Source organism: Chelon labrosus (assembly GCF_963514085.1).
Source record: "Chelon labrosus genome assembly, chromosome: 14".
NCBI lineage: Eukaryota > Metazoa > Chordata > Actinopteri > Mugiliformes > Mugilidae > Chelon > Chelon labrosus.
This window is the reverse complement of record NC_140347.1, coordinates 4,405,623-4,654,656: the sequence shown is the minus strand read 5'-3', so window position 1 is coordinate 4,654,656 and position 249,034 is coordinate 4,405,623. Positions and strand designations below refer to the sequence as shown.

Genomic DNA, 249,034 nt, shown 5'->3' with positions numbered 1-249,034 from the left:
TTTTCATCTAACGTCTCCGTATCAAGACATGAACGGCTTTTATTACATTTAAAGGCTTCAGTATTTTTAGTCACGGCTCACGCGGCTCTGGAGACGGTCGCCTCCACCGCTTTAGTCCTGACTGAAGCATCTAACCCGTTGATTGTCGTCTGCAGACGTTCACGGTATCGGAGCGCGTCATGCCGCAGAATCTTGGTGCAGACGTTCAGAAATCTACTCAACGTGTTCACCCTTTAACATTTTAGACCAATTAATTGTCAATATGTAGTAGTGAGCGGGGTAAGTGTTCAACCTAAAGCCTCAAATCTGAATATGAGCAATGGCACTGTGAGCAGGTTAGCATGCAGACGTAGCATTTAGCTGTAAATAGTTTGATTTTCCATAGGTCCTGATGTAAACATGCAGTAAATCTGCAGCAGCTAAGCCTGGTGTGAAGACCCTGACTCCCACTTGTACATCAGCACCACCACCACCAGCACCCCCTCCCTTCTCCGTTCATTCCCGGTTTCCATGGAGACTGGGCCGATCGGGTGATTAGCCGCAACGTCAATTAACCTCTGACCAATCACGGAGAGAGGGAGGCTGAGCGGCGGCGGCGGCGGTTCACTGGGATCTGCAGACGTGATCACGGCTGAGTTCAAGATGTTTGGGCGTACAGGTGAGACGCATCAGATCAGTGGACGTCAATGCAACAGTTTACTGATATATGTCTGGGAAAGAACTCAGTACAAGAAAAAATGCACAAAGAGCATTAAAAGTGAACTTATTAACTAATGATCATATCCATTATCTGCTGATTTGTTTGTTTTTTCATTATTTTATCATTTTAAACGTTAAAAATAAAAAAATCCAACATCATTTCCCGCTTATTTGGAAGCAATATTCCCAACCTCTTATAATGAACAAATTAAATAAATATATACAGATATATGTGTATATAAATGATTAAAGACAAAGAAGAAGAAGCATTTTAATCCACTAATCCAACATATCATATCAAACATAAGGCCCGCGGCCCAAAAGCGGCCCACCAGAGGGTCTAATCTGGCTTTTTTTCAAAAGTGCAAAAATTACATAGAAGACTGCAATATCTCAATAAAAATAACTACTATTTCTAATGTGTCCACTGCTTTAGTCAAAGTAGTGTACAGAGAACAACACTGAGACCAAGCAGCAGACAGCAATTGTCGAAATTGCACTTTTTCCTCTTACGAACTTTTATTTTCTTTAAAGGATAGTTTATTAAATGTAAACATTCTCCTAATTTACTTGTTCTTCTTTGCACTAAAACAAAAGGGAAAAATTTGGAGTTGTCATTATTTATAGGTTATCGTGCCGTTATGTTATTGGTCCGACCCACATGAGATCAAAAATAAGTCTGACACCTCCGCATTAAACATTTTCATTTTGCTTGTAATGAAATGTTTCTGACAGTTTATCATAATTTAAATGTTTCATACACAAAAATATTACTATTTTAAATCCGACCTGGACAATCTGATCTCACCTGTCCATCTCTAAGTCCCTGTGTCTCCACCTGGTCTTACTATAAATGTGTCTCCACATGCGTCCCCAGCCAGCACTTGAAATCTGATCTCAGTTTGTGTGTCTGTAAATAAGCAGCGCCATCATGTGGTCAGTAGAATATTGTACTGACTTGGGGACATGATCCAGATTTTGGAACAAGATGGAAAGACTCTCCCTCTCACTGAATATTACTATTTTTCTTATTATTAAAATAAAACCAATAAAATTATGTAATATTCCCCCTGAAATCTTATTAAGTAAAAGTATGAAGTACAGTATCTTCAAATCTGTACTTAAATAGAGAACTTTGGTTCTTACATCCTACTGCTGGTATGAGAATAGCACTAGCCTGATAAATAACAGTAGAGACACTGCAGGAGCATTGCTTTTCTGCAAGACTATGTTTTCAGATATTAACCAAGGTTTAGTTCAAAGTTGGCCTTTGGTTATTTTTTAGATTTTTATTCTCTTTCCATGAATGTACTGAACCACTAGACCACTTCACCCATACTTGACAAAGGTCTGATTCTCCTGCAGAGTTCAACGACCACAATGAACTCTGGTCCACTTCATGCGCCTCCTGTAAATGTGGGAATTTGAAGTGCTGTGGTTCGGATTTTTGAATGTTTGGACTCTAACACACCGCTGGCCTCCTCATGGCCAGGTCTGTGGTGCCATGTCAACTCTCCTCAGCCCCCAGACTGTCCTCTGTCACAGGTTATCCACTTCAAAACTTCACTCGTGTGCTGAGAATATCTGAACACGGACACGGTTTAAATACAGCGAGTCAGTGGCGTGCAGCTAGATGTCTGCTACTGCTGAGATGTAAATAAATATTACAATGTGGGAAACCTGCAAGACATCCAACATGGTCCATCTGATCTCACCTGTCCATCTCTGAAAGTCTCTACCTACCACTGGATCAGAACCATCAACAGCTGGTTGTTGACTTGGAGACATGATCCAGATTTTAGAACAAGATGGAAAGACTCTCACATTTTAAGATCTGATTTATTTATGATGGTAGTTAGGGGTGGGAAAAAAAATCGATTCTCCGATGGATTTCGATTCTGTCTTGAACGATTCTGTCTCGATTCAAATAAGTTCATAATCGGAATTTTAAAATTAAAATTTTTAATTAGTTCGCCCGCTGCAATATTCTGTGCGCCTGCTGCGGAGCTCAACAGAAAACGCTACTCTCTGGCCTGCTGATTCTCTGCTATACACGCATGCGCACTTAACACACGTGCGAGTTGTTTACATGCAAAAAAGTTTAAGCGGCGATAAAATGGCTGCAATGGCGAGCGCTAGACCAGAGCCCGTCTACGGAGAGCCTCGCCACTCTCTATTATGTCCCATTGTAACGAACAGTTCAGAAGCCGGAAGTTCACTGAGAGTGGAACTTCTCCCCTTATTAGACACTCTCTGGCTCGACTCATACGACCTGCACCGGCTTCTTTAAAAGCTGCCGTATGGCAGCATTTTGGATTCTATGAGGTTGGAGGCAAGATGGACAAGACTTACACCGTTTGTAAGGTCTGTGGAATTCAAATCAAATACTTAGGAAATACAATGAATTTGCAAAGCCACATTTCGCGATACCATCCAGAGTTGACAGAAAAAAGGGGACCCGTTCCTGATGCCAGCCATCTGTTTTTCTTTCTCTAATGATCAACACAATAGTAGGAAGTGATTTGCAAATTCTGAGTAGCAAACTCATATTTAAGAATCTGACCAAACTAAAATATGTGTGTGTGTGTGTGTGTGTGTGTGTATATATACATATATATATATATATATATATAGTTATGTCACAAAATTTAAAATCAGGCATGGAAATGTACATTAAAAAAAAAATCGAGATTAATGATAATCGTTTTAGAATCGAATCGTTGACCTCTGAATCGGAATCGAATCGAATCGTGAGGTGCCAAGAGATTCCCACCCCTAATGGTAGTTATTTTAGAGAAGGAAGGACGGAAGGAAGGAAGGAAGGAAAGGAGGAAGGAAGGAAAGAGGAAAGAAGGAATAAAGAAAGAAAGAAAGGAAGGAAGGAAGGAATGAAGGAAGAAAGGAAGGAAGGAAGGAAGGAAGGAAAGAAGGAAGGAAAGAGGAAGGAAGGAAGGAAGGAAGGAAAGAAAGGAAGGAAGGAAGGAATGAGGGAAGGAAGGAAAGACTGAGACCAGACATCAGTGTTCACACCTGGACTCTAATCTGGACACTTGTGATCAGATCACTCAGGATAGATGTTAATGTGAACGAGGCCAGAGTCTGACCTCACACTTCACTCTTACGTAAGTCATTAGCTGATAGCTACGTATGATGAGCTACTGTGAGCCACAGAGCTAAGCTGCTAACATGCTAACCAGCTGGGAGGAGATGCTGCTCAGTCATGACCACTCTCTCTCTCTCTCCTCTAACATTTCGCTCTCAGGATTGAAAATGAGTCCATGCAGTCAGAAGTGGACCAGCAACAACAGCAACAACAACAGACTACACACATAACTCTAATTATTGACGTCTAAAAACCATCATGTTTGAACGGTTCCTCAGAACAGAGACGTCTCTTCTTCCAGACAGGACTCACTCATACAAATACATAATCTGAATTAAATACGTGGACTTAATATTCTGCTAAGGACTGAGTCAATGAGGTTAACTGACAGTTAGTTCAACTTCAATAACTCTTTATTGTCGGAGGCAAAGGGTCATTTGGGACGAATGGTGCAAAGCTTCAGCTGCTGGCAGCGGAGACACGAGTACCGTGGTGCTGAGGAAGTTAACCCTGTGGAGCCTGACACTTTAAATAATAGTACATGAGCTTAAAGGACCTTTGTTTGGTATCATATGTGAGACATGGGGCATTTATGGCAATTTACTAACTACAATGTTATCTATTTATGAAGAAATAAATATACTGTATTAAATAACTGAAAAATATCTGTGCATTTCTTGTCTGAATTGATAAATATGTATTAGATTGGTTTTGATGGTCATTTAATTGAAAATTTAAAAAAAGACAAAGTGGAGCCTCTGCAACACTTGGTTGAATAAAAAAATCTCACATAAATATCTCAAAATTCCGCTAATATGGAATAAGTTAATGCACATATTAATATTTTAAATAACCAATTAAATTAAATTAGAAAAATTGGGAAAAATACAAAAAAAAAAAGCCAAGCGAAACGGTGACAATTCAGCACTATTTTATTATAACGAATAAAGTATTAAATAATTGTAAATATTACAGTAAATATTACTATGAATAATATATATTATCTAATAAAAAGATTTCCCTATAAAAAAATGGAAACAAGTCGATGAAAGCAGCCATTTTGGAAAAGGCTGCCAGAAGCAATTAACTGCAGAGCCTTTTTAAATCCACTAGGGGGCAGAAGACAAACATCAAATTGAATATGACAGGTTTTTCTAGTAACTATTGAGACTATATGATAAAAATATCATATATAAATTCATGACTTATACATTCCTGTTCTTTGGTGTTATTTATTCTTAAAGCTCTGTGACTGAATAGTTTTTTGAATGGTGTTTAAGCTGCAGAAGCAGGAAGTGCCAGTTTGTGTCATTTAACCTGTCATCTCTTGTTGTTAGGCCACCTCTGATATAATCCCAAGAAAGACTCACGACTTCCCGACTGACTAGCATATTAGCCACTTTGCTCCCCTGAGTTTCCACAACTGACCACGTGAAGTCACAGCATCTACGAGCTTCTAGCACCAACATATCTTCCTTGTGTCGCCTTGAGACCGTGTACAGTTACAACAACAACTTTACAGCAGTTCAAAAGAAAAGCCTGATTTAAAAGCAATCAAACGATGTGTGCAGCGTTGAAGCATCACTAATGACCTCTCTGTCTCGGTACAGAGTGTTGTTGGGGGGGTGTTGTGAGAGTGACAGGATGAGGAGTGGATGTGGTCGGTGTGTGAAGCCTTAATGATCTGTAACGAGCAGACAAAGCAGGTCGTGAGCAGCTACAGAGATCCACAATCGTTACTGCAGCTTGAATTACTCCGAGTGTGTGTGTGTGTGTGTGTGTGTGTGTGTGTGGTCTAGTTATTATATTTAGTTGTGGGAGCCGATTATTCCAGGAATACTAATGTTGTCACGGCTTGATTTTTAGTGTAAAGGTTAAAATTAGACTTAATTCTTATTAGAATATGAGTCTGGTCACATTTGGATTTCATCGAGAGTTTCAACTGATACAGAGAATAAAAATACCTCCAACCAATCAGAGCCACTTTAAGCCCCGCCCCCACACAATCCGATTGGCCGAGCAGATCTTTGCAGGAGCAGAATCAGTTCTCAACGGAGAGACTCCACCGGACCAACTTTGGACACCATGACAGCTCCTCTAAAGGGAAGCCAAAGCATATGGAGCTCCCCCTGGTGGCTGGAGGCTGCAGTGTAAGTCACATAAGCCCCGCCCCTTCCATGTTAGTGGATGGAAACACTAAAATACATATTTCAAATGTTATTTAATGTTATTTTTTTTTAAAAATATCTGTTATTTTAGGCAAGGTAGATAATATAACGAAGTTTTATTTTAGTTATTTGACGCTATAAGAACAGGATGTGACATCATGATGATTGACAACTGCCATTAAAGCGGTCCTGTAACAACGTCAAAATAATCCAAAATATATATATATTTGTGTCTCTGAATTTCTTGTCTATATTGATTAATGTATATCATATAGGTTGTAACAGTCATTTAAAGGCAATAATTTACCAATTTAACCTCTGCATCATAGAAAAATTATGTAAATATGATATAAATCTATGCATATTTTAAGATAACTTAAATTAGTCTAATTAAATTATAAATACTGGCAAAAACTACCCTATCATATTCAATTCACAACTTTTCCACTTTGTTTAAAGTATGAAGTGACTGTATGTGGTAAAGTCAGTCCGTGACGGCGGCCATTTTGGAAACGGCTGCCAAAAAAACAAAAAACAAAGCGATGAAGTGCAGAGCCTGGATAAGTTCTGTCACTGGGTCCTTCTCTCATTTCCTGTTAAAGTATCTGTTATATAATAAATATCTGTCACCGACTGTGAGGAGGTGGAAGGTCAAAGGTCACAACAGACGGAGCAAATTAATAAAGTTTTTTGGACTCCACAGAGACCAGCTGTCAGTCTGCCATTAACACCAACAGCTTCACACACACACCAACACACACACATCTGATGAAGAACAGGACCTACCCACGATGAATCACTAAAGATGTGTTACTGTGAGTGTGTGTGTGTGTGTGTGGTGTACGTGTTGTGTGTGTGTGTGGTTTTATCCTATGAGTCATTCAGAGCTCCACAATAGACGGTGGATGATTCCCTCTATGTGTGTGTGTGTGTGTGTGTGTGTGTGCTGTGTGTGTGTTTATGACCTCCATTGATTAGAATGAGATAATCAGATTGATGGCTGTCTTGGCAGCAGCTCAGATTTAATAAACCACAGACAGACGGACGGACGGACGGACGGACGGAGAGGCGAGCTGGTAGTTCAGACGAGGTTTCTCAACGTCACCGAGGAACGCCGTCTGTTCAGAGGTTGTTTCCACGTCGAGCTACTTTTCTTACTCGGCTGAATTTTACCCGTACAGAACAGATCAGACCTGATTTTAGAAATGGGGCGAATCATTTGCATCTCAGAGCTCCGGTTGGGTTTCTGGTTTCTGGCGGGTTACAAGCTATCTCTGGCTGATTTTGAATTTATTTATAAATGCCTGGACATAATTCTTATCAGAATCAGAGTCTGGTAGCATCTGGACTTCATTATGAGGCGTGTGTTTCAACTGATACAGAGAATAAAACCACCTCAGCATTAACTGGATGATCCTCCAACCAATCAGAGCCTCGTTTTGTTGGGAACTTTTATCGGGTCTCTGCTCATCGTTCATCTGAGCAGAGAAGATCGTTTCCCTCCAAACCGAACAGACGGCACCGAGATTAACTAGAAGAGTTGCTTGGCTTGAAAACGTCCTGAGCGTCCAGGACTGAGCCGGGACAAAGAGAGTCTGCTTCACTGCACTCCATCACCCCATGAATAAAGCCCCGCCCCCAAATGATCTGATTGGCCCGTCAGATCTTTGCAGGAGCAGAATCAGTTCCCAACGGAGAGACTCCAGACCAACTATGGTCCACAGTCACTCAGATCCGTTATTCAAACCTTTAAATAAACTGGTTTGATCTCTGGTTGCAGCAACAGCGTTGACTGCAGCAGAGTCCAGGATTTTTAGGCAAGTTTCACTTTGTGCAACTATTCTGTGATGATTGAGACTCCAGACCAACTACTGGTAGAAGAAGACGTCTGTGCTACGTCAGCTCTGGAACATTTTGCGTCTCATGTCACAGAACTTTTAGGTTTTCACATCTAATTTAACAACATTAACTTTAGTTTAAAGTTTAGGACAGGAGGAGGAGGAGGTCCTTCATCAAGGTCACACAGATTTAACTGATGTTACATGACGTGTTACCTCTACAGAAGACGCCACTTCCTGTTGTGCAGTTATTCAAACTTTATTTAAAGGTTTGAATAATGGATCTGAATGACTGTGGACCACAGTTGGTCTGGAGTCTCTCTGTTGGGAACTGATTCTGCTCCCTGCTGGGCCAATCAGATCAGTTTGGGGGCGGAGCTTAATGTGGTGACGGACAGAAGAGTAACAGTAGTCGTACACGCCACCTGAACGTTGAATTAGTTTACAATAATTTGTAATTTTTTGTAACCGCTCGTCCTTTGGAGTCTATCCCAGCTGTCATTGGACGAGAGGCGGGGTCCAGCCTGACATTTGGTTCTGATTGGTTGGAGGACTGTCCAGTTGATGCAGAGGTATTTTACACTCTGATTCTGATAAGAATTAAGTCCATAAGTAAATTTAAAATTAGCCATCTATAACAAACTGAGTTTTGTTACCTGCTAGAAATCCACTGTGGCTACACCAGGCTACTGAGTGACAGCCACAGCTACAAACACGTATTTAAAAGCTGGAGAGAGCTTATACTCTCCGACTCAGACGCCCGCGGCTTTGAACGGAAAATATTTATCAGTCGGCCGCGATGGTCAAGCGTGAGCTCGACGTCCTCCGTCACACACAGGTGGCGTCGGGCTGCAGGGATGAGGGAGGCTTAGATTTACCTCTGCAGCTATGAATGATCTCTGCCTCTGCAGAGAGAGAGAGGGAGAGACGGCAGGAAATATATTTTCATTACTTCTCAGCTGATCTCAATGTTTACAAAGAGAAACCTGCAGCAGGTCCTGCAGAGATGTGAAAACCTGGAGCCGATGCCGAGGTTTCTTTATTTTATTTTCTTTCCTGCTCATCGTTCATCTGAGCAGAGGAGAAGATCGTTTCCCTCCAAACAGAACAGACGGCACCGAGATTAACTAAAAGAGACGCTTGGCTTGAAAACGTCCCGAGCATCCAGGACTGGGCCGGGAGACAGGGTCTGCTTCACTTCTGTCCAGCACCAGCACCAGCAGAGCAAAGAGTGAAAAGCCAAAATCAGAAGAACAAAGAAAGAAAGAAAGAAAGAAAGAAAGAAAGCTGTCGTCTTCACACTCAAACATCACATCTCATCCTAAGTCTAGAGATAAAGCTTATGCATGATACTAATAATAAATAAAAAAAAGCTCTACTGAACAGTTATAAGATGAACAAACTAAACTTTGCGTCTTAAATCCACACCTTTCTGTCCTCAGATGGACCTCAGACTCAGATCCTGCAGCAGAGTCTCAATCATTCTCCAGGCCTCCAGTCTGAGCTCTGACTCTGATGAACACTCAGCAGAGACGGACGCCGTCGCTTGCTCCTCTGTGGGGTTTCATTTTCCCACCTTAAAGTTCCCTCTTTTGCATTTTCTGAAACGTTATGATTATTATTATTATTATTATTATTATTACACCTGCATTTTTTAAATACTTGCACCTGCAAATGGATAAATATCAAGACGAGACGTCAGAAATATCCAAAACCGTGACCTGGACGACCGAGAACCTTCACAAATGTTTTACGACCAAAGGCCAGGTGAGGACTGAGAAGTAATCTCTGCATAAATCTTCCAGACGTGTCCCCTTACAAATCCCAACTTCATTCATTCATCTCCTGTAACCGCTTGTCCTATCCCAGCTGTCATTGGTCTAGAGGTGGGGTCCACCCTGGACAGGTCTCCAGTCTATCTCAGATCTAACACAGAGAGACACTCACACCTACGGCCAATTTAGAACCACCAATGAACCTAACCATCATGTCTTTGAACGGTGGGAGGAAGCTGGAGAACCTGGAGAGAACCCACGCAGACACAGGGAGAACATGCAAACTCCACACAGAAAGGACTAAACTAAATTCCTAAACATGAGTTCTTGGGAAGTTCCTGGGACTTTAGTCAGAAAGTGACGCTGTAACGTCCTCCAAACCAAAAAATTTACAATTTCCCACAAAACTTTCTACATTGACTAACTTTATTACACGCAACTATAAAACCAGGGATATATTAGTTGATGCAAACTCTGTTTTGAAGGACGACGTCCTCATTTAGATCTGATCTTAAGCGGAACCAGAGACATAAAAGCATAAGAACCAACATTTCTCCTTTTGTTTTAGTGCAAAGAAGAACAAGCTCATTCATTCATTAATTAATTTTCTATCCCAGCTGTCACTGGAGCGAGAGGTGTGTGTGGGGGGGGACATGCACCCTGGACATGTCTCCAGTCTACAAAGTACAAGCATTTAAATTTAATGAGCTTTTATTTTAGAAAACCTTAAAAAACAACCTAAGAAGCGTCTGTCTGCTGCTAAAGCTGAGGTCAGATTAGAAATAGCACTTCTTTATATTTAATATTTATATATATTTACATATACGGACCCCGTGGTGGCCTGGTTTTGAGCCGCGGGCCGTATGTTTGACACCCCCCTACTCTAATACATATTGTTTAATCTGAGTTTTATCAGGTTTTTCTTGCGTCCAGCACGTGGCTGCAACAGAAACGACATCACCTCCAACAGATGTGACTATTGAAGCTCTGTCTCTTTACTAAAACACGTCAAACTACATCAAACACACACACAGAGAGACACACACAGACACACACACTCTGATAAATGTTTTACAGCAAACACAGGAGATGAACTTAATCATAAAAGAAGGAAGCCGTAAGGTCACGGCACAGTCCAGGACCGGATCCCTGCCGTCCTGGAGGAATATAAAACACCATGCTCACTGGTCTCAGGTCTGTGGAGAGCATCACTATGCACACACACACACACACACACACACACACACACACACACACACACCGTGCAGCAGCAACAACGCAGCCTCCACAGCAGCAGGAGGTCTCCATCCATCCAGGAATGTAAAGAGACTGAAGCTGAAGCAGAAGGTGCCGCGAGGTCACAAACCAAGACCAAAGACAAACCTCCAGAAGACAATGCACCCTCCTCCTCCTCCTCCACCTCCTCCACCTCCCTCTGTAGAGGCGCGCACAGACACTGTCACAGCCTCAAACATTTATCAGACTGACAACACAACACAACACGAGCTGGACGCCACCGGAGCGGAGCGGCAGCGGCGCGGAGCGGAGCGGCAGCTGCGATGGAGGCGCAGGACGCGGCGCGCAAACCGCGTCGGAGCGTCACAGAGAAACAGATGATAGAGAGAGAAATAATAAAACATACTGGGATGGCGAAGATGGAGACTCCTCTACCTCTGCCTCTGCTTCTTCCTCCTCCTGTCCTCTTCCTCTCAGGTCTGAAAGTCTGCAGCCTCCTTCCCTCTCTCTCTCTCTCTCTCTCTCTCTCTCTACTGCTCTCTACTGCTCTCTCTCTCTTTTGTCGCTGTGATATCTGGCCATGCCTTCACTGGCGGAGAAGGAGGAGGAGGAGGGGGAGGAAGAGGAGGGAGGGAGGGAGGCAGACAGACAGGAGGGAGTAGAGGATGATGATGATGAAGATGGTGGAGAGGGAATCAGACACTGCAGCAGTAAAAGAAGAAGAAGAAGAAGAAGACGGCGGCTTTACCTCTCTCTCTCTCTCTCTCTCTCTCTCTCTCTCTCTCTCTCTTTCATTCCTCTTCTGTCTTTTCCTCTTTTTTTTTTTTTTTTGGTTTCACGGGGACGCGCACGCAAACACGGCAACGCGCCCGATCCTATGTAGAGGCGGCTGTAGGGGTGGGGTGCGCGCAGACAGGCTCAAGGATACGCGTCGTGCGTGTGTGTGTGTGCGTGTGTGTGTGCGTGTGTGTGTGTGTGTGTGTGTGTGTGTGTGTGTGTTAGTGTGTGTGTGTCTCGGTCTAGAGGCTGTGAATTAATCCAGTCCGTCTCTCTATAGGCGCTGAAATGTGTCAGTGCGTTAATTCCCTTTGTTCGTCTGTGTGTGAACAAAGACTGTTCTTTTATTATCGTAGCGGTCCTCCACTCTTCTCTACACTCTGAACACACACGTTCATTAAAGCAACTTTTGTTGCTGTCAGGTTGTCAGGTTGTCAGGTTGTCGTCCACTCCTCGTAGCTGATCTTTGACGCGTTAGAAAGTGATTTATTAACTATTAATCGATCTATTAATCGACCAGTAGATCGATCCAGGTGCTTAGGATCCACCTGTCTGTTTATGAGGGAGATGTCTGAGGAGTCTTTGGTTCCCAGAGGTAAAATAACATTCACCAAAAAAAACTAAAGAGCCTGATCTGGTCTAGAGCTCTGTTAGGAACTGATTATGATCAATAGAGATAGATAGATAGATAGATAGATAGATAGATAGATAGATAGATAGATAGATAGATAGATAGATAGATGCATCTACAGTCAATCATGAACCAGAAATAGGAGGAATAACAGTCAGGAAAGAAGAGAAAGGAATAAAAGTCTTGGTAGAGGTAGAATTTATAAAAAAGTATGTATAAAATATAATAAAGTACACATAAACAACAAATATACAAAAAAATCATAATAAATTACAAAATATATATAAAATATATGAAGTACATAAAAATATACAAAGTATGTATAAAATATATTTAAAAAATACAAAGATATGAAGTGGGGTCTGTGTAAATATACAGTATAACATATGATCATGAGTTGTATAAACCAGCCACCAGGGGGAGCTCCTCAGGCTTCAGAGCAGCTGTCATGGCGTCCACTTTTGATGAAGTTGAACTGATCTCAACGAACGTTTAGCTGAAGGAAACATTGTCCTCCATTTTGGTTCCTACCATCATCACTGTGATGATATAACAATATTTCCTTTTCATAACAGAAGAAGAGCTACAACAGCTTTAGCAATATTTACAACGTTTAACTAGTTTCACTCGGAACAAAAGTGTTACCAAGGCAACCAGAGCTTTCACATGTGACCTCAAGGGTTGGTGACCTCTGAGCTCAGGGAGGTTTTAATAAACTTTGACTTCTCTGATCTCCTGTCTGTCGATCTCCTTGTAAACAGTCAAGGCAGGATTCAAGCTTGGACTATTTCCTGGAAGCAGCTCAGTCTCAGTCTCTAACATCTGTCCATCGTTAACTTTTCATTTTCCCTCCTCATCCTTTCATTTATCTGCTCCGAGGCCTTTTCTTCTCATCCTTTCTCCCCATTAATCACTCCTTCAATCCCCTCGTTCCATCTCTCTCCTCCCGTCCTCTTCCTCCGTCATGTCTTCTCATCCCTCTCTGACAGCTGACCGGAGTGAACTGAGGACGGAGACGGAGAGAGAGGGAGGTAGAGGGAGGCTGGTTTGAACAGGCTGACCTAGTTAGAGTCTGTCCCTTCAATAAAACATGGAGGACCAGAAAAGAAACACATCCTCTCTCTCTCTCTCTCTCTCTCTCTCTCTCTCTCTCCATCACTATAACAGAGGAGGAAACGGATGAGAAGAAGAGGCGTGGACGCTGGAGTTTGTTGACTTTAGGACGTCTTCTTGTCTCTTTATGAGGTCGAGTGTTGAAACATTTATTTATATCCTGTTTTTATTTGAAAGTTTCTTCCAGTGTGTTTTCTTTACTTCCTGTCTTGATTATTTGATTCAGAACCTTCTTGTTGTGAAGCATCAGTGCTGTCCTGTGCCCAAATAAAAACCAAAATACCAAAAGTAAAAAAAGTAAAATGAGTCCTACCTTATCTTTCATCCTTTGTCAGTTTGTCTGTTCACTCTGTTTTCCTGCTTTAGATTTTCCTGTTCACGTATCCTCTGGTTTCCTCATGTTTCGGTTCTGGTTGATCACCGTCATCACTGACTTCATCCTGTCTTGGTTCCTTGTCCTTGGTTCCTTGCGTCGTCTTTGAGTGAAATACATCCAGGAGCAACAGTTTGAAATTAATATTAAAACTTAAAGGCGCCGTTAAAAACTCACAATTTAGGACATTTAGGAAAAGATGTGTTTCAGGAGAATCGTTTGACAAAGACTGTCATCAGAGCTTGTGGTTTCTGAAGACACTGAAGTCAATGGTGAACTCTTTCACCACTGTGTTTTAGTTAATTGTACTTCCTGTTGTCCCTTGGTGGTTCATCAACATGTGTTCTTACCTGTACTTCTTGAGCACGATGAGTCACGTCAGGTCTTCTTCTTTTTCTTCTTTGATGCCTTTTTCTCCTGAACAACTTCCTCACCTACAATAACATTCAAGGCCAGGAAGCGTCAGTCTGACTTCCAGGATAAAGCCCCCCGAACTAATAAATGGCCATCTAGTTGGGTTGTTAATTTACCTGTTGAACCATCGTTGCAACATTCAGTGATTTAGCAGGAGCCAAATTCCTAACCCTAATCATTCATAGGCCAAATAAAGCCCCGCCCCCAAAGATTTGATTGGCCTGTCAGATCAGTTCCAATGGAGAGACTACAGAACAACTTCCCGACTCTAAAATATATGTGGGCAAGAGAAGTTTGGGCTGAAAACCTCTTCACAGACAAGGAACTGCCACAACATTATGACCACTGACAGGAGAAGTAAATGACATTGACCATCTTGTGACAGTTCAATGTTCTGCTGGGAAACTTCTGGACCTAGCATTCATTCATGTGGATGTTACTTAGACATGTAGCACCCACCTAGACCAGACCAGGCACCCCCACCCCATAGCAATGACACTCCTTGATGGCAGCAGCCATCCCCAGCAGGATGCAGTCTGACACAGACACACACACAAAAACTGATCAAGTATCTGTGGGATGATCCACAGAGGCCCCCTCCCCTCAAAGGCCCCCCACTAACACCACAGGACACCCTCAGAAGGCCCATGTCCATTCTCTGATGAGTCACCACAAGGGAGACCTACACAATATTAGGTCATAATGTTATGGCTGATCAGGGTAATTATTGTAAGTATAGAAGAAAATTAAGAGTTTGTTTGACCTCTTAATTATGGGTGACTGAGTGAAGGCTGTTCACAGTTTATAAAGTGAAGGGGCCGTGTCTACTTCCTGATCCTAAACCAGATGAAGGTGACCTTGTCCTCCTCTCCTCCTTGTCTTAGGGTTCCTCTTCTGCGATAGATCACAGAAACTCCAGCTTCAAGTTTCAGACTTCTGCAGAAAACACAGAGGGGGGGCTGGGAGGGGGTAGGGGTGGGGGGGGGGGGGGGGGGGGGGGGGGGGGGGGGGGGGGGGGTTGAAGGGGGGGTCTGTCATCCTCACACTGATCTGAGCTGGTTAATCAGATTCCTGTCGTTCGTTCCCGTTTGGATCAGAACCAACAGACGCTCGCTGTCGACTCGTCTGGATGAATTCAGAGACCCCCCCTCCTCCCCCCTCCCTCCTATAGGCCTCTGCAGTGTGTAGGTGTGCAGCAGCAGCAGTGTGTAATGGGTTTTTTTCAGTGCAGCTCTGCAGCCTGGAGCCTCCATCGGGCTCAGTGGGAGAAAGTCAATTACAGCAGGGCTGAGCCTGGCCTGCGGGGGGCGCATGGGAGGGAGATAAGAGCGTAAAGATGGCTGCTGACGAGCCCCCCCTCGCCCCCCTTAGCTGCATGTATGGGCGGCGAGCGCTGCACTTTGCCCCGCTGCATCGTTCCAGACGCCGAGCCAGAAAACTGCAGAAGAAGAAGAAGAAGCAACTCAGAGGAAGACTCTTCATATTTAGCGTCTCATCAAGTTCTACAAGTTTTATTATTGATTCACGACCTCGGTCGATAGGTCAATGTCGGATTTAATTTCTGGAGCACGGTGGCAGCGACGCATCAACAAGCTGCGACAAAACTGAAAGTTTCCGCAGACAAATGTTCTTAAACGCAGCTCTGCACCGATGCAGCAGGAGTTTTTAAAAAAACGTGTGATAGCCTGAGAAGATGAATCTAAGAGATGATTAAAGGGTGAGAAAGGAAAGAGAGTTTATCATGAATTAATAATATTTTGAATCCACGTGAGATTTCTTAGAGGAGGAAACATTTCATTAGTGGCTAACAGCTAACAGCTAACAGCTAACAGCTAACAGCGCGAAGATGACTGAAACGTGACTAGAAACCACAAAACCGTCTCCACTTCCTCTCATTGGTCAAACTGACTCTATTTTCCCGGGGATACGGGCGGCGCCATCTTGTGATCAGTACGGTCCGAGGGCGGAGCCAGGTGGAGCCGTGATATTGATGCCCCGCCCACACTTCCTCCAGACTCATTCGCATTTTCATTTAATTAATGTTGCTCTGCCTCCACCAGTTACAAGGAAATGTTGGATTATACACTGGACGTATTTTTGTAAAATTGTTTTCACAACTCTCACAGTACAACGGGACTGCTTTACGGAGCGGTTGGCATGGCAACTGGTAGTCGGCGTTATGTCACATCCTGTTTTTATAGCGTCAAATAACTAAATAAAATGAGACCTGACACTTGAACATTCTTGAACACCATAAATGACAGAAACCATCCTTGAAAAAAATGATTTGGCGTGTATTTTAGTGTTTTAGTTCGGCCCAAGTCCCGCCCACTAACATGGAGGGGGTGGAGCTTATGACCTATACTGCAGCCAGCCACCAGGGGGAGCTCTACTTGCTTTGGCTTCACTTTAGAGGAGCAGAAGTGCCTCCATGTTTATATACAGTCTATGATTAAAACTCATCTAAAGTTGGTTGAAAAGTAAAACCCTTTATTCGCCTTGAAACGTGTGTTTTAAATCAAAGATACAACATTTTTAATAAGCAAGGAATCAGGTGAGCACAGGGACACCAAGATAAAGCATTGTTTTAAAACCTTTTTCAACTACTCCCCTTTTATTTTGAGTTTGGTCTGATTCGTTGCTACGCTAGGCTACGCTAGGCTAGGCTAGGCTAGGCTAACCCTTCTCACGATGAACCTGAACACCTCAAAAATTAAACTTCCCGTTTAGCTGCAGACTGGTCCGATGCTGGTTCTCTGATAAACTGTTAATGGGGGGAGGATAGTGGGAGTTATAATTAGTGCAGGGTGACACTGGGGTGACACTGGGGTGACACCGGGGTGAGGGGTGGAAACACAGTGATGTGTGTCTGAAAGCCTGAAGCTCCTCGCTGCACAGGATTAGATTCTGTCTGAGGAGATAATAAGCTCCACTGGTTCCTGTTCCTCCTGCAGTCAGCTGATTACAGCTTTAGACCTCACATTATCCCCTATTCACCCCAACCCCCCCACTAATACCCCCTGCCCCCACCCCACAGACTCCTACTCCCTTGTTTCCTCCTCTCCTCTTCTTCTTCTTCCTACTTCCTTCTCTATTCTTGGTTCCTCCTCTTCTCTCATCTTTGTACTTTCTCTTTCCTCCTCTCCTTCTTACTCTTCACCTCCTTATTATTTATTCCTCCTCTTCACACTCTCTCCCTCTTGTCTTCTCGTCTCGTTTGCTCCTCTCCATCTCGTCCCTTTCCTCCTCTTTCTTCTTCCACCTCCTCATCCTCCTCAACAGAAGGTTTCACCTGCAGATCTCCTCCTCAACACCTCCTCAAAGAGCTCCCCACCTCCTCCACGGCGCTCCACAGCAGATCCCGGCGCTTGAGTTCAGTTATCTAACGTCATCGAGGCCCGTCGCTCTGCGGCGGGACGCTCTGCGCTCGGATGGGGAGGTCTGGGAGTCGTGTGTGTGTGTTTGTAAATTATTCATCGCCCCTTGAAATGCAAACGACAGCCGAGGCGAGGGAGACGCCACGCTATGTAGGTCACTTCCTATCTCGCACGGCCTCTGTGCTGGAGGAGAGAGAGAGAGAGAGAGATCAGACGAAACAGGAAGTAGCGACAAAGATGGAGACGAACATCTGAGAGCAGGAAAGTTACAGTTTTGAACCATTCAACGAACGGCAGGTTTCAGAAACGGGTGCGTGTGATTGGTTGCACAAGTTCAGATTCTTTAAAGTCGACTAGTCTCTGATGACGTCTGTAATAAAAACAAAGTAGAAAGTAATAAATATATATTCTTGTTCTGAATACATACGCTGAGAACAGACAGCTCATGTGCTACATACTGTGAGCTGCAGATATGTATAGTCTGTATGAAAACATGCAGCGCCTCAGCACCGCATGTTGTTAGCCAGGTAAACTAAAGGTGTAATAACTTTATCAAATAGTTGATGTGCAGCCTCCTTCTTTCTGTTACCACAGGACGTTTGGTGAAGTTGTTAACTGACTGCTGTCCAGAGCATTTGGACCATTCCTCAGCTAGCGTTAGCGTACTTTAGTTGTAACTGACATGTCAGTTCATCAAGTTCCACACACTTGATGAACTGCTGCTAGTTTTCTGCATCTTTGAACAGGAAGTATCTTTTGAAAAAAATGTCCTCATATGTGGACACGGGGATCACTATATATAATACAATAAAGTCACCAATGTGTAACAAAATATAAAACTATTTATTTCAATACCTGAACACGGCTGTGCAAAACAGAATTGCAAACAATGAAGACCCAATGTCCTCAAACGAGTGCTTGCTAATTAGCGACGTTGTAGCTTGTTACTGTTGATAAAATTTGTTAAATCTGCATGTCATATCAAACTAGAGAAGTTAATAAGTATAAATAAACTAATTTCAAACATAAAACATAATGAGGTTTTGTACCTCATCCACTTTTGTCCTGTGATCAGCTGTAGAATGAATCCGCTGAAATGACAGCTATCATGTTTTTACTCCGTCTAGTGTATTGACCCTTTGCTACCACTAGATGGCAGACAAAAGTGTCTACTCATGAGGACAACAGGTCTGAATGAAGCAGAGCCCAGAAAAAACTGCCACAACCCTAAAACTCAATGTCCACATATGAGGACACAGGGTCTCAGGAGGTTAAAACAAACTTAGAGGTTCATGATCTCTAACAGTGACTTTCTACTGCACCAATAAACTAAACACTATAATCAATATAAACCTTCTACAGTAAACTATCATGACTGTAATTTGACCTTTCGTTCTTCCTCCGCCTTGTTCAGCTCTTCTCTCCTTGTCTCTCTCTTGTCTCCGTGGAAACGGGCAGCCATTTTGGATTCTCACAGGGGGAAGCTGATGGCGTAAACGAGGCTGCCATCAATCACGCCGCGGCTCCCCCGCCGTGGTTTCTGATCCAGAGCCTCGAAGATTGAAGACGGGTAGAAAAACACACAATCAGGAGGTATCACTGAAAACACAGGGAGCACATGAAACTAGTGTGTGGAGCAAATTTATTTATTTAAAAAGAAGTCGGGGATCCCAAGAAAAAGGTAACGTGAGGAATGAAATGGAAACATGTCTTCAAACAGGAACTAAAAAGTCTTTAACACACTATGAAGCATTAGAATCCGTTATAAAGCATCACTCCTACATTAACCCTAGAACACTAAAGTTATAATTAGTAATGTCGGATATATTTCACCACATACAAAACATTTCTCATCAAAATATACTGCAGTACAACAATACATGGTAAACTGAAGCATTTTCCTTTTATTTTTAGGCTCTATTTGCGAAAATTTGGGAATCTTTAATGAATAGCTCCTTAAAAAAGTAATAATAATAATGGAGCTAGGAACTTGAACTTTGGTCCACCCAGTTCTGGGACATGTGAGAATGGTCCAGTGAAGACACAGTCTTCCTGCATCACTGACAACCGTGGGAGAGAGAGTCAAAGAAATTTTTGAGAGGCTAAAAAATGACGAGCTGACGATAAAAATGATTTTGATTTTGAATTCCGTTGGAAATTACCATTAAATGATATTTATTCGACCGGTTAGCTAGCTCTGGTATCAAAGATGCGTAGCTAGCGATTGCTAAAGTAGCTAAACTAGCTTTAGTTCTGTTTTATTCACTTGTTGGTATACCAGATTAACCAAGCCTGTGACAGGATGATAAATGTGAACAGCCCGTTGACATAAAAATCCAGTTGCAAGTTATTACAATCGTCTGATTTAATACAAAAACATTAATGTGCTTGTAGGGGGAAAAAAACAGGGATCGTAGTGGGCGTCCCACACAAATCAAACGACAGCAGCAACACAACAGAAGTGAAAAGCAGCTAACGTTAGTGTTCTAGAGTTAACAGACATTAGTATGTAGTATATAAATGCTTTATTCGTTATCATTAATTAATATTAAAGGGTTTACCATCCAGTTATTTCATCTGTCTTATATATTTTTCGGGGAGAGTGCTGTGTGTTTTCCTTTGCTTTCAGATTTCTGTAGAACGAGGCGACGAGTTGGAGCTGAATTAAGAAACACAAAGCTGTGGAGGGCGGCTGAGTCTGCAGGAGGCTGATTAACATTTAATACGACTCGGAGACGGAGCTGTGCATGTGACTGGAAGAAAGTATTCAAGCAGCGAGAAATCACAACCTCTGGCTCACTAAGACGTTCTAGGTAAATACGTCGCAGAATAAATGAATTATTGATACACGAATATACGTAAGTAGAACATAACACGTCCTGAGTTTAGGTTCAGACTACGCTCACCTGTTTGAACTGTCTGCTCTGGAAACTCTACTTAGACATGGACGACGTGTATGTGTAGTGTCAAATCTGCTGGAAATAAAACAGAAGAAGAAGAAGAGTAAGTACCTCCAACTTTATAGCCAACCCTGAATTCATAGAAGAGAAGAAGAAGACGTCAACCGAGGTGTCCCCAGCGTCTCCTGCCCACATGGACTCCCATGAACAGGAAATGGCGGAAAATGAGCCACAGTATCTTGATAGAGTAGAAGAAGACAATCAAGACGTTTCCAGCGTTGGTGTCCACATCGATTTTGGCTTCATTTGAAAAAAAGAAGAATGACGAGAAGAACAAGGAGATGGAGAAAAATGAGGAGGAGGAGACGGAGGAGAGGAAGAATGAAAATCAAGAGAAAGCAAGTAGGAAGAAGAAGTATTGTTTCCTCCATGTTGGTGTCCAGAAGACGACCAAGATGTCTCCACATCTCCGACGTTGCTGTCCACGTGGATTCCGTCTTGGTTCGAAAAAGGAGATAGACGAGAACAACAGGAGACAAGTGAGGAGAAGGAGACAGAAGGAGGCGAGGAAGAAGCAACAGAAGGAGAAGGACGATGGACGTTGGACGATGACCAAGATGTCTCCAGCATCCCTGTCCATATGGATCCATGCTTCAGTCGAAAAAGAAGAAAGAAAGAAGAAATGGAGGAAAATCAGGAAGAGGAGATAGGAGGAGGACAGGAAGGAACAAGAGAAGGAGAAGGAAGAGAAGTCCTGAATGTCTAGAGTAGAAGAAGACGAGACGAGAAGATGTCTCCATGGTTTCCAAGGAGAACAAGGGAATGTAGGAGAGGAAGGAGGAGTAGGAGGAGGACAGAGGTATTCCTTCCCTGAATGTCTAAAGTAGAAGAAGACGAACCAAGATGTCTCCACGTCTCCAGCGTCCCTGTCCACATGGATCCATGCTGCAGTCGAAAAAGAAGAAAGAGAAAGACGAGGAGAACAGGAAATTAAGGTAAATTAGGAGGAGGAGATAGGAGGAGGACAGGAAGGACGAAGAGAAAGAGAAGGAAGAGAAGTCCTGAATGTCTAGAGTAGAAGAAGACGTGACGAAAAGATGTCCTCGTGGTTTCCGAGGAGAAGGAGGAAGAAGAAGAAGAGGAGAAAAAGAAGAAGAATGCAGGAGAGGAAGGAGGAGTAGGAGGACGAGGACAGAAGTATATAACAGAAGACGTTTCTTCTTCATGTCCTCCTCTTTCCCTGAATGTCTAGAGTAGAAGAAGATGAACCAAGATGTCTCCATGTCTCCAACGTTGCTGTCCAACTGGTTTTGAGAAGATGAATATTTGTTGTGAGTACGATGAACACAATCACCACTAATGACTGATCTAGTTGAATTCATCCATTCATTCATTTTTTATTTATTTATTTATTTTTTTTTGATGAGTTTCAAAACATTAGTGGAAACTTCAGCTTCAGTTTTTTTTGCCCTGGGTTTTGCCTGCAGGCTACCCCTGACTTCTCTTCAGGATGCTTGCAGCCATACTGCAACGAGCACACTGGATTATTAAAGGAGGATGTTGGAGGCTGTACACAGAGAAAAAAAAAAGAACTCAAGGCTGAAAAACTCTTCTCAGAGTCTTCCACATTCTTATTATTTTATTATTTTATCCTCCAAAGTACGACTGCAAAGGACAGAGGGGAGATAGCAGTAGATCATTTGTCTCTGGGCGTCTGTCGATGAAGTTTAAACAGTTAATGCATCAAAAGACAGAGATTTGATCTGAGGAGGAACCTACACCCATGTTTGATGATGTCTTCATTCCCCCAAACTCGTACACTCAGAGAGGACTTCAGCAACAGCAGCACAAATAAATCAAACCCAAAACAATTACTGGGCTGCAGCTCGGGGACCATCTATATATGAGTCAGTCCTGAGAAGTGATTCATCCCAGAGCAGCTCGACCCCGTGGATTTGTTTTCATCCAAACTGTAAGATCTGGGAAAACGTCTCCGCTGATGTTTCTGAAGGTTTGTTAGAGAAAAAATTAGTCACGAGTCAACATCAGGTAGTTTGATGAAGCCCAAGAGAATAGCTTCAGTTCTGCGTTCATCTGGCTGCTTCCACATTAACTGGTTGTGTTTCACATCTCAAATTAAAAGGGGCCATCCCAGCAGACAGAACGCTTATTTTTCTTAGGAAATTTGAGGTGTTCAAAAAAGGATAGCTCATTAAACTTAAATACTTGTACTTTTTTGCACTAAAACGTACTATTCTATTATGTTACTGGTCCACTTGAGATTAAATTGAGCCGTACGTTGCCCCACCGATCTAAAATGAGTTTGACACCCCTGCTTTAAAGCGTGGACTAGTTTTAGCCTTCGTCAGTGGACTGAACAGAGAAGTAATATATGATCATGATATGGTCTCAGATCACTATGCATTAACTAATATATCCCTGGTATTAAAGTTGCGCGTAATAAAGTTGGTTAATGTAGAAAGTTTCAAGACGGCGGTTGAGAAATTGTAGATTTTAGAGTTTGAAGGACGTTACAGCTTCAGTTTCTGACTAAAGTTCCAGGAACTTCCCAAGAATTTATGCTTAATTAAGAAAATACAAATACAAACTCCACACAGATAGGCCCCAGTCAGGCCATGGATTAGAACCCAGAACCTTCTTGCTGTGAGGCATCAGTGCTAACCACCACACCACTGTGCTGCCTCGCCGTGGCTTTTTAGTACGGTTAAATGACTAAATATGTTCCACATATGCATGAAACACATTAACTAGACTGTCGAAACTTTACAAACATCATACTAGTGACAGACAGACGCCTGAACTCACGTCTCTTCCTGTATTTGAACAGGAAAGGCACAAATTCAGAGATTTGGACGATAAAAATCATAGAATCGTACAGAATTTACATTAACAGCACAGATCAACGGACAAATATTCTAATTTATTTAATTTTACCGTTATAACTTTCCCACGATGACCTCCCCTGACCACATGTCCTTGCATCTCTGTGCTGAAAGACTGAAACTACATTATTTTTTTTGTTTCTTAGTCAATTACGACGATAATAATTCCTCCCAAATGGAATCAGAGCGGATGTTCGGCCCCCCACTCCTTCCCCTTTCCCTTCCCCTGAAGCAAGTGATGTGAAAGTCTTGATGCCGAGAGAAGAAATGAGCCAAAACCTGGTTAATTTATGCAGAGATATGCAGGCGCTCGCTGGCCTGTGGCAGACCCCACGGGGCTTCACTTTGACTCCCAGCAACCAACAGATACAGAGTAAGCTTCTGCATTGTTAGCAGACGCATTCTGGGTCCAATTAAGACCACATTACCCATCAGGCCTCTTTCCCTAACCGGTGACGCTTAAAAACATATTCCAACCGTCCTGGCTTCTAGTCATTTCTTTTTGATGATGTATCACTGCTCAGGGTTGATGCTGAAACGCTGCCAGCAGATGAAATCTTCAGCGGATGAAGGTGTTTTCTGCCGAGGCTGGGCGAGTGTTTGGGATTCTGCCGGCTGCCTCGGTGGAGCTCAGCCTGCTGCAGACCTGACCAGCATTTTAAAAGCCAGGGAGGCAGCAACACAGAACCAGAGAGAGCCGAGGCTGCAGAGTAATAAAGTACATCTGCACTGGTACGCCACAAACAGAGCTGCGTTATTTACATTTCACACTCTTTATAACGCAACTTAAATTTATCTGACAGACGGAGTTAGTGACGATAAAAATATAAGTATCAGTCCTCCATCTAATCCAAAGATGATCCACTCAATGGGTAAATTAGCATTGAGCTAATTAGATATTATCACATAACCCGTGTTCAACTGTGAATGTAATACCAGCACTGACCACAAGATGTCCGCCAGAGAGCTTTAGCCTCAAACACAGACTAAACAACCCTGTGTACAATTTTTTTTCTGGAGGCAAGTTGTTCTGGAGTCTCTCCGCTGGGAAATGATTCTGCTCCAGCAAAGATCTGACGGGCCAATCAAACTGTTTGGGCGGGGCTTAATGTGGCATAAGAACCATTCATGAATATAATACAACAACGTATACAACGTGGCAATTATCGCTAAAGTGCACACATGTTCAACTCAGATTCCAGTAGCACCAGTCACCACTAGATGGCTGCAAGTTATCAGTTTGTGAGCTTTAAGGTTCTTTTGGAGAACTGCGCTACTAGACGCCATAACCTACGTACGTAGCCTACTCCGGTACGAGCCGTTTATACTTGTGCTCTCGTCAGTCTGGCTCGCTCTGTAACGACTCCACCCAAACGATCGTCGGCGCTGTGTCTGGCAACTGAAACTTTCGCAGAAGACGAGTCGTACAAATGTTTCTATCTCCGAACCTCCTCCTCAGTTAACCTTTCCTTGATGTGTTCCATCTTTTACTGATCCAAAACAGTCAATTCGAAAACTGCGTAGATGGAGAAGCAGCCAATACTAAAGAGGGAACACGCTACCAAGCGGACCAATCACAGCTCTTGCGGTCTACATCGCTGCAACGCGTACTTTCATTTGCGTTAGGTCTGGTCTGTCGACGTAGCTACGGCATCAGTTTGACGCAGAAGTCTAAACTGCCTAGTTGTTCTGGAGTCTCTCTGTTGGGAACTCATTCTGCTCCTGTAAAGATCTGCTGAGCCAATCAGATCGTTGGGGGCGGGGCTTTATGTGGTGATTGACAGGAGAGAAACAGTAGTTATAAACGTCACCTGAGAGATAACGAAATAAAATCATATTAAAATAAGAACTAGCTACGAAAGGAGCTTTGGATGTAAAGACTAAACTACTTTAGTGTTAATGAAAACTAAAAATGACTCCTCACGTTTCATTTTATCTCATTTTAGTTAGTCGTGTTCATTGATATGTTTCTCGTCTCTCTTTTAGAGGAGTCAGATGATCGGTTCCCTCTCCGTGGAGAACATGGCCGGTGGTCGTTAGCTAACCGTCTGCTCCAGTGATCGGGAAAAAACACGTTAAAATTCTACTGAAAAGAAGTTCTTTGTCTAAAAGACCAACCTCAGAACAGAGATTTGTACAAATTAAACATCATATCAAGCACATTGTCTGACACAGACTCATCACTGGTGTTATTTTCTTTTCTCTAAATGAATACATTTAATAAAAGTCCACGTCTCCGTCCAATAACAGTCTGCTTTACTCAGATATTGTCAAAGTTCACCAAACTCAGATCCTCTAATATTTGATTTCTCTGTAAACTTTCTTAAACCCAGACGTGTCCACTCTATCGCCTTTCCTCCACGCGTCCAAACGTGACGGCCGTCCACTGGTTTTATTTTCCAGCTCCGTGTGAATGTGCAGGTTCTTTTTCAAACCGGGCCGAGGCGACGCCAAGGTCGTCGGGGTGGAGGTGCTGCAGTGCCATCCATCAGCTGCCAGAGCCCTAATTATGCAGCAGAGTCCTAACCAAGCATGAGATGTCATTACACAGATGGAGCTCCAGAGGAGAGAGAGAGTCGGCATCTGTTTGTCTGACGGCCTGCATCAGTGTTCAGCGTGTGTGCGACAGTCACGTCTATAATCTCCTAGAAATGTGTGAGCTAAAAAAAAAAAATAAATCAGCCGACAGGTTTTAAAATTATGAATTTACCTTCAGATAACTGACTGCTCAGGAAAGACTCAGCCAGCTGCTGTCAGCGTTAACGTGGTGACTGGAGTGGGTGTTTTTTGCAAACGTAAGTGTGCAACGTCGCGACTAGATGTCACTAAACCACACACAATGGTCCTTTAAGTAGCGCGACAGTTGTGTGTTTAGATCTTGTTTGTTTATGAAGATAAACTTTATGATCTCTAAGAGTTTGTTGATGGTGTGAGGACTCTAAGTTAGAGAGGGTGGTCTCGTCCCATATACAGTCACTGCCCTGAGCGATTTGTTTCCAGCGACATGAATACGCCGATGCGTCCAAACGTCCAAAGTGTGTAAATTCATTAAACCAAAATCCACTAAGTTGACACGTAGCGCAACTGCATGAGCATGTCAACCAAGAAGAAGGTTCACCAGCTTTACGATCCCTAAACAACAAGACGACACTCTTCCTCACCCCCGTAACCCTTGGACCAAAGCTCATTTAGAGTACTGCGGGACATGGACGCCATACGTACGTAGCCTACACCGGTGCTAGCCATTTATACTTGTGCACTCGTCAGTCTCCACCCAAACACTAGTCGGCGCTGTGACTTTTTTGTCCGTTTTGTTTCTACTTCCTGCTTCTCTTTCAACAATGGCGACTGAAACTTTCGAGACGAGTCGTACAAATGTTCGTATCTCGGGACAGCCTCAGTATCCTCCATGTCTTCCATCTTTATTGACAGGAAGGAAGCGGTGGCGCTTTGACCATATTTATATACAGTCAATGATGGTTACTGGTGCTACTGCAATCTGAGCTGAAGATGAGACAATATCGATCTAGCTTTATGTTAATTGACCGTAGCGATAATTGCCACATTGCCAGCATTGCCCTCACTGAATTGCAATCGACATTTAGTTTAAAGTTCAGGACAAGCTTCTTGTCTGTTGACATATGGTAGACTGTAGTAAAGGGATGGACAACTCGTCTCCACTTCTTCCCATTGGTCAAACTGATGCTAGTATCCCTGGAGATATGGGCGGAGCCATCTTTAGAGTCTGGATCCAGAGTCTGATCAGTCTTCCTCTAGACTCACTGCTGATTGGTTAATACTTTACTCTGTTCTACCTCCACCAGCTACAAAGCAATGTTGGCTTATACTACTCCCTACTCTCACGGGACGGCTTCACCGAGCAGTTGTCAGTGGCAGCTGTCAATCAACATGATGTCACATCCTGTTTCTATAGCGTCAACTAAAACAACTAAAACGACACTTGAACGTACATCAGCGTTATATTAACTACCTGGAATTACAGAAACCGTTTGACGTGTATTGTAGTGTTTTAGTTTGCCCCAAGTCCCGCCCACTAACATGGAGGAGGGCGGGGCTTATATGACTTATACTGCAGCCTCCAGCCACCAGGGGGAGCTCCACATGTTTTGGCTTCACTTTAGAGTAGCAGTCGTGATTGCATCCACTTTTTTTACAGTCTATGGTAAAAGTGGAGCTAATAAACCACTAGCATGAATTAGCAATATTAGCTAAACTGACCAATCATAACTAAATTGCAGAAAACATGCAAATGTTTGTAGCTACGTGGATAACGAAGTAATTTCACTTCAGCAACACACATGTTAAGAACCAGACTGACCAGACGGTGAAACAGATTCACAAACAGAATCTTGTTTTTGAATAATTACGCTAAATAAAATGTTTTGAGAAGCTTTTACATCAGAGGAAGATGCAGCAGCAGCATCAAACGCCGCAGCATCTCCTCCTCACCTCCACCGACTCGTAAACTTCTTCTAATTGCTGCTTTCGGTGTTTGAACTCGACACTGCGAGGCGTCTGGCGTCCTCGTTACGGGGAGAGGTGGATTGTGGGTAGGATCTGCGGGAGGCTCGGCGGCCTGCTGTGAGCGCTGATGTTTGAAAATGTGGGAAAACAGGAGGAGGGAGACAAAAAGAGAGGGACGGGCGTGACGGAGGGAGAGAGAGAGAGGAAGATGACGAGAGTTGGAGAGGGAGCCGACGAAGGAGAGAAGAAAAAGACGTGAAGAAGAAAGAGGAGACGGAAGAAGAGAGGGAATTGGAGGACATGTGAGGAAACAGAAGAGGCAAAGATAGACAGAGAGGAGGAGGGGGAGGAGGAGGAGGAGGGGGAGGAAGTTTGAGAAGAAAGAGTGAATTTGCTGGAAAACAAACTGAAAAGACAACCAGGAGGAGGAAAAGTAATGAGGCGTTCGAGGGACTGGAGACAAACCTGAGTGATGTAAAAAGATGAAAACCAGGAAGTGGAGAGAGAAAAGATCATGAGTCAGATGAGACGACTGTCCAGACAGAGGACAGGTTTTATTTATTTATTGGTTTTTATGCATCGACAAGAGGAAGAAGGTTCTGGTCGTTCTGTTTGGAGTTAGCATAGCATGTTCTCTCTGTATCGGCCTCTGTTTCCATGTCAGGTTGATTTTAAATTGGCTAGACACTCACTGGCCACTTCATTAGGTACACCTGATCAACTTCTTATTAAATGCAAATATCGACTCAGCCAATCACAAGGCAGCAACTCATGGATTCATGGACTTCCTAGCCTCCCAGCTAATAGTAGCTCTCCCTAGCCTCCAAGCTAGTAGTAGCTCTCCCTAGCCTCCCAGCTAGTAGTAGCTCTCTCTAGCCTCCCAGCTAATAGTAGCTCTCCCTAGCCTCCTAGCCTCCCAGCTAACAGTAGCTCTCCCTAGCTTCCTAGCTAGCAGTAGCTCTCCCTAGCCTCCCAGCTAACAGTAGCTCTCCCTAGCCTCCTAGTTAGTAGTAGCTCTCCCTACCCTCCTAGGCTTCCAGCTAATAGTAGCACTCCCTAGCCTCATAGCTAGTATTAGCTCTTCCTACCTTCCTAGCGTTCCAGCTAGTTCAAGATGATCTGCTGAAAACACTGAATCAGAGTGTCAGAAGAAGAAGAAAGGTGATTTAAGTAAACGTACAACAGATTTAAAGAATGAATCCATCCAGCCTGGTGCCACGCTTACTATCCACAGAGTATAGTTTAAATGCCAGAGCCTACCTGAGTATTCTTGCTGACCATGTCCAACCATTTACGACGACGGTGTACTCATCTTCTGATGGGGACCTCTGGTAGGCCTCGTTCCGTTTCCTCAAATCCCGTATAATCCACAAACACTGGGTAACGTCTGACCATCGGCTTGGTGGTTCTTGGCGGTTGTAGTCTTACCTGACAACAGCTGAGACTGATGACCACAAAGCTAAAATCATCTCAAACTGGTTTCTGGAACGTGACAATGGAGTTCACTAAGACAGTTCACCACATCTCAGACCGATGTGGCTACTGAGTGTAAGAATCCATGTGATTATCCAGGATTTGTCCAATGCTATCTGTGTTTGACTCCAACCCCCGACAACAACCCTCCACAGGACAGGCAGTTACAGATGATGGATCTTTAACTTTAATTAAACCCAAATAAATGATTAGTAAATGATTCAAACTCATAACAAACTTCACCTCTCTGGATTTCAATAAAACACACCCTGGAAACTTCTTGTTGTTTGCTGGCAAATCCCATGAATAGTCAATGAATGTCTTTCTATAATGAGTTTTACTTTCATGCCAGAGTCTGATTTTCTTGTCTCAGAGTAGGCGTCGTAATTTTCAGACGCTGGGAAGCTCATTTTTGGAGAGAAACTTTAGAAATGCAGAGATGGCTGCAGGGCCGCAGAGCGTGCCAGAACCGTCCGCGAGGGCAGCGATTGATTCAGACGTTTCCGTCCACGACGTAAATCAGCGGGGAGACGAGATAATGAAGCCCCCGATGACAGGAACCTGCCAAACCGTTAACGGCTGACGAGTGTAAAGCAAAGACATCGATCACGCCCAGTGTCTGAGTGAGGCCCGTGGTGCGTTCACTGACCCGACTGACCAACGGCTTCACGCACAATTCTCAACAACAGATGATTAGAGCTCGTTGCTTTCAGGATTTAAAGAGTCACGTCATATTTTTAAAACCAAGACTCTCTGATTTCAACTGATCAGAGAGAGGGTAACGATAACGATACGTAAAATACAGAGGGCTTGTGTGAAATCTTAAGACTCGAGATGAATTCAAAAACTAATTCCATTCCTTAAACTCATTTTTGTTTGTGTTCGTTCTTGAGGCTAAGAAAAAAAACACTTGTTCAATAATATATCACTGTACGTAACTTTGTAGCTCTTCCTACCTTGCTAGCATCCCAGCCAACAGTAGCTCTTCATGGCTGACAGTAACCCCTCCTAGACTTCTAACCTTCCAGCTAACAGTAGCTCTTCCTAGCCTCCCAGCTAACAGTAGCTCTTCCAAACCTTCCAGCTAACAGTAGCTCTTCCTAGCTTAATAGCCCCCCAGCTAACTGTAGCTCTTCCTAGCCTCCAAACCTTCCAGCTAACAGTAGCTCTTCCTAGCCACCCAGCTAACAGTAGCCCTTCCTAGCCTCCAAACCTTCCAGCTAACAGTAGCTCTTCCTAGCTTCCTAGCCACCGAGGGAGCTAGCTGTAGCCTTTCTGGTGTGTTCAGGTGCAACTTTTTGGCCCAGACACAGGAGACTTGAGTTGACGCCACAGCTGTCGGTAGCTCTATGCCGGTTTGTCGTGTCTGGGCCTTCAGGCTAGAGATGAGTTACTAAACATGACTATAACTCTGTAATGTCTCTAACTTTGTGAGCACTAACTTGGAGTTAAGCAGAGTAATCTGAACATACTTTATTTCCGCCTGCATTAAGTTTTTCCCTCTTCCCATCAGCACTTTAACATCCTCCGCTCAGTGACAGACGGTTTGCGGTGTCAGAGAGTTCTTTAGCCCCTGAAGAACATCGTGGTTTATTTCAGACGCTGTCTGCCCTGAAAAAATAAATAAAATTAACTAAACCTCAAACTGAACTACTAGCAGGATGTTTCTAATGTCTGGTTCATCAAGTTTGGTTGCAGCGTGCTCAGTCTTCCTCCCCTCCAGCGGGGCAGCGGCGGACCGATGCCAGAGCTCGGTCTGCTGAGGAGGAGTGCTAACGAAGCTCAGCCAGCGAGGTGGTGGAGCTGCTGCAGGGTGACCTTTGACCTTGGTGAGGCTCTCTCTCTGTCAGACTGAGCTGCCTCTGGCGGGGTCACGGCGCCCCACGCTCGCCGCGAGGCAGCAGTCGGGGTCAGAGCGAGGAGCCTCCGTCCTGCTGTTTCCAGCATCAGCACCGACCAGTCGACCGGCTGCAGCAGGATGGAGGAGGAGGAGGGGGGGGGGGGGGGGGGGGGGGGGGAGTCTGATATCTATTTCTTTTAGCTGCCATCAGCAGAAAAAAAAACATTTCTCTCACACGAAGAATGTGTAAAACTTTTAGGTGCTTTGTTCAGATTCTTGTCCATCATTCTAAAACAATAAACTTAATCTAGAAGAAGAACAAGGAGTCCAGCAGGAGATGGTCTGAACACCCAGAGCCTTTATCAGTATGTCATCAATACATCTGTCTCCGTCCAACTTCTGTACCAGCTCAAAGCTCAAAGCACAATCTGACCAAGTCTAAGGGTGTATTCACCACTGCCTTGTTTAGTTCGATTAAAACGAACTCAAGTTCGTTTCCTTGCTTGGTTCGGACCTTTTTGACTGGTGTGAATACAATCACTCGAACTCTGGTGCGGACCAAACAAGCGGACCGAGACCCAGCTGAGGAGGTGGTCTCGGAGCGGTTCCTACCGAACCCTGGTGCGGTTCCTTTATGGTGTGAAAGCAGCCCGACCTCGATCCGACCCAAGTTGCAAAAATCTACCTTTTTGGATTTGACGAGCTCCCGTAGTTTTCGCGCATCTATCAAGAAGCGTCTGTGTGTCTGTGGCACGCATATGTCGCGAACCGTTGGCCCGATTGATTTGAAACTGGGCAGGTGTCTCGCTACGGGCACGAAGATGTGCACTGCTAAGTTTGACGTTGTTTGGATAAGAAATGTAAAATATATCGGTAAAATAGATTTTCTCCGCTCTAATATTTCCAGTTGCCTGATGACAGTTCTAAATTATTGCGCTGGCTCAAACGCTAGATGGTAACCATGGCAACGGAGACTCAACGTTATTTTACAGTTTACAGACAAAACATGAGTGATTTGATCATCTATCTATAAATCAAGAATTTCTTTTAACTTATTTGGTGAGTTTGTGTCTGTCTGTCTGTCTGTGGCACGCTGATTTGAAACTGGGCAGGTGTCTTTGTGGGGAGGAGACATGGGTCACGACAATGGTCACAACTGAAAAATCTTCTTCAGCTCCCACTATAGGAATACATACTTCCGACGGGCACTGCACTAGTTATGGGAAATGTAGGATAGCCCAGTGACACACACAACAGAGAGAGACACGTGAAGCAAACAAACGCAGGTAGGTTAGGTAGAGATGAGCCGTGGCTTAACCGAGCTCTGAGGAGACACGCTGCCTCCTAGATATCTGGGCAGATGTCCAGATATCTCAAATGCTGGAGAAAACACATAAAAATGCAGAAGTATATAAGATTTTTAGTAAACAAATGAGAGAGAGGGGATTCCAGCGCTCAGTTTATAAACCATATTGCTAGCATAATAACAAGTAGACCTACAGTACGCAAAGTCTCCATTGTAGCCTATTTACGTGGGACATTTGGCTTCCTTCTTTACCCCGCCTATACGTTTACCAGCCAATGGCTGAACGACCTTAGCACATGTGTTTTTGTTTATAAATTCTGGTCCGGTTGCAATTAATCACAGTGTGAAAGCGAACCGCACTAAAAAAAAAAAAAGAAAAAAAAAATTGGTCCGGACCAAAGCAAGTGAACTAACGGACCTTCCTGGTGTGAATACGCCCTAAATACCTCCTTGTGTTCTTGCCCCACCAGTTTTATCAAGGATGAATCAGGAGGTAACTTGCATGGACTTGTTTCAGCCAGATATACCTCATCAAATAAACAGCTGTTCCAGGTATCAAATGATCATTGTACATCCTCCAGAGTCTAAACGGTCAAATCAGAACTAACAAAGTCTGAAGTTCAGGTTCAGTCGCTTCCAGAGTCCTGCACATTAGCTTATATGCTACAGTAAATTATTCTTATCACAGCTTAGCGTGTCTGGAGGAGTGAAGGGAAACAAGGAGGAAAGAAGTATGAGGAGGAGGAAGAGTAAAGTTGAAATGTTCCTGTTAAAGGTTCTCAGTCATCCAGGTCCTGGTAAATAAAATAAATAAACTAAAACAAGGAACAACTTTTGGGTTTCTTAAGGATGTTTTATCTAAGTCTTCAGTTCTAAAAGACTGATGGGAAGTTACCTAGCTACTAGTAGCTCTTCCTAGCCTCCAAGCTAATAGTAGCTCTTCCTAGCCTCCCTGCTACTAGTAGCTCTTCTTAGCCTCCAAGCTAATAGTAGCTCTTCCTAGCCTCCCTGCTACTAGTAGCTCTTCCTAGCCTCCAAGCTAATAGTAGCTCTTCCTAGCCTCCCTGCCACTAGTAGCTCGTCCTAGCCTCCAAGCTAATAGTAGCTCTTCCTAGCCTCCAAGCTACTAGTAGCTCTTCCTAGCCTCCAAGCTAATAGTAGCACTTCCTAGCCTCCCTGCTACTAGTAGCTCTTCTTAGCCTCCCTGCTACTAGTAGCTCTTCCTAGCCTCCAAGCTAATAGTAGCTCTTCCTAGCCTGTCTGCTACTAGTAGCTCTTCCTAGCCGCCAAGCTAATAGTAGCTCTTCCTAGCCTCCCTGCCACTAGTAGCTCGTCCTAGCCTCCAAGCTAATAGTAGCTCTTCCTAGCCTCCAAGCTAATAGTAGCTCTTCCTAGCCTCCCTGCTACTAGTAGCTCTTCCTAGCCTCCCTGCTACTAGTAGCTCTTCCGAGCCTCCCTGCCACTAGTAGCTCTTCCTAGCCTCCAAGCTAATAGTAGCTCTTCCTAGCCTCCAAGCTAATAGTAGCTCTTCCTAGCCTCCCTGCTAATAGTAGCTCTTCCTAGTCTTCCAGCTTCGTTGTACCTGTACAATGACAATAAAGACATTCTATTCTAATAGCAGCTCTTCCTTGTCTAGCGAGTGGCTACGGGTACGTAGGAAGCACGCTAGCTGGGGAACTAGCTCAAGGTAAGGATGGCTGCGTGACTTTAGTATGTTTGCAAATCATGATAGACGTGGTCGGTTTGGTTCGTGGTTCAGTCCGCATCAATGGGGCGAACCACGGTAGATTTGTTTGTTTGTTACGTGGTTCATAAAAGGACTAGGCTAATGATTGAAATATTAGTTGTTGATAGACATTGAATGGTGAGGAAACAGGGTTGTGCAGTGGCGGTGTGGAGGGGGGTGACACCAGGACGCTGGAATTCACTGTTAAGCCTTCTCGAGGGGTCGTGGGCCTAACTTAACGAAACATCGGTGAAGGGAGGTGCCCACATGAAAACCCCAATGACATGCTGCATACTGCTGTTGACTAGGCCAGGTTCCTGATGTCTTCATGTTGCTTGGTAGCTATGGTTAGCTGCTGAGCGGGCCATACAAGCCAGCAGCGTTGGGTTAGCTTATGTTTCACAATGTTTGAATTATCCTCTGCTGCACTGCGGGCCATACAAGCCAGCAGCATTTACTTAGTTCATTTAGATTGTAGGTGAAGCGTCATATCACATGACTGTAGGTTTATTAGAGTTTCTCAGCTGGACAGGGCCTCTAAATGTGTTTTGCCTGGGATCTTGGCACAAGGGATTGTAACATCTAATCTTGTGTATTAATGAATGTCTTTTAACATGGGCGCAGAAGATATAGACGTTTATGTATAAAGATTCTCAGTCGTCCAGGTCATGGTCTGACGCAGCCCTGAAAGTCTGGACTAGCTCGTAGATGCAGCAGCAAACACAAACTTCTACCAACCCACTGTTCTCCTTTCACTCCTCCGTTCTGTTCTCAAATAAATAAAAAGAGGACGAACAGAAAACTCCTCTTACTGACTCAACGTCTGATTTTCACCAGAACAAACTTAAAACTTTATTTCGTAGCGGAGACATAAATAAAAAACAAAAAGAAAAGCTTTCAGTTTAGCCACGTGTTGCTCCTGGGACGGAGACAAACCTCAGAGTCAAAGCAGTCGACTGAACGATAAACCCAAGAACAGCATAAAACAAAGAGTCCTGCAGCAGCTCATGTCTTTAGTTATACTCTTCTTCCTCATCATCATCTTCATCAGGCTGCTGCTGCAGAGGCTTGGCCGCTCCTTCTCTCGACAGACGGTCGGCCTCCTCGTTGCCTTTGTAGCCGGCGTGTCCTGGAATATGGAGCTGGAGGAGGAGGAGGAAGAGGAGGAAGAGGAGGAAGTAAAACATATGACCTGTAACGTCTGATCAGAGTTTTAAACTTATAAACAGGAGCCACTTGGAAACTTTTTCTTAACTTGTCACTTGATGATAAAAAAAAGTTCTTGACGATCAAACAAACACGTTGACTGATTAAGTCTGATGTAAAACGATGTAGAGCTACATCATTACTTTATTTGGTCCTGAGTGAAATCTGGTAACTCTCCATCTAGATGTCAATCTATGTAGCTGTTCATAGCTTCCTAGCCTCCCAGCTAACAGTAGTGCTTCTTAGCCTCCTAGCTAATAGTAGCTCTTCCTAGCCTCCTAGCTAACAGTAGTGCTTCTTAGCCTCCTAGCTAATAGCAGCTCTTCCTAGCCTCCCAGCTAACAGTAGCTTTTCCTAGCCTCCAAGCTAATAGTAGCTCTTCCTAGCTAATAGCATATTTTCCTAGCCTCCTAGCTAACAGTAGTGCTTCTTAGCCTCCTAGCTAATAGTAGCTCTTCCTAGCCTCCTAGCTAACAGTAGTGCTTCTTAGCCTCCTAGCTAATAGCAGCTCTTCCTAGCCTCCCAGCTAACAGTAGCTCTTCCTAGCCTCCTAGCTAACAGTAGCTCTTCCTAGCCTCCCAGCTAATAGCATCTTTTCCTAGCCTCCCAGCTAATAGCATATTTTCCTAGCCTCCCAGCTAACAGTAGCTCTTCCTAGCCTCCCAGCTAATAGCATCTTTTCCTAGCCTCCCAGCTAGCAGTAGCTCTTCCTAGCCTCCCAGCTAATAGTAGCTCTTCCTAGCCTCCCAGCTAGCAGTAGCTCTTCCTAGCCTCCCAGCTAGCAGTAGCTCTTCCTAGATTCATATCTAGAGACTCAGTTTTCCTTAGTCTCATAATAAAGTGAATATTGTGGCTTTAAACTTTAAACTCTTTCAGCCAATTGAACAACTGACTCTGTCAACTTGTCATTTATGCTCCACAACTTTTTGGGCATTTAGAACAAAAACTTCCAGACCAACTAAAAATCAAAGTCATCTATTTGCAAATGGGGAAAGAAATAAAGTCACTGACAGGATTTTACTAAATCACCAACAAAGTCCTTAATCTGTGAATCACAAAGTGTTTATGATATGATGATCGTCTGCTGCCACCTTGTGGTCAACTGTCAGCACATCCACCCAAACATCTGTAGACAGTTCATCATTTATCAGAATAAAACATTGGTCGATACAAAGTTAAATGGGCAAAAATCTACATATTTAATCAATCAATTAAATATTTTAATGTGTAACACAAAAGTTAAAACACACAGTGTCGTCACCAGCTGAGAGGAACCACGTGATATTTACCCAGACCACCTCCAGCTGAGCGTTCAGCTTGTCCAGCTTCACAAAGTCGTCCTTGTTGACGATGGGACCTCCAGACTTCAGCCTCCAGCCGTTCAGCTTCCAGTTCTTGATCCAGCTGGTCACACCTGAGAGGAAACGCCACCGACGTTAAGACACGTGGTTTTAATACGGACGTGGACGCTGCTTTTAAAGACGCCCCCACCGTTGATGGTGAACTTGCTGTCTGTGTAGAGGACGAGCTTCTTGATGTTCTTCTCTTGGGCCTGTTGCAGCGCTTTGCACGCCGCCTGGTGAACGCTCCAAACGTGTTAAACAACCAATTAAAACTTCATGTGTTGCACAAAAATAAATCTTTCTCACCTGTAGCTCTGCTCGTTGGTTGGTCTGTCTCCCATGGAGCCGATCTGCAACGTTCCTGCAGGACGAGCAGCAACGAATGTGACAAACCGCTGTTCAAGTGTGACACGTGTTAATTAAAATAAGACCTTACAGCGGGTGGTTGGGGCCCCAGTAGACGCCGATGCCGGCTCGCGCTCCGCTCCGCCCGTTGCCCGCGCAGCAGCCGTCGGTGTAAACGACCACGGCGTCACCTGGACGGAGGGAGGGACAGACAGCTTCAGTTTACGGGTTCTCTCCGTCTCCGTTCAGCAGCACGTTGCACCACCTCACCCATGTACGTGAATCCGTCCGTGCTTTGCGACGTCGAGCTCTCCGACGTTTTGACTCGTTTGGGACAGGACTCCGTCTCCGCCGTGGACGGGTAACATCTCTTCTTGCCGAGAGGAATGTATTCCAGCGGCTCTGGTCCTCGTTTAGGAAGGAGGGAGACGTTGGACTCAACGGTTTGAGTCACTGAAAGACAAACAAACAGAAACCACAACAACTTATAGAATATATATCTGAATAATGTCGTCGTGGAGCTGGGACGTCCTGATCAATCTCTGCCTCTGATCTGAGCTTAAATGTCCTGGAGTTGGTCTCCTGTGTCTTCCTAAAGTCTGTCCTTGTCTTCTCCTAGAGTTGGTCTCCTGTAGCTCCCTAAAGTCTTTCCTTGTCTTCTCCTAGAGTTGGTCTCCTGTGTCTTCCTAAAGTCTTTCCTTGTCTTCTCCTAGAGTTGGTCTCCTGTAGCTTCCTAAAATCTGTCCTTGTCTTCCTTGTCTTCTCCTAGAGTTGGTCTCCTGTAGCTTCCTAAAGTCTGTCCTTGTCTTCCTTGTCTTCTCCTAGAGTTGGTCTCCTGTAGCTTCCTAAAGTCTGTCCTTGTCTTCCTTGTCTTCTCCTAGAGTTGGTCTCCTGTGTCTTCCTAAAGTCTGTCCTTGTCTTCCTTGTCTCACCTTTCTTCACCTCTGGACAGACAGAAAGCTGGACTCCTCTGACGAACGCCCAGGCGTCTCGCTCCGACGCAAACTTCTTGAAGGAGGCGGCTGGAAATTTGTCCACCTGTCCCTTACATTCATCCCTGCACAAATAAATAAATAAATAAAAATAAACAAACAGGAAGACAATAAACTCCCTATACGTGACACAGCAGTGTAGCAGTGATGGGTGGAGTGTTTCAATGGAGAAAAACATCCAGGACTGATAGAAAATAAAAAGCTGCTGATTAATTGTTTCCATGCCGAATTAAAGAGGACATTGTTATGCTTAAGAAAAACTACATATTTATTATTTTATATCTTGTCCTGCTTTACAATAGCTTATTAGACATTAAATCACCAGATATCTTAATGGACTTCCGCATGCGCTCGCTCTAACTCCAGGAAAACGCCCTTTTTCGCAGCTTAAAAACGTTTCATTTCGCTAGGAGACACATTTAAAGGGTTTTCTTTATTTGTGGACAGTCTCACCATGTCGTGTAGACTCCGGGTTTGAATCCTTTCTTCACTGCGTAGAAAAACTTGCCCTTCGCCATGTCGTCGGCGGCGCTGCAGACCGTCCTGCGAACTGCTCTGAAAACACCAGGAAGCCTAAACATCACTGTCCGAGGGAAGCGGCCGGCGAACTGAGTCGGCTGGCATCGTGTTATTACCTCAGGCAGGAAAATATAATTAAATATATTAAAGCCAACGAGTTGTTTTCTTTTCTAAACTCAGCAGCCGAGCCAAGACGAGCTAATTACTTGCCAATTTGTGGACAAAACACACATACAAACGTCCAAAAACTATCCATACGAACTAAAACAACAACGCAACATATTTTTTTTGTCCTCTACATCAAAATTAAGCGTTTGTTTTAAGTCAAAACGGGTCAAAATAGACAAATAAACCCTGAAGTTAAGCTAGCTGTCATTAAACGTCAGTTGCCTTCAACTCTCGCGATAGCTCTTAACAGCGAGCGGTTGGGCGGTTTTAAACTCTCGCGAGAGGCAAACGACCCCCTCGGATTGGATTAATGCAAGTCTCGCGATGTTCCGGTCTCTTCCTTGGCCGTCGTTGACAGAGGTTAGTCGTGCCATTTTTCGCAGGGTCGGAGATTCCGTTCTAAAATGTGCTTTAACGCCGTTTAACCGTTAAGTTCGGGCGCGGAAAGGCATCGCAAGACTCGGATGCCTTAGATTATGTGGTTTGGAGCAGCGGATGGTTCTTGTGTGTCGGGAAATAAAGCGTAGTAAGAGTGGCTCCGGGCGGATGAGTGAACGGTGACGGGGGAGCAGTTAGCAGGCCGTGCATGTGTTCAGTTAGCCGCTACGGGATAAGGGCTGTAGGCTGGATGTATAAGATCTGTTTAAGAGTCGGTTGGGTTTTTTTGGTAAAATAAACTTGTTTCTAGTTGTCGCTAGTGTTAATTTTATAGTGAAGCCAGAGCAGTAATGACAGCCGGCTAAGTTAGCTAGTTAATGGTTGTGGTAGCTTAGCCTAGCATAGCTGTAATGTGTTTTAGCTAGCTAGACATGTGTGTTTAGAGTTTTATTTGTAGCTTAACTAATATATGTTATGTCTTTTTTGTGCAGTAGCTTCTCTAAAGTACAAGCTCTTACTGTTAAAGCTGTTTCTTGTGTGTTAGCTGTTAGCTCCCAGCTAGCATTCGGGCTGGTTCTACCTTTAGCATCTCCAGCGCCTCTCTCACGCTGGTCCTCCAGAAGGAGTCGGTGGTGTTTGTTTTAAAAATATGTCTTCTACATACGTGTGTGTCTATAACCATTTGTCTCATTTGTCCCCGCAGAGACAAAGGCCATGTTCAGTACCAGCGCCAAAATAGTGAAGCCCAATGGCGAGAAGCCAGACGAGTTCGAGTCTGGGATCTCTCAGGTAAGAAGACCAGCATATGTCTCATTAATCGAGTTAGTCTGATGTAAAGGTCTTATAAATTAACATGTGTTAAGATCATAATGGTCGGAAATCTTAAACTGTACAAAAGAGAACTGAGTTTAAATTGTCACGCACCTGTTTTATCAGTAGCTTTCAGGTTTTACTCAGTTACATCTAATCAGGACTTTAATATATTATGAAATTAAAAACGTAGCCTGTGAGTTGCACTCAAATTGTCAAAGTTTAGACACATCAAGAGTCTTTATTGACCCAGAGGGACATGTGGATTAGGATTAGAGAGACGCTCTGATCAGTAAATCTGCAGCCGATACCGAACACATGTTCTGTCTGAAGACGCTTCAAAGAAAATATCGTCTGTGGTTACGATAAGAGGTTAAAATAAATCACTTTGTCCTCAAATCAGTTCCTCAGAGACACTGAACCTTGATAACAGAAGCAGAACTGATATAATCTTTGCTTTTCTCTTAGTTTTTATGAATAGGACGAGGTTAAATGAATACCAGTAACGATCAGAGCTACAAAGTCTCTACACTTAATAAAAGAATAAAAAAAACAAGCACCTGTTCACTTGAAGGGGACGACTGTCTCCTGATCATGCACTAGTTTCTCAGGGGTCCTGGTCCCGCTACGTTCTGCTGCTCTGCTCCAGCTCCTCATGTAGACACTCACACACAGTAACCATGCAACAACATATAAACTTAAATCCTGATGTTTTCATTTCCTTGCAGGCTCTTCTCGAGCTGGAGATGAACTCTGACCTGAAGGCTCAGCTGAGAGAGCTGAACATCACTGCAGCAAAGGTAACTGTCCCCACACGGGTCTATCCGTCTCGTCCACGTTTAAATGTCACCTGATGATGTTCTTATCCGACGTGGACATCCAGGAGTTGCTTTCCTGGCTCTGTCCTGGTGGCGTATGGGAGCGTAGCTCTATGAGCAGAGACGTACAGTCCCGTTCCACGCCGTCGGAGAAAAAGCTCCGTCCCCGGCGTCTTCGCTGGCGAGGACGGGGCGTCCTGCATATTCCTACATCTTCCCAGAGTCCCTCTGGGGCCGTGACTGGGGAGCTAAACCATGCAGTGCACATTATATGTATGTTGTCGTGGTTGTAAAACCTTTTACAGGTGATTGGCGGCGAAGCTCTTCCTCTCCTCATTCCTTCTGTTTGTCTTTCTTCAGGAGATCGAGGTCGGTGGCAGCAGGAAAGCCATCATCATCTTCGTTCCCGTTCCTCAGCTGAAGTCCTTCCAGAAGATTCAGGTGCGTCTGGTGAGGGAGCTGGAGAAGAAGTTCAGCGGGAAGCACGTGGTCTTCATCGCACAGGTGAGAGAAAGAGGATATAAGACGTTAGACGAAGGTTGGGTCCTTCACAGAGAGAGAGGACGTCCTTCAGCCTCGTCCAGCTGATTTACTGTCAGGAATTTAATTGATTTCACACTCATGACTTGAAACAAAAGGCTCTTAGAAGAAGAAGAAGAAGGGATGAGCTGTGGGATAAGTGTGTTCCTGTATTTTGTTCATATCCGACGTGGACATCCAGGAGTTGCTTTCCTGGCTCTGTCCTGGTGGCGTATGGGAGCGTAGCTCTACGAGCAGAGACGTACAGTCCCGTTCCACGCCGTCGGACAGAAAGCTCCGTCCCCGGCGTCTTCGCTGGCGAGGACGGGGCGTCCTGCATATTCCTACATCTTCCCAGAGTCCCTCTGGGGCCGTGACTGGGGAGCTAAACCATGCAGTGTACATCTATCACCCAGGATACTGAAATAAATGTTGAATTAAAGTTCTGTTCCTGATTTTTGGGATTAATCAAATTTATGTTTTTAACTTTCAGAGGAGAATTCTGCCCAAACCCACCAGGAAAAGCCGCACAAAGAATAAGCAGAAGCGTCCCAGGAGGTGAGTGTCAACAATACTAATGTAGAACAGACCTGCTGTAAAACCATGAAGGTCCTGGTGTTAAAGATTAGTTTATAATAACTGAGAGAAGTTGATTCAACTTGTTCTTCATTCAGTAGAGTTATAGCTTGTTTAAAAATATGCATCATCTCCTCAAATGATGAATATCAGTGAATAGAAATAAACATCGTAGTCTGATTGATGAATCTGTAGTTGGACTGTCTGTAGATAATTAATCATCTTTGTAGGATTCAAGGTTAGAACTGACAAATAGTCACTTTCTAGTAGATTAATGAAGCTAGTCACAGCCTGGAGGAGATGAATAATGTTTTTACATTATTGTGGTGAAGGATTATTTGATCTGGAATCATCAGTAGATGGTTAAAATGGTCGTTTAAAATCTCATAAACCCTCTAGATGATGACCAAAAAACTAAAGATAGGATAAAGTTATGACAAAGACCCAAGAAGAAGCAGTGATCTGAGCAGAGAAGCTGCTGTCAGCAATAAGTTTGACATAAAGAGCAACTCAACATGCTCTGATTGCTTTAGTTGGTTGTTTCAGATCAGTTACAGCATCCTGTCATTTTATTTTTCATTCAGATCCTCAGATCTACCTGTGAACAAGATAAATGTATTTAGAAATCTTAAATGTCTGTGTACAAGTAGTGATGACGGTCAGCTCTCTGACCTGGCTCTTATCCGACGTGGACATCCAGGAGTTGCTTTCCTGGCTCTGTCCTGGTGGCGTATGGGAGCGTAGCTCTACGAGCAGAGACGTACAGTCCCGTTCCACGTCGTCGGAGATAAAGCTCCGTCCCCGGCGTCTTCGCTGGCGAGGACGGGGCGTCCTGCATATTCCTACATCTTCCCAGAGTCCCTCTGGGGCCGTGACTGGGGAGCTAAACCATGCAGTGTACAAACACGACTTTATGAGACGTAATGAAGACATTTCTATCATTTTATTGTCCCTGACACTGAATCTGTTCTAAGGTCTGACCTGAGAGAGACCAGGGTCATGAACCTGGTCTCTGATGGTTCTGGACATAGTCTAGATTGATTTTGTCTTGTTTTACAGCTGCTACTGAACTTTAACCTCTGTCTTTATCTGTAAAGTTTCTGTAAAGTGTCTGAAATCAAGAGTTAAAAGTTAAATTAGTAAAAATCAAGCTTTGATTCCTCTTAGCTTCCTGTTGCTGTTAGATGGATGTTGACTAGAGTCTGGAGTGATCAGCTGTTAATGTGTCCGTTGATGTCCTCCCTCTCAGCCGTACCCTCACCGCGGTCCACGACGCCATCCTGGAGGACCTGGTCTTCCCCAGCGAGATCGTGGGAAAGAGGATCAGAGTCAAACTGGACAGCAGCAGGCTCATCAAGGTCCACCTGGACAAGGCTCAGCAGAACAACGTCGAACACAAAGTAGGTTCAGGAGTGGAGCAGGAAAACGTCCTGAAGCTTCAGATCAGTTAACGTCTCGTTTAGTCCAACATGTGAACAAGATACACCAATAAATTATGACGTTACTGGATCCAGGAGTGATCAGTTCTCAAACTACATAAAGCTGTCACCTGATGATCCTTTTATCCGACGTGGACATCCAGGAGTTGCTTTCCTGGCTCTGTCCTGGTGGCGTATGGGAGCGTAGCTCTATGAGCAGAGACGTACAGTCCCGTTCCACGCCGTCGGAGAAAAAGCTCCGTCCCCGGCGTCTTCGCTGGCGAGGACGGGGCGTCCTGCATATTCCTACATCTTCCTAGAGTCCCTCTGGGGCCGTTACTGGGGAGCTAAACCATGCAGTGTACAAACATGACTTTATTCTATGATGAGAGATGAATGTGTGATTGTATTTTTACGTTTTAATCAGTGAGGAAGTCATGTGGAGACATTTATTGTGTTTTTACATAATAATTTGTGTTTTTTAAATAGATAATCCTTTAATTTATCACATATTGATGCAGTTCTGTTATTTTTATGGATTTTATAATGTGCACAAAGGTAGAATTTTATGATATACAGGTTAAAAGTTCCCTTTTTTAAGAGATAAAAACCTCAATTTAACACACTTTGGTTTCCCAAAGCGTTCAACTTGAACATACTCGTACTTTATTAATAATGAACTGGATAAATATCGTTAGTTTAGGTCTTTTAAACTCATGTCCAAAGACTAAGTCGTCTAAAATAATAATTTCTCGTTCCTCTCGTCTTTCAGGTGGAAACCTTCTCCGGTGTCTACAAGAAGCTCACAGGCAAAGATGTCGTGTTTGAATTCCCAGAATTCCAGCTGTAACTGCAGATGACAAAATAAATTTGTTTACTGTCGATTATTTGTGTTTGTGTCGTGTTTCCTCTACTTTATAAATTAATCTTTTTAGTAGTTTATCTCTCGTCTTCAGAGCCCAGTGTTGTGTAGATCTGGCGCCACCTTCAGGACAAAACATGCATTACTTTAGAAAAATACTAATATTTAATGCCGTCATTTTACAGAATATAATTTTAATAAATTGACTTTAATTTGTTGAAATCTGTTTACTTTAACAGTAAAGAGATTTATTTTAGTATTTTATTTTATTTTTTTTAAATCTACCATGGTGCAATTAAAGTGATACTAGAGGAAAACATCCAGTGTGTTTTATAGGTTTTGTATATAAATGAGTCATACAACTAAACATTAAGAACCAATAAAACAGTTTTATTACAAATTTACATTTTCAGAAAAGTGCACATTTTATGATGAATAAATGAAATGAGATTAGTTGGCCTCCGTCCACACAGAACCAGACTGGGTCGATCTAAACGTTACTGGTCTGATGTTGTAGTGAAACTATAACAGTAACTTGAGCAGTTTAACATAAATATGAACCAGTTTCTAAACCAGTTTAATCGTCTTGTAACTGAGGTGTTTCTTGGTTTTAAATTAAAACTGGTAAATTCCAATTATGTGGCTTTTTACAGGCTGTTCATCCAGGTTTAAGGAGGTAGACTTCATCAGCTTCAACTAAAAAACCTTACGATGAAAGAACAGCCTTCTCCAACGTGCTCAGTCATGTTTGTGTTTCAGTGTGAACAGACTATCGACCTGAAAACATTATTGTAGAATAGTGTTTATCAGTTGGGCTCCGTTGTGGCATCGGTGGTGGCGTCCGTCGTGTTGGTGGCGGTGGTGTTGGCGGCGGTGGCGTCTGTGTTGTCTGTGTTGGTGGCGTTGATGGCGTTGGCGTTGGTGGTGTTGGTGTTGGTGTTGGTGCTGGTGGTGTTGGTGTTGGTGTTGGTGGCGCCCCCTGCTGCCTGGTTCCGTCTGTTGCTGATCTCCTGCAGCAGGACGCTGTTGGACAGTTTCCACGTCCTGAATGTGGGCGCTGAGAGACTCGGGTCGTTGAGGATCTGATCCATCGCCAGCAGCTCCGACTCTTTAGCCTGAAGAGACGGGATTTGACCAAACAATTTAACTTTATGCTCCTTCAAACTGAACCGTTACATTTATCTGTCTGCTTCACTTATTAATTTAAGATTTAAAAGAGGCTTTGTTATAAACTAAAATACCTGACTGTAAATACAAACACTAAAAACAGATCAGTCAGTTAATGTTTCCGGCTTCTCATATATGATGATCTGCTGCTTGAGTTAATAACTGTGGAACTGTGACGACATATCTCACAAATATAATCAATTAATTACGATTAAAATAATCCTACCTCAACCAGACTCAGCTACAGGACGTGTACTAACTGATAGAAAGTAAAAATTACCTCTACCATCAACTGGATGGTCCTCCAACCAATCAGAGACACTTCGTTGTAAATGGTGCTCAGATGACGTGTACGACTACTGTTACTCTCCTGTCCATCACATTAAGCCCCGCCCCCAGAGGCCTTCTGAAGTGCCATTTGCCTTCAATTACAGGTTCTAGTTGATTACAGGTTCTAACGTGATGTGAATTTCAGGCATAGACTGTATAAAAAATGGACGCCATGACTGCTCCTCAAAAGAAAAGCCAAAGGATGTAGAGCTCCCCCTGGTGGCTGGCTGTAGTATAGTTACTTTAAGCCCCACCCCCTCCATGTTAGTGGGCGGGACTTGAGCCAATCTAAAACGATAGAAGTAAAGTAAATAATTTTTTTCAAAGCAGTAGTTTAGTTGTTTGACGCAGTAAAAACAGGATGTGACATCATGATGACTGACTACTGCTCTGTAAGACCATGGGAGTATGATGTGATGATCTGCTGCTTGAGTTAATAAAAACAGCAACGTTTCTAACAAGTTTCAGGATTTTTACGATCAAAATATAATCGATTAATCAAGATTAAAATTAGTCTGACGTATTGCCACATAAAGCCCTGCCCCCAAACGATTCGATTGGCCCGTCAGATCCTTCAAATGCTTCAAGAAAAAAAAAAACAGGACCAAAACAAAGTCCTTTAGTTACAGGTGAGTATCTGGTCAGTAACAGACCATAGTCATGTGAGGCACAGACTGTATATAAAGTGGACGCCATGACAGCTCGTCAAAAGTGGAGCTCCCCCTGGTGGCTGGAGGCTGCAGTATAGATCATAAGCTCCACCCCCTCCATGTTAGTGGGCGGGACTAAATAATATTTTTCAAAACAGAAGTTTTGTTTCAGTTATTTGACGCAATAAAAACAGGATGTGACATCATGATGATTGACATCTGACATTGACAAACTTGCAAGATGGCGCCGCCCACATCCCAGGATACTAGCATCAGTTTAACCAGTGACAGGAAGTGGAGACGTGTCTTTTAAAGCTAAGGACTTTGATGAAACGTCCTTCAGGTGTGATCCAGCCCGGTTCGGCGCTGACCTACCTTTAAGGTGCTCCTGAGGATCCGGAGCAGGTGCAGCCTCTCGTTGACTTGGTCGTTCTTACACCGTCGGACGAACGACGCCCTGAAGTCCTTCTGTCGCGTATGTCCAATCGGAGACAAGCTGGCCGCCTTCAGGTCCTTGTAGAGGCTCTCCATCTCATCCGGTGGCTTCTCTGGGAACGGGAAGAGGTCGGTACGTTAAAGCGGCACCGGCGGTAGTTGTGGTAACCAGGCGTGGCTGCAGGTGTTTACCGTGGTCGACCTCCTCCTCCTCCTCCACGTGGAGCGCAGGGACAGTGGACGGTGGCGTCTCCTTCGGCCTGGGGAGGTCCAGCCAGGACAGACGGCTGTTGCCTTCTTCTGACTTACTGTTCTTTCTTCTTCTTCCCCTGTTTCTGGTCAAAGTCCCGCCCACAGACGTGCTCCTGCCTCGTTCCTCGGAGGTCGGCGACAAGGACAGGACGGCGGAGCTGGGGGACGACTGGAGATCGTCCATCTGTGAGAAAGAGACACGTGAGGATGTTGTCTCTGGTTAGCTACACCCACATTCAGATACCAGGTGTGAACGGATCATCCAGGACTATCTCTACATCTCTTGGGAGCATTTACATTTTCAGAATCTGCCGTGTCCAGCTGGGAGTCCAACGAAGGGGACTCGTCTCCGTCCTGATCGCTGTCCTCGCTGTAGCAGTCTGTAAGAAAGAGAGTAAATGGAGAGAGCGTGAAGGAAGGAGGGAAGGACGAGTGGATCGCTAGAAGACAACGGAGGAAGGAAACGAAACAAAAAGGACAGGAATGAGTGAGGGGGAAACACCAGACTTTGGAAAGTAGAAGTGAGAAGTGAAGCTGGACGAACTGCCGCTTTTCAAGAAGAAGAAGAAGAAGAGGAAGAAGAGGAATTGTCTTGCTGACCCTCTCTGTTGACGAGTTCACACGGCTCGGCTGCTTCTGTCATTTTACTGATCCACCTGAAAAAAAAACGACGTTGACATTAAAGTTTTACACAATTCACACAAATGACTCATCACAAAACCAGATGATCAGAAGAGGAAGAGGAAGATCTCAGCGAGGTTACACTCAATAACTAACATGTTCACATGTCCCCAGAGGATTAGATAAAAGAAAATGAAGGAATCTCTCAGGTCTCTTGGTCGTTGGATTGAAGTACCTGAAGACTGCGCTAGATTTAACGCTTCAGTTCATCCTCTGGGGACCAGAAATATCCATCACACGCCATACATCACTTCATTATCAGTTAAAATATTTAAAACTCACTTATTCATGTCTGTGAAGCTCTCTGCAGCCACGAAGATGGTCACGACCAGAGGATGAGTGGCCGTTATAGCACTGAAACATATCATATCAATAATAATAAGTGTGTGCAGTGTTTAATCTGGTCGCTGTGACACTGATGTGCGACCACTGCCGGCTGAGGCGTGTGTGGTTTGGTTCAGTAAAGAGCAGCTACAGTGCAGCTACGTACTGTTTCTTCTTGCACTGTTTGGCCTGTTCGATGGTGAAGCCGGACAGGTTGATGAATCCCTCGGCTTTCTCCGCCTGCAACGGAAACGGACACGGCGGCTCAGAGACTCTTTAAATCACATCAAGCGTTTATCTCTGTCTCGGGGTGTTTTGTTTATTTTGTGTAATCTGTGGAAAGTGGTTGTGACAGGAAGTGTCTGAGTGTCTGTGTGAGGTGCGCGACCAACTTCCTGTCAGCACAAATGGCTTTTGAAGTTTCTGTCTTTATTCACAAGCTCCCCTGCTCATCTTGATCACAATTAGTTTAGAAAAAGTTTTCCTGGAGTTCTGAAGCTCAGTGTGGCGTCTCCGGCCCCTCGCCATCTTGGCAGCGGTTGACTCCAGCTAACTTAAAAAACGGTTAAATAGTGGAACCGGTTAGCAAGCTGTGACTCAATGTCGGCCCGCCCCTCAGTTTAGTTTAACTGCTTTAAGATTTTATGTATGTTCATTCGAGTTAGCTGCTTGGTTCACACACAATGGCGCTTTGAGATAAATGCTAACGTATCATCTTCATGTTCACCATGTTAGAGCCAGAGAACACGGATTTGAACTTTCAATAATAGTTTTATCTAAGATGAGATAAGCCTTTACTGTCATTGTACAAAAACATAGAACCAGAACGAGAGAGCTACGTCTGAAAGCCTAATGACGTCTCCACCTGAGGTTTTTTGAAGCTCAGTGTGGCGTCTCTGGCCGTCGCCATCTTGGCAGCATCTGATTCCACTAGCTTTCCACTTTTCTGACTATATTGGAATTAGCTGTGAGTTCGAGTGGAGCCGAGGTAGACTGCTAGCAGCCTGTGAGGGCGGCACCCACCTGTCAGTCAAACTAGCCCCGCCCATTAATCTCTGTATAACTTAAAGATTTTGGTTTTGTTTTTGCTGCTTGAGATATACACAATGGCAATTTGAGCTAAATGCTAACATATCATAACCATGTCCTCCACATTAGAGTCAAAGAAAACAGGTTCAAACTCAATGCTAATGCTATATGCTGCTATGCTAACATGCTAACATGTTCACATGTATAGTATTATAAGAGTCAAAAAGTAATTTAGGTGATAAATACTTCTTCTAACTTTTAATAATAGTTGTATTTAAGATGAGATAAGTATTCATTGTCATTGTACAAGAACATAGAACCAGAACATGAGAGCTACATCTGAAGCCTAGTGACGCCTCCACGTGAAGTTTTGAAGCTCAGTGTGGCGTCTCTGGCCGTCGCCATCTTGGCAAGATCTGACTCCACTAGAGCTCTACTTTTCTGACCATTTTTGAATTAGCAGCTAGCAACCTGTGAGGACGCCCGCCTGTCAGTCAAACTAGCTCCGCCCATTAATCTCTGTATAACTTAAAGACTTTATTATTATTTTTATTTTTATTTTTATTTTTATGTATTTATTTATTTTTGAGACTTCTTGAGTTATACACAATGGCAATTTTAACTAAATGCTAACGTATCACATCAATATCTACTATATTAGAGTTAGAGCTTGAAAGTCAACACTAATCCTATATGCTACCATGCTAACATGCTCACAGGTATAGTCAAAAAGTCATTTCGGTAATAAATGCTTACTGTAACTTTTAATAATAGAAATCGAAAGAAACGTTTATGTCTCTGGGTTTTTTTTTTTTTTTGTGTAATCTGTGAAAACTCTGCATCACAGGAAGCGTTCGCTTCACTGTGTCGGACTGGAGGTGTTGGCTTTAGCGCGACCCACTTCCTGTCTGCATGTGATGTGACTCCACATAACCGTCACATAATCATTAACAAGGCAAACATGAAACCCGTTTGACACCCAGATGTTTTGCACTAAAATGTAAATACATAGATATCTTTTTATATTCTTTTTGTATTTTGTACAAATATTTTCTATGAATGTGCGTTAGTTGTATATATGTGTAGTCTTTCAGTAGCCTTTTACTTTATATATATATGTATATATTTTTTAATCTTGCCTCCCTGGTTGTGGCCTTGTCCTGCACACAAAGAAGAACTGATTTGATTTAAAATGATAAAGACGTCATCATTTAATAATGATTTATAACGCTGGCATGGTCAGAAGTATGTGGACGCTTGAAAATGTGCCACAAACAACCTCCACTCTTTTGGTTTCAGTCTAACCTTCACATGGTTTTGTTAATCTTTGTTTATTTAGTTTGGTGTGTGAACTATGAGCTGGGCGACTTTTTATATTCAGAGTTACACCTCAGTCATTAATGTCCAGAGGCTCCAGACTCGAGGTGTGAACGGGGTTGAAACGTCTCTACAGACTTGTTCATTAGGCTTCAGAGTAGGGTTCATCTGTCCACCCCTCTGAGGACAACAGCGTCCACATTCTAGCCAGAGAAGACGGACGGTTTGGTCTTAACATGTGTCACCAAGATGTTTCAACCCCGTTCACACCTGGAGTCTGAACTCTCTAAACGTTGATGGTTCGTAGAGTATCGTTCATCGGAGGAAGAAAACAGGATCAAAACACAACCTTGAACTCAACTGTGAGCTAATAAGAGCCAATGCTAATATGCTAACATGCTCACTTGTATAGTCGTGTCAATCTATCATATTTAGGTTGGTAATACTTTAGCTTTTAATACGTTTTGACTACTGAAACGAGCTCCAAACATTCAACCAATAAAAACGAAATACAGCCCAGATAAACTCACAGGACGTCTGTCAGACACCTTCTGTTCACGTGCAATAACATTTACAGTCACTTATGTGTTTTAACTGCGCCGAGCGTTGTCGTAATCTCTGTAAAGATCAGTGTGGTCGTATACTCTGTAGAGTTATAGTTATATACGTTTGTTTTTTCTAGTAAAGGAGCAGCTTCCTCTTATTCAGCGCGGGTCTGAGAGGCGCCGTCTGTCGCTTAAAATATCAGCGTTTAACCAAATTAAATGTGGTCAGTAGAATATTGTACCAGCTGCTGTCTCTAATGGATCTCTACCTACCGCTGGACCAGAACCATCAACAGCTGCTTGTTGACTTAGAGACATGATCCAGATGTTGGAACAAGATGGAAAGACTCTCACATGTTAAGATCTGATTTATTTATGATGGTTGTTATTTTAGAGAAGGAAGGAAGGAATTTCTAATGAATTACTAATGAACAGACATCACTGATTCATGTGATCATTTCTACTAGTGGTTGAATGAATGAGTTAAACTCCTCTTCCTCAGATCAGCCCTGTTGAGTAGGTGGTCTTTAATGTGACCCAGGACTCATTGTGTGTTCACACTACCAAAGGAAGGAGGTCACATGTGTCCCAGACCACCTCCACATGTGGACTGACACCAGATCAGTGTTCACACATGGACCTGTACCTGGACTCAAGAGACCAGATCAGTGTTCACACCTGGACCTGTTTAACCTGGACTCAAGAGACCAGATCAGTGTTCACACCTGGACAGTAGAGACCAGATCAGTGTTCACATCTGGACCTGTTTAACCTGGACTCTAGAGACCAGATCAGTGTTCACACCTGGACTGTAGAGACCAGATCAGTGTTCACACCTGGACAGTAGAGACCAGATCAGTGTTCACACCTGGACCTGTTTAACCTGGATTCTAGAGACCAGGTCAGTATTCACACCTGGACAGTAGAGACCAGGTCAGTGTTCACACCTGGACCTGTTTAACCTGGACTCTAGAGACCAGATCAACCAGGATGGATGTTAATGGAAACATCTAAACATGAATCGATCTGAACCGACTTTCTAACCATGAATGTCAAAGACCAAGATGGTGGGCTGGACCAGGTCTTACCATCTTGTCGGCGTACCAGTACAGAGAACTCTTCTTCAGGACAAACCAGTATTTCTTCCACTTGCTTCCCAGGAAGCTGCGACCCTCCTTCCTCCGAAGCAGCCAGCCCTGACAGTCCACCACGCCCAGCTCCTTGACCGAGACCCGCCGCCGGCTCATGGCTGCAGCTGACCCTGAAAGCAGAGCGTACCATACCAAGTCTTAATTCAGTCTCCAGTGCCTCCAGTCTGAGTCATAACTCCGTCAGATTAGAAGACGCAGTCATGAAACACATACATTTAGATCCTTCTCATTCAGAAGCTGCCTGAGAATAAACCTGTTTTTAGGTTTCCTTCAGTCTCACAGTCAGAGCGTTGTGGTCGCCCTAATGTCAGTGAACTCATTACAAACAGGAACTGCTAATAGTTAATTCTGCATTGGTCAATAGCGTCATGTTGCCTTCATGTAAACAAAAACAAGGCGTAGCTGGAGTCATGGCAACACACAGTATGTCCTGCTGCCTTCACCCTGAAGCATCATGGGAACCGCAACATTTAAACTATTATTATCCCAAAACAACAGAAGGCTTGTGGATAGTATCAACTGACTTCTTGTAGTTTTATCAAAAATTTCATATTTTAGTTTTTAGTGATTAAAATGTTTGTTTCTTATGTTTTTTTTAAAGCACCATCCTTGCTTTTAGACAAACTTTTACACTGCTAGAGGCTTTGATCATGCACAATATGTTTGATTATTATGCACAACGTTGTTTTCATTTATGTGTGGGTTTTAATTTTATCATGTTTATGTCTTTATGAGTAGATGGATGTGGCCTTCCTCTTTGTGCAGCGGTGGCATTTGTACCTTCACCCATGTTCTCTGGTTTGGCTGTGGCTCTGACCTCGTTTTCAGCCGGCCACAGTCTCACAGGGTCCACCTGCGTCCCAGAAACCTTTATATTTAATTTTTTTTATTTTTATAAAGCCACAAGCCTCTATGTCAACCTCTGCATATGTTAGTGGCATTGATTAACATCTTTATGATCTCTGGTTTGGTCTGGTTTTGACAGATTGATGTGATTAAGTAGTCTTTACCGTCACATTTGATTCACATCAGGACACTTTGCATTTTTAAATAAAACGTTATTTTGCTAAGAAACACAACAACTCTTCTTTCTGTAAGTTTGTGCATCATGCAAATCATTGCTGCAGATTCTAAAAACCCTGTGCAGATTTAAAAATACATCTGACGTGTTTCTGCCTCAAACTGAAAATGCAACAGAATGGAGATTCGTTTAGCGTTTGCAGCTCAGCCACCACATCTTTGCAGAAACAAGCGTCGGCGTCGTTGCTCTGACTCAGGTCTTACCTGCAGCCTGGACGTCCAGCCGTTCAGTGGATTTCCTGCAGACTGACGCTCAGCCGACAAGGAACTGGTCTTGTAGTCTTTGGCTGCCTTGCCTGTGAGAATATATATATCAGCTCTGAAGCAGACCACAAAGTCAGAACTCACACTTACATGCGTACCACACCGGCTCCTGAGCGTCCTTCCTGTTTCACATGTTCACGGCTGCTCGGCTCTCGTCTGTTTCTCAGAAACTTCCCCTTTGTTCGTCTTGAGAGACGAACTTAAGATAATTTACTAAAGCAGAAGTTTGATTTTGTGCAGAGTGCTGTTGTTTTTTTTTTTTGGCAGTGGAGGGGGGAGGGGGGTCGGCATCACTGCATCATTGAATGGCAGAAGTGAGACTGCAAAATTTAGGGTCGTCTGAACTCAGCAGAATTCAGTATTAAGACATCTTTATTTTCAGTTCCTCAGCAGGGAATTGACTGAAAGAAAGAGAAGAAACAACAGGGACTAAAACACACGTCACACATAACTATGCATTCTAGTTTCTAGACTTTAAGGCTTTACTGTTAGACTCAAGTTTAAGAAGCTTTGCTGATTCATGAGAGACAAACTGAGTCATAAATTTTTATGCGGACAAATGAATCTATAACTAAGTGTAGTATAGACAGCGTCCACTTGATGGCGCTGTAGGACTAGTGATCTTAAAGGGTTCCCACCTTTAAAAGACAGTTTACAGTCATTATCTGAGGCCTAAATTAAAAATTAAATCTTTTATGAGAAAAACATCTGATCAATACACTCTTTTTAAAATAAATTGCACTTTATTTATTTTTTTTACACAAGTTACAAAGCAGGACAGACAAACCGCAGAGCTGTGGGATAACTCAGATTTTCATGAGTAAAACAAAGTGAGTCTTGCAAAACCAGGACACAGCAGATTCATATTATGATACGTCAAGTTTGGCAAAATCACTTAACAGCAGAAATCCCTGAACTATGAACCGATTTACATCTTAAAACTGGACCCATTGTGTTAAACAGCGCCCCCTGTGGTCACATGTGGGTATTACTGGATCCTCTACACTGTGAAGTGAAGTTGAGAAGAATCTCTTAAGTTTGCCAACATTAGCCACAACAAGCTACACCAGACCGAGAAAGGTGGTTGCAGCAAAAAAACCCTGAGTGTTTTAAATTCAGCCATGGTGTGTCATATAGCATCGTTGTATAATTTAACTCAATATTTATTTAATTTGTAAACTGAAGAATTTTTATGTTTCCTCCTAAAAGTTAGTCTCACTTTTCCAGGCTAAGGTTGACTCCGGTGTATATATTCACTGTACACTCTTATAATCTCTTGTAAAAGATAAAGTAGCTCTTGCATAATGTTTGTTAGTATAAAGGCACGTAACACGAACCAGAAACACTCTTTACAAAAGTTGAAAAGTTTTTAATAAGCTCCTCAGGTATTAACTATCAGAGGATCCAAGATGGTGCCCTGAGGTACGCCTTCAAAAGTACTTATTTTATTTTCCACACTCTGATAATATCTTCTACAAGCTAAAATAGTTCTTGCATAATATTTGTAGTTAAAAAGGCACCTAGCGTGAACCAGAAACACTCTTTACAGAAGTTAAAAGTTCTTTGAGTAAACGTAAGAAGCCCCTCAGATTTTAACTATCGGAGGATCCAAGATAGTGCCCTGAGGAACACCGTAACAGAGTTTGTTTTTTCTTTTTACACTCTTATAATCTCTTGTAAAAGCAAAAAAAAAAAATAATCTTACATATTTAGTTTTTTGTATAACGGCACCTAATTTCAACCAGTAACACTCTTTACGTAAGTCAAAGGTTCATTGAAGAATCTCCTCAGAGTTTAACCATCACAAGATCCAAGATGGTGCCCTGAGGAACACCTTAAAAAACATTTTCTTTTGCAGATTACGTTAAACCATAAAATACTTAAGAGGGCTAAAGGAACAAGCTCTGCTTTTTAAATTACATCAGACATTTTTGCAACAGTCCAGCAGACCTGCATCCATGTAACTGCACACAATTTGAAAAAAATCCAGAATAAAGTTTCCAGAATAAACTCAAAGTCTAGGTTTAAATTTTTAAACTGATAAATTTAAATCAAGCTAAAATAGCTCTTGCATAATGTATGTTAGTAAAAAGGCACTAAGCATGAACCTGAAACACTCTTTACAAAAGTTAGAAGTTCTTTGAGGAAACTTCAGAAGCTCCTAAGATATTAACCTTTAAAGGATCCAAGATGGTGCCCTGAGGAACGCCTAGAGAAAGGACTTTCTTTTGTGAATTACACTAAATACTTGAGAGCGCTACATGAGCAAGTTCTACACTCAAAGTCTAGGTTTAAGATTTAAAGTGATGAATAAAGAGGACAGCATGGCGTTCAGGAGTGAGTCGGGCAGTGTTTAAACCGAAATATGAATTTATATTTTATGATAAATATATATTTTTACTGGCAGTAACTTCAGAACAGCTTACTGAAAAATGTAAGCTAGCCATAAAATTCATGCTGAACTTTAGCTGATAAACTTTTATTACTCTTCTTAGTCGCCATGTTCCCTTTAATAAAGCACTTTGTAAGTTTATGTATGAATTTCATTTTCTAAATAAAACATTACAGTAAAGCTTCAGAAAGTATTTAGTATTGAGTTCTTAGTATATCTACTCTGTTTAATCTGTTCTTTACATGAGAAAATTGCAAAAGAAAATCACACTTTAACAGATAAAGTGATGAAAACTATAAAATATAAAACTATTTACAAAGTCTAAAGACGTGAGGCACGAATGGCTCCTTGAGAAAAAAAAAAATACTCTGAGGAATGTAAAACCTCAAGACCTCGAATAAGGTTTTGGAATCAACGTCTTGTCACAAAGAGAAACCAAAATCTCCTGAAAAATGAAAACCAGCTCCATCTTCAGCAGATTCACGTCGCCATGATCAGAAACAACGAGGTAAATTCTTAAGAGGAATAAAAGAGTCCTTGTTATTCCTGAAGTTTGAAAGCTCAGCAGGTTAAAAAACAAAAACTTGTTGATAAGTGGTGGTAAGGTGTGTTAACTCCTATTAGAGACTAGTTCAAACTACCGTGATTGAGCTCTGAGGACTTAATTACAGATATGATGGAGGAAGTCAGCACAAGAAGCTTCAGCAGATTAATTGTCTTCTTCTTCGGTGGGATTAAGTCTTGAAGAGTTTTCAGATTCCTCCACCTTGAACACATGAAGGTTTTAGAGTTGCAGTCGTCAGTAAACTGAAATGTCTTTTCAAAATGTCAAAATGTTTTAGGCGGAAGACACTCTGTTGTGTCTTCAACCGGATCCCGGTTCATCTCATCTGGGATCTGTCACTCAGTAATAATGTCTAAGAGTTTAATTTAATTATAAACAGGAAAATGAGTTCAGCTTTTTGTTTTTCTCTCCGTCGCGTTGTCGTCAGAGCGATGGCAGAGACGGAGAAGATTCGCCAAATAACGACAGATGTATCAGGGGTGAAAGAAAAATAATATCGTGCACTGAAAATAAAACAACATTTTGGCTTAAGAACAGCGTGTCTGTGTCTGATTGGTTTTCAGACGCCTCACATATAGATATGAGGATGAACCTTCAGAAACCTCCAAGATAAATTTACAGCGCCAGTGTTGACATGAACTCTGTTGTCAAGCTGGAAGCTCACGTTCACTGCGTCAAACATCGTGAATAGTAGTCGGTTATTCTACGGTGGCGTTCAACAAAAGTTTATCTGACATTTATCAAGGAAAAACTGTTAGTAAAGATGAAGAAGACTGAGTGGTTTACAGTTTCTGTTACAGTGATATTCTACGTAAGTAAGCATCAAAGGTCTTGCGTAATATTCTGTTAGTGTGAAGGCAGAGAACAAGAACCCAAAGCAGTCGGACTTTAACCTTCACGGGATCCAGGACGGTTCCCTGAGGAACGCCTTCCAGTTTTACCTGAAATTACTGTGTGACTGGAAGCAGCATTTTTATTTATTTTTAAAGCAAACCAGTAGGACCAGGTGTCGTTAATGATTTCCTAAATGGATCAGATTCCAGTTCAGAAGGTCCCGGTTCGATTTGATTGAATATCAGTTAATTTAAAGGTATGTCGGTTTGAATTAAAACTATAAACAGAGAGTTGTGGTATCTCCATCAGCATTTTCCTTCTAGTTTCTCATCGTTCATGCGTCTTTGCTTTTGAGCAGCTCTTCTCCGTCGTCATACTTTTTAAATGCAGCTTTCAGGCGAGAAACATTTCTAGCTTTTGTCAAACGATGTTGGATCTTTCAAATGAAGATCGATTTGAATCCAGCACTACAAACGTTTAGTTCTGAGATTTCTACGAGATGACTGAACTGCTCTTTGACCTTTATCTTTGTCGCGTCTTTGTCGCGGTGTTGGATCTTTAGACAGATCCGTCTCTTTCATACGTTCTTTGGTTCGTTCCAGACGTCCTGAGGACAAGGGTGAGAATACGAAACCTTATCTAATAAAACTAAAAGCGCCTCCTCAGTGGCTCAGCAGCCTGAGACGAGCCAGCCAGCCTCCGAGCAGCGACGTGGACTGTTTGGTTACAGCCGGAGGAGAAGAAACAGCAGCAGAGGAGGAGGAGGTGGAGGAGGCGGCGGCGGCGGCGGCGGCGGACTTCTTGGACGGCGCCTCCTGGTAAGGGATGGTGGCGCTGTTGTGCAGGTCGGCGCTGATGAAGCACTGGCTGCCTCTGATGTGGTCGACGCCTCGGACCGAGGGGTGTCCTCGGTACGGCAGAGGGAAACTAGGCTCCTCCTCCGTGATGGTGCTGATCCGCTCGTTGCTCAGATACCGGTGCAGGACGTCCTTCCCTGTTCAGGAGACCAGACGGCAGCGGTGGGTTATAATGTCCTCATGTCCCAACACGTCTTCAGTTCTCCCTGATACTTTAATACTCATAACTAACAGAGACATCTAAGAATAATAAGAGTGAGATGGAAACTCTGCTTTATGGAACTAAAACATAAAAACTCAAATGTAAAAAATGTGAAATTGCCTTCCTTCCTTCCTTCCTTCCTTCATCCTTCCTTCCTTCCTTCATCCTTCTTTCCTTCCTTCATCCTTCTTTCCTTCCTTCATCCTTCTTTTCTTCCTTCCTTCTTTCCTTCCTTCCTCATCCCATCCCTTTCCATCCCTTTCCTTCCTTCTGTCCCTCTTTCTTTTCTTCCTCCCATCCTTCATCCTTCTTTCCTTCCTTCCTTCCTTCCTCTTTCCTTCCTTCCTTCATTCCTTCTTTCCTTCCTTCCTTCCTTCCTCTTTCCTTCCTTCCTTCATCCTTCTTTCCTTCCTTCCTCTTTCCTTCCTTCCTTCATCCTTCTTTCCTTCCTTCCTTCCTTCCTCTGTCCTTCCTTCCTTCTTTCCTTCCTTCCTTCATTCCTCTGTCCTTCCTTCCTTCTTTCCTTCCTTCCTTCATTCCTCTTTCTTTCTTTCCTTCCTTCTCTACAATAACTACCATCATAAATAAATCAGATCTTAACATGTGAGAGTCTTTCCATCTTGTTCCAACATCTGGATCATGTCTCCAAGTCAACAAGCAGCTGTTGATGGTTCTGATCCAGCGGTAGGTAGGTAGAGACATTTTAATGTGTCTGAGCGAGGCCTGTGAGACCGTCCTCCACCTCTTCACGTGTCTTTATTCAACATTAACGTTTCTTTTTATCTTGGACAAACTAACGACTCACACACTGAGTTTGTTCTTCAAGGTGAAGTGCTGTGAGACTGAACCGAGCTCTCAGAGTTAATCATCGACCAGGTAAGAATTCAAAGCACGCCGTCCGTCCCGCTGCAGTTTGTCCTCGACTTTTAACGAGGGCAGACAGACGGCCGCTACTGATAACGCACAGACTGTACCTTTCCTTCCATGAGCTCCGGGCCTGGACGACGAGTCAGACACGGCCGAACACGACTCCACGGGCATGGAGACGGGCCGAGGTTTACCTGCAACCAGGACGGAGACAGCAGCACCTTAGAATCTATGTATAGCTGGTAGAATACCTGCACTAGTGTACCTAATGAAGTGGCCAGTGAGCGCATACATCCGTTAAAACAGAGAACTCACAGCGTGTAGACGAGCGCTGTCTGAGGCGGACTGGGATTGGCTGGCTGACGTCCGGCGGGGGCACAGCAGACGTCCGGTTGTCCTCCGCAACAGTTAAGCGCCGCCGCACGTCCCCGTCCAGACACGAGTTTGGAGACTTGGGGCGCACTTTCACACCCGAGGGCACGGCCACGTTCCCGTCTCTGTGAGGAGCAAAGCATTCTGGGTAAAACTGAAGGAGCGGGGGATGTTATAAAGGTTAGGATGATCAGATGTAACCGCGGGCGACTCACTGTGGGACGTACGGCGCCGCCGGTGGAGGAGGGATGTACAGATCCAAGATGGCCGCCTTGCCTCTCTTCTCGGGAGCGTCCGGCTGTCGAGATCTGTAGAGACCCGGAGCTCCGTGACACGTCTGAAAAAGAAAAACGACTCTTGAGGTTTTTATTCAACGCCGTGGGACAAACGGCGGCGGAGAAGACGACGGCGGCGACGATTCTTTTAACTGTGTTTGTCCTCAAACAGTTTGAGCCTGAGAGGAGTTTCCTCCAAAGCTCCTGTGTCCTATAAACACTGAGATTAGAGATCAGTGTTAGAGACAAGTCTGCTCATATTCAGCTCATCGTTCCCGTCAGATTTGACCCGTTTTTGAATGTTTTTATATCTTATACTTTTATATAAATGCTCATTAATTCACAAAACATAAAGTAAATAGTTAAAAAGAAGTCGGGTAAAAATGTTTAGGTTCAGATTTAAGTTTGTAAAGCTTTAAAAATAGTCAAACAGGTCATTTTATTCATTTTTAGGACCCCAGACTCAGACTATTTTAATTATCAATCAAACTATAAATGATCTGATTAGTAATTTAATTAAAAGCTCCCAGACGTCATGAGGTGACGCCTTAAAACCAAACGTTTTTCCATCTCTAATCGTGTGAAACAGAGAAAATCAGATGTTTTTACTAATTTAATCTTTAATCTATTAACTAAGAAACTTTTTAAGATTTATTCAGTTCACATTTTCAACCTGTAGAGGAGACGTGAGCTGTGATAACCTTTGAACTGAATGACGGAGCAGATTAGAGGCTGAGCTCATCATCATCAGCAGCAGAGCGTCTGACTTTGGTGGGATGGGGGATGGGGGGTGGAGGGTGGAGGGGTGCATTCAAGATGCCTATCTCCCCTCAACACACACATCCTGCAGACACCAGCCCATGACGTGAGGTCTGAGTGTACGACTGTCACATTGTGAGGCCGGGCTGATGTTTTGGTTTGTTTTCCTGTCGCTCAGTTTTCAGGAAAAGGGAAGAAGAAGAAGGGCTCCATTGTTCAGACACACACCTCCACAGAGCAGCAGAGCAGCAGACTGGGCGGCTGCTCCCGGTTTATTCTGCATCAGGAGAAACTCAAAGCAGCTGATGACAGACTGGAAAGCTTTATTGACACGGGGGACGGCTGACTGAACGCGATTACAGTGACATGCAGTCACACCTGGAGGACGTCTGAACGCTCTCACCTGCTGTTCTTCCTCTGTTTATGTTCATGTTAGAGAAAACAAACTGCTGCAGCTACAGATTATTACAGAGAACGATGAAGACGAGTGTTTAAAGGTTCTGCTGAGGCTGTGGCGGCGGCGGCGGCGGCGGTGAGCGGTACCTGTACTAGCGGCGGCCTCCAGCGCAGGTTTTTCAGCGGAGCCGGAGCGAAGCCAGAAGTTCCAGACGGCCTCTTCTTCACCACCAGGACGACGCCTCCAGACTCCGCCCTTAACTTCTCCACCAGGTGCTTCAGCTGCCAGCCCACCTGGACCAATCACAGAGCAGAACACCTGAGCAACGTAACCCCCCAGACTTCATCACTTTGAAGTTGTTGTTATGTCATTAACATCAACACCTGGTCCATCTCTAAGTCCCTGTGTCTCCACCTGGTCTTAATATAAATGTGTCTCCACATGCGTCCCCAGCCAGCTCTTGAGATCTGATCTCAGTTTGTGTGTCTGTAAATCAGCAGCGCCATCATGTGGTCAGTAGAATATTGTACCAGCTGCTGTCTCTAATGGATCTCTACCTACCGCTGGATCAGAACCATCAACAGCTGGTTGTTGACTTGGAGACATGATCCAGATGTTGGAACAAGATGGAAAGACTCTCACATGATAAGATCTGATTTATTTTAGAGAAGGAAGGAAGGAAAGAAAGAGCGATGGAGGGAAGGAAGGTAAGTAGGTAGGAAAGAAGGAAGGAAAAAGGAGAGGAGGGAGGAAGGACGGAAATGAAAGAAGGAAAGAAGCATCGTAGGAAGGAAGGAAGTAAAGAAGGAAGAAAGGAAAGAAGGAATGAGGGGAGGAAGGAAGGAAGAAACTAAGGAAGAAAGTTAGAAAAGAAGGAAAGAATGAAGGAAGGAAGGAAATAAAGAAGGAGGGGAGGAAGGAAGGAAGGAAGGGAAGGAAATAAAGAAGGAGGGGAGGAAGGAAGGAAGGAAGGGAAGGAAAGAAAGAGCGATGGAGGGAAGGAAGGTAGAAAGGAAAGGAAAGGTGGGTGAAGGAAGGAAGAAAGTTAGAAAAGAAGAAAAGAATGAAAGAATGAAGAAAGGGAGGAAGGAGGAAGGAAGGAAAGAAAGAAGGCGGGGAGGAAGGAAGAAAGTTGGAAAAGAAGGAAAGAAGGGAGGAAGATAGAAAGGAAGGAGGTCACATGTGTCCCAGACCACCTCCTGATGTGGACTGACACCAGATCAGTGTTCACACCTGGACTCTAGAGACCAGATTAAACCAGATCAAACCAGATGTGAACCAGATGTGAACCAGATGTGAACCAGATGTGAACCAGTCGACTCACCACAGTTTGTTTGTTGACCTGAACGACTTCATCTCCAGCGTGAATCCTCTTGGTTTGATCTGCAGGAGACTGAAGGACAGAGAGACAGAGAGACAGACAGAGAACCACCATCAGTGTCTTTATTCAGTCTTAGAGAACCAGAGACGAGGAACCAGCAGCACACTCACGTTCTCCGTTGTCCCCGTGATGACGTGAAGTCCGTCGTAGGTGGATTTGATGTAGATCCCCTGGAGGATTAAAGGAGTTAGAGAAGGTTTTCTACATAAACATAAACACACCTCCTGTGGTTTGAGCTGTGAGTCCTGGTGTCTCTACGTCTGTCTCTACATCTGTCTCTGTCTCTGGTTCTCATGGAGGACTTAGATTGTGTGTTTTCTTTTCTCCAGTTCTCCTCTCTAACATGTGAGTTATGTCGTGTTTGTGATCTCCTGAGCTCACCAGTCCCTCCCCAGGCTTGACGTTGGTGATGTGAACCTCCTCCAGACAGGACTGCTCCGTCTTGGAGGGGTCAGAGGTCGCCTGGACCGTCTTCTCACAGATGCCGTTCAGAGCTCGGGACTGAAATGAGATGAAAATGAGATCAAACTCAAGTCTGACGTCCGTTTTAAGCTAAATTTAAACTTAAATTTATAGTTTTAAAGCAGATATCTCATCTCTGTTCTTAGATTTGAGACTTTTAGATTATAAATCCATCAATATGTTCATCAGCTCCTGTAGAACTGGTTTATTTAACTTGTTGGTGGTCCTGTGGATATCCTGCTGAATCACTGTGGCCGAGCTAAATCTGTCTGACCTCTGACCTCTGACCTCTGACCTTTCAGTGGAAAAGGAAAACACTGTAGGACATCAGTGATCACGTGAACGCTCTAAAGTAAAGGTGTTGGTTTTGCCTGAGGCCTCCACAACCAGAACTCAGCCTCGTGTTATCACTACACTGACTAGACACAGAGTTCCTCCTGTTGTTTTACTGCTTTCATAAAGATGAGACGAAATGTTTCATCGCACCACAAACTAACCGCCGCCAAGAACGATGGAGGCTCGTTAAGGTAGAGGAAAAAAAGAACGCAGCAGAAACACAGAGAAAACCTCCTGCTAAAGGTTTTTATTTACATTTCTGCATAAAAATGACTCAAAACAACAAATAAAACTGAAATATTATACTTATACACCAATATTACATATACACCGATCAGCCACAACATTATGACCACTGACAGGAGAAGACAATAACATTTAAACCATCTTGTGACAGTTCAGTGTTCTGCTGGGAAACTTTTGGACCTGGCATTCATTGGTGTGGATGTTACTTAGACATGTAGCACCCACCTAGACCAGACCAGGCACCCCCACCCCATAGCAATGACACTCCTTGATGGCAGCAGCCACCCCCAGCAGGAAGCAGCCACAAAAACATGAAGAACAGTACAAGGTGTTGACCTGGCCTCCAAATTCACTAGATCCCAAACTGATCAAGTATCTGAGGGATGATCCACAGAGGCCCCTCCCCTCAAAGACCCCCCCACTAACAACAGGACACCCTCAGAAGGAACATGTCCATTCTCTGATGAGTCACCACAAGGGAGACCTGCACGATATTCGGAAGGTGGTCATAATGTTATGGCTGATCGGTGTGTGATAATTCGGAGCCTTGTCAGAGGTCAGGAGGTGAGACTAGAAGCGAGAGAGTGAAAGTGTCTGAGCTTCACGCGGTTCTGTTTTCTGGGAACCACGTGAGAACCAACAGGAAGTGTTATCTAAGGCAGGAAGTGGATGCTCCTGAGCTGAATATACAAACCTGCAGCTCCACAACAACACACACACACACACACACACACACACACACACACACAGTGAACAAGCATTACTGGACACACACAGGAAAAAGGAAACGAGTGTGTCCAGCAGCTGCGTAGCTGAGCTTTCTATCAGCTTCTATTCAGAGAACTCACCACTTCCAGAATCTTCTCCTCCATCTCATAAACAGTGCAGTCCTGTGATGGAAGAGACGAACGGAGTCAGAGACGTCGCACAACACGTGACAGAAACACAAAGTCTGATTCTTCTAGATCTCTAGGCCTCTCGCTGTAGTTTAATTCTTACTTTTGAGCTTTTATTTTGAAGGGACAGAAAACAACTGTGAGTTAAAGTCTGAGAAAGTCTGAAGAACACGATGATTAGATAGAAGAGAGGCAGGAAGGCACCACATGTTCTAATATCTCTGGTCAACAGTTGATTCACATGTTAAAAGCAGAAGGAGGCGTCTGAATAATTAACCTGTCGTTCTACAACATTTATAAATAACAGCTCCTGGTTATTAATTGTGCAGCGGACAGAATATTTCATGTGTTTTGTAAGAAAAGCAGAACTTTAAATGAAATGTGGCAGCGTTCCTGTTCAGGAGTCAGAGCTGTGTCGTGTTTTTTTTTGTGCGCGTGGTAAACAGAGATGGAAACGATGGGAGAGAGGAGTCAGAGGGAAAGCAAATATTTGAGAAATGACAGCCTGCAGGAGAGAGAAACCAGAGGGAGGGACACGGAGAGGATTCCTCCTCCTCCTCCTCCTCCTCCTCCTCCTCCTGTGGTCGGAGAAATAACATCTCCCTGTAAACAGGCGACAAGAAGATATCTGGCTGAACACAACCCTCAACACGTGGAGAGAAGATTCCTCTCTGGTCTCATCCTCTCTTCCACTCTTCTTCTTCTTCTTCCTCCGTCTTCAACCTTCATCTTTCTCGTTCTCCTCTTCCTTCCACTCCACCTTACCCATCTTCTTCTTCTCCTTCTCCTCATCCTCTCTAGTCTCTTCCTCATCCTTCTCCTCCTTCTTCTTCTCCTCTTCTTTTGTAAATTCATCCCACAGCTCCAGATTTAATTTATGGAACAATTAATAGTTTAACCGTAAATAAGAGGTTCAACCTTTAATGAAGGCTTCAACTTGTGGCGTTGACGATTAATCAGCTCAAGTAGATACTTCTGCTACTCATCAGTGAGTAAAAGTCAGAAAGTCTTTCCTGCTTTGTTTTTATCAGAGAGCCTGTCCTGGTTTTAAGTTTTTAACTGTATTTATGTGAGTTTCATTCGTTTTATTTCTGTTAATTAATTATTATTACTACACCACTCAGCCAGTCTTCACCAGCTTCTTCTCTCCTCCTCAGACTCAGTCCACATGTCCTGACAGTAGGACGCTGAGACCAGAGTCAGGACCAGAGTCAGAAACCAGACTAAAACCTTAAAAACTTCCTGTTTTGGTAACTAGATATCTGAGAGAAATATCATCAAAAGGACGTCTTCATGTAAACATCATCATCATCATCATCATCATCATCATCAAAGCTGGACTATAAACAGACCCATCAGATGTTCTGATAGACTCTGGTTCACGACCTTCTCTCTTTAGAAGATCAGCTTCACACACAAGAGTCTGTTGTTGTTGTTGTTTCTTGTCAGGGTCTCGTTCCAGAAACACTGACTACAGACAACGTTACTACGTTACTACGGCTTTAGGTGAAATCGTTCTGATCAGAGACTCAGTTTAAAATAAAACAGAAGAAGAAGAAGATGTCCCCAATGTTCTCTCTGACGCTGAAATGACTGAGTAGAAGAAGATGATGAGAAGAAAGACGAGCAAGAAGAAGAAGTCTTTTTCTCCATTAGTTCCCAGCCCTGAATTGATTGAGCAGAAGAAGACGACCAAGATGTCTCCAGTTTTCCCGTCCACATGGATTCTGGCTTCGTTTGACAAAAAGGAAGACAAGAAGGAGAGAGAAGGGAGAAGGAGTACTACCTCCTCCAAGTCCTCCTCCATCTTTCTGTCCAACCCTGAGAGTCTAAAGTCTTAGAAGACGACCAAGATGTCTCCAGCGTCATTGTCCACATGGACTCCATCTTGGTTCATCTTTGTTTTTCTACCTCCACGTCTCTGTCCCTCCTGGAAACCCCTCAACCTGATTGATGCTGATTAGTAAAGGTTACCATGGTTACCACCGGATCAGTGTCCACCACCACTGACCTTCTGGACGGTGGAGGTGAGCTCCAGACACAGGTGGATGATCCTGCTCTTGGTGGAGGTGAAGTCGTTGGCGCTCGTCAGAGGAGTCCTGAAAAAAAGAGAATAAAATAAAATAAATAGTTTGGAGGAGAGAGGACTCACAACACTTGACTTGACTTATTCATGGTGGGTAGTCTGGTCTGGTCTGATCTGGTCTGGTCTGGTCTGGTCTGGAGTCTCTCTATGGGACCTGATTCTGGTCCAACCAGGACTCAGGACCTCTACAGGTGTCAGAGTCATAATACGACACATATACAGACTCAGTGAAACGCGTCTGAGCCTCAGGTGTGCTTTTATTCCAGCGATCAGACACGTGTCAGGTGTCAGGTGTGTTCTGGGCGTCAGTGCAGTAATTTGTCTGTGTTTGTGTGTTGACAGCTGCAGTGAAGCAGGAATGTTCTTCAAGCTGATACAAGCTGAACAGAGAGGGAGGCAGGTAGACGCTGTGACAGCTGACAGAGACAGACCGACGCTGATAAACGCTCCTCCAACATAACAGAGTCCACTCTCCACTGTACCTGTCCAGCCAGGCCAGGAGGCTCTTGGCGGCGGCGATCAGCTCCACCACGGCGGTCAGGAACTCGTTGGAGGGCTGATGGGAGTTTTTGCTGTGGTAGGCGGGGTTCTTCCGGCGCTGCGACACGGCGCCGCTCAGGCTGTGGTGCGCCGTCCTCATCTTCCCCACCAGAGTCTTCAGGTTGTCCGACTCCACGCCGTAGTTCTGTCAAGATAAAGTAGTAAAGAGTCAGTGCGCGTCTAAAGACTACATTTCCCATGAGCACCACCTTCGTACCGTTCCCTGACGATGATGAGTTTGGATGTATTTAGTTTTTTTTACTTCCACGACCAAATGATTTATACTGGAAAGGACACAAAAAGGAAAACTACATTTCCCACAATGCCCTCAAACTATGTTTTATTCAACTTTCCCTGTCCGATGAAAGGGTTATTCCTTAGGAGTGCTCGCTGGTTACCACGGGAACAAGCTGAAACAGTCTGTAAAGAACAACAAGTTGCTAAACTAGGACGTTAACGTTTAGCGTTGGAGCTCAGAGCCAACCTGACGTTCCACCTGTCGACTGAAATGAGCTTCAGCCTCTTTAACACGACGTGACACCGACCTCACGCCTCAGGTGAAACCTTCACGTCGTGTTGAAAGGTAACGCCGTCACAGAGATGTCAATCAGAAAACAACAGCTGGAGATGAAGTCAGACTTTCATCTGAGTGAAAACACAACTCTATTCATCGACTGACGTCTTGGTTCATTTTAAGAATCAAGATAAAATCAAAGACAGTAAAACAGTCTGTATGTTTGAGGAAATTCAACTAACAAATCTTTGACGCTTGATACGACTGACAGTTAGATTTCAGATAACTTAATAATTAATGAATCAAGTTAATGTTCCAGCAGAAGCATCGTTAATCAAGAACAAGCCAGCGTTTGATTTTAGAACATGTTCATTTGTTCTGTAGCTTCCTAGCCTCCTAGCTAATAGTAGCTCTTCCTAGCCTCCTAGCTAATAGTAGCTCTTCCTAGCCTCCCAGCTAATAGTAGCTCTTCCTAGCCTCCCAGCTAATAGTAGCTCTTCCTAGCCTCCCAGCTAATAGAAGCTCTTCCTAGCCTCCTAGCTAATAGTAGCTCTTCCTAGCCTTCTGGCTAATAGTAGCTCTTCCTAGCCTCCTAGCTAACATTAGCTCTTCCTAGCCTCCTAGCTAATAGTAGCTCTTCCTAGCCTCCCAGCTAATAGTAGCTGTTCCTAGCCTCCTAGCTAACATTAGCTCTTCCTAGCTTCCTAGCTAATAGTAGCTCTTCCTAGCCTCCCAGCTAATAGAAGCTCTTCCTAGCCTCCCAGCTAATAGTAGCTCTTCCTAGCCTCCTAGCTAACAGTAGCTCTTCCTAGCCTCCTAGCTAATAGTAGCTCTTCCTAGCCTCCCAGCTAATATAGCTCTTCCTAGCTTCTTATCCTCCCAGCTAACAGCAGCTCTTACTATCTTCCTAGCCTCCCGCCTAATAGTAGCTCTTCCTAGCCTCCCAGCTAACAGTAGCTCTTACTATCTTACTAGCCTCTCAGCTAACAGTAGCTCTTACTATCTTCTTAGCCTCCCAGCTAACAGTAGCTCTTCTTGTTTCCCATTTTGAATGATGAATACTGACTGCTGCCCCCTGCTGGTATGAAGACTTATTTATTTTCCATTATGTTTTTCTGTTCAAGTGCAACTTTTATGTCACAGACACAGGAGACATGAGGAGACGTCACCATCAACCTTTTTTTTTTTTTTAGTTCTTTGGTTTAAGAGAAACTATATATAGTGCCTGAAAACTGAAGCAAACATATAATTTTCTGTCACTTCCTGATTAATTGACCAATCACTGCAGCTCTACTTGTGCAGGTCTGATCAGCATAAACAGCGTAGAAGTTTAACGACAGATATTTTTGCTGTCTCCTGTGTCGTTAACCTCTGATTACTTTATATATTTAGAGCTCCACATTATATTGTGCAGCATGTGACTATGAGTGTAAGGTCAGAACAGGAACAATGACTCCTGTTCTGCTGAATGAGCTTCAAATGGAAAACTGATTATCCAACAGGCGGCTGGAACAAAACGGCAACAGCTTTTCCTCTGCACGCCACACACTGAATGCTACGGGAAGGGGTGGGGGCGGGGGGGGGGGGCTCTGACAGGTGGGAGGGGTCACATCTGTTTCCTGCCCCACACCAGAGAGCAGTAAACTCTGCTTCATGCTGCAGAAAATAATCCACAACACATCACTTGACCTTCAATTGAGAGTCACAGGAAGTCGCTCCCTGAAAGACTCTCTCTCCGGTTCCTGCTGCATGATCGCTAGAACCTCACTGCTGCTGAGTCATTGTCGTGGAAATATTACACCACAATTAAGAGACAGCAGTTTCTTTTTTTAATCGCCGGATTAACGCACGTTCTATTATAATTACGGCCTCCACCCCAATACGGTTTGGAAAATCAACGCAGCGGAAAACGTTGTGGAAAGCAAGAAGAATCTGAAGTGTGATCGTAGTCAAGCTGCGACAAACCAGTATTTCTTGAATCTGTTGATTTTTTTATATCAATGTTTTGATCGATCAACTCAACGGTGACATATTTGAACACGATATCTACACTGTAAAACATTTCAAGTCAGAAAAACTTAGAAACCAAAGTTCCAAAGTTCTAAGGTTGTATAGCCTCGTTTCAAAGGTCTCTACATTTTATAGTAATAGATCTGTCTAATTAAAAAATTCTAAAATAACGATAGCCTCTAGATTTCCCAGTATTCATATCATATCACCCTTCCTCCTCCTCCACCTCCTCCACCTCCTCCATCACTTTTTCTAACTCAAAACTTAGGCCCCGTCCACACGGAGACGCGTTTTGGTCTAAAAGCAGATGTTTTGCATCGTTTTTGCCGATCGTCCACACGAATCCTGTAAACACATTGCCCTAGAACGAACTTTCCTGAAACCGGGTCCCAGGGTGGAAAAATTCGCAAACGCACCTCTTAAGTTTTCGTGTGGACGGTGAAAACGGAGAAGTGCGTTTCGATGACGTCATCGCCACACCCCTCGAGCTTAGCCTTCCACCTCTTATATCCCGCGAGACATCTCATAACAACATCAACAACAATGGCGGACTACATGCTAGTTTTCCTGCTGGAGAAGATATTGAGCCTATTAGGGTTACCAGGGCAAAATATCATTTCTCCTTGAGTTTGTTTTCTTCTAAAGCCGATTTGTAAACAGCGCTCAAGCTTTATGCGCATGCTCCGCCTCTTCCTCTCCGTTTTTGGTGAATTTCTGAAACTGAAGCAGCGCCACCTATAGGCCTGGAATATGAAGTAGCGTGTTGAGTCGTGCTGAAACGGACCCGTGTGGACGCAGATATTTCTTGAAGCGATGCCAGGGAAAACGGAGAGGGAAAAGATCGTTTTCGTACGTGTGGACGAGGCCTTAAAGACATGAGTTAAATGAACATTGACCACTGAGACAAAACTCACAAGAAGTCAAGACAATGGATTACTTTAAGTTTAAGTTTAGAAAAGTTATTGAATTGAGTTAAATTTAGTCATGACTATTGGAGTTAAAGAGAAAAGACAAACGTTCGCGTAACTTTACGGGGCTTTGAATGTTTTACAGTGTTTTACAAGTTTCACCAAAAGCTGCTATTCAACAAAAGTTAAATAATTAGCTAATAAATTAATAATTAGTTGATAAATTAAAGTGGTAAAGTCGTGTCTACGTGAGAGGAAACATGACGTGTAGAAAATTAAATAAAAACCACTGAATGAGTGATCGTGTACGTTTTAGTGGTTAAACATCTTATCAATAAACGTCATTATCTTATCTGAGTCGTCGTCTGACAATCTGACATGAACCACCCTGGAGTAGAATAAATGATTTACCAGGCGTCAGTAGCTCGACTTTAAACACCAGCAGCAGCTATCAGGGCTGATAAGTGTCTGCTGTGGTCAGTGGTCTCTTTATGTTCTGTCGTGTTTGTCTCGGGGCGGGGGGCGGGGGGGCGGCGGCAGAGTGTCAGACTCCCGTTCTTTAAAAAAAAGGGCTGATCCCATTGAGTCGAGTCGCAGCATGAAAACTCAGCGCCGACTGTAAATCCTCCTTTTCACGGAGACACAGACGGTCGGAGCTCGACTGAGGGGCTCAGCGAGACGACAACAGCCCTGCTGCTCCCAGAAAGGTCTTCTGTTCATTTTTAATTCTACCGTCGAATCACTAGTTAATTTATGTTTTGGTTCGAGTCTTGTGTTTTCACGAGAAGACGTTTGGCTGCGTGTGTTTTAAGGCCAATAAGAAGCCTGATGTTTGCAGAAGCCTGTGTACAGTGGAGTTAAACTCTGAAGGCGTTGACCGGAGCTGATGAAGAGCACGTTCTCTGGAAGTAGAGCCTCGTCCCGTATGAGCTGCTGCTGCTGTCAGGCTCAACGGGCGTAGGACAGCTTCGGTACCACCTCATCATTAAGCCCCGCCCCCAGGTGATCTGATTGGCCCAGGGGAGCTTTGCAGGAGCATCATCAGTTCCCAACGGAGAGACTTTGTGGCACAAACAGGAAGTGCTAAAAGCTAATTTGTCACACCACTGCAAAGACAACAGAAAGTCGGTTTCTTTTCTGGGTGCGTCCCCCAAGGCCTTATGGGAACTGTGGTTTCAAAAGGAAAGAAAAAGGACAATACTGATCCTGTTTGTTAAGACTGTGTGTGTTCTGTAGAACCACTTAGAACCAGTTCAGAGGATTAAAGAACCTGAGCCACGTGCTAACGCTCCGTCACATGATCGTAGACCTGTAAACAACGAGTCCGTTAACTGACCAGAGCGCAGAGCAGGTCCACGGCCTCCAGGATCAGCTCCTGGTGTCCGACCCGCGCCACGCCCAGGGACAGCAGCTCCTGGTGGGACATCCTGAGCAGCTTCTCCCCATCCACCTGCTGCTGCCGGAAGGACGGGACGTACTGCTGCAGGCTGTCGTCCAGACCTGAGGGGGAGGACACAACAAAAAGCAGATTGTCAGAATGCGTTTCAGCGAGCGGCGTGTAAACAGGACCGGGACAAAGCTTCCTGTCGGCGGCTGAGCTGCAGTGAAAGTCCTTCTCTGTTATGATCCGTTCAAGTCTGACGGCAAACACAGCCGCTGAGTCAACACCGGCTTATTGACTCTACCACGGCGGGACGGCTCACACCGAGCCGCCACCTCGCCTCAGGACCAGTCTGGGCTCAGACACACGGTCCCACAGCTCAGCACACAGATCTAATCTCAACCGTCTCCTATAAACGACACTAATCGATCCAAGTTCACTGATTACAAATCAATTTCTGGTGAAAGGCTGGTCTGGAGTCCTGCTCCAATCAGATCGTTTGGGGGTGTGGCTTAATGTGGTGATGGACAGAAGAGTAAAATAAACAAGGAAAGACTTTAGGAAGCTACACGGGACCAACTCTAGGACATTTAAGATCCAGACTAGATTAGTTTCTGCCAATAAATTAAAGCAAACCATCAACTTCAGTCGTCTGTTAATGTGTGAATGTGCAGCTCACGGTCATTTAACGTCATCTACACCCTCATAGTTTCATATATTTAAGGAAAGTTAACGTCTACACTTTAGTTTTCTCCTTTTTTAATAAATCCATCCGGGACCTTTCTGGTCTCCGCCGTCAAACCCCGTGACCTCGTGTGACTCTATAAGCGAGACGCCGCCTGCTCCAGCGGCGCCACTCCGAGCCCGACCCTGAACTCTGACCTCCGACCTCTCTCTCTCTCTCTCTCTCTCTCTCTCTCTCTCTTTCTCCCTGTGCGTGGTAGAGCAGCGGGAGGCGGCGAGATAAAAGAGAGCTCTCACTCTTGGATCAATGGAGGAGCGACGCAACCGTTTACTGGTCGTGACCCACGTCAACAGACAAACGTGTTCACGGCAGGAAGCGTTGTGTTTGGTTTGGTTGAGGAAAACGGGACGACATTTAATTGTTCATTTAATTAATGAAGCAGGACCAAATGTCAGAATCTAAAATGAATTAAAATCATCGAAGAAGATCCAGATGTGCCTCTCTGGCTCCTCGTGTATGAACATCTGCTGGTTTTCTCGGTCTACCTTCAAAGGAAGTTGACCATGTTTGAGTTTAAAGAGGTTGTTTAAATAAAATGAGCATCAAGAAGAAGCTACTGACATCTTTTGGACCAAAGCAATGATCACAGCCTTCGTTGTGTTGTGTTTCCTGCTGCGTCCGTCTCATAAAGCTGCCGGTTTGAAAAAGCAACAACCTCAAATGTGTTTAAAAGTCACCAGATTCACAGATTTAACTAATATTTCAGCTACAGTTCATTAGTGTTAGCAGAGAAGGAAAGCTGAGGGTCTGGTGTTTGACTAGTGGGAACCAAATGGCAGATGTTGTGAAGGCGCGAGTGACAAAATGCCTGAGCTGGTGTGAACAGTGGAGAAGAAAAACAACCGCCCCAGCATGTGGTCACTGGAGCGTCCCACACAAACTCCTGTTTGTCTTTTGGTCGGACCTAGCGGGGCGACAGATGGCCGACGCCAGGTCTGAGGGAACATTCCTCATTAACACAGACTGCTGACGGGACACCTCTGGGTGAAAGTGTTTCTTTATTCTGGTTCATAAAGCTGATAATTAAAACCGCCCCAGGGAAAGAAATCAACTTTATTCAAAGGCTTTGAAACAAGACCCAAAGTTTGGCTCCTAAAACTTGACTCTTGGCCTTTTTGAATTGTCTAGTGTCCAACGACCAGTTAATTAGACACGTTTAGATGTGCTTTGATATAAAATTGAGATAGAATTCTTCAAAATTTTCTACATTTCTGCATAAAAACGACTCAAAACATCGACGGAAAGTAGACAAACAGAACCCGATCAAACACACGAAACTGAAATACTGAAACTTGGGAATTTATTTATTCCAGGAAAACTGCTTCCTGGTGCATCAACTAAATGTTTGTGGTAACTGCTGATCAGTGGTCTACAGCAGCTTGGAGGAATTTTAGCCCATTCCTCAGAACAGAACCACTTCAGTTCTGAGATGTTGGTGGGTTTCCTCACATCAACTGCTTGCTTCAGGTCCTTCCACAACATTTCTATTGGATTAAGGTCAGGACTTTGACTTGGCCGTTCCTAAACATTCATCTTGTTCTTCTTTAACCGTTCTTTTGTAGAACCACTTCTGTTCTTGGTTCTCGTTATTCATAAAAATCTAAATTCCTTTTATTACGCAACTGGTCTGGTTAACAGATCCTTACTGATAATCCCATTTGATGGACGGCAGCTAGTGAAACTTTACTTTCTAATCCGTATTCACAGGGGATTAGAATTAGCTCAGGACGTCATGTTATTTAGAAATCACCCCACTACGTCCTCGTTGCATGGGACATGATCCCTGATATGATGTCAAGACCGGATTGATCCCAGGGGGGGAATTTACAAACTACTTGGCAGATTAAAAATCAGCGAACCCTTCACTGGTGGGACGTTGCATAAATAAATATAAAATCCAACCCATCGTCCCTCAACATTTCACTCTTTCGATGGTTTTCAGCTGTTTCACAATCCTCACAAACATCTGTCTAAACTTTAAGACACAGCCTCAACAATTCTCACGTGAGAAGAGGCAGCAAAAAGCAGCAACAAACCAAATTGCCGATGCAGTTATCCCCTTACAAATTACTTTAATTATTAATAATTGTCCTGTCTGAACTTCCACATTAATCACCTCCTTCTTCATCACCCTGTTTTGGTTTCTGTCGTATTTCATGTGACGTGACAGAAGCCAGGAGACGCACTCTGCTCCCGAACGTTCCTGGAGAGACGCCCGGTTTTGCAAACTTATATCATAAATATTCCCCAACCTCCTTCAGAGAAATATTCAAAGTCGCTGCCACGCCTTGCCGGGAACACACACACACACACACTCTCTGAGGCTGCACGGTAGATGGGACGGGACGGGACGGGACGGGACGGGTTTGACTGTGAAAACAAAACTCCTTTCCCTCCCGGTCGAAGCCAAACAGCAGTGTTGACGAGAGTTTGCGGCGGACGGAGGGAATGCGGCGCCGGCAGCCACGGATCACGTTACCGTCACCAGAGGAGGCCGATTATCTCTCAGCGGGTGGCACATCGGGGGGGGGGGGGGGGGGGGCTAAATGTCACGCGACAACCAAATCACCTGCTGACAACGAGCGGGCCGAGCCTCCCTGAGCACAACAATCACCTCGACACGCACATGTAAAGCTCCTGCTGAGCCTTCACATGAGTCCTTCAGCAGCTGCAGAAACGTCCTGGTTGGTGGAGATTACACCGATGGAAATAAATTAATTAATAAATAAATAATAAATAAATAATCAGATCCATCCTCCAGCTCTGGATCTGATATTCTTGAACATTAAATGTCTGTGGCTGTCGAGACATTTTTCTCGTTCCACTCTCAGCGTAGCGTCGTTGAGGTTTTGGCTCTCGGCCTGAAGCGTCTTTAAACTCGTGGCAGACGGCGAGGACGCGGCGAGGACGCAGCGAGGACGCGGCGAGGACGCGGCGGGGTCACCGCCCTGACAGGGTTTTGGCTTCAGAGGAGCTTCTTAAGCAGCATCAGCAGCGAGACACGACCGACTCCAGCTGTGCAGAGACAAACACAGCCAGAGACATTCATCAGGGCTGGAGGAGGAGACGCGTCGCCTGAAGGCTCTACTCTGTTTAATACGTGTTTATTTTACTTTATTGTATTTATTTAATGAGATTATACTTTAATGTTTCAGGTTTATCGACTCTGCCCTGAGATCAGTTTCAGACTCTGATAAAATATTCAGGTGGGAGGAAGGTGGAGGTGATGGTGCAGATCAGCTGTTGTGTTCAGCTCGGTTACAGACTCTGTTAAACCAGATTCAGTTAAACCAGATTCAGTAGCTGTGTTTACACGGTGCTAGTAGTCCATCTAGTATTAAAACTTGTCTCTGTCAGATCCTCCTGATGGACGAGGAGGAGAAGTTCTGGTTGTGGTGATAACCAATCAACATGAGGTGAGGAGTTTCCAGGAGGGACAGAAAAACAAGATGAACCAAGATGGAATCAATGTGGACAGAGACGTTGGAGACGCGGAGACATCTTGGTCGTCTTCTAAGAGTCCACACATTCAGGACTGGACACCAACATGGAGGAGGAACCAAGACTTCCTCTTCTATTCCCAGTAGATGTGCTGCTCCTCTTCATTAATAAACGTCTCTGGTGACACATGCATCTGATGACATCACTTTATTTAATCTCTATGGAAACAGTTAACTTATAAATATTATAACATATATACAGATTAGATTAGGACTAGTTGTAAAGCTTTCCAGACCTTTAAAAACATCATAAACTCATATTAATCTAATCACCTGTGATTCACCTGTTTGTTGACAGAATGAATCTGACTGAACATGAAGCCGTCCGGACGCCGACCGACAGAATCACAGATACTTTTAAACGACTTCCTGCACAGATTCAAAATCAGTCGTTTCACCTGCTCTTCTCCTGAAAACATCTGTTCAATCCGTGTCACGAGCACTGAACACAGGAGCATTTAAAATGATCTTGAGGGTAATGTTTGTTCTTCAGAGTTTACAGAGTCTCAGATGTAACCAGAGTTACTTTCTCTGATGTTTGTCAGCCAGTCAGTCAGCCAGTCAGCCAGTCAGCCAGCCAGCCAGCCAGCCAGCCAGCCAGCCAGTCAGTCAGCCAGTCAGTCAGTCAGTCAGCCAGTCAGTCAGCCAGCCAGCCAGCCAGCCAGCCAGCCAGCCAGTCAGTCAGTCAGCCAGTCAGTCAGTCAGTCAGTCAGTCAGCCAGTCAGTCAGTCAGTCAGCCAGTCAGCCAGTCAGTCAGCCAGTCAGCCAGTCAGTCAGCCAGTCAGTCAGTCAGTCAGCCAGTCAGTCAGCCAGCCAGCCAGTCAGCCAGCCAGCCAGCCAGCCAGCCAGCCAGCCAGTCAGTCAGTCAGCCAGTCAGCCAGTCAGTCAGTCAGTCAGTCAGTCAGCCAGTCAGCCAGTCAGCCGTCGGTGGGAAACTCTCTGTGAACCACCAACATCAGCTCAGGGAGGAAACTTGTTACTGCAACGATGAAACCACAGCTTCACCTCAAACCGTTGAGACTCTAAACCAAACTTCACACAGAGAATGATCAGATGTCAGATGGAAACTCAGACGGCATTTTATCAGTTATCAGCCTGATGATGAAGAAATATCAGCTGTTTGTCTGTTCATCTATGTCCAGAAATGACTTGTTTGTGTTAATTAACAATAAACGTAGTGTCGACACTCTGTTCTTTTTTTCTTCTTCTACTACTTCTTCATTGTCTTCTTCTACTACCGTTGTTGTCGCTATCTTCTTCTTCTTCTTCTTCTCTTTCTCTGTCATCCTCGTCTTCTTCGTCTTTGTCTTTATTCTCTCCTTTGTTGTTGTCGTCATCTTTTTTGTTTTGTCTTCGGGTTCTTTGTCTATTTTTTCTTCTTCTACTTCTTTTCCTTCATCATCTTCTCTGTCGTTGACGTCTTCTACTCCTTCCTTATTCTTCATAGTCATCATTGTTGTCTTTGTCTTCTTCTTATTTGGTCTCTTCTTCATGTTCTGGTTCTTTGTCGTCTTCTTCTACTACTTCTTATCACTCCTCATCATCATCATCTTCCTCTGATCGTACAGAACGTGACGCCTCGTGTTGAAGCTCCAGCCGACACTTTATGGTGTCACGAGAATATTAAAGTATTTACGAGGACGGGTGGAGACAAGGTGGGTTTGTCCGTCCGCCCGTCTCCAGTTCAACACGTGAGGAGGTCAGTAAAATAAATAAATAATAAATAAACTGCTGAAGGCGAAGCTGCAGCTGCTCGTAAAGAGTCCAGTTAATCATTACTCAGGAAGATCAAAACAAACAAGACGAGCTGCCTCGTTCTACAGATGGACATGACGAGACCTCACACGTCCTCCTCAACGCAGGGGGACACATTTGAGACATTACAACCACTCAACTGTAGAAAAATGAGGATTTAAGTCTCTGTTTTTTAATTCATTTATATATAAAAAATGCATAAATTAACAAAATATAGATTTCTCTTCTAAATATTTTGCTGATTTTTGCATAATTAATAATATTCAGATTGGTCCTTTAATTTATAATAAAATTAGATTTGTGCTCTAAATATTTTGTAAGATAATTTGCTGAACAAGACCAATTAAATTCTAAAATAATAATAATAAACAAATAAATAAAAAAAAATAAAAAAAATAATCTATTATTTTTAAAAAATAATAAAACATTAAATAAATAAAAAAATTAAATAAATAAATAAATAAATTCAAGGACCACTCTCTGATTGTTATTAACTGCAGTGAAGATTTAAATCTGGTTTATTTATTTTAACTCATTACAAGGAAACGGACCCGACGACCCCCCCACCCCACCCCCCCCCCCCACCACCGCCGCTGGGACCAACAAAAGAAACACATTTACCCCACCTCCATCACAACAGGACGAGGGTGGAGAGCCGGGAGGAAAAGTGGTAAATGGGGGGGGGTTATTCATAGCTGGACCTCTGTCAAACAAACCACACAGTCGACCTCCAACACTCACACCCTGACCATTCATCTCTATGGTATGAGGGAGGGGTGAGGCAGTGGGGGGGGTGGGGGTGAGTGGGAGGAGGAGGAGGAGGGGGATCGAACAAACACCATTCAAGAGGAAAAAGGATTTCCTTGAGCGCTGAGGAGATCTGTGCTGAGAACTCTTAGAAAACTAAACAAACAGGACTCAGAGATGACCCCACAGAGACAGACACTTCACCATGTTCCTCTTCTTCTTCGTTGGTTGATATCTCTGCACCAGACGCTCATAAAGACTGGAAGCACTGCTCCACCGTCACTAGTTCACCGCTGAGCGTCTCTCTAAGGGACCCAAGGTCAAAAGCTACGACTTGGTCAACGTTGCCGGCAACATTGACCCCAAGACGCTGTCGGAGTGTCACTCAAGTTCCTTAATATCGCACATCTGGGCCAACACATAGCAACCAGCCCAACACATAGCAACCAGCCAGTGGGAACACGTCATGAGACCTCCAGTTCACGAGATATACACAGAATAATAAGACGTGACCCATGTCCTGAAGGATCTAGACATCCAGTGTCCCATTAGTTAGAGGAAGACATTTAAAGTGGACACCAAGACCTCTGTAGACGTCATTACTGGCTTTTTATAAATGATTAAATGTCCTTCTGCAACATTTATTTAAATATCTGGTTGCGTTTACACGTCCCGTCTCTGGAACGTGTCTCTGGACCCTCCTGAACTGGAAGCCGGTCAACGCACACACACGGGAGAAAGGCAGGAAGCGGAGAGGCTCTGGCTGTTTCCTCCGATTCACCGCGGTGAACTCGGCCTCACCGATAAGACACAAAGAGACAAACAGCGAGGACAGAAACGTGTCTTTGAGCCTGGTGTGGACGAAAAGAGATCTAAATCACCCCGACGGACAATCAGCACGTTCTCAGATCAGTACTCACACAATCTGAGGCGTCTGGTGGATCACAGTCAATATTTACACAACTCTGTTAATTCATGGTACATTACCATAAGTATGTGGACACCGTATTGTCCCTTCCAATGAGAGACAAGCTAACAGTGTCCACATACTTTTGGCCTTCTTGTGCAGTGCTACTACTACTGTACAGTATATCTGTGATGGGAGTTGAACCCTCAACCCTGTGGGTCTCTGTGGCAGCTCTCTCAGGTGGCGGTTACCTGCGCTCCTCCTCCTCCTCCCTGTCAACAACCAACCACGGTGTGAGTCTGAGTCCCGTCGTCCTCGAGGGACGAGGACAGAGCAGGAGCAGCGAGTTTCTGTCGTGTCGTCTTACAGGAAGAAATGTTTGTTTGTTTGTCTGGATTCGTTCCAGGTGATGAGTTGAAACAAAGCGTTACCTTCAAACCTCTGGATACACGAGAGCACCGACCGCTCCGTGTCTGTTGACGCGTTGGACGCCAGCGACGGATTCCTGAGAAACTTGAAGCTAACGTGGATTCAGTTCTTCAGTTTCTCTGGTGAAGCCACAGCAGCAGTGTACGGTGTATTTACTCATATCTGGAGCAGCGTGGCTGTTAAAGTTCTCTTTGATAACTTGATAACACACTCGTATGTTTGTATAGACTGTATATAAACATGGACGACACATCTCCTCTTCCTCTCATTGGTCAAACTGACGCCATTTTCCCAGGGATACGGGCGGCGCCTAGCCTGCCGAGCCAGACCCACGTTAAATGTAGGGTCTGGGCACTCTCCATAGACAGGGCTCAACCAGAGGGGTGGGATAAACGGTTGTCTTTCAAACTCCCTCTCCACGCAATAGGACAGCGCTACAACCAATCAGAGCAACGAAGACGGTGACGTAGTCAGAGCGACGGAAAAGAGAGTTCCCTTCTCAGAGAAAAGCTTAACTTCAAGTCTTTCAGAGTGGCGGCCAAAGCCGACTCGAAAGAAAGTTGTTCGCTAGCAGCAGCCATCGCTCTGGTAGTTCTAGCAGGATGGGGAAGTCACGCGTTAATTCACGGAATTTACGGTCGCAGGTCAGTCGTCATCACGTTAAGCCCGCCCACCGACTCGTGATTGGCCCGGTCCATCTTGGATTTTTCGAAATCTCAAGTCAGCGGAGAGTAACTAGATTCTAGGCTAGGCGGCGCCATCTTTGGAGCCAGAGTCTGATCAGTACGGTCCGAGGGCGGAGCCACGTGGAGCCGTGAAACCGATGCCCCGCCCCCATTTCCTCCAGACTCATTCACGTTTTCGTTTAACTAACGCTACGCTCTGCTCTACCTCCACCAGTTACAATGAGATGTTGGATTATACAGTGGACTTTACGGAGTGGTTGGCATGGCAACCGGTGGTCGCCATTACGTCGCATCCTGTTTCTAAAGCGTCAAATAACTAAAGAAAACCCACAGAAACCTAAAACGACAGAAACCACACTTGAAAAAAAAGTTATTTGACGTGTATGTTAGTGTTTTTAGTTTGGCCCAAGCCCCGCCCACTAACACGGAGGGGGTGGAGCTTATGATCTATACTGCAGCCAGCCACCAGGGGGAGCTCTACTTGCTTTGGGTTCACTTTAGAGGAGCAGCTTATGCTCTAGATCAACTGACCAGCTGATTCAGGAGAGGACAACTCTTTACGACGGTTGGTAGCTCTTCTTAGCCTCCTAGCTAACAGTAGCTCGTCACTAGCCTCCTAGCTAATAGTAGCTCCTCCTAGCCTCCTAGCTAACAGTAGCTCTTCCTAGCCTCCTAGCTAATAGTAGCTCTTCCTAGCCTCCTAGCTAACAGTAGCTCTTCCTAGCCTCCCAGCTAACAGTAGCTCTTCCTAGCCTCCCAGCTAATAGTAGCTCTTCCTAGCCTCCCAGCTAACAGTAGCTCTTCCTAGCCTTCTAGCTAACAGTAGCTCTTCCTAGCCTCCTCGCTAACAGTAGCTCGTCACTAGCCTCCTCGCTAATAGTAGCTCTTCCTAGCCTCCTCGCTAACAGTAGCTCGTCACTAGCGTACCTAATGAACTGGCCATGTTAATCCATATCTCCATATTCTCACCATCCACTCCTCTAATCTCTAATTTCTCACGGTTTATTTCCACACACACGTTATTATTATTATTTTATTTTTCTCCGCCTCCTGTCGTCATGTAAAGTGTTTTAGTGTAACTACACCTGTCAGAGGGAAGTATGTGGATTTGTCTGAACACGTAGAGCTTGGCGTGTTCTCCCCTGAGCCACAGCTGTCCCATCCGTCACTCGGAGCGATTAATAATCCTGTCAGGTGTTCGCTCTGTGATTTCCTGATCATCTGCTCACGTTAAAACACTGACGCTGAAATGTTTGGAGGTCTGAGCGGCTCTGATTAAGGTTTGGGAATGTGTCTCAGCTGTACAAAGGTCCCTGCAGGATTTAAGAGGAGACTTGGATGGAGCGTTTCTGGTGCAGCCCGAGGGAACCAGGGAGGGATTTGTTTTTAGATCAACTGCCACCTGAACGTCCCATGAAACCAGTGGAGTGTAGCTTGAGTGGTATGAAGTCAGCAAACACACCTCACACACCCTGAGCACCCAGAGCCGGAGGCAGCAGTCCTCCTCTCTGCAGTCACACTGTAAGTAAACACTAGAGCAGGATCAGGATCTGGATCAGGCACCGGTTCACCTCCTCCACCTCCACCTTCACCCACCGACCGGCTCACAGGGAGGAGAACAAACATTCTGCAGAATAACATCCCAGTAAAATATAAAATAATTAATTAATCCATCTGTCAATCAGCAGAAGTTTGATCTGCAGCTGTTTTTTAATGAGTCAACGATTATTAAATGTTCAGTTTGGTTTGATAAAAGCTGCAACACCCGAAAGAATATTTTAATCTCCTTCTTCTTTCTGTCTCACTTCTTGTTCTCCTCCTTCTTCCTTCTTCTTTTCTCCCTCTTTCATCCTCATCCTCCTCCTCATCCTCCTCCTCGTTCTTCCCCTCTCTACTTCCTTCCTTTTTTCTTCTTCTACTTCTACGCCTTGTTTTCTTCTTCTGTCTTCCTCTTCTTTCCCCTACTTTCTCCCCTTCTTCTTCTTCTTCTTCTCCTTTTTATTATCTTCCTCCATCCTTCTCCTCTTTCTTTCCCTCCTTCTTCTCCTTCCTTTTCTTCTTCTTTTGTTCTATTTCCAGTAGATGTCACGCTCCTCTTCACCCCTAAAGTTCTCCAGTGATGGATGTGTTGACGTATCCGATCACATGGTTTGATCCGGTCTCCATGGTAACAGCAGGGTCACGTGATGGAACCATAATAATAATAATAATAATAATCCCTACTGGACTCGTGTCATGTGACCGCAGAGCGTTTGTCTCTCTTCTCTAACGCAGAACAAAAGCTGGTTCCACCTCCACCTCCACCTCCGCCACACTGGAGCGCCGCGTGACCTTTGACCCTGCACACGGCGGGGGGTGGGTGGTGGTGGGGTGGGGGGGAGACCTCTGTCGGGAGCTGCCATTGTATGTCTCTTTTACTGCACTCAGCTCTGCATTGTCCCCGTCCGCCGGTATGCATGTATGTGTGTGTGCTGACGGAGGTCGGGGTGGATGGACGGGCGCTTTGTCAACAACAGTAAATTCAACTCGATACAAAGACGGCGGTGGACAGACAGACAGACGCTGGAGAGACACACGACCACTGTCACTGATAGATTTACACCGTCTGGTCAAAAAGTAAAATATTAGAGAGTTTATTTAGAGTTTTAAAAGTTTTAAATGAAGCCTGAGTGTCTCTACGTCACCTTTACTGAACATTATGAAACACTGTGCTGCACCGACACGTGTTCCTATTATTTTGACATTCAAGTCAGTGAGTTAGACTAAAGGAAAGACAGAGCAGGCAAACGAACAGAAAGAACCAAGAAATAAACAACAAAAGTAAAGAAAAAACTGATGAATGTAAAGAACGAAAGACAGAAAGAACTGAGAAATAAGGACGATGAACAGTCATGGAGGAGGATTTAGTGCAGGGCTCCTACATTAGCATATATTCACTAGTGTACCTAATGAACTGGCCAGTAGTGAAGTGTGAAGTTTAAGAGGGTGTTCAGAATACACGCCAAAAGCAAAGGTTTAGTAAAATATGTTAATTTTAACAGGAGTAATCTCCTGGGAGCCTGGAGCAGAGCGTTCCCAGGCCGTTATCAAACCTGACGGTGGTTTTATGGTCCATCAATTAACTGGTCCTGCCTGTTTTACTGTTTAATGACACAATCATGAACACTTGGCTCAGAGCGTGACTGCACAACGAGCCAAGTCAGTAAACAATGCTGTAAACTCACAGCCTGCCAGTCAGCTAGCATGCTAAATGCTAAGCTACATACCAAACTACCAATACTCTCTATTGATACTCAAAGATTTGATTTGATGGCAAAGATCTGACAGTCCACAAATAACATTTTAAAATGCTCCTAGAAGCCAAAAGCCTAAAACACAACTTCTCAACATTCACAAACTCATGAACAGGCCTTCAAAATAAAGAATTAGTCTGATAATAATCTTCAAATTGTTATTTTAAATCAATGTAAAAGCCAAAAATGTCCAACAAGAAGCAAACAAATTCTCCATGTTTACTGTTAGCTTAGCTGATACTGTAATTTAAGGCTAAAAAATGACAAAAAACAACAAAATACTAGTCATATAAACACTAATATGTTTTTATTGAAGTTTAACAAAGCTCCCCACTAAGCTTTTAGCAAAATTAAACTCTTAAATATCAAAATTTTACATGTTTTTATAACAAATTAAAGCCACATGCTAAACGTCTCCCCCAAAAACCGTTAACACCGTCCACAAAGTGACCCATAGCAGAACGTTAGGTCTCACTATTTGGCAGCCTTACCTCTCATCCAGTCCACCACTTGTTGCGGGCTCCACTTACTCACAGACTCCATTTCTCCGCTGCTCTTCTAATTTAATCTCTCACGAATCCAAGTGGGTTAAACCGTTAACCTGACATGATTAGCTCATACCGGAGCAGCAACGGTAGAAGTAGGCGAAGAAGAATAGTTCCGTTACCGGGCAGAGACGGAGTGAGAGCGGACGAGCCGATGCTCCGCCGGTCACTGACTGACTGACGGACTGAGAGGAGGCAGCAGCACCAGCAGCGGCGCGTGGAGCGGGTGTCCGGTTACCAGGGCGATGACCACGCCCCTCTAGTACTTTTCCTCCAATCCCATAGGAGTTTCCTGATGACGCCTTCAAGGGCTGTGTGAAGATGAAAGTTCATAACAATTATTATTAAAATGTACATTATATATTGAAAAAAGTATTATTTATGTTGAAAGATATGTTTTTTATTAGTTCCTACTATACTATACTTTATCTCACACAGGCCTATATTTTAATATAATCCAACTTTACTTAGATTTGTGGGTTAAAAACAAAGCAAAAAAACTAATTCCTGTAAAATCTCATAATTATTTATGTCTATTCATTCAAATTCAAACCAAGTAATTTTTTTAACGTTTACAGTTCATAATGCAACAGAAAAAAATAACACATGTGTTATTCTTTCTAAACTTAAAAGGATGAGACGTTTTTAAATTTTGCCATTAATTTAAATGAAATAACCACTGGTGCCAGATCATAAACTGTAAGCATGATTTTTTTGTAAAATTTTGATACGTTTGACAGCACCTCAATGCACCATGCATTTTTGGGCGTGGCCTCCTACTGAATGCATTTTAGAGGGTTTTGGAAGGGTCCTTTAACTCAAAATAAAAACAAACAGTAATTACTGAACATTTACAGTTTTAAAAAAATGGATACTTATGTTATTATTTTAAAATGTAAGCAGATGAGAGGTTGAGAATCTGTCATCTTTAAATTTTGCCAAAAATTTAAATAAACAACTGGATTATTAAACGTAAGTGTGATGCAATTTTTGTAAAAACATGAATGCACCATAGTTTGGTGGGTGTGGCCTCCTGCTGGAAACATTTTAGAAGATTTTTGAAGGGTCCTTTAAATCTAAACGTTTAAGGTGTTGAAGTGTTTGTTTTGTTTTTGTTATTTTTCAATCGAATAAAGTGATGAAAGACACAACCAGTGGTTTTCCACATCCATAAACTTGCTTAAAATGTTTCAGCTCGTATTTATTTATTTTAAGTTAATGGAAATTGATGATTTATTTATATTTGCATTGCTTGTACTGCACTTTGGTCAGCTGAGGCTGTTTTTAAGTGTGCCATAGAAATAAACGTTGACTTGACTTGAAGATAGAGAAACACTGCCCTCCTCTGACAGACTGCAGCCTTACAGGACATGTCATTATAAATAAGAAATCAATGTTAGGCTGTCTTTTTCAAACATAATACTATCAAGATCAATAGCATGTATTTATTGTCTTAAAGAGAAGAGTGACAACAATCATTACATTTAAAGCAAATAGTGTACTTCATTTTAACAGGCTGATAGGAAATTGAATTAGTTGCTCTGGGATTATATATTAAATTGGTCAACTGGAATAAAAACATACCACTAAACACGCAAAATCCTATAATGATCACTAAAAAGGGATTAAAATGGATCATTCCTGTGACCTTTGTTTTCCAGCTTGCATTGTGCCCAGTCTGTGCGGTGTTTTTGTTCGTCTCGTCCCACCTCTGAACACAGGATTCCTGTTGCAGGGTAACTAAACCGCAGTAACCGAGCCTCAGTATTTGCTCTGAGCCGGCTTCAGCGCTGCTTTGGACAATAAGAGCCGATAAAGGAGCCTGAGTGAAATGTATTAATCTAAATCTAGCGGCCCACAGCTGCTATTTCACATTTAATCTGAGTACAGTCTCCATCACATAGATAACCGGTGTTTACACTGAGCCATATTCTGTTTTTGATTGGTTCTATATATATAATATATTTGCAATAATTATGAATATTTATAATGAATTACAAACTAATATTGTAAGATTTTGTATCAATTTAGTTTCCTAATTTAATAAGGTAAAGTCTGTGTGGTGTAATGATGTCTGTGAACCGGAAGGTGGTGCCACAGAGTCATCTATTAAAATGCAATGGAAAAAACTGAGAGGGACTACTGACCTTAGATGGTCTATGATATTACAGATGAATCACTCTGTAGTATAAAAAAATGGAAGGAAAAGTGATGACAGAAAGGTTGCTGCTGTTTCTGTCAGGCTGAGTTTAACTTGTGTTTGTTTTTATTTGTACACATGTTTGTAATAGTGCTCAAACTGAACACATGTACACAGTACTACCAGTTTACTAATGTTAGCTTGGACAGAGTTCAAGTTGTGCGTTGTTGTCTTTTTTATGTTCTTGTCAAATTTTATTCTAATCGTGTTCATGTCAAACCAGCTAAACGTTTGTTAGCTTAGCATAGATACATATAAACTTATGCTCCACACTAACCCAATCTGAATCACTCACAGGTTACGTATCAATCTATTCAAGCTGTTTCCAAATCTATTACAACCAAATGGTAAAAAAAAAAAGAAAAAAAAGAAAAAGAAAACATGAGGTTTTAAACAATGTTTTAATTGTAAGATTTTTTTTCCCGAAAGATTTAGCTGAAAATGTTTCCTCTATTTGAACAATATTAATTAGTTATTTCTTTTATAATATATCAGTAACTTGAGGTTGATTGACGGCAATGCTCAGAAAAAGAGGATTCTGAAAATATTTGTTCATATATATATATACTACTATACTACTATATACTAGTTTTAAACTGGACAACTGCATTAGCTTGTTGCTAGCAATGCAGCTATAGCACTTAGCCTAGATTGGAAGCATTAGCTAGCATAGTAGTAGAGTTAGGTGGGTGTGTTTCAACTATTTTGTACAACATTACTTAAGCAGAAATATATGTGTATAAAAATAATCCATATAAATAAATATATGTAGATATTTGACGTTTGGTTACTTGAACAAACACAGATTATTGATCAAAATGCTCAGAAAAAAAAATAGCGTGGTAGCTTTAGCTGAAATGGCAGCGTTGAGTTTGGTGAACTCGGCATCATTTGGCCACGCCCAGCCCCCATAACAGTTTTTTGTATTATCTCATAAAAGAAGGATTCAAGCGCAGCCAAGATGGCGTCCGCCTGTCTCGTGCCCTTTGGGCTTCAAACTGTTTCTCAGACGCCATGTCGGTTGCCATGGAGCCAGAGTGAAATTCCGTCGGAGTGAGACCTCCTACCGCTCCTCCTCTCTCCGGTGAGTTTGTCTCTGCGTGTTCGCAGCTGCGTTAATCAGATCCGCATGAAGCTGGAGCTGCACGGTCCAACCGCTACGTCTCTGTTTGGGGACAAACGAGACCAGAAAAGGTCCAAACTGTTGACTTTTACCCGCCTCAGGTGTCGCTTCCAGCCCCGGGGGACCGAGGGCAGTGGCCGGACCGGGGCCCGTGTTCGGTGAACTCGGCCGTTGAGGAGAACGAGCTGCCGCTGGATGAGAGTTTAACGTTCACCGTTTATTCTTCTCTTTGGAAGCGGAGAAACATCCGGAGGTATTTACTGATACCTTTAACTTTGTTTAATGGTAGTTATTGTTTTAAACCAACCTGTTGTTTCTCCTCAAACTTCACTCCTCTCACTAAATACACTATTATTTATTTATTTATCTATTTTATTCAGTGTTAGTGACGGAAATCCAGATGTGTCCAAGTTTAGAGGACAGAGTAGCATTCAAGATCAAAGTGCAAAAAAAAAGTAAAATAATGTTCAAAATAATGAGTCAAAAGGATTTTAATGTGTGACACTCAGATAAAACCCCAAGTTTTACTAAATAATCTGGATTTGTTTTATTATTTTACAGTGTTGTAACAGTGATGATGGTAATAACTTATCTCAGGTCATTTTAGTCCCTTTAAGGTGCAGCATCTGTTTAAACCAGAAGTTTAAAGGGTTCATTAACTCAAATTATCCAACAAACAAGTTATTATTTTTATTTTAATTGCCTTATTTTAACAGCCTTAAATCACGACAATGGTTCTGGCTGGAAACAAGGTCATACATACATATTTTATTGTATTTGCACTAAATTAAAAATGTCTCTTGAGTTCCCACAGTGTTTTAAACATAAAATAATTAGCTTTTAAGCAGAATTACAGAATTTCTTCCTGTGAGTGTGAAATGGGGGGAAAAAAATATGTATTCACGAAATACAAGAAATAGGTACACAGGTAAGCGAAACTAGCTTTAGCTCAGGCTAGCTCCTCAGCCCGCCTCTATTAGCCTCGGTGCTATCGCTGAAGTTTTTTGTGTAAAAAGTGTTCTTTTCATTTTCACATTCACGTCGCATTACTGGTATGGTATTTATACATTAATGTGCAACAACAGACATTTAATAGATGAAAAAGAGTTTGTTTGTTTTTTTTTAAAAAAAAAGGCTAACTAAGGCTAAGGCGAACTGCCTAGCTAGCTAAAATTAGCAAGAGTCAGTTTGTTTTTTTAAGCGAGTGTTATTTAAGTATTTATTTTTGCCAAAATGACACAATTCCATAGCATGAAAACACTTTTGGACATAAAAACAGAAATTTTTAAAATATCAGGAAAGCGTGACGCTAATATTTTGTTAGCTAGCGTTAACTACCTAGCTAGCTGCAACTAGCCGGAGTCTAGACACTGCAGAGTTTGTTTAAAATGGTGTTATGTACTTATTTCTTCTGAGAAAAATTACCCATGTTCATAGCGTGATAAATATAGTGCTAACACCACAGGACACACGAATAGACATTTTAAAAGGAGGCAAAAAAAATATTAAATTAGCTTTGGCTAAGGCTAACGCACCAGCTTGCTTTCATTAGCAGCAGCGCTATCATTGCTATATTCATGTAAAAAGTGTTCTTTTTATTTTCACGTTCACATTGTATAAGTAGCATGGCACTTACACATTAAGGTATAACAACAGATATTTTACAACAGAAGAAAAAGAAAAAAAAAAGTTTAAAAAACAGTTAAGGCTAAGGTTAACTGCCCAGCTAGCTAAAAATGGAGTTTTAAAACTGGATAAATGTGGTGAAAACACTGTTGGGCATAAAAACTGATACTTTATCAGGAAAAGGAAAGGCTAATATTTTTGTTAGCTAACGTTAACTGTCTAGCTAGCCGCAACTAGCCAAAGCAGTGTTCATTTAAACATAACGTTTATTAAAACCTCTATGATAATACACATTTCTGTGTCATAGGAACATTTATATAGTACGGTTTGGTCTTAATCCAGTTTTGTCTTCACAGATCACAGATTTCTGATCAATGCTGTTATTGGTATTTGTCGGTCAGTTTGTCGGTAGCGTGAAGACACCTTTAAAAAGGCCAATTACAGTTTATGTTTTTACAGATTTAGGGCAACAACAGAAAAAATGTTGCATCCTAGCTTGTGCTGAAATGATAAACCAGTAAACGTTGATCTACACAAAAATAAATGTAAATATAAGAGAAAATTCCTACATGTTACCAACACTTAATTGTTTTATTTATCCCTTATTGTAATAAATATAACGTCAGACGCTTTGGACAATAAAAAAAAACCTTTATTGAAAAATGTGTATTTGAATTATTCTAGTAACTCTACAGACTTGAAGCTTTGAGACTAATTCTTTAAACATGTTTTCTTTATTCTTACAGATTCTCTGCGGGACGTCAGATCTGCAGCATTTCGTTGTTGTTTTCTTGCAGCTCACCCGCCACCAGTTTCCTCTCCAGCAGGAGGTTTGAGGACTTTACTGACTTCCTGTTTCACCCCAGAGATGCTCGGCGGAGAGAAAAAACTTTCCCTGAAGGATTTCACCTGTGAGAGATGTGACCTGAGACAGGCGACGCTCGGCTGACGTTTTTGTTGGATGTCGTTCACCCCCGAGGCTTTTCCCCTGTCAGGACGACGTCACAGATAGCAGACGATGTCCGCCGACAACAGCCCGCCTCCCCCGCCGGCATCGCCCAGGTGTTTCCCCGCCCTGCCCCACCATGCGGCCCCGCCCACGCCGTCGCCCTCGCCCAGCCCGCCCGCCACCCTCTGTAGCCGGCTGTCCAACGGCAGCCTGACCGCCCCCAGCCCCACCAACTCGCGGGGGTCGTTCCACGGCGTCTCCTTCCTGCTTCAGATCGGACTCACCAGGGAGACGGTGACCCTTGACCCCGGTGACCTCTCGCTGTCGTCCGTCAGGGAGCTCGTCTGCTCCATCGTGGATCAGAAGGTAAGACAGTTTATAGACAGAGTTGATCTGGAGTCTCTCTGTTGGGAACTGATTCTGCTCCTGCATAGATCGTTGTGGGCGGGGCTTAAGTAACCGTGGTTAAGGAAGGCTAACTGCTCAGCTAGCTATAATTAGCCAGAGAGCAATTACTACAAGTTTTATTTAATTATTGATTTTCACAAAAATAAAAATTTACAAATTACGTTTGGGTATAAAAATTTAAATTTAAAATGTAAGGAAAAGAAAAGCTATGGCTAAACTGTTGTTAGCTGATGCTAGCTTCCTCGCTAACTGTAACTAGACAAAACAATGCAAATTTCTTGATAAACATGGTGTTAATTAAACATTTCTTTACATTTTTCTGGCATAGTTGTATTTATATTTGGTTTGGTCTTGACCCAGTTTCAGCCATTCATGAAACTTTTGTTTAGTTTTGGCTTAATTTGTAAATTAAATTCATCGAGACCCGTTACGACTTGCAGCTACGAGTCTGGTGAACCTGCCCTGAGTTCACGTCAGAGCCTGATTCTCAGCATCCGCTCTGAGCTCCACCTTATCTCCTCTCACTATCTACTGGTTTTCTGGTTTCACCGCTGCACCGAACGCACCACCTGTGTTTACAGCACGCACACACACAGATACATACATACATACAGACTCTGCAGCAAACTGAAATGGGTTCAACGGTTTTGCAGGGCATGACGAGGGGGAGATAAAAACCCACTGATGCTCTCATTTGCACATTTGAACCTCTCCCAGTCGTGCTGTTTCACATTTGCAGCCGTCGCTGATGCATCTGTTGGCTGATTGATGACCTGACTGATTGATCGGCTGTGTGAGTGAGTGAGTGAGTGGTCGTCCACCGGCTGTGCTTCAGGCCCGGGCAGAGGAAAAGTCTTTTTCTTTTTGCACAGAATGTCACTTCCTGGTTGTGTTGCTGTGTCAGCGCTCTGCACTTCCTGTTTCATGGGCAACGGGGTGATGTGCTTGCTTCTCGGCGCTGCTCGCTGATATCGAGGTGTAATTGATAATGGAGCGTGTTTCTGCTCAGCTGGACTTCTGCGTGTTAAGATTTTTAAGATATTCAAATTTTTTAATAATAATAATATGACGCTAAATATTCACACACCGGCATCTGCAGGGATGGTCAACACATCAGTGAAAACATTATTACAAAGACCAGAACCAACGGCCATCTGGTGCATATGGTCTGCACCTGAAGAAAAGACGAGAAACAGCAAGAGCTACTATTAGCTGGGAGGCTAGGAAGCTAGGAATGCTGCTATTAGCTGGGAGGCTAGGAAGCTAGGAAGAGCTACTATTAGCTGGGAGGCTAGGAAGCTAGGAAGAGCTGCTATTAGCTGGGAGGCTAGGAAGCTAGGAAGAGCTACTATTAGCGGGGAGGCTAGGAATCTAGGAAGAGCTACTATTAGCTGGGAGGCTAAGAAGCTAGGAAGAGCTACTATTAGCTGGGAGGCTAAGAAGCTAGGAAGAGCTACTATTAGCTGGAAGGCTTAGAAGCTAGGAAGAGCTACTATTATCTAGGAGGCTAGGAAGCTAGGAAGAGCTACCATTAGCTGGGAGGCTAAGAAGCTAGGAAGAGCTACTATTAGCTGGAAGGCTTAGAAGCTAGTAGGAGCTACTATTATCTAGGAGGCTAGGAAGCTAGGAAGAGCTACCATTAGCTGGGAGGCTAGGAAGCTAGGAAGAGCTACTGTTAGCTGGGAGGCTAAGAAGCTAGGGAGAATTAAAGTTAGCAGCGACATATTTCCACAATAGCTTCTTAGCCTCCAAGCTAATAGTGGCTCTTCTTTCATACCAACTCACCGTCGTCGGTTTGTCCTTTACAGATCTGACCTTTAACCCTTTCAGGTCATCTGGTCTGAACTGGCTTCCCTGGACTAGTCTAGACTGGTTTAGACTAGACTAGTTTAAAGTTTAACAGATGTGCTGATCGTTGTTTACCTTTTAGTTTTCCTAGCTGATATAAAACTGTTAGCAGAGATGGCGGCATGACGACACGTTGCGCCCGTCAGGTCCCAGGTTGGCCAAAGACGTGACGTCAGCAGTGGAATTTTCTCTTTCCTCCCTTTGTGTCCACACCATGAGGTTCTCGGTCCGTGGGTGGATGGAAGGGTCGGCTCTGATTTACAACATTTATCTGCCGCCGAGTGTGTGGGAGGAAGTGTGGAAGAGAAGTGGGGAAGTTTCCCTCCGCTACAGGTCACAGCGCTAACCGCCCTCCTCCCCACCGTTCACACACATGCAGACTCTCTATCTGTGAAATGGTTTTCTATTGCTGTGGTTCCGTCTCTAGCCCCCTCCTCGATCCTAACACTAACCTGACTGTAGCCTTCACCAGGATCTGGCTCAGTCCAGGTACTTTAGGTTTCTTTTGGTTGTTTTATAAAACCTTCTTCACTTTTAATGGAAGTTGGCTGGTCAGGTCAAAACCTGCCAAAAACCAAAGAAGAGAAAAGTTTCCTGGAGACAGAGAAGACAAGACTTTAGGACTCTAGAGGGGACCAACTTTGGGACATTTAACATCACATCTGGACTGTATATTCTAAGCTAAGCTAGTTTCTGCTATAAATTAAAGCTAAACATCAACTTCAGTCGTCTGTGAAGGTCTAAGTGTCATATTTTCATATATTTAAGGAATAAACTCAACTTAAATAACATCGAAAGCATCAAACGCCCCGTGACCTCATTTGACTTTAGAAGCGGGACGCCGCAGAGAAGACAAGGAAAGACGTTAGGAGGCTACGGGGACCAAATCTAGGACATTTAAGATCAGATCAGGACTAAAAAAAACAACTAGATCATCATGAGTTGCATAAAAAATCACCGGCAACAATAATGAGTCGTATTAAATCACTAAAATTCAAGAGTAAAACTCAGATGACAAGTTAAAACGAATATTTATAAAAGAAAAATGAACATTGAGCATATTATCATTGAATGAAATAAACAATTCTTGTGCCGTTTTTTCTTAATTTCCAAGCTAATTAATCAAACCAAACAAAGAAACGATAAAATGATAAGAATGTGTAAATACACAGCGACCGTCATTCACAGATTCCTGCAGAACAGCATCTCTCTCCCTCTCTCTCTCTCTCTCTATCTCTCTCTCTCTCTCTCCGTCGCCGCGGCGATGCGAGGGACCCCGCGTCCTCCTCTCTGCCGGTTTCCACGGTTACCAAGGCCAGGTGGCGTTTCAGGTGGGTGACGTGAATGCTGGAGGCAAAGAGAGAGCGAGAGATCTGAATGGAAAGCTGATAAATAAATATGAACCTTAAACCTGCAGATCTGGACCAACAAAGAAGAAGTCGGACTAATCTGAGAAATATTAATTTTCTTTTTGTCTTGTAGCACCGTTTTCAAATTTAAAGAATGATGTGAGCTAAGAGAATAAAGATTAAATACATTTTTCAGTTTTTATCTGTTAAATGACGGTTACCTGAGATGAACCGAGGTCGTTAATGTGACCAGGTGTCGTATTTAATGTGGGTGTTTCACTCTGATTTAAGTGGTCGGCGGTTTTAATCCCGTCATCTACTTCCTTTTATGTAAGACGCTGAATTAACGTCCATTAACGGAGGCCGTCCCGCTCTCGCTCGCTCTCTTTTAACTTTTTAAAACCCCGGCTTAAGTCTTCAAACTCAATTTGTCGCCTCGTTAGTCGAGAAAATCCTCCTCAAAACGCACCGAGCTGATCTCTGATCCCCGGCGTCGTGAACAGCTGCTGCCATCGGAAACGGAGTTGTGTTATAAAACAGGTTCTGTAAGCGGGACGTCTTTAATTTCTCTGATATGTTTAAAAAAAACAACATAATTTTCTGTCAGATGAGTCTCAGGCTGCAGTTCCTCTACCGACCACTAGTAGCTGACACCTCCACAGCTTTTAATATTAAACATAGGCTAGCATTAATCAAACTGATGCTAGCATTAGTCAAACTGACGTTAGCATTAGTAAAACTGACGCTAGCGTGACAGGGATACAGGCGTCAAGCACCGTTATTGGATTCAGACTTTCTACATGTGAACTACATTTTTATCTTCATTTTAAAAAAAACAGCAGTGGAACTGATCGTCTTAGAGAACCAGGGCACGAGAAGAGAAAACAAAAAAACTGAAGTCTCTTTATTTTTCATCAGCACCTCGTCTGAACATTCAAATATTTCAACACATGATCATCTAATAAAGTGTAGAGGCCAACTAATAGTAGCTCTTTCTAGCTTCCCAGCCTCCCAGCTGATAGTAGCTCTTCCTACCTTCCTAGCATACTGGCTAACGGTAGCTCTTTCTAGCTTCAAAGCCTCCTAGGTATAACTAGCTCCTCCGAGCCTCCCAGCTGATAGTAGCTAATCATAGGTTCCCAGTTAATAGTAGCTCTTCCTAGCTTCTTACCCTCCCGGCTAACAGTAGCTCTCCCTGTTTTTCTAGCCTCCCAGCTAGTAGTGGCTCTTCCTAGCCTCCTAGTCACTGTGCGAATTACCCCACCATATTTGGGGGGTACTGCTCCTTCACTTCTATGACCATCATGGTCTCCTACTGTATCAACCCCCACCATGATCGCAAAAACACATCCAAGGTCTAAACATGCGACAAATTGATCATCAGTATCTCATTATTGCTATTATAGATCCAAAGAGATCTGTTTGATCAACTTCCAAAAGTTAGAATAGTTGAATACACTGAAATACTATTCTAACGAGTATAATACTGCCTATTTCATGAAATCTTGATTTGGTTCATTTTTAGATAGGCTATCATTAGACCTGGAGGTAAGGCAGAACTTTCTCATATGCTGGGATAAACTGAAACCAATTTTCTATTATATCTATTACATTTCTATTATATTTTCTATGGTGGTAGTTAGTGTCAGTAAATCAACACGTAAAAAAAAAGATATTAAATAATAGAAATAGAAAAAATAGAAAACTATACTAACCAATTAAAAACAAATTCAAATACTAGCATGGTATTCAGCTGCTCTTGGCTCTGGCTGAGATTGTAATTTTATGTAGGCTTAGCTACATCAGTACTTCTAATAACAAACAACACAGGACATGTGTCAAATTCATTTCTCAGGGCACAATTGATTCATAATGAAATGAGAATGGAAACCTATAGAGTTTTTACCTGCCTACCTCACCATACAGCTGTAAGCTAAGCTTGCTTGAAATAGAGACTTAGCTTGCTAACTAACGTTGGTAATTAACGTTCTTCTAACGTCGGAGTGCACTTTACTAGCCAAGACGTGACATGAGCTATGAAAGAACAAAACACTTTAATAAATGTAAAATCACGCGTTTTCAACAAGCCAAACTTCTGCTGGCAACTTACATTTACCCATGCACATCAGGCTCAGCAGTGAAATCAACCAACTGCAGGAATTTACCCGGCGTTTTTATCGCGTTTTATGATACCTACCTCCTGCACTTGAGAAAGTTGCGGCATCTGCGCCACAGAGGTGAAAAATGGTATGGTCCAAAACGGGGGTTCCGAAATAGCAACATTAAAATATCCCTACAGTGAAAATGGGAGTTAACTTGTAGGCTATTGTTATTTTTATTATTATTATTTTCACAACATCAGAAAAAATTACTTGACCCCCCCCAAAAGTGATATTTCTGTCTCTTTGGGGGGTACTGAGTCTTCAATGGGGGATACAGTACCCCCCAGTACCGCCCGTAATTCGAACTATGCTCCTAGTTAAGAGTAGCTCTCCCTATTTTCCTATCCTACTAGCTAACAGTAGTGCTTCCTAGCCTCCCAGCTAATAGTAGCTCTTCTTAGCCTCCCAGCTAATAGTAGCTCTTCCTAGCCTCCCAGCTAACAGTAGCTCTCCCTATTTTCCTAGCCTCAGAGCTAATAGCAGCACCTCCTAGCAGACTATGTGCACCAGCTGGTCGTTGTAGTCTTTGAGGTGCGTTCAAGTGCAACGTTTTGGTCTAGACAGAGGAGACTTGAGTCATCCTGTGTTGCTGCGAGGTCTCTGACATTGGTTTGGTGTGTTCTTTCGTTTAATTACACTTCTTAATGAGCCTTAATGAAACCTGAAGTTTTCTTACAGTTGGGGCCTTAGTCTTATTCCTTCTTGTTGCTCAAGACTTTGTGTTGTTGCTCATGACCTAGTTTTTCTTTTATTTTGAATTCTCTTGTTTAGTTGTTGAGTTTCATTTGTGAATGTGTGAGGGCAGTATCTGTAAATGTGTAGTCAGATCTGTAAATGTGTTCTCGGCTCAACTGCTGGAGCTGCAGCTGCATAATTTACCTGGCCTGAAGCTTATCCGTCTTTTCAGCAGGAAGTTTTCATGAGTAACAGACTGGATGAGGGTCATTGTCCACCTGAGTCGAGCTCTGAAGGTCGTGCAGCTCTTTCCTGGCAGATGTAAGCAAACACTTGTCGATGCGTAGCGTCCTGGAAGTCTGAATTCAGGGCGTGAAAGTCGTCTTCTCTGAACTGCAGAGGTCACTTTTAAAATGTGTCCAACTGAGACGTGCAGCTGTTTAATGTCAACACACGGACGTCCTTTACCTGCTGCCGTCGCTACTGTACCTGCTGCCGTGATAAGAAACAGGAAGTGGGTTTGTTTCCGTCGAACTGATTTCCATCTGATCAGATCAAGGCAGCTGGTTTTGGGTTTAATGTTTACTTTGGTCCAATCTAACCGGGACATCTGGCTCTGATTTACATGAGCAGGGTCACCTGATCGGCCCGAGGCGCTACGTCATGTTTTTAATATCTAATGGTAGTGATAGAGAGACTTGGTTCACACCTTTGTCGGTTGAGTCGCAGCAAAAACCACAACTGTGTTGTTTAAAAGCCGAGGCTCCAAGTTAACTGTTTACATGGACGCTAAATAAAATGATCTTTAAGGATACGCTCACTGGCCACTTCATTAGGTACACTAGTGACCTCACTCTAATATAGTAGTCCTGCTCTAAACCCTCCTTCATGGCTGAGCTACCATTCAGGTAAAGGTGTTAATTCACCTGGATGGAGTCCAATGAAAACACAGTTGAATAAACATCTGTTTCAGATATTAGAAACTAAACCAGAACCTTAATGAAGACTAGATTCAGAGCAGGACTGTTTTACTAACGTTTTTTCAATGTTTTTGGACAAAAGTGACTTCTTCCAGCTGTGGCGCATCAAATCTGCATAAAATATAACAGAAGAAGAAGAAGAAGAAGGGTTTTTATTGTCCCATGTTAATGTCTAGACTGAAGGTAAAGATGGACGGAGGAGCAGCTCGTCTAAAGTGAAGCTAAAGAAACTAGAGCTCCCCCTGGTGTCTGGCTGCAGTATAAATCATAAGCTCCACCCCCTCCATGTTGGTGGGCGGGGCTTGGACAAACTAAAACACTAAAGTACACATCAAATACATTTATTTTCAAGGATTGTTTCTGTCATTTTAGGTAGTTAATATAACGTTGATGAATGTTCACGTGTTAATTTTTTTGGTTTTAGTTATTTGGCTCCACTCTTGGACTGATCAGACTCCAAAGTAACAAGATGGCGCCGCTGAGAAAGTGGAGACGTATTGTCCATATTTGTATTCAGGGTCTTAGATGACGTCCAAGATGTCTCCATCGTCCCCGTCCGCATTGATTCCATCTTGGTTCATCTTTGTTTTTCTACCTCCGTGTTTCTGTCCCTCCTAGACACTCCTCAACCTGGTGTTTACTTATTAGTAGATGATTAGTGAAGGTTACCACCACCGCCGTCAGACTTCCTCAGATCAAACAAACAAACATATTCACAGCTGAACAATGCACATCTTTCTCAGCCGGCGTTTGCAGAGCGCTCTCTGTTTTCTTCCTCTGTGGTTTTCCGTGCAGCAGATGTGTTTTTCATCTCGGTTCCCTGTTTCCCTCCCTCATCTGGTTCAGCCGTCGGCGGCTGCATCGTCTCTGCAGCTCGTTTTGAATCTAGAGATCCTGCTGCTGCTGCTGCTGCTGCTGCTGTTTTGAACTCTATCTATGGTAAAGATCACAGGTTGAGGAGACACATTTTGTTCCTCCAGCTTCTGTGGCTGGTGAAGAGAAGTGTTGTTGTTTGCGTTGCGAATGTCGTGTGAGTGAATCCAGAGGAAGTGCTGAGGTATCTGAGGAGGGAGGATGTTGTTGTTCAGTGAGCTTGTATTATTCATGTTGTGACAGAGCTGTGAACACACTTACCTCAACCTTTGGGGCCAGAAAGTAACATGAAGACTTTAAGTTTGGGGGTAAAGGTTTCTGTTTATTGTTGGAGTAAAGTCTCCAGGAAATTAATGTAAGTCGATGTAAAGTCCTCTGAGATCAGGGGGAAAAGTTTCATTCATTTAATCATAATGTCAGACTGTGTGATAACAGTTTGACGTGGTGCTATTATAATATAAAATGTGTTTCTCTTGCTCTGTTGTCACCCAAACCTTTACCAGACGACGATGGATAGATATCTTTGTTTTTTAACGAATAAAACTCATTGTTATTGACGTATAGAGAAAAGTATAAGAGAAACATTTTTTAACCGTTTTATGACTTGAGTTCATGTAGACGTTAATAAAAAAAAAAAAAAAAATCAACACTACAAATGTGAATCCAGATTGTGCTACGAACATCTGGACAATATTTGTGTTAGATTGTTGAAATGATTCTAACAAAGTACATTTATAACAGATAAACCACGTGGTATCAATTTGCAATTAATCACAAGTTCACCATGAACGATTATGCGATTAATCGCGATTAAATATTTTAATCTTCTGACAGCCTTAGCAGCAGCAGAACAATGCAGCCTGACGTTGATGTTATTATGTTTATTATAAAAGAATAATAATCTCTTAAAGTGGTTCACGGCTACGTAAGTACTAGAGAATATTTTTTATGAACAAATATTTCAAAGTACTGGATGAAATATTTTTCCATTCTGTAAAAAACCTGGAGATCAGCAGCACTAAGATGTAAATCTAATGTTTTATTATGAATACATTCTGGACAGTAATTGTTGGATTGTTTAAATACTAATAACTTCCAAAGAAATCCCTTAAAAGTACATTTATAACAGATAAAAGACGTGGTTACTAATTTGCGATTAATCACGGGTTAACTAAGGCCAACAGTGTGATTAATCGTGATTAAATATTTTAATCTACTAACAGCCTTTGCAGCAACAGAACAATGCAGCCTGACGTTGGCCTGAGGACAGTGAGCGATGTTGTTCTTATGTTTATTATAAAAGAATAATCTCTTAAAGTGGTTCATGGCTGCATAAAGACTAGAGAACGTTTTATGAACAAAGTTTTTGCTGAAATATTTTCCTTGTGGGTATTTCAATGCCTAGCAGATTTATTTTAATTTAACAGATATTACTTATTTTCACCCATGTAAGTGCAGCCTTTTTCAGTTATTTTTCTTGTTTGCCACACAGCTTTAACAAGTTTTTACATTTTTTAATCATTTTATGACCTGAGTTCATGGAGACGTTAAACAGAAACAATCCTACAATCGTGAATCTAAGGTTTCAAGATTGTTCTTTAGAAAACCTGGAGACCGGCAGCAATGAGATGAAAATGTTATGTTTTCTTATGAAAATATTCTGGACAGTATTTGTGTTGGACTGTTGGCTGTTAATAATAACAAATAAAATAACTTTAACGTACATTTATAACAGATAAAAGATGTGGTATTGATTTATACTTTATACTTTAGGTTTTTGTTGAAATATTTTCCTTGTGGATGGTTTTTCCACTCCTTTCAGCTTTATTTTGATTTAAGAAATGATCGTGCTATAGTATACTATTAATTTGTGATTAATCACGATTAATCGCGATTTATATATTCCAAGCAGCAGCAGAATAATTCGTCCTAACGTTGTGTTTATTATAGAAGATTATCTCTTAAAGTGATGCATGGCTACATAAATACTACAGATCTGTTTAATCGACAAAAATTCTAACTTTCTGTTGTAATATTTTCCTCATGGACATTTTTCCACTCACTGCCTCGCAGCTTCACTCATTTACGTCCTTGTAGGTGCAGCCTGTTTAGTTATTGTTCTCGTTTGTCGCATAGTTTTATTAAAGAAAAACAATTTTTAATCGTTTTATGACAATAACAACAACAACAATAGTGAATATGAGGCTTCCGGGTCATGCTACGAAAACCTGCAGCACTAACATGATGTAAATAGTAAAAGTATTTAAGAGCAGAGACACAGCATCTGCTCCAGGAATCAGGTTCACATGGAAATAAAGAGGTCAAAGGCGTCCAGGAGGAGATTAACAGCAGAGAACAGTAATTTAAACCTTCCTCTGTGGAACATACTCACGATTTAATTCATAAAAAGCACTGGCAATTTCAGTTGTGATTTCAGCCTTTTATCAAGTGGATGAATGAACCTCCCACTCACTCGCCCACTCGGACAGCCTTGACCCTCTCAGCCACCGCTTCCTGTTGTTTCCTGTCGATGCGACGGAGACGAGCGGACGCAGGGAAAACAGGCCCGCAGCTGTTTGCCTTCATATTTCCCATCAGCCCTCCGGTTAGCGGCGTCCCTCCGGGCACAACGAGAGCGTTGGAGAGTTTTATTGGCGCTCGCGTCGGCTCTTAGCGCCTCTGCGACGGAAAACAGGCGGCCGCTTTCAGTGTTTGAGCTCTTCACGCCGCTGCTGCACGGTCCAGATGTTTTCATGAAGCGCCTCCGGACAGGAAGCAGTCGAAGTTACTGTTAATATTTTAATATTTCATAGACAAACAGTCCTTTGATTGAGAAAGGTAATAATAAATAATAATTTTAGCAACACCAGAGCAACACCTGGCATCAAGAATTAAATATGCCGAGCCACTAGTCATTAAGAACTGAAGACTTGGATGAAACGTCTTCATGAAACCCAATAAGTCCAGTTGTTCCTTGTTTCAGCTTGTTTTTTTGTTTTGTTTTGGGGTTTTTTTTGCAGAAAAACATACATATTACACTGATCAGGCATAACATTATGACCACCTGTATGCAGGTCTCCGTGGTGACTCATCAGAGAATGGACATGGGCCTTCTGAGGGTGTCCTGTGGTGTCTGATCAACACAATGTTGTTAGTGGGGGGGTCTTTGAGGGGAGGGGCCTCTGTGGATCATCCCACAGATACTTGATCAGTTTGGGATCTAGTGAATTTGGCTGCTACCATCAAGGAGTGTCATTGCTATGGGGTGGGGGTGCCTGGTCTGGTCTAGGTGGGTGCTACATGTCTAAGTAACATCCACACCAATGAATGCCAGGTCCAAAAGTTTCCCAGCAGAACACTGAACTGTCACAAGATGGCTTAAATGTTATTTACTTCCTGTCAGTGGTCATAATGTTGTGGCTGACCCCTCCCAACTGCCTCTTGGCTGCAGCCTCCTCTCAGATTCTGGGACTACTTCTTCATGGGCGTCTTATTCTTCATCTTCTTCGTTGTTGGGCGTGGTTGTTGACTTATTGGAGCTTTGAGTTTCTTGAAGTCTTTATTTCTAAACGGCTGAAGGAGGGGTTGGGGTTTTATCAGGTGCATCTGTGGGTGGAGTCCACCTGAAAGCCACAAGACTGGAGTCTGTTAACCACCACATACTCACCTGTAGTTGGAGGTTAGTTCTTGTTTTAACTTCAGAAGTATGTGACTCAGGTTCAGAACCAGAAAGACTCCAGCTCCTGACCTCTGGGGCGGTCAGAGGTCACGACAGGGCCTGGAGGTTTTGACCCCCCGCGACCCCGACGACCACAACGACGCCGACAGAAATGTGTTTTCAGTTTCGTGGCGGACATAGGAGAAGAGAAAGTGAAAGGGATTGTGTTTGCGTTAAGCCTGGTTAATGGAGGATTAGCCGTGGGGAGGGGATCAGTGTGTATTAAACATTAACATTACTCTTAGTGGGTCTCACCTCAGAACGCATCAGCTGACGCCCGGGCCCTCGCCTGGTTGGACAGGGGGCCCGGGTGCGTCGCCATGGCAGCCGAACCAGAAGTGTCTTTCACTTCTGGTTCAGACGGTTCAGACCTCGCCTGTCTTCTACTTCCTGTTTGGTGCTGGTGTCGTATCTGCTGCTGGTGGAGGTGGTCAGGTGTTTGAGACAAACATTTAACATAATACAGTTGTTAAACCAGTCTCTGTCTTATTCTTCATCATCTTTGTCTTTTTACGCCTTCGTCTCCTTCATCTTCAACTTCTTCTGGCTCATTGTCTTATTCTTCTTCTTTGTTTTTATCTTCTCCAGCTTCTTCTTCATTTTCTTCCTTGTTGTTGTCTCCTTCATCTTCATCTTCTTCTTCTTTCTTTTTGATTGTTTCTTAATTTGGCTAAAAATAGCTGCGAAGAAAATGTTGAACTTTTAAGAGACGCATTACAAAGAACAATCACACAGACGTCTTCATCTGCTTCATCTTGTTCACCTCCTTCTCCTTCTTCTTGATCTTCTCCTCTTCCTCCTCCTCTTTCTTCTTCTCCTTCTTCTTTCCAGAACTCAGTACAGAAACCTGTCCTTGTTCCTCTTGTCCCAGGACGTCCCATATGTCTTCCTCTAGCTCACTGCACCAGCTACGTGTGGTTGAAATGACAATTAAAACATCCACCGTGGTTGTTGATTAGTTTGATTGTTGGTGTGTTTCCACGTGACTGATGTGTTTCGTGACCCGTCGGTTTCCTGCCACCATCCATGCTACCTGCACCCCGCTAACGACCTGCTAACATCCTGCTAACGGCCTGCTAACATCCTGCTAACACGGGACAGGAAGCTGCTCCACCTGCAGATGAATCTGCTGAAACCTCACTTCATCGCTTTACCACGACAACAACACTACCACCACTATGTTCTCTTTACGTTGGCAATAAACACGCTGGAGCTGCTGATTCTTTCTTGGTTCTGTTGGTGGTGATGTTCAGGTTTTAGGAAATTTAGGAAAATGATTCTGTGACATTAAAATCTGTTCCACTAATAAAAGACAATAAACAACAATGCAGTTGTTAAACCAGACATTTACCGTCCTCTACATTATCTTCATCTTTTTCTAATTCGTCTTTCCTCTTCCTCGCTGTCGCTGTCTGTCTTCGTCTTTGTAGAATTTTCCTTTTTCCTTGTCTTCTTTATCTTTGTCCTTTCCTTTGTCGTCATCTTTGTCTTCTTTATGTCCACAAACGCTCAAACTGGACTTGTAGAGTTCAGTGAGGATGTTTCGCGACTCGTCCAAGTAAAGTCTTCTTTGTCTTTTTCTTTGTCTTTATGGACTTTGTGATATTGTTTATAGACTTTGTTGTCTTCTTTGTCTTCTTGTTTGTTCTTGTCCTCTTCTTTGTAGACTTTGTCTTCTTTGTGGTCTTCATTATCTTCATCTTTGTCAGTGTTTTCCTCATCTTTGTAGACTTTGTCTTCTTTTTCCTCGTCTTCTTCTTTTTCTTCGTCTTCTTCTTTGTCCTTGTCCTCTTTCTTTGTAGACTTTGTGTTATTCGTGGTCTTGATTTACCTTCATCTTCTTTGTCTTTGTAGACTTTGTCTTCTTTTTCTTCGTCTTCTTCTTTTTTGTCTTTGTCCCATTCTTTGTCCACTTCTTTGTCTTCTTCTTCCTTGTCTTTGTAGATTTTGTCTTCTTTGTCTTTATTATCTTCATTTTCCTCAATGTTTTCTTTGTCTTTGCCCTCGCTGACTTTGTCTTATTTTTCTTCGTCTTCCTCTATGTCGTCTTCTTCTTTGTTCATCTTCGTCAACATTTTCTTTGTCTTTGCCTTACGTTGTCGTCTTTATCTTTGTCTTCATAGACTTTGTCTTCTTTATTTTCAACTTTTTCTTCATCTTCGTCTTCTTTGTTCATCTTCGTAAACGTTTTCTTTGTCTCTGCCTTCGAAGACTTTGTCGTCTTTATATTCTTCTTTTTCTTCGTCTTCTCTGTCTTTCTTCTACTTAATTAAAAATGAACGTCTTCTAAAATTGTCTTCTAAAGGTTTGTGTTGACGTCCATTCCTGTTTGTCTCACTTTAAGCGTTGCTGTTACCTGTAGAGCAGACTACACAAACGTTTCCTCCAGAGGAAGACAGGAAAGCTGCCTCATAAACAAGAGACCAGGACCTGGTATCGAATGTCCCTAATAAAGAGGAAATCTAATTCACTACAAACTCAGTTGCTGCAGTGGAAATTGATTTCAGCAGCCAAAATATTTGAGCAACGTTCATGGGCGGCTGGTAGTTCCCCAGCGTGGCGTTTCTCTGAACTGGTTTCGTCACCCGTCATGGGTTGCTCATATGGAAAGGGTTAGGTAATCTTTAACTTCAGGAACAAACCGAGCTCAGACCACTTCCCTCTCGCCAGAAGAGCTGTTGCTGTGAGAACGAGACATAAAGATGGAGGAGGATGAAGGTCAGCAGGTTGAAGTGGATCCATTAGGACACATGGACGGATCTGTACGCACTTTGAAGCCTCTTCTTTATGAATTAAAATCGATCTTTCTTTAAACAGATACAAAATGCGGGATGGTGGCAAAAAAACACGCTTTTCTTATCTTACATATCATCTGAAGGTTCAAATCCACCCAGCTAATAGTAGCTCCTCCTAGCCTCCAAACCTCCTAGCTAATAGTAGCTCTTCCCAGCTTCCTAGCTCTTCCTAGCCTACTAGCCTCCCAGCTAATAGTTGCACTTCTTAGCCTCCAAACCTCCTAGCTAATAGTAGCTAGTCTCCCAGCTAATACTAGCTCTTCCTAGCTTCCTAGCCAATACCATCTCTTGCTCGCTACCTAGACTCCCAGCTAACAGTAGCTCTTCCTAGCTTCCTGTCCTCCCAGCTAGTAGAAGCTTTTCCTAGCTTATTAGCCAATAGTAGCCCTTCCTGTTTCTCTCTCTTTTGTAGAGGTGCAGACCATATAGCAGCTGGATGCTGGTTGTCTTTACGGTGCGTTTAAGTGCAATTATTTGGTCCAGACGACGTCATAGTTGGCCTTTGCTTCCGGTAGATCTCTGTTGTTGGTTTGGCGTGTTCGTACCTTAAGGGTCGTTGCAGAGTCTGGTGTGTTTTTTTTAAATTAACATAGTTTTGTTTCTTTGTAGTTGCTAATCTTTCTTGTACACTTTATAACCCAAGTCAAGTTCAACCAGTGCAACCATTAGAACCTTCTATAATGAGTCAAGTCAAGCAGTGGAAGTTTAAAATATGTAGGTACGTCTCGGTGGATGTTTTAGAAAAGAGTTTGGGACACATCAGTGATGTTTTTGATGCATCGGTATCACCGTATATCACATCCTCCATGTCTGCGTTGTCGTAACCTTCCCTCGTTTCCCTCCTCAGTTTCCCGAATGTGGATTTTTCGGGATGTACGACAAGATCCTGCTCTTCCGTCACGACCTGAACTCGGACAACATCCTCCAGCGTCTGACGTCGGCGGACGAGATCCATGAGGGCGACCTGGTCGAGGTGGTTCTCTCTGGTAAGAAGCAACTTTTGTTAATTAATATATCCATCAGTTTAGACTTTAACGCCTTTCCTGCACTTCCTGATCCTGGTTCCAGCTTTAATCCAACATCTGGAGGACATGTGGTGTAAAGTTTATCTGGAGTCTCTCTGTTGGGAACTCATTATGCTTCAGCAAATCAGATCATTTGGGGCGGGGCTTAATGTGGTTTCACTTTTGTTCCTTTAACTCCTTTTTGCTTCCGTTCATGAAAAATGAACATTTTGTGTTTGTTTGTAAAGCTAAGGAGAGAAATGACTTGTTAAATAATATATAGTTCTACGACAAGTGGTAGTTATTCCTAGCCTTTCAGCGAATAGTAGCTCTTCCTAGCCTCCCACTTAATAGCAACCCTTCTTAGTTTCCTAGCCTTTCAGCTAACAGTAGCTATTCCTAGCATCATTGCCTCCCAGCTAACAGTAGATCTTCCTAGAATATATGTTTACCCTGAGAACTCAACTCATCACTGTCTAGGAAAACAAAAAGCAAGTGATTGTTTTTTCCTGATATTCCTGTTTTAGTTTTTGTATTTTCCAAATGTTGCATGTGTGTCGTCTAAAATCTGTAACTGCGTAATGTTTTAAACGGCAGCGTGCCGAGGTCTCAGGACTTTATAAGGTTTTAATTCAAAACAATCACACTCTGGACTGAACTGCTCTTTGGTATGACAGGCATAAAAAAATGTCACAGTTACAACCCCTAGCTGTTTTTATGAATGGACGAACATTATATGTTTTGTCTCTGCGTGGTCTACCCTCGTTTAACGTTGAGGTCGTCCCAGATCCCCTCGCCCCCGTCCCCCGGCAGCCTCACTCTAACCATAATATTATGTAGAGAGTTGTCATTTCCTGAGTCAACGAGGTCGGGTTGTAGAAACTAAAACTGACACCGTAACAGTCAAACACCCAGCCGGAGGAGCAGCGGCAGGTTTGAATTACACGGCGAGGATGAAAACGTAGTCGCAGCCTGAACCGCACCGCGACCACTTCCTCCTCCTCCTCTCATCTCCTCCTCTCATCTCCTCCTCCCGTCTCCTCCCACCTCCACTTTCTGCTGCTGCAAAACCCTGCAGAGTTTATTTCTCTTATCACTGTCAGTGTTCATGCTGCTTCTGCTTCCAGAGCCGTGGATGACTAATCCGACAAATCTGTTTCCTTTGGCTTCAGTTAGACCTCGCTGGAAACACACACGAGACACACACACACACACACACACACACACACACACATATACACACACACACACACACACACATACACACAACTCAGCTCAACATAAACTGCAGCTTAAAAGTGTTTGCCTCCTTATGTTTCTGCATAAAACTGACTTGAAACATTAGCATTAAGTCGTGAAAGTATACAAATATTATACTTGTGTATTTGTTAATTCAGGAAAATTAGCCAATATTACATATCAGAGAGGAGCTCCTCAAGGATTAAATCAGAGTCCATGTGTTCAGAAGTGTTTCCATCAATGTAATGAGTCTCAGGTGTGGTTCAGTTCCTGGTTTAGTTTAAATAAATCAGGGATTTATCTCAGTCTGATCTTCACAACACATGTTTGTGGACAAAGGAGCTTTCTGAGGAGCTCAGAGAAAGAGTTGTTGTTGCTCATCAGGCTGGAAAAGGTTCCAGAACAATCTCTAAAGAGTTTGGAACCCACAAATAATCCACAGTCAGACAGATTGAAGACGACTGGAGTGGTCCACCAACAAAGATCACTCCATAATAGTCTGAGAGGTCCCAGAGGAACCCAGGGGAACTTCTAAGCAGCTAAAGGCCTCTCTGCTGCATGATGGGAAACGTCTGACCTCAACCTGTGTGGATTCATCTCTAAGTCCCAGAGTGATCTCAGATGATCATGATTTATGTTGTAGATCTTTCAGGATTTGGTCTGTGCATCTTTAAAACGGATCTGAGGCAACGAAACTTTAATATTTCTTCAGTAAAGAGTCTCTCAAAAGTCGTAGGGGGACTTTCCAAACGCGGAGCTGACTGACTTCCAGATCAGACCCCAACCAGACTCCCAGATTGATCCTATATAATCAACATAGATCATAGATCTACAGGATTACAAACGTGATCTGAGCTAATTAACACATTTATGCCGCTCAACTAGCAAACTGTCCTAAAGATGGGAAGTGTCCCTTGTCCCTTTTTTATTTTGTTCCTCACTTTATTAATTTCGGTTTGCAGCCGTGTGAAGCGGTTGGGATGAGGGTCAGCACCTCCAGAGTGCTCCAGGTTGGGAAGGGAGTTCAAGTATCTCGAGTCTGTCTTCGTTCCAAACCTCATCTCTGGTCATGAACTGTGAGTAGTGACCGAAATGATGGCATCGTGGTTACAAGCGGCTGAAATGAGGTTCCTTCAGAGGGTGGCTGGGCTCAGGAGGGTGAGGAGCTCCTTCACATTGAAAGGGGCCAGCTGAGGTGGTACAGGCATCTTGTTGGGATGCCCCATTTGGAAGTTTACTGAGAACTGCCAGCCGGGAGGAGACCCCGGGGCCAACCCAGATTATATATCTTGTCTGGTCTGGGAACGCCTGAGGGACGTCTAGAGTTCCTTACTCAGCCCGTCGATACTGCGACCCGACTTTGAATAAGCGAAAATGAATGAATGAATAAATGAATGAACTTTATTAATTTGTCCATTTCAGCTCTGGCCACGGAGGAGGACTTCCACATCCGGCCTCACACTCTCTACGTTCACTCCTACAAGGCTCCGGCTTTCTGCGACGACTGTGGCGAGATGCTGTGGGGCCTCGTCCGTCAGGGCCTCAAATGTGAAGGTGAGCGGCGCCGCAGATTTAGAGTCAAACCAGAAACCAGAGGCGTCTACTCTGGGTTCAGCTTCAGCTTCTACACGTGTGTTTTTTTCTTGTTTTATAAAAAGTTAACAGACGTTCCACCGCCCGCAGAAATGAACGGCAGGAAATCTGGTTATTAAAAACAATTCAGACGAGCTTCCTGTCAATTAAAGCTTTATGACAGGAAGTGATGTGTGTCGCCAGATGTAAGAGAAATCAAAGCTCTAACGAGCTCAGCAGAGTCTCAGAGGAGGCTGGACGTGGTTGTAGTGTCTGATGTCTGCCACGTCCTCTCTGACCGAGACGTCGCCTCAGATCTGTCCAACACAAACACAACAAAGTCATTTTCACACTGTGGGTTTTATTTTTATGTCGAGGTCTGAACCGACGCAGCGGGACGTCTTTTAGTCTGAGTGAGACTGTTTAGAGTCTGAACTGAAGAAATAACGAGGAGAGAGAAAAGAGACGGAACGTTTTAGACCTTCAGATTCATTCCTTCATCCTTCTTTCTTTCCTTATTTTCTTCCTTGTCTCCTTTATTTCTTCCTTCTTTTTTCTTTTCCTTCCTTCCTTTCCTTCTTCCTTGGTCCCTTGATTCCTTCTTTCCCTCCTTCCCTCCTTCATTCCTTTCCTTACTCCTTTCTTCCTTGATTCCTATATTCCTTCCTTCCTTCCTTCCTTCCTTCATTCTATCCTTTCTACCTCCCTTCTTTCCGTCTTTCCTTCACCTCCTTCATTTCCTCCTTCCTGGTTTCCTTCCTTGCCCCCTTCCCTCCTCCCTTCCTTTCTTCCTCCCTCTCTTCTTTCTTTTTTCCCCCTCCTTCATTTCTTCCTTGTTTCCTTTCTTGCCTCTTTCCACCCTCCCTCGTTTCTTGTTTTCTTTCCTTCCTTCCCTCCTCCCTCCCTTGAATCCCTTCCTTTTTTTCCGTCCTTCTGTCCTTCCTTCCTTCCCTCCTTCCCTCCCTTCCTTGTTTCCTTACTTACCTTCTTCCTTCTTTCCTTCCATTGTTCCATCTTTCTTTCCCTCCCTACTACTTTCCTTCCTTCCTTCTCTACAATACCTAACAACATAAATAAATCAGATCTTAACATGTGAGAGTCTTTCCATCTTGTTCCAACATCTGGATCATGTCTCCAAGTCAACAACCAGCTGTTGATGGTTCTGATCCAGCGGTAGGTAGAGATCCATTAGAGACAGCAGCTGCTACAATATTCTACTGACCACATGATGGCGCTGCTGATTTACAGACACACAAACTGAGATCAGATCTCAAGTGCTGGCTGGGGACGCATGTGGAGACACATTTATATTAAGACCAGGTGGAGACACAGGGACTTAGAGGTGGACCAGGATAGATCAGAACCTGACAGAACAGAGTAAGACTTTAAACAACTCTCTAACTCTACAGGATGTGGACTCAACTACCACAAACGTTGTGCGTTCAAGATCCCCAACAACTGCAGTGGAGTGAAGAAGAGACGACTGTCCAACGTCTCCCTGCCTGGCTCCGCCTTGTCTGTCGCCCGTCCGCCGTCTGTCGAGCTCGCCCCGACGCCTCAGGAGGAGGTGGGTCTACCTCGCCACCTGAACCCCCCCCCCCTCCCCCCGTCTCTCTGTCTCTTTTAGAAAGTCTGAGCAAATCTGTGGTTGTGCAACCAGCAGCGACACTCGTTGTCTCTGTGGCCGGAGGCAAAGCACTTGATTTTCCATCCAGTTAAAAAGAGACAGAGAGACAGAGACATGACTTTTATCAGCTCCATCACACAGTTATGTTTTTATCATACACACTCCTGACTGCTCTAGTTTATTCACATCAATCTGAAACAGAACCGGACGAGGCATAAACTTTAAAAAAGGAAGAAAGTATCAGAAATGAAAACTGGGTAAACAACTGATTTGATTTTTATTATTAAATCCAAACATTTTAGAAATAATAAAAGGCAACCATTATTTTATTATGTAGTATAAAACTAAAAAGGAAAAAGTTAATGTAAGACTTGGTCCGTGACCTTTTTGGTATTTCAAGTTTAGTTTTAGAAAATAAAATAATAATAAAATGAATAAGAGTTTATTTGATTTTCAGTTTAAAAATCAAACCAAAAAAAGTAAATTTATCTTTGAGCCTTTAATCTATGAAACTAAAAACCTGAAAGAGAAGTAATTTCTCTCTGAGAGTTTGTCTAAATCTGGAGAAGAACCAGGTTTGTTTAGAGCTGAACACAATGATCCATGGACCAGAGATAGACCTGGACCAGAGATAGACCTGGACCAGAGATAGACCTGGACCAGAGAGACCTGGACCAGAGATAGTCCTGGACCAGAGATAGACCTGGACCAGAGATAGACCTAGACCAGATAGACCTGGACCAGTGGTCACCATGGAGACAACTTCCTGGTTCATTCAAAGACAAGAAATCACCTCAGGAGAAACAACATGAAGACTGAGATTAATGTTCTCTGTTTGGCTTTAGACTAGAAAATAACAGATTATTTAGCTCTCTGCGTTCTTTGTCTTCTTCGTCAACTTATTTGCCTTCTTCTTCTTCTTCGTCTTTTTCTTCTTCATCTTTGTTTTCTTCTTCACCTTCTACTTCGTCTTCTTCCTCTTCATCTTCTACTTCTTTGTCTACTTCATCACCTTCTTCTTATTTGTCTTCACTGTCTTCTTCTTCTTCTTCGTTGTTGTCATTGTTGTTGTCTTCTTCTACACAAACGTCTGCTTCTATATGAATCTAATAACCACTAGTTTCTCCTTTACTTCTCTTCCTGGTTTCTTTTGTCAGATATTAAAGGTAAATTGACTTGTTTATCATGTTTTCTTTTTTCTTTTTTAATAAAAAATCTGATCTGTCTAAAACCAAACTTTTAATACCTAAAAGTACCCGGAGCAGCATTAAAGGTCTCTGTTCCTTTAAGAAGCTCTTCCTTCCAGCTCGTTGTCTCTGGTCGTTTCAGATCTCTGGTCCTGGGACACCAGGACCCAGTGAAGCGAGAAGGTGGATTATCAAACTGTTCTGTACTAATTCAGGCCCATTGTGTCACATGCTTCCTGCTCCTGCCAGGACGGCGGTCTGCAGGCGGCACGTCGTACAAGGACGCTCATTGTTCTCGTGGACAGAAAAGACTTCATCGATGAGGGAACAAATCTGAGGATCTGGTGTCTCAGCCACGAACCTCCTGAACCCTGATTGTTCCCCCTCGTTTCCTTTCACTCAGAAGTAGAAAAATAAATAAAATAAATGGTGCTGATAGTCAAAATAATCAAAGTCTGAGGTTACAGACAAAATCCCAAAAGAAGTCGCCGGGTTTACTCTAATAAATATAATAATCCTGAGGAGGTAGAAGGACGAAGAATCGCTGTGATCTCCGTCTTATATTGTGTCACTGTTTTTCGTCTGCAGCGCCCCCTCCTGGGCGCCGGGAAGCGCAACTCCCTGCTGAGCGGCCGCCCCATATGGATGGAGAAGATGGTCCTGGGTCGGGTCAAGGTCCCCCACACCTTCTCCGTCCACACCTACACCCGTCCCACCATCTGCCAGTTCTGCAAGCGCCTGCTGAAGGGCCTCTTCCGCCAGGGGCTGCAGTGCAAAGGTGAGTCCAGACTCCAGAGACGTTCAAGCCGCTGTAGAGAGTCGCTCACTCTGAGGAAGCTCTTATTAAAACCTGTTTTCTTTTCTTTAGATTGTAAATTTAACTGCCATAAGAGATGTGCTGCCAAAGTTCCCAGAGACTGTCTTGGCGAGGTGGACTTTAATGGAGGTGAGTCAGCTTTTTCATCCGTTAAATCACTTTCAGAGCAAAGTTCAGACACAGTTTCAGTCTTTAAACGTCAGATAATATCGATTCCAAGAGTTTAAATCGAAGTAAAACGTCCAAAAAACTCAAATATCAAAGTCAATTTTCAGTTTAATTTTAATAGACGACAAAGAAAACCACAAAATGCGATTATTTTTTGCTGTTTTTGCTTCAAAGTTAAACAAACTTGTTGCAAATATTGATCAGCTAATGTTTTAATCGACCAGCTGCTTTAACTCTACATGAGACATAGAATTTTTAATAAATTACCTTCTGCTTTTATTAGAGTTTTAAAGGACGTCATTTATAACCATTTACACCCCTACTGGTCATTGAAGGAACTGCAGCTCTGTTATATTTTCATTCAGCTACATGTCTGAAATGAGATGATGATGATTTATTTTGATGTAACTTAGTCAAGTAATGTGTAGGTTTATTGTTTTATTAGATTTATTTACTATTTAAGGTTTTAAAGACTTAAAGGACATTATTTATAACCATTTATACACCTACTGGTCATGAGAGGAACTGCAAGCCTGTTATATTTTTGCTATATGTCTGAAATGACATGATGCTGATTTATTATGTTGAAACTTATTCTAGAAATGTGTAGATTTATTGTGTTATTACAATTATTTATGATTTCAGGAGAGATTTATAGCCACGCCCCTACTGGTCATGAGAGGAACTGCAGCTCCATAACATTTCTTTCTTTATGAATTTATTTTTCTCTGTCTCTTCAGAGCCGGCCAGTCCCAGTCTGGACTCCGAGGCGACAATGGAGGTGGACAACTGCGACGTCAACAGCGACGGAGGACACAGCATGGACGACCCCGACGAGACGTCCACCCCCGAGGACAAGCTCTTCTACATGGAGGGCCCCTGCGCCGACGGAGACAAGGACGACGAGACGGTCAGGGCCATCAGGTGAGCTCCCCCGGATACTAGCCACGACCTGCTAGGGGCCCCTGGGCCAGAAAGGAGGGGGGCCCTTGAGGGCTGACACAGTTAAAACTACAGCAGTGGCAGTGTGCTAAGTTTCAATAACAGTAGGGGCCCCCTCCTGACTGGACAAACTTTTTTTAATCGTCTCTGGTCGCGACATTTAATCGAATTTCTGTATTTGTGTTTTGTCTCAGCCCGTGCACCAGCAGTAACATCCCCCTGATGCGAGTGGTTCAGTCCATCAAACACACCAAGAGGAAAAGCTCCACGGTGGTGAAGGAGGGCTGGATGGTGCACTACACCAGCCGGGACAACCTGGTGGGACGCCAGAGATAAAAATATTAATAAATATATGTAAACGATATAATATTTGTGTCTGATGACTTGTGTTTTTGTTTTTCTTTGTCTTTCCAGAGGAAGAGACATTACTGGAGGCTGGACAGCAAGACTCTGACTCTGTTTCAGAATGAAAGTGGAGCCAAGTATTACAAGGTAGGAGAGCCGGCGTCGGGTTTCAGACGCTCGGCCAAACAAAGCCGCCACGTGAAGACGAGCGGGGTGGGAGTCGGGTTCAAACTGTAACACGGAGCTCATGAGATATTAACACACACATCCCTGTCCACGCAGAACCAGATTATTCACTGTAATTATTAGACGGAGAATCGGTTAGAGGCTTCTAAAGGGTTCTGATAGAAGAACCATGACAAAACATTAGGTACGCTAGTGAAAAGGGACAAATTCATATTAAAAAGTTCAGAATCGAGCATCAACAAAGCAACTTATCCACTATAAAAATTAAATAATTAAGAAATAAATCTCTACTCTTGCCACTTCATTAGGTACACTAGTGAATGTATTCTAATGTAAATCCTCCTTCATGACTGATCTAATGTTCAGTTTAAAGGCAGTGATACAACGTGTGTTATTTAGCTTAGCCCACCGACTACAACGTCAAAATATTAGGACTTTTTGCAAAATGTTTCTGAAACTGAATTTGTCCGCTGTCATCATGGTGGATTTGGTGGCAGGAACCAAAATGTTTCCTTCAGATAAAAGTCTGGGGAAGTTTTTGAGTCATGCGTCAATCAACCCAACTGTGGTCGTCGCCTCAACGTTGAGATAAGTTAAACTCCGCCCACTTCTCTCTCCTATTGTCTTGCTGAATCTCATTAACATTCACGGTGTCTGGTCAAAACGTCGCTGCTGGCGTCTCTTCATGTCCAAAAATGAAAAGTGTAGTTTGCTGAGTTTACATTAAAGGTCCGTAGTGTCGGATGTAGTGGCCTCTAGTGGTCAGTTTGAAGATTGCAGCCGATTAAATACTCAATGACGCTCCAAGCTGCTGTCATCATGGTGGATTTGGTGGCAGGAGCCAAAATGGTGGACGATGTTTCCTTCAGGTAAAAGTTTGGGGAACTCTGTAGTTTTGAGTCATCAGTCACTCCCATTGCGTCAAAATTGTGATTAGTTAAACTCCGCCCACTTCTCAACGCTAAACAGTTTTCTCTCATACAATCACCGCAACTCTGAATCTCGTTAATATTCACTGCGTCTGTTCGACACATCGCTGCTCGTCTCTTCGTGTCCATTAAAGGTCACGAGTGTCTGAATTTAGTGACATCTAGTGGACAGTTTGAAATACATTTTTTGTTTTAAAATTAATTTCACAACTCAAATTAGTAAATTCAGTTGTGCAATTTGTTGACAATAAGACAGCAAAGATAATTTTTCCAAGTTTTTTTTATATATAAATCCAGTTTCCTTTAAATACTTTAAACTGTCTGAGTTGAGGATCAGTGCAGCTGCAGCTCCATCACTTCCTTTCATCTCGAGTCTGTCGGGGACCTGTTGACCTTCAGCACAAAGCTGCCGCAGAAACCTCCCTTTGAAGAGAAGGTGGGAGAGCGAGGGGTGAAGGGGGAGGAGAAGGACGAGGAGGGGGGAGCCGGGGTTGTTGGGGATGTCGGGATGTTGGCTCGCCGCCACGCTGCCAAAGTGGCCCTAAGTTTTGGAGGCACGTCCTGTTCTTTAATCAGAGGATGAAAAAGATGCTGATGGGATGGGTGTGGCTGAGGAGGAGGAGGAGGAGGAGGATAAACTTGGCAAAACACAAAACGTTCAGACGACTCCGAGGGGCACGAAGACACCACTGAGACGATCGTTCTTCTTTATATGTTTGATCTGGCAGGGGTGAGGGTTTGTGGAGGGGAGCGCCAGAAAAGGAAGGAAGGGAAGTTTTTAAACACTGACACTCAAGGAGCGTCTCAGTCCAGCAAAGAGCAGAGATGAGTCCGGGTGGAGGCGCTGAGACTACGTCCTCAGGATCATTTCTGACTCAATATGACTCTTAGCTGATGATGGCGAGGCTTGGAGAGGTGTTTTAAGCGTGCAGAGCTTTGGGTTTCTGAGCTGAGAGTGGACGTACGGTAAACATCTTTAACGTCGGACACAATTTTTTTGGCTTTGCAGGAGATCCCTCTATCGGAGATCCTGCAGGTGGAGCCGGCGCAGGACTTCGGCAGCCTGCCTCAGGGCAGCAACCCGCACTGCTTTGAGGTCATCACAGCCAGCATGGTGTACTACGTCGGCGAGGACAACGGCGGCCTGCACCACAACCCCGTCCTGGCGGCGTCGGGCGTGGGCCGGGACGTCGGCCGGAGCTGGGAGAAGGCCATCAGACAGGCGCTGATGCCCGTCACGCCGAAGGCCAGTGTCATCACGGGGTCGGGCCACGGGAAGGACCACAGTGAGTAACGAACCCTTTATGTTCTCTAAAAAACTAACTGTAGCTCCATCTGGATCAGATTAGTGTTCCAGTTTCTCTTATATCACATCAACATCCAAACTGAAAACCTGATCTGCTTTTCTTCTCCTCCACCTCATTGTCACAGTCTGAGTTTAAGTAACTTTTTTATGTAAACGGAGGAGATTGCAAACGTTGAAAGCTCTGGTTGCCTTGAACGTCCACTGACCCTCTTGTAAAACTCTGAACCAAGCTGAACATAAAAATACTGCCAGTGTATGAAAAGAAAATAACACAGACGCTAAAGGTTTTCTCTTCTTTCATGGCTGCAGCTCCCTGAATCTTATTAATGGTGCTACCATTAGCTGGGAGGCTAGGAAGCTAGGAAGCGCTACTGTTAGCTAGGAGGCTAGGAAACTAGGAAGAGCTACTGTTAGCTGGGAAGCTAGGAAGAGCTACTATTAGCTTTGGAGCTAGGAAGAGCTACTGTTAGCTGGGAGGCTAGGAAACTAGGAAGAGCTACTGTTAGCTGGGAAGCTAGGAAGAGCTACTGTTTGCTAGGAAGCTGGCAAGAGCTACTATTAGCTGGGAGGATGAGGTGAGATAATAATAGCTCCACCCTTAAGGTCTGAAGGTCTTGAGATTAATTAACTCCGCCTACTTCCCTACGATAAAGGTTTTCTCTCCTATCATTGCTACAGCTCCCTGAATCGTATTAATGGTGCTACTATTAGCTGGGAGGCTAGGAAGTGCTACTATTAGCTAGAAAGAGCTACTGTTAGTTAAGAAAGCTAGAAAGAGCCACTATTAGCTGGGAGGTTGGGAAGCTAGGAAGAGCTACTGTTAGCTGGAAAGCTAAGAAGAGCTACTGTTTGCTAGGAAGCTAGGAAGAGCTACTGTTACATGGGAGGCTAGGAAACTAGGAAGAGCTACTATTAGCTTGGGAGCTAGGAAGAGCTACTGTTTGCTAGAAAGTTAGTAAGAACTACTATTAGCTGGGAGGCTAGGAAGCTAAGAGATAATAGCAGCTCCACCTAAAGGTCTAAAGTGTTGGATCTAGTGGGCTCTAGTGGTTAGTTTAAAGATTGCAGTCTACTAAATACTCAACATAAAAACATGATTTTTATATGTTTTGATGTTTTTACGATGCGCTATGTTTTAATATTTGTATGTTTATGTAATAAAAGGCAGATGTTGTTGAGGCGGTGCTTACGATGGAGAGATGAACCCACAGCCCCCGATTATTTTACCTCCCGTCTTTACCCTCTGACACAGTAATGGAGTCATTTCTGAAATCAGATTAGACTCCGATATGTTTTTATATTTTAATGGACGGGGAGTGTGTGTGTTTCAGGAGAACACTGTTACACAACACACACAACCCGCTGACATTTTAACCTGATTGGAGGGATTTTCAGAGGATTTTCCGCTTCGTCTCGCTCCGATTCATCTCAGGTTGAAGGCTTAAGTCTCTTTGTCTGAAAATAAAGAGTTTAAAGTTTCATCCCCAAAATTAAATCTGTTCATTGATAAAAAAAAAACAACAAAAGACCATTATCTGTTATTAAAGACCTTCGTCGTTATAAAACCGTTAACAGGATGCGGTCGGCTGCATTTTCCACCTGTTGAGTAATTGATGTGGAGCTTCCGTCCAAAAATGGACGCTTTGTTTTGCAATTAAATTACACATCAATAAGTTAATGCTGCCGTGATGTAACAGGGTGTTGGTTCAGTTTTTACAGTAGACAGACAGTAGAACCCTTATAGACCCAGATAATACATAACTAACAGTAAGAAGAAATAGACTGTTCACAGCACTGCTTCTGGTTCAGGCTGTCAGACTGGCTGTTGCCATTCTTTATGCTAAGCTAATGCTAACTAATGTCACTCAGTGCGTATCATATGGAATATTAGTCTGAAAAAAACAACTGTAATTGGCTGATCAGTTTAGAGAAACCCTAATAGTAGTGCCTCCTAGCTTCCTAACCTCCCCGCTAATAGTAGCGCTTCCTAGTTTCCTAGCCTCCCGCCTAACAGAAGCTCTTCCAAACCTCCCAGCTAATAGTAGCTTCTCCTACCTTTCTAGCTTCCCAGCTACTGATAGCTCTTTCTACCTTCTTAGCCTCCCAACTAATAGCAGCACCACCTAGCTTCCAAACTTCTCAGCTAATAGTAGCTCTTACTAACCCTTACAGCTAACAGTAGCTCGTCCTAGCTCCCTAGCCTCCTAGGTAACAGTTGCTCCTCCTAGCTCCCTAGCCTCTCTGCTAACAGTAGCTCCCCCTAGCTTCCTAGCCTCCTAGGTAACAGTAGCTCCTCCTAGCTTCCTAACCCCCTAGGTAACAGTAGCTCCTCCTAGCTTCCTAGCCTCCTAGGTAACAGTAGCTCCTCCTAGCTTCCTAGCCTCCTAGGTAACAGTAGCTCCTCCTAGCCCCATAGCCTCCCTGCTAACAGTAGCTCCTCCTAGCTTCCTAGCCTCCCTGCTAACAGTAGCTCGTCCTAGCTCCCTAGCCTCCTAGGTAACAGTTGCTCCTCCTAGCTCCCTAGCCTCTCTGCTAACAGTACCTCCTCCTAGCTTCCTAACCCCCCTGCTAACAGTAGCTCCCCCTAGCTTCCTAGCCTCCTAGGTAACAGTAGCTCCTCCTAGCTTCCTAACCCCCTAGGTAACAGTAGCTCCTCCTAGCTTCCTAGCCTCCTAGGTAACAGTAGCTCCTCCTAGCTCCATAGCCTCCCTGCTAACAGTAGCTCCTCCTAGCTCCCCAGCCTCCCTGCTAACAGTAGCTCCCCCTAGCTTCTTAGCCTCCCAGCAGGAACAAACGTGTCTAGCACTTATAGCAGATCTGGACTTTCCTAGTTAACAGATCTTCCTACTGTGACAACAAACTCTGTGACCGGTGATCTAAATATCAACAGGCTGCCTCCTCCTCTACATCAGACTGCAGACATCGATCTCAGAGGGGGGGTTGACCCGATCAAACGCTGGCCGGCAATCTGAAATCAATACCGGCTCATCAGTCCTCTCGGCACTGAACGCGCCCTCGGCTTTTTGATGTCCGGCTGAATTAACACAGCGTGCGCTTCACAGACTCTACAGTACTCCACACAGGACCCAGTAAATAATAAATAAAAATAAAAACAGAGGAGGCAGGAAGTACTTACTTCACTTTTATTTGTGTGAGAAATGCTTCGGAGATTGCCGTCCGAGCCGTTCCCCTTCATCAGGAGTTGAACAAACACATCTGCTGATTTGATCTCAGCTGGAAAAATCACTTCAGCAAACAAGGAAACAAAGGAAATGAGGCTTTAACGATTTGAGGGTTATCAAAATAAAACCCCACACGTCTCCCTGGCCGGCTGGTACATTTAAATGCATCTGTTGTTTTCGTGTCTTCTCAGAGGAACTTTCCATCAGCATATCAGTGTCCAACTCGCAGATACAAGAAAACGTGGTAAGACTCTAAACTGAACCTTTGTTTTAAAAGATTTTAGAATAAAATAAAATAAAAAAACTGATCTGGTTCAATGTTCTTTGTTCAGGATATCGGTTCGGTGTATCAGATCTTTGCGGACGAGGTCCTCGGCTCTGGACAGTTTGGGATCGTCTATGGAGGTGAGAAGACAAACCCAATAGAAAAATAGCCTTCCAGCTAATCATTAGCAATGAGTTCACTTTTTTGTCTTTTCCTTTGCAGGTAAACACAGAAAGACCGGGAGAGATGTGGCGATCAAGATCATCGACAAAATGAGGTTTCCCACAAAACAGGAGAGCCAGCTGAGGAACGAGGTGGCCATCCTCCAGGTACAACTAGGGATGTTCAGCCAAGTCTGGTCCTTTGTAGTTATTTAGTTTAGGTCAAACCAAAACCACGTCCCTGTAGCGTCAATACGTCTTCACGCTCTCCTAGTCGACTCCAGGAGAAGACCAGGAAAGACCAACTTTCAAAGGAAGCTACCAACTTTAGATCAGTACGTCGCCAAGTCTCTTACTTACGTCTCTGGTTTCCGACAGAACCTCCACCACCCGGGGATCGTGAACCTGGAGTGCATGTTCGAGACTCCCGAGCAGGTGTTTGTCGTCATGGAGAAACTTCACGGCGACATGCTGGAGATGATCTTGTCCAGCGAGAAGAGTCGACTGCCCGAACGCCTCACTAAGTTCCTGGTCACACAGGTCAGTGCCCACTACTGATCTTCTCCAGTGTCACCAGATTTATTTCCATCCAGTGTTGCATTCATTTTTCACCAAGATCTTGTATTGATGATGGGAGAGTCTGACCACTGCACAAAGCCTTCTCCAGCACATCCCAAAGATTCTCAATGGGGTTAAGGTCTGGACTCTGTGGTGGACAATGCATGTGTGAAAATGATGTCTCATGCTCCCTGAAGCACTCTTTCACAATCTGAGCCCCATGAATCCTGACATTGTCATCTTGGAACATGATCCATTGATGGAATAACCTGGTCATTCAGTATATTCAGGTAGTCAGCTGACCTCATTCTTTGGACACATAATGTTGCTGAACCTAGACCTGAGCAACTGCAGCAACCCCAGATCATAGCACTGCCCCCACAGGCTTGTACAGTAGACACTAGGCATGATGGGTGCATCACTTCATCTGCCTCTCTTCTTACCCTGATGCCCCCATCACTCTGGAATGGGGTAAATCTGGACTCATCAGACCACATGACCTTCTTCCATTGCTCCAGAGTCCAATCTTTATGCTCCCTAGCAAACTGAAGCCTTTTTTTCCAGTTAGCCTCACTGATTAGTGGTTTTCTGAAGGCTACACAGCTGTTCAGTCCCAATACCTTGAGGTACCTTCACATTGTACGTGTGGAAATGCTGGTTCTCCACTATTCTTCCAGTTTTTAATAATGCGTTGGACAGTTCTTAACCCAGTTTTAGTAGTTTCTTCAATCTCCTTAGATGTTTTCTCTGCTTGATGCATGCCAATGATTTGACCCTTCTCAAACAGACTAACATCTTTTCCACGACCACAGGATGTGTCTTTAGACATGGTTGTTGAAGAAATGAGAAGCTACTCATTGCATCACTTGGGGTTAAATAACTTGTTGTCAGCTGAAAGAATCACCCATGCAGTAATTATCCAATAGGAGGCTCTTACCTGTTTGATTAGTTAAATCCAGGTTGTTTCTGAGATCTCAGATCCTCTGTCTTGTTTGTTGCGTCCTCAGATTCTCGTGGCCCTCAGGCACCTTCACTTCAAGAACATCGTCCACTGTGATCTGAAGCCGGAGAACGTCCTCCTGGCCTCGGCGGAGCCTTTTCCTCAGGTCAGAACCACGTCTCCTAAAACCAGAGTCACCTTTCGTCTCCTTTTTTTAAATGTCTGACTCCTGAACTTCTCCGCCAGGTGAAGCTCTGCGACTTCGGTTTCGCCCGGATCATCGGGGAGAAGTCGTTCCGTCGCTCGGTGGTCGGTACTCCGGCCTACCTGGCGCCTGAGGTGCTCCGCAGCAAAGGCTACAACCGATCCCTGGACATGTGGTCGGTCGGCGTCATCGTCTACGTCAGCCTGAGCGGGACGTTCCCCTTCAACGAGGACGAGGAGATCAACGACCAGATCCAGAATGCCGCCTTCATGTACCCGCCCAACCCCTGGAAGGAGATCTCAGAGGAAGGTAGGGGACACTGGACACTGAGGACACTGTAGACGAGGTCACAAAGAACCAACCCTGAAACATCAGCTAATGAATATAAAGTTACAGTGATCTGGAGATTAAAGAAGATTAACTGGCCTGAATATATACATACATGTAGGCCCCGTTCAGACCTGGTCCATCTCTAAGTCCCTGTGTCTCCACCTGGTCTTAATATAAATGTGTCTCCACATGCGTCCCCAGCCAGCACTTGAGATCTGATCTCAGTTTGTGCGTCTGTAAATCAGCAGCGCCATCATGTGGTCAGTGTGTTGGAACAAGATGGAAAGACTCTCACATGTTAAGATCTGATTTATTTATGATGGTAGTTATTTTAGAGAAGGAAGGAAAGAGGGAGGGAAGGAAGGACGGATGGGCAGAAGTAGGAGAGGGAGGAAGAAACTAAGGAAGGAAATGAAGGAAGGGAGGGAGGAAGGAAAATAGGAAGGAAGGAAATGAAGATGAGGGGGAGGAATGCAGGAGGAGGGAGGAAGGAAGGAAGGAAGAAACTAAGGAGAAACTAAAGAAGGATGAAAAGAAGGAGGGGGGAAGGAAGGAAGACAGGGAGAAAGGAAGGAAGGAAGGAAAGGAAGGAAGGAAGGAAATGAAGAAAGGAAAGGAAGGAATGAAAGAAGCAGGGGAGGAAGGAAAGGAGGGAGGAAATGAAGAAAGGAAATAAGGGGAGAAAGGAAGGAAGATAGGAAGGAAGGAAATGAAGAAAGGAAATAAGGAGAGGAGGAAAGAAGGAAGTAAACAAGCTTTTCGTTAACAAGCTGTAAAGTCTTTGACACTGAAAAGTCAACTGTTAAGATATTATATGTGAGTATTTGTCCCAGACCACCTCCACATCTGGACTGAGACCAGATCAGTGTTCACACCTGAACCTGTTTAACCAGGACACTGAGAAAGTTCAGTTCAGTTCATGTTTCAGACTGAACTACAGTTTAATTCTGAGTCTGTGACTTAAATCAGATTAATCTTGTGTCATTAACGTTGTTCTGTCCGACAGCCAAAGACCTGATCAACAACCTGCTGCAGGTGAAGATGAGGAAGCGCTACAGCGTGGACAAGTCTCTGAGCCACCCCTGGCTGCAGGTAACCCCCAGCAGAGACCGCCTCTGAGCCGTCGCACCTCCACAAACACCTTGTTTATCTGTGACTTCACCCGTTTTCCTCTCTCCGTCTCCAGGACTACCACACCTGGGTCGACCTCAGGGAGTTTGAGACGCGGCGAGGCGAGCGCTACATCACCCACGAGAGCGACGACGCCCGCTGGGAGGAGTACGCCGACGAGAGAGGCCTGTACTGCCCCAGACACTTCATCATGTCGCCCAACCTGGACGACATGGACGAGGACCCCTAGAGGGGCGTCCCCACCGGGGGCCGGTGTCCACGTCCTCACATGAGGAGCCCGTCGGTCAGGCAGCTGAGTTCAGACGCCGTGAAACGCTCACTGCTACGATCCCTCAGGTCCAGAGAATTTTACCTTTTCTCCTTTTTATTTTTTCCTGATTTGTTTTTTTCTTCTACAAGCCATAAAACAAACAGACCCTCCTCAACCAACGTCTGCCAGTGGAGCTGTGAAGGGCTGAGCACCCGGAGACTTTATACACATTTCTTAGCCCGTATATATTTGTAAGTAGGTCACTGCTGCGTGGTAGGTGTCATGAAGCTGTGTAGAGACGTTGTTCCTTTGTGGCTCTAACTGGAAAAACAAACATCCTCCGCCTTGAATTTGTCCCGAACGTCGTCGTCGTCGTCGTCGGTTGTTTCTTGTTGGGATGTTTCTTTGCACTATTGGGAAAACTTTCTTTCACAGAGAATTTAACTGACAGTTTTATTTTGGTTCGTTCATCTGCAAAAGTATTAAGTTTGTTATTTTAAATGAGAACGGAGTAGAGAGTCAACCTGGACTCAAATGGGAACCAAGAAATTAATTAGTTGGAGTTTGGTAAAGAAATAACGACAATATCTTAAAGGGGAACTACTGTTTTTTACAACATGGACCTTATTTCTGGCATAAAATATGGTTGTTTACTCACCCATATAACTTTTGTGTCATTTGTAGTCCTTAGGAGATATTTAGATCCGTGCATATCCATATAATGGGAGTGAATGGGGCACCGAAATGCAGCCTCTTAGTTTTCAGGAGGAGTTCCTATTTAAACCTCAGACTCCCCACCAGTCCCCTAGAACTGAAGAAGCTCCTCGGATGAGTGGTGAAACGTCTTCTCAAAAAAACTCTACAAGTCCAGTTGCCTTTTTTGAACCTTTGTTGGATACAGCCTCTAAATAATGAATCATCTGCCACGAAACTCGTTCATTTCACCAATATTTTGTTATGATACACTAGTGCTACTCCCCGTTGAGTCCAGAGTTACCTGTTATCATCATCCGGGGTCTGTAGATTGACCTACTAACCTCTGACCTGGATGATGTCGTCTCTGACCGCCACGCGCACCCGCAACGGTCGGCTTGTTTACCTGTAATTTGCTACTGCCATGCTGCAAAAAACTAGCAGTAGCTGCGTTTCGGTGCCCCATTCACTCCCACTATATGGATATACGCTGATCTAAATATCTCCCAAAGGAATACGAATAACACCATAGTTATATGGGTGAGTAAATGATCGTGTTTTATGCCAGAAATAAGGTCCAGGTTGGAAAAAACAGAAATTCCCCTTTAAGATATTCGTAAACCCCCAAAAAAGAAAAGGAAACCTCTTAAAAACCTGCTGTGGTTCAGTCAGATTCAGCTTGAAAGGCTAATGACGATATTAGCTCGGTAGTTAGCATGCTACCCGACAAACAAACTTAAGATACGATGTGGAGATGCCCGGGATTTTTAAATTTGGGTTTTATCCCATTATTCTGACCTTTACCACGTCCCTTGTGCATATTCCAGAAACGTAACGAGCTAACACTGCTATGCTAACATGCTACATATCAAATTGACGATCACGACTACTAGTCTACTCAAGTTTGCACTCTAAATTCTGGAAGGATTAGCATTTTACACGTTAAATGTTAGCGTGATATATCCAATATTTTAAAAGTGGCTCTTATTCAATAAGCTGTACGTTATGTTAGCTTTGTGCTAACGTTCCTCATTATATAAAGTCAGTATATAACAGCAAATTGGTTCAAGCTGCTGAAAGCTTTCTACAAGATTTAAAATTTGTCTAAAAGTTCAACATAGGACACAGATTAGCCTATGTAGCAAACTAGCATAATAATAATATCTTAAGTGGTTAGCATGTTAATAATACCCAGTGAACGGGTAGTTTGGCATATAAGATTAAGCCTGCCAGAGGCTAACTTGCTAACATTTAGCATTTTAGAATAACTTGCTAAATTTCCCATGCTAGAACCTCTGAGAGATTTAGGAAAGATTAGCATTTTACAAGCTTAATGTTAGCATGCTATATTCGTCATTTTCAATATGACTGTAATTTCCACAGACTACGCGTTATGCTAACTTTGTGCTAACTCTTTTCCTTGTCAAAACTGGTTCTTAAAACTTCGTAAAATATACTTAAATTTAAAATAAAATAAATATCTCGTAGATTAGCTTCTACATCAAAGAAATTAGCACAATATTAGCATGTTACAATATTTAACAGCTAGCATTTTCTAACATTAAGTGCCGTAGCTTGTTGACATGCTAAAAACATCTGTTAAAAAGGTAGTTTAGCATGCAGCAGTTAGCCTGCTATAATTTCAACTTGCTAACATTTAGCATTTTAGGGTAAAATGCTAACATTCGCATTTAAGCAGTGGATTTCTTGGTAAAGTTAGTTTTATTTTAAGACTCCTAACTCATGAAACTTAATTTACTTTTGCAGAAAAACAAACCACGTTCTTTTCAGAGCGATTCTTTCTGAACTTCTGAACGAAGACGAACTGAGATTCGAGCTGCTATTTGTCTCTTTGTCTTTTCTGAACTCTAAAGTGTCGTCAATCCTGATCTGACTCCAGCCTGAGAATTTATTTCACATGTTTTATATTTTTGCAAGAAATGTTTGGTGGAAGATTCTGATGGGAAAATATTAAAAACTTTGGGGAACAAATGTTGCATCGCAGGGCTCTACTTATTTCACCAACCCCTTATCTTTACAGGGCAGCGTCATGACATAATGTGGCAGGTAGCATCTTAGCTTGTATTAGCATTTTAAAAACAGTGCATAGCATGTAGCAAATTTGCTAACATTTAGCATTTTAGAGTTCAAGCTTCTGAAACATCTCTAAATAAACTTGAATAACTAACATTTAGCATTTTTAGCACCTCTCACAAGGATCCAGGAAGTGTTAGCATTTTATAGCCAGCATTCTCAATGTGAGGCTACGAGCTATGCTAACTTTGTGCTAACCTTTGTGAAGATTAAAGACACAGAAAGCACAGAACGGTGCTTCTTACATTCACTTCTGCAGCAAACAAGCTAGCATAGCATTAGCATGTGACAATGTTTGACTAGCTAGCATAATGTGACATGTACTGTAGCATCTTAGCTTGCTAGCATGCTAAAAATACACAGTGACAAGTAGTTTTGTGGTTTTAAATGACCCAAAATGTTTATAAATGAATAAATTTGTCTTCAAACGGGCAGAAAAGAACAAAACATGAGGAGAGAGAAACGTTTTATTGATCCTGAGCTCCAGAGGTTTTTAATAATTTCTTCCAACGGGTCAAACTCTTCCTCCTGAATCTGAGGAGAAGCCGGAAACGATCATTTAATTAACAAACCTGAACACGATCGCCTCGCTCCACTGCTCCTCTGGAGGACGGCTGCTTGCTTTGGCAGCCATGACCCTCCTCCACCCCCTCCTCCACCCCCACCTCCTCCTCCTCCACCCCTGAAGGGTAACTAAATCTTTTAATTGCTACCGGAGGAGCGGCGGGCTCAGCTAACTGCTTCAAGATGAGCTCAGGCTGAGGGAAGAAGAAGAAGAAGAAGAAACCTCTGGCCACCAGTTGACCTTTGATCTGAAGTCACCGTTGACTCCACTTCCTGGTTATCAGCTGTTCATTCGCTCTGAAGAGTCTACAAATGTGTTTTTACGTTTACAGTTCAGACTCCGGGACGTCCCGAGGAGACCCGACCCGGTTCAGGAGAAGCTGAGCTCGGTGAAGCCGGCCACGGGCAGCGGCGCCGGGCTCTTCTTCTTGTCCAGCTTCAGCCCCTCTGGCGTCGGGGGCGTGGCCAGACGGCCGTGGGGCAGAAGGCTGAAGAAGTGGAAGCGGTCGCCCATCTGGTCCGGGCTGATCAACACGTCGTAGCTGCTGATCAGCTGTTTCCTGGTGGACGGGTCGCTGCAGCTCCTCAGTAGAACCTGAGATAAATAACGACAGGAAGAAGTTAACAAAGAGAAACTTTACTTCCTTCCTCCTTCTTTTTTTCCTTCATCCTTTCCTTCCATGTTTCCTACCTTCCTTCCCTCTCTTTCCTTCCTTTTTTTCTTCCTTCCTTCCTTCTTTCCCTCCCTCCCCTTACTTCCTTTTGACCTTCCTTTCTTCTATCTACCCTTCCTTCTTCCCTTCCTTACTTTCTACATTCCTCCTGCCCTTCTTCCTTTCCTCCCCTTCCATCTTTTCTTCCTTCCTTCCATCCTTTATTTTTCTTTTTACTTCTACCTTTCCTTCCTTCCTTCTTCCTTTCCTTCTTTCACTCCTTCCTTCCGTTCCGTTCTCTTCCTTCCTACCTTCCGTTCTTCTATCCACCCATCTTTCCTCCCTTCCTTCCATCCACCTTTCCTTCCTTCCCTACTCTTCTTTCTTTCCTTCTTTCACTCCTTCCTTCCTTCCTTGATCTTTCCTTTCTTCCTTCTTTCTTTCTTTCTTGATGCTAATAGTAACAGCTGATGGTTCAGTATCTGTAGGACGGTAGATGTTCAGCTGTTGTTGAAACTGGTTCATTTAATTTAAATTACCTCAACTAATTAATTAATAAATAAATAATTCCTGACTAGTATCTGTCCTGGATGACGTCCTGGTTGACGTCCTGGTTGACGTCCTGGTTGACGTCCTGACGTCTCACCTGCATCCTGGTGTCGATGCCCATGTTCTTCAGGAAGCTCCTCTGAGTGACAGGTCCCAGACAGGCCACGCCCCCTCCGGCCATCCTCCGCAGGTAGCTGAAGTCCACGTCTGCGGTGAGGTCGGCCGAGCCGGGGGAGGACAGGGCGTCGTGGAGCTTGTGACCTTTGAACCCCTGAGGAAGAGAAGCAGACGGATGGAAGTGTTTCTACTTCATCTTCATCTCCTCAGACACGTAGACGAGATGACGACGGACTTTTAATAAGAACCGTGTTAATGAGTCTCGTACTCTGAACGTGTCCGTCTTGGTTCCATCGTGGCCGTAGTCTGCGATCAGTGCCGCGCCCCCGTCCTCCGCGATCCGTCGGGCCAGCTGCTGGATGATGACCCCGCCCTCTGCACACACCTCCACGTGGTCACGCCTTTCACCTGGCTACAGAAACACAACGACACCTGCTGATGTCATCTGGAGTCATCTGGTGGAAACATACGGTCAAACACAGACCATTTGTTCTGATACGAAGACCTGAGGGGAGGGGCCTCTGTGGATCATCCCACAGATACTGGATCAGTTTGGGATCTAGTGAATTTAGAGGCCAGGTCAACACCTTGTGCTGTTCTTCATGTTTTGTTTTTTTAGTTGTTCCTAAAGTGTTTTTGTGGCTGCATCCTGCTGGGGATGGCTGCTGCCATCAAGGAGTGTCATTGCTATGGGGTGGGGGTGCCTGGTCTGGTCTAGGTGGGTGCTACATGTCTAAGTAACATCCACACCAATGAATGCCAGGTCCAGAAGTTCCTCAGGAGAACATTGAACTGTCACAAGATGGTTTAAATGTTACTGACTTGTCTCCTGTCAGTGGTCATAATGTTGTGGCTGACTGGTGTACATAACTGTCTCTGAAACATTGGCGCTGCTCTGAGGAGCCTTCACACTGGATTTAAGAGCAGGTTCTTCATCTAGCCAGGCTGCTTCTGATGATGATGATGATGATGATGATGATGATGATGACGGCGTCTGGCAGGATGTTCAAAGCGTCTGAACGCAGCCAGAGACGCCGTCAGACAGACGGTCAACGTATAGATGGTAGAAAAATAGAAGCAGATGGAGGCGATAGAAACCAAGAGTTCACTTCTACTGAGATTAAAGCTCAAGATCCTGAATGAATCAGTCTTTACTTTAAAGACGAGATAAGACGATTAAAAATGTCTAAAACACCATCAGATGTTTTAAGGATCAATGTTCTGCTGGGAAACTTTAGCCCCGCCCCCCACTAACACCACAGGACACCTTCAGAAGACCCGTGTCTATTCTCTGATGAGTCACAACAACAGGGGAGACCTGCATGATATCAGGGAGGTGGTGGTCCTAATGTTATGGCTGATGGGTGTGTCTGCAGCCCTCAGCTGGACGACAGCGTCTCCACCTACTGACCTGGACCAGCGTGGACGAGGCCAGAGTCGGAGACGGCACCACCACGAACCTCAGCTGGTCCGGTTTGTCTGGGACGATGTCCACCATCACCTCCCTCCAGCCTCGGTCTGTCCTCTGTCCAACATAAACAAACAAGAGGGGGACGGGGGGGAGGGGAGGAGGGAGGGGGACGGGGGGAGGGAGAGGGGAGGAGGGAGAGGGGAGGGGGGAGAGGGGAGGAGGGAGAGGGGAGGAGGGGGGAGAGAGCTGAACAACTAAAGTTTCCAGAAGGTAAAGTCAGACATGGAAACTTGGACAGAGTTCAACCAGAGACTAGTTCCTGTGTGTCGCCCCCTGGTGGTCACATGGTCACATGGTCACATGGTCACGTGGTCACATGGTCACATGGTCACGTGGTCACGTGGTCAGTGTTTATTTATTAACTCACCTGGAACTTGTGGACAGGTAGAGCATCAAAGAACTCATGAGCTACGAAGACACTGAACCCTGAGGAAGAGGAGGAGAGACACTGATCAGCCATAACATTAGGACCACTGAGGGAGCAGCTGAGACGTCAGATCATTGAACCTGAACCTTCCTCAGACACATGATGACCTCCTCCTCCTCCTTTTCCTCCTCCTCTTTCATCTTCTCTTCTTCCTTCTCCTCCTTTTCCTCTTACTTCATCTTCCTCCCCAACCCTTCCTCTTCCTTCTTTCTTCTCCTCCTCTTTCATCTTCATCATCCTATCCTTCCTCCTCTTCTTCTCCCTCTTCCTCCTCCTTCTTTCTCCTCCTCCTCTCCTCTTCTCCCTTTCTTCTTCTTCCTCATCTTCTTTACTCTTCCCTTCTCCCTCCTCCTCCTCCTCTTCTTCATCTTCCTCCTGCAACCCTTCCTCTTCCTTCTTTCTCCTTTCCCTCCTTCCTCCTCCTCCTCCTCTTTCATCTTCTTTCTCTCCCTCCTCTTCTATCATCCCCTCTTTTTTCTCCTCTTACTCCTCCAATTCTTTCTTCTCTCTCCTCTTTCATCTTCATCCTACCCTTCCTCCTCTTCCTCTCCCTCCTTCTTTCTCCTCTCCCTACTCTCCTTTTTTCTACTCGTCCTCCCCCTCCTTTTTCATCTCCTCTTCCTTCTCAATGCTCCTTGGTCCATGACCCTGTCTCTGGTTCTACTCCTTCCTTGGACCTCCTCCTCCTCTTCCTCCTCCTCTGTTGACAGGTATCGTTTCAGACCAGGAACTAGAGCTGTAGTTGTGTAGATGTTCTGTCACGTCACAGTTTGTAGTAGTACTAGTAGTACTAGAAGTAGTAGTAGTAGAACTAGTAGTAGTATTAGTACCTGCAGGGACGTCGTCTAAGCGGCGGTACCAGGACACCTGCAGTCCCTCTGGAGTCTCCCCCCGTCTGTAAACGGGCTCGTCCTCGTCCTCGGCCTCGCGGCTGCAGGTCCCCGTCAGAGTCTGAGCCTGCAGTCGACTCAGAGCTGGACTCACCTCCACCAGGTGGAGAGAGACGGAGGCGTCCCCCAGCACCGAGCGCAGCTGATTGAACACCTGGAGAGACGAGAGACAAAAACCTGCTGCTTCACCACGTACGTAGGACTCTGACAACGTGTCCACGGTCCAGTCACAGAGACGCTCTCACTCTGAGGACATCGGCGGCCAGAGATCCTCGTCCAGGTCCCAGCTCCACCAGCTGCAGCCGTTTGGGTCGACCGGCCCCCATCCACTCGCTGACGACCCAGACGCCGAGCAGCTGCAACACAAACACACGACATGACCGTGAGACGCAGAGATAGATTATAGACGTATTTAACAACGTCGTCCTCGTCCTCGTCAGCCTCACCTCTCCAAAGATCTGACTGATCTCTGGTGACGTGATGAAGTCTCCGTCAGGTCCCAGCATGTTGTTCCTCACGTAGTAACCCTGAAAGGACAGCATCAGGTCAGAGGAGGTGAAACTAGAGTAGGAGGAGGAGGAGGAGGAGGAGGAGGAGGCGTCATCCCGTACCATCACAGGGTTGGTCAGCACCTCCCTCATGTACTCGGCCACCGTGATGGGACCAGTGGCTTTTATTTTGGAGGTCAGGTGTCGGAGCATGCAGGGGCGCCGGCGCGTCTCCTCGCCTGGAGAGGAGGTGCAGAGGAGTCTGGACGGAGACGCTCGCCATCGTACTGTCAAAGAGAAGAGAGGGTTCAGGGTTATTGAGGACAGACTCTGGTCATTAATGAGGAAATATTTAACGTAACTACAGGAGGCTCCTCATGCATCAACGTGATCCTGTTAAACTACAGCGACGGGACACGGGGACTCTGGGTCCTCTAACGTCCTCTAACGTCCTCTGAGACAGTTTGGATTATTACTGGTGCTTCATGAATCAAACTGGAGGCAGAAATGTACAGTTTGATCAAAATAGACACTCAGTTAATTAATAATAGGAATATATAATAAGATCAAGACCAACAAATAAATGAAATAAAGCCTTAAAATATTTTAAAAAACGCACGAGATGTCCAAGAAGACGTGCAAATATTACAAGTCACAATTATTTAATAATTTAATTAATATGAACAGTGTTATTTATGAAGGACGATTCATTAGGGACATGGTAATAAATAAATAAATAAATAATGTTTTGAATTCTTGTATTTTTTAAATTAAATTTATTTTATTTTATTTATTTTCTGATTTTTTAATAATTTATTTTCTGATTTTCTTTTTTTTTTTACATTTTATTTTTATTTTTTAAACATTTTTTTCTCTAAATTCTCAAAAAATAAATAATTAATCTTTTTTTTTTTTAATTGGCCCTAACCCTCTGCCGTAGTTATGACTATAAACGTTTAACAGTCGCTAATTTAACATGTTTAAATGTTTAAATTAAAGCTTCTCTTCTCTCACCTGCTGTTGACGGACTGAAGACTCTCCTGATCAGCTGCTGCGTTTTAACTCCAAGTAAAACCCTCATTCTGCTGCAGATTATATAAAACTACGGTTTATTATTGTTTATTTCTGTCCGCGTCTCATTATTTAACTTCAACCACATGAACCAACTCTGACAGTTGACACATGCTAGCCGGTTAGCATTAGCTACGTTAGCTACAAGAGAACTAACGGCAAACAAAATAAAAATAAAACAAACACAGCCGCTGTCAGAGATGGTGTTTCGGTTTCCGGGTGTGAGAGAATAAAGTGAACTTGTTCGTGTCTGTCTGATGTTTAAAGAAGCTAAAAGCTACAGCGTCCTTGTGCAAGAGATGCTAATGCTAACAGAGAGACGACCGTTAAGTTACATATGAACTATAACACTACATCCGGCAATCCTTTCACAATAAAAGCGTTTATTGGACATTTTTTGGTGCTTAACATTTTATTTGAACAAATTCAGTGGTCTGATTTTTTATTAATACCTAAACTTTTAGTCCGCTGGCTTTGTGTGTGTTAAAAATGAGAATCATAGCTTTGAATTTACGTGTTTACAGTTGTTTTTAGTTACCATTTCCGGTGACGTCTGGTATCATAAACACCAGCTTAACACTTCGACGGCACTTTAAAGTCTCTGATTGGACGAAGGGATGTTACGTAGACGTAAACGCTAGTTTCTTTAGCGTGATTAATTAAAAAATAATAATTATGAAAAAGTCCATATTTCACGTGGAATTCCGACTTCATATTTATTTATTTGTTTATCGGCAAAAATAAAAAATAAAAAACAACTGAAAAGTACAAAACGGCGTTGCCAGGTTGGGCGGAAACCCTCCCAACTGGGCTAATTTTCTTACAGTTAACATTCATTTCTACTTTAAACTGTTGGTTTTAACTCAGTCAAATAGGAAAACAGAAAGGAAAAACTTCTTTTAGATTGTGTACGTTTTAACTCTTGTCAAATAAACGCCCGTAAACCCGCTAAGAAATCAAAAACATGAATTCCATTCAAAACTTGCCTGAGAATAATCAAGGTTTTACGCTTTCTCAAGTATCGAACGAAACTGAATGACATTTGTCAGAAAATAAATATCTCATTTCAAACAAGAAACCATAATAGCAAGTTCGGCGTACATACTTGTTTCAGAAATATTGATAAATGTTGGATAATATAAGTTATTTAAGATAAATGTTGTAACTCGCGGGTTAGCTCATCTCAGTCCGTGGAAACAATATACCATCAGAATCGTATATAAATTTAAATTTGTTAAGAAAAATAGAACAAATAAAAATATTCTATATACTGTTATTATTTATGCGTTTTAAACTTAAACTAGGAAACTGTTACGTCGTTATTATACTACTAGTTTTCGGTGAAACCTGGCAACCCCAATACGGAAGTGGTTCCTTCCACATCCGGGTCATCCAGGTCTCCTCACGCTGTGGCAGCAAGCATGGCAGCGAAAAACAAGCTCCGCAGAAAGTCCAAACCTGCGAATAAAGCCGCGTTTCAGGCTGAAGACGCCGAACAAGAGGCTGAAAACGGCGGCGGAGAGGAGGACGGAGGCACGGAGGGAGATGGAGGAGGAGGAGAAGCGACGAAAGAAGACGACGGGTTCAATTTGGAGGAGGTTCTGCGGCTCGGAGGGACACGGGTGAGTTGGGTTTATTTACGCAAATGTTCCTCCAGTTAACGAGTTATTATTCTTATTTTTATAATTTCTTGTTTAATTTTGAACGAGTTTGATCAAAAGTGGCCTTGAATATTTATTTAAAACCATTATATTTGAGTTGTAAAAGCTGTAATTGTTTTAATGGTGTTTATAAAATGGTTCATATTTAATTTATATTTAAAGAGCCTGAAAAAATATTAAAAATGTCCAAAAATATGAGGTGTAAAAATAACTAAAGTTAAATTAAAATGTCAAACAAATAGATTAAAATAGTTTCAGTTATATAAACGTTTCCCAGAAGTTAAAAATCAAATTGAATCTCTTTAAAACCAGATCCTCAAATCATGACACTGTTTTCCTAAAGTATGTGGACACCTGTCTCTGACCTCGTCTCCTCCTGTCCTCAGGCTGATTTCGTCCTCCTCGCCGGCCTGGACGACTCCCAAGAGCTGGTCGACGGCGGGAAGAAAGGAGCGATAGACGACCTGGAGGAGGGCGAGCTAGAGAAGTTCATCACCAAGCTGGGCATCCGGGCGTTCGCCGACCTGCAGGTGGTCCCGGACGAGCCGGAGGGCGGAGCCTCGGCCGGCGAGAAGGACACCCAGAAGGCGAAAGTTAAGAAAGCGGAGGAGCAGCAGGCGTCCACCGCTCAGGCTCAGAAGAAAGCCGCTCAGCAGCAGGCGGCGAAGAAGACGAAAGACGTCCAGGGACAAGCTGGGAAGAAGGCGAAGCAGAACGTGAATGTGTTTGAGTTTCAGCAGCGGGACGTCCTGCTCATCAAACCTGGAGGGAAGTGGTTCGACATGGAGTACTCGGCCGAGGGCTCGTCGGCGCCCCAGGACGCGTCGCTGGTGTCCCAGTACAAGACGCTGGCCCAGCAGCTGTACGAGGCCGAGGTCAAGCTCTACAAGAGCAAGAAGAGTCTCCAGAAAGGAGCCAACTCCGCCTGGATGAAGACGGTCGTCTCCTCCGGCGTGCTGGCGGACAGGATGGCGGCCATGACGGTTCTGATCCAGGACGCCCCGGTGCACATGCTGGAGCACGTGGAGAACCTGGTGTCCATGGTGAAGAAGAAGGGCAGCCGGCGGATGGGCCTGATGGCGCTGGATACTCTGAGGGAGCTGCTGCTGTCCAGCCTGCTGCCCGAGGACAGGAAGCTCCGCCCCTTCGCCCAGCACCCGTTCGACCAGCTGGAGGAGAAGGCGAGCGGCAACCGGGACGCGCGCGACCGCCGCCTCGTCCTCTGGTACTTCGAGCACCAGCTGAAGCACCACGTGGCGGAGTTCGTGGCGGCGCTGGACGAGGTGGCCCACGACACGGTGCCGGCCACCAAGGCCAAGGCGCTCGCCACCGCCCACGAGCTGCTGTGCGGGCGCCCCGAGCAGGAGAGGGCGCTGCTCATCCAGGTGGTCAACAAGCTGGGCGACCCCGAGTACAAGACGGCGGCCAAGGCGTCGTACCTGCTGGAGACGCTGCTGCACAAGCACCCCAACATGAAGGTGGTGGTGTGCTCGGAGGTGGAGCGGCTGGTGTTCCGCGCCAACATCAGCGCCAAGGGGCAGTACTACGCCGTCTGCTTCCTCAGCCAGGTGATGCTCAGCCACGACGAGGCCGAGCTCGCCGCCAAGCTCGTCACCGTCTACTTCTCCTTCTTCCGCGCCTGCGTCAAGAAGAAGGACATCGAGTCCAAGATGCTGAGCGCGCTGCTGTCGGGCGTGAACCGGGCGTACCCCTACGCCAGCGCCGGGGACGAGAAGGTCAAGGAGCAGATGGACACGCTGTTCAAGGTCGTCCACCTGGTCAAGTTCAACACGGCCGTCCAGGCGCTGATGCTGCTGTTCCAGGTGATGGACTCACAGCAGAGCGTCTCAGACCGGTACTACGTGGCCCTGTACAGGTAAAGACCTGAGGCTGGTCCTCTGTGGCGTCCTAAAGTCTGTCCTTGTCCTCCTTGTCTTCTCCTAGATTTGGTCTCCTGGTCTCTTCATTGTCTTCTAGAGACAACTGGATTCATTCCAACCATCAAACATCTACTAACGACTGACTTCATTTATACAGTAGACGTGATGTTGGTTCTTCTTCATCCTCTTCATCTTCTTCTTTGTCTTCGTCTTCTTCCTCTTCTTCCTCTTCTTCCTCTTCGTCTTCCTCTTCTTCCTCTTCGTCTTCCTCTTCCTCTTCTTCCTCTTCTTCTTCGTCTTCTTGTTCCTCTTCTTCCTCTTCTTCTTCGTCTTCTTGTTCGTCTTCGTCTTCCTTTTCATCTTCTTCCTCGTCTTCTTCCTCTTCTTCGTCTTCTTCCTCTTCTTCGTCTTCCTCTTCATTTTCTTCCTCTTCTTCTTCATCTTGTTCTTCCTCTTCTTTGTCTTCATCCTCTTTTTGTCCTTCATCTTTTTCTTCTTCGTCCTCTTCTTGTTGCTCTCCTTCTTCCTCTTCATCCTTTTCTTCTTCATCCTCTTCGTCTTCTTCCTCTTCTTCTTCATCTTGTTCTTCTTAGTCTTCCTCTTCTTCTTCTTCCTCTTCTTCGTGTTTGTCCTCTTGTCCTTCATCCTCTTCTTCATCATCATCTTTTTCCTCTTTAACTTCTTCTTCATCTTCTTGTTGTTGCTCTCCTTCTTCCTCTTCCTCTCCTCCTTCGTCTTTGTGTTCTTCTTCTACCTCCTCCTATTCTTCCTCTTCATCGTCTTCCTCTTCCACATCCTCTTCCTCTGGTATCTTTCTCTCTAACTAACCATCACAGGGTCACGTTACAGGGACGTAGTTTTGTTTCTGTCAGACCTAAAATAAATAAAATAAATAATTAAAGATAATTCTCGTCTGAAGTTTGATCTGAATCAGGATGAAAATATAAATTAATATAAAAGAAAATAATAATGATCTTCAGAGGATGAAGCTAAATGTGAACATAGTTGTGTGGTAACAGACGTATGAGGCTGAGATGTGAAGACGTTTGTCTCTCGTCCCCCGTCCGTCCCACAGGAAGCTGCTGGACCCCGGCCTGTCGTCCTCCCCCAGACAGAGCATGTTCCTCAACCTGATCTATAAATCCCTGAAGGCCGACGTGGCGCTGCGACGAGTCAAAGCCTTCGTCAAGCGGCTGCTGCAGGTCAGCGCCGAGCAGAACGCCAGCTTCGCCTGCGGGGCGCTGTTCCTGGTGTCGGAGGTGATGAAGGCCAAGCCGGGCCTCCAGCTGCTGCTGCAGGAGGGCAAGGTGACGATGATGATGATGATGATGATGACATGTGGTCACGCTGACGTTACCACGGTGACGACACGTTGGCTGTAGAGAGCAACGTCTCTTCAGGAATAGTCCTTCAGTTTGTTTGTCTCTGCCGTCTTCACTCAGGACGGAGACGAGGAAGAGGAGGAGTTCAAAGACATCGCTGAGGAAGACGATGACGATGGTGAAGAGCGCTTCGTTGACGCCGATAAACTGGAGGACGGAGCGGAGACGAGTGTAGAGACGGTGGAGGTCAAACCAAAGGCGTCATGGGTTCATCACCAGAACCTGGAAGGTACCGTCAGAGTCTGACTGATTAATAAAGTTTAGATTTTATTTTATTATTATTATATCTCTCCTCTAGTTCATCACTAATTGATCTGATCTCGTTTCCATGACGACGTCTCCACTCTTTAATTGACCGTTGTTGTCCTTCCAGGAGGGACGAGCAGGCAGACGTACGACCCTCTGCACAGGAACCCGTTGTTCTGTGGAGCCGATCACTCGACTCTGTGGGAGCTGCAGAAGGTGACAAACAAACAAACTAACTAATTAATAAACTAATTAATCAATTAATTAATTCATAAACAGGAAGTAGTAACGGTTGGTTCTTCTCTGCAGCTCTCTCTACACTTCCACCCCTCAGTGTCGCTGTTTGCTAAAACCATCCTGGAGGTAAAACGTGACACAAACACACACATTTAATATTCACTTGTTTATGTGCCTGTGTCTTTATTGTCTTTATGTCCCGTGTGTCTTCATGTCCTTGTTTCCTCAGGGAGGGTCCATCCAGTACTCTGGGGACCCTCTGCAGGACTTCACCCTCATCAGGTTCCTGGATCGGTTCGTCTTCAGAAACCCTAAACAGCTGAAGGGAAAACGTAAACAAATTATTAGTATTATGACTCTATGTGGCCACTTCATTAGGTACGCTGGTACTAATACACTGTAATAGGACAAAAGAAATAGAGGATGAATGACAGAAAGACAGTTATATTAAATTAATACAGTGGTGTACCTAATGAAGTGACCACTGAGTGACTGTAAACAACAACTAGAGGAAGACGTGAAGACGTTCATGTTGTTTCTGTTGTTGTTTGTCAGAAAACACAGACGCTGCAGCGATGATGTCCAAACACAGAGGACCAGTCTCCTGTCTACCAGGTGAGACTCTCTCAGTGTTTATAGAACCAGAATCAGGTTCAGGTTCAGTCGTCTCATCTTCTGTCTCATCTTCTGTCTCGTCTTCGTCCTCAGTCAACGGTGAAGAGTTTCTGTCCAAAGAAGAAAGTCAGATCCCCGTCGATGAAATCTTCTTCCACCGGTAAAACTCAACCTTTGTTCTCACGACTGAATCCTTCAACATCTGTTCCTCAGCTTCACATCTGATCTGTTCCTCTCTGTTTCGTTCATTCGTTCATTCGTTCGTTCGTTTCTCTGCAGCTTCTTCAAGAAGCGTCAGGAGGAGAAGAGATTCCGTCGGCCACAAGGAGGCGGAGACAACGAGAGCGTGGAGGACGTGGACGACGACGAGTTTGAGAAACTACTTGGTGAGTTGAGACACAAGCTCCTCCCACTTAGCCTCCTAGCTAACAGTAGCTCTTCCTAATTTAACTTTTCTTCAGTGTGAATAAATGAATCCAGATTATTTCTAATTAAATGTTTGTTTCGTTTGAACAGATTCGTTTGAGGGAGACTCGTACTTCACTGATCTGGCTGATGATGATCTGGACTTTGCAGGGTGAGTTTTATTCTTTATGATTCATTTTAATCCATCCATCAGTAAACGAGTTACATGTCTACACTCACTGGCCACTTCATTAGGAACACTAGTGAACTAGTGTTTTTTTTTTCTGCATTTAACCAGAATCATCTTGAATCCAGAAACATTTCAAGTGTTGAATATTCTTTTCTGGACTCGTTTTAATCTGTTGAACCAATGAACTCCTCTTCCATCTGTCTTTACGTCTCTAATGTCTTTAACGTCTCTGTTTGTCAGTAACGTGAAGAGTAAAGACGGGAAGAAATCAGCAGACGACTCTGACGACTCGGACGTGGACGACCTGGACGACGAGGAGGTGTCTCTGGGAAGCATGGACGAGGAGGACTTTGGAGACGAGCTGGACGAGGAAGGAGGGACGTTCATGGACGTTGAGGGAGGCGGAGACGATGAAGATGATGATGATGAAAGTAGGAAGAGACATGTTTAGAGACACGTGTAGATCAGATGGTCTGATGAGAGAGAGTCTGATCTAACTGAGGAATCTGTGTCTTGTTTCAGTTCCAGAGCTGGAGGACGAAGACGAGGACGAAGATGATGAAGCTGCTGCATTTGAGGGTTAGTGTTTATTTATTTTATGTTAAAGCAGATGAGCTCCACTGTCCCTCTATAGTCTGGTGGAGTGGACGAGATGGATTGTCCATGATGGAGAGACGTTTGTCCAGTGTCCTCCTGTCCCTCATTGAGACAAATGTCTCCAACTCCATCCTACTCATGTCCTTTCTGCTGGTGCTGCTCCACCAACAAACCACAGCAAAGAACAGACTGGTAGAACGTCTCCAGAAGACCTGAGTCTACTCAGTCCATTCTTGTCCACAGCATCACTGTTGTCCCTCCTCTCCAGTCTGCTGTCCATGTGGACTCTCAGTAACCAGCTCCTTGGTCTTGTCCACATTCAGGACCAGGTGGTTTGTCTGGGACCAGTCTACAAAGTCTCCGATCAGTGTCCTGTACTCCACCTCCTGTCCGTCTCTAACCACAGCAGAGTCCTCAGAGAACTTCTGCAGAGCTGGACTGGATATGGAGACAGGACGGTCCCCTGTGGTGTCCCCACATTACTGACAACAAGTCCTCCTCAGCTACAATAGTAATAGTAGGATGTCCTATGATCGGATCCACCCAGTCCACGCTCATGTTAATAAAAAACAAATCTTCTTCTTCTGCAGATTCAGACGACGACGGTGAGGAAGCTCCTGACTTCAGTCCTCCAACCAAGAAGAAGACGAAGAGGAAGTCCTCTGAGGAGCTCGACTTCTCTGGGTCTTTAGGTCAGAGCTGAATTCATCCTGCTCCTCCTGTTTTTAGACGTCGGCTCCTTTAACGTTTGGCTCATTTATCATTTGATCGTTCTCTGGTTCAGGTTCTAAACTGGGGAAGAAGAAGAAGAAGAAGGATGTGGCCATGTTTGCCTCGGCTGAAGAGGTGAGATTTAACGTCTCTGTTTAGTTTATGACTTGTTCAAACGTTCAAAGATTTATGTTTGAACCTTTATTTATTGTTTAATGTTTAATCTATATTTGGTTTGAATCTTCTCTCAGTTCGGTTCTCTACTGGACGAGAACGCCGGCTCCAAGTTTGACAACATCGGGCTGAACGCCATGGCCAACAGAGACAAAGCAGGTGAGACGTCTGTCCTCACACTGAGAGGAGACATTAATTATAGATTATTATTAATGTTATATGTAGATTTTATTCCCTCGTTTTAATTAGACTTAGATCGTAGAGAAACGATCAGTTTATATCTAAATTATAAACATAAAATAAATGATTCTTCAGTTCAGGACGATAATTAAAGTCATGATGGAGGAATAAGACGAGACTCAGTCAGTTTAATTAATTAATTTATTTTAATTTATTGACTGGATACCAGCAGCAGATTTGAACTTCTCCAAAGAGACACAATCAGTCATTAAATATAAATATAACAATAACAACAGTTGATCTTTATCTGACGGACTCAGATAAACTTTCATTGTCACGGCCACTTCATTAGGTACGCTAGTGACTCAGCTGTGTTTTCACTGTAGAGGCTGAAGTTTGTAGAAGTAATGAAAGACGAACTCCGTCCTCTACAACGATCGATCGTACGGTGGAGTCAAAAAGAACCAGAGGACGTGATGAGCTCAGACGTTAACAAGAAACCGTTTTCATTCATTGATTCAGGATTTCCCCAAACAACGTTGATGCTACAACAAATCAGAAATAATTTTGCAGCTCACGTAGCATGTGAAGCTATCTGTTGTTGTTCACCGCTAAAAATGTTACGCCACTTTTAAAAACCCAAAGTTCTCGCTATTTTTAGACCGTGGAGAATTAAAATTATTTAAAGAGTTGTTCAAAACCTGGAGGAAACAACTCCGGACGTAACGTGAGCTAGCGAAACTTTATAAGAGCTAGCTAGCACAGTTAGCTAGCTATAGCAATATTCAGCTATTTACTATAAATTTAATTTATTTGCTGATATTTTATTTAATCGTACGTACGTTTGTCCACGTCTCAACAGCTTTATGTCCAGTATTTATGTAGATGAACTGATGAATTAGCTGCTGCTAATTGTCGCTAAATCCAACTTTTGCGTTTTTACGGTAATTTAAAGATGGACCGAAACAAAACCCTTGATCTTATTCTTTGTGCCGTATACTGGATAAATAGTTTATAATAGTTGGGATAGCTTCATAATTAGGCCCAAAAAATAATACTGTTAATTGTTGGAACAGATTTATCCCTTTAACGTTGCTAAGCTAATGAGTTCAGGAGTTTAACTACCCACAATGCAACACAGGCTACGTTCAGTCAGGTGCAGAGGTCAGGTGGTCGGTGTCATCAGTGATTAATCAACGTGTTTTGTGTTTTTTTTTGTCTCCAGCTCTGAAGCAGCTGAAGTGGGAGGCTCAACGTGACGACTGGATCCAAGGCCGCGACGTCAAGACGCTGCGCAGGAAGAAGACCACGTTCAACAAGAAGAAGATGTTCGGACGGGCGAGGACGGGGACGGGGAGCAGGACGTTTGGCAGCGGCAACAAGAGGAAGAAGAAGTAGATGATGATGATGATGATGTGGACTTTAAAACCGGCCGTTCACTCCTGTTTGGTCGACCACGCCTCCTGGTCTCTCTCTCGGATGCCGTGGATTCCCGCCAGCTCGTTGGACTGATAGTAGACTGAGAGGAAACAGGAAGTGGTTTTAAGTGTTAAAGCCTTTGAGGAGATGTTTTCAGGTTTTTGTAAAATTAAATACTTTCTTTTGTTGTCACGACTACCTGTGTTTCTGTTGCTAGGTTACACAAACACAACATCAGTCCTGGATCTGATCTGATCTGATCTCACCTGGTCCACCTCTAAGTCCCTGTGTCTCCACCTGGTCTTAATATAAATGTCTCCACATGCGTCCCCAGCCAGCACTTGAGATCTGATCTCAGTTTGTGTGTCTGTAAATCAGCAGCGCCATCATGTGGTCAGTAGAATATTGTACCAGCTGCTGTCTCTAATGGATCTCTACCTACCGCTGGATCAGAACCATCAACAGCTGCTGGTTGACTTGGAGACATGATCCAGATGTTGGAACAAGATGGAAAGACTCTCACATGTTAAGATCTGATTTATTTTAGAGACAAAGACTCAGATTAGAACTGAACCCTGGAGTCTAACGAGTTGATTCTAGTTCAGATCAGTTTCTAGTTTAGTTTGGTTCTCAGCTCCAAGACCAGAATCTTTTAAAAGTCTCTCGTTACTAATGAACAGACATCACTGATTCATGTGATCATTTCTACTAGTGGTTGAATGAAGGAGTTAAACTCCTCTTCCTCAGATCATCCCTGTTGAGTAGGTGGTCTTTAATGTGACCCAGGACTCATTGTGTGTTCACACTACCAAAGGAAGGAGGTCACATGTGTCCCAGACCACCTCCACATGTGGACTGACACCAGATCAGTGTTCACACCTGGACTGATGTTAAACGTGGCCTGGACCCCCACATTGTTGTTGTTGTCAGTGTAACCTAGCAACAGTACAGGAAGAAGTCGGGACTTGACAAAAGGTAGGAGCCTTCTGATTGGTCGGCAGAACCAGAACTAACAGATTTCTTACGTATAAATATATATTCTAAGTAATTCTTCTATGTTGATATTAAAGTTTTTGTTTCTGATCCTGTTTCTGTTTATTCAGGACACATGATGTTTGATTTCCATCAAAAAATAAAAATGTTTGAATAAAAAAAGTCCCTTTTAATTACAGAAACAAACGAGGGAAGTGTTTATAAGAGCAAAACTATGTAAGTTTAATGTAAATGTTAACTACACTGACACCTGCTGGTGAGTCACAGTAACAGCAGCATATTAAAAATAAATCAAAAATGTAAATAGAGAATAAAACATTCACAGGAAGTGAACAACGTCATTAAGGAAACTCTGTGAGGGACATTGTTCATACTTAAAAAGGCTAGTGTCCAGGTGTGAACACTGATCTGGTCTCTAGAGTCCAGGTTAAACAGGTCCAGGTGTGAACACTGATCTGGTCTCTAGTGTCCAGGTTAAACAGGTCCAGGTGTGAACACTGATCTGGTCTCTAGAGTCCAGGTTCAACAGGTCCAGGTGTGAACACTGATCTGGTTTCTAGAGTCCAGGTTAAACAGGTCCAGGTGTGAACGCTGATCTGGTCTCTAGAGTCCAGGTTAAACAGGTCCAGGTGTGAACACTGATCTGGTCCAGGTTAAACAGGTCCAGGTGTGAACACTGATCTGGTCTCTAGAGTCCAGGTTAAACAGGTCCAGGTGTGAACACTGATCTGGTGTCAGTCCACATGTGGAGGTGGTCTGGGACACATGTGACCTCCTTCCTTTGGTAGTGTGAACACACAATGAGTCCTGGGTCACATTAAAGACCACCTACTCAACAGGGCTGATCTGAGGAAGAGGAGTTTAACTCCTTCATTCAACCACTAGTAGAAATGATCACATGAATCAGTGATGTCTGTTCATTAGTAATGAGAGACTTTTAAAAGATTCTGGCCTTGGAGCTGAGAACCAAACTAAACTAGAAACTGATCTGAACTAGAATCAACTCGTTAGCTTCCAGGGTTCAGATCTAATCTGAGCTTAAAATATATAAATATTAAATAACCAGTTCTTCCTTCCTTTGTTCTTTCCCTCCTCCTTTCCTCCCCTCTTCATCCTTCTCCTTCCCTTCTTCTGTTCCATCTTCCTTACCCCCTTCCTGAATTACTTACTTTGTTCCTTCCTTCTTTCCTCTCATCCGTTTCCTTCTGTTCTTCCTCCTGCTCCCTCCTTCCTTCCTTCTCTTTTCTTCCTTCCTCCCTCCCTCCTTCTTTCCTGCTTTCTTACCTACCTTCCTCTGATCTTTCTTTCATTTCCTTCCTTCCTCACTTCTATCCATCTTCCTCCCCTGTTCCCTTTCCTTCTGCTCTTCCCCATCCCTCCTTCCTTCTCTTTTCTTCCTTATTTCCTTCCCTCCTTTTTTAACTTTCTTCCTTTTTGCCTTCCTTCCACCACCTTCCTTCCCTCCTTTCTTTCTCCATTCCTTCGTTCCTCACTTCCATCTTCCTTCCTTCCTTCCCTTTCCCTTTCCTTCCGCTCTTCCACATGCCCCATCCCTCCTTCTTTTCTAACTTTCTTCCTTCATTCCCTCCTTCCTCCACCCTCCTTCTTTCCTTCCTTTTTCTGTCCTTCCATCGCTCTCTTTTCTTCCCCCCTTCCTTCTCTAAAATAACTACCATCATAAATGAATCAGATCTTAACATGTGAGAGTCTTTGACCACATGATGACGCTGCTGATTCACAGACACACAGACTGAGATCAGATCAGACCAAAACTAATCACATCTATCAACACATTGACTCATGAACTGATTTATTTTATCTTCCTACCTTCCAGAATAGATGGAAACCTCCCGTTCATGGTGCTCCTGAAATCTGCAGGTGGAGGAAGTAAAAGAAAAAAAAAGGTGGATTTATTATTGTAGAGTTGTGTCTGACGGTGACGAGTGACCGTCCTGGGGTTACGTGGATACCTTGACTGGTGTTCATCTTGTGGTACAGAGCGTAGACCCCAAAGACGCCCAGCAGCTCCAGGACGATGACGCCCTTCATCAGCTTCTTGGCCAGACGACCCAGAGGTTTGGGAGACATCTGAGAACAGAGATGAGACCACAGACGTGCTTTTAATATCTAATCAGAGCCAACATCCTGTCTGCTTTAGTTTCATAAAAACTCAAAGTATACATAAATATTTAACACTATATAATCACAAATAAACATTACTGAAATTAAATTAAATTATATGAGACTGGTTTCAGACTCACTCTGTGACTGAAAGTTTTGTTTTAGCCAATATTATTCTAATTTTACTGAAACTGAACTAATGTGATTTATTTAGCACATTTTGAAACAACTTTACTTTGAAATGGTTCCATCTAAAAGTTAATGCCTTTCAAAATAAAGCTACAACGCGTCTTTACTCCTGAATCTAGCAGAATTAACCAACTGTTAACTGGAAGTGAATGTTTACAGGTTGTTGTCTATGTCAAGGTGTGTCCTATAACTATATTTAAATGTCTTTATGTTATAAAATCAGACAACAATAGTTTTTATCCTTCCATTTAAACCGAAGCTGTAACTAATTAAACCTGTTTAACCTCCAGTTTACGTCTTCTACTCTTAAATGAACTCACCTTTATATTTAGCAGAACAGGAAACCAGTTAATTGTTCGTTAAAAATAACCTTTAAGCGGCAAACGTTGCTTCAACAACGTGAAACGTTGTCAGGCTACAGCTCTTGTTACCCTTGTGTTGTACAATCAGTGCTAACGGCTAACAGCTAACGTGCTTGTTGCTACTTCCGGAGTACGGAAGCTCGATCGGTACAAATCAGTCTGTGAACGGATCGCCTTCTGCTATTAGTGCTACTAGTACTGCTACAACTGTGACTACTACTATCGCTACTACTACTACTATTACTACTAGTATTACTATTACTAACAAGAAGAAGAAGAACGAAAACACGTATCACGAAAAATTAAACCGCGTTATGCGACTCGTTTACCATAAAACGGGCAAAACATCAGCAGATCGCTGTCCATCAACGGCCGCTCCCGTTATCACTTCCGGTTCAACCCCGGAGTTGGTACATTCCCTTTCCGGTTGATGGTTGAGGTTTGTAAATTTGTTTTGGCGTTTGTAAAAGTGTTTTCTGAAATGTAAAAGTGTTTTCTGAAATGTAAATGTGTTTTCGGGACTTGTAAATGTTTTATGGTAATGTAATTTTGTTTTATGATGTGTAAAACTGTTTTCTTGCAAATGTTAATTTGTCTCAAGCTTTGTAAAAGTGTTTCACACTTTGTAATATTGGTTTGCACCTCATTTCTGATGAGAGGACCCAGGAAATGGTGTGTATAAATTACTACTAATCAACTCAACAGTCACTTTCATCAGTTCTGAAAACATCAGCAAAAAAAAAAAAAAAAAAAAAAGAAAAATGTCGCTAAGTCTGAATTTGGACCTTATTTAAAGTTTCCACTTGGGATGACTACCACAAGAGAGACTCTTCTCGTGAACTGGATTGCAACGCTGCACCTAAATCCAATCATCAACAATCAACACTAAAACACAGAATCAGTGAGGACAACTAAATAAATAATTAAATGTGACACTGGATTATCACAGAGAGTTTCTCAGAATAACTTCAAACTATGATAAACAGGAGAAATGTCTTTAAAGGGCCCTGAATAAACTTAAGTGATTCACAATTCTTTTATTTGTAAAAAGCTGCTTCATAGTTCAAAACTGTCTTCTGTTAGTTGGGCTGCTATATTTGGGATTGTTATTGACGCAACATGAATGAAACTGAATTTAATTTAGGATAAAAAGTGTATAGTATATAGTATACCAACACTAGATTAATGTTCAGTACAAGACAGCTAAAAATGCACACTTTTGTTGTCTGGATAAATATTGAACATCTGCTAAATAATACCCACTAATGTGACAGCTGTGATATTACAACAACAGATAAAGTTCACTAAAGGTAATACCTCTATACATTCACAATATATATATATATATATATATATATATATATATATATATATATATATATAATGGTTCGCACCAAAACTGAGAAATAATTGATCATGTGTATTTCAGTTTAATGAAAACTTGTCAAATGAAATAAGAAGAAGTGGAGATGTATATTTTGATTTTTTTTTTTTTTTTTTTTAATATACCCACCCACCAGTTAAGTTAATTAAACAGATTTAAGTAATTGATCTAATTGTTTTGCAGGTGCAGGGTCTCACCAGCAGGTGTCAGTGTCGCCACAATGAGAAAACACGGCTCCAGGTGTTGAGTCTGTTTACTGGTCTTTAGACTCTAGTGTTTCTACTATTCTCCCAGTGAAATATTTAATTTCCTCCATGTGGACTCAGCTGAACGAGCATCTGCTGCAGGTTAGATTCCTTAGCTCTGGACTAAGAGACAATATTTTTTCACCTGAGTGAAAGAAGCATGAGTTTACTGCCGAGCAGCTCGAGAGGAGTCACTGAACGATTAATGCAGATAATAATAATCAGAGGACATTAAAACCTCTTTATTTCATTTCTAAAATGTTAAATAATGTTTCACTTGCTGTATTTTTTTTAGTCAAAAACGTAATAATGTTTAACTTAACTCTTTACATTTTTGGAGCTGAAACATTGTTTTCTTTTAGCATGTTTGCCTAAAAAAAATCAAAAAATCTAATTGTACCAGCTGCTGTCTCTAATGGATCTCTACCTACCGCTGGATCAGAACCATCAACAGCTGGTTGTTGACTTGGAGACATGATCCAGATGTTGGAACAAGATGGAAAGACTCTCACATGTTAAGATCTGGTTTATTTTAGAGACAAAGACTCAGAGTAGAACTGAACCCTGGAAGCTTCTTCCTCAGAGGAACCAGGTCACTGATGAGGAAAGGAAGGAAGGAAGGAAGGAAGGAAGGAAGGAAGGAAGGAAGGAAGGAAGGAAGATAGAATGGATAAGGATATGATCATTTGAGTTAAACTCCTCTTCCTCAGATCAGCCCTGTTGAGTAGGTGGTCTTTAATGTGACCCAGGACTCATTGTGTGTTCACACTACCAAAGGAAGGAGGTCACATGTGTCTCAGACCAGGTCCACATGTGGACTGACACCAGATCAGTGTTCACACCTGGACCTGTTTAACCTGGACACCAGAGACCAGATCAACCAGTATTCTCTTCTAAGTTGCAGCTTTCATAAATAACCCCGATCAACCTAACAGTGTCCCTCTCACAGACAGAGGGGGGTATTCTGGTCTGTTTGACGTCCACAAACATGAAATAAAAAGTGGCATGTGTGCAGAGAGCATGGTGGTCTCCTTCTTCCTCCTCCTCCTCCTTGTCTGTTCAGTCTGTCCTTTCAGAATCACCACCAGGTAAACACACACTGTCAGACCACAAACACTAAAACCACACAGCTGAGGAGGAGGAGCAGGAGGAAGATCCCGGGACAGAAACACTTTCAAACTCTGGGTTTATCCGATGATATCTCAGCTGCAGCTTTACCTCTTTAACAAATAGACAGCCCAGCCTCCTCATCCTGACACGGATCAGAGACGCTGTTTATTCTGAAACACGACGATGGCGTGTTCACGTTTACTCAGGTATTTTATCTTCATGACACTCAACGCTTTAAATCCACATTTATTTGACTAAATTAAGCTTTTCACACGTAAAACAAATAAACTGTGGACTGTTAGATGTTACAGTGAACATGAGACGATCACTGCATCCTTGAAGAAAGAAATGAGGACTCCCTGCCTTTTCCTTTTATTTATTTTAATTCATTTTTAATCATTTTTCAGTTTGGTCAATCGGTCAACAAAATAATCATCTGTTATTGTGCAAAATATTAAAAAATTTGATAAATTCCAATTAAGAGAATCAGAAAACTGCTGCTCACACATACGTTTTTTGTGTTATATGACTTTGCTTTATCTATTTCTGAGACGTTCCATTAACATCCATCCTTGGTGACCTGATCACAAACGACCCAGGACGTCTCATCATTGATGGACCAATGAATTGTGAATTCTACCAGTGAACTCTAAAAGAAAATGTCAGGACATCTGTCCATGAGCTGAATGTGAAGAGAAACTGGGTCATGCGGCAAGACAACGAGAACCAAGAACACAAGTGGTTCTACAAAAGAACGGTTAAAGAAGAACAAGATGAATGTTTAGGAACGGCCAAGTCAAAGTCCTGACCTTAATCCAATAGAAATGTTGTGGAAGGACCTGAAGCAGCAGTTGATGTGAGGAAACCCACCAACATCTCAGAACTGAAGTGGTTCTGTTCTGAGGAATGGGCTAAAATTCCTCCAAGCTGCTGTAGACCACTGATCAGCAGTTACCAGAAACATTTAGTTATAGCAGATACTGGACACAAGGCTTCACTGACTTTAGCACCTTACAGATATGTAATTTTGGCTCATTTTCTTGAATATACTGCTGCTTCATGTGTTTGATTGGGTTCTCTTTGTCTACTTTCAGGACTTTGTTGATGTTTTGAGTCATTTTTAAGCAGAAATGTAGAAAATTCTACAAAAACCTTCAAGCAGCAACACGTACAGTATAAAACACATATTTGTTCTTCGTGAACCTCGGCCTTCAGTGCTTTTATTTTGATTCATGTGGCTGAAGTGTTGATTTTCGGTTCGCTAAAACTGACTAAATAAATTCATAAGTATAATATTTATGTTTCATGTGTTTGATCACGTTCTCTTTGTCTAGTTTCAGGTCTTGTGTGAAAATCTGTTTGTTTGTTTTTAATTATTTTATGAAGAAATGTAGAAAATTCTGAATGAACTAACATTTCAGCAGCTATAATATGAAATAAACTTAAAAACATAATGGCTTAAATCACACTAACTAAACTATGTCCCTAATTACCAAACATGTCCGTTAAAATTGCAGATATACGCTAATCTTTCACAATAATAAACTTCACATTCAGGTTTTTATTTCAGTCGATGACAGTAGGGCATATTACAATAAGTTTTTTAAAAAAACACTATCCTATTGAATTACCATCCGTTTAATATTTAAAATGAAATAAATGTCTAATTTCTAAAAATCTACACATGAAAATGTTGAAAAAAACATATCCACCTTTTTTCTTTTCTTCTTGAAGCCCAAATGAACAATTTTATTTATGTTTGACCAAACGTTTTTATGGGAAGAACATATTCACATTTTTATAGGATCCATGTCTCAAAATCATATTTCAGGACCTTTTATTTTAGCTCATCTTATTTAATCCATCTGCTTTATTTCTCTCTGCATAAACAAAATGAAATGGCGTTAGCTACTCTGTAAAAAACAAAGACAAACTGGACTTAAATGAGTTTTGGTTTTAGCAGTTATTGTTCTTTAATAAAAAAAAAATTAATTTAAGTCTGAGTCTGAAAACGTTAGAAATATATTTCTCTTGAAACCCTAATGCATCTTTATTTATTTTTTTGCAGCCGAGGAAAACAGGTAGAAACTAACTGGCTCTTTATTAAATAATCAGTTTTTAAAAATGTTGAATTCAGAAACATGTCACATGCTCATTTACTAGATGATGAGAGAGTAAATTAGAAATAACATAAAAACAACAACACTATTTTATTAACTTAGCATCCACTTCATCTTTTAAATTAAATGCTAAAAAAAAAAAAAAAAACATAAACTCGTTTCTCTTCCAGTTTTTGCTCCTTGTTTTTGTTGTTTTTCCATCATGACTGAAGCTGATCTACTGTCTACGTCACAGGGGCCCCTAGCTTCCACGCGGCCGTGGCCCCCCGAGGCCCTGCTGGAAGTTTAACCCGCCCCTGCGATGCTCGCAGCTGATTGGTCAGCGGCTCCGGCTGCAGCGCCAGCGCAGGTGCCGGAGCCGCTCAGTGCGCAACGGAGCGTCCGCAGGTCGCAGACTCCGCTCAGGTGTGAGGCAGAGTCAGTCCCGGTGGTTTGTTTGTTTTTTTCTTTTTTCTTTTTCGGAGCCAGGATTCACCGGCTCCGGTACCGGCTCCCAAACCGAGGACAGGGCCCGGGGTTTGGTTTGTAGCTGAGGCCGTGTGGATGAATCTGAGCCCGGGGCGTTAAGGATGCTGAGCGCCGTTAAGATGGAGGGACACGAGCATCCGGACTGGAGCAGCGGCTACTACTACGGAGAGCCCGAGGTCCGTGTCTGTGTCAGGACGATGAGTAGAGATGAAATAAGATGATTAAAAGAAACTATTAAACATTTATTAAACATCAGGATTAAAGCTCAGATGAACTCTGAGGAAATTTATGGTTAAATAATGAAAGAAAACAGATGATTTATCTTAAACATGCGTCAATTTAACCATTTAACGAGGAGAGGGTTGTTTTCTTATAAATCTGCAGTAAATATTATTAAACTGAGACATTTAACTTGAGCTGAAATTTTGAATGTGACGCTTCAGATGTTGAGTTTTATCGAGATAATACCTGACATTTAAGAAATGATCATGTCTGTATCAGAGAGGTCACAATCTTCTAAATTAATTTATAAAAACTGAGATGTTTTAAAAGTAAAAATCACTTTAATTTATTTTCCAGCATGAAAGTATGCAGATTTAAAATAATCAAACACAACAACAAAAAAAACAACAACAATTCTATAGATTATTAGAAATAAAATAAATGTGGATTACAGCTTCATCTAAAAATCTAGACTTTAGAAACTTAAGAATAATAATAAAGAAGATAAAAACTAAAATACACTCTTCTGGATGTTTAACTGTATTTAAATGATGTTAGGTTGTCGGTAATTATCATGTCCTTTTCTGAATAACACAACATTTTATCTTATGAAATAAATATTTGCAGGATTGTAGGAGGTCTCAAATCCTCTAACTCATATAAAGGATGTTTTATTTTGCACATTTTAACATGAGAATGTATAACTAACCAAAAAATATATCTCTTTAAAAGAAAATCCTGTTTGTCTCCGTGTGTTTGGAGGACTTTCCAAAACTCTGGCACAGGTCAAATTTAATGTAGATAAAATACTTAATACTAAATATATGAGAGGAAAATAAAGAGTTATGGATCAGGATATAAATATGTGTAGATTATCTGGAGAGTTCTCTTAAAATACACAATAAAAATAAAATATTAGAAGATAATGAGTTACAGAAACAAATTAATGTGGAATAAATTAGTTAAATTAATATTAGGCCCTGCGATGGACTGGCGACCTGTCCAGGGTGTACCCCTGCCTCTCGCCCGATGACAGCTGGGATAGGCTCCAGCAGACCCCCGTGACCCTTAACAGGACTAAACGGGTATAGAAGATGAATGAATGAATGAAATTAATATTAAATTAAAACTATAGTTGCACTAAAGAGTGAACAGTAGAATATATCAGACCACACATACATTTATAATATAAAAAGCATTTATAGATGTGATTCTGGGGAAAAATCACATTTTAAAGAAAAAATAAAACAGAGATAAAAGTAATTCTATTTATAGTTTATTAGAGGAGATTCTAATTTATATTTCATTTACTTATTGACTTGATTAACCGACATTAAATCCTTCTCTCTGTGTTCCAGTGTTACTCTGCACCGGGAAACTCCATGAGCAGCTACATGAGCGCGCCCGGTATGACCGGCGCGGGCCACATGAGCGCGCATTACGGGGTCAGCGGCTCCTCGGGGCCCGGCGGGATGGCGCAGAGCCCGGGGGCCGCGGCGCAGACCGGAGCCGGGATGACGGGTCTGGGCGCCGCGCTGCCGCCGAGCGTGAGCCCCATCAGCCCGCCGCCATACGGGACGGTGCCGGTGATGAGCCCGGTGTACGGGCAGGCCTGCGCCATCAGGGCCCGGGAGTCCAAGCCGTACCGGCGCAGCTACACGCACGCCAAGCCGCCGTACTCGTACATCTCCCTGATCACCATGGCCATCCAGCAGTCCGGCAGCAAGATGCTGACGCTGAACGAGATCTACCAGTGGATCACGGACCTGTTCCCGTTTTACCGGCAGAACCAGCAGCGCTGGCAGAACTCCATCCGACACTCGCTCTCCTTCAACGACTGCTTCGTCAAGGTGCCGCGCTCCCCGGACAAACCGGGGAAGGGCTCCTTCTGGGCCCTGCACCCTGACTCCGGGAACATGTTTGAGAACGGCTGCTACCTCCGGCGGCAGAAGCGCTTCAAGTCCGGGAGGAAGCCCGGCTCCGGCTCCGGGGACAAGGACGCGGGGAAGCCGGGCGGCTCGGAGCGCGGATCAGTCACCGGCAGCTCCGGCTCGGACTCCCCGCACTCCCCCTCCTCCACCCGGTCCTCTGAGGTGAAGGGGGTCGGGGTGGAGAAACCACAGCCCCCCAGCCCCGTGCGCGTTCCTTCCCCTCTTGCGCACACGCAGCACCTTCTCACGCACCAGCACCATCACCACCACCACCACCCGCTGCTGCTGCACGAGAGCGCGCACCTGAAACCAGACCCCCACCCTCACCCGCACCATCACCACCACCATCTCCACCACCCGCACTACTCCTTCAACCACCCGTTCTCCATCAACAACCTCATGTCCGAGCCGCAGCACCACAAGCTGGAGCCTGTGGTGCAGTACGGAGGCTACGGCTGCCCGGTGTCCGGGGCCCTGATGGCGGCTAAAAGCGGCCTGGACCCCGGTCACACCGACACCAGCTACTACCCCATGTACAGCAGACCCATCATGAACTCCTCCTGAAAGACAGAAAGACTCCTGTACATCAGTAAACGAGCTGAGGGGCCCTCAGTGTTTCATCCTGGGGGGCCCTCAGCAGACTGTTTTCATTTGTGTGTTTCTGCGTCAGATAAAAAAAAAAAAAACTTCATATAAAAAACTTGTTGTGTTGTTTTTACACCTTTAATTCATTTTATTATAATAAAAATAAATTAACTAATACATTCTAATACTGGATGAAACACACGAGACAACATGAGAGAAATTATATCTACTAAATAAATGTTGTAATGTTCACATTAATGTGGAGCATTTGAACGCAACAGACTCTGGTTTCTAAATGAGACGTTCAGGGACTCAGTTTAATAAACACATTTGATTGTTCAAGATGATTTTCTGAAAAACACATCTCTTAATACAACACAAGGTAAACTAGAGGTTTGGAGTTTTGTCTTTTATTTAATATTATTACCACTGAAAACAAATTAATTCTGTTGATAAACTCATATAATGTCAACATGTTATTCCTCCAAACACATTTTTGCACATTTTTCAAGTTCAAAGTGGAACCTGCATCATGTAGAGACTTTATCATCGGTGATGAATATATTTGCTCTAAAACGTCTTAAAAAAAAGTCAACATTTCCACCAAATCTCCAAAATAAAGATTTTAAAAGTAAAATCTCCAAATGTTAGCAAATTCCTGCTCTCATATGTTAAAGGAAAGCAAGAAAAGTCCAAATTTGTTTATTTGTTAATCATTCAGTTCATAAAATGGACTTTCATTTACTTTAGTTTGCAATATTTCTATTTTACGTATTGTTCTAAATTGGTATAAAAATGTCAAAATTTTTCATCACAATCTTCCAGAAATCTAAATAAATAAATAAATAAATAAAAAATCTCCAAATGTTCCCAAATAGAAATACAGGGAGCAAGAAAAAGTGCTGATTAGTTTCCCAATCGATTAATGTCACCGTGACGCCTCCGCGGTCTTGTTTCTTTGGTCAAACGTTTAATAAGTTCAACAGGTCAGAATATTAATATTCAGATTTATGCAGAAACATGTCTACTATGTTATCTCCAAATGGAGCACCTGCACATTCCCTCCTAATTAGCTCTTTAATCATCAAATAACCTTCATTTGTTTTAGAATATCTGATATCACTTTATACGTTAGTGTGTTAAAGAGTTACAGCAACTGGTAAATTATGCAAAAAAATAAATGCTCAAAAAACTAAAAAATCTAAAATGTAAAATGTAAAATCTATCCATCTATCTACCTATCTATCTATCTATCTATCTATCTATCTATCTATCTACAATCATCCCCATCATGAAGCACGGTGGTTGCAGCATCAGGCTCTTTTTGGCTCCTGGACGACTCATAAAAGCTAGAGAGTGAAATGAAAGCAGTGCAGTTTAGTGAAATCCTGGAGGACGGAGTCAGATTCAGTCAGAAAGAGAATTATGACTTGGGAGACAATCTATTATTCCAGAAAGACAACAACCCTGAAGCACAGTGGTTTAAAGACAACAAGGTGACAGAGTCAGAGACCTCAATCCAATCGAGAACTTCTTGTGGCTGGACTTGGAGAGTCCTGTTCATACCCAACACTCTGTGAAACCTGACAGTTCAGAGAAGAGGCTTGGAGTAAAAGTCCAGATGTAGAAACCTGACTGAGTCCAAAGAACTCAGACGTAGACGGGGTGAATACTTGCGCAGTCAGTCATTCTATAATCTACCAGACATGTCCAAAGTACAGGTTGATTTATAATTAGTTCAGATCATTGTACTATTTAGTTTTAAAAGCAGGTGAAACTGCTAGGGGCGTCACTAACAGCAACACAGTAGACAGTAATAAGTCGATATTGTTAAGCTAAATACATATGCTGAGTACAGAAAGCTCATCTGCTACATACTGTGAGCTTTAAATATGTATAGCTGTTATAAAAACATGCAGCACCATGAGTAGCATGTAACACTGTGAAGCCTGACGTCTGAAATAACAGACGGAAAATCCTTGTTTTTCCCTTTTATTTATTAAAGTGCTCATTCATAAGACATTTAAACTAAATAAAAAGTTCATTGTATTTGGATTATTTCAAATGTTTCTGTTGGTTTAGTTGGATTTTTTTATTTTCACCTTTTTATTTTGTCTTTCAGTAGAACAAACTGTTTCTGCTCAGGCAGAGATGGTACTGGTAAATATATATTATACAGGTTATGATCGTTATTTAATTATTTTAATGGAAATCAGAGACTGGGGAAAAGGCAACAAGTGAACCTCTGCAACATTAGGTTTCAGAACGTAAATACGTAAATATCTAAACATTCCTCTCATATGTAATAAATCAAATGATATCTTAAGACGACGTAAAGTGATGACTAAATCAAATTGCTGTATCACATTTTAAACACAAGTATGAAGTATTTATAGGTTTCTTCAAGTAAATATTCATATTGAAATATTAGTATATAACTGATATTTTTCCTTTGCAAAATTAGCAGAGATTTCCCAAGGAAAAAAAAACTGGAAAGTCAGTCCTTGAAAGCGGCCATTTTGGAAATGGCTGCCAAAAGCAAAAGGTTTAGGAAAATTCAATTATTCCTTCACAGAAAATGAGAGGAGTTGTGTCTGCTGTGACCAAAGAGTAGAATATACAAAACTCTACAACTGTTTTTCATACTTTTCTAGGCGAACAAAACACAGGTGAATTTGAAGCTTCTGTTTAAAGACTTAGCTTCCAAATATTTTATTTTAACAAATTCAATTTAAAAAAAAAGGGAAAAAAGGGTCATTTGGGAGTATTTCACTTTATCAGGTATAATTTACCAACATTTATTTGATTGTGCTAACCTTAACACATTGGCGGTGTGGTGATATACCTCAGCTGAGTGGACCAGCCCTTTGTATATTCCCCGATATGTGGCCCTCAATAAAAAATATTTGGGACACCACTGACTTACAAGGTCTTAAATTCCCCAAGACTCATAAATACGGTAATCAGGACGCCACTTGAAGGCAGCACGAGACTCGGACCGAATTATATCCTTGCACGAATGAATGGGAATAAAATCCCAATGAACGGATCAAATCCTGGTAATAAGCAGAGCAGTGGAGCTAAGAGAAAATTCGGGGCATCACTTAAATCATCAGGATTCATCTTCTGGGATCCATGAACGTCTGAGCCAAACTTCAAGTCAATCAGTTTGGATGGTTGTTGACATATTCTAGTCTGGACCAAAGAGCCTCACTCTCAGCCAGATTAAAACCCTCTAACGCTCCGTAATGAAGAGCAGGGACGAGAATCAAAAGAGGAACGTAACTCAACCTTAAAGGGACGATTAAAGGTAAAATGGCGCCTGATAAACGAAGGCCTGGTCTGGCGTGGAGGTGTGACGAGCGGCTCCTCGGGGCCGAGCGGCTCCTGTTTGCTTAAGAAAAGCAATCAGCGCGTTATGAATAATAATGACCTCTCCCTGACCGAGAATAATGGGAAGGCTGCATGCCGAGCGCCTCCAGGTCAGGGCTTAGCCAACGACGGCGTGTTTGGACAGCGAGCGTTTACCACACATACACACACATGCATACATATGAGGGATGTCCTAACCTCGGCTTCCTGTGCATAATTATTCCTACAGAGCTGCACGAAACGCTCCAAGACATGAAAACAAGGAGCTGTAAATCTACTGTAGGGCTTGTTCCACCTTTAATGTGGAGCTTCTTATATTCTGATGTGTTTACTCTGAGCTTTATTCTTTTATTTGTGGTCATTCTGATAAACTGGAGGATCCTTACATTCAACAGACCTTTTATCACGGCACAGTTTGTCTTGCCTCCTATTGAAAACTTGGTTCATTGCCACTGCAGTAAGATTGTTCAATCTGCTGGGTGCCCCTTGGGTAGGTCTTCTACTGTCATTCCAGATCTAACAGATTGCCACTACTGTAGTTTGATTTTTGTCACATCACATCACCTTAGTGAGCTTTCCTATTGAAAACTAAGCTCATTGCCACTGCCGTAGTTCAACGTTTGTTGTATCAGTTAGGGGCCCCTAAAATTGCCACTGCAGTAGTTTAAAGATTGTCCAACGCATTGCCACTGCTGTAGTTTCATGTTTGTCATATCAGAAGTGAGCCTCTTAAAAAGTTTCCTACAGTCATTGAAAACTTAGCTCATTGCCACTGCTTTAGTTTAAAGTGTGTCATGTCAGGTGGGGGCCCCTAACATTGCCACTGCAGTAGTTTAAAGATTGTTCAATCAGGTGGGGGCCCCTTGGGTAGGTCTTCTACTGTCATTCAAAACTTAACGCATTGCCACTGCAGTAGTTTAACGTTTGTCATAGATGGGGGTCCTTTAAAAAAGTCTCCTACTATCATTGAAAACTTTTCTCATTGCCCCTGCTGCGGTTTAAAGTTTGTCATGTCAGGTAGGGGCCCCTTAGTCAGGTCTCATGCTGGTATTGAAAACTGAGCACATTGCCACTTCTGAAATTTTAAAAGTTTCTGCCCCGCCCACATAATTAATAAATCCTTAATAAAACCTGTTGTATACATTTTGATCCTTGTCATCTGCCCCCTGGTGGACGTATCCATGCTCTGCAGTCAGGAGATTTTGGCAGCCGTTTCCAAAATGTCCGCCTTCATGAACTTTCTGCTTTGTTTGCAGTGAAATCTTTCCTACTTTCAAAAAAAGATCATTTATGTTGTTACTGATATTTTAACACAAATATTTACTCTATTGAAGCGATGTATTATTCAGAGACTAAACGGTTTTTAGGCCGTCGTTGCCTGAGAAAGAACAGAAACGGTTGTTTTTATTTTATTTATTTTTTTCTACCACAAAGCAAATTAAAAAGGATCCTATTTGGGGTAAAAATGAAAGCAAACCAATTTCCATAAAAGCCCGAATTATCAAATATGATACAAAACTAAAATCATATGTGAAAATCTTTTTTTTTTTTAAATAAATAATTTTCTCACTGTTATTTCTCATGACAGACTTCCCAGAAATAATATATCAGATCATAACATTCTCCTGAACTAAATTGGGAAGAAGAAGAAGAAAGTGTTATACTGTTTGACTTCTGGTTGCCTCATAAAATGACTGTAACAAAGACGTCCTTTATGTGTTTGCATTTTTGTTTTGCCTCTCCAGATGAAAAGTGTTAATGGTGAGCTCCAGATCTGGGACAATATAAGATGCATTAACAGAATCAAAAAGTGTAATTTAGTGTTAATATTTCCACAGCTTCACCACAGACTCTGTGTTCCTGATCTTCTGTGTCTGCTGAGCCTCTTCTGCTGCTGTCATCATGTGTACACTGAGCAAACCTCCACATCTTCCTCATATTTGCGCTGGGCTTTATCGGGCCCTCGACCGGTTCCCAGCACACAGCGCTGGGGGGGTGAAGTTGAGCAGACATGACGAGGAGGGCGGGACGGTTTTTATTTGGATTATTTAAGGATGAGTGTCTGAGACGGAGAGAGACGATGCTGCTGGAGGTTAACGTCAGGTCGTGTGGCTCGATGATGAATCTGTCACCTGATTTCAACACTCTGTTTATAGGTAGTAACTGTTGGCACGTTACCATAGCAACTGTTACCGACACACTTCCACAGCAACCACGTCAGATATATTTCCATAGCAACCACCCACACAGTTCTACAGCAACTGAAACTGACACATTTGCAAAAAAAGGCAACTGATACAGCTCGATAGCAACCCTCTCTGAGTTATAGTTCCATGGCAACTGTGACTGACATGCTTCCATAGCAACCACTACAGACATATTTCCATAGCAACCCTCACAGTCATATTTCCATAGCAACCACAACAGAGTTCGTTACCAACCATGACTGACAGTTCCACAGCAACTTCTACTGACGCACTTCCATAGCAACTGTTACAGACAGTTCCGTAGCAGCTGTAACTGACAGTGCCATAGCAACAGCTACTGACTAATTTCCAAAGCAACCCCAAGTGATACAGTTCCATAGCAAAACTCGCTGACTTATAATTCCATAGCAACAATAACTGACATTTGCGTAGCAACTGTTACTGACGCACTTCCATAGCAACCACTCACACAATATAGAAACCACAACTGACACATTTCCAAAAAAATAACAGCTGATACAATTCCATAGCAACCCTCAAAGTCATATTTCCATAGCAACCACAACAGATACAGTTCCTCTGCAATCATGACTGACAGTTCAACAGCAACATCTACTGACACACTTCCATAGCAACCGTAGCAACTGTAACTGACAGTTACCTAGCAACCACGATTGACAGCTCCATAGCAGTGGCCACTGACTAATTTCCAAAGCAACCCCAAGTGATACAGTTCCATAGCAACAACTTCAGACATATTTCCATAGCAACCACTTACACAATTCTATAGAAACCACAATTGACACATTTCCAAAAAGACTCACAACTGATACAATTCCATAGCAACCCTTACAGTCATATTTCCATAGCGACTACAACAAACACAGTTCCATAACAACCATGACTGACAGCTCCATAGCAACTGCTACTGACTCATTTCTGTAGCAACGGCTACAGACACATTTCCGTAACAACCACAACTGAACATAGCAACCACCAGAGAATGTGCTGGTGTACGTTTTAGTTTTTGCTTACAACAATATCACAAATGTAACATATTAAATATCACAAGGAGTTGGTCTAACACGATAACACCAGACAATATGATAATGACTAAACTTTCTGGTTATGTTTTGTCTCCCAGCCCTTGGTAAGGATGCTGTAACTCTGCTGGTGCCAAACTACTATGTGTGATATCAAACTGAAGCACTTGAGAATCTTTCCATGTGACCATAATTCAGAGACCAGTGACGTCTTCCCATCAAACTGTTGTAAAAGTTAGACTTCATCCCACAAAGTCCAGAGTGGAGCCCCAGCCTCCAGGAAGTGTTGTCCCTGACTTCCAGCCACCTGTGTTTGCTCATCAGCTTTCCTCTCGGCCTGGCAGGGCGAGCGGCAGCAGCCAGATAACCCGAGGCTGTGGACTTCAACAAAGGCAGCAGGTTTTTAATACAGTTAATCATCGTCTGTGCCCTGCTTTGTTCGGCAGCTCTGCAGGGTTTCATGTTGGCGTCAGGAGGCCACGGGTCAAACACCAGAAGCTCTGGTGTTGACTGTGACTTGATGTGTTGTGTACGGTGGCCCTTCAGGATAAAGCACAAACACGAGTGGAAGACGCTGAGGGGCCGACGCTACAAATGCTACAAATACCACAAACAAGCAGAGGGTTCTCTGATGAGCAGCAACATCACAGATACTTTTGAAGGCATATGAAGAGACATAATAAAGAGAAAACTACGTGTAGAGACATGAAGAACAGGGCAGAGGCTGTGGAAACATCAAGCTGACTGTGTTTGTAGTGTGGACAGTCGTTCCAGAAGAAGTTTTAGGAAGAGACGCCTTTGTGGATATGAAGTAGAAATCCAGAATAGGTCCTAAATCCTCCTCCATACATACAAGGCCCTTAAAAGCATTATAATATCTTAAAGAATTCATCGTACCAGATCACTTCGAACTCAAAGTTCACGTGTTTCTAAAGTAGAATTGGTAGAGTCTTCAGCTATCAGACTCCTCTCCTGAGGAACCAGCTCCCAGTTTGGGTTTAGGGAGGCAGACACCATTTCTACGTTTAAGGTTAATACTTTACTTTTTTGATAAAGCTTGTAGTTAGGGCTGCCTGGGGTGACCCTGGACCATCCCTTTGTTATGCTTCTTCTTCATCATCTTTTTACAACAAATGCGATTGTCGTCTCTAAGCATTCTGCCTTGTTGTGTTTTGACACTGCTACTCTTCTGTCCATCATGAAATTAAGCCCCGCCCAAACGATCTGATTGGCTCGGCAGATCTTTGCTGGAGCAGAATCAAGGTTCCCAACGGAGAGACTCCAGAACAACTTTCCACTACTACAGGCTCACAAAAACCGCCCGTGGTCTCCTGCCGTTACAGAGTCCATCCACCTCAACCTTTCTGTTAACCCCAAACAGTCCTTTGACCTTTGACCTCTCTCCTCTTGGTAAACTCTACAGTCTACACTCAGCAACCGCCTGTCTGACACCAACAACCACACAACAGTGAACATACAAGCACATATTACTTCACTTCTGCTTAAGAAGAAAGTATTCTCACTGCAGTCTGTATTGTTAGTTCAACAACAATGAATCTTTTCGGTTGGGAAATGCCAAAGCTGTTTCCTAAATCAGAGTTCAATTCACAGAAGAGGTTGGTTGGTTCTTCAGCATCAGCAATGTTGAGCAAGAGTTTCTGATGGTAGCTCAAGAAACTTCTCAACATGCACAGTTCCTGAGTCGAGGGAACTGAAGCTTGAAGTTTTGTAAGGTCCTTCAGAAACTCGAGCTCGATGTGGCTGACGCCCCAAGAACCAGAACCTCCTCAGTAGAAAACAGCTTCTGTATTCCTGGACCAGTTTCTTGTCTTCTACAGTCAGTGTTGAGTTCTTTGGTCGTCAACATTTTAACCTTGAGATGGTTTAATGTGTATAATCTGCACATCAACTGTAAACTGGATGAAAACACTCCCAAACACATTTCAAAATGGTACGATGAGGTTATGAAGCTTTAAGACAAAGACAAGTAGATTGTTTTCATGTGCTGCTTGAGTCTGTGCCAATCGAAGGACGTTTAAATTCCAGATGAAGACCGTTCAGATCATACAAGTTTTTCCGAGTGCTGCTTCAAAGAAGCATTTCCCATGTTTGATCTCAGGATGAAAATCATCTCCTGCTCTAACGTTGGAGTGATGAGAACAGTGAATTTGTGGTGTCGAGGTGGTGGGACATCTTTGAACTAAAAAAAAAACAAAAAACGGGTCCATCTTAGATAAACAGCAGTTTGCCATTCATGATGTACAATGACGCTTTCTTAAGGCGAAAAAGAGCTTAAGCGTCAATCTGGGTGCCTTTCAGACCTCCAGCCCGGCCACCCAGAGAGCTCTGGGTCTGGGGGTTTGGGTTTGGGATAAATAAAAACTGGCAGGGCAACGGTCAACTACGGCTAAACGTCAGCGTTATCGGTCTAAATCTTAATTCTCCCACGTTTGGAGCGTGAGGAAACACTCGATGAGAGCTGAATATCTGGATGAATATTTAGCGGATTCAGAGTTGGACCGTGGTGCCACGTGCAGCGAGGAGCTCAGCCAACCGCCTCAACGCCAACCGGCCAAATAAAACAAGCTAGTGCAGGTCACCTGATGGTACAGTTTTGCGGAGAAAAGGCTTTAAATGACATGGAACCAGTTATATGTAGTGCTGTTTAATAGCTGGCGACACAGACCCCGCCACAACAAAAAAAGACGCCCGAGACGGCGCCTTGATTCATGGGAACGCCGTGGCTCTGCCTTTGTGGCGGCTCCTCCACTGAGCAAATACTCCAAACTGTTCATTCCCTGCCGGCCCTTTCTCTCCTCCGGCACATTGTTTGTGCCCTCACATTTCATTCAGGCTGGGGGTGGTGGGGTGAGGAGGGGGGGTTAGATTGCTCTCAGAGCCACTGAGCAAACAGTGGAGAAAAGGAGCCTGCCATCTTTACTCTGTTCCCAGGAGAACTTGCCTTTTTTATTTTTTTATTTGAGCTCCAAGCTGTCACGCTGAGCCGAGAGTTTGATGTCAGAAAGCTGAATTAATTGCTTTAAGCCAAAGGGGCAGGCCACCCATCTCCAAACGCTCCCCGAAATGTTTTATCGGAGATTATTAAAGCTTTCTCCACACACAAGGTGCACAAATATTGGGCAGAGGGAAGAGTCCAGCTCCGTTTTACAGCCTTTTATTTATAGCTTCGAGCCGTTTCAAAGTAAAATTGTGCATGTTTTGCTTAGTGAAGAGTTCTTAAGGATTATGTCTAAAGATTATTTTAGTTGTGTCTTTCCTCCAGAGACCAACAGGTACACGAGGAACTGAACGTAGCTGGCAAAGGACCCCGCTAACGTCTTAGCATGCTTGAGCCGCGCTACAGATCAGCGTTTAGCTTCAGACAGCCATTGATTTCCTTCAGTTTAGCATAAAAAATCAGTCGCTTGTTATCTTTTGTTCATACTGAACTTAAAACTGAAATGGCCTGAGGAGAACAACAAAACAAATGCTTAAAACTCATTTACACACAATCAGAGATTTTTTGATAATGTTCAAGTGTTTTATGTCATTTGTTGACCTGTTTTCAACATTATTAATTTCACTGTTGTGTTTTGCATCTCAGAACCACCTTAATTAAGCTAGCAGCGTAGCTTTTCTCTTCTGTTGTCGTCCAATATATTTAACAAGAGTCTTTTTTTTTCAGCGAACCTAAAATCAACACCTCAGCCACATGAATCAAAAGAAAAGCACTGGAGGCCAAGGTTTGCGAAGAACAAATATGTGTTTTATACTGTACGTGGTGCTGCTTAAAAGTTTTTGTAGAATTTTCTACATTTCTGCCTAAAAATGACTCAAAACATCAACAAAGTCCAGAGAGAATACAAAGTTACCCCGAGAAAAATATTCAAGAAAATAAGCCAATAGTACATATTTGTGAGGTGTTTAAGTCAGTGTACCCTTGTTTCCAGTATCTGCTGTAACCTAAACGTTTCCGGTAACTGCTGAACAGTCAGAACAGAACCACTTCAGTTCTGAGATGTTGGTGGGTTTCCTCACATCAACTGCTTGCTTCAGGTCCTTCCACAACATTTCTATTGGATTAACTGAGATGACTGAGAACCTTCACAGACATCTCGGATTAAGGTCACATTCATCTTGTTCTTCTTTAACCATTCTTTTGTAGGACCCCTTGTGTTCTTGGTTCTTATTGTCTTGATGCATAACCCAGTTTCTCTTCACATTCAGATCATGGACATATGTCCTGACATTTTCTTTTAGAGTTCACTGGTAGAATTCAGAATTCATTGGTTCATCAATGATGACAAGCCGTCCTGGTTCAGATGCAGCAGAACAGGCCCAAACCAGGACATTAGCACCCCCATGTTTGATGGAGGGATGAGGTTCTGATGCTGGAATGATGCAGTGTTGTTTCATCTCATTTAAACCAAACTATTCTACTTTGGACATAAACATTGTCCCAATAGTCTTCTGTCTGTCTGTGAAGGTTCTCAGTCATCCAGGTCATGGTATATCCAACAGAAGTTCAAAAAAGGCAACTGGACTTGTAGAGTTTTTTGAGAAGACATTTCACCACTTATCCGAGTAGCTTCTTCAGTTCTAGGGGACTGGTGGGAAGTCTGAGGTTTAAATACGAACTCCTCCTGAAAAAACTTGCTTGTTATGCCTGTAGTCTGCAAGTTTCCTCGAGGTCCTGTCACATTCCCGCTTGTCCCAATAGTTTTCTGTCTTGTCCACATGATGGTTAATTTTGCACTTCTGGTTCAATGTTTTTAGCTGCATCCACTGACAACAAAGTTGAATCTAATATCTTGACTCAACTGCACTTCCCCACTATTCATTATTATGTAATGTTGTCTAATTATGGACAAAAAAAACCCAAAAAACTTGTGCTGAACTTCCTGCTGCCGCGTTGCTGACCTCCACTTAAAACCTCCAAGCAGGTCATTCAGTGTAGAGCAGACAGTGGAGTGATAACACATCTGGTGCTCTATGCTATCAGCAGATTAGTGGCTCTTTGTTAAGGAGGCTGCAAACACAGAGCGAGCTACTGAAAGTCCTGAACAAAGAATCTGAGAGTGCGGCAGATAAAGGTGCATCCTCCGGGGTTAAATATTAAAGAAATCAAATCAAAGTGTCCTGAAAGAGCCGGAAACATCACAGTCACACTACTTACTACATGAACCCAAAAATGGATGGAGGATTCTGGGAGAAACTTAGAAATTGGAGTTTTGACATCCTGTGTCTTAGAAGAGCAACATTCAAGACAGAAATCAAGCTGTTGGCCTCAAAATGAGCCAAATATGATGAATTCTCCAACAAAACTTGATCAAAACTAGCTGGCAAGCACTGACAGAATCTGTTTTAGAGGAAAAAATATTTATAAAAACCTTTCCTAAAGAGTTGAGACTGGGTTTGGAGAGCAGGCGTGTTTTGCAGTTTGCAGCGTTCAGTAATACACAGGATAAGATGTTACAATCCCTTGTGCCAAGATCCCAGGCAAAACACATTTAGAGGTCCTGTTCAACTAAGAAACCCTACCAAACCTACATAATGTGATATGACGATTAACCTACAATCTACATGAACTAAGTAAATGCTGCTGGCTTCTAAGCCCACAGAGCAGCAGAGGATAATTCAAACATTATGAAACATAAGCTAACCAAACGCCAGCAGCTAACCATAGCTACCAAGCAACATGAAGACATCAGGAATCTGGCCTAAACAACAGCAGTATGCAGCATATCATTGGGGTTTTCAAGTGGGCAAGTGGGCACCTCCCTTCACCAATGTTTCTTTAAGTTAGGCCCATGACACCTCGAGAAGGCTTAACAGTGACTTCCAGCGTCCTGGAGTCACCCCCCTCCACACTGCCACTGTACAACCCCATTTTCCTCACCATTCAATGTCTATCAACAACTAATATTTCAATCATTAGCCTAGTCCTTTTATGAACCACATAACAAACAAATCTACCGTGATTCGCCCCGTTGATGCGGAATGAACCACGAACCAAACCGACCACATCTATCATGATTTGCAAAACACACTAAAGTCACGCAGCCATCCTTGCATTTAGCTAGTTCCCCAGCTAGCATGCTTCCTACGTACCCATAGCCACTTGCTCGCTCTCATACCACAGTCTTTTGGCTTTTTCCACGTATGCCCAGCTCGCTCAGAAGAGCAATCGCCAACTTTGCCACAAATCCACGGCAGCCGACTTCTAACGGGCAGAGATAAGCCTTCCAGCCATTCTGCTCTGCGTCTGCTGCTAACTCTGCATACTTAACTCTCTTGCACTCGTTAGCCTCCTCAACTCTATCTTCCCATGGGACAGTCAGTTTTGTGAAACAGACTACTTTCTCTGGCTCAGACCACAGCAGTAGATCTGGCCGTAGTCGGGTGCTAGCTATCTCGGCAGGAATAACTAGTTGTCCATTTAAATCCGCCCTCATCTCCCAGGCTCCTCCTACACTTAGCTGTCCCGTGTTATGCCTGATGCCTGCCAGTCTAACCTTTTCTCCCTCCCGTACAAACGTAATACGTCTATTCTCTCTGTTAACAGCCATGTAATTTACATTCACCCGTTTTTCCTCAATTGCAGCTGCTAAACATTTCAGTACCTGATTATGATGCCAGGTGTAATGTCCTTGGGAAAGACTAAACTTACAACCTGTCAGAATATGGCTAAGCGTGCAGACACAAGTGCACAGTGGGCAGGCAGCATCCTCACCTACCCACTGGTTTAGGTTCTGGGGAGTTGGCAGCAAATCATAAGTAGCCCCTATCATAAGTCTAATTCTGCTAGCCTCTATGCTCCAAAGCCCTCTCCACTTCACTTTCCTTTTCTCCACACTCTCCCAGTTCACCCATTGACCCTGCTTAGCCTGAGACACTGCCTTAGTGCATCTAACTGCTTCCTCTTGTTTCTGTACCTCTTCTACCACCATCTTTCTTCTTTCTACTACTGATGCCTTGCTCCACAGAGCTTTCCCTGCACACAGCCCTAAGGAAACCCACCAACATCTCAGAACTGAAGTGGTTCTGTTCTGAGAAATGGGCTAAAATTCCTCCAAGCTGCTGTAGACCACTGATCAGCAGTTACCAGAAACATTAAGTTACAAGGAGGTCATAGCAGATACTGGACACAAGGAGGCTCTGATATGTAATATTGGCTCATTAGGTTCTATCTTTGTCTACTTTCAGGATTTGTGTGAAAATCTGTTGATGTTCATGGACATCAACAGATTTTTTAAGCAGCTTTGTTTATATCAATATACACAAAACACACAATGAAGCAACTCACTCCACAATAAAACACCTTTGGACTGAAACACTCCCCTGATTAACAGGTCAAAGTTCTACATTTATGAGAGGAGTTCAGATAAAGCTCCGCCCCCTCACGCGATTTACCTGAGACAAACCAGGAAACAGTTTATTATTGTGTGAGACTAAAGAGAGACACAGACGACCAGATTCACCTTCAGACCAAACTAACACCTTCCTCTGAGTGAGTGGAAAAGTGGAAAACTACAACACTGCTGCTTCAAGCTGCTGACTCTCCACACACTGAAGGTGAGTTTGACCAAAAACAGGACTCAAAGTCAAAGGAAGCTTCAGGGAAGTTAGTAGAAGATGGAGGAGAGCCATGACTGACTGGACTTTGTGTCTGCTTTGTTTCAGCTTCACTCAGAGACTAAATGGATTCCAGATTAGAGGAGGATCTCTGCTGTCCGGTCTGTCACGACATCTTCAGAGATCCTGTTGTTCTGTCATGTAGCCACAGCTTCTGTAAAGTCTGTCTGAAGAACTGGTGGAGAGAGAATCCAACACACCAGTGTCCAGTTTGTAAGAGAAGATCTTCAAATGATCATCCACCTTTAAACTTAGTGTTGAGGAACCTGTGTGAGTCCTTCTTAAAGGAGAGAGATCAGAGATCTTCAGAGGCTCTCTGCAGTCTGCACTCTGAGAAACTCAGACTCTTCTGTCTGAACCATCAGCAGCCAGTGTGTCTCGTCTGCAGAGATTCAGAAAAACACTCCAACCACAGCTTCAGACCCATCGATGAAGCTGCACGACAGCACAAGAAGAACCTTCAGGAAACTCTGAAGCCCTTAAAGGAGAAGTTAAAGGTTTGTGAACAAGTTAAAGTGAAGTTTGATCAAACAGAAAAACACATCAAGGTCCAGGCCCGACACACAGAGAGGCAGATTAAGGAGCAGTTCAAGAAGCTTCACCAGTTTCTAGACAAGGAAGAGGAGGCCAGGATGGCTGCACTGAGGGAGGAAGAGGAGCAGAAGAGTCAGATGATGAAGGAGAAGATGGAGACTCTGAGCAGAGAGATAGCAGCTCTTTCAGACAGTCAGAGCCACAGAGGAGGAGCTGAGAGCTGAAGACGTCTCATTCCTGAACAAGTACAAGGCTGCAGTGAAAACAGTCCAGCGCTGCCCCCTGCTGGATGATCCACAGCTGCCCTCAGGAGCTCTGATAGACCAGGCCAAACATCTGGGCAACCTGACCTTCAACATCTGGAACAAGATGAAGGACATGGTCTCCTACACTCCTGTCATTCTGGATCCAAACACTGCTGATCCAGAACTGATCCTGTCTGAAGATCTGACCAGTGTGAGACGAGGAGATAAACAACATCTTCCTCATAATCAAGAGAGGTATGATTCTTACTGGTCTGTCCTGGGCTCTGAGGGCTTTAACTCAGGGACTCACAGCTGGGATGTTGAGGTTGGAGATACTACAGGATGGTTACTGGGTGTTTTAGCAGAGTCTGTCCAGAGGAAGAAAGAGATCATGTCAGGATTTTGGGGAATAGGGTTCAAAGAAGGTAAATACTCAAGATGGTTACCACCAGATACTCCCACTGTTCTCTCAGTAGAGAAGAGGCTCCAGAGGATCAGAGTGAATCTGGACTGGAACAGAGGAAATCTGTCGTTCTCTTATCTTGATACTAACAAACACATACACACCTTCAAACACACTTTCACTGAGAGGATGTTTCCATTCATTTTAACTGGGGATAAACTCCCAGTGAAGATATTACCAGTGAATCAGATCAGTTATAGATAAACATTATTTTTATAAATGTGTACTGGGCTGTAACAAATAATCAATGTCAGTGATAATATAAATTGTAGTTTTGTCGTCATGGTGTTGGGTCAGTACGTCACTGCAACCAATGAAAACACATTTAATATCTGGTGGTGGAAGTAGATCATTGTGTTTAGAGTTTAAGACACGTTGAAACTAGAGATGATAACTTTCTTTATACAAGGACCTGAAGCAAGCAGTTGACGTGAGGAAACCCACCAACATCTCAGAACTGCAGCGGTTCTGTTCTGAGGAATGCTCTGATCCAGTGGTTCCAGTGTTTAGGAGTACAGCGCCCACTGTTAAGAGAGGGAGGAAGTGGAACCCAAAAGAGGCAATGCAGCAAGCACAGGCAGCTCTTAGGCATAGGGATATCATAGGCAATCTACAGCAAGGGTGCGGAGGCCTAGGGCTGTGTGCAAGGAAACCTCTGTGGAGAAAGGCATCAGCAGTAGAAAGGAGAAAGATGGTAGTAGAAGAGGTACAGAAACAAGAAGCAGTAAGATGCTCTAAGGCAGTGTTACAGGCTAAGCAGGGTCAATGGGTGAACTGGGAGAGTGTGGAGAAAAGGAAGTTGAAGTGGAGAGAGCTTTGGAGCATGGAGGCTAGCAGGATTAGATTTATGATAGGGGTTACTTATGATGTGCTGCCAACTCCCCAGAACCTAAACCAGTGGGTAGGTGAGGATACTGCCTGTCCACTGTGCACTTGTGTATGTACGCTTAGCCATATTCTGACAGGTTGTAAGTTTAGTCTTTCCCAAGGACGTTACACCTGGTGTCACAATCAGGTACTGAAATGTTTAGCAGCTGTAACTGAGGAAAAATGGGTGAATGTGAATTCCATGGCCGTTAACAGAGAGTATAGACACATTAAGTTTGTACGGGAGGGAGAAAAGGTTAGACTAGCAGGCATCAGGCATAACACAGGACAGCTAAGAGTAGGAGCAGCCTGGGAGATGAGGGCGGATTTAAATGGACAACTAGTTATTCCAACCGAGATAGCGAGCACCAGTCTACGGCCAGATCTACTGTTGTGGTCTGAGCCAGAGAAAGTAGTCTATTTTATAGAGCTGACTGTTTTGTGGGAAGATAGAGTTGAGGAGGCTAACGAGTGTAAGAGAGCTAAGTATACAGAGTTAGCAGCAGACGCAGAGCAGAATGGCGGGAGGGCTTTTGTCCGCCCGGTAGAAGTGGGCTGCCGTGGATTTGTAGCAAAATTGGTGATTGCCCTTCTAGAATAGAATAGAATAGAATGTCTTTATTTGTCATTGCACAAGTACAACGAAATTAAAAGTACCGTCTCTTAAAGTGCATAAAAAGAAGAGAACATAAGAGAAAGAAAAGGATAAAAAACATACCACATGTGCACTAGCATTCACATTCACAAATTCACATTCTGCAGTATTGCACGAGTCATAAATATTGCACAGCAGGAGAGGGATAAGTTAATTTAATGCGGAGAGAGCACTGAGCGGCTGCGTCCATGCACGCCGCCATCTTGGATCGTCATGATCTCCCCAAGGCAAGCTGGGCATAGGTGGAAGAATCCAGAGGACTGCGGTATGCAACATGTCCTGGGCAGCAGAGAGAGCGAGCGAGTGGCTTTGGGTACGTAGGAAGCATGCTAGCTGGGGAACTAGCTAAAGGTAAGGATGGCTGCGTGACTTTAGTGTGTTTGCAAATCATGATAGATGTGGTCGGTTGGTTCGTGGTTCAGTCAGCATCAATGGGGCGAATCACAGTAGATTTGTTTGTTTGTTACGTGGTTCATAACAGGACTAGGCTAATGATTGAAATAGTTGTTGATAGACATTGAAAGGTGAGGAAAATAGTGTGTTGCAGTGGCAGTGTGGAGAGGGGTGACTCCAGGACGCTGGAAGTCACTGTTAAGCCTTCTCGAGGTGTCGTGGGCCTAACTTAAGAAAACATCGGTGAAGGGAGGTGCCCACTTGAAAACCCCAATGACATGCTGCATACTGCTGTTGTTTAGGCCAGGTATCTGATGTCTTCATGCTGGTTGGTAGCGATGGTTTGCTGCTGAGCGGGCCATACAAGCCAGCAGCATTTGGTTAGCTTATGTTTCACAAGGTTTGAATTATCCTCTGCTGCTCCGTGGGCTTACAACCCAGCAGCATTTACTTAGTTCATGTAGATTGTAGGTTAATCGTCATATCACATGACCATAGGTTTAGTAGGGTGTCCTGGTTAAACAGGGCCTCTAAATGTGTTTTTCCTGGAATCTTGGCACAAGGGATTGTAACATCTTATCCTGCGTATTATTGAACTGGAGACCACTGATCAGCAGTTACCAGAAACATTTAGTTGATTTCTTGGGTCAAAGCTTAATTTCTGTAATGACTATGTCATCGTATCAGAAGGAGAGTCACAGTGGACGATGGTGGAAATAAAAAATGTTCTTGCACACCTCAGATTTAACTTTAATAATCAGAGTGAAGAATCTTTCTAGACGCCTACTTACATAACAGGAAACCAGTCGCTCTGAATGATCCAGATGATGTTTAGTTAGCTCTAAGTCTCAGGTGTACCTAGCTTTGATGTGACCTGAGCTGAAAGCTAACCTTAGCATGCTAACAACACAGTTTACTCACTTTGAGAAGGCACGATAAATATTTCTAAATAAATAAACCATAATTAAAGCCTGCATTAGCAGTTTATTTTTAATCTAAAATTTCAGAGAATTGGTTAGCATTTAACATCTAGCATCAGCCGTTCTGGACCGAGGGCTGCTGTTTACTGAAGAAACACAAAATGTGAGAGAAGGAGAAGAAGAAGTCTCAACAAGTCTGTTTATCTGCTGCAGATCGTCTTACATTCATTATTTCATCTCTCTGAACTTTAAATAATATAATAAATGAAATAATAAACCCAACATTTAATAATTTACCTTATCAGCATTTGTGTGTCTTTACTGAACATTGGTGTGATTTTAATAAATTAAACTCACATTCTTAACAAACCATAGCTTCAAGGAGACTCATTTTCACCATCTTATAGTTTTTTTAAAAGTTTTAGTAATTATTTATTTGTAAAGTTTTATTCCACCACCACACTGTATATACAGAATGTCTTTATATTTCTCTATATATTTTTTGAAGCATTATTATTATTTGTCTATATTTTTCAAATTAGTACTTGTGGGGTTTTTTCCCCCTGTCGAAGTCAAAGTCGTCACTGTTTTGTATATTTTTTTTGCCAAATTCCCGCGCTACTGTGACAAGATAATTTCCCATGTGTGGGGCCAATAAACATGTCTTATGTCTTATTTCTTTTTTCATTATTACCAACACAATACAGATTAAAATATGTGTGTCACATTCAGTTTTATTATTTTTATTTTATTGCTTAAAAAAAGCTACAAATCCTCTTAATACACCTGGACTGTGGTGTGTATGCATATAACCAAAAACTACAGAATAATTAAGTTCAACATACATATATTTTTAATACACAGACATCTGTAAATTATTATTTTATTATATTTTTTTTGTACATGCACTGCTGGTGCACACCTTAAATGACGATAAATAATATAATATAAAAGTGTCCTTGTTGCAGCTGATCTCATAGTTTTACCTGATTAAATAAAGGAAATAAAAGACAAGAATCATAAAGGTTTTACTCTCCGTGGATGTTTGGACATCATAAAATGTTAATAAGTTAGATTTATTTTCCTCTACAGGGAGATACAGCTGCTCCTGGAGGTTTATTTATCTGATATCTTTATACGACAGCTCAGTTTGTTGTATTACTGTTATTTAAAATCTCATTCTTCTTCCAACAAGTGGTTGCTTTGTAGGATGATGTTTGATGGAGGGATGAGGTTCTGATGCTGGAATGATGCAGTGTTGTTTCATCTCATTTAAACCAAACTATTCTACTTTGGTCTCATGTGTCCACTAAACATTGTCCCAATAGTCTCCTGTCTTGTCCACATGATGGTTCATTTTTACACTTCTGGTTCAATGCCAAACTGTTTTTAGTTGTATCCACTGACAACAAAGTTGATTCTAATATCTTGACTCACCTTCACTTTCCCACTATCCAGCTGGATAACAAATGTCTTTTAATTATTATATTATGTTGTTTAATTACAGACAAAAAAAACTTGTGCTGAACTTCCTTCTGCCGTGTTGCTGACCTCCACTTAAAACGTCCAAGCAGGTCATTCAGTGTAGAGCAGACAGTGGAGTGATAACACATCTTGTGCTCTATGCTATCAGCAGATTAGTGGCTCTTTGTTAAGGAGGCTGCAAACACAGAGCGAGCTACCGAAAGTCCTGAACAAAGAATCTGAGAGTGCGGCGGATAAAGCTGCATCCTCCAGGGTTAAATATTAAAGAAATCAATCAGTTTGTGTCCTGAAAGAGCCGGAAACATCACAGTCACACTACTTACTACACAAACCCAAAAATGGATTGAGGATTCAAACCTGCTTCTTTTCTAGCAGAAACTTAAAAATGGAGCCTGGTGGTAAACTGGCATCCTGTGTCTTACAAGAGCAACATTCAAGACAGAAATCAAGCTGTTGGCCTCAAAATGAGCCAAATATGATGAATTCTCCAACAATACTTGATCAAAACCAGCTGGCAAACAATGACAGAATCTGTTTTAGAGGAAAAAATATTTATAAAAACCTTTCCTAAAGAGTTGAGACTGGGTTTGGAGAGCAGGTGTGTTTTGCAGTTTGTAGCGTTTAATGAAATGGTGGCAGACAAACAAAAAAATGAGCAGAATCAGATAATATTTATCTGTAAAGTTAATTTCAATGCCAAATTATAGCCCACCTGTTCAGAGGTGTTTCCAATCAAACTAATGAGACTCAGGTGTTGTTGTCTTTGATGGACCAATGAATTCTGAATTCTACCAGTGAACTCTAAAAGAAAATGTCAGGACATCTGTCCATGAGCTGAATGTGAAGAGAAACTGGGTCATGCAGCAAGACAACGAGAACCAAGAACACAAGTGGTTCTACGAAAGAACGGTTAAAGAAGAACAAGATGAATGTTTAGGAACGGCCAAGTCAAAGTCCTGGCCTTAATCCAATAGAAATGTTGTGGAAGGACCTGAAGCAAGCAGCTGATGTGAGGAAACCCACCAACATCTCAGAACTGAAGTGGTTCTGTTCTGAGGAATGGGCTAAAATTCCTCCAAGCTGCTGTAGACCACTGATCAGCAGTTACCAGAAACATTTAGTTACAAGGAGGTCACAGCAGATACTGGAAACAAGGAGGAAATTATATGTAATACTGGCTCATTGGGTTCTATCTTTGCCTACTTTCGGGATTTGTGTGAAAATCTGTTGATGTTCATGGACATCAACAATTCACTTCAAAATAAAACACCTTTGGCCTGAAACACTCCTGACTAACAGGTCAAAGTTCTACATTCATGAGAGGAGTTCTGGTGTAGCTCCGCCCCCTCACGTGATTCACCTGAGACAAACCAGGAAACAGTTTATTGTGTGAGACTAAAGAGAGACACAGACGATCAGATTCACCTTCAGACCAAACTAACACCTTCCTCTGAGTGAGTCCAGCTACAGGAGAGAAAAGTGGAAAACTACAACACTGCTGCTTCAAGCTGCTGACTCTCCACACACTGAAGGTGAGTTTGACCAAAAACAGGACTCAAAGTCAAAGGAAGCTTCAGGGAAGTTAGTAGAAGATGGAGGAGAGCCATGACTGACTGGACTTTGTGTCTGCTGTGTTTCAGCTTCACTCAGAGACTAAATGGCTTCCAGATCAGAGGAGGATCTCTGCTGTCCGGTCTGTCACGACATCTTCAGAGATCCTGTTGTTCTGTCATGTAGCCACAGCTTCTGTAAAGTCTGTCTGAAGAACTGGTGGAGAGAGAAACCAACACAACAGTGTCCAGTTTGTAAGAGAAAATCTTCAAAGGAAGAACCACCTGTTAGTATGGTGTTGAGGAACCTGTGTGAGTCCTTCTTACAGGAGAGAGATCAGAGATCTTCAGAGGCTCGCTGCAGTCTGCACTCTGAGAAACTCAGACTCTTCTGTCTGGACCATCAGCAGCCAGTGTGTCTCGTCTGCAGAGATTCAGAAAAACACTCCAACCACAGCTTCAGACCCATCGATGAAGCTGCACGACAGCACAAGAAGAACCTTCAGGAAACTCTGGAGCCCTTAAAGAAGAAGTTAAAGGTTTGTGAACAAGTTAAAGTGAAGTTTGATGAAACAGAAAAACACATCAAGGTCCAGGCCCAACACACAGAGAGGCAGATTAAGGAGCAGTTCAAGAAGCTTCACCAGTTTCTAGACGAGGAAGAGGAGGCCAGGATGGCTGCACTGAGGGAGGAAGAGGAGCAGAAGAGTCAGATGATGAAGGAGAAGATGGAGACTCTGAGCAGAGACATAGCAGCTCTTTCAGACACAGTCAGAGCCACAGAGGAGGAGCTGAGAGCTGAAGACGTCTCATTCCTGAACAACTACAAGGCTGCAGTGGAAAGAGTCCAGCGCTGCCCCCTGCTGGATGATCCACAGCTGCCCTCAGGAGCTCTGATAGACCAGGCCAAACATCTGGGCAACCTGACCTTCAACATCTGGAACAAGATGAAGGACATGGTCTCCTACACTCCTGTCATTATGGATCCAAACACTGCTCATCCAGAACTGATCCTGTCTGAAGATCTGACCAGTGTGAGACGAGGAGATGAACAACATTTTCCTGATAATCCAGAGAGGTTTGATTATAACTGGTCTGTCCTGGGCTCTGAGGGCTTTAACTCAGGGACTCACAGCTGGGATGTTGAAGTTGGAGATAACACATGGTGGACACTAGGTGTGTTAGCAGAGTCTGTCCAGAGGAAGAGAGACATAGTGTCTGGATTGTGGGGAATATGGTTCTATGAAGGTAAATACTCAGCACGTTCACCAACAGATCCTCCCACTGTTCTCTCAGTAGAGAAGAAGCTCCAGAGGATCAGAGTGAATCTGGACCGGAATAGAGGAAATCTGTCGTTCTCTGACCTTGATACTAACAAACACATACACACCTTCACACACACTTTCACTGAGAGGATGTTTCCATACATTCACGCTGGGGATAAAGTGAAGATATTACCAGTGAATCAGATCAGTTAGAGATAAACATTATGATTATAAACAAATAACAAATAATCAATGTCAGTGATAATATAAATTGTAGTTTTGTCGTCATGGTGTTGGGTCAGTACGTCACTGCAACCAATGAAAACACATTTAATATCTGGTGGTGGAAGTAGATCATTGTGTTTAGAGTTTAAGACACGTTGAAGCTAGAGATGATAACTTTCTTTATACAAGGACCTGAAGCAAGCAGTTGATGTGAGGAAACCCACCAACATCTCAGAACTGAAGTGGTTCTGTTCTGAGGAATGGGCTAAAGACGACTGATCAGCAGTTACCAGAAACATTTAGTTGATTTCTTGACTCAAAGCTTAATTTCTGTAATGACTATGTCATCGTATCAGAAGGAGAGTCACAGTGGACGATGGTGGAAATAAAAAATGTTCTTGCACAGCTCAGGTTTAACTTCAATGATCAGAGTGAAGAACATTTTTAGCCGCCTACTTAAATAACAGGAAACCAGTCGCTCTGAACGATCCAGATGATGTGTAGTTAGCTCTAAGTCTGAGGTGTACCTAGCTTTGATGTGATCTGAGCTGGAAGCTAACCTTAGCATGCTAACAACACAGTTTACTCACTTTGAGAATGCACGATAAATATTTCTTAATAAATAAACCTTAATTAAAACCTGCATTAGCAGTTTATTTTTAAATCTAAAATTTCAGAAACTCAGTTAGCATATAGCATCAGCCGTTCTGGACCGAGGGCTGCTGTTTACTGAAGAGACACAAAATGTGAGAGAAGAAGAAGAAGAAGCCTCAACAAACAGTCTGTTTATCTGCTGCAGATCGTCTGACATTCATTATTCCTTCTCCCTGAACTTTAAATAATATAATAAATAAAATGATAAACCCAACATTTAATAATTTACCTTATCAGCATTTGTGTGTCTTTACTGAACGTTGGTGTGATTTTAATAAATTAAACTCACATTTTTAACAAACCATAGCTAGGAGACTCATTTTCACCACCTTATAGTTTTTTAAAAGTTTTAGCAATTATTTATTTGTAAAGTTTTATTCCACCACCACACTGTATATACAGAATGTCTTTATATTTCTCTATAAATTTTCGAAGCGTTGTTATTCTTTGTTTATATTTTTCAAATTAGTACTTGTGGGGTTTTTTCCCCCTGTCGAAGTCAAAGTCGTTACTGTTTTGTATATTTTTTTTGCCAAATTCCCGCGCTACTGTGACAAGATAATTTCCCATGTGTGGGACCAATAAACATGTCTTATGTTTTATGTCTTATTTCTTTTTTCATTATTACCAACACAATACAGATTAAAATATGTTTGTGTCACATTCAGTTTTATTATTTTTATTTTATTTTATTGCTAAAAAAAAAAGCTACAAATCCTCTAAATACACATGGACTGTGGTGTGTATGCAAATAACCAAAAACTACAGAATATTTAAGTTCAACATACATATATTTTTAATACACAGACATCTGTAAATAATTATTTGATCATGTATTTGTTTGCAATTGTGCATAGCTGCTGTTGAGTTAATATTATTCTAACGTGCACAACTTAAATGACGATTAATAATATAATATAAAAGTGTCCTTCTAGGAGCTGATCTCAGAGTTTTACCTGATTAAACAACGGAAATAAAAGTACAAGAATCATAAAGTTTTTACTCTCTGTGGATGTTTGGACGTCATAAAATGTTAATAAGTTAGATTTATTTTCCTCTACAGGGAGATACAGCTGCTCCTGGAGGTTTATTTATCTGATATCTTTATACGACAGCTCAGTTTGTTGTATTACTGTTATTTAAAATCTCATTCTTCTTCCAACAAGTGGTTGCTTTGTAGGATGATGTTTGATGGAGGGATGAGGTTCTGATGCTGGAATGATGCAGTGTTGTTTCATCTCATTTAAACCAAACTATTCTACTTTGATCTCATCTGTCCACTAAACATTGCCCCAATAGTCTCCTGTCTTGTCCACATGATCGTTCATTTTTGCACTTCTGGTTCAATGCCAAACTGTTTTTAGTTGCATCCACTGACAACAAAGTTGAATCTAATATCTTGACTCATCTTCACTTTCCCACTATCCAGCTGGATAACAAATGTCTTTTAATTATTATATTATGTTGTTTAATTATAGACAAAAAAAAAAAAAACTAAAGTTTAGCACTAGCAGTGCTAAACTTCCTGCTGCCGTGTTGCTGACCTCCTCATAAAACGTCCAAGCAGGTCATTCAGTGTAGAGCAGACAGTGGAGTGATAACACATCTGGTGCTCTATGCTATCAGCAGATTAGTGGCTCTTTGTTAAGGAGGCTGCAAACACAGAGCGAGCTACTGAAAGTCCTGGACAAAGAATCTGAGAGCGCTGAGGATAAAGCTGCATCCTCCAGGGTTAAATATTAAAGAAATCAATCAGTTTGTGTCCTGAAAGAGCCGGAAACATCACAGTCACACTACTTACTACATGAACCCAAAAATGGATGGAGGATTCAAACCTGCTTCTTTTCTAGGAGAAACTTAAAAATGGAGTCTGGTGGTAAACTGGAATCCTGTGTCTTACAAGAGCAACATTCAAGCAGTGGAAAATCCATTTTCATCTCCGGCCCTATCCCCACGTCGGGCCGCGGCCCTGGGCCTTTCAGCCGCCTTCTTTATCTTCACACCTGGCTGCAGTCAATGTGCGGCTCATTCAAGATTAACTTTATCCACAATTTCGACTCTTTTTGGTCCCGCCCCTCTCTTTTTTTCACCTGACGGCCTCCATCTGAACAAGTCTGGGAGTCGCTTGCTTGCAGCTAACATACAGCATGCCGTATTATATCAGCTGTCCATTCCTGCGTGACCATGATCATCATTACCATCACCTGGCCTCTCAGCGCCTCCACCCCTGCCCACCCAATACAACCAAGCACCTTTAATTAGTGCCGACGCCCTCTCGTGGAAGGATGTTCAAATTACCCATCCTCCGTTTTTTCGTGGCTGCTCTTCCTCGCCCTCCTCTCTGTGTGAGTCACCAGTTACAACTGATCTCACTAGCTCCCCCTCTAGGCCATCTTCGTGCAGTACATTCCCTATCTACATCATTGTATCCTCCAGCAGGCCAGTTTTGTCTTCATTTAGACGATTTTCTGTTAACCCCAACAATCTTGTTAATATTAAATGTCACACTAGCCCGCCCTTAGACTATGATCCCACTACTGCACAGCCTCCTCCCACTCCTGGCCAAACCGTACTCAAATTTGGACTTTTTAATATCCGCTCTCTCTCCAGTAAAGGACAACTTCTACAGGATTTCATCAGTGGCCACAGGTATGATGTCTTATGCCTAACTGAGACATGGCAACAACCAAATTACTTTTCCCAGCTGAATGAAGCATCTCCTCCCGGGTATGTTTACACCAGTCAACCCCGTGCCATTGGACGGGGGGGAGGTATCGCAATAATTCACCGCAAGAAATGGAAAGTCTCGTCTGTCTCTATCCCAGCCCACCAGTCATTTGAATCTCTGGTCATTCAACTGAACGGACCATCTCCTACTATAATAGCCACTGTTTATCGTCCACCTAAGCCCAACACTGATTTCATCAGTGAATTCTCTACCTTCTTCACTCACATATCCTCACTCAGCCCTAACATAATTCTACTGGGTGACTTCAACATACATCTCGACAATTTGAAAAATTCTCTCACAAAAAGCTTCACATCTTGCCTGGACAGTTTTGGATTACAGCAGTTTATTGACTTTCCCACCCACTCAAAAGGACACATTCTGGACCTGATCTGCTGTTCTGGTACTACTCCTTTTAACTGTTCTGCAATTGATCTCCCCATCTCTGACCATAAGCTTATATCGTTTAATGTTAACCTTGCACTATTTAAATCTAAACTACCTCACATCATATAATTTCGTAATATTAAGGACATTGACTTAACTGCTCTGAATACTGGCATCACTGCGCTTCCCCCCTTCAACCACTTATCCACTCCTGATGAACTGCTTTTCCATTTTAACACTGGACTTCATAATCTCCTCGATTCCCTGGCTCCACTGAAAACACGGACTGTCACCTTCACCCACTCTGCATCCTGTTTTACACCGGAACTCCGTCAGCTTAAGGCCAAAGGACGTCAACTGGAACGCCTCTACAGGAAATCTGGCCTCACCATACATCAGGACATGTTCCATAACCACATTCTCCACTACAAGGCCATGCTATCTACTGCCAAATCACTTTATTTTGCAAATCAAATCAATTCAAATTAAAGCTGCAAGCAGCGTTGAACGGGCCCTCGCAATCCACGCTTGTCGGCGACCGGCAAGGACGGGGTCACTGCATTTCTCAGGGGATACAGTGGAGTAACAATGCACCGTGGCACGATAGCTAACAGTTCTCCAATGACAGGCAAAGTCTTCTTGCTTCAAGGATTTATTTTGTCACTCCTAATTTAAGTTTACTGTGAAACTGAAATACATACAACAAAAGATGATTAAATATAAAATTAAGAATATATCTTAAATATATCAAAGTATCTCTTCTCTTTACATCTAGTAAAGACTGACAAATACTGTAAATTTATGTACATATACAACTAACCCCCTTTTAAGTTTACCAGTCTATATTTTTATTTTTATTTCATTTTATTTCTGTAACGGTGTACATTACACTTATATTGCTTACCTTTTGTGCAAACTACTGTTTACTGTAGTACTGATATATATTTTTTACTACTGGCTGCAGGTACAACAATACATTTCACTGTGCATTGTACTATGTATAACTGTGCATGGGACAAATAAAACCTACCTACCTATCTATCTATCTATCTATCTATCTATCTATCTATCTATCTACCTACATATCTACCTACATATCTACCTATCTATCTATCTATCTATCTACCTATCTACCTGTACATCTATCTACCTATCTACCTGTACATCTATCTATCTATCTATCTATCTATCTATCTATCCATCTATCTATCTATCTACCTATCTACCTGTAAATCTATCTACCTATCTACCTGTACATCTATCTATCTATCTATCTATCTATCTATCTATCAATAACAACGACGGATAATCTCCGCTAGCTTAATGCTAATGTACAATGGGAAACACCATAGACAGGCTAACGGAACTAGCATCGCCATAGCGGCGGCAACATCAAACGACCGCGACCTTATATAAGCAGGTTACAGCAACACACATGACTACGCATTTATAATACTCACAGACAAATGTTCTCTTAACTCCTGAACGATCATTAAGGCTGAAGTTTAGCTGCAAAACGACTTCTTCTCTTGAAACTACTACTATTGCAATCGCCACACTGCCACCCTCAGGTGGAGACATGCATGCCAGAAGCGGCAGCACAGATAGTCTCGGCTCTTTTGACTGTATTCTCTCTGTGGCATCAACAAACAGTTGTATAATTATTCTCTCTGTGTCATCAAAGTATGTTAAAACAGCCTCACCAATCATTAGAAGTTTAACCAACACACACACACACGCTGACATTCAGCCAGCAGAGAGAAATGATTTGGCTCCATCTGCTGGACATAGTAGCGAACTATGTGCAATCATTATGGAATGAGGGAGATGGTGACAATTTTCACTTTCAGTATAATAAAAGGCCATAAAGTTTAACGAAAACTCACAATCTTCGCAGGGAGTGATCATGAAGATCATAAGTATGTCCTGATAACATCTGAAGACAATAAAAATCATCCCGACAGGAATGGCAGCTAATACAACAGACTCTATTTAAATCAGACATTTCCTGCCCACAATAGGTGGCGCTACAATAATTGCATGAATATTGACATATGGATGTGTTCAGTTAGGGACCAGTAACAATGCTGTAAAGTTTCATGCACTTTGGACTGAATTTGGACTGAATTAAAGCACGTTTAATGCAACTTCCTGTTTCATGGCGCGTCAAAAAAACTTTCAGGGGCCAGCAGACCCACGCCACTTCGACGAAAAGTATATGCGCCTATTTTAGTTTTTGTTCATCGAGATTCCACCTACCTAATTCCATAGTTTTGAAGTCAATCTGATAAGATTTAATACCTCATTTACAAACTCTAAGAGACGCTGTTTTTGTCCAATTTTCACAAATTTTCACACTTTTAATCAAAATAGCACACTTCCTGTTGGGTTTAGAATATGGCTCCAAGAGACTTTTTTGTGCATCCTGGGATGTTACATATATGTGACATATTTCCAGATTTTTAGACGCAACGGGGTTCAGGGGCTGGTCCGTAGAAGATCCGTAGGTGGCGCTACTGAGCCATTTTGCCACGCCCGTGCTTGTGGCCCATATACACTAACAATTTTCAGGCGAACGAATCTTTCTGCAAATTTCCAGGACTTTTCATGCATGTTTAGACATGCGTAGAATTTTCTAAAGTTCCTGGAAAATAATAACAATTAAAGCTGCAAGCAGCGTTGAACGGGCCCTCGCAATCCACGCTTGTCGGCGTCCGGCAAGGACGGGGTCACCGCAGCTCTCAGGGGATACAGTGGAGTAACAATGCACCGTGGCACGATAGCTAACAGTTCTCCAATGAGAGGCAAAGTCTTCTTGCTTCAAGGATTTATTTTGTCACTAAATTTATGTACATATACAACTAGCCCCCCTCTGAGTTTACCAGTCTATATTTTTATTTTTATTTCATTTTATTTCTCTGTGTACATTACACTTATATTGCTTACCTTGTGTGCAAACTACTGTTTACTGTAGTAGTACTTATATATATTTTTATTTACTTCTGGCTGCAGGTACAACAATACATTTCACTGTGCATTGTACTATGTATAACTGTGCATGTGATGAATAAAACCTATCCATCTATCTAGCTATCTAGCTATCTATCTATCTATCTATCTATCTATCTACCTACCTATCTACCTACCTACCTATATATCTATCTATCTATCTATCTACCTATACATCTATCTATCTATCTATACATCTATACATCTATCTATCTATCTACCTACATATCTATCTATCTATACCTATCTACCTATCTACCTGTACATCTATCTATCTATCTATCTATAACAACGGATAATCTCCGCTAGCTTAATGCTAATGTACAATGGGAAACACCATAGACAGGCTAACGGAACTAGCATCGCCATAGCGGCGGCAACACCAAACTCTTTTGAATGTATTCTCTCCGTGGCATCAACAAACAGTTGTATAATTATTCTCTCTGTGTCATCAAAGTATGTTAAAACAGCCTCACCAATCATTAGAAGTTAAACCAACACACACACACACTGACATTCAGCCAGCAGAGAGAAATGATTTGGCTCCATCTGCTGGACAAAGTAGCGAACTACGTGTGCACTGATGATGAAATGAGGGAGAAAGAGCAACTTTTCACTTTCACTACCATAAAAGGCCGTAAAGTTTAACGAAAACTCACAATCTTCGCAGGGAGTGACCATGAAGATCATAAGTATGTCGTGATAACATCTGAAAACAATAAAAATCATCCCGACAGGAATGGCAGCTCATACAACAGACTCTATTTAAAATCAGACATTTCCTGCCCACAATAGGTGGCGCTACAATAATTGCATGAATATTGACATATGGATGTGTTCAGTTAGGGACCAGTAACAATACTGTAAAGTTTCATGCACTTTGGACTGAATTAAAGCACGTTTAAAGCACGTTTAATGCAACTTCCTGTTTCATGGCGCGTCAAAAAAACTGTCAGGGGCCAGCAGACCCACGCCACATCGACGAAAAGTCAACAAAAAATATGCTTATGTTCATCAAGTGTTCAGCTACCTAATTCCATAGTTTTTAAAGTCAATCTGATAGGTTTAATGCCTTAAAAAAAATTGATGATTAATTCCAATTTTCTCCAATTTTCTCCAATTTTCACACTTTTAATCAAAATAGCAGACTTCCTGTTGGGTTTAGAATATGGCTCCAAGAGACTTTTTTGTGCGTCCTGGGATGTTACATATACGTGACATGTTTCCAGATTTTTAGACGCAACGGGCTTCAGGGGCTGGTCTGTAGAAAATCCGTAGGTGGCGCTATAGAGCCATTTTGCCACGCCCGTGCTCGAGGCCCTGATACATTACAATTTTCGGGCAAACGAATCTTTGCGCCAATTTTCAGAACTTTTCCGGCATGTTTAGGCATGCGTAGGATTTTCTAAAGATCCTGGAAAATAATAATAATAATAATTAAAGCTGCAAGCAGCGTTGAACGGGCCCTCGCAATCCACGCTTGTCGGCGTCCGGCAAGGACGGGGTCACCGCAGCTCTCAGGGGATACAGTGGAGTAACAATGCACCGTGGCACGATAGCTAACAGTTCTCCAATGAGAGGCAAAGTCTTCTTGCTTCAAGGATTTATTTTGTCACTAAATTTATGTACATATACAACTAGCCCCCCTCTGAGTTTACCAGTCTATATTTTTATTTTTATTTCATTTTATTTCTCTGTGTACATTACACTTATATTGCTTACCTTGTGTGCAAACTACTGTTTACTGTAGTAGTACTTATATATATTTTTATTTACTTCTGGCTGCAGGTACAACAATACATTTCACTGTGCATTGTACTATGTATAACTGTGCATGTGATGAATAAAACCTATCCATCTATCTATCTATCTATCTATCTATCTATCTACATATCTACCTACCTACCTACCTACCTACCTATCTATCTATCTATCTATCTATCTATCTATCTATCTATCTATCTATCTATCTGCCTGTACATCTATCTATCTATCTATCTATCTATAACAACGACGGTTAATATCCGCTAGCTTAATGCTAATGTACAATGGGAAACACCATAGACAGGCTAACGGAACTAGCATCGCCATAGCGGCGGCAACACCAAACTCTTTTGAATGTATTCTCTCTGTGGCATCAACAAACAGTTGTATAATTATTCTCTCTGTGTCATCAAAGTATGTTAAAACAGCCTCACCAATCATTAGAAGTTTAACCAACACACACACACACACTGATATTCAGCCAGCAGAGAGAAATGATTTGGCTCCATCTGCTGGACAAAGTAGCGAACTACGTGTGCACTGATGATGAAATGAGGGAGAAAGAGCAACTTTTCACTTTCATTACCATAAAAGGCCCTAAAGTTTAACGAAAACTCACAATCTTCGCAGGGAGTGATCATGAAGATCATAAGTATGTCGTCATAACATCTGAAGACAATAAAAATCAGCCCGACAGGAATGGCAGCTCATACAACAGACTCTATTTAAAATCAGACATTTCCTGCCCACAATAGGTGGCGCTACAATAATTGCATGAATATTGACAGATGGATGTGTTCAGTTAGGGACCAGTAACAATACTGTAAAGTTTCATGCACTTTGGACTGAATTAAAGCACGTTTAAAGCACGTTTAATGCAACTTCCTGTTTCATGGCGCGTCACAAAAACTTTCAGGGGCCAGCAGACCCACGCCACATCGACGAAAAGTCAACAAAAAATATGCTTATGTTCATCAAGTGTTCAACTACCTAATTCCATAGTTTTTAAAGTCAATCTGATAGCTTTAATGCCTGAAAAAAAAATGATGATTAATTCCAATTTTCTCCAATTTTCACACGTTTAATCAAAATAGCAGACTTCCTGTTGGGTTTAGAATATGGCTCCAAGAGACTTTTTTGTGCGTCCTGGGATGTTACATCTACGTGACATATTTCCAGATTTTTAGACGCAACGGGCTTCAGGGGCTGGTCCGTAGAAGGTCCGTAGGGTCCGTAGGTGGCGCTACAGAGCCATTTTGCCACGCCCGTGCTCGAGGCGCTGATACATTACAATTTTCGGGCAAACGAATCTTTCTGCCAATTTCCAGGACTTTTCGTGCATGTTTAGGCATGCGTAGAATGTTCCAAAGTTCCTGGAAAATAATAATAATAATAATTAAAGCTGCAAGCAGCGTTGAACGGGCCCTCGCAATCCACGCTTGTCGGCGACCGGCAAGGACGGGGTCACTGCATTTCTGAGGGGATACAGTGGAGTAACAGTGCACCGTGGCACGATAGCTAACAGTTCTCCAATGACAGGCAAAGTCTTCTTGCTTCAAGGATTTATTTTGTCACTCCTAATTTAAGTTTAATATAAATAAAACCCATCTATCCATCTATCTATCTATCTGTCTATCTATCTGTCTATCTATCTACCTACACATCTATCGATCTATCTACCTACCTACCTACCTACCTACCTACCTACCTATCTATCTACCTATCTACCGACCTACCTACCTATACATCTATCTATCTATCTATCTACCTACCTATACATCTATCTATCTATCTATCTATCTATCTACCTACATATCTACCTATCTATCTATCTATCTATCTATCTATCTACCTGTACATCTATCTATCTATCTACCTGTACATCTATCTATCTATCTATCTATCTACCTACCTATCTATCTATCTATAACAACGAAGGATAATAATCTCCGCTAGCTTAATGCTAACGTACAATGGGAAACACCATAGACAGGCTAACGGAACTAGCATCGCCATAGCGGCGGCAACACCAAACTCTTTTGAATGTATTCTCTCTGTGGCATCAACAAACAGTTGTATAATTATTCTCTCTGTGTCATCAAAGTATGTTAAAACAGCCTCACCAATCATTAGAAGTTTAACCAACACACACACACACTGACATTCAGCCAGCAGAGAGAAATGATTTGGCTCCATCTGCTGGACAAAGTAGCGAACTACGTGTGCACTGATGATGAAATGAGGGAGAAAGAGCAACTTTTCACTTTCACGACCATAAAAGGCCCTAAAGTTTAACGAAAACTCACAATCTTCGCAGGGAGTGACCATGAAGATCATAAGTATGTCGTGATAACATCTGAAAACAATAAAAATCAGCCCGACAGGAATGGCAGCTCATACAACAGACTCTATTTAAAATCAGACATTTCCTGCCCACAATAGGTGGCGCTACAATAATTGCATGAATATTGACATATGGATGTGTTCAGTTAGGGACCAGTAACAATACTGTAAAGTTTCATGCACTTTGGACTGAATTAAAGCATGTTTAAAGCACGTTTAATGCAACTTCCTGTTTCATGGCGCGTCAAAAAAACTTTCAGGGGCCAGCAGACCCACGCCACATCGACGAAAACTCAACAAAAAATATGCTTATGTTCATCAAGTGTTCAACTACCTAATTCCATAGTTTTTAAAGTCAATCTGATAGCTTTAATGCCTGAAAAAAAAATGATGATTAATTCCAATTTTCTCCAATTTTCACATGTTTAATCAAAATAGCAGACTTCCTGTTGGGTTTAGAATATGGCTCCAAGAGACTTTTTTGTGCGTCCTGGGATGTTACATATACGTGACATATTTCCAGATTTTTAGACGCAACGGGCTTCAGGGGCTGGTCCGTAGAAGGTCCGTAGGGTCCGTAGGTGGCGCTACAGAGCCATTTTGCCACGCCCGTGCTCGAGGCGCTGATACATTACAATTTTCGGGCAAACGAATCTTTCTGCCAATTTCCAGGACTTTTCGTGCATGTTTAGGCATGCGTAGAATGTTCCAAAGTTCCTGGAAAATAATAATAATAATAATAATAATAATAATAATAATAATAATAAACAGTACGAAAACAATAGGGTCCTTGCACTTCGTGCTCGGGCCCTAATTAAAGCTGCAAGCAGCGTTGAACGGGCCCTCGCAATCCACGCCAGTCGGCGTCCGGCAAGGACGGGGTCACCGCAGGTCTCAGGGGAAACAGAGGAGTAACAATGCACCGTGGCACGATAGCCAACAGTTCTCCAATGAGAGGCAAAGTCTTCTTGCTTCAAGGATTTGTTTTGTCACTCCCAATTGAAGTTTACCGTAAAACTGAAATACATACAACAAAAGATGATGAAATATAAAATTAAGAATACATCTTAAGTATCTCTAAGTATCTCTTACTTCCCTTTACATCTAGTAAAGACTGACAAATACTATAAATTTATGTACATATACAACTATCCCCCCCTTTAAGTTTACCAGTCTATATTTTTATTTTTATTTCATTTTATTTCTCTAACGGTGTACATTACACTTATAAGTATGCTTATAAGTATTGCTTACCTTGTGTGCAAACTACTGTTTACTGTAGTACTTATATATTTTATATATTTTTTACTACTGGCTGCAGGTACAACAATACATTACACTGTGCATTGTACTATGTATAACTGTGCATGGGACAAATAAAACCTATCTATCTATCTATCTATAACAACGACGGATAATCTCCGCTAGCTTAATGCTAACGTACAATGCGAAACACCATAGACAGGCTAACGGAACTAGCATCGCCATAGCGGCGGCTACACCAAACTCTTTTGAATGTATTGTCTCCGTGGCATCAACAAACAGTTGTATAATTATTCTCTCTGTGTCATCAAAGTATGTGGCTGCAGGTACAACAATACATTTCACTGTGCATTGTACTATGTATAACTGTGCATGAGACAAATGCAACCTGTCTATCTACCTATCTATCGATAACAACGAAAAATAATCTCCGCTAGCTTAATGCTAACGTACAATGCGAAACACCATAGACAGGCTAACGGAACTAGCATCGCCATAGCGGCGGCAACATCAAACGACCGCGACCTTATATAAGCAGGTTACAGCAACACACATGACTACGCATTTATAATACTCACAGACAAATGTTCTCTTAACTCCTGAACGATCATTAAGGCTGAAGTTTAGCTGCAAAACGACTTCTTCTCTTGAAACTACTACAATCGCAATCGCCACACTGCCACCCTCAGGCGGAGACGTGCATGCCAGAAGCGGCAGCACAGATAGTCTCGGCTCTTTTGACTGTATTCTCTCTGTGGCATCAACAAACAGTTGTATAATTATTCTCTCTGTGTCATCAAAGTATGTTAAAACAGCTAAAATCATCATTACACGTTTAAACAACACACACACACACACACTGAAAGCCAGCCACCAGAATGAAATACTTTGGCTCCATCTGCTGGACAAAGTAGCGAACTACGTGCAATCATTATGGAATGAGGGAGATGGTGACACTCTTCACTTTGAGTAAAAATAAAAGGCACTAAAGTTTAACGAAAAGTCCCAGTTTTCGCAGGGAGTGATCATTAAAGACACAAGTATGACATGACACAATCCAAACATCCTGACAGGAACAGCAGCTCATACAACAGACACCTGAAAAAATCAGACATTTTTTGTACACAATAGGTGGCGCTACAATAATTGCATGAATATTGACATACACATGTGTTCAGTTAGGGACCAGTAACAATACTGTAAAGTTTCATGCACTTTGGACTGAATTAAAGCATGTTTAAAGCACGTTTAATGCAACTTCCTGTTTCATGGCGCGTCAAGAAAACTTTGAGGGGCCAGCAGACCCACGCCACTTCGACGAAAAGTATATGCGCCTTTTTAGTTTTTGTTCATCTAGCCTCCAACTACCTAATTCCATAGTTTTGAAGTCAATCTGATAAGGTTTAATACCTGCTTTTACAAACTCTAAAAACACCACGTTTTTGTCCAATTTTCACACTTTTAATCAAAATAGCAGACTTCCTGTTGGGTTTAGAATATGGCTCCAAAAGACTTTTTTGTGCGTCCTGGGATGTTACATATACGTGACATATTTCCAGATTTTTAGACGCAACGGGCTTCAGGGGCTGGTCCGTAGAAAATCCGTAGGTGGCGCTAGAGAGCCATTTTGCCACGCCCATGCTCGAGTCCCTGATACATTAAAGTTTTCGGGCGAACGAATCTTTCTGCAAATTTTCAGGACTTTTCGTGCATGTTTAGACACCGAAAGGATTTTTTAAAAATCCAAATAATAATAATAATAATAATAATAATAATAAACAGTACGAAAACAATAGGGTCCTTGCACTTCGTGCTCGGGCCCTAATAATAATAATTAAAGCTGCAAGCAGCGTTGAACGGGCCCTCGCAATCCACGCTTGTCGGCGACCGGCAAGGACGGGGTCACTGCATTTCTGAGGGGATACAGTGGAGTAACAGTGCACCGTGGCACGATAGCTAACAGTTCTCCAATGACAGGCAAAGTCTTCTTGCTTCAAGGATTTATTTTGTCACTCCTAATTTAAGTTTAATATAAATAAAACCCATCTATCCATCTATCTATCTATCTGTCTATCTATCTGTCTATCTATCTACCTACACATCTATCGATCTATCTACCTACCTACCTACCTACCTACCTACCTACCTATCTATCTACCTATCTACCGACCTACCTACCTATACATCTATCTATCTATCTATCTACCTACCTATACATCTATCTATCTATCTATCTATCTATCTATCTATCTATCTACCTACATATCTACCTATCTATCTATCTATCTATCTATCTATCTACCTGTACATCTATCTATCTATCTACCTGTACATCTATCTATCTATCTATCTATCTACCTACCTATCTATCTATCTATAACAACGAAGGATAATAATCTCCGCTAGCTTAATGCTAACGTACAATGGGAAACACCATAGACAGGCTAACGGAACTAGCATCGCCATAGCGGCGGCAACACCAAACTCTTTTGAATGTATTCTCTCTGTGGCATCAACAAACAGTTGTATAATTATTCTCTCTGTGTCATCAAAGTATGTTAAAACAGCCTCACCAATCATTAGAAGTTTAACCAACACACACACACACTGACATTCAGCCAGCAGAGAGAAATGATTTGGCTCCATCTGCTGGACAAAGTAGCGAACTACGTGTGCACTGATGATGAAATGAGGGAGAAAGAGCAACTTTTCACTTTCACGACCATAAAAGGCCCTAAAGTTTAACGAAAACTCACAATCTTCGCAGGGAGTGACCATGAAGATCATAAGTATGTCGTGATAACATCTGAAAACAATAAAAATCAGCCCGACAGGAATGGCAGCTCATACAACAGACTCTATTTAAAATCAGACATTTCCTGCCCACAATAGGTGGCGCTACAATAATTGCATGAATATTGACATATGGATGTGTTCAGTTAGGGACCAGTAACAATACTGTAAAGTTTCATGCACTTTGGACTGAATTAAAGCATGTTTAAAGCACGTTTAATGCAACTTCCTGTTTCATGGCGCGTCAAAAAAACTTTCAGGGGCCAGCAGACCCACGCCACATCGACGAAAACTCAACAAAAAATATGCTTATGTTCATCAAGTGTTCAACTACCTAATTCCATAGTTTTTAAAGTCAATCTGATAGCTTTAATGCCTGAAAAAAAAATGATGATTAATTCCAATTTTCTCCAATTTTCACATGTTTAATCAAAATAGCAGACTTCCTGTTGGGTTTAGAATATGGCTCCAAGAGACTTTTTTGTGCGTCCTGGGATGTTACATATACGTGACATATTTCCAGATTTTTAGACGCAACGGGCTTCAGGGGCTGGTCCGTAGAAGGTCCGTAGGGTCCGTAGGTGGCGCTACAGAGCCATTTTGCCACGCCCGTGCTCGAGGCGCTGATACATTACAATTTTCGGGCAAACGAATCTTTCTGCCAATTTCCAGGACTTTTCGTGCATGTTTAGGCATGCGTAGAATGTTCCAAAGTTCCTGGAAAATAATAATAATAATAATAATAATAATAATAATAATAATAATAAACAGTACGAAAACAATAGGGTCCTTGCACTTCGTGCTCGGGCCCTAATAATAATAATAATAAACAGTACGAAAACAATAGGGTCCTTGCACTTCGTGCTCGGGCCCTAATAATAATAATAATAATAATAATAAACAGTACGAAAACAATAGGGTCCTTGCACTTCGTGCTCGGGCCCTAATAAGAAACAGTACGAAAACAATAGGGTCCTTGCAACTCCGTTGCATGGCCCCGTTGGGCCCCTGCACTTCGTTGCTCGGGCCCTAATGATGGGAACACAAAGGCTCTCTTTTCTCTGGTTAACAAAACTCTACAACCCCCGGACTCTCTTCCCCCTCACTTCTACTCAACTGATTACTGCAACGTCATTGTGGATTTTTTTAACACAAAGATTGACACTATCCACCAACAGCTAGCTCACAGCACACACACCTCACCCCTCCCACCTGCCCAAACTATCTCCTCTACATTTTCTAATTTCAAATTACCCTCGTTTTCCGACATATCTGACCTCACCAGGAAAGCTAAGCTCTTTCATCCCTCTTATAACTGCCTTTGTTCATTCCTCTCTCACCTCTGGTCTTGTCCCTTCGTCTCTCAAATCAGCCTCAGTCACCCCTATACTTAAGAAACCTGGTGCAGACCCCAACAATTTCAGTAACCTCCGTCCTATCTCCAGTCTGCCCTTTTTATCTTAAGTTCTTGAAAAAACAGTTGCATCTCAGGTCCATGCCCACCTCTCTGACAATAACCTATATGAACAATTTCAATCTGGTTTTCGCCCTTTACACAGCACAGAAACAGCCCTGTTAAAAATCACCAATGACCTCCTTATGGCTGCTGATTCAGGACTCCTTTCAATTTTCATTCTCCTTGATCTAACCGTAGCATTTGACACAATCTCCCACTCCATTCTCATCCACAGACTAGCCTCCATTGGTATCTCTGACACACCTCTCAGTTGGTTCATCTCATACCTCTCTGGCCGTACTCAGTTCATTCAGTTAAAAACATTTACATCCCGCCCATCCCCCCTTTTCTCTGGTGTTCCCCAAGGCTGTGTTCTTGGTCCTCTTTTATTCATCATCTACCTCATTCCCCTTGGCCAGATATTTCATAGGTATAATATTAATTTCCACTGTTATGCGGATGACACCCAGCTCTACTTGTCCACCAAACCCAGCTCCACCTTTCCACCCACTTACTGTATTCAGGAAATCAGAACCTGGTTCTCCACCAGCTTCCTCAAACTCAACAGTAGTAAAACTGAAATTCTTCTCATTGGCACCAAAACCACCCTATCTAATATAAACAACTTCTCTATTCAAATTGACAACTCCCCAGTTTCCCCCTCTCCCCAGGTTAAGAGTCTGGGTGTCATCCTTGACTCCACTCTTTCTTTCCATTCTCATATTAACAATATCACCCGTTCAGCCTATTTTCACCTACGCAATATCTCCCGTCTCCGTCCATCCCTCTCACCTGAAAATACTGCCACTCTTGTCCATAGCCTGGTTGCATCCCGTCAGGACTATTGCAACTCCCTTTTATTTGGTTTACCTGACAAATCCATCCATAAGCTACAACTGGTTCAAAACTACGCCGCACGAATCATCACTAGAACCCCCTCCATAAGTCACATAACACCGGTCCTGCAGCAACTCCACTGGCTTCCTGTCAAATTCCGTATCAACTACAAAGTCCTACTTCTCACCTTCAAGGCATTAAACAACCTCGCCCCTCACTACCTCACTAACCTGCTCCAAATAAACATTCCTGCCCGCACTCTTAGGTCATCCTCATCACAACAACTCACCATCCCACCTGTTCGCTTGACCACCATGGGGTTCAGAGCATTCTCCCATTCAGCCCCCTGCCTGTGGAACGCCCTCCTGGAACACTTAAAAAATTCAGACTCAGTCACCACCTTCAAATCTCAGCTCAAAACTTATTTATTCAGACAGGCCTACTCCATTCCATAGTCTCACTTCTATCTCCCATTCTATCTGTCATTCTATGTTCTATATTATGCTTGCGTGTACTTTAATTGTGTTTTATTTTAACTATTTCGTGTATTGAATTGTGTTTCATTTTAAACAATTTGTACGGTGACCTTGAGTGTCGTGAAAGGCGCCTATAAATTTTTTTTATTATTATTATTATTATTATTAAGACAGAAATCAAGCTGTCGGCCTCAAAATGAGCCAAATATGATGAATTCTCCAACAATACTTGATGTGAAATATTGGCTCATTTCAGTCTAATATTTCTGTTCCATGTGTTTTATTGGGTTCTAACTTTGTCGACTTTCAGGACTTGTGTGAAAATCTGTTGATGTTCATGGACATCAACAGTTTTTTTTAAGCAGCTCTGTTTATATTAATATACACGAAACACACACTGAAGCAACACCTTTGGACTGAAAGGCTCCCCTGACTAACAGGTCCAACAACATGTGTAGCTCTGCCCCCTCACTTGATTCACCTGAGACAAACCAGGAAACAGTTTATTATTGTGTGAGACTAAAGAGAGACACAGACGATCAGATTCACCTTCAGACCAAACTAACACCTTCCTCTGAGTGAGTCCAGCTACAAGAGAGAAAAGTGGAAAACTACAACACTGCTGCTTCAAGCTGCTGACTCTCCACACACTGAAGGTGAGTTTGACCAAAAACAGGACTCAAAGTCAAAGGAAGCTTCAGGGAAGTTAGTAGAAGATGGAGGAGAGCCATGACTGACTGGACTTTGTGTCTGCTGTGTTTCAGCTTCACTCAGAGACTAAATGGCTTCCAGATTAGAGGAGGATCTCTGCTGTCCGGTCTGTCGGGAGGTCTTCAGAGATCCTGTTATTCTGTCATGTAGCCACAGCTTCTGTAAAGTCTGTCTGAGGAACTGGTGGAGAGAGCAACCAACACACCAGTGTCCAGTTTGTAAGAAAAGATCTTCAATGAAAGAACCACCTTTAAACTTGGTGTTGAGGAACCTGTGTGAGTCCTTCTTACAGGAGAGAGATCAGAGATCTTCAGAGGCTCGCTGCAGTCTGCACTCTGAGAAACTCAGACTCTTCTGTCTGGACCATCAGCAGCCAGTGTGTCTCGTCTGCAGAGATTCAGAAAAACACTCCAACCACAGATTCAGACCCATCGATGAAGCTTCACGACAGCACAAGAAGAACCTTCAGGAAACTCTGGAGCCCTTAAAGGAGAAGTTAAAGGTTTATGAAGAAGTTAAAGTGACGTTTGATGAAACAGAAAAACACATCAAGGTCCAGGCCGAACACACAGAGAGGCAGATTAAGGAGCAGTTCAAGAAGCTTCACCAGTTTCTAGACGAGGAAGAGGAGGCCAGGATGGCTGCACTGAGGGAGGAAGAGGAGCAGAAGAGTCTGATGATGAAGGAGAAGATGGAGACTCTGAGCAGACAGATAGCAGCTCTTTCAGACACAGTCAGAGCCACAGAGGAGGAGCTGAGAGCTGAAGACGTCTCATTCCTCAACAACTACAAGGCTGCAGTGAAAAGAGTCCAGCTCTGCCTCCTGCTGGATGATCCACAGCTGCCCTCAGGAGCTCTGATAGACCAGGCCAAACATCTGGGCAACCTGACCTTCAACATCTGGAACAAGATGAAGGACATGGTCTCCTACACTCCTGTCATTCTGGATCCAAACACTGCTGGAAGAAAACTGATCCTGTTTGAAGATCTGACCAGTGTGAGACTAGGACATTACCAACATCTTCCTGATAATCCAGAGAGGATTGATTATAACTGGTCTGTCCTGGGCTCTGAGGGCTTTAACTCAGGGACTCACAGCTGGGATGTTGAGGTTGGAGATAACACAGTATGGACACTGGGTGTGTTAGCAGAGTCTGTCCAGAGGAAGGGAGACATACGATCTGGATTGTGGAGAATAGTGTTCTATGAAGGTAAATACTTCACACGTTCACCACCAGATCCTCTCACTGATCTCTCAGTAGAGAAGAAGCTCCAGAGGATCAGAGTGAATCTGGACTGGAATAGAGGAAATCTGTCGTTCTCTGATCTTGATACTAACAAACACATACACACCTTCAAACACACTTTCACTGAGAGGATGTTTCCATTCATTAACACTGTGGATAAACTCCCTGTGAAGATATTACCAGTGAATCAGATCAGTTAGAGATAAACATTATGATTATAAATGTGTACTGGGCTGTAACAACTAATCAATGTCAGTGATCATATAAATTGTAGTTTTGTCGTCATGGTGTTGGGTCAGTACGTCACTGCAACCAATGAAAACACATTTAATATCTGGTGGTGGAAGTAGATCATTGTGTTTAGAGTTTAAGACACGTTGAAGCTAGAGATGATAACTTTCTTTATACAAGGACCTGAAGCAAGCAGTTGATGTGAGGAAACCCACCAACATCTCAGAACTGAAGTGGTTCTGTTCTGAGGAATGGGCTAAAGACGACTGATCAGCAGTTACCAGAAACGTTTAGTTGATTTCTTGGCTCAAAGCTTAATTTCTGTAATGACTATGTCATCGTACCAGAAGGAGAGTCACAGTGGACGATGGTGGAAATAAAAAAATGTTGTTGCACACCTCAGTTTTAACTTTAATGATCAGACTGAAGAATCTTTCCAGCCGCCTACTTAAATAACAGGAAACCAGTCGCTCTGAACGATCCAGATGATGTTTACTTAGCTCTAACTCTCAGGTGCACCTAGCTTTGATGTGACCTGAGCTGAAAGCTAACCTTAGCATGCTAACAACACAGTTTACTCACTTTGAGAAGGCACAATAAATATTTCTAAATAAATGAACCATAATTAAAACCTGCATTAGCAGTTTATTTTTAAATCTAAAATTTCAGGGAGTCGGTTAGCATTTAGCATTTAGCATCTAGCATGAGCTGTTCTGGACCGAGGGCTGCTGTTTACCATAGCTTTAAGGAGACTAATTTTCACCACCTTATAGTTTTTTAAAAGTTTTAGTAATTATTTATTTGTAAAGTTTTATTCCACCACCACACTGTATATACAGAATGTCTTTATATTTCTCTATATATTTTTCAAAGCATTGTTATTCTTTGTTTATATTTTTCAAATTAGTACTTGTGTTTTTTTCCCCTGTCGACGTCAAAGTCGTCACTGTTTTGTATATTTTTTTTTTTTTGCCAAATTCCCGTGCTACTGTGACAAGGTAATTTCCCATATGTGGGATCAATAAACATGTCTTATTTCTTTTTTCATTATTCTCAACACAATACAGATTAAAATATGTTTGTGTTACATTCAGTTTTATTATTTTTATTTCATTTTATTGCTAAAAAAAAATCTACAAATCCTCTAAATACACCTGGACTGTGGTGTGTATGCAAATAACTATAAACTACAGAATATTTAAGTTCAACATACATATATTTTTAATACACAGACATCTGTAAATAATTATTTTATTATATGTATATATGTTTTTGCATGTGTGCATAGCTGCTGTTGAGTTGATATTATTCTAACGTGCACTGCTGGTGCACGGCTTAAATGACGATTAATAATATAATATAAAAGTGTCCTGATCTCAGAGTTTTACCTGATTAAATAAAGGAAATAAAAGACAAGAATCATAAAGTTTTTACTCTCCGTGGATGTTTGGACATCATAAAATGTTAATAAGTTAGATTTATTTTCCTCTACAGGGAGTTACAGCTGCTCCTGGAGGTTTATTTATCTGATATCTTTATACGACAGCTCAGTTTGTTGTATTACTATTATTTAAAATCTCATTCTTCTTCCGACAAGTGGTTGCTTTGTAATTTTAACAGAACAAAACTGTTACTATAAGAAAAATATGAAAAATGTAACTGCTTTGTTTTCATAAAGGATTAGAACTTTTTTACCAGCTAATGAAATCTGATTCACGTTGTGGGTTTAGATTTAAGTTGCAGTTGCGTGAGCAGAAGAATCTGAAGAACTGATGTGGGTCTAACTCTGATCAAACAGAGCTTTTCTTTGTGAGGCTGCATGGAGACGATGAGCAGACGAGTGGCTCCATCTGAAGGTCAGAATACAGAAACACAGTTTATCTGCTCTGAAGTTTGACTGTTTATGACTAAACCACTGCAGAGTTAGAAGTTTAAAGCAGAAAACTGTTGATATCTTTGATTGAAGACAAATGAGAATGAGAGAAATGAACAAAACTGGGACGGTGATTGAATAACTATCTGCCTTTAAATTAATTTTCACTGAAGGGAAACTGATCCTCGTTGAATTAGTCGTTGTAAAAGTGGGTGAATATTTCTGCAGTCACTTATTTTACATGATATATTTAATTAATTTACTTTGCTTTGTTAAAAATCAGTTTTCCCCTCGAAAGTAAAGGAAATGATTCAATTCCTAAAAGCTACAAAAGAGGAAAACATCCAAGTAAGTGAATATGTCTCATAGGAACTGTAAATCATTTGTCTGGTAACTAAACCACTGATCCACACACAAGGTTTGTTCATGAGGCAGACTCTGTTGAACTTATGACGCATCTGACGGATTTAAATGAAACTAGACAAGACAAAAAAGACAAAACTTGAGAGATAGATGGAGAACAGCTCCTCCTCTGAACAGCTGACAGAGAGGAACAAGAGTCCAGGACTTGACAATGGGTAAAACCTAAAAGTAGGATAATGCTGAATATTATATAATATTTAAATTTAAGATAAGAGTTGTCACATGCACAGTTATACAATGCACAGTGAAATTTATTTTTGTACCTGCAGCCAGTAGTAAAAATTACAAAGCCAGTAATTACACATAGTACACAAGGTAAAGAATACAACATGAATAACTGAGAAAAATAAAATAAAATATAGTCTGTAAACTTGAAATGTAATTTATTGTAAAAGGTGTCAGCTTTAGAAAGGCATAGCTAAAGTATATATATTAAATAAAATTGTTATTCATAAAGAATGTGCAAGCAGATTAAGATCTAAAATAGTAAACCTCAGTTAGCATGTTAGCATGCTAACGTAGTAAGTTTAGTGAACAGTGTTTAGTAAACTAACACACACTCTTTACTGAATCACTTGTTAGCATTCATACTGCTAGCGTGGTAACATGCTAACAGAGAAAACAGGGCTAGAAAACTGACTAGATGACTGTGTCACCCAAAGGAGAGGACACAAAGAGGAGAAAGGAGAATTTAATAAAAACTGACAAAGTAGGAAACGAAAGGAGCTGCTGCAGGAAAGACACAACATGGAAAATTAAAACCAAGACAAGAACATGAGGAACTAAACAGTGAGACAAATAAGAGCAACATCACAGACAACATGACAGAGGACAAAGGGAAAGGTAAGGTTATGTATACATACACACCTGGACAGAGGAGCTAACGAGACACAGGTGAAACTAATGAGGGCGGAGCCACAAGGAGAAACCAATCAATCAATCAAAGGATGGAAGAAACACAGACAGGAAGTAAAGAAACACAGAAGAACTTTACAAAATAAAAGCAGGAAACACAAGAAAAAACAGAAAATACTCAGATTATTAGTGTACCAATGACCTTCCTTCCTTCCTTCCTTCCTTCCTTCCTTCCTTCTTTCGTTCCTTTCGTTCAAACCTCTGTGGATTATCAGGAACATGCTGTTTATCTCCTTCTCTCACACTGGTCAGATCAGTTATAGATAAACATTATGATCATAAATGTGTATTGGGCTGTAACAACTAATCAATGTCAGTGATCATATAAATTGTAGTTTTGTCGTCATGGTGTTGGGTCAGTACGTCACGGCAACCAGTGAAAACACATTTAATATCTGGTGGTGGAAGTAGATCATTGTGTTTAGAGTTTAAGACACGTTGAAGCTAGAGATGATAACTTTCTTTATACAAGGACCTGAAGCAAGCAGTTGATGTGAGGAAACCCACCAACATCTCAGAACTGAAGTGGTTCTGTTCTGAGGAATGGACTAAAGACGACTGATCAGCAGTTACCAGAAACATTTAGTTACAAGGAGGTCACAGCAGATACTGGAAACAAGGACGACATGATAAGTAATATTGGCTGATTGGGTTCTATCTTTGTCTACTTTCAGGATTTTTTAAGCAGCTCTGTTTATATCAATATTCACAAAACACACACTGAAGCAACTCACTCCACAAATATTCACAAAACACACACTGAAGCAACTCACTCCACAATAAAACACCTTTGGACTGAAACACTCCTGACTAACAGGTCCAACTACATGTGTAGCTCCGCCCCCTCACCTGATTTACCTGAGACAAACCAGGAAACAGTTTATTATTGTGTGAGACTAAAGAGAGACACAGACGATCAGATTCACCTTCAGACCAAACTAACACCTTCCTCTGAGTGAGTCCAGCTACAGGACAGAAAAGTGGAAAACTACAACACTGCTGCTTCAAGCTGCTGACTCTCCACACACTGAAGGTGAGTTTGACCAAAAACAGGACTCAAAGTCAAAGGAAGCTTCAGGGAAGTTAGTAGAAGATGGAGGAGAGCCATGACTGACTGGACTTTGTGTCTGCTGTGTTTCAGCTTCACTCAGAGACTAAATGGCTTCCAGATTAGAGGAGGATCTCTGCTGTCCGGTCTGTCAGGAGGTCTTCAGAGATCCTGTTATTCTGTCATGTAGCCACAGCTTCTGTAAAGTCTGTCTGAAGAACTGGTGGAGAGATAAACCAACACACCAGTGTCCAGTTTGTAAGAGAAGATCTTCAAGAGATGATCCACCTATAAACTTGGCCTTGAGGAACCTGTGTGAGTCCTTCTTACAGGAGAGAGATCAGAGATCTTCAGAGGCTCTCTGCAGTCTGCACTCTGAGAAACTCAGACTCTTCTGTCTGGACCATCAGCAGCCAGTGTGTGTCGTCTGCAGAGATTCAAAAAAACACTTCAACCACAGATTCAGTCCCATCGATGAAGCTGCAACAGAACTCAAGAAGAACCTTCAGGAAACTCTGGAGCCCTTAAAGGAGAAGTTAAAGGTTTGTGAACAAGTTAAAGTGAAGTTTGATGAAACAGAAAAGCACATCAAGGTCCAGGCCCGACACACAGAGAGGCAGATTAAGGAGCAGTTCAAGAAGCTTCACCAGTTTCTAGACGAGGAAGAGGAGGCCAGGATGGCTGCACTGAGGGAGGAAGAGGAGCAGAAGAGTCAGATGATGAAGGAGAAGATGGAGACTCTGAGCAGAGAGATAGCAGCTCTTTCAGACACAGTCAGAGCCACAGAGGAGGAGCTGAGAGCTGAAGACGTCTCATTCCTCAACAACTACAAGGCTGCAGTGGAAAGAGTCCAGCGCTGCCCCCTGCTGGATGATCCACAGCTGCCCTCAGGAGCTCTGATAGACCAGGCCAAACATCTGGGCAACCTGACCTTCAACATCTGGAACAAGATGAAGGACATGGTCTCCTACACTCCTGTCATTCTGGATCCAAACACTGCTGGAAAAAAAATGATCCTGTCTGAAGATCTGACCAGTGTGAGAGTAGGAGATGAACAACATCTTCCTGATAATCCAGAGAGGATTTATTATTACTTTTCTGTCCTGGGCTCTGAAGGCTTTAACTCAGGGACTCACAGCTGGGATGTTGATGTTGGAGATAACACAGGATGGACACTGGGTGTGTTAACAGAGTCTGTCCAGAGGAAGAAAGAGGTGGAGTCTGAATTGTGGAGAACCGTGTTCCATAAAGGTAAATACTTCGCATTCTCACCATCAGATCCTTCCACTAGTCTCTCAGTAGAGAAGAAGCTCCAGAGGATCAGAGTGAATCTGGACTGGAACAGAGGAAATCTGTCGTTCTCTGATCCTGATACTAACAAACACATACACACCTTCAAACACACTTTCACTGAGAGGATGTTTCCATACATTTTCACTGCGGATGATAACCACCCAGTGAAGATATTACCAGTGAATCAGATCAGTTAAAGATAAACATTATGATTATAAATGTGTACTGGGCTGTAACAACTAATCAATGTCAGTGATCATATAAATTGTAGTTTTGTCGTCATGGTGTTGGGTCAGTACGTCACTGCAACCAATGAAAACACATTTAATATCTGGTGGTGGAAGTAGATCATTGTGTTTAGAGTTTAAGACACGTTAAAGCTAGAGATGATAACTTTCTTTATACAAGGACCTGAAGCAAGCAGTTGATGTGAGGAAACCCACCAACATCTCAGAACTGAAGTGGTTCTGTTCTGAGGAATGGGCTAAAGACGACTGATCAGCAGTTACCAGAAACATTTAGTTGATTTCTTGGCTCAAAGCTTAATTTCTGTAATGACTATGTCATCGTATCAGAAGGAGAGTCACAGTGGACGATGGGGGAAATAAAAAATATTCTTGCACAGCTCAGGTTTAACTTTAATGATCAGAGTGAAGAACCTTTCTATACGTCTACTTAAATAACAGGAAACCAGTCGCTCTGAACGATCCAGATGATGTTTAGTTAGCTCTAAGTCTCAGGTGTACCTAGCTTTGATGTGATCTGAGCTGAAAGCTAACCTTATCATGCTAACAACACAGTTTACTCACTTTGAGAAAACACGATAAATATTTCTAAATAAATAAACCATAATTAAAACCGGCATTATCAGTTTATTTTTAAATCTAAAATTTCAGAGAGTTGGTTAGCATTTAGCATCTAGCATGTAGCATCAGCCGTTCTGGACACCATAGGTGTCCTTGAGAGTATCCACAAGACCATGCTCCCTGGCAGGCTGAAGCTGTGGTGCCTTCAGTTTGGGCTAATACCCAGGTCTAGACATTTTGTGTCTGAAGAGACACAAAATGTGAGAGGAGAAGAAGAAGAAGCCTCAACAAACAGTCTGTTTATCTGCTGCAGATCGTCTGACATTCATTATTCCTTCTCCCTGAACTTTAAATAATATAATAAATAAAATAATAAACCCAACATTTAATAATTTACCTTATCAGCATTTGTGTGTCTTTACTGAACGTTGGTGTGATTTTAATAAATTAAACTCACATTCGTAACAAACCATAGCTTTAAGGAGACTCATTTTCACCACCTTATAGTTTTTTAAAAGTTTTAGCAATTATTTATGTGTAAAGTTTTATTCCACCACCACACTGTATATACAGAATGTCTTTGTATTTCTCTATATATTTTTCAAATTAGTACTTGTGTTTTTTTTTCCCCCTGTCGAAGTCAAAGTCGTCACTGTTTTGTATGTTTTTGCCAAATTCCCGCGCTACTGTGACAAGGTAATTTCCCATACGTGGGATCAGTAAACATGTCTTATGTCTTATGTCTTATTTCTTTTTTCATTATTACCAACACAATACAGATTAAAATATGTTTGTGTTACATTCAGGTTTATAATTTTATTAAATTTTATTGCTAAAAAAAAAAGGCTACAAATCCTCTAAATTCACCTGGACTGTGGTGTGTATGCATATAACCAAAAACTACAGAATAATTAAATTGAACATACATATATTTTTAATACACAGACATCTGTAAATAATTATTTTATTATATATATATTTTTTGCATCTGTGCATAGCTGCTGTTGAGTTAATATTATTCTAACATGCACTGCTGATGCACGGCTTAAATGACGATTAATAATATATTATAAAAGTGTCCTTCTTGCAGCTGATCTCAGAGTTTTACCTGATTAAATAAAGGAAATAAAAGACAAGAATCATGTAGTTTTTTCTCTCCGTGGATGTTTGGACGTCATGAAATGTTAATAAGTTAAATTTATTTTCCTCTACAGGGAGATACAGCTGCTCCTGGAGGTTTATTTATCTGATATCTTTATACGACAGCTCAGTTTGTTGTATTACTATTATTTAAAATCTCATTCTTCTTCCAACAAGTGGTTGCTTTGTAGGATGATGTTTGATGGAGGGATGAGGTTCTGATGCTGGAATGATGCAGTGTTGTTTCATCTCATTCAAACCAAACTATTCTACTTTGGTCTCATGTGTCCACTAAACATTGTCCCAATAGTCTTCTGTCTTGTCCACATGATGGTTCATTTTTGCACTTCTGGTTCAATGCCAAACTGTTTTTAGTTGCATCCACTGACAACAAAGTTGAATCTAATATCTTGACTCATCTTCACTTTCCCACTATCCAGCTGGATAACAAATGTCTTTTAATTATTATATTATGTTGTTTAATTATAGACAAAAAAAAAAAAAACTTGTGCTGAACTTCCTGCTGCCGTGTTGCTGACCTCCACTTAAAACGTCCAAGCAGGTCATTCAGTGTAGAGCAGACAGTGGAGTGATAACACATCTGGTGCTCTATGCTATCAGCAGATTAGTGGCTCTTTGTTAAGGAGGCTGCAAACACAGAGCGAGCTACTGAAAGTCCTGGACAAAGAATCTGAGAGCGCTGAGGATAAAGCTGCATCCTCCAGGGTTAAATATTAAAGAAATCAATCAGTTTGTGTCCTGAAAGAGCCGGAAACATCACAGTCACACTACTTACTACATGAACCCAAAAATGGATGGAGGATTCAAACCTGCTTCTTTTCTAGGAGAAACTTAAAAATGGAGTCTGGTGGTAAACTGGAATCCTGTGTCTTACAAGAGCAACATTCAAGCAGTGGAAAATCCATTTTCATCTCCGGCCCTATCCCCACGTCGGGCCGCGGCCCTGAGCCTTTCAGCCGCCTTCTTTATCTTCACACCTGGCTGCAGTCAATGTGCGGCTCATTCAAGATTAACTTTATCCACAATTTCGACTCTTTTTGGTCCCGCCCCTCTCTTTTTTTCACCTGACGGCCTCCATCTGCATGCCGTATTATATCAGCTGTCCATCCGTGCGTGACCATGATCATCATTACCATCACCTGGCCTCTCAGCGCCTCCACCCCTGCCCACCCAATACAACCAAGCACCTTTAATTAGTGCTGTCGCCCTCTCTGGAAGGATGTTCAAACTACCCATCCTCCGTTTTTTCGTGACTACTCTTCCTCGCCCTCCTCTCTGTCTGAGTCACCAGTTACAACTGATCTCACTAGCTCCCCCTCTAGGCCATCTTCGTGCAGTACATTCCCTATCTACACCATTGTATCCTCCAGCAGGCCAGTTTTGTCTTCATTTAGACGATTTTCTGTTAACCCCAACAATCTTGTTAATATTAAATGTCACACTAGCCCGCCCTTAGACTATGATCCCACTACTGCACAGCCTCCTCCCACTCCTGGCCAAACCGTACTCAAATTTGGACTTTTTAATATCCGCTCTCTCTCCAGTAAAGGACAACTTCTACAGGATTTCATCAGTGACCACGGGTATGATGTCTTATGCCTAACAGAGACATGGCAACAACCAAATGACTTTTCCCAGCTGAATGAAGCATCTCCTTCCGGGTATGTTTATACCAGTCAACCCCGTGCCATTGGACGGGGGGGAGGTATCGCAATAATTCACCGCAAGAAATGGAAAGTCTTGTCTGTCTCTATCCCAGCCCACCAGTCATTTGAATCTCTGGTCATTCAACTGAACGGACCATCTCCTACTATAATAGCCGCTGTTTATCGTCCACCTAAGCCCAACACCGATTTCATCAGTGAATTCTCTACCTTCTTCACTCACATATCCTCACTCAGCCCTAACATAATTCTACTGGGTGACTTCAACATACATCTCGACAATTTGAAAAATTCTCTCACAAAAAGCTTCACATCCTGCCTGGACAGTTTTGGATTAGAGCAGTTTATTGACTTTCCCACCCACTCAAAAGGACACATTCTGGACCTGATCTGCTGTTCTGGTACTACTCCTTTTAACTGTTCTGCAATTGATCTCCCCATCTTTGACCATAAGCTTATATCATTTAATGTTAACCTTGCACTATTTAAATCTAAACTACCTCACATCATATCATTTCGTAATATTAAGGACATTGACTTAACTGCTCTGAATACTGGCATCACTGCCCTTCCCCCCTTCAACCACTTATCCACTCCCGATGAACTGCTTTTCCATTACAACACTGGACTTCATAATCTCCTCGACTCCCTGGCTCCACTGAAAACACGGACTGTCACCTTCACCCACTCTGCACCCTGGTTTACACCCGAACTCCGTCAGCTTAAGGCCAAAGGACGTCAACTGAAACGCCTCTACAGGAAATCTGGTCTCACCATACATCAGGACATGTTCCATAACCACATTCTCCACTACAAGGCCATGCTATCTACTGCCAAATCACTTTATTTTGCAAATCAAATCAATTCAAATGATGGGAACACAAAGGCTCTCTTTTCTCTGATTAACAAAACTCTACAACCCCCGGACTCTCTTCCCCCTCACTTTTACTCAACTGCTTACTGCAACGTCATTATGGATTTTTTTAACACAAAGATTGACACTATCCACCAACAGCTAGCTCACAGCACACACACCTCACCCCTCCCACCTGCCCAAACTATCTCCTCTACATTTTCTAATTTCAAATTACCCTCGTTTTCCGACATATCTGACCTCAGCAGGAAAGCTAAGCTCTTTCATCCCTCTTATAACTGCCTTTGTTCATTCCTCTCTCACCTCTGGTCTTGTCCCTTCGTCTCTCAAATCAGCCTCAGTCACCCCTATACTTAAGAAACCTGGTGCAGACCCCAACAATTTCAGTAACCTCCGTCCTATCTCCAATCTGCCCTTTTTATCTAAAGTTCTTGAAAAAACAGTTGCATCCCAGGTCCATGCCCACCTCTCTGACAATAACCTATATGAACAATTTCAATCTGGTTTTCGCCCTTTACACAGCACAGAAACAGCCCTGTTAAAAATCACCAATGACCTCCTTATGGCTGCTGATTCAGGACTCCTTTCAATTTTCATTCTCCTTGATCTAACCGTAGCATTTGACACAATCTCCCACTCCATTCTCATCCACAGACTAGCCTCCATTGGTATCTCTGACACACCTCTCAATTGGTTCATCTCATACCTCTCTGGCCGTACTCAGTTCATTCAGTTAAAAACATTTACATCCCGCCCATCCCCCCTTTTCTCTGGTGTTCCCCAAGGCTCTGTTCTTGGTCCTCTTTTATTCATCATCTACCTCATTCCCCTTGGCCAGATATTTCATAGGTATAATATTAATTTCCACTGTTATGCGGATGACACCCAGCTCTACTTGTCCACCAAACCCAGCTCCACCTTTCCACCCACTTACTGTATTCAGGAAATCAGAACCTGGTTCTCCACCAGCTTCCTCAAACTCAACAGTAGTAAAACTGAAATTCTTCTCATTGGCACCAAAACCACCCTATCTAATATAAACAACTTCTCTATTCAAATTGACAACTCCCCAGTTTCCCCCTCTCCCCAGGTTAAGAGTCTGGGTGTCATCCTTGACACCACTCTTTCTTTCCATTCTCATTCAAATGATAATCACCCGTTCAGCCTATTTTCACCTACGCAATATCTCCCGTCTCCGTCCATCCCTCTCACCTGAAAATACTGCCACTCTTGTCCATAGCCTGGTTACATCCCGTCAGGACTATTGCAACTCCCTTTTATTTGGTTAACCTGACAAATCCATCCATAAGCTACAACTGGTTCAAAACTACGCCGCACGAATCATCACTAGAACCCCCTCCATAAGTCACATAACACCGGTCCTGCAGCAACTCCACTGGCTTCCTGTCAAATTCCGTATCAACTACAAAGTCCTACTTCTCATCTTCAAGGCATTAAACAACCTTGCCCCTCACTACCTCACTAACCTGCTCCAAATAAACATTCCTGCCCACACTCTTAGGTCATCCTCATCACAACAACTCACCATCCCACCTGCTCGCTTGACCACCATGGGGTTCAGAGCATTCTCCCATTCAGCCCCCTGCCTGTGGAACGCCCTCCTGGAACACTTAAAAAATTCAGACTCAGTCACCACCTTCAAATCTCAGCTCAAAACTTATTTATTCAGACAGGCCTACTCCATTCCATAGTCTCACTTCTATCTCCCATTCTATCTGTCATTCTATGTTCTATATTATGCTTGTGTGTACTTTAATTGTGTTTTATTTTAACTATTTCGTGTATTGAATTGTGTTTTATTTTAAACAATTTGTACGGTGACCTTGAGTGTCGTGAAAGGCGCCTATAAAATTTTTTTATTATTATTATTATTATTATTAAGACAGAAATCAAGCTGTCGGCCTCAAAATGAGCCAAATATGATGAATTCTCCAACAATACTTGATGTGAAATATTGGCTCATTTCAGTCTAATATTTCTGTTCCATGTGTTTTATTGGGTTCTAACTTTGTCGACTTTCAGGACTTGTGTGAAAATCTGTTGATGTTCATGGACATCAACAGATTTTTTTAAGCAGCTCTGTTTATATTAATATACACGAAACACACACTGAAGCAACACCTTTGGACTGAAAGGCTCCCCTGACTAACAGGTCCAACAACATGTGTAGCTCTGCCCCCTCACTTGATTCACCTGAGACAAACCAGGAAACAGTTTATTATTGTGTGAGACTAAAGAGAGACACAGACGATCAGATTCACCTTCAGACCAAACTAACACCTTCCTCTGAGTGAGTCCAGCTACAAGAGAGAAAAGTGGAAAACTACAACACTGCTGCTTCAAGCTGCTGACTCTCCACACACTGAAGGTGAGTTTGACCAAAAACAGGACTCAAAGTCAAAGGAAGCTTCAGGGAAGTTAGTAGAAGATGGAGGAGAGCCATGACTGAGTGAAGCTGAAACACAGCAGACACAAAGTCCCGTCAGAGACTAAATGGCTTCCAGATTAGAGGAGGATCTCTGCTGTCCGGTCTGTCAGGAGGTCTTCAGAGATCCTGTTGTTCTGTCATGTAGCCACAGCTTCTGTAAAGTCTGTCTGAGGAAGTGGTGGAGAGAGAAACCAACACACCAGTGTCCAGTTTGTAAGAAAAAATCTTCAATGAAAGAACCACCTTTAAACTTGGTGTTGAGGAACCTGTGTGAGTCCTTCTTACAGGAGAGAGATCAGAGATCTTCAGAGGCTCGCTGCAGTCTGCACTCTGAGAAACTCAGACTCTTCTGTCTGGACCATCAGCAGCCAGTGTGTCTCGTCTACAGAGATTCAGAAAAGCACTCCAACGACAGATTCAGACCCATCGATGAAGCTGCACGACAGCACAAGAAGAACCTTCAGGAAACTCTGGAGCCCTTAAAGGAGAAGTTAAAGGTTTGTGAAGAAGTTAAAGTGACGTTTGATGAAACAGAAAAACACATCAAGGTCCAGGCCCGACACACAGAGAGGCAAATTAAGGAGCAGTTCAAGAAGCTTCACCAGTTTCTAGACGAGGAAGAGGAGGCCAGGATGGCTGCACTGAGGGAGGAAGAGGAGCAGAAGAGTCAGATGATGAAGGAGAAGATGGAGACTCTGAGCAGAGAGATAGCAGCTCTTTCAGACACAGTCAGAGCCACAGAGGAGGAGCTGAGAGCTGAAGACGTCTCATTCCTCAACAACTACAAGGCTGCAGTGGAAAGAGTCCAGCGCTGCCCCCTGCTGGATGATCCACAGCTGCCCTCAGGAGCTCTGATAGACCAGGCCAAACATCTGGGCAACCTGACCTTCAACATCTGGAACAAGATGAAGGACATGGTCTCCTACACTCCTGTCATTCTGGATCCAAACACTGCTGGAAGAAAACTGATCCTGTCTGAAGATCTGACCAGTGTGAGACGAGGAGATAAACAACATCTTCCTGATAATCCAGAGAGGTTTGTTTATAACGGTTCTTCTCCTGGGCTCTGAGGGCTTTAACTCAGGGACTCACTGCTGAGATGTTGATGTTGGAGATGACACATACTGGTATCTGGGTGTGTTAGCAGAGTCTGTCCAGAGGAAGAGAGAGATAGGGTCTGTCCAGAAGAAAGTATACATAGAGTCTGGATTGTGGACAATAAGGTTCAAAGAAGGTAAATACTCAGCATGTTCACCACCAGATCCTCCCACTGATCTCTCAGTAGAGAAGAAGCTCCAGAGGATCAGAGTGAATCTGGACTGGAACAGAGGAAATCTATCATTCTCTGATCTTGATACTAACAAACACATACACACCTTCAAACACACTTTCACTGAGAGGATGTTTCCATACATTTACACTGTGGATAAACTCCCAGTGAAGATATTACCAGTGAATCAGATCAGTTAGAGATAAACATTATGATTATAAATGTGTATTGGGCTGTAACAACTAATCAATGTCAGTGATCATATAAATTGTAGTTTTGTCGTCATGGTGTTGGGTCAGTACGTCACTGCAACCAATGAAAACACATTTAATATCTGGTGGTGGAAGTAGATCATTGTGTTCAGAGTTTAAGACACGTTGAAGCTAGAGATGATAACTTTCTTTATACAAGGACCTGAAGCAAGCAGTTGATGTGAGGAAACCCACCAACATCTCAGAACTGAAGTGGTTCTGTTCTGAGGAATGGGCTAAAGACGACTGATCAGCAGTTACCAGAAACATTTAGTTGATTTCTTGGCTCAAAGCTTAATTTCTGTAATGACTATGTCATCGTATCAGAAGGAGAGTCACAGTGGACGATGGTGGAAAAAAAAAATGTTGTTGCACAGCTCAGGTTTAAGTTTAATGATCAGAGTGAAGAACCTTTCTAGACGCCTACTTAAATAACAGAAAACCATACATATTTGGAGTAATGTAATATGAGATGATGATTTTAATTAATTATAACGGATCATTATGATTAATGATCAATTATTATGATCTGCTCGTTCTTTCAGTAGAAGCCATTTGATTTTACTTGTTGTACAGAATGTATTTGTTGGGTATTGTGAAGCTATCTAGTAGATGAACTGTGTTGTTTGAAGTCTGGGGATCCTAGTGAGGACACCCCTCTTGATGGACATCAACAGATTTTTTTAAGCAGCTCTGTTAATATCAATATACACAAAACACACACTGAAGCAACTCACTCCACAATAAAACACCTTTGGACTGAAACGCTCCCCTGATTAACAGGTCATAGATCAACATTTATCAGAAGAGTTCAGGTAAAGCTCCGCCCCCTCACCTGATTCACCTGAGACAAACCAGGAAACAGTTTATTATTGTGTGAGACTAAAGAGAGACACAGACGATCAGATTCACCTTCAGACCAAACTAACACCTTCCTCTGAGTGAGTCCAGCTACAGGAGAGAAAAGTGGAAAACTACAACACTGCTGCTTCAAGCTGCTGACTCTCCACACACTGAAGGTGAGTTTGACCAAAAACAGGACTCAAAGTCAAAGGAAGCTTCAGGGAAGTTAGTAGAAGATGGAGGAGAGACATGACTGACTGGACTTTGTGTCTGCTGTGTTTCAGCTTCACTCAGAGACTAAATGGCTTCCAGATTAGAGGAGGATCTCTGCTGTCCGGTCTGTCAGGAGGTCTTCAGAGATCCTGTTATTTTGTCATGTAGCCACAGCTTCTGTAAAGTCTGTCTGAAGAACTGGTGGAGAGAGAAACCAACACACCAGTGTCCAGTTTGTAAGAGAAGATCTTCAAAGGAACATCCACCTTTTAACTTGGCCTTGAGGAACCTGTGTGAGTCCTTCTTACAGGAGAGAGATCAGAGATCTTCAAAGTCTCGCTGCAGTCTGCACTCTGAGAAACTCAGACTCTTCTGTCTGGACCATCAGCAGCCAGTGTGTGTCGTCTGCAGAGATTCAGAAAAACACTCCAAACACACAATCAGACCCATCGATGAAGCTGCACGACAGCACAAGAAGAACCTTCAGGAAACTCTGGAGCCCTTAAAGGAGAAGTTAAAGGTTTGTGAACAAGTTAAAGTGAAGTTTGATGAAACAGAAAAACACATCAAGGTCCAGGCCCGACACACAGAGAGGCAGATTAAGGAGCAGTTCAAGAAGCTTCACCAGTTTCTAGACAAGGAAGAGGAGGCCAGGATGGCTGCACTGAGGGAGGAAGAGGAGCAGAAGAGTCAGATGATGAAGGAGAAGATGGAGACTCTGAGCAGAGAGATAGCAGCTCTTTCAGACACAGTCAGAGCCACAGAGGAGGAGCTGAGAGCTGAAGACGTCTCATTCCTGAACAACTACAAGGCTGCAGTGGAAAGAGTCCAGCGCTGCCCCCTGCTGGATGATCCACAGCTGCCCTCAGGAGCTCTGATAGACCAGGCCAAACATCTGGGCAACCTGACCTTCAACATCTGGAACAAGATGAAGGACATGGTCTCCTACACTCCTGTCATTCTGGATCCAAACACTGCTTATCCAGAACTGATCCTGTCTGAAGATCTGACCAGTGTGAGACTAGGAGATGAACAACATCTTCCTGATAATCCAGAGAGGTTTGATTCTTACTGTACTGTCCTGGGCTCTGAGGGCTTTAACTCAGGGACTCACAGCTGGGATGTTGAGGTTGGAGATAACACAGGATGGACACTGGGTGTGTTAGCAGAGCCTGTCCAGAGGAAGGGAGACATAGAGTCTGGATTTTGGGGAATATGGTTCTATGAAGGTGAATATGCAACATGTTCACCACCAGATCCTTCCACTGATCTCTCAGTAAGGAAGAAGCTCCAGAGGATCAGAGTGAATCTGGACTGGAATAGAGGAAATCTGTCGTTCTCTGATCTTGATACTAACAAACACATACACACCTTCAGACACACTTTCACTGAGAGGATGTTTCCATACATTGAAACCATGTATAAACTCCCAGTGAAGATATTACCAGTGAATCAGATCAGTTAGAGATAAACATTATGATTATAAATGTGTACTGGGCTGTAACAACTACTCAATGTCAGTGATCATATAAATTGTAGTTTTGTCGTCATGGTGTTGGGTCAGTACGTCACTGCAACCAATGAAAACACATTTAATATCTGGTGGTGGAAGTAGATCATTGTGTTCAGAGTTTAAGACACGCTGAAGCTGGAGATGATAACTTTCTTTATACAAGGACCTGAAGCAAGCAGTTGATGTGAGGAAACCCACCAACATCTCAGAACTGAAGTGGTTCTGTTCTGAGGAATGGGCTAAAGACGACTGATCAGCAGTTACCAGAAACATTTAGTTGATTTCTTGGCTCAAAGCTTAATTTCTGTAATGACTATGTCATCGTATCAGAAGGAGAGTCACAGTGGACGATGGTGGAAATAAAAAATGTTGTTGCACAGCTCAGGTTTAACTTTAATGATCAGAGTGAAGAACCTTTCTAGCCGCCTACTGAAATAACAGGAAACCAGTCGCTCTGAACGATCCAGATGATGTGTAGTTAGCTCTAAGTCTCAGGTGTACCTAGCTTTGATGTGATCTGAGCTGAAAGCTAACCTTAGCATGCTAACAACACAGTTTACTCACTTTGAGAAAGCACGATAAATATTTCTAAATAAACAAACCATAATTAAAACCGGCATTAGTAGTTTATTTTTAAATCTACAATTTCAGAGAGTCGGTTAGCATTTAGCATCTAGCATTTAGCATCTAGCATCAGCTGTTCTGGACCGAGGGCTGCTGTTTACTGAAGTGACACAAAATGTGAGAGGAGGTTAAGAAGAAGTCTCAACAAACAGTCTGTTTATCTGCTGTAGCTCGTCTGACATTCATTATTCCGTCTCCCTGAACTTTAAATAATATAATAAATAAAATATTAAATCCAACATTTAATAATTTACCTTATCAGCATTTGTGTGACTTTACTGAATGTTGGTGTGATTGTAATAAATTAAACTTACATTCTTAACAAACCATAGCTTTAAGGAGACTCATTTTCACCACCTTATAGTTTTAGCAATTATTTATTTGTAAAGTTTTATTCCATCACCACACTGTATATACAGAGTGTCTTTATATTTCTATATATATTTTTCAAAGCGTTGTTATTCTTTGTCTATATTTTTCAAGTTAGTACTTGTGGTTTTTTTTCCCCCTGGTAATTTTTCCCCTGTCGAACTCAAAGTCGTCCCTGTTTTGTATATATATTTTTTTGCCAAATTCCCGCGCTACTGTGACAAGGTAATTTCCCATATATGGGATCAATAAACATGTCTTATGTCTTATTTCTTTTTTCATTATTACCAACACAATACAGATTAAAATATGTTTGTGTTACATTCAGTTTTATTATTTTTATTTAATTTTATTGCTGAAATCCTCTGAATACACCTGGACTGTGGTGTTTATGCATATAACCAAAAACTACAGAATATTTAAGTTCAACATACATATATTTTTAATAAACAGACATATGTAAATAATTATTTTATCTTTTTTTTTTCCTTTTTGCATCTGTGCATAGCTGCTGTTTAGTTAATATTATTCTAATATCCGGTCTGTCAGGAGTGGGGTTTAATATTTTTCCCGAAAATTAGATGAATCAGATCCCGAGAAAAGACGACCCATTTCCCGGGAATCCCATGAAACAGCTGTTTTTTGTTGTTGTTGTTTTTGCCCAAGTAATGTATCGATATCATTCAAATATGCGTTCCCAGCATGTTTTATATTATTTGTAACATTATTAGGGCAAGAAACACAGTTTATGTCCATATCAACTAAGTTTGCAATGATCAATTCTGCTGCGTGATCAAGTGAGCTGCGTGCGTGACAGCCTATCTGCCAAAAAGCAGCTACCGTATTGGTGTAGAACGATCACATGACCAACCGTGCCACCACTCGCGACCAAGATCTTATTACGCTCTGAAGAAACTAGTTCTGCATAAAACATAGACGCATCGGCAATCGACTGGAATTTTTGCGACGAACTTTTTTTGGGTAGCTTAGCATGACTCGTTATGTTTTATGAACTAAAGATTGTGTAGATGCCAGACTGTGGAGCGGGATGAAACGATAACAGGGTTCACCTTACGGCCTAACAAAGCTGGCTGCAGACATCATTAGGAGGTTGGTAGCCTACTGCTGCAAATGACATTTGCTGCCGCTAGGGTGCGTGGATTTCTAGGCTATAGCCTACTGCTGCACTGAATTCAACGTTAACGTAAGACCAGTGTTCGAATTATACCATGAGCTTCGGGGGGTATCGCTATTTTGACTGGTGACGTCACTCTCCATTTTATATAGATAGATAGATAGATACTTTATTAATCCCAAGGGAAATTCAAGCATCCAGTAGCAGTTACAAACATTGAACATAAAATAGCAGTTACAAACATTGAACATAAAATAGCAGTTACAAACATTGAACATAAAATACAAAAGCTATATAAAAAATAGAAAGTGACTAGAAATAAAATGTTTATACAACTATAAACTATGTTAAAAATATAAAGTGACCTGTTAGAAATATAAATATAAAGTGACCTGTTAGAAATATAAATATAAAGTGACCAGTAGAAGTAGAAGGGTTTTTTTTTTTTTTTTATAAATATGAGAGCTTACACACACGATTTCACACTTGTGGTACACAGTCAATTTTCCTTCGAAATATAGGTCATATGACCGTGGCTGGCTGGCCGACAAGGTAAAAAAAAACTAATCATACTAGCAAGCACAATGCACCCTACCCGTTATAGGAAGGGTTGAATTCGGGCCACGGATAAACACTGTTTCACGGTGCGCCCCGTGCGTAAAATTGCGCGCCACAGTCAAAACATATTTTTCGGTATAGCAGTGCAATGCAAACATGGAAATGCATACAGACCAATAGCACAGATTACCGAAATGTCAAACACCCGACTTAAATGTAAAATCCAGAATTATTAACAGATGGGCTACAGAAAAATTCCCGTTTAATAGCCAAGTTCACCTAGCCTAATACAAGGCCTGCACACTGTGCATTTGTTTCAGTTCGTCAGTATTCATTTACCACAAAATACAACGCATGATGATATACATGGTAGTCAAAACCATAGGCAGAGTTTAAAGTTGATTCAGCCACTTACTCTTAATTTCGCACACACCAGCGCCTGCGCCCGCACCCAGTAGGCTACGTACTTTGACAGCTAGTGAAGAACCATAGCAAACAACTGAACGTACTGAGAAATGGTACATCCCAATGGGGGTGAGGGTTTGAAAATCGTATTTCATTAGATTATTTCCTGAATTGATGTGATGGTAATACTGCATTTAAATACATACAATTTTGGAAAGGATAACATTATATTTTATTAAAAAATTTTCAGTACCCCTCCAAACTATTATTTTCATCTACTTTGGGGGGTCTAAGTCTCATCTAGGGGAGTCAGACCCCCCCAATACCCCCCGTAATTCGAACCATGCGTAAGACAACAATAGAACCGCACGTGTAACAAAAAATAAATATATATTTCCCGTTTCCCGTCATAACCGTTCCTGGGAATCGGGAAATAGTCTTGATCAGATTTCCCGGGAATCCCGTTTCCCGGGATTAAACCCTATTCTGGACCGGGGGCTGCTGTTTACTGAAGAGACACAAAATGTGAGAGAAGAAGATGAAGAAGCCTCAACAAACAGTCTGTTTATCTGCTGCAGATCGTCTGACATTCATTATTCCATCTCTCTGAACTTTAAATAATATAATAAATAAAATAATAAACCCAACATTTAATAATTTACCTTATCAGCATTTGTGTGTCTTTACTGGATGTTGGTGTGATTTTAAGAAATTAAACTCACATTCTTAACAAACCATAGCTAGGAGACTCATTTTCACCACCTTATAGTTTTTTAAAAGTTTTAGTAATTATTTATTTGTAAAGTTTTATTCCACCACCACACTGTACATACAGAATGTCTTTATATTTCTCTATATATTTTTCCAAGCGTTGTTATTATTTGTATATATTTTTCAAATTAGTACTTGTAGTTTTTTTCCCCTGGTAATTTTTCCCCTGTCAAAGTTAAAGTCGTCACTGTTTTATATATATTTTTTTGAAAAATTCACACGCTACTGTGACAAGGTAATTTCCCATACGTGGGGCCAATAAACATGTCTTATGTCTTATATCTTTTTTCATTATTACCAACACAATACAGATTAAAATATGTTTGTTACATTCAGTTTTATTATTTTTATTTTATTTTATTCCTAAAAAAAAAAAAAAACTACAAATCCTTTAAATACACCTGGACTGTGGTGTGTATGCAAATAACGAAAAACTAAAGAATATTTAAGACAACTGTAAATAATTATTTTTTAAAATATTTTTTTGCATCTGTGCATAGCTGTTGTTGAGTTAATATTATTCTAACATGCACTGCTGGTGCACGGCTTAAATGACGATTAATAATATAATATAAAAGTGTCCTTCTAGCAGCTGATCTCCTGATTAAATAAAGGATATAAAAGACAAGAATCATAAAGTTTTTTTTTATTTTCCTCTACAGGGAGATACAGCTGCTCCTGGAGGTTTATTTATCTGATATCTTTATACGACAGCTCAGTTTGTTGTATTACTATTATTTAAAATCTCATTCTTCTTCCAACAAGTGGTTGCTTTGTAGGATGATGTTTGATGGAGGGATGAGGTTCTGATGCTGGAATGATACAGTGTTGTTTCATCTCATTTAAACCAAACTATTCTACTTTGGTCTCATGTGTCCACTAAACATTGTCCCAATAGTCTTCTGTCTTGTCCACTTGATGGTTCATTTTTGCACTTCTTGTCCAATGCCAAACTGTTTTTAGTTGCATCCACTGACAACAAAGTTGAATGTAATATCTTGACTCACCTTCACTTTCTCACTATCCAGCTGGATAACAAATGTCTTTTAATTATTATATTATGTTGTTTAATTATTGACAAAAAAAACTTGTGCTGAACTTCCTGCTGCCGCGTTGCTGACCTCCACTTAACACGTCCAAGCAGGTCATTCAATGTAGAGCAGACAGTGGAGTAATAACACATCTGGTGCTCTATGCTATCAGCAGATTAGTGGCTCTTTGTTGAGGAGGCTGCAAACACCGAGCGAGCTACCGAAAGTCCTGAACAAAGAATCTGAGAGCGCGGCGGATAAAGCTGCATCCTCCGGGTTTAAATATTAAAGAAATCAATCAGTTTGTGTCCTGAAAGAGCCAGAAACATCACAGTCACACTACTTACTACACAAACCCAAAAATGGATGGAGGATTCAAACCTGCTTCTTTTCTAGGAGAAACTTAAAAATGGAGTCTGGTGGTAAACTGGCATCCTGTGTCTTACAAGAGCAACATTCAAGACAGAAATCAAGCTGTTGGCCTCAAAATTAGCCAAATATGATGAATTCTCCAACAATACTTGATCAAAACCAGCTGGCAAACACTGACAGAATCTGTTTTAGAGGAAAAATATTTATAAAAACCTTTCCTAAAGAACTGAGACTGGGTTTGGAGAACAGGCGTGTTTTGCAGTCAGCAGCGTTTGATGAAATGGTGGCAGACAAACAAAAAATTAGCAGAATCTGATAATATTTATGTGTAAAGTTAATTCAAGGACAAATTATAGTCCACCTGTTCAGAGGTGTTTCCAATCAGTGTAGTGAGACTCAGGTGTTGTTGTCTTTGATGGACCAATGAATTCTGAATTCAACCAGTGAACTCTAAAAGAAAATGTCAGGGCATCTGTCCATGAGCTGAATGTGAAGAGAAACTGGGTCATGCATCAATACAACGAGAACCAAGAACACAAGTGGTTCTAAAGAACAAAAGAACAGTTAAAGAAGAACAAGATGAATGTTTAGGAACGGCCAAGTCAAAGCCCTGACCTTAATCCAATAGAAATGTTGTGGAAGGACCTGAAGCAAGCAGTTGATGTGAGGAAACCCACCAACATCTCAGAACTGAAGTGGTTCTGTTCTGAGGAATGGGCTAAAATTCCTCCAAGCTGCTGTAGACCACTGATCAGCAGTTACCAGAAACATTTAGTTACAAGGAGGCCACAGCATTAATAAATCCACAAGTCTAATTTTTCTGTTTAATTCATTTGATTGGGTCCTGTTTATCTACTTACAGGACTTGTGTGAAAATGTTTTGAGTCATTTTTATGACGAAATGTATAAAATACTTAAGGATGGAACAACTTTGAAGCAGCTTTGTTTATATCAATAAACACATAGAACAGAGTGGAGCAACGCACTCCAGAACTTAAAAGCCTTCAACTGATGTTTCCTCTAAGACAAAATACTTTGGACTGAAACGCTCCCCTGACTAACAGGTAAAACGACATTTATCAGAGAAATACAGGTAAAGCTCTGCCCCCTCACCTGATTCACCTGAGACAAACCAGGAAACAGTTTATTATTGTGTGAGACTAAAGAGAGACACAGACGATCAGATTCACCTTCAGCCCAAACTAACACCTTCCTCTGAGTGAGTCCAGCTACAGGAGAGAAAAGTGGAAAACTACAACACTGCTGCTTCAAGCTGCTGACTCTCCACACACTGAAGGTGAGTTTGACCAAAAACAGGACTCAAAGTCAAAGGAAGCTTCAGGGAAGTTAGTAGAAGATGGAGGAGAGCCATGACTGACTGGACTTTGTGTCTGCTGTGTTTCAGCTTCACTCGGAGACTAAATGGCTTCCAGATTAGAGGACGATCTCTGCTGTCCAGTCTGTCACGACATGTTTGGAGATCCTGTTCTTCTGTCATGTAGCCACAGCTTCTGTAAAGTCTGTCTGAAGAACTGGTGGAGAGAGAATCCAACACACTAGTGTCCAGTTTGTAAGAGAAGATCTTCAAATGATCATCCACCTTTAAACTTGGTGTTGAGGAACCTGTGTGAGTCCTTCTTACAGGAGAGAGATCAGAGATCTTCAGAGTCTCTCTGCAGTCTACACTCTGAGAAACTCAGACTCTTCTGTCTGGACCATCAGCAGCCAGTGTGTCTCGTCTGCAGAGATTCAGAAAAACACTCCAACCACAGATTTAGACCCATCGATGAAGCTGCACGACAGCACAAGAAGAACCTTCAGGAAACTCTGGAGCCCTTAAAGGAGAAGTTAAAGGTTTGTGAACAAGTTAAAGTGAAGTTTGATGAAACAGAAAAACACATCAAGGTCCAGGCCGAACACACAGAGAGGCAGATTAAGGAGCAGTTCAAGAAGCTTCACCAGTTTCTAGACGAGGAAGAGGAGGCCAGGGTGGCTGCACTGAGGGAGGAAGAGGAGCAGAAGAGTCAGATGATGAAGGAGAAGATGGAGACTCTGAGCAGAGAGATAGCAGCTCTTTCAGACACAGTCAGAGCCACAGAGGAGGAGCTGAGAGCTGAAGACGTCTCATTCCTGAACAACTACAAGGCAGCAGTGGAAAGAGTCCAGCGCTGCCCCCTGCTGGATGATCCACAGCTGCCCTCAGGAGCTCTGATAGACCAGGCCAAACATCTGGGCAACCTGACCTTCAACATCTGGAACAAGATGAAGGACATGGTCTCCTACACTCCTGTCATTATGGATCCAAACACTGCTTATCCACAACTGATCCTGTCTGAAGATCTGACCAGTGTGAGACTAGGAGATGAACAACATCTTCCTGATAATCCAGAGAGGTTTGATTCTTACTGTACTGTCCTGGGCTCTGAGGGCTTTAACTCAGGGACTCACAGCTGGGATGTTGAGGTTGGAGATAACACAGGATGGACACTGGGTGTGTTAGCAGAGCCTGTCCAGAGGAAGAGACATCTACAGTCTGGATTGTGGGGAATATGGTTCTATGAAGGTAAATACTTAACATGGTCACCACCAGATACTCCCACTTATCTCTCACTGCAACCAGTGAAAACACATTTAATATCTGGTGGTGAAACCTTTATTAATTTAATAGATGGGACACTATCTGAAATATTTAAACTAAGAAGAGGGATAAAACAAGAAGACCCCTTATCACCCCAATTATTTGCTTTATATATTGAACCATTAGCAGAGAGTATTAGAAAAAATATGGTTATAAGCAGTAGTCGAGTTGAGGGGGGATGAGGGGGGATGGCATCCCCCCCTGAAATAAAAACGATCAAAATCATCCCCCCTGTAAAACTGCCATTCGCTTTTTGCTGTAACGTTGTAATGTAAGGCATTTTACTCGGTACAAAGGTCAGTAACGTGCGTTACAATGCATTGGTGTTTTGTTTTATACTATCGCCAATAACACCGCGAGATTAGCAGAGAAGAAAAATTCAGCGCAAATTGTCAGCAGGCTCGACGTCGGACAGTAGCCCGTTTATAGGGGTGCTCAAACCTAAACTTTGTCCCAGCACCACTAAAACTTGAAAACAAAATGGTTGCTTTATTTTAAAAGGGTTCGTCTGTGATAAGATGACAAAAATAGCACATTCGAAGAAAGTTTGTGGTATAAAAATAATACTTTAACGAGCCAAAGGAGCCCCCCCCCCCCCCCCCCCCCGTGGTATGATCCACCTCTCTCGTTTACCCCTCCCTCCCCCACGCACGCAGCGCGCACACACCTTAGGTTTGGCTGACCACCTGGCTCCTATAAATTACCAAACGACCTATTTACTTTATCACTCAGCACCAACAAATTCCAGTCATTAACAACAGCCCCAACTTTTACTGTTGTTGCTATTGTTCAGTAGGAGTTTACTAGCTGACGTTTCTCTCTCTGGTAAGCTAATACTGCAGGTTGTCAATCAACCTTTGTCCACAGTTTATATTAAGCTTTTGGTTTGTGCATATGTGTTGATGTTAAAGCCAAGGTTTAAGACTAATACTACCTACCAATGCAATGATAACAAATGTAAAGGGGTGGGGCTTTGGTACCTTTCTCTTTCTCGTTAAGGAAAATGTCGTCCATCAGTTATATGAAATCTTAAAAATAAAAACTTATTTAATTTTTTTTTTTTTTTAGCATTCTAATTACCTTACAAAGATTGGGGAATAAAAAAAAAAATTGTGATTGGATGATATTTTTTCCCTGGTAGTCAGGAGTTTAGCTTGCTAGGGGTTGCTTTTTTGATGTTTATTGACCTTAAATTTGTTTTGCACTTATTATTCCTACCTCATCTTCTTATTCAAATGCAATTTCTTTTCTTTATTTTGTCAACGGTGCCTATTACATTCTTCTGTTGTTAGCCTTAAGCCTAGGAGCATAATAACATACATTTAGAATAAGTATATATGTATATTTCCAGTTCTTTATGGGAAAGTAACTTAACACACACACACACACACACACACACACACCTTTTTTTTAAGGTGAAAAAAATTGACCATCCCCCCTGAATTTTTTTTACAACTCGACTACTGGGTGTGACGATACCAAATACTCTAAACCACCTATATCATTGTAACTACGAAAAATTGGAGAACTCAATAAAACAAGACATCAGCAGGTGGAAAATTTTACCTCTTACTTTATCTGAAAAAATAAGTATAACTAAAATGAACATTCTGCAATGTTTCTTATTCTTATTCCAGAATCTTCCACTGTACATCCCTATATATGTTTTAAAGTTTGGGACAATCTATTGCGAAAGTTTATATGGGATGAAAAGAAAACGAGAGTTAAACTTAAAATCCTGCAGCGAAAGAAAATCAAAGGGGGACTTGCCTTACCCAATCTTCGTAACTGTTATTATGCAGCACAGGTAAAACCAATTTTAATCATGTTGAACAAAGAGCAAGGTCCGAAATGGAAGATGATGGAGACGAGGTTGGTGGATCCACTTAATACATTGATCTTTACGGGTCAGATCAAAACTAAAAATTATATAGCGAATAACATGGCTAAGACATGGAGAAGAATATGCAAAATAACTAAAATTAAAGACAATGAATTGACTTGTTTAAGAGAAATACAAAGGGACCCACATTTTATCCCAAACAAATTGGATAGTGCCTTCAGAATCTGGGGAAATAAAGGACTCAGAAGATTTCATCAAATGTTCGGAGGGGATGGAATGGAGTCTTTTGACAATATAGCAGACGTATATAAACTACCAAGAAACCATTTCTACCGATACTTACAAGTCAGAAGCTACTTAAGTGAAAAAGTCCATTTAACAACGTTTAACAACCTCCATCCACTACTGGAATACATGATAAAGACTTACCAAAGTGGAAAAATAAAAAATGTAATTGGTCAAATTTACAAATTATTGCAAGAGAATGAAACTAAAGACCTAAATTGCTTGAAACAGAAATGGGAAAATGATTTGAAAACGATTATACTGGATAATGGCTGGAAACAGTGCTCCGATATTACCAAATACACAAGATCGGCAGGAATATGCCTGGAAGATGAATATAAGATACTTTAGAACGCCCTCAACAACACATAAGTACACCCAAACTAGCTCCAGTTGCTGGAGGGAATGTGGGACAACCAACGCTGACTTAATCCATATATTTTATACATGTAAAAAAATACAAAATTATTGGATAGAAGTAGTGAACATGATGAAACAAATTTTAAGGAAAGAGGTGTCGATAGAGAGTCATAACATACTCCTGGGTATACAACCCCCATCTTTGGAAAAAGGACAGTGTTATCTTCTCTGGATTTTGAGAATCACAGCACTTAAACAAATTACAAGAGGTTGAACCCCCCAATCTAAATAAATGGTTAGCAACGGTAGAGGATGTGTATAGGATGGAAAAGGTAACCCATAAGATCGCCAAAAATGAAAAATTATTTGAGAAAAAATGGGCTCTCTTCCATCTAAGTAAGTTGGATGGAATCCTGACTATTTAATAATGACTGTTTAATAATGGATAAAAGTGGTTGAAAGAAAGGAAAGAATACCTCTGTAAAATAAGCCAACACTATGATAATAGTTTTAAAAAAATTTTTAAATTTTTTTTAATTATTTTTATTTTATTTTTTTATTTTTTTCTCCTTCCTTTTCTTCTCTTTTTGGTTTACGTGTATGTTTTTGTGTGAAGGTATGCATGTGTGTATATGTAACGTATCTACGCATGTATGCGGGAACATGTGTGTATACTATGTTTGCGTACGTGTGTGTGTGTGTGAGTGTGTGCTTATATTATGATTTGTATATGTATGGATTTGTTTTTATTTCTGATTTATGTATTTATTTATATATCTGGGGGTTGTACATGTATGCACATACAAAAAAAAATGTGTTTATGTTAAGGAAATGATTGATTTAATTATATTCAAATGATGAACTGAAATTAACACAGAGTATTTAATATCTAGTTGGGGAAGTAGATCATTGTGTTTAGAGTTTAAGACACGTTGAAGCTAGAGATGATAACTTTCTTTATACAAGGACCTGAAGCAAGCAGTTGATGTGAGGAAACCCACCAACATCTCAGAACTGAAGTGGTTCTGTTCTGAGGAATGGACTAAAGACGACTGATCAGCAGTTACCAGAAACATTTAGTTACAAGGAGGTCACAGCAGATACTGGAAACAAGGAGGACATGATATGTAATATTGGCTCATTGGGTTCTATCTTTGTTCACTTTCAGGATTTGTGTGAAAATCTACTGATGTTCATGGACATCAACAGATTTTTTAAGCAGCTCTGTTTATATCAATATACACAAAACACACACTGAAGCAACTCACTCCACATAAAACACCTTTGGACTGAAACACTCCTGACTAACAGGTCAAAGTTCTACATTTATGAGAACAGTTCAGGTAAAGCTCCGCCCCCTCACCTGATTTACCTGAGACAAACCAGGAAACAGTTTATTATTGTGTGAGACTAAAGAGAGACACAGACGATCAGATTCACCTTCAGACCAAACTAACACCTTCCTCTGAGTGAGTCCAGCTACAGGAGAGAAAAGTGGAAAACTACAACACTGCTGCTTCAAGCTGCTGACTCTCCACACACTGAAGGTGAGTTTGACCAAAAACAGGACTCAAAGTCAAAGGAAGTTAGTAGAAGATGGAGGAGAGCCATGACTGACTGTACTTTGTGTCTGCTGTGTCTCAGCTTCACTCAGAGACTAAATGGCTTCCAGATTAGAGGACGATCTCTGCTTTCCAGTCTGTCAGGAGGTCTTCAGAGATCCTGTTCTTCTGTCATGTAGCCACAGCTTCTGTAAAGACTGTGTGAAGAACTGGTGGAGACAGAAACCAACACACCAGTGTCCAGTTTGTAAGAGAAGATCTTCAAAGGATCATCCACCTTTAAACTTGGCCTTGACGAACCTGTGTGAGTCCTTCTTACAGGAGAGAGATCAGAGATCTTCAGAGTCTCTCTGCAGTCTGCACTCTGAGAAACTCAGACTCTTCTGTCTGGACCATCAGCAGCCAGTGTGTTTCGTCTGCAGAGATTCAGAAAAACACTCCAAGCACACAATCAGACCCATCGATGAAGCTGCACGACAGCACAAGAAGAACCTTCAGGAAACTCTGAAGCCCTTAAAGGAGAAGTTAAAGATTTGTGAACAAGTTAAAGTGAAGTTTGATCAAACAGAAAAACACATCAAGGTCCAGGCCCGACGCACAGAGAGGCAGATTAAGGAGCAGTTCAAGAAGCTTCACCAGTTTCTAGCAGAGGAAGAGGAGGCCAGGATGGCTGCACTGAGGGAGGAAGAGGAGCAGAAGAGTCGGATGATGAAGGAGAAGATGGAGACTCTGAGCAGAGAGATAGCAGCTCTTTCAGACACAGTCAGAGCCACAGAGGAGGAGCTGAGAGCTGAAGACGTCTCATTCCTCAACAACTACAAGGCTGCAGTGGAAAGAGTCCAGCGCTGCCCCCTGCTGGATGATCCACAGCTGCCCTCAGGAGCTCTGATAGACCAGGCCAAACATCTGGGCAACCTGACCTTCAACATCTGGAACAAGATGGAGGACATGGTCTCCTACACTCCTGTCATTCTGGATCCAAACACTGCTCATCCAGAACTGATCCTGTCTGGAGATCTGACCAGTGTGAGACGAGGAGATAAACAACATCTTCCTGATAATCCAGAGAGGTTTGATCATTACTGGTCTGTCCTGGGCTCTGAGGGCTTTAACTTAGGGACTCACAGCTGGGATGTTGAGGTTGGAGATACCACATTCTGGTTACTGGGTGTGGTAGCAGAGTCTGTCCAGAGGAAGGGACTCATTGGATCTGGATTGTGGGGAATAACGTTGTTTATAGGTAAATACTCAACATGTTCACCACCAGATACTCCCACTGTTCTCTCAGTAAAGAAGAAGCTCCAGAGGATCAGAGTGAATCTGGACTGGAACAGAGGAAATCTGTCGTTCTCTGATCTTGATACTAACAAACACATACACACCTTCAAACACACTTTCACTGAGAGGATGTTTCCATTCATTTTAACTGGGGATGAACAACCAGTGAAGATATTACCAGTGAATCAGATCAGTTAGAGATAAACATTATGATTATAAATGTGTTTTGGGCTGTAACAACTACTCAATGTCAGTGATCATATAAATTGTAGTTTTGTCGTCATGGTGTTGGGTCAGTACGTCACTGCAACCAATGAAAACACATTTAATATCTGGTGGTGGAAGTAGATCATTGTGTTTAGAGTTTAAGACACGTTGAAGCTAGAGATGATAACTTTCTTTATACAAGGACCTGAAGCAAACAGTTGATGTGAGGAAACCCACCAACATCTAAGAACTGAAGTGGTTCTGTTCTGAGGAATGGGCTAAAGACGACTGATCAGCAGTTACCAGAAACATTTAGTTGATTTCTTGGCTCAAAGCTTAATTTCTGTAATGACTATGTCATCGTATCAGAAGGAGAGTCACAGTGGACGATGGTGGAAATAAAAAATGTTGTTGCACACCTCACGTTTAACTTTAATGATCAGAGTGAAGAACCTTTCTAGCCGCCTACTTAAATAACAGGAAACCAGTTATATAAGTAGTAAATAATAAACCCAACATTTAAAAATGTACCTTATCAGCATTTGTGTCTGTACTTAACGTTGGTGTGATTTTAATAAATTAAACTCACATTTTAAATAAACCATATCTTCAAGGAGACTCATTTCTTTTTTAATTATTACCAACACAATAAAGATTGAAATATGTTTGTGTCACATTCAGTTTTATTATTTTTATTTAATTTTATTGCTAAAAAAAAAAGCTACAAATCCTCTAAATACACCTGGACTGTGGTGTGTATGCATATAACCAAAAACTACAGAATATTTAAGTTCAACATACATATATTTTTAATACACAGACATCTGTAAATAATTATTTTATTAAATACTGCTGGTGCACGGCTTAAATGACGATTAATAATATATCATAAAAGTGTCCTTCTAGCAGCTGATCTCAGAGTTTTACCTGATTACATAAAGACAAGATTCTTCCGACAAGTGGTTGCTTTGTAGGATGATGTTTGATGGAGGGATGAGGCTCTGATGCTAGAATGATGCAGTGTTGTTTCATCTCATTTAAACCAAACTATTCTACTTTGGTCTCATCTGTCCACTAAACATTGTCTCAGTAGTCTTCTGTCTTGTCCACATGATGGTTCATTTTTACACTTCTGGTTCAATGCCAAACTGTTTTTAGTTGCATCCACTGACAACAAAGTTGATTCTAATATCTTGACTCACCTTCACTTTCCCACTATCCAGCTGGATAACAAATGTCTTTTAATTATTATATTATGTTGTTTAATTATAGACAAAAAAAAAAAAACTTATGCTGAACTTCCTGCTGCCGCGTTGCTGACCTCCTCTTAAAACGTCCAAGCAGGTCATTCAGTGTAGAGCAGACAGTGGAGTGATAACACATCTGGTGCTCTAGCGATTCTTCCAACGGGGCGAGAATAATCGGGCAGAAACCGGGCGTTTCGTCCCATTGAAATGAATGGAGAAGCCCAAAAAAATCGCCAACATTCCAAAATGTCCTCCTTCGCTTTGTCCAGCGATTACTCGGCCGTGCTTCGGAGTAGAAAATTGCTTGGAAGTTTGTACGAGGCACGGGAAGTGTGGCTTTCTTTACCTGAAAACGGCGTTTCGATACCTTTTACGGTTTGGTCAGGGTCGCAGTTTATGTTTTGGTGAAATTTTGGAAAAATCTGAAAAAATCATCGTTTATAATGGATCCCTATGGCCGCACTCTAACTCGCACTCTAGCTTTAGAGTTTCGTCGAAATTCTGAAAAAAAAAGAGTTTCAATCTTACGGGGTGGCCACAGTTTTTGAGGTACAGAGATAAAAAATACATAAAAACGTAGGGATTTTCTTTGGCTTTCAGATGGTGTGGGATTTATTTGAGTGGGACGTACGGTTTGGGCTGCAGGCTCCTCCGAGCGAGGAGTGCGCCGACCAGTTTTCGAATTTTTCTCCATGTGTGTGTATGTGGAAAGTGGGAGCGATTTTTCAACGATTTTTCGTGTCGCATGCTTTTTTTCTAAAACGACTACGGCCACAATTTTGGCAGTACGCGCATGGGAACAACGCTAAATTGTAGAGAACCCTCGGCTGACGCTCTCAATGTGTTCGTTTTCTCGATAGGACTTGTGGTTTTTGATTTATGAGCATTTGTTCGGAGGGCAAATCCTAGGGTACAGGAGAGAAGGGAGTATAACATATAGAATATCATGTGCGGCGTGTAGTCGTGGCAATGGCCCCTGACGAGCAGACTCAGCACAGGTGCACACAGAAAGTGGAGGGAAAAGGGTTCTTAGTGGATAACAGGATCTGCCAAAACATTATGACTCCTCACACCATTACTGCAGTACTGTAGGGGGCCAGAACCTGACACTGTGACCCCCCCCAGTTGGTCCTCCTGACAGAACATCCCTGACATGTTTCCTTCACCTTATTAGGTAAGTGAATTTCTAGAATTATTTATATGTTAAGTGTTTGTGCCCAACATAGCTGAACTTTTAATAGAAGTTAACTACTAGCCGACCAGTGATTTAGCCGACGGCTAGCCTTCCAGCATAGCTCATGTATGTTAGCGAGCTAGCGGAGCTAGCTGCGAGCTAACGGCGGCGGACTCAACCGCGGAGCTAGCCTCGAGCTAACCGCGAGCTAACCAGGAGTTAACGGTGAGCTAACCGGGAGTTAAAAGGCGGGAGTTAGCCGCGAGCTAACGCGGAGGCTAGTGGGGCTAGCCGCCGGCTAATTCGCCGCATTTCTAGCGAGCGGGAGCTTGTCACAGTCATCAAACTGGCACTGAAGTTAAAACATAATGTTGAAGTTTTACAATTTAAAGGGATAATATTTTTAAATAAAACTGTGTCAAACTGAAAAATATTATTCCACCACATAAAGTAGGAAACGTTTATGGCTTGTAACAACATTAATGACAGTATATTTGAAGTAATGTAATATAATATGATGATTTTAATTAATTATAATGGATCATTATGATTAAGGCAGCATCATCGGCACAGTCAAAATTTCAACAGGAATTTTCTAGTTTTAGTCTAATGTTTCTGTTCCATGTGTTTATTGGGTTCTATCTTTGTCTACTTTCAGGACTTGTGTGAAAATCTGTTGATGTTCATGGACATCAACAGATTTTTTAAGCAGCTCTGTTTATATCAATATACACAAAACACACAATGAAGCAACTCACTCCACAAAAAACACCTTTGGACTGAAACACTCCCCTGACTAACAGGTCAAAGTTCTACATTTATGAACAGTTCTCGTAAAGCTCCACCCCCTCACCTGAGACAAACCAGGAAACAGTTTATTATTGTGTGAGACTAAAGAGAGACACAGACGATCAGATTCACCTTCAGACCAAACTAACACCTTCCTCTGAGTGAGCCCAGCTACAGGAGAGAAAAGTGGAAAACTACAACACTGCTGCTTCAAGCTGCTGACTCTCCACACACTGAAGGTGAGTTTGACCAAAAACAGACTCAAAGTCAAAGGAAGCTTCAGGGAAGTTAGTAGAAGATGGAGGAGAGCCATGACTGACTGGACTTTGTGTCTGCTGTGTTTCAGCTTCACTCAGAGACTAAATGGCTTCCAGATCAGAGGAGGATCTCTGCTGTCCGGTCTGTCAGGAGGTCTTCAGAGATCCTGTTCTTCTGTCATGTAGCCACAGCTTCTGTAAAGTCTGTCTGAAGAACTGGTGGAGAGAGAAACCAACACACCAGTGTCCAGTTTGTAAGAGAAGATCTTCAAAGGATGATCCACCTTTAAACTTGGTGTTGAAGAACCTGTGCGAGTCCTTCTTACAGGAGAGAGATCAGAGATCTTCAGAGGCTCGCTGCAGTCTGCACTCTAAGAAACTCTTCTGTCTGGACCATCAGCAGCCAGTGTGTCTTGTCTGCAGAGATTCAGAAAAACACTCCAAGCACACAATCAGACCCATCGATGAAGCTGCACGACAGCACAAGAAGAACCTTCAGGAAACTCTGGAGCCCTTAAAGGAGAAGTTAAAGGTTTGTGAACAAGTTAAAGTGACTTTTGATGAAACAGAAAAACACATCAAGGTCCAGGCCCGACACACAGAGAGGCAGATTAAGGAGCAGTTCAAGAAGCTTCACCAGTTTCTAGACGAGGAAGAGGAGGCCAGGATGGCTGCACTGAGGGAGGAAGAGGAGCAGAAGAGTCAGATGATGAAGGAGAAGATGGAGACTCTGAGCAGAGAGATAGCAGCTCTTTCAGACACAGTCAGAGCCACAGAGGAGGAGCTGAGAGCTGAAGACGTCTCATTCCTCAACAACTACAAGGCTGCAGTGGAAAGAGTCCAGCGCTGCCCCCTGCTGGATGATCCACAGCTGCCCTCAGGAGCTCTGATAGACCAGGCCAAACATCTGGGCAACCTGACCTTCAACATCTGGAACAAGATGAAGGACATGGTCTCCTACACTCCTGTCATTATGGATCCAAACACTGCTTATCCACAACTGATCCTGTCTGAAGATCTGACCAGTGTGAGATATGGCGATAGACAACATCTTCCTGATAATCCAGAGAGGTTTAATTCTAGCAGTTCTGTCCTGGGCTCTGAGGGCTTTAACTCAGGGACTCACAGCTGGGATGTTGATGTTGGAGATAACAGAGCATGGACACTGGGTGTGTTAGCAGAGTCTGTCCAGACGAAGGGAAACATAGAGTCCGGATTGTGGAGAATAACGTTGTTTATAGGTAAATACTTCACATGGTCACCACCAGATCCTCCCACTATTCTCTCAGTAAAGAAGAAGCTCCAGAGGATCAGAGTGAATCTGGACTGGAACAGAGGAAATCTGTCGTTCTCTGATCTTGATACTAACAAACACATACACACCATCACACACACTTTCACTGAGAGGATGTTTCCATACATTTTAACTGGGGATAAACTCCCTGTGAAGATGTTACCAGTGAATCAGATCAGTTAGAGATAAACATTATGATTATAAATGTGTATTGGGCTGTAACAACTAATCAATGTCAGTGATCATATAAATTGTAGTTTTGTCGTCATGGTGTTGGGTCAGTACGTCACTGCAACTGATGGAAACACATTTAATATCTGGTGGTGGAAATAGATCATTGTGTTTAGAGTTTAAGACACGTTGAAGCCTGAGATGATAACTTTCTTTATACAAGGACCTGAAAGAAGCAGTTGATGTGAGGAAACCCACCAACATCTCAGAACTGAAGTGGTTCTGTTCTGAGGAATGGGCTAAAGACGACTGATCAGCAGTTACCAGAAACATTTAGTTGATTTCTTGGCTCAAAGCTTAATTTCTGTAATGAGTATATCATCGTATCAGAAGGAGAGTCACAGTGGACGATGGTGGAAATAAAAAATGTTGTTGCACAGCTCAGGTTTAACTTTAATGATCAGAGTGAAGAACCTTTCTAGACGCCTACTTATATACTGGGGCGCCGAAAAGGGGGGGTAAAGGAGACGGATTCTAGGGGCCCATGATTGAGGGGGCCCAGAGAGGCCCCTAATGATGATGAAATTATATTACAGAAAAAATAATGACACTAAGTTATTAAGTAACATATAATCACAAATGTTTTATTTCCAATGTCCTGGTAACAATAACTTTATTTGTTTTGGAAACATCAACGCCTGCAGGGCCCCCCCTCTATTTATGTAAAGTGGTTCAGTCCAACTGGATCAGCTGCAGGTAGCGCACCGGCGGTTTGTCACACAGCGCCACAGCCTGCCAGTTACTGTTGCTGGTGGTGAGAGAGCGTTCAGTAAGTTTGAGGTCCACAATGTCTCAGGAAAGACTTTGCAGTCTTGCCATGCTGTCAATTGAGAGTCAATTGGCTAGAAAGCTGGACTTCAAAGACCTGATAAGTGATTTTGCACGTGAGAACGCTCGGCATTGGGCTTTTGGTGAAAAAAGTTGAGCAAGGACCAGTGATTGAAAGGTTGCAAAAGGAAGCTTGACTCAGTCGGCAACGTTATATATTTGCCATTCTTTCATATATTAAGTTCTACTTAAATGATGAGAAATCATATATGGCCATTTTGTATTTTGATGGTGCTTTTGTTTTTGCTGAGATTTTTTTCGCTCCACTGATTATAATTGCTATTTTTTCATGGAAGAGTTTATTTCCAATTTAAGTGTTGCAGCAAATAAATGAATCAAAATGAATTCCATTGTATTCAGAGTGCTCAGTTCTTCCCCTACTGTACATGTCAACTGTCATGTTGTTCTTCTTTCACAAATATGGTAATGATAGTCAAAAAATACCATTAAAATGCATAATTGTATGTAAAATAGCATCAAAAAATTCGCTGTGTTGGGGGGCCCTGTAAAGATTCTTTTCATGGGGCCCAAAATCCCTAGCAGCGCCCCTGCTTATATAACAGGAAACCAGTCGCTCTGAACGATCCAGATGATGTTTAGTTAGCTCTAAGTCTCAGGTGTGCCTAGCTTTGATGTGATCTGAGCTGGAAGCTAACCTTAGCATGCTAACAACACAGTTTACTCACTTTGAGAAAGCACGATAAATATTTCTAAATAAATAAACCGTAATTAAAGCCTACATTAGCAGTTTATTTTTAAATCTAAAATTTCAGAGAGTTGGTTAGTGTAGCCTGGTAGTCTGAACAGCCACTCTATGTTCGAAATATCTATGTTCCCGGTGTCCGCCACTGCCGCCTAGTGGTGTTATTGAGCAATAGGCAATAGAGTGCACTTGACTTCTCCACTCGAAAAAGAGACGAACGGGGAGATCGGAGCATAGCAGCGTCCGTAAAACGTTGTTGCTGGAAAGGACAGTTATCACTTGTCAGTAAATAAAGTAGCAAGGCTACATTAGCAGAAGTTTGTTTTAACCATTAGAAGCTATAAGGGTACGTTCACACTAAGCGTCTTTTTTGCAGCTGCCGGCGTCTGTTTTACATTATAACCCTATGGAGTAGACCGTTTTTTCAAAAAAGTTGCCGGCTTCTTTTAAAACGCGACTGCAACCGTCTTTTTTCTGCAGCTCGAAGTTGAGAAATGTTCAACTTCTAGCGGAAAAACGCCATACGTCATGCTGTCTTTTTTACAGCTGACCAATCACAAGCATTTTAATGAGACCTGTGGTTACCCATGACAACGAGAAAAAATGGAGACGGTGCCGGTCGAGAGACTCGTCGTTTTAGTGTCAGAACGCAACGAATTATTTGACATGACATCTAAATTATACCATAACATTCAACACAAAGAGCAATAGCTAACGCCAATTTTCTCTTCCGCGACATTTTGTATCCGTTGTACTATACTAGTATATACAGTCAATGGTTGTACTTTGTATCCGCGACGTAACGTTGCTTTAAATCGCAAAAGACGCTTCCGGCAAAAAAAGACGCTTCCGGCTGCTTTTTGGAAAAACGCTGGCAGATTTTTTTTTTAAGTGAAAAAAACGGTCTGCACAACTTCTTTTGTCAAAAAAAGACGCTACGTGTGAACGTACCCTAAGTCGTCAGACCGCCACGGAGTTGCCGACCGGTCCGAACGACGTGGTTGTTGAATATTCCGGTGATTTAGCTGCTAGCTAACTGGTTGTTGATAACTTTAAATAAGTCATAACTTTGAGGTTGTAGGATGTGTATGTATGTTTAAAAAAAACAGTCGGGATAAACTCATATCCGGTTGATATTATAAACGGTACGTTTATTTGGAAATGTTGAATATTGTGGGAGAAATGCTACGTAGTGGTCAGCTAACTCAGCTAACTTGAGAATGAAATGGTTAGTGTTATGTGATTAATGCATTGTGTGACTATGTTCTTGTAAGCTGTTTCATTAAGCTTGGTGTTTGATATTAAGTTCAGGCATAAATATGTGAGTGAAATGTTATTAATGTAGTATAATGTGTGATACTGTGTGTAACAATCTGAGAGAGGGGGAAAAAACCAACACACATGGACTATCGAAAAGGACAATTATTGATTTTTCTGCACCTTTTGTGCAGGCTGGTTTTTTGTTTAGCCGATCTACAGACTGGATTGAGTTGCACAAGCCGCCTTCTGGTTCCATCCCATCATTCTCCTTCATCATTCGTCAGTGGATCATCGCCATCTTCTTCTTCTTCTTCTCTAACTCATACCATTGCTTCTTCATCTGTCGACCAGGATGGACAGTCGTAGGAAACTTGAGTGCACTCAAACAAACTGAACTTTAACAAATCTGGGTTGAGAAATCAAAGACTGATCTATACTCACCTTGTTGAGTCTGCACAGAGTCTGTATTTTGTGTTTGTATTGAGATCTCATTTTTATGTTTTTAGGTTGTTGTTTTATATTTGGTTGGGTCCCAACTTTTCATTTGTGAAATTGAGTATACTATTTTTGTACATCATTTTCTTGGTTACGATTCATTGCAGAAATGGTTGGAAAATTCAGTTAATCAATTTAAAAGAAATAATACAGTGAACTCAAACTATTCCGCTGTTGGTGTGAATTATTACGGGAAGGATTTAAAGTGTTCATGTACTTTACTGCACTATTTTTACACCAGTCTCCTCTTAGAGCCTAGACATTAGATATACCTGCAGGTTTGGTGAACCACACACCAGGTGGGTTACAATTAGCATTTAGCATCTAGCATCAGCCGTTCTGGACCGAGGGCTGCTGTTCACTGAAGAGACACAAAATGTGAGAGAAGGAGAAGAAGAAGCCTCAACAAACAGTCTGTTTATCTGCTGCAGATCGTCTGACATTCATTATTCCTTCTCTCTGAACTTTAAATATTATAATAAATAAAATAATAAACCCAACATTTAATAATTTACCTTATCAGCATTTGTGTGTCTTTACTGAACGTTGGTGTGATTTTAATAAATTAAACTCACATTCTTAACAAACCATAGCTTTAAGGAGACTCATTTTCACCACCATATAGTTTTTTTAAAAGTTTTAGCAATTATTTATTTGTAAAGTTTTATTCCACCACCACACTATATACAGAATGTCTTCATATTTCTCTATATATTTGTCGAAGCGTTGATATTCTTTGTATATATTTTTCAAATTAGTACTTGTGTTTTTTTCCCCCTGGTAATTTTTCCCCTGTCGAAGTCAAAGTCGTCACTGTTTTGTATATTTTTTTTTGCCAAATTTCCGCGCTACTGTGACAAGGTAATTTCCCATACATGGGATCAATAAACATGTATTATGTCTTATTTCTTTTTTCATTATTACCAACACAATACAGGTTAAAATATGTTTGTGTTACATTCAGTTTTATTTTTATTTAATTTTATTGCTTAAAAAAAAAAGAAGAAAAAAAGCTACAAATCCTCTAATTACACCTGGACTGTGGTGTGTATGCATATAACCAAAAACTACAGAATATTTAAGACATCTGTAAACAATTGTTTAATCTTTTTTTTTCTTTTTTGCATCTGTGCATAGCTGCTGTTGAGTTAATATTATTCTAACGTGCACTGCTGTTGAACGGCTTAAATGACGATAAATAATATAATATAAAAGAGTCCTTCTAGCAGCTGATCTCAGAGTTTTACCTGATTAAATAAAGGAAATAAAAGACAAGAATCATATAGTTTTTACTCTCCGTGGATCTTTGGACGTCATAAAATGTTAATAAGTTACATTTATTTTCCTCTACAGGGAGACACAGCTGCTCCTGGAGGTTTATTTATCTGATATCTTTATACGACAGCTCAGTTTGTTGTATTACTATTATTTAAAATCTAATTCTTCTTCTGACAAGTGGTTGCTTTGTAGGATGATGTTTGATGGAGGGATGAGGCTCTGATGCTGGAATGATGCAGTGTTGTTTCATCTCATTTAAACCAAACTATTCTACTTTGGTCTCATCTGTCCACTAAACATTGTCCCAACAGTCTTCTGTCTTGTCCACATGATGGTTCATTTTTGCACTTCTGGTTCAATGCCAAACTGTTTTTAGTTGCATCCACTGACAACAAAGTTGAATCTAATATCTTGACCCATCTTCACTTTCCCACTATCCAGCTGGATAACAAATGTCTTTTAATTATTATATTATGTTGTTTAATTATAGACCAAAAAAAAAAAAAAAACTTGTGCTGAACCTGCTGCCACGTTGCTGACCTCCGCTTAAAACGTCCAAGCAGGTCAGACAGTGGAGTGATAACACATCTGGTGATAGTGGCTCTTTGTTAAGGAGGCTGCAAACACAGAGCGAGCTACTGAACGTCCTGATCAAATAATCTGAGAGCGCGGCGGATAAAGCCGCATCCTCTGGGGTTAAATATTAAAGAAATCAATTAGTTTGTGTCCTGAAAGAGCTGGAAACATCACAGTCACACTACTTACTACATGAAGCCAAAAATCAAACCTGCTTCTTTTCTGTGAGAAACTTAAAAATGGAGTCTGGTGGTAAACTGGCATCCTGTGTCTTACAAGAGCAACGTTCAAGACAGAAATCAAGCTGTTGGCCTCAAAATGAGCCAAATATGATGAATTCTCTAACAATACTTGATCAAAATCAGCTGGCAAACACTGACAGAATCTGTTTTAGAGGAAAAAATATTCATAAAAACCTTTCCTAAAGAGCTGAGACTGGGTTTGGAGAGCAGGCGTGTTTTGCAGTTTGCAGCGTTTAATGAAATGGTGGCAGGCAAACAAAATAATGAGCAGAATCAGATAATATTTATGTGTAAAGTTAATTTCAAGGACAAATTATAGTCCATCTGTTCAGAGGTGTTTCCAATCAATGTAATGAGACTCAGGTGTTGTTGTCTTTGATGGACCAATGAATTCTGAATTCTACCTGTGAAAATGTCAGGACATCTGTCCATGAGCTGAATGTGAAGAGTAACTGGGTCATGCAGCAAGACAACGAGAACCAAGAACACAAGTGGTTCTACAAAAGAACGGTTAAAGAAGAACAAGATGAATGTTTAGGAACGGCCAAGTCAAAGTCCTGACCTTAATCCAATAGAAATGTTGTGGAAGGACCTAAAGCAGCAGTTGATGTGAGGAAACCCACCAACATCTCAGAACTGAACTGGTTCTGTTCTGAGGAATGGGCTAAAATTCCTCTAAGCTGCTGTAGACCACTGATCAGCAGTTACCGGAAACATTTAGTTACAAGGAGGTCACAGCATTAATAAATCCACAAGTCTAATTTTTCTGTTTAATTAATTTGATTGGGTCCTGTTTGTCTACTTACAGGACTTGTGTGAAAATGTTTTGAGTCATTTTTATGAAGAAATGTAGAAAATACTGAAGGATGGAACAACTTTGAAGCAGCTTTGTTTATATCAATAAACACATAGAACAGAGTGGAGCAACTCACTCCAGAACTTAAAAGCCTTCAACTGATGTTTCCTCTAAGATAAAATACTTTGGACTGAAACACTCCCCTGACTAACAGGTAAAACGACATTTATCAGAGAAATACAGGTAAAGCTCTGCCCCCTCACCTGATTTACCTGAGACAAACCAGGAAACAGTTTATTATTGTGTGAGACTAAAGAGTCTTCAATCTTGGGTGGCCACAGTTTTTGAGGTGCAGAGATAAAAAATACATAAAAACATAGGGATTTTTGTTGGCTTTCAGATTGTGTGGGATGTATGGTTTGGGCTGCAGTCTCCTCCGAGCGAGGAGTGCGCCGACCAGTTTTCGAATTTTTCCCTGTGTGTGTGTATGTGGAAAGCGAGAGCGATTTTTCTACGATTTTTCGTGTCGCATGATTTATTTCTAAAACGACTACAGCCACAATATTCGCATTGCGCACGTGGGAAAAACACTAAATTGTAGAGAACCCTTGTCTGATGCTCTCAATGTGTTCGTTTTCTCGATAGGACTTGTAGTTTTTGATTTATGAGCATTTGTTCAGAGGGCAAATCCTAGGGTGCAGGAGAGAAGGGAGTATAACATATAGAATATCATGTGCGGCGTGTAGTCGTGGCAACGGCCCCTGACGAGCAGACTCAGCACAGGTGTACACAGAAAGTGGAGGGAAAAGGGTTCTCAGTGGATAACAGGTTCTGCCAAAACATTATGACTCCTCACACCATTACTGCAGTACTGTAGGGGGGCAGAACCTGGTGGGGTTAGCCGACGGCTAATTCGCCGCGTTGCTAGCGGGAGCTTATCACAGTCATCAAACCGGCACTGAAGTTAAAACATAATGTTGAAGTTTTACAATTTAAAGGGAAGATATTTTTAAATTAAACTGTGTCAAACTGAAAAATATATTATTCCACCACATAAAGTAGGAAACGTTTATGGCTTGCAACAACATTAATGACAGTATATATATAATTGGAGTAATGTAATATAATATGATGATTTTAATTAATTATAATGGATCATTATGATTAATAATCAATTATTATGATTTGCTTGTTCTTTCAGTAGAAGCCATTTGATTTTACTTGTTGTACAGAATGTATTTTGTGGGTAATGTGAAGCTTTCTAGTAGATGAACTGTGTTGTTTGAAGTCTGGGGATCCTAGTGAGGACACCCCTCTTGAAGGTGGGGGTGTGACGATCCCTCCCACTCTCTTCCTTATTTGATGCTGGCTTTCAGGTGGAGCTGGGAGGGGTCTGCTGCCTGTACCTGCCCTTCAGTTTGTAGAAGGGCATAAAGGACGACCCTTCTCAGTGTCTCTCTCTCTCAGCCAGGCCTACTGCATCCTCATCATCCTGTTTGGTTTGTTGTACCCTGCATGACATCAAACTCACACCCATCCAGTCACTTTGTTGCCGAGTTGAGTGATGTGATATAGTGTGATGATATACCACGCACACTTTAAACTGGACGGCGGCATCATCGGCACAGTCAAACTTTCCACAGGAATTTTCTAGATTTAGTCTAATGTTTCTGTTCCATGTGTTTATTGGGTTCTATCTTTGTCTACTTTCAGGACTTGTGTGAAAATCTGTTGATGTTCATGGACATCAACAGATTTTTTTAAGCAGCTCTGTTTATATCAATATACACAAAACACACACTGAAGCAACTCACTCCACAATAAAACACCTTTGGACTGAAACACTCCTGACTGACAGGTCAAAGTTCTACATTTATCAGAACAGTTCAGGTAAAGCTCCGCCCCCTCACCTGATTTACCTGAGACAAACCAGGAAACAGTTTATTATTGTGTGAGACTAAAGAGAGACACAGACGATCAGATTCACCTTCAGACCAAACTAACACCTTCCTCTGAGTGAGTCCAGCTACAGGAGAGAAAAGTGGAAAACTACAACACTGCTGCTTCAAGCTGCTGACTCTCCACACACTGAAGGTGAGTTTGACCAAAAACAGGACTCAAAGTCAAAGGAAGCTTCAGGGAAGTTAGTAGAAGATGGAGGAGAGCCATGACTGACTGGACTTTGTGTCTGCTGTGTTTCAGCTTCACTCAGAGACTAAATGGCTTCCAGATTAGAGGAGGATCTCTGCTGTCCAGTCTGTCAGGAGGTCTTCAGAGATCCTGTTGTTCTGTCATGTAGCCACAGCTTCTGTAAAGTCTGTCTGAAGAACTGGTGGAGACAGAAACCAACACACCAGTGTCCAGTTTGTAAGAGAAGATCTTCAAGAGATGATCCACCTTCAAACTTGGTGTTGAGGAACCTGTGTGAGTCCTTCTTACAGGAGAGAGATCAGAGATCTTCAGAGTCTCTCTGCAGTCTGCACTCTGAGAAACTCAGACTCTTCTGTCTGGACCATCAGCAGCCAGTGTGTCTCGTCTGCAGAGATTCAGAAAAACACTCCAAACACACAATCAGACCCATCGACGAAGCTGCACGACAGCACAAGAAGAACCTTCAGGAAACTCTGGAGCCCTTAAAGGAGAAGTTAAAGGTTTGTGAACAAGTTAAAGTGAAGTTTGATGAAACAGAAAAACACATCAAGGTCCAGGCCCAACACACAGAGGCAGATTAAGGAGCAGTTCAAGAAGCTTCACCAGTTTCTAGACGAGGAAGAGGAGGCCAGGATGGCTGCACTGAGGGAGGAAGAGGAGCAGAAGAGTCAGATGATGAAGGAGAAGATGGAGACTCTGAGCAGAGAGATAGCAGCTCTTTCAGACACAGTCAGAGCCACAGAGGAGGAGCTGAGAGCTGAAGACGTCTCATTCCTCAACAACTACAAGGCTGCAGTGGAAAGAGTCCAGCGCTGCCTCCTGCTGGATGATCCACAGCTGCCCTCAGGAGCTCTGATAGACCAGGCCAAACATCTGGGCAACCTGACCTTCAACATCTGGAACAACACGAAGGACATGGTCTCCTACACTCCTGTCATTCTGGATCCAAACACTGCTCATCCAAAACTGATCCTGTCTGAAGATCTGACCAGTGTGAGACGAGGAGATGAACAACATCTTCCTGATAATCCAGAGAGGTTTAATTCTTACTGTTATGTCCTGGGCTCTGAGGGCTTTAACTCAGGGACTCACAGCTGGGATGTTGAGGTTGGAGATAACCCATGGTGGATACTGGGTGTGTTAGCAGAGTCTGTCCAGAGGAAGGGACGAATACCATCTGGATTGTGGAGAATAAGGTTCTATGAAGGTAAATACTCAACATGGTCACCACCAGATCCTTTCACTGTTCTCTCAGTAGAGAAGAAGCTCCAGAGGATCAGAGTGAATCTGGACTGGAACAGAGGAAATCTGTCGTTCTCTGATCTTGATACTAACAAACACATACACACCATCACACACACTTTCACTGAGAGGATGTTTCCATTCATTTTAACTGGGGATAAACTCCCTGTGAAGATATTACCAGTGAATCACATCAGTTAGAGATAAACATTATGATTATAAATGTGTATTGGGCTGTAACAACTAATCAATGTCAGTGATCATATAAATTGTAGTGTTGTCGTCATGGAGTTGGGTCAGTACGTCACTGCAACCAATGAAAACACTTTTAATATCTGGTGGTGGAAGTAGATCATTGTGTTTAGAGTTTAAGACACGTTGAAGCTAGAGATGATAACTTTCTTTATACAAGGACCTGAAGCAAGCAGTTGATGTGAGGAAACCCACCAACATCTCAGAACTGAAGTGGTTCTGTTCTGAGGAATGGGCTAAAGACGACTGATCAGCAGTTACCAGAAACATTTAGTTACAAGAGGTCACAGCAGATACTGGAAACAAGGAGGCTCTGATATGTAATATTGGCTCATTGGGTTCTATCTTTGTCTACTTTATGGACTTGTGTGAAAATCTGTTGATGTTCATGGACATCAACAGACGTTTTTTTTTTAAGCAGCTCTGTTTATATCAATATACACAAAACACACACAGAAGCAACTCAGTCCACAATAAAACACCTTTGGACTGAAACACTCCCCTGACTAACAGGTCCAACAACATGTGTAGCTCCGCCCCCTCACGTGATTCACCTGAGACAAACCAGGAAACAGTTTATTATTGTGTGAGACTAAAGAGAGACACAGACGATTTTTAAATCTAAAATTTCAGAGAGTCGGTTAGCATCTAGCATTTAGCATTTAGCATCAGCCGTTCTGGACCGAGGGCTGCTGTTTACTGAAGAGACAACGAATGTGAGAGGAGAAGAAGAAGAAGCCTCAACAAACAGTCTGTTTATCTGCTGCAGATCGTCTGACATTCATTATTCCGTCTCCCTGAACTTTAAATAATATAATAAATAAAATAATAAACCCAACATTTCATTATTTACCTTATCAGCATTTGTGTGTCTTTACTGAACGTTGGTGTGATTTTAATAAATTAAACTCACATTCTTAACAAACCATAGCTTGAAGGAGACTCATTTTCACCATCTTATAGTTTTTAAAAGTTTTAGCATTATTTATTTGTAAAGTTTTATTCCACCACCATTCTGTATATACAGAATGTCTTTATATTTCTCAAAATATTTTTTGAACCGTTGTTATTATTTGTATATATTTTTCAAATTAGTACTTGTGGGTTTTTTTCCCCTGTGGTAATTTTTCCCTTTTTTGCCAAATTCCCACACTACTGTGACAAGGTAATTTTCCATACGTGGGATCAATAAACATGTTTTATGTCTTATGTCTTTTTTCATTATTACCAACACAATAAAGATTAAAATATGTTTGTGTTACATTCAGTTTTATTATTTTTATTTTATTTTGTCGCTAAAAAAAAAAATCTACAAATCCTCTAAATACACCTGGACTGTGGTGTGTATGCATATAACCAAGAACTACAGAATATTAATGTTCAACATACATATATTGTTAATACACAGACATCTGTATACAGTTATTCTCCTGGAGGTTTATTTATCTGATATCTTTATACGACAGCTCAGTTTGTTGTATTACTATTATTTAAAATCTCATTCTTCTTCCAACAAGTGGTTGCTTTGTAGGATGATGTTTGATGAAGGGATGAGGTTCTGATGCTGGAATGATGCAGTGTTGTTTCATCTCATTTAAACCAAACTATTCTACTTTGGTCTCACCTGTCCACTCTTTGTTGAGGAGGCTGCAAACACTGAGCGAGCTACCGAAAGTCCTGAGCAAAGAATCTGAGAGTGCGGCGGATAAAGCTGCATCCTTGGGAGATAAATATTAAAGAAATCAATCAGTTTGTGTCCTCAAAGAGCCGGAAACATCACAGTCACACTATTACATGAACCCAGAAATGGATCGAGGATTCAAACCTGCTTCTTTTCTGGGAGAAACTTAAAAATGGAGTCTGGTGGTAAATTGGCATCCTGTATCTTACAAGAGCAACATTCATGACAGAAATCAAGCTGTCGGCCTCAAAATGAGCCAAATATGATGAATTCTCCAACAATACTTGATCAAAACCAGCTGGCAAACACTAACAGAATCTGTTTTAGAGGAAAAAATATTTATAAAAACCTTTCCTAAAGAGCTGAGACTGGGTTTGGAGAACAGCTGTGTTTTGCAGTCTGCAGTGTTTAATGAAATGGTGGCAGACAAACAAAAAAATGAGCAGAATCAGATAATATTTATCTATAAAGTTAATTTCAATGCCGAATTATAGTCCATCTGTTCAGAGGTGTTTCCAATCAATGTAATGAGACTCAGGTGTTGTTGTCTTTGATGGACCAATGAATTCTGAATTCTACCAGTGAACTCTAAAAGAAAATGTCAGGACATCTTGTCCATGAGCTGAATGTGAAGAGAAACTGGGTCATGCAGCAAGACAATGAGAACCAAGAACACAAGTGGTTCTACAAAAGAACGGTTAAAGAAGAACAAGATGAATGTTTAGTAATGGCCAAGTCAAAGTCCTGACCTTAATCCAATAGAAATGTTGTGGAAGGACCTGAAGCAAGCAGTTGATGTGAGGAAACCCACCAACATCTCAGAACTGAAGTGGTTCTGTTCTGAGGAATGGGCTAAAATTCATCCAAGCTGCTGTAGACCACTGATCAGCAGTTACCAAAAACATTTAGTTACAAGGAGGTCACAGCAGATACTGGAGAAAAGGAGAATCTGATATGTAATATTGGCTGATTTTAGTCTAATGTTTCTGTTCAGTGTGTTTTATTGGGTTCTAGCTTTGTCTACTTTCAGGACTTGTGTGAAAATCTGTTGATGTTCATGGACATCAACAGATTTTTTAAGCAGCTCTGTTTATATCAATATACACAAAACACACACTGAAGCAACTCACTCCATAATAAAACACTTTTGGACTGAAACACTCCCCTGACTAACAGGTCCAACAACATGTGTAGCTCCGCCCCCTCACCTGATTCACCTGAGACAAACCAGGAAACAGTTTATTATTGTGTGAGACTAAAGAGAGACACAGACGATCAGATTCACCTTCAGACCAAACTAACACCTTCCTCTGAGTGAGTCCAGCTACAGGAGAGAAAAGTGGAAAACTACAACACTGCTGCTTCAAGCTGCTGACTCTCCACACACTGAAGGTGAGTTTGACCAAAAACAGGACTCAAAGTCAAAGGAAGCTTCAGGGAAGTTAGTAGAAGATGGAGGAGAGCCATGACTGACTGTACTTTGTGTCTGCTGTGTTTCAGCTTTACTCAAGAGACTAAATGGCTTCCAGATTAGAGGAGGACCTCTGCTGTCCGGTCTGTCAGGACGTCTTCAGAGATCCTGTTATTCTGTCATGTAGCCACAGCTTCTGTAAAGTCTGTCTGAAGAACTGGTGGAGACAGAAACCAACACACCAGTGTCCAGTTTGTAAGAGAAGATCTTCAAAGGAACATCCACCTTTAAACTTGGCCTTGAGGAACCTGTGTGAGTCTTTCTTACAGGAGAGAGATCAGAGATCTTCAGAGTCTCGCTGCAGTCTGCACTCTGAGAAACTCAGATTCTTCTGTCTGAACCATCAGCAGCCAGTGTGTCTCGTCTGCAGAGATTCAGAAAAACACTCCAACCACAGATTCAGTCCCATCGAAGAAGCTGCACGACAGCACAAGAAGAACCTTCAGGAAACTCTGGAGCCCTTAAAGGAGAAGTTAAAGGTTTGTGAACGAGTTAAAGTGAAGTTTAATGAAACAGAAAAACACATCAAGGTCCAGGCCCAACACACAGAGAGGCAGATTAAGGAGCAGTTCAAGAAGCTTCACCAGTTTCTAGACGAGGAAGAGAAGGCCAGGATGGCTGCACTGAGGGAGGAAGAGGAGCAGAAGAGTCAGATGATGAAGGAGAAGATGGAGACTCTGAGCAGAGAGATAGCAGCTCTTTCAGACACAGTCAGAGCCACAGAGGAGGAGCTGAGAGCTGAAGACGTCTCATTCCTCAACAACTACAAGGCTGCAGTGGAAAGAGTCCAGCGCTGCCTCCTGCTGGATGATCCACAGCTGCCCTCAGGAGCTCTGATAGACCAGGCCAAACATCTGGGAAACCTGACCTTCAACATCTGGAACAACATGAAGGACATGGTCTCCTACACTCCTGTCATTCTGGATCCAAACACTGCTCATCAAGAACTGATCCTGTCTGAAGATCTGACCAGTGTGAGACTAGGAGATGAACAACATCTTCCTGATAATCCAGAGAGGTTTGATCTTGTCTGGTCCGTCCTGGGCTCTGAGGGCTTTAACTCAGGGACTCACAGCTGGGATGTTGAGGTTGGAGATACCACATGGTGGGCACTGGGTGTGGTAGCAGAGTCTGTCCAGAGGAAGGAAGAGATAGATTATGGATCGTGGAGAATAGGGTTCTATGAGGGTAAATACTCAGCATGTTCACCACCAGATCCTCTCTTTGATCTCTCAGTAAAGAAGAAGATCCAGAGGATCAGAGTGAATCTGGACTGGAACAGAGGAAATCTGTCGTTCTCTGATCTTGATACTAACAAACACATACACACCATCAAACACACTTTCACTGAGAGGATGTTTCCATACATTGGAACTGTGGATAAAGTGAAGATATTACCAGTGAATCAGATCAGTTAGAGATAAACATTATGATTATAAATGTGTATTGGGCTGTAACAACTAATCAATGTCAGTGATCATATAAATTGTAGTTTTGTCGTCATGGTGTTGGGTCAGTACGTCACTGCAACCAATGAAAACACATTTAATATCTGGTGGTGGAAGTAGATCATTGTGTTTAGAGTTTAAGACACGTTGAAGCTAGAGATGATAACTTTCTTTATACAAGGACCTGAAGCAAGCAGTTGATGTGAGGAAACCCACCAACATCTCAGAACTGAAGTGGTTCTGTTCTGAGGAATGGACTAAAGACGACTGATCAGCAGTTACCAGAAACATTTAGTTGATTTCTTGGCTCAGAGCTTAATTTCTGTAATGACTATGTCATCGTATCAGAAGGAGAGTCACAGTGGACGATGGTGGAAAAACAAAAAATGTTCTTGCACATCTCAGGTTTAACTTTAAAGAACCTTTCTAGCTGCCTACTTAAATAACAGGAAACCAGTCGCTCTGAACGATCCAGATGATGTTTAGTTAGCTCTAAGTCTCAGGTGTGCCTAGCTTTGATGTGATCTGAGCTGGAAGCTAACCTTAGCATGCTAACAACACAGTTTACTCACTTTGAGAAAGCACGATAAATATTTCTAAATAAATAAACCGTAATTAAAGCCTACATTAGCAGTTTATTTTTAAATCTAAAATTTCAGAGAGTTGGTTAGTGTAGCCTGGTAGTCTGAACAGCCACTCTATGTTCGAAATATCTATGTTCCCGGTGTCCGCCACTGCCGCCTAGTGGTGTTATTGAGCAATAGGCAATAGAGTGCACTTGACTTCTCCACTCGAAAAAGAGACGAACGGGGAGATCGGAGCATAGCAGCGTCCGTAAAACGTTGTTGCTGGAAAGGACAGTTATCACTTGTCAGTAAATAAAGTAGCAAGGCTACATTAGCAGAAGTTTGTTTTAACCATTAGAAGCTATAAGGGTACGTTCACACTAAGCGTCTTTTTTGCAGCTGCCGGCGTCTGTTTTACATTATAACCCTATGGAGTAGACCGTTTTTTCAAAAAAGTTGCCGGCTTCTTTTAAAACGCGACTGCAACCGTCTTTTTTCTGCAGCTCGAAGTTGAGAAATGTTCAACTTCTAGCGGAAAAACGCCATACGTCATGCTGTCTTTTTTACAGCTGACCAATCACAAGCATTTTAATGAGACCTGTGGTTACCCATGACAACGAGAAAAAATGGAGACGGTGCCGGTCGAGAGACTCGTCGTTTTAGTGTCAGAACGCAACGAATTATTTGACATGACATCTAAATTATACCATAACATTCAACACAAAGAGCAATAGCTAACGCCAATTTTCTCTTCCGCGACATTTTGTATCCGTTGTACTATACTAGTATATACAGTCAATGGTTGTACTTTGTATCCGCGACGTAACGTTGCTTTAAATCGCAAAAGACGCTTCCGGCAAAAAAAGACGCTTCCGGCTGCTTTTTGGAAAAACGCTGGCAGATTTTTTTTTTAAGTGAAAAAAACGGTCTGCACAACTTCTTTTGTCAAAAAAAGACGCTACGTGTGAACGTACCCTAAGTCGTCAGACCGCCACGGAGTTGCCGACCGGTCCGAACGACGTGGTTGTTGAATATTCCGGTGATTTAGCTGCTAGCTAACTGGTTGTTGATAACTTTAAATAAGTCATAACTTTGAGGTTGTAGGATGTGTATGTATGTTTAAAAAAAACAGTCGGGATAAACTCATATCCGGTTGATATTATAAACGGTACGTTTATTTGGAAATGTTGAATATTGTGGGAGAAATGCTACGTAGTGGTCAGCTAACTCAGCTAACTTGAGAATGAAATGGTTAGTGTTATGTGATTAATGCATTGTGTGACTATGTTCTTGTAAGCTGTTTCATTAAGCTTGGTGTTTGATATTAAGTTCAGGCATAAATATGTGAGTGAAATGTTATTAATGTAGTATAATGTGTGATACTGTGTGTAACAATCTGAGAGAGGGGGAAAAAACCAACACACATGGACTATCGAAAAGGACAATTATTGATTTTTCTGCACCTTTTGTGCAGGCTGGTTTTTTGTTTAGCCGATCTACAGACTGGATTGAGTTGCACAAGCCGCCTTCTGGTTCCATCCCATCATTCTCCTTCATCATTCGTCAGTGGATCATCGCCATCTTCTTCTTCTTCTTCTCTAACTCATACCATTGCTTCTTCATCTGTCGACCAGGATGGACAGTCGTAGGAAACTTGAGTGCACTCAAACAAACTGAACTTTAACAAATCTGGGTTGAGAAATCAAAGACTGATCTATACTCACCTTGTTGAGTCTGCACAGAGTCTGTATTTTGTGTTTGTATTGAGATCTCATTTTTATGTTTTTAGGTTGTTGTTTTATATTTGGTTGGGTCCCAACTTTTCATTTGTGAAATTGAGTATACTATTTTTGTACATCATTTTCTTGGTTACGATTCATTGCAGAAATGGTTGGAAAATTCAGTTAATCAATTTAAAAGAAATAATACAGTGAACTCAAACTATTCCGCTGTTGGTGTGAATTATTACGGGAAGGATTTAAAGTGTTCATGTACTTTACTGCACTATTTTTACACCAGTCTCCTCTTAGAGCCTAGACATTAGATATACCTGCAGGTTTGGTGAACCACACACCAGGTGGGTTACAATTAGCATTTAGCATCTAGCATCAGCCGTTCTGGACCGAGGGCTGCTGTTCACTGAAGAGACACAAAATGTGAGAGAAGGAGAAGAAGAAGCCTCAACAAACAGTCTGTTTATCTGCTGCAGATCGTCTGACATTCATTATTCCTTCTCTCTGAACTTTAAATATTATAATAAATAAAATAATAAACCCAACATTTAATAATTTACCTTATCAGCATTTGTGTGTCTTTACTGAACGTTGGTGTGATTTTAATAAATTAAACTCACATTCTTAACAAACCATAGCTTTAAGGAGACTCATTTTCACCACCATATAGTTTTTTTAAAAGTTTTAGCAATTATTTATTTGTAAAGTTTTATTCCACCACCACACTATATACAGAATGTCTTCATATTTCTCTATATATTTGTCGAAGCGTTGATATTCTTTGTATATATTTTTCAAATTAGTACTTGTGTTTTTTTCCCCCTGGTAATT

The 249,034-nt window shown here is 42.4% G+C and overlaps 13 protein-coding genes and 4 pseudogenes across 19 annotated transcripts; 12 read left to right on the top strand and 5 right to left on the bottom strand.

Annotated features, from left to right (window-relative positions):
• Positions 1 to 34,940: 34,940 nt before the first annotated feature.
• Positions 34,941 to 38,976, bottom strand: rnaseh1 (ribonuclease H1). Of its 2 annotated transcripts, XM_084560453.1 has the most exons (9): positions 38,659 to 38,976; positions 38,477 to 38,578; positions 37,964 to 38,088; positions 37,302 to 37,484; positions 37,123 to 37,222; positions 36,993 to 37,047; positions 36,835 to 36,919; positions 36,633 to 36,757; positions 34,941 to 35,279 (listed from the first exon to the last, which is right to left on the bottom strand). In XM_084560453.1, the coding sequence occupies exons 2-9, from the start codon at positions 38,539 to 38,541 to the stop codon at positions 35,151 to 35,153; spliced, it is 867 nt and encodes a 288-aa protein (XP_084416579.1). In that variant the 5' UTR covers positions 38,542 to 38,578; positions 38,659 to 38,976; the 3' UTR covers positions 34,941 to 35,150. The 2 variants fall into 2 exon arrangements, with proteins under 2 accessions (XP_084416579.1, XP_084416578.1); XM_084560452.1 differs by having other exon boundaries at positions 38,477 to 38,976.
• Positions 38,977 to 39,048: 72 nt separating this feature from the next.
• On the top strand, positions 39,049 to 44,111 carry rps7 (ribosomal protein S7). The gene is made up of 7 exons (XM_084560454.1): positions 39,049 to 39,070; positions 39,792 to 39,877; positions 40,627 to 40,698; positions 41,077 to 41,220; positions 41,729 to 41,793; positions 43,061 to 43,211; positions 44,002 to 44,111. The coding sequence occupies exons 2-7, from the start codon at positions 39,803 to 39,805 to the stop codon at positions 44,077 to 44,079; spliced, it is 585 nt and encodes a 194-aa protein (XP_084416580.1). The 5' UTR covers positions 39,049 to 39,070; positions 39,792 to 39,802; the 3' UTR covers positions 44,080 to 44,111.
• Positions 44,112 to 44,485: 374 nt separating this feature from the next.
• On the bottom strand, positions 44,486 to 53,532 carry ipcef1 (interaction protein for cytohesin exchange factors 1). 2 transcript variants are annotated; one of them, XM_084560450.1, is made up of 9 exons: positions 53,257 to 53,532; positions 51,910 to 52,082; positions 48,097 to 48,170; positions 47,889 to 47,960; positions 47,526 to 47,581; positions 47,223 to 47,305; positions 46,866 to 47,109; positions 46,614 to 46,786; positions 44,486 to 45,206 (listed from the first exon to the last, which is right to left on the bottom strand). In XM_084560450.1, the coding sequence occupies exons 2-9, from the start codon at positions 52,066 to 52,068 to the stop codon at positions 44,898 to 44,900; spliced, it is 1,170 nt and encodes a 389-aa protein (XP_084416576.1). In that variant the 5' UTR covers positions 52,069 to 52,082; positions 53,257 to 53,532; the 3' UTR covers positions 44,486 to 44,897. The 2 variants fall into 2 exon arrangements, with proteins under 2 accessions (XP_084416576.1, XP_084416577.1); XM_084560451.1 differs by lacking the exon at positions 53,257 to 53,532 and having other exon boundaries at positions 51,910 to 52,429.
• An 8-nt stretch (positions 53,533 to 53,540) lies between these two features.
• Positions 53,541 to 84,445, bottom strand: LOC311499468 (connector enhancer of kinase suppressor of ras 3-like). Its single transcript, XM_084560448.1, has 13 exons — positions 84,150 to 84,445; positions 71,552 to 71,715; positions 66,726 to 66,928; positions 66,169 to 66,256; positions 64,110 to 64,151; positions 62,599 to 62,718; positions 62,328 to 62,387; positions 62,161 to 62,229; positions 60,983 to 61,129; positions 59,621 to 59,742; positions 59,349 to 59,530; positions 59,141 to 59,227; positions 53,541 to 58,101 (listed from the first exon to the last, which is right to left on the bottom strand). The coding sequence occupies exons 1-13, from the start codon at positions 84,199 to 84,201 to the stop codon at positions 57,770 to 57,772; spliced, it is 1,668 nt and encodes a 555-aa protein (XP_084416574.1). The 5' UTR covers positions 84,202 to 84,445; the 3' UTR covers positions 53,541 to 57,769.
• Positions 84,446 to 87,471: 3,026 nt separating this feature from the next.
• Positions 87,472 to 126,214, top strand: LOC311499467 (serine/threonine-protein kinase D3-like). The gene is made up of 19 exons (XM_084560447.1): positions 87,472 to 87,779; positions 89,899 to 90,467; positions 105,757 to 105,895; positions 108,575 to 108,706; positions 110,134 to 110,291; positions 112,127 to 112,316; positions 112,407 to 112,484; positions 113,264 to 113,447; positions 113,660 to 113,783; positions 113,880 to 113,957; positions 115,935 to 116,211; positions 119,605 to 119,657; positions 119,746 to 119,818; positions 119,901 to 120,007; positions 120,218 to 120,379; positions 121,405 to 121,503; positions 121,584 to 121,851; positions 122,879 to 122,964; positions 123,059 to 126,214. Exons 2-19 carry the CDS (start codon positions 90,171 to 90,173, stop codon positions 123,230 to 123,232), a joined length of 2,679 nt encoding a protein of 892 aa, XP_084416573.1. The 5' UTR covers positions 87,472 to 87,779; positions 89,899 to 90,170; the 3' UTR covers positions 123,233 to 126,214.
• Positions 126,215 to 126,733: 519 nt separating this feature from the next.
• ndufaf7 (NADH:ubiquinone oxidoreductase complex assembly factor 7) lies at positions 126,734 to 132,481 on the bottom strand. Its single transcript, XM_084560449.1, has 10 exons — positions 132,214 to 132,481; positions 131,323 to 131,486; positions 131,158 to 131,238; positions 130,957 to 131,067; positions 130,652 to 130,865; positions 129,762 to 129,820; positions 129,335 to 129,448; positions 128,192 to 128,335; positions 127,904 to 128,077; positions 126,734 to 127,199 (listed from the first exon to the last, which is right to left on the bottom strand). The coding sequence occupies exons 1-10, from the start codon at positions 132,278 to 132,280 to the stop codon at positions 126,975 to 126,977; spliced, it is 1,353 nt and encodes a 450-aa protein (XP_084416575.1). The 5' UTR covers positions 132,281 to 132,481; the 3' UTR covers positions 126,734 to 126,974.
• A 1,208-nt stretch (positions 132,482 to 133,689) lies between these two features.
• cebpz (CCAAT enhancer binding protein zeta) lies at positions 133,690 to 143,050 on the top strand. The gene is made up of 17 exons (XM_084560444.1): positions 133,690 to 133,892; positions 134,318 to 135,807; positions 136,887 to 137,118; positions 137,254 to 137,422; positions 137,567 to 137,655; positions 137,749 to 137,802; positions 137,906 to 138,008; positions 138,232 to 138,291; positions 138,385 to 138,451; positions 138,571 to 138,677; positions 138,808 to 138,868; positions 139,127 to 139,317; positions 139,409 to 139,465; positions 140,074 to 140,175; positions 140,268 to 140,329; positions 140,446 to 140,527; positions 141,774 to 143,050. Exons 1-17 carry the CDS (start codon positions 133,692 to 133,694, stop codon positions 141,944 to 141,946), a joined length of 3,300 nt encoding a protein of 1,099 aa, XP_084416570.1. The 5' UTR covers positions 133,690 to 133,691; the 3' UTR covers positions 141,947 to 143,050.
• On the bottom strand, positions 141,985 to 145,836 carry LOC311499473 (protein CEBPZOS-like; the record flags this gene model as incomplete). The annotated part of the gene is made up of 4 exons (XM_084560455.1): positions 145,591 to 145,836; positions 144,931 to 145,048; positions 144,788 to 144,832; positions 141,985 to 142,067 (listed from the first exon to the last, which is right to left on the bottom strand). The coding sequence occupies exons 2-4, from the start codon at positions 145,046 to 145,048 to the stop codon at positions 141,985 to 141,987; spliced, it is 246 nt and encodes an 81-aa protein (XP_084416581.1). The 5' UTR covers positions 145,591 to 145,836.
• A 5,224-nt stretch (positions 145,837 to 151,060) lies between these two features.
• LOC311499555 (hepatocyte nuclear factor 3-beta-like) lies at positions 151,061 to 153,676 on the top strand (the record flags this gene model as incomplete). The annotated part of the gene is made up of 2 exons (XM_084560577.1): positions 151,061 to 151,135; positions 152,540 to 153,676. 2 exons carry the CDS (start codon positions 151,061 to 151,063, stop codon positions 153,674 to 153,676), a joined length of 1,212 nt encoding a protein of 403 aa, XP_084416703.1.
• A 14,343-nt stretch (positions 153,677 to 168,019) lies between these two features.
• LOC311499391 (E3 ubiquitin-protein ligase TRIM35-like) lies at positions 168,020 to 169,400 on the top strand (annotated as a pseudogene). Its single transcript has one exon. The product of its transcript is annotated as an E3 ubiquitin-protein ligase TRIM35-like (transcript).
• Positions 169,401 to 175,050: 5,650 nt separating this feature from the next.
• Positions 175,051 to 176,544, top strand: LOC311499643 (nuclear factor 7, ovary-like; the record flags this gene model as incomplete). Its single annotated transcript, XM_084560715.1, has 1 exon — positions 175,051 to 176,544. The coding sequence occupies exon 1, from the start codon at positions 175,174 to 175,176 to the stop codon at positions 176,542 to 176,544; it is 1,371 nt and encodes a 456-aa protein (XP_084416841.1). The 5' UTR covers positions 175,051 to 175,173.
• An 18,503-nt stretch (positions 176,545 to 195,047) lies between these two features.
• Positions 195,048 to 196,524, top strand: LOC311499642 (E3 ubiquitin-protein ligase TRIM35-like; the record flags this gene model as incomplete). Its single annotated transcript, XM_084560714.1, has 1 exon — positions 195,048 to 196,524. The coding sequence occupies one exon, from the start codon at positions 195,048 to 195,050 to the stop codon at positions 196,422 to 196,424; it is 1,377 nt and encodes a 458-aa protein (XP_084416840.1). The 3' UTR covers positions 196,425 to 196,524.
• A 4,273-nt stretch (positions 196,525 to 200,797) lies between these two features.
• LOC311499652 (nuclear factor 7, brain-like) lies at positions 200,798 to 203,752 on the top strand. The gene has a single exon (XM_084560724.1). It carries the CDS (start codon positions 200,825 to 200,827, stop codon positions 202,202 to 202,204), a length of 1,380 nt encoding a protein of 459 aa, XP_084416850.1. The 5' UTR covers positions 200,798 to 200,824; the 3' UTR covers positions 202,205 to 203,752.
• A 5,274-nt stretch (positions 203,753 to 209,026) lies between these two features.
• LOC311499640 (E3 ubiquitin-protein ligase TRIM39-like) lies at positions 209,027 to 210,431 on the top strand (annotated as a pseudogene). The gene has a single exon. The product of its transcript is annotated as an E3 ubiquitin-protein ligase TRIM39-like (transcript).
• Positions 210,432 to 211,626: 1,195 nt separating this feature from the next.
• On the top strand, positions 211,627 to 226,480 carry LOC311499390 (annotated as a pseudogene). The gene is made up of 3 exons: positions 211,627 to 212,985; positions 224,914 to 224,989; positions 225,087 to 226,480. The product of its transcript is annotated as an uncharacterized misc_RNA (transcript).
• Positions 226,481 to 230,062: 3,582 nt separating this feature from the next.
• On the top strand, positions 230,063 to 241,253 carry LOC311499389 (annotated as a pseudogene). Its single transcript has 3 exons — positions 230,063 to 231,415; positions 239,678 to 239,753; positions 239,862 to 241,253. The product of its transcript is annotated as an uncharacterized misc_RNA (transcript).
• A 3,250-nt stretch (positions 241,254 to 244,503) lies between these two features.
• Positions 244,504 to 247,166, top strand: LOC311499644 (zinc-binding protein A33-like; the record flags this gene model as incomplete). The annotated part of the gene is made up of 1 exon (XM_084560716.1): positions 244,504 to 247,166. One exon carries the CDS (start codon positions 244,504 to 244,506, stop codon positions 245,872 to 245,874), a length of 1,371 nt encoding a protein of 456 aa, XP_084416842.1. The 3' UTR covers positions 245,875 to 247,166.
• Positions 247,167 to 249,034: the final 1,868 nt, after the last annotated feature.

Excerpts from the sequence above, each read along its gene's own strand:
- rnaseh1 (XM_084560452.1), bottom strand. The coding sequence starts at position 38,604 with ATGTTTAGGCTTCCTGGTGTTTTCAGAGCAGTTCGCAGGACGGTCTGC. Across the intron at positions 38,089-38,476 it reads CCCGGAGTCTACACGACATG|GGATGAATGTAAGGGACAGG; the intron begins GTGAGACTGTCC and ends TTATTTGTGCAG. Across the intron at positions 37,223-37,301 it reads GGACGGATTCACGTACATGG|GTGACGCCGTGGTCGTTTAC; the intron begins GTGAGGTGGTGC and ends CCCTCCGTCCAG.
- rps7 (XM_084560454.1), top strand. The coding sequence starts at position 39,803 with ATGTTCAGTACCAGCGCCAAAATAGTGAAGCCCAATGGCGAGAAGCCA. Across the intron at positions 41,221-41,728 it reads ACGTGGTCTTCATCGCACAG|AGGAGAATTCTGCCCAAACC; the intron begins GTGAGAGAAAGA and ends TTTAACTTTCAG. Across the intron at positions 41,794-43,060 it reads AAGCAGAAGCGTCCCAGGAG|CCGTACCCTCACCGCGGTCC; the intron begins GTGAGTGTCAAC and ends CCTCCCTCTCAG.
- ipcef1 (XM_084560450.1), bottom strand. The coding sequence starts at position 52,068 with ATGAGCCGGCGGCGGGTCTCGGTCAAGGAGCTGGGCGTGGTGGACTGT. Across the intron at positions 47,961-48,096 it reads AAACAGTGCAAGAAGAAACA|TGCTATAACGGCCACTCATC; the intron begins GTACGTAGCTGC and ends GATATGTTTCAG. Across the intron at positions 45,207-46,613 it reads TCCTCAGGAGCACCTTAAAG|GCTAAAGAGTCGGAGCTGCT; the intron begins GTAGGTCAGCGC and ends CCGTCTCTTCAG.
- LOC311499468 (XM_084560448.1), bottom strand. The coding sequence starts at position 84,201 with ATGGAGTCTGTGAGTAAGTGGAGCCCGCAACAAGTGGTGGACTGGATG. Across the intron at positions 62,230-62,327 it reads TCACGGGGACAACGGAGAAC|TCTCCTGCAGATCAAACCAA; the intron begins GTGAGTGTGCTG and ends TCTGTCCTTCAG. Across the intron at positions 61,130-62,160 it reads AGGTCAACAAACAAACTGTG|GTGGGCTGGCAGCTGAAGCA; the intron begins GTGAGTCGACTG and ends TGATTGGTCCAG.
- LOC311499467 (XM_084560447.1), top strand. The coding sequence starts at position 90,171 with ATGTCCGCCGACAACAGCCCGCCTCCCCCGCCGGCATCGCCCAGGTGT. Across the intron at positions 113,784-113,879 it reads ACACCAGCCGGGACAACCTG|AGGAAGAGACATTACTGGAG; the intron begins GTGGGACGCCAG and ends TTGTCTTTCCAG. Across the intron at positions 120,380-121,404 it reads CTAAGTTCCTGGTCACACAG|ATTCTCGTGGCCCTCAGGCA; the intron begins GTCAGTGCCCAC and ends TTGCGTCCTCAG.
- ndufaf7 (XM_084560449.1), bottom strand. The coding sequence starts at position 132,280 with ATGAGGGTTTTACTTGGAGTTAAAACGCAGCAGCTGATCAGGAGAGTC. Across the intron at positions 131,487-132,213 it reads CTTCAGTCCGTCAACAGCAG|TACGATGGCGAGCGTCTCCG; the intron begins GTGAGAGAAGAG and ends TCTCTTTGACAG. Across the intron at positions 129,821-130,651 it reads CTTAGACGACGTCCCTGCAG|GGTTCAGTGTCTTCGTAGCT; the intron begins GTACTAATACTA and ends CCTCTTCCTCAG.
- cebpz (XM_084560444.1), top strand. The coding sequence starts at position 133,692 with ATGGCAGCGAAAAACAAGCTCCGCAGAAAGTCCAAACCTGCGAATAAA. Across the intron at positions 137,119-137,253 it reads TGCTGCTGCAGGAGGGCAAG|GACGGAGACGAGGAAGAGGA; the intron begins GTGACGATGATG and ends GTCTTCACTCAG. Across the intron at positions 138,678-138,807 it reads CGAGTTTGAGAAACTACTTG|ATTCGTTTGAGGGAGACTCG; the intron begins GTGAGTTGAGAC and ends TCGTTTGAACAG.
- LOC311499652 (XM_084560724.1), top strand. The coding sequence starts at position 200,825 with ATGGCTTCCAGATTAGAGGAGGATCTCTGCTGTCCGGTCTGTCAGGAG.